At 44.0% G+C, this 276,143-nt stretch overlaps 2 protein-coding genes across 2 annotated transcripts in view; both read left to right on the top strand.

Moving 5' to 3' along the window:
- The first annotated feature begins 81,525 nt into the window (after positions 1 to 81,525).
- On the top strand, positions 81,526 to 207,938 carry LOC126106192 (ankyrin repeat and SOCS box protein 3-like). Its single transcript, XM_049912428.1, has 5 exons — positions 81,526 to 81,557; positions 109,548 to 109,777; positions 133,256 to 133,411; positions 178,383 to 178,492; positions 207,777 to 207,938. The coding sequence occupies exons 2-5, from the start codon at positions 109,564 to 109,566 to the stop codon at positions 207,936 to 207,938; spliced, it is 642 nt and encodes a 213-aa protein (XP_049768385.1). The 5' UTR covers positions 81,526 to 81,557; positions 109,548 to 109,563.
- Positions 207,939 to 255,381: 47,443 nt separating this feature from the next.
- The window catches only part of LOC126106191 (uncharacterized), a 182,941-nt gene continuing 162,179 nt past the window's right edge, over positions 255,382 to 276,143 (top strand). Inside the window, exons 1-2 of the mRNA XM_049912427.1 lie at positions 255,382 to 255,515; positions 262,950 to 263,042. Of these exons, the coding sequence (XP_049768384.1) occupies positions 255,382 to 255,515; positions 262,950 to 263,042 (227 nt within the window). The remainder of the gene's footprint in view (positions 255,516 to 262,949; positions 263,043 to 276,143) is intronic.

Below are 276,143 nucleotides of genomic sequence, written 5' to 3'. Positions count from 1 at the left end.
GGCAGCGAAAAGCTATTTACAATTTGTACAGAAACCATATTTCAGCTATGAGTCGAAGGGCACGAACGGGAAACGGTGGTTGGGAAGGGAGTCAGACAGTGTTGTAGGCTATCCCCGATGTTATTCGATCAGTATATTGAGGAAGCAGTAAAGGAATCAAAAGAAAAATTGGGAGTAGGAATTGAAATCCATGGAGAAGAAATAAAAACTTTGAGGTTTACTGATGACATTGTAATTTTGTCAGAGACGAAAAAAACATAAAAGAGGAGTTGAACGGAATGGACAGTGTCTTGAAAGAAGGATATAAAAAGAACAGCAACAAAAGCAAAAAGAGGATAATGGTATGTAGTCGAATTAAATCAGGTGATGCTGAGGGAATTACATTAGGAAATGAGACACTTAAAGTAGAAGATGAGTTTTGCTACTTGGGGAGCAAAATAAGTGATGATGGACGAAGTAGAGAGGATATAAAATGCAGACTGGCTATGGCAAGGAAAGCGTTTCTGAAGAAGAAAAATGTGTTGACATCGAGTATAGATTTAAGTGCCAGGAAGTCTTTTTCTGAAACTATTTGTATGGAGTCTAGCCATGTTTGGAAGTGAAACATAGGCGATAAATAGTTTAGACAAGACGGGAATAGAAACCTTTGAGCAGTCATGGACTATGCAGCTGGTTCCAGCGGAGGTTCGAGTCCTCCCTCGGGCGTGGGTGTGTGTGTGTTTGTCCTAAGGATAATTTAGGTTAAATAGTGTGTAAGCTTAGGGACTGATGACCTTAGCAGTTAAGTCCCATAAGATTTCACACACATTTGAAAATTTTTTGAAGCCTTCGAAATGCGGTGCTACAGAAGAATGCTGAAGATAAGATGGGTAAATCACGTAACTAATGATAAGGTACTGAATCGAATTGGGGAGAAGAGGAGTTTGTGGCAGAACTTGACTATAAGAAGGGATCGGTTGGTAGGACATGTTCTGAGCATCAATGGATCACCGATTTAGTAATGGAGGGGAGCGTGGAGGGTAAAAATATGTTTAAGTGTGACGGTCTCCTCAAAGAACCGTTCTACCAGTAGATGAGCCGCGCGGGATTAGCCGAGCGGTCTGAGGCGCTGCAGTCGTGGGCTGTGCGGCTGGTCCCGGCGGAGGTTCGAGTCCTCCCTCAGGCATGGGTGAGTGTGTCCTTAGGATAATTTAGGTTAAGTAGCGTGTAAGCTTAGGGACTGATGACCTTAGCAGTTGAGTCCCATAAGATTTCACACACATTTGAACATTTTTGAACCAGTAGATCAACCCATTATTACATCATTACATACCGATATGGTGATTTGAAATATTTAAGTAACTGTGAAGCGACAATAAATCCGATCTTTCGGCAGATCTGTGAGTATCGATATTAACACTTACAAGTTTATATATTTTTCCTTGATACCATATACTAAACTGTTACACATAGATAATGTGATATAACAGAGAAAGCATTAGACAATAAGATGTAAGTTATTGTTTAGAAAATAGTAATTAAAAACTGCAGTGCCTTCTTTTATAATGATGGCCTTCACATCATTCTCTCTCCTCTTGATGGAATATTTGGACATTATGGCTAGTGTGCTGTACGATATTTGTGTATGTCCCATTAGAGATTTTGGCTCATAAAATATTCTATTTTTCATTTTTTCGTTGACGATACGACACTTATTTAAAAAAAATGTTATGTGGTAAGGGATATTTATGACGTAATGTATATTATAAAAGCTATGTCCTGTTTTCTTTCGATCTTTGAGATCAACGCCATCTGCAGCCAAGTTGAAATAGTACAGTCCTCTTGTTTGTTGTCTTCAGCTTGGCATTCTACGTCATAAAAAAAAAGGTCTAACGGCAATTTCAAATGATATTGTACATTTTTCTTGTATTACTCATTTCTCTGAGTTTCTTATAGATTGTTCCACTCCTCAACGGCGATTCGACGTACATCCCTCAGAGTGGTTGGTGGGTCACGTCGTCCATAAACAGCCATTTTCAGTCCATCCCAGGCATGTTCGATACTGTTGATGTCTGGAGAACATGCTGTCGTTATCTGAAAAAAGTCACTCACAAGATATGCACGATAGAGCATGAATTGTCGTCCATGAAGACGAATGCCTCGCCAAAATGCTGCTGGTATGGTTGCAATATCAGTCGGAGGTTGGCATTCACGTGTCGTACAGCCCTTATGGCGCCTTCCATGATCACCAGCGGCGTACGTCGGCCCCACATAATGCCACCGCAAAACAGCACGGAACCTCCACCTTGCTGTACTCGCTGGAAAGTGTGTTAAGGCCTTCCGCCTGACCGGGTTGCCTCCAAACACTTCTCCGACGATTGTATGGTTGAAGACATATGCGACACTCACCGGTGAAGAGAACGCGACGCCATCCTGAGCAGTCTACTCGGCATGTTGTTGGGCCAATCTGTACCGCGCTGCATGGTGTCGTGGTTGCAGAGGTGGACCTCGCCACGGACGTTGGGAGTGAAGCTGCGCATCATGCAGCCTATTCCGCACAGTTTGAGTCATAACACGACGTCTCTGGTTGCACAAAAGGCATGACTCAACATGGTAACGTTGCTGTCAGGGTTCCTCGGAGCCATAATCCGTAGGTAGCGGTCATCCACTGCAGTAGTAGCCATTGGGCAGCCAGAGCGAGGCATGTCATCGACAATTCCTGTCTCTCTGTATCTCCCCCATGTCCGAACAACATCGCTTTGGTTCACTCCGTCTGGACACTTCCCTTGTTGAGAGCCTTCCCTGGCACAGTCCGGACGCAATCGAACCACGGTATTGACAGTACAAGCATGGATGAACTACAGACAACACGAACCGTGTAGCTCCTTACTGGTGAAATGACTGGAGCTAATAGGCTTTCGGACACCCTCTGTCTAATAGTCGCTGCTCATGCGTGGTTGTTTACACCTTTGGACGGGTTTAATGACATCTCTGAATAGTCAAAGGGCCGTGTCTGTGATACAATGTCCACAATCGACGTCTGTCTTGAGTTCTGGGAAATGGGTTTATACAAAACTTTTTTTTTGCAACCACGAAACCATGTAGCGCGGTAGAGATAGGCCCAACAACATGCCTACTAGACTGCTCAGGATGGCATCACGTCCTCTTCACTGGTGTGTGTTGTATATGTCTTCAACCAGACAATCGTCGGAGAAATGTTTGAAGGCAACCAGGTCAGGCCGAACGCGTTAGACACACTGTCCAGCGAGTGCAGCAAGGTGGAGGTTTCCTGATGTTTTGGGGTGGCATTATGTGGGGCCGACGTACGCTGCTGGTGGTTATGGAAGGCGCCATAATGGCTGTACGATACGTGAATGCCATCCTCCGACTGATATTGCAACCATATCGGCAGCATATTGGCGAGGCATTCGTCTTCATGGACGACAATTCGCGCCCACATCGTGCACATTTTGTGAATGGCTTTTTTCAGATAACGACATCTCTCGACCAGAGTGGGCAACATGTTCTCGAGACATGAACCTTATCGAACACGTCTCTGATAGATTGAAAATGGCTCTTTATGGAAGACGTGACCCACCAGCCACTCTGAGTGATCTATGCCGAATCGCCGTTGAGGAGTGGGACAATCTGGACAAACAGTGCGTTGATGAACTTGAGGATAGTATGCCACGACGAATACATTCACGCATCAATGCAGGAGGCCGTGCTACTGGGTGTTAGAGGTACCAGTGTGTACAGCAGTCTGGAGCACAACCTCTGAAGGTCTCGCTGTATGGTGATAGAACATGCTACTTGCAGTTTTCATGAACAATAAAAAGGATCTCTATTACAATGTTCTGTACAGGTTCCAGAATTTTGGGATCCAAAGTGAGGCAAACCTTTTTTTGTTGCGTGTGTTTTGGCCATGTGCCTAATTGGTGCGGGCTACCTTCATATCACATGTGTGAGGCGGGTCGCATACCCAGTAGGGGCAAGCCTGTCACCCGTCAAGCAGTGTGCAGGTCAAACCGGCAGCCGCCACGGGGCGCTGGATCCAGCAATAGAGTTCGCGGAGCCTACGGACTAATTTATTGCGCACAGGCACAGAACCGGACATGATGTGCAGAGTATTCTGCACACGCACAGGCCTCAGAAGGTGTCTCCGCTGAGCAAGCCACTGTGCCAGGTGTCGAGAGCAGCCGCTCTTCACCAATCAGGACGTTACTTCGGTGCGTCGCAGGCCACCTCCGCTACGCTGCCGACTCCTCCTCCCGGAACCACCAATACGTTCCGGACTGGTACTGGTCGACGTGTGGCCTACGACACCTTGTCAACAGACTGGATTTGTAAATTATAGTGGTTGGTGACTTCTGTTGTAAGGCCTCTCACCGGTCGTGGACGTTGGCTATCAGTGATTGATGTCTAACTCGAGGAAATATAATTGACATATCTGTTTATCTTCTGTATGACGTTGACAGCCTAATTCAAGCCGGCATAAGTACTTTTCAATACCGGTCTTCCGGCAGGCTAGTTAGTGGAGTGTTAACCGTTGTTTTATTAGAACCGGCCTTCTGCCAAGTGTTCTTTTGCTGGCCGGGAATTTGGACAGAAATTATTTGTTATTGTTGTAAAAGGAGATTTGTGTTTAATGGTACGAAATAAACTTTGTTTCTTTACGTCATGAGAATCGTTCTTGCTTGCTGACTGTGGATCAAGTAGATCACGCTGTAGTCCACTATGAATGCAAAATTTAGCTTTAGTCTTGTGTTTAGAGTGTTTATTTAGAAGTAAATTGGCTGTAAAAGGAACATACAATTAATAAAATGTTCTGGACAATTATGTCGTTGTCGTACGTATTTCACATTAAAGCCCAACGTTTCGTCGCCATCTGCGGGTGATATTTTCAAGGGGGATTCTAGCGTCTTTGAATGTCCGCTATTCAGTTGCGAACCAGAGTGTGAATAGACCTCGGCTTAATTACTGGGAACATTTTCTTAATTGTGACATTTCCGGTTGTAAAAGTTTACATTTTACGAAATCAATATCAACAGAATTACCGGCTGTTTGATTACATATTTCAATACTAGAATTCATTTTCAATTTTTTCCATGTAATTATTACTGTTGAATCGAGGTTTCATCTACGTATTCGGGATTTACTACTAGCAAAACCAAATATGTGTATTTAAAGTATAAAGTCTAATGAACCTGAAAATGTGATTCTTGAGTTTCTCCCGGCGTATTTGATAATCAAAATATCCACGGGTATGCTGCCGGTCTATAGTGTCCAACGGGCACAATATTTCGGCGATCAAACATGTCGCCATCATCAGGTGAACTGACGGACTGAGCTCCTGTGAACGTACCGGCACGGAGATCCGTACGCTATGGCTGCTCAGAGGGAACTGGGTTCGGTCGCGGCGGCGGCCGATTTAAATACCCTCCGCCCGCGGCGCGCTCCCTCCGCCGTCCGCGCCCAGCGCCACGGTCGCGCGGTGGAACAGATTGCGACGGCGTCTGAGATGACGTCGGTGTGATGGCTCTGTCCGCCGTGGTCGTCACAACTATGCGTCTGCTCGATTTACTCTTGATTAACCCGATCGCTGGTTCCCAAGCCTTGGTAAGATTATAGCCACAGTCCCGGTTTATGAGGTCGTCATTGGTGCGAATTTCGATGGCCTCTCTAACAACGCTGTCCCAGTATCTCGACGTCTGTACCAGAATCCTCGTGCGGTCATACTCCATGGCGTGATTTTCCGACAAACAATGTTCAGCGACCGCCGACTTGCTCGGATACATCAGTCGAGTGTGCCTCTGGTGTTCACGGCATCGATCCTCGACGGTACGCATCGTCTGACCAATATACGACTTGCCACATTGACACGGAATCTGGTACACGCCGGCCTTCCTCAAACCGAGGTCATCTTTGGCGCTCCCCACCAGTGCACGAGTTTTATTTGGAGGACAAAACACAGTTCCGACCCGGTGTTTCTTCAGAATGCGGGCGATTTTCCCCGAGAGTGCGCCTGTGTATGGAATAAATGCAGTGCCTACCTCCTCCCTCGTGACTTCATCCATCTCAACAGGTTGTGCTGCAGTGGTTGGGCGGAGAGCACCTGACGGGAATATTAAGTCCTTATGTGGGTAAATGCCCTCATCACATCCGTAATTCTGTGGATTTTGTTAAACGCCTTGATAGCTTCAGGTTGGATGAGTCAGATATCATGGTGAGTTTTGATGTCGTTTCCTTGTTTACGAGGGTACCCCTGCGAGAGTCACTAGACTTGATTAGTCAGAAGTTTGATGAGAAGACCACCGAACTTTTTAGGCATGTCTTGACTTCCACGTATTTTCTTTTTAATGGAGAATACTATGAACAAACGGAGGGAGTCGCCATGGGTAGCCCACTCTCACCGGTGGTAGCGAATTTGTACATGGAGAACTTCGAGGAGGAAGCCCTGTCGTCATCCGTATGGAAACCTACCTGCTTTTTCCGTTACGTGGACGACACGTTCGTCATCTGGCCACATGGTATGGATAAACTCCTTGACTTCCTTACACATCTAAACTCCATACACCCCAACATCAAATTCACTATGGAGACTGAAACGGAGGGTAAATTACCTTTCCTTGACGTCTTGGTCAAGAGAAGGGCTGACGGCACCCTAGGTCATGGGGTGTATCGGAAGGCTACGCACACTGATCTGTATTTGCATGCAGACAGCTGCCACCACCCCTCACAGAGGAATGGGGTACTTAAAACTCTAGTACATAGGGCGCGCACTATCTCTGATGCAGAGAGTCTACCCCAGGAATTGGAACATCTGAGAACTGTATTTCGAAAAAATGGGTACTCAGAGTGGCAGATTCAACGTGCTCTCCGCCCAACCACTGCAGCACAACCTGTTGAGATGGATGAAGTCACGAGGGAGGAGGTAGGCACTGCATTTATTCCATACACAGGCGCACTCTCGGGGAAAATCGCCCGCATTCTGAAGAAACACCGGGTCGGAACTGTGTTTTGTCCTCCAAATAAAACTCGTGCACTGGTGGGGAGCGCCAAAGATGACCTCGGTTTGAGGAAGGCCGGCGTGTACCAGATTCCGTGTCAATGTGGCAAGTCGTATATTGGTCAGACGATGCGTACCGTCGAGGATCGATGCCGTGAACACCAGAGGCACACTCGACTGATGTATCCGAGCAAGTCGGCGGTCGCTGAACATTGTTTGTCGGAAAATCACGCCATGGAGTATGACCGCACGAGGATTCTGGTACAGACGTCGAGATACTGGGACAGCGTTGTTAGAGAGGCCATCGAAATTCGCACCAATGACGACCTCATAAACCGGGACTGTGGCTATAATCTTAGCAAGGCTTGGGAACCAGCGATCGGGTTAATCAAGAGTAAATCGAGCAGACGTATAGTTGTGACGACCACGGCGGACAGAGCCATCACACCGACGTCATCTCAGACGCCGTCGCAATCTGTTCCACCGCGCGACCGTGGCGCTGGGCGCGGACGGCGGAGGGAGCGCGCCGCGGGCGGAGGGTATTTAAATCGGCCGCCGCCGCGACCGAACCCAGTTCCCTCTGAGCAGCCATAGCGTACGGATCTCCGTGCCGGTACGTTCACAGGAGCTCAGTCCGTCAGTTCACCTGATGATGGCGACATGTTTGATCGCCGAAATATTGTGCCCGTTGGACACTATAGACCGGCAGCATACCCGTGGATATTTTGATAACCTGAAAATGGTTTCAAACTCCTAAAACATATTTGTACACACGAATTACAACTTTTAAAAATAATGTATTTTAGTCACTCTACGGGGAATGGCTGATACTACGAGACCAGCAACGTAAGTGTTAATAAAGAAATACAGATTTTCGTGGAGCACCTTCACAACCTGTGATGCAGGTAATTTTGTAGCGAATACACAGGAGCGCTACAGCAGTAACTCGCTGCGCGGACCTTCTTTTGAGCAATATAGTCACGTTATTCGACATACGCGAGAATTACTGTCAAGGTGTAAAATACAGGGCCGTCCTCACATGAAGTCATTTCGACGCACAGTACAGTTTATCACCGAAGATTTTAGTAAAGTGCCATCCAAATTACTGATTCTGTTAGAGGGATTTTTTTCACATTCAGTTTAGCTGTGAATGATGTATTTCGTTATAACTCTAAAGCAGAAGTCCACATGAACAGAAACTGGGCCGAAACCTAATGTTGGTTTCAGATTCTGTCCCATGCGATAATTCAATCATTTGTACTTTTGGCGTTAGTCTCTTCATGCTAGAGAAGCTGGAACCTGGTACTTAGGGACAGGCAGGATTCTGTGTGAACGGGGCCGTAATCAGTTACCGCTGGTTGCTCAGTTTTTTTAAATCACATATACTTTATTTGGAAACAACCGCAAATAAAGTTGACAATAAGGAACAATTATCAAATTTGACTGTTAAGACACAATGTCTAATTTAAAAAAAATCTTAATCAACTTGCATCCACGGCTGAAGGCCTTATTGACGACAAATTCAAATTATTTGTCAATTGAAGGCCCCAATAGTAATAACTCAAAAAACAATTTGACGGCTGAAGGCCTGGATAGCAAATTTTTGAGAAGCAATTAAACTTCTTCGAGAGATATTTAAAGAACAATCATCAGCATTTCAGTGTTAAGATATTTTGTCTAATTCAAATCTCTTAAGACAAGTTAAACTCACGGCTGAATGTCTTATTAACAATAAATTCAAACTCTTTGTCGGCTGAAGGCCCAAACAGTAATAATCAAAATTAAAATATTAAAAAAAAAACAATTATCACAACCTGACCAAATCAAGACAGAAGTGGGCCTCAGACAGTGCTCCAAGGATCGACCTGGGAAAGTTGCTCACCTTCGTAAACGATGAGACAGGCAGCCAAGAGTTGTATTCACTTAACTGGATGGCAACTCAAACAGTTTAAAAGCAGACCAACACTCTCGCCAAATCTACCTAACGTCTGATAACAAATACAACGACGGAATAACCCAAGCAAGGCGGAACAGGAGGACAGCACTGTGTCTTCAGAATCCGGTGATTAGAACATCCAGAAGCAGAAGGAACCACTACAACCAAAGTAGTCCAAAAGAAACCAAATATCCGAACCACAATCAAGGAGGCTGTTGAACTACATGCCTTACCGGACAGCAGCGGCAAGGTGAGGAAAGGTACACTGCCGCGAAAATACGCTAGGACAGGTAACTGGGGGTTAGTGCCCACTAGGCAGAAAAATACAGCTGGTTGAACCTCACCAATAATAACACAAGGAATTCAATGATTATTAATAAGAAGTGGAGGGTGGTTAATTTATTTCGCCAACTCCAAACACTCCACTCGTTGCTCTCCGTCTCTGCGACCCTCCGAGCAGCAACGCTCGAACAAACGGCGTGATCTAAAAATTGTGGAGGTTGCACTACTGGGTTAATGTTCACTCAACTTGCCCGCATCTCGTGGTCGAGCGGTAGCGTTCTCGCTTCCCACGCCCGGGTTCCCGGGTTCGATTCCCGGCGGGGTCAGGGATTTTCTCTGCCTCGTGATGGCTGGGTGTTGTGTGCTGTCCTTAGGTTAGTTAGGTTTAAGTCGTTCTACGTTCTAGGGGACTGATGACCATATATGTTAAGTCCCATAGTGCTCAGAGCCATTTGAACCATTTTTTTGTTCACTCAACTCAAACGTTCTGGGTCAGATGGACAACGAGGTTGTGGCCCTCGCAACTGCAGCCCCTCGATCCGGCAGTGCCTGCTTGCCACCAGGGGTCCCGGCATGGCTTCGTGCTGCCGTACCTCACTGCTGCTCCGTCCCAACCGAACTCCTCGACACACTCCCACCCGGAAAACACATGACGTCTCTCCAAAGATAGTACCACCCTACTAGATATCGATAACCGCTGCTGCTGCCACTTGCAGACAGACAACTCTAGCAAATGTAGTGGCGCCAGTAAACACAAGAAGACAACGACACGCCATATACCTCATTACATGATGCCAATCTACCAACGGCACCAACGCGAGCTACAACACGGCTCAGCGCCAGACATTTTTTGTCCTATACAGGGTGAAAAGTATTTAAACCGACAAACTGTGAGGTTGTAGGGGACATAAAAACAAATATTTTTCCCTCATGTCATTTTTTCCTATGAGGAGTATTTAAATCAGCAGAGGAAGATTTTTCTGGCGGCACATTTACTATACCAACAAACACTTTTCCATTTTTTTATGACCAAGAGACATCAAATTAACACAACCCAATTTCAATTACACTAGATTTTCAAAAATTGCCTCCATTGACACATAAACAAAGGTTACACCGTCGGATCATGTTCTGTCTGATACGGGAGTATCCCGAATTGTTCCTGCTGCTGCTACTATCTGGGGAACCAGATCCTCTTCTGATGCAACAGGAGTTGCGTAAACAAGGTTGCGCATCTCTCTCCACACGCAAAAGTCCAGAGGGGACATATCGGGAGATCGAGCAGGCCATGGTACAGGACCACCTCTGCCAATCCACGTTTCTGGGAACTGTCGGTCCAGGAATTGACGCACACGACGACTGAAATGTGCCGGCACCCCGTCATGTTGGAGCCACTTGCGTTGTCTTGTAGGGAGCGGGACGTCTTCCAGCAATTCTGGCAATGCTCTGGCGAGAAAATTGTAATAGTGCCAGCCATTTAATGGCCTACGTAGGAGATACGGCCCAATTAAACAGTCCCCAACAACGCCGACCCACACATTAACGAAGAACCGCACTTGATGAACCCTAGTAACTGTGGCATGTGCGTTAACCTCACTCCAAACATGCGAATTGTGCATGTTGAAGACTCCATCACGCCCGAACGTTGCTTCATCGGTAAACAACACAGAGGATGGAAATGTAGGATAAATTTCCAGGTACCACTGCGAAAACTGTGGTCTGGGTGGACAATCACTGGTTCCAGGTTGTGGACACGCTGTAAGTGAAATGGACGTGACAATTGCTCTCGAAGGACTGTTCTTACTTTCTTCTGATTAGTCCCCATGTTACGTGCAATTGAACGTGCTGACTGAAGGATCCCGCTCCACATGCTTCCTCAAATTGCAGCGTTCTTACCGTGCGACGGCGTCCCTGTCCAGGTAATCTGCTAAATGACCCGGTCTCACGCACACGTTGCTACACAGCAGCAAAGGTCGTATGATGCGGGATACGGCGATTAGGACATTGTTGTTAATAAACCCGCCTTGCAGCTCGTCCGTTGTGGTACGCACCAACCATATAAGTGTACTCACTCCAGGTGTATCGTTCCATTAGTAAACAGAGACAATGCACTAGTACACTGGCGGACAGCAGTTGCCTACAACTGAAGAGCATAAAACGGCCTCCACCGTTTTAAATAATCCTCACAGAAAAAAATGACATTAGGGAAAAATATTTGTTTTGATGTCCGCTACAACCTCCCAGAGTTTGTCGCTTTAAATACTTTTCACCCTGTATAGGTGTTGCCGACCGCCGGGCAGCATTCTGCAGCTTTACACATCTCTGTATTTGAATACGCTTGCCTGTACCAGTTTCTTTGACGTTTCAGTGTATAATAAATCACCAGAAAGCATGACCTACAGAATACTGATTCCCGATGAAGAAACACGACTCATCGTCCTGATCTAATAAGAATGTCGCTCATTGAAAGCATTTCTACGAAAGTGAGCGAGAAAAGCTCACAGTCTGTCGCCATAGGTTACTCTTCAGGGTGGTAATCGGTCGCGGTCGTAATCGGTGGTGCACTGGCGTTGTCGTGACCCTGTAGCGCTGCACTGTAAACGCGTCGCTTACTCGGAATCGGGCCGGCCGCTGTGGACGAGCGGTATTTCGTTTTCGACTTCTTCACACTTTTGATGCAGCCATTTCGTATTAGCTTCCCTGCATTTCTTATTTATTTCATTCCTCAGCGACTTGTATTTCTGTATTCCTGAGTTTCCCGGAACATATTTGTATTTACTCCTTTCATCGATCAACTGAAGTATTTCTTCTGTTACTCATAGTTTTTCACAGTTACCTTCCTTGTACCGACGGTTTGATTTCCAACTTCTGCGATTGCCCTTTTGTAGAGATGTCCATTTTTCTTCACTTTACTGCCTACTGAGCTATTCCTTATTGCTATATCTATAGCCTTATAGAACTTCAAGCGTGTCACGTCATTCCTTAATACATCCATATCCAACTTCTTTGCATATTGGTTCTTCCTAAGTAATCTCCTAAATTTCAGCCTGCTTTTATTCACTACTACACTGTGATTCGAGTCTGTATCGACCCCTGGGTACGCCTTACAATACACTATCTGATTTCTGAATCTCTGTCCGACCGTGAGGTAAACAACTGAAGTCTTCCCGCATCATTCGGTCTTTCCCAAGGACACCTCCTCCTCTTGTGATTCTTGAACAGAGTATTCGCTATTACTAGCTAAAATTAATTACAGAACTAAACTAGCCTTTCTCTTCTCTCATTTCTCGTCCCAAGCCCATATTCTGCTGCAACCTTTTCTTCTACTACTTCTCCCACAACTGCATTCCAGTGCCCCAAGACTATGAGATTTTCATCTCGCTTTACGCACTGTATTACCCTTACAATAGCCTCATATACTTTCTCTGTCTCTTCATCTTCTGATTGCGACGTCGGCATGTATACCTGAACTATCGTTGTCGGTGTTGGTTAGCTGTCGATTCTGATAAGAACAACCCTATCACTGAACTGTTCTTAGTAACACATTGCCCTACCTTCCTATTTATAAAGAATCCTACTCCCGTTAGACCATTTTCTGCTGATCCTGATATTATCCTATACTCACCTGACCATAAATCCTCTTCTTTCCATTTCACTTCACCGACCCCTATTACATCTAGATTGAGCCTTTGCATTTGCCAGCCGGCCGCTGTGACCGAGCAGCTCTAGCCGCTTCAGTCCGGAACCGCGCGACTGCTGCGGTCGCAGGTTCGAATCCTACCTCGGGCATGGACGTGTGTGATGTCCTTAGGTTAGTTAGGTTTAAGTAGTTCTAAGTTGTAGGGGACTGATGACCTCAGATGTTAAGTCCCATAGTGCTCAGAGCCATTTGAATCGGGCTCGGCGTGAGACTGCTCGAGAACTGGAGGCGGCCGTCCTATAAAGGTCGCCTGGCGAATGTGAGCCGGCTGTGTCTGCAGATCGTGAGGCCCTCCTTCTTTTTCTTCCTTTTTTGAGTCATCAGTACAGTGACTTGTCTGATGCTATCCACTAACAATTCGTCTCCTGTGCCAACTCTTCTAACTCATGGTAGCACTTGAAACGTACGACCACAATTTTTCAATTATTTGCTGGATGTATTCCACTCTCTGTCTTCCTCTACAGTTTTTACTCTCTAAAGCTCTCTCTAGTCTCATGGAAGTTATTGTGCTATGTCTTAACAGATGTCCTACCGGCCCGTCCCTTCTCCATATCAGTGTTTCCCATACATTCCTCTCCTATTCTGCGGAAAACCTTCTCATTTCTATAGAGAACCTCTTCATTCCTTACCTATTCAGTCCATTTAATTTTTAACATTCTTTGTAGCACCACATCTCAAATGCTACGATTCTCTTCTGTTCCAGTTTTCCCACAGTCCTTGTTTCACTACAATACAGTGCTGTGATCGAAATATACATTCTCAGAAATTTCATCCTCAAATTAATAAAATTTGAAATTTATGGTAAATACACTACTGGGCATTAAAATTGCTACACCAAGAAGAAATGCAGATGATAAACGGGTATTCATTGCACAAATATATTATACTAGAACTGACACGTGATTACATTTTCACGCAATTTGGGTGCATAGATCCTGGGAAATCAGTACGCAGAACAACCACCTCTGGCCGTAATAACGGCCTTGATACGCCTGGGCATTGAGTCAAACAGAGCTTGGATGGCGTGTACAGGTGCAGCACCCCATGCAGCTTCAACACGATACCACAGTTCATCAACAGTAGTGCCTGGCGTATTGTGTTGAGCCAGTTGCTCGACTACCATTGATCACAGATTTTCAATTGGTGAGAGATCTGGAAAATGTGCTGGCCATGGCAGTAGTCGAACATTTTCTGCATCCAGAAAGGAGTTTCGCAGGGATCGAATGAAGGATAGAACCACGGGTCGTAACACATCTGAAATGTAACGTCCACTGTTCAAAGTGCCGTCAATGCGAACAAGACGTGACCGAGACGTGTAATCAATAGCACCCCATACCATCACGCCGGGTGATACGCCAGTATGGCGATGACGAGTAGACGCTTCCAATGTGCGTTCACCGCGATGTCGCCGAACACGGATGCGACCATCATTAAACAGAACCTGTATTCATCCGAAAAAATGACGTTTTGCCATTCGTGCACCCAGGTTCGTCGTTGAGTACACCATCGCAGGCGCTCCTGTCTGTGATGCAGCGTCAAGGGTAACCGCAGCCATGGTCTCCGAGCTGATAGTCCACGCTGCAGCAAACGTCGTCGAACTGTTCGTGCAGATGTTTGTTGTCTTGCAAACGTTCCCATCTGTTGACTCAGGGATCGAGACGTGGCTGCACGATCCGTTACAGCCATGTGGATAAGATGCCTGTCGACTGCTAGTGATACGAGGCCGTTGGGATCCAAGACGGCGTTCCGTATTACCCTCCTGAACCCACCGATTCCATATTCTGCTAACAGTCACTGAATCTCGACCAACGCGAGCAGCAATGTCGCGATACGATAAACCGCAATCGCGATAGGCTACAATCCAACCTTTATCAAAGTCGGAAACGTGATGGTACGCATTTCTCCTCCTTACACGAGGCATCACAACAACGTTGCAGCGGGCAACGCCGGTCAACTGCTGTTAGTGTATGAGAAATCGGTTGGAAACTTTCCTCATGTCTGCACGTCGTAGGTGTCGCCACCGGCGCCACCCTTGTGTGAATGCTCTGAAAAGCTAATCATTTGCATATCACAGCACCTTCTTCCTATCGGTTAAATTTCGCGTCTGTAGCACGTCATCTTCATGGTGTAGCAATTTTGATGGACACTAGTGTACTATTGGACCAAACTGCTGAGGTCCATGGTCCCTGGCCGTAGTGACTACTTAATCTAACTTTAACTTACGCTAAGGACAGCATACACACTCATGCCCGAGGGAGAACTCGAACCTCCGACGGAGGGAGCTGCGTGAACCGTGAAAGACGCGTAAGACCGCACGGCTACCCCGCGCTACCTATGTTCGACATTAGTAAACTTCTCTTGGCGGGGAATGCGCCTTTTACCAGCGCTAGTCTGCTTTTCACGACCTTGCTCCGACCATCATGGATTTTTTGCTGCCTAGGTAGCAGAATTCCTTAATTTCATCTACTTCGTTTTTACCAATTCTGATATTCTATTCAGCAAATCCTGTAACTCCTCTTCACTGTTACTGAGGACAGCATTGTCATCAGCATATCTTATCATTTCACTTTGAATTTTAATTCCACTCTTGAACTTTTATTTTCGTCACTGCATATTCGATATACAGCGTGTTTCCGTAAGAGCGTGCAAAAATGGAACGGGAGATAGAGAATGCTCCACTGAACAATTTTAGGCAGGGTACCTGGGGTCGGAGAAGCCAGCTTAGATATCGAAGTATACTTGTCTATTGCTTTCTCTAACACCTTTTTCCAGCTTATTTATGCGTACAAGTTTACACTTTCTGTGCTGTTTATTTACATGTACATTCTTTATTTCGTGCAAGAAAACAAGGAGGACAAGCCTGATTACTAGGAAGTCATGATGCAAGTTTTGTTTATTTGTCCGATAGGGAGCTCTGTTGCATCGTATTAACATCGTCCCACGACAGAACTTGCTATGAATTAAACGACAGACCCGTTCATTACTCAGTGCTGTTGAGAGACGTACAGTTAATACGATGGAGCAGTACCCGCAGAGTTTCGCAGAACTCGTTGACATGCGCTTTGTGTATAGGTAAGTACGTTGCAACGCTCTAGCTGCTGAAAGGCTGCACATGGAATGATTTTCTAACAGTCATCATCTGTCATTAAGAGGAGGTTTACAATCTTTTGGTTCAAAAAATCGATTTTTTTTAATTGCCATTTTGGATCCATAAAAGTGTTTAGAATCCACCCCTGAAACGGAACGGAAATGTTTGTTATTCGTGGTTGAGCAAAAAAATGCACCTGCCTGAAATCAGCCTATTGCACACACCAGTTCTTTTTTTTGCTTTCTTAGGATGAGTTATGGTACCGGTGCTTGGGAGGAAACACAAAATTCAAATGAAAGTCTGAACGCGTGTGTTTGGAAGTTAGCTCCCAAGCATTTGAATTCTGGTGCGCAGACTGTGGAGATTGCGACTTTCTTGGCAGTGAAAATCTTCAACGAGTGGTATTCAGCAACGATGGACGTCACCCTGGGACTATTCGACGCATTCGCCAAGCATTCGGACGACCACCGGATTCAAGCGGCCGAAAACAGCTTGTCACCGGCCGCACGAGCGGCTCTGGAGCAGCGCAGGATGGCCCAGATCGAGTAGAACGCCCTCTGTGAGTAAGAGGAAGGACTAGTTTATCGACCCGGAATAGCAGATTCAACGTACGTTGCACAATATTGTATTTATATGTAGTCAAAACTTCAAACGCGTTTTTCTCGAAATGACGTTTCTCTAATCGCGCGGTATGGTAACTTCAAATCTACTGAACCGATTGACATAATTCTTTGTTTCCGACGAAGCTATCTAAATTGTCTAGGAATTGTACCGCTCTTATTCCGATCCATCAACTATAAGTATTTTTACTTGGCCGACGTCGAAAAATCGATGAAAAAAACCCTATTTTTTTAAATGGCCGCCATTTTGTTTCCTATGGTCTAAATAACGTAAGCGAGGTACAACTCCTAGAGAATCTTATATCCTTCGCTAACGTCAACTCAGTTTTGATTTCAGACGAGCCAGCTGACTTGTGACATACCGCGCGTGGAGGTTTACATAAAAATTTTGTTTCGTTCCGACGTTACTTCCGCCTTTGCTCTCCGACATTTTCGGTCGAAAAAATTCCAGTTTGTAGAGGAAATATCAATAAACATTTTGACCAAATTTGACATTGATATCTATAACATATCCCGAGAAAAAAATCTCAAAGGAAACGCTTTTTTCGGGCCAAAGATAGTAAACAGCCATTAAGAGTTTATTTACGAGAGACTGGTTCAGTGGAAGGAAGAAACGAGGGACTGGGCAACATGAGGACGACTCGCACGCTCCATTCGGAAGAAGATCTGCCGGAACCTGCTGCAGCGGATCTCACGACAAGTACTCGTCGTCTTGCACGTGAAATGAACGCTGCACACACTAGCGTGCGGCGAGTACTTCACGAAGAACAATTACACCCATATCACCCACAACGAGTCCGTGCAATGCTTGTGACTTACTTTGCACCAAGGGTCACATTGCGTCTGTGGTTGCTCCAGCAATGGATTGATCTACCAGTTTTACTCCAAATCGTGCTGTTTACTGACGAGACCTCATTTGGTCGCGATGGTATTTTGAACAGTAGGAATAGCCGTGAGTGGGCCGAGGAAAGCCCTCACGCTGTGGCGCAGTCACACCATCGAGTATGTTCTGCTGTGCGTATCTGGGCGACAGTCTCATTGTGTCATATCTTCTACCTGGCCGTCTGAATAGCCACCTGTAGTTGAGGTTCCTACTACCTGGATCGTTGGAGAACGTAGCCTTGGCTGCTAGTGAGAGGATGTGGTGTACCGCCTCACTTCAACCATCTCAATGCTGTCTTTCCTGGATTGGAGGGAGCGTCGTACTCCACGGCCTACGAGGTCGTCACACCTGAATCCACTTGATTATTTCCTGTGGGGATATCTAAAACCACTCGTGTATGAGACCTCGGTGGATACGGATATGAAATTAGTTGCCAGAATTGTAGCTGCCTGTCCTGTGATTCGAAACACACCAGGGATATTTGTCAGGGTGCGTCAGAAGTTTTTTCGCTGGCGTCATGCTTGCATTGAGGTTGATCATCGTCAGTTTCAGCGCATTTTGTAAGATACAATACAAATAGTACGTCCATTGTATCAATGGTGATATTTGCATTTAACTGCAACTAACGTAAATAAAAATGTACACAGTAATGTGATTTTATTCCTATTATCTCATTAAGGGGGGTAGGACCTCAAACGTGACGACCTGGAGCAGGAGAGACACCACAGGAATTTTTAATTTCCACTGTCTATACTTTTAAAAATAAATTCATAAAACTTAGTTAGAATGACCAGAACGGATTCAGGATTTACACTTATAGTGGTGGAAGTTCAAAAATATAAGAAAATAATTTATTTTCTTACATTTGTATTTCATCTTTTTTTCACTTACCATTGGCTGTATTTGTTGGTTGCTACAGGTACACTTTTCTTCATAAGTAAGGGAGATTCTTCGAGGAATTTTGCACAGCATACAAACCATACGTACAGGTGTATGAAACGCTAGAATTTTCCAAGTCTAATAAAAACTGTGGTAAAAATGGAGATAATTAACTATAAAATTTGAGTTTTTTTCTAAACATGAAGTTTAAAATGTAACAGCACATTCATTTTTCATAAATTAAATAATTTCTAGGGTTTCATACACCTGTAAGTATGGTTTGTATGATGTACAAAATTCATCGAAGAATCTCTCTTGCTTATGAGGAAACGTGTACCTGTAGCAACAAACGCAGCCAATAGAAGCGAAAAAATGATGAACTTTCACATGTAAAAAAATTATTTTGTTATTTTTTTGACCTTCTATTGCTATGATTGTGAATCCTTAATCCTTCCTGGTCATGCTGACAAAGTTTTATGAATTTATTCGTAAAAGTATAGACAGTGGAAACTAAAATATCCTGTGATGTCTCTCCTGCTCCAAGACGGTCCGTTTGACGTCCTACTCCCCTTAAACTGATTTCTGCGACCCCAAGTTCCCTACTCAAATGGTTCAGTGGAACATCCTCTAAGTCCTGTTAAATTTTTGCTCCTCTTACGGGACACCCTGTTACAGAGTGAACAGTAGGGGCGATAGATTACATCCCTGTCTTACACCCTTTTTAATCTGAGGACTTCGTTCTTGCTCTTCCACTCTTATTGTTCCGTCTTGGTTGTTGTACATGCTGTATAGTACCCGTTATTCCATAGAGATTATCCCTATTTTTCTCAGAATTTCGATCGTCCTTCACCATTTTACGTTGACGAACGCTTTTTCCAGATCTATAAATCCTATGAACCTGGTTCAAATGGCTCTGAGCACTATGGGACTTAACAGCTGTGGTCATCAGTCCCCTAGAACTTAGAACTACTTAAACCTAACTAACCTAAGGACATCACACACATCCATGCCCGAGGCAGGATTCGAACCTGCGACCGTAGCAGTCGCGCGGTTCCGGACTGCGCGCTTAGAACCGCGAGACCACCGCGGCCGGCCCCTATGAACCTGTCATGATTTTTCTTTAGTCTTGCTTCCATTATCAACGGCAACGTCAGAATTGCCTCTCTGGTGCCTTTACCTTTCCTGCAGCCAAACTGATCGTCATCTAGCGCGTACTCAGTTTTCTTTTCCAGTCTCTCTTTATATTAGTCTTGTCACGAACTTTGAGGCATAAACTGTTAAGCTGACTGTGCGATAGTTTTTATACTTGTCGCCTCTTGCAATCTTTAGAATTGTGCGGATGATGTTTTCGCAAATGTCATATGTTATATCGCCACACTCACACATTCTGCTTCAAATTTTCTTTCGTTATTAATTCTGGTGGAATTGCGTGTGGATCAATGCCAGGGAGTGAGCCACAGTTATTAAAATAATTAAGTACAAGCTGTACAACTTTGCTTCCGCCGATTTTTCCCAACATTTGAGGCTTTAATGAAACAAACTGGTTACAAATGTATCATTCAAAGTATTTTCCATCGCTGGCCACTACTTTCTCCCATCTTTCGGGCAGCGTACGAATCCCGCGTCGAAGATATTGTTCATCTTTTGAAGCGATCCACGAATCGATCCAATTTGTGACTTCTTCAAGAGATCGGAAGTGTTGGTCAGCCAGGCCATGCGCCATTGATGCAAACAGGTGATAGTCAAAGGGAACAATGTCTGGAGAATACGGCGGGTAGGATAGGACTTCCTGTTTTAACGTTCCAGGTACGTTTTGACCTCTTTTACAGCGTGGGTTCGAGCGTTGTCGTGCTGCAAAATCACTTTATCGTACCTCTCGCTGTATTGCGGCCGTTTGTCTTTTAATGCTCTGCTCAAACGCATTAATTGCATTCGATAACGAGCACCTGAGATTATTTCACTTGGTTTTAGCACCTCATAGTACACGACGCCGAGCAGGTCCCACCAAATGCAGACTGTGATCTTGGAGCCGTGAATATTCGGTTCGGCCGTCGACGTGGAAGCATGGCCGGGATATCCCCATGATTTTTTGCGTTTTGGGTTATCGTAATGAACCCATTTTTCGTCCCCGGTCACAATGCGATGCAGAAATCCATTTTTGCCTCTGAAGCAGCTGTTCACAAACACACAAACGCCGTTCAACGACTCTTGGCTTCAGCTCACACGGGATCCAAGTTCCTTCTTTCTGAATCATGCCCATAGCCTTGGGACGTTTTGAAATGGCTTGCTGTGTCACTCCCACTAATCGTGCCAATTCTTCTTCAGTTTGACGCGTCTTCACTCAGCAATGTCTCCAATTCTGCATCTTCGAAAACATTCTCTCTTCGACCACTATGACGGCCTACGACGCTACAATCACCGTTCTTGAAGCGTTGAAACAACTCACGACACGTTCTTTCACTAACAGCGTCCTTACCACGCGTACTTGAGAGCATTCCATGAGACTCAACCGCTGTTTTCTTCGTATTGAAACAAAACAGTAACACCTCCCGCAAATGACGAGAATTAGGCTCGTAAACTGACATTTTCAATCAAGAACAACTTTATGATGCAGACACAAATAGACTAATGTTTGAATGAGGTTATGTTGACCGAGGTCCAAGCTAACTGCCTGACGTCTGCAATCTGTTTCTTTCGACCGCTACTTACCGTTGTCGCCACCTATCGGCAAACGGCGGAAGCAAAGTTGTACACCTTGTAATTTCTTAAATAAATAATTGTTGTTAATTCATTTCTCTTATTTGGCTCGCTTGACAATGGTTTCGTGCGTAAGCTCCGTTCTGATTCTTTCACTCGACAGTGGATATTTCTTCAAATGAAAACTTCTTTTACAGGTCTTCGAACACATTTGCTCACCAAACAAATGGGTCGTACTGGGCTATTAATGTGCATTTAAAGAAGACGGAGCCTTTCCCCATGTCAACGCGCGGTATGCTTGAGGATGACTTTTAACATAAAATGAAACAAATATTAAGCAATATCACTATATTCAATTATCACACATAAACAATGAATTTACAATGAGACTTACATTAGGTAAAATATAAATGATAGTGGCGGTGTGCCGTATAAATCTGCCGTAATCATAGAAAAGCATCCATGTTGGCTCGCTTCTAAAACAAGAAGGTGCCGTCCGCATCACAAAAATAATTGAGGGACATAATTCTACATTTCTTTTTGCGGTTGTATCCTACAATCGATACAACCGTTCATAGTACTTAATTTTTAACCAACACTTTATGTAGTTATTTATTACATTGGAAATATTTCGTATGTAAATTACGCTCTTCCCGCAGACGTGCTTTTAAATTGCCCCCTGAATTGCGAGGCGAAAGGACGCAACTGCAGGAGAGCAATTCACGCTAAAACACATCTTATTCTATATTTACAACTTATGTTCGCGTACAGTGAAGGTACGCAATTTGAATGCGGTGGGCGTGTCACGCACATTTCAATGGTCGTAGTGACTGCCGCTCGCATGATCAATCATGTATTTTCACCTGCGGCTAAGATACAGTTACTTCGTAGTCCATCTCGCAACGCACTGCTCACAGTTTATTATCAGTTGCGTTTGTACGTGTGCGAAAATCTCACACTGACAGAACACTACCTGAAGTCTTCAGAAGAAAATACGCAATTACAGGTAAAATAATCTTAAAAGTATTGCATCTATTTATTCAAATACAGTTCGACTTAGTTGATTGTCCCATTGGACAAAGTTTATTTCTTTTAGAATGTCTTTGGATGCAGATTTCCAGTCTATGTACGACGAGTCGTCCTTCAATACTCATACGCACAATATATACAATAATAACGCATAGGTAAACATTGTTTCCTGTATTTTTTGTTACGCAAACGTTGTTGCACATCGACGTTATTGTTCACTGCCTAATATCAGATAGGTGATTTTGCTCACACGTTGCACTCTTTTATTTACACTTACCTTCACTGTTTTCCTACGCCATGCGTCGCGTGGATAACCAATCCGCAATATCTTCTTCCGTGAAGGAATTCTAACAACTCTACCACAACAAAGGTCAAAAATTAATTACGATTATAGTGTTGCTCACGGTGCTAAATATTGCATTTTCGGGCAACAACAAAGTCATGTTATGTGGCAGGTGTCATTAGAGCACTGTTAACAAAGTCATTTCTTGAAATAATGGATAAACTAGGCACTCATCTTTTCGTGTTTCCCACGCTGGTCTCGTTGTGAACTCATGGCTCAATCGTCGAAAATCTAGGTAGTGATGATTCCAAGCTCGGATGCAAAGAGGCCTAGGTGTTATTCTGCGATATTCAAAAGTTTTATAGATGTGTTTCATAAACGATTCTTGAAGAATAAACTTTTGCAAGTTAGGACAATGGTGATGTAAAAAAGTAATCAGCTCTCCGAATTTAAGTTACATTTCTTTTTTATTACTTTTTTTTTTGCAATATCACGTAACTCGCTCCAAAACATCACTTCATAATATAAAACATACTTGAAAAAGTTCACATTTCATAAACTGACTACAATTTGCGTCTTTTTAACATGACGACCAAAGCTTGACTCTCTAATAACCGCTTACGCGCCCAAAAATCAGAGTTACAAGTACGTCAAAAATCGTAGTGACAAAAGAAAGAATACACATAAGAATAATATCATTGCAATATAAACACATCGATGTATCAAAGTACCTCTACATTAATGAAATCAAGTCTGAATGTTGTCACAGAAATATGTTAACTATTTAACAGAAACACAGTAGAATATTGCTGGTATCGAGAGGTTGAGGTGAGATCCCGTAATGGTTACGTAATTCAAGTACCATTACAGGATGGATATGAGACTTCAGACGGCAATATTCTGGCATCCCACGATTAATCCAGGTGAGAGACCGTCGCGTTGCGAGACTATTTCATTCCCTAAAATCTCATCCATGAGACCTCCACTCGCAAAGTTGTCTTCAGTGCTTATGCGTCGCGACCTTAGTTAATTCGTTTATAATTTGTGTACTGTACCATCGCTGTAGGCGATGTACGAAAAATGTCATTGCACTTCCATCGTGATTACAGTCTATCTTGCAATGTAAAAGCTTTTTTTACCAGTTTTATACAGATGCTTCATCGCGATTACAGTAATTGCGACTTACGAAAATTTTCCTTCGCCCTCCTTTTTTACATTAGTCTTGTGCTTTTATTCTTAATTGTTACATATTACAAGTTCTGATTATTCATGCGTTACATATAATCATATTACATTTTGCTTTACGTTCATTTACAATTTTTTAAAAAGTTTACGTTTTTTTATAAATTTCGCAACCAAACTTTGTATTAGCAAAATGATGTCACCTGAAACTAGAAAGATTAGACAAGTCGTTTTGATAACATCAGCAGACAAGCTCAAGCGCACACATACTGATAGAAAAATGTCTTACGAAACAAGTAGTAGTTCAAAACTACAGATATTTCACGTTTCGGGTGTGTGTAGTTTGTGTCTATGACCTTTACTTGACGTGATCATAATTTATACTACATGACGTGTACCTAATCTGCTTCAAGGTTGAAGTGTTTGGTTGTCATCTCGTTTAGTGTATATATCTATCAGTCATGGATTGGCGTAGATCGACGGTATAGTTTGTAAGTTTCACTTTCTCATTAATACTTTTGCATCGCTTATGTGTAAATAGCGTCATAACATTTGCTTTAAGATTCCATCCTGATAATATTCATATAATCAGATCTCCTCTTTTCTCCAATTTCTTCTTGCTGCAAGCTGTTTCTGCTGAAAATAAAATTTCTTGCGCTATCTATATTTCTTACTGAAGAGGTGTGCAGTATCCGTAACTCGCTAGTATTCTGTTTACTTACCAGTTACAGATAAAAATACACTTATTACTCAGGAACAAGTCCAATGATTTTTTTTTGTTTTCTGGTTTTGTAATAGGTGTAGCAGGATGCGATATATTGACGATTACATATGGGCCTTTTTCCACTGCGTCGCTCCAGTGCATAAGATTTGTGGTGACTACGCAATAATAACTACATGACAACTTTGAATTGTCGCCTTTTCGTTACTGAATTAGCGTAAAATCAATTTATATCATTAGCATTCTGTGTCAGAGTCGTATGAAGTTCCCTTATACGACACCGGTTCATTTGGAAATTTCGAGATCGGATTACACTGTTCGTAAGATTCCTTGTGGTTCATTAGCAGTCTGCTTGGTATTGTATGTGCTGAGATTATTGTGCATATCTTCAAAAAGAATTAAACAGCTTACCCAATTAGAATGCTACGTAGGTATATATGTCCTCACAAACCTGTTCAGTTCCTTGAAAATCCATTCTCTGGGATTAGATTGAGAGCTAGGTTTCGATACAAAAATGCTCCTAATGTCATTATCTTTTAAGAACTTGAGCCATTTGTACCATGTGGAGAACGTGGCGTTGTCAGATGAAATTGCCTTTGGTTTTCCCACGTGAGGAATGTAACCACATGAGCGTCATCTTATGATAGTGTTTGCAGTCGCAGATTTTATGGCGTAAAGCTTAACATGCTTAGAAAATATATCATAAAAGGCTAATGTGTATTTTACGCCATCGCTACTTCTCGGATGGGGTCCACTTGTGCCTGTACTAACTATTTCCGTAGGTTTACTGGGTAGTATGGAAAGTAAATCTGTCTTTGAGCATTGTGGTGTGCATACTGTAAGACCTTCGGTACACACACCATCAGATTATTTGACTTGTCGCTCAAACGAAGTAGGTGAGTGTCAGCAATATGTCTCGTGGTCTTATCGTGGCGTGTTTATCTTCTGCCGTTAGGTCAGACAATAGAAATGCCACTTGCACGCTTAGAGTAGCAGATGGACGGTGACCAACTTTAAACAGAACTTGATTAATTTTCACACACATTTATTAAAATAATAACAATCATAAACCTTACTTAACTTGATTCTGGAGGCTATTTACAATTGACAATCTGAAGTTCCTTTGGTCTTGGTACGTTAATCTTATTCTCACATATATCTCTGATACTTGACGAAAGTGTCTATACATTTATCTTCATGGCTATGTGCAGGAATATGGTAATCTTATTGGTCGCAGACTGAAACTTGATTATAGACTATTGCAGACTAATGCAGACTGATGCAGACTCACTAATCGGAGGTCTGTACACTCGTTATAATACCTTGAGCGTTCAGGTATCACTGCGTGAGTGTGATCCGCGAGGAGAAAAGGTTCTACGTTAGCAGCAATCTCATTGGCTGCGTGACATATTAATACGCGGATCGGCGGAAGCAGAATTTGGTCCGTCTCTAAGACAGCGCCATCTCGTAATGCGGAGACGGACGAGCGCTGCGCCTGCGCTGTTGTGCTTAGCGGGGCGCGCTCTAGTGGGGAAGTTGTGTATGCGCTGACTACGCAGAACTATGTACACAACAAGCATAAACACTGTGGTTTAGATTTCTGACAAGGTATACAAATTTTGAGTATGTTGTGAACCTTTCTCCTCATGTTGGTAAAATCACAGTATGTGCTGAGTTTTCCTAGACTATTTTTCGTCCCATGATGTCCCCATACTAAGTGTGTGTGTCTAAATTGCGTTCCGAGTCCTTGGATGTACATGCACACCAGTTACAGGCATTTGGATGTTGATGGTAGAATGACACATCTTGATATATCCTATAACGGCTAGACAGTGGATGAGCAGGTTTATTAGTCAGTAAAGTCCTTACCCTGCTATAGTGCGGATCTGACTTTTGTAAAACTGCCATGTTTTTACAAAAATCAATGTATTATTGGTAATATTGTTTATCCCGCATTAAAAGTATTCTATAGTCGTTCTCATTTTCTAGAATCTCAAATAAGTAATTCTGTGACAAAGCCCAGCGTGATAACCTACGATAACTATCTTACAGGTTAATCAAAATGTCAGGGCTTGATCAGTAGAGATTTTCGTGTATTTGCCGTATACGTAATAACGAAACCTTTTAAAAGCGCAGACAATAGAAAGGGTTTCAAATTCAGTTGTTGAATATGTTTGTTCCCATTCGCCCAAGAATCGACTTGAAAATCTAATGATCCTTACCTATCCCTGTTCTCCGTACATAAACACCTGAAATACACAAGATCCTAAGCCACTGCATGACGCGTCGCATGCATTAAAGAAATCGAGAGTAAAATCTGGATGGCTTAAAAGGCTCGAATTTACTAATATACGTTTTATGTTTTGAAAATGTTGCTAGCACGGCTCTGTCCAAATCTATACATGATTTTTCTTAAGTATAGATAGAAGTGATTACTGTTTAATAGTTGCTGTGGCAACTTTAGTTGTTTTTTAGTACGTGGACTAGGAAAATTTTTAATAGCATCTAATTTATGCGGATCAGGGCGTATACCTTGAGCATTAATTATGTGCCCTAAATACCTTATCTCACTAAATGAAAATTTAGATTTCTTAAGGTTTGCTGTTACACCAGGTTGTGAAAATTTGCATAGAACATTGTCAAGTATTTTGTGATATTCTTTCCACGTGTTTGTGCCGATCAGAATGTATATACATATGTGTCACACTTTCTACTAATTCGACTCCAAGCATTGTATCCAAAGCAGTTATAAATACATCAGAACTGGAGTTCAGAGAGGTAGAACGCAGAATTGGTATGTTCGCTTCCCCCTCCCCCCCCCCCTCCACCTCCAGCCATGCCACCGCCCCGAACATAAACGCAATATATTTACTGGAATCAGAAGTGATTGCCACATTCCAAAACGACATTGTCATGTCAGTGGTGGAAAAATACTTAGCGTTCTTCATCAGAAGTTCTGAGGCCTTGTGCGCACAGGTAATATAATCTCATTTATAGCGCGGGTATCTAACACCTATCTAATGTTTCCGTCAGGCTTCGTTACAACAAGTAACGAACTCACGCCACACTGCAAGTTGTTGAGATAATGGTTCATTGTAAAGTTTACGAAGGAAATTCTGGTGAGGCTTGACTACAATTCTGTAAACACACTCTTAATGCCCCCCCCCCCCCCCCCCAAGAACCATGGACCTTGCCGTTGGTGGGGAGGCTTGTGTGCCTCAGCGATACAGATAGCCATGCCGTAGGTGCAACCGCAACGGAGGGGTATCTGTTGAGAGGCCAGACAAACGTGTGGTTCCTGAAGAGGGGCAGCAGCCTTTTCAGTAGTTGCAGGGGCAACAGTCTGGATGATTGACAGACCTGGTCTTGTAACACTAACCAAAACGGCCTTGCGGTGCTGGTACTGCGAACGGCTGAGAGCAAAGGAAACTACAGCCGTAATTTTTCCCGAGGGCATGCAGCTTTACTGTATGGTTAAATGACGATGGCGTCCTCTTGGGTAAAATATTCCGGAGGTAAAATAGTCCCCCATTCGGATCTCCGGGCGGGGACTACTCAGGAGGACGTCGTAATCAGGAGAAAGAAAACTGGCGTTCTAAGGATCGGAGCGTGGAAAGTCAGATACCTAAATCGGGCAGGTAGGTAAAAAAATTTAAAAAGGGAAATGGATAGGTTAAAGTTAGATATAGTGGGAATTAGTGAAGTTCGGTGGCAGGAGGAACAAGACTTTTGGTCAGGTGACTACAGGGTTATAAACACAAAGTCAAATAGGGGTAATGCAGGAGTAGGTTTAATAATGAATAGGAAAATAGGAATGCAGGTAAGCTACTACAAACAGCATAGTGAACGCATTATTGTGGCCAAGATAGACACAAAGCCCACGCCTACTACAGTAGTACAGGTTTATATGCCAACTAGCTCTGCAGATGACGAAGAAATTGAAGAAATGTATGATGAAATCAAAGAAATTATTCAGGTAGTGAAGGGAGACGAAAATTTAATAGTCATGGGTGACTGGAATTCGGTAATAGGAAAAGGGAGAGAAGGAAACGTAGCAGGTGAATATGGATTGGGGCTAAGAAATGACAGAGGAAGCCGCCTGGTAGAATTTTGCACAGAGCACAACTTAATCATAGCTAACACTTGGTTCAAAAATCGTAAAAGAAGGCTGTATCCATGGAAGAAGCCTGGAGATACTGACGGGTTTCAGATAGATTATGTAATGGTAAGACAGAGATTTAGGAACCAGGTTTCAAATTGTAAGACAGTTCCAGGGGCAGATGTGGAATCTGACCACAATCTATTGGTTATGAACTGTAGATTAAAACTGAAGAAACTGCAAAAAGGTGGGAATTTAAGGAGATGGGACCTGGATAAACTGACTAAACCAGAGGTTATACAGAGTTTCAGGGAGAGCCTAAGGGAACAATTGATAGGAATGGGGGAAAGAAATACAGTAGAAGAAGAGTGGGTAGCTTTGAGAGATGAAGTAGTGAAGGTAGCAGAGGATCTAGTAGGTAAAAAGACGAAGGCTAGTAGAAATCCTTGGGTAACAGAAGAAATATTGAAATTAATTGATGAAGGGAGAAAATATAAAAATACAGTAAATGAAGCAGGCAAAAAGGAATACAGACGTCTCAAAAATGAGATCGACAGGAAGTACAAAATGGCTAAGCAGGTATGGCTGGAGCACAAATGTAAGGATTTAGAGGCTTATCTCACTAGGCTAATCTCACTAGATACTGCCCACAGGAAAATTAAAGAGACCTTTGGAGAAAAGAGTTCAAATGGAAACCCAGTTCTCAGCAAAGAAGGGAAAGCAGGAACGTGGAAGGAGTATATAGAGGGTCTATACAAAGGTGATGTACTTGACGACAATATTATGGTAAAGGAAGAGGATGAAGATGAAATGGCAGACACGATACTGCGTGAAGAGTTTGACAGAGCACTGAAAGACCTGAGTCGAAACAAGGCCCGGGAGTAGACAACATTCCATTAGAACTACTGAAGGCCTTGGGAGAGCCAGTCCTGACAAAACTCTACCATCTGGTGAGCAAGATGTATGAGACAGGCGAAATACCCTCAGACTTCAAGACGAATATAATAATTCCAATTCCAAAGAAAGCAGGTGCTGACAGATGTGAAAATTACCGAACAATCAGTTTAATAAGTCACGGATGCAAAATACTAACGCGAATTCTTTACAGACGAATGGAAAAACTGGTAGAAGGCGACCTCGGGGAAGATCAGTTTGGATTCCGTTGAAATATTGGAACACGTGAGGCAATACTGACCCTAGGACTTTTCTTAGAAGCTAGATTAAGGAAAGGCAAACCTACGTTTCTAGCATTTGTAGACTTAGAGAAAGCTTTTGACAATGTTGACTGGAATACTCTCTTTCAAATTCTGAAAGTGGCAGGGGTAAAATACAGGGAGCGAAAGGCCATTTACAAGTTTTACAGAAAGCAGATGGCAGTTATAAGAGTCGAAGGACATGAAAGGTAAGCAGTGGTTGGGAAGGGAGTGAGACAGCGTTGTAGCCTCACTCCGAAGCTATTCAATCTGTATATTGAGCAAGCAGTAAAGGAAACAAAAGAAAAGTTCGGAGTAGGAATTAAAATACATGGAGAAGAAATAAAAACTTTGAGGTTCGCCGACGACATTGTAATTCTGTGAGAGACAACAAAGGACTTAGAAGAGCAGACGACACGGAATGGATAGTGTCTTGAAAGGAGGATATAAGATGAACATCAACAAAAGCAAAACGAGGATAATGGAATGTAGTCGAATTACGTCGGGTGATGCTGAGGGAATTAGATTAGGAAATGAGACACTTAACGCAGTAAATGAGTGAAACTTCCTAGCAGATTAAAACTGTGTGCCCGACCGAGACTCGAACTCGGGAGTTTTGCTATTTGGGGAGCAAGTAGAGAGGATATAAAATGTAGACTGGCAATGGCAAGGAAAGCCCTTCTGAAGAAGAGAAATTTGTTAACATCGAGTATAGATTTAAATGCCACGAAGTCATTTCTGAAAGTATTTGTATGGAGCGTAGCCGTGTATGGAAGTGAAACATGGACGATAACTAGTTTTGACAAGAAGAGAATAGAAGCTTTCTAAATGTGGTGCTACAGAAGAATGCTGAAGATAAGATGGGTAGATCATATAACTAATGAGGAGGTATTGAATAGGAGTGGGGAGAAGAGAAGTTTGTGGCACAACTTGAAGAAGGGATCGGTTGGTAGGACATGTTCTGAGGCATCAAGGGATCACCAATTTAGTATTGGAGGGCAGCGTGGAGGGTAAAAGTCGTAGAGGGAGACCAAGAGATGAATACACTAAACAGATTCTGAAGGATGTACGTTTTAGTAGGTACTGGGAGACGAAGAAGCTTGCACAGGATAGAGTAGCATGGAGAGCTGCATCAAACCAGTCTCAGGACTGAAGACCACAACAACAACAACGTCTTAATGACACCCGGCCGTTTTGTAAAAATCTGAATCTTTTCCTCCATCGTTAAACTTACGCTGTTACTAAAACGTTAAAAACGCATTTCTTGGATTACACTATTAATCTTTTCCACTGTTTCGCACATATTTTCCGCGTCCGACTTATAAAATTCGTGACCTAATATCAAACCTTTTCGTGACAGGAATATGAATTTCATCTCATTCAAGAGAGCAAATAAATCATGTATTAAGACGAATTATACATGAAGATTGACCCACAGTCCGAAATGCAGCGTGTACTGAATAAAATACGAAACATTGTGACTGAAGGCGTTTTGTAATTCATACCCCAACTGTCGTTAGTTTTTCATGTATGCATTGCTCGAAATATGTGTTCTTCTCGTCAATCCAATTATGAAATTCTTCGTTTATGTTTTCGAAATGGCTGCCCGTGTCTAACTGACGCTTATGTGTTAATTGCTTGGTTAACGTGTTCACCTTGTCCGCAACTTGAGAAACCCGCGTAGTTACTGATTCATGAACTCCAGCGCAAGACTTCGCTTGACTCGCAACAGCTTCGCAGGTGGTGTTTAACTCTTTGATTTCACTCTGAATGTTTATTACGTCATTGGTGGTATTTTCTTGTTGTAAAATTAGTTAGGAAAAGTTATCGAGTGATGTCACTTGTCCGCGCAATCTTGCGTTTATTTCGTTTGTCCTTTCGCATAAAGTGTCTTTTAATACTGTCACATATTTTAGTATGTAAGCTCGTAGTGCGTCGATATGCGCGTCAATGTCTTTTTTATTATTGATCATATGATTTTGTATTTATGTCATACATGTGTCACTGTCTGTTTTATTGTCAGTCATTTGTTGGATTATAATATTAAGTACATAAGCAATATTTGCCAACTGAAAGTGCTCCGCCCCCGCCAAGCCTTTTGACATGATGTCACGGTTAATAATTGGTTCAGAGCTGGCTTTTAATAACTGACTAGGGGTCGGGACGTTAACAAAATTACCGTCACGAAATGTATTACGGAAGGAAAAAATTTTTGAATTCGCGAGAGATTATACTCGCGAAAATTAATTTCGTAAAATTCAGAATAGCAACAATGACGGTTTTACTGAGCAAGAATAGCAGTTGATCAGAAAATATTTAAGTGTAATAGCGGCTCTCCATTTTGGGTTGTACGAGACATAATTCGGCCATGTTGTAAAATAGTGTAAGTCTACTGCTGCAGTGGATTATTCGACAGGGTAAACTGCAACTCGCTATTTTAGCAAAAGTGATTTCGGACAATGTTTTAGGAATGCTACAATGCAAACTACAATTATGGAAAGCGTTTGAACTAGTGTTTTAAAGTATAAATGTGTTATTTTACCTTAGATCGTAGTTTTCAATGCAGGTTCCTGATTTCATCATAATTTCCACTGAATTTCTCTCTAGTTTGGTTGTTACGTTTTTTCAATGCTAATGGCCCCTCCAGAATGTTCGCATCGTCCATGCACAAAGAAACACAGTATAGCGTTTACAGTAATTGGTCCTGTCACGGTAACCGGTTTAAATTCTCTTTCGTTATTGATTCCGACGAGATTGTGCAGTGATAAATGCTGGGTAGTAGCCACACTTATTAAAATAATTAAGTAATCTCTTAAATAAATAATTTTTGTTAATTCTCTTATTTGACGCGGTTGACAATGAGAATTAAGCAAAATATAAGTGAAACGGCGGTGTGTTGTATAAATCTGCCGTTCTCACAGAAAAGCGTCCGTGCTGGCTGGCTTCTAAAACAAAAAGGTGCCGTCCCCATAAAAAAAACTGATTATCGTAGTTCTACATTTGCTTTTGCGGTTGTATCCTACAGTCGATACATCCGTTAGTAGTAGTTAATTTTTAATTATTACTTTATTTATTTATTTATTGCGTCTCAAATATTTCTTGTGTAAATTACGCTCTTCCCGCGCATGTGGCTTTGAAACGCCAACGTGAACAGTCGCTTTTTTTTGCCACTTCCCTCAATGATCTTAGAAATTCCGATGGAATGTTATCTGTGCCTTCTGCCTTATTCGATCATAAGTCTTCCAAACCTCTTTCAAATTCTGATTCTGATACTGGATTCCCTATCTCCTCCCTATGGACTCCTGCTTCTTCTATCACATCAGACAAGTCTTCCTCTCACAGAAGCGTCCAATGCATTCTTTCCGCCTATCCGCTCTCTCCTCTGCATTTAACAGTGGTATTCCCATTGCACTATTAGTGTTACCACCCTTAATTTTCCATTAGAATTACTGATAGACTTGGGAGAGCCAGCCATGACAAAACTCTACCATCTGGTGAGCAAGATGTATGAGACAAGCGCAATACCCTCAAACTTAATCACAAAGAAAGCAGGTGTTGACAGATGTGAAAATTACCGAACTATCAGTTTAATAAGCCACGGCTGCAAAATACTAACACTAATTCTTTACAGACGAAAGGAAAAACTGGTAGAACCCGACATTGTGGAAGATCAGTTTGGATTCCGCAGAAATGTTGGAACATGTGAGGCAATACTGACCCTACGGCTTATCTTAGAAGCTAGATTGAGGAAAGGCAAACCTACTTTTCTATCATTTGTACACTTAGAGAAAGCTTTTGTCACTGTTGACTGCAATACTCTCTTTCAAATTCTGAAGGTGGCAGGGGTAAATTACAGGGAGTGAAAGGCTATTTACAATTTGTACAGAAACAAGATGACAGTTATAAGAGTCGAGGGGTTGTAGCCTATCTCCGATGTTATTCAATCTGTACACTGTGCAAGCAGTAAAGGAAACAAAAGAAAAATTCGGAGTAGCAATTAAAATACATGGAAAAGAAATAAAAACTTTGAGGTTCGCCGATAACATTGTAATTCTGTCAGAGACAGCAAGGGACCTGGAAGAGCAGCTGAACGGAATCGACAGTGTGCTGAGAGGAGGATATAAGATGAACATCAACAAAAGCAAAACAAGGATAATGGAATGTAGTCGAATTAAATCCGGCGATGCTGAGGGAATTAGATTAGGAAATGAGACGCTTAAAATAGTAAATGAGTTTTGCTGTTTGGAGAGCAAAATAACTGATGATGGTGGAAGTAGAGAGGATATAAAATGTAGACTGGCAATGGCAAAGAAAGCGTTTCTGAAGAAGAGAAGTATAGATTTAAGTGTCAGGAAGTCGTTTCTGAAAGTATTTGTATGGAGTGTAGCCATGTATGGAAGTGAAACTTGGATGATAAATAGATTAGACAAGAAGAGAATAGAAGCTTTCGAAATGTGGTGCTACAGAAGAATGCTGAAGATTAGTTGGGTAGATCACATAACTAATGGGGAGATACTGAATAGAGTTGGGGAGAAGAGAAATTTGTGGCATAACTTGACTAGAAGATGGGATCGGTTGGTAGGACATATTCTGAGGCTTCAAGGGATCACAAATTTAGCATTGGAGGGCAGTGTGGAGGGTAAAAATCGTAGGGGGAGACCAAGAGATGAATAGACTAAGCAGATTCAGAAGGATGTAGGTTGCAGTAGGTACTGGGAGATGAAGAAGCTTGCACAGGACAGAGTAGCATGGAGAGCTGCATCAAACCAGTCTCAGGACTGAAGACCACAACAACAACAACCCTTAATTTTAATTTCAACGAAGGTTGCCATGATCTTTCTACAGTCTCTTTATATTCATTACTTTTTCGATTTCTTAACATGCTTCATGCAGCTCTTTCGCCTTAGCTTCCCTGCACTTCCTATTACATTTCTGTATTATGAATTTTTCGAAACATTTTTGTACTTCCTTCTTTCATCGATCAACTGAAGTGATTCTTCTGTTATCCATGGTTTCTACGCAGTTACCTTCTTTGTACCTACGTTTTTCTCTCCAACTTCTGTGACTGGCCTTTTTATAGATGTCCATTCCTCTTCAACTGACCTGCCTACTGAGCTATTCATTATCACAGTATCTATAGCCTCAGAGAACTTGCGTATCTCTTCATTCCTTAGTACTTTCATATTTCGTGTATTCGCGCATTGATTCTTCCCGACTAATCTATTAAACATCATCCTACACTTCACCATTACCAAATTGTGATCTGAGTCCGTATCTGCTCCTGCGTAAGCGTTACAATCCAGTATCAGAGCCGGCCGGTGTGGCCGTGCGGTTCTAGGCGCTTCAGTCTGGAACCGCGTGACCGCTACGGTCGCAGGTTCGAATCCTGCTTCGGGCATGGATATGTGTAATGTCCTTAGGTTAGTTAGGTTTAATTAGTTCTAAGTTCTAGGCGACTGATGACCTCAGAAGTTAAGTCGCATAGTGCTCAGAGCCATTTGAACCATTTTGAACCAGTATCAGATTTTGGAATCTCTGCCTGACCATGATGTAATGTAAGTGTAACCATGGTGTTATCTTCCCGTATCACCCGTCCTTTTCGGAGTACACCTCCTCCTCTTGTGGTTCTTGGACAGAGTATTCACTATTACTAGCTGAAATTTATTCCTGAAGTAGTCTTCCGCCTCTGTCGTTCCTAGTACCAAACCCATATTCAACCGTAACTCTTTCTTCTACTCCTTCCCGTGCAACTGCATTCCAATCATCTATCGCTCATAGATTTTCATCTCCCTTTACATACTCAATTACTAGTTCAATATCCTTGCGACATCGGGATGTATACCTGAACTATAGTTGTCGGTTTTGGTTTGCTGTCGATTCTGATAAAAACAACTCTACCACTGAACTGTCCACAGCAACTCACTTTCCACCCTTGTTTCTTATTTATAATGAATACTAGTCCCGTTATGCCATTTTCTGCTGCTGTTGATACCACCCTATACTTTTTTTTTCGGATGATCAGCCTTCTGACTGGTTTGATGCGGCTCGCCACGAATTACTCTCCTGTGCCAACCTCTTCATCTCAGAGTAGCACTTGCAGCCTGCGTTCTCAATCATTTGCTGGATGTATTACAATCTCTGATTCTACAGATTTTGCCCTCTACATCTAGTACCACGGAAGTCATTCCCTGATGTCTTAACAAATGCCCTATCATCCTGTCCCTTCTCCTTATCAGTGTTTTACACACATTCCTTACCTCTCCGATTCTGCGCAGAACCTCCTCATTCCTTACTTGATCAGCCCACCTAATTTTCAACATTCGTCTGTAGCACCACATCTCAAATGCTTCGATTCTCTTCTGTTCCAGATTTCCCACAGTCATGGTTTCACTTGTGGTGTCACCGCCAGACACCACACTTGCTAGGTGGTAGCCTTTAAATCGGCCGCGGTCCGTTAGTATACGTCGGACCCGCGTGTTGCCACTATCAGTGATTGCAGACCGAGCTCCGCCACACGGCAGGTCTAGAGAGACTTCCTAGCACTCGCCCCAGTTGTACAGCCGACTTTGCTAGCGATGGTTCACTGACAAAATACGCTCTCATTTGCCGAGACGATAGTTAGCATAGCCTTCAGCTACGTCATTTACTACGACCTAGCAAGGCGCCATTACCAGTTACTATTGATGCTGTAAAACATGTACCGTCAAGAGCGATGTTCACCATTTACGGATTAAAGTTAAGTATTCCAACAGCTACGTCCTTTTTTGCTAAAGTCTAACTTCCTTGTCCTGTTCCAGACCTCACGCCAGCCTGCGTGAGCTAAAACGCGTGCCTTTCGGCTTACTCTCATAGTGGGTTGGCTCTCTTGCCAATCCACAACATCACTACCACGCACTGCTGTACTCCAGACGTACATTCTCAGAAATTTCTTCCTCAAATTAAGGCCTATATTTGACACTAGTAAAGTTTTCTTGGCCAGGGGTGACCTTTTTTCCAATGCTAGTATGCTTTTGCTGTCCTCCTTGCTCCGTCTGTCATTGGTTATTTTACTGCCTAGGTAGCAGAATTCCTTAACTTCGCCTACTTCGTGAGGTGAGTATCAATCCTGATGTTAAGTTTCTCGCTGTTCTCATTTCTGCTACTTCTCATTACTTTCGCCTTTCTTCGATTTGCTCTCAGTCCATATTCTGTACTCATTAGATTGTTCATTCAATTCAGCACATCATGGAATTCTTCTTCACTTTCACTCGGATATAATGTCGTCAGCGAATCGTATTATTGATATCCTTTGACCTTGAATTTTAATTCCACTCCTGAATCTTTCTTTTATTTCCATTATTGCTTCTCCGATGTACAGATTGAAGAGTAGAGGCCAGAGTCTACATCCCTGTCTTACACCCTTTTTAACCCGAGCAATTCGTTCTTGGTCGTCCACTCTTTTTATTCCCTCTTGGCGTTTGCACATACTGTATATTATTACGTCCTCTCTCTATGGCTTACCCAAATTTTCCTCCGAGTTTCGAACATCTTCCACCATTTTACGTTGTCGAACATTTTTTCCAGGTTGACAAACCCTCTGAAAGTGTCTCGATTTTCCTTTAATCTTGCTTGCATTATCAACCGCAACGTCAGAATTATCTCTCTCGTGCCTTTACCTTTTCTAAAGCCAATGTCATATAGCGCCTCCTCAATTTTCTTTTCCATTCTTCTGTATATTATTCTTGTAAGCAACTTGGATGCATGGGCGGTTAAGCTGACTGTGCGATAATTCTCGCACTTATCACCTCTTGCACTCTTCGGAAGTGTGTGAATGACATTTTTTCCGAAAGTGAGATGGTATGTCGCCAGACTCATACATTCTACACACCAACTCAAATAGTCGTTTTCTTGCCACTTCCCCCAATGATTTGAGAAATACTGGTGGAATGTTATTTATACCTTCTGTCTTATTTGATCTTAACTCCTCCAAAGCTCTTTTAAATTCTGATACTAATACTGATCCCTTATCTCTTCTAAATCGATTCCTGTATCCGCTTCTCTCACATCAGGCAGATCTTCCCCCTCATAGGGGCTTTCAGTGTATTATTTCCATCTATTCGCTCTCTCATCTGCAATTAAGAGTGGAATTCCGGTTGTACTGTTAATGTTACCACCTTCGCTTTTAATGTCATCGAAGGTTGTTTTGACTTTCTGGTATTTCGTTTCCGACTTCTTCACACTTTTGATGCAGCCGTTTCGTATTAGCTTCCCTGCATTTCCTATTTATTTCATTTCTCAGCGACTTGTATTTCTGTATTCCTGAGTTTCCCGGAACATATTTGTACTTTCTCCTTTCACCGATCAGCTGAAGTATTTCTTCTATTACTCGTGGTTTCTTCGCAGTTACCTTCTTTGTACCTATGTTTTCTTTCCTACTTCTGTGATACTCCTTGTTAGAGATGTGCTCCACCACATCTTAGGCTGCAAACCGCCTTAGTTAATGAATGACGTAAAATCTCCTCCAATACCAACGTTCCAATTCCTCAGGACATTGCCCTAAATCTTTCCCGACTAAGATCTAGAAGACCACCATGGAGAACAGCTCAAAACCTTATGGCTACGTCTTACCATGCTATGGATTCATGGAAAAATGAATGGTCTCAGACTGGACTACCCAAGAACTGCAATGAAATATCACCTGGTGGAAACCTACGTGGTACAGACCTGCCAAGAAGAACTTGGGTTATACTCAATAGACTCAGAACTGGTCATGGCAGAAGTGGCGAGATGCTCCGTAGATGGGGCATACGAGATTCACCACAGTGCGACTGTGGACATCCAGAGCAAACGATCCAGCACATCATTCAGGAATGCCCTAAGCGTGCGTTTAAAGGATCCGTTCGAGAACTTTATGCTGCCTCCCCTGCAGCCGTCGAGTGGATGGAAAACCTAGTCATAGAACTTTAAAGAGACTCTATAGATTCCGTATATGTGATCCCTGAATGACCTTATAGCAACAATTTCTATATGATAATTTTATCTTATCTGTGACAAGATACCTTATTGTAACAACCGGTGTATGCCTACTTTATCTTTAATTGAATGTCCATAAGACGAGACATTATTTATGTGTTATAATGTATGTTGATTCTATCTTTATCTGTCTGTATGTATTTAAACATGAAACCATTTGTACTTGAAAACCACATACGCTAAATAAATAATTAGAGATGTCCGTCCCTCTTCAACTGCACTGCTCCCTAAACTATTCCCTATCGCTGTATCTATAGCCTTAGTGAACTTCAAGCGTATCTCGCCATTCCTTAGTACTTCCGTATTCCACTTCTTTGCTTGTTGGTTCTTCCTGACTAATGTCTTAAACTTAGCCTACTCTTCATCGTTACTACATTGTGATCAGTCTATATCTGCTCCTGGGTACGCCTTACAATCTAGTATCTGATATCGGAATCTCTTCCTTACCATGATGTAATCTAACTGAAATCTTCCCGTATCACCCGGCCTTTTCCAAGGTTACTTCCTCCTCTTGTGATTCTTAAACAGAGTGTTCGCTATTAGTGGCTGAAATTTATTACAGAACTCAATTAGTCCTTCTCCTCGCTCATTCCTTGTCCCAAGCCCATATTCTTCTGTAACATTTCCTTCTACTCCTTCCCTTGCAAGTGCATTCCAGTCCCCCATGACTATTAGAGTTTCATCTCCCTTTAGGTACTGTATCACCCTTTCAATATCCTCATATACTTTCTCTATCTCATCATTTTCAGTTTGCGACGTCGGCATGTATACCTGAGCTATCGTTGTCGGTGTTGGTCAGCTGTAGATTCTGATAAGAACAACCGTATCTCTGAAGTGTTCTTAGTAACACACTCTTTGCCCTACCTTCCTATTTATAAAGAATTCTACTCCCGTTACACGATTTTCTGCTGCTGCTGATATTACCTTATACTCATCCGACCATAAATCTTCTTCTTTCCATTCCATTTCACTGACCCCTACTACATCTAAACTGAGCCTTTGCATTTCCCTTTTCAGGTTTTCTACTTTTCCTACCACGTTCAAGCTTCTGACATTCCATGCCCCGACTCATAGAACATTATCCTTTCGTTGATTATTCAGTCACTTTCTCATGGTCACGTCCTCCTTGTCAATCCTCTGCCGGAGACCTGAATGAGGGATTATTCCGGAATGGAGAGATAATCATGACACTTTTTCAATTACAGGCCACATGTCCTGTGGATACACGTTACGTAACCTTAACGCAGTGGTTTCCATTGCCTTCAGCATCCTCATGCCGTTCATCATTGCTGATTCAAAAATGGCTCTGAGCACTATGCGACTTAACTTCTGAGGTCATCAGTCGCCTAGAACTTAGAACTTATTAAACCTAACTAACCTAAGGATATCACACACATCCATGCCCGAGGCAGGATTCGAACCTGCGACCGTAGCGGTCACGCGGTTCCAGACTGAAGCGCCTAGAACCGCTCGGCCACACCAGCCGGCATTGCTGATTCTTCCGCCTTTAGAATGCACTGAACCTCTGTCCACTCCTCCGCTCTCTTTGACAAGGCCGTTGACAGAATGTGGGTGACTTCTTACGCCGGATGTCTTCGCCCATCAATGCCGATTACTAATCAAAGTTTTAGCACTGGCAGATTTCGAACCCAGGTACGAGGACGTTTTGATTACTGATCAAAGACACTACCCATCTTTGTTTCTTTTTTTTTACCGGAAACACGGTAAGTGAAAAAATATCTGTATTAGTACAAGCATAAATACAACAGAAAGGCCATCCTTCCAGCGGAATCAACACGAGATATTACACTCGAACAAGGCGAGAAAAAAGTCTTTATTAACAATGTGTGGAAAAAAATAACAATAATACTGAAGTAAGCTAAGAGGTGTGAGGCAACAGGCGAAGAGAGAAGAAGGTGCGGGGTTATGATAAGACTTGCAGGTATTGCTCGGCAACCCTAGGTCTATACTTATCTGACAAGAAATACTTGTCTTCTTTCCATTTCGCTTCACTGATGCGGACTATATCTAGATTAAGCCTTAGCATTCCTCCTTTAAGATTTTCTAGCTTCCCTACCACTTCTAAAACACTGATGTTCCAAGACACGATTCGTAGAAGATTATCCTTTCGTGGGTTATTCAATCTTTTTCTCATCGTCACTTCCCCCTTGGCAGTCTCCTGGTGATCCAAATGGGGCACTAGTCCGGAATCTTCCACCAATGGAGAGACTTTCATGAAACTTTGTAAAATTACAGGCCACGTGTCCTGTGGATACGTACTATGTGTCTTTAATGCAGTGGTTTCCATTGCGTTCTGCATCCTCAAGCCATTGACCATTGCTGTTTCTTCCGCCTTTACGGGCAGTTTCCCATCCAAAGCGCATGAGAGTGCCCTGAACCTGTGTCCATTGCTCCACCCTCTTTGGCAAGGCCGTTGGCTGTATGAGGCTTTCTTATGCCGGAAGTCTTCGGGCGTCTCCTTACTACAGCGGATGTCCGCCGCTCGTGGTCTCGCAGTAGCGTTCTCGCTTCCCGAGCACGGGGTCCCGGGTTCGATTCCCGGCGGGGTCAGGGATTTTCGCCTGCCTCGAGATGACTGGGTGTTTGTGTTGTCCTCATCATTTCATCATCATCCAGGAAAGTGGCGAAATTGGACTGAGCAAAGATTGGGAAATTGTACGGGCGCTGATAACCACGCAGTTGAGCGCCCCACAAACCAAACATCATCATCACTACAACGGATGGCACAGTGAAGTCGGTTCGCGTCAACTTTAGGCGTCTGGAGGCTCGGCAACCTGTGGGACAGTGCTGTGCAGCGGGTCTGCCAGCACTTCAGGCGCCAGCCATACACGATAGTGTACGTTGTTGAATTTGTCCCACACAACAGTTGCACTCCGGTAGAGGAGTCACAACTTCACTGGCAGCTCCAAAACAAGAGAAGGCACCGGCTCTGCTTGGTTCTGCGGGGATACTCGGTCTCTCTTTAAGCTCTGGACAAAAGCCAGCATCTTTGTACTAAGATGGCATCTGTTCTGTTCTGTATGTCCGAAAGAACAGATACCATCGGTGACCATGCAGCTCGTTAGAATGAAATTACAATGAAGTGAACACCCTTAGCTGCTGACAGGCGTTGACATACGTCAACGGGGACAGATGAAAATGTGTGCCCCGACCGGGACTCGAACCCGTCATCTCCTGCTTAGATGGCAGACGCTCCATCCATCTGAGCCACCGAGGACACGGAGGATGGCGCGACTGCAGGGATTTATTTCTGCAACGCCTCCCGCGAGACAGTAAGAATGTAGTGCGGGACAATACGTTGAGAATGTGGGTTTCGCGGGAGGCGAGATAAATCCCTGCAGTCACGCCATCCTCCGTGTCCTCGGTGGCTCAGATGGATGGAGCGTCTGTCATGTAAGCAGGAGATGACGGGTTCGAGTCCCGGTCGGGGCACACATTTTCATCTGTCGCCGTTGACGTATGTCAACGCCTGTCAGCAGCTAAGGGTGTTCACTTCATTGTAATGCCAGCATATTTACTCCCGAAGTTCTTGCAATGGAGGAAGCCGTTCGGTATGCGGCAGTTCAGTTCGACGACATCCCTGCTGTCACGGATTCGAGGAGTGCTCTGGAAAACCTTGAAAAGCAGCAGTGGGGCTCCAACACTAATCGTCATGTTCTCGATGTAGTTAAGTGTGAGAGTAAACATAAACGTGCACGATATTATGGGTCGAGCGACACTCTGGTATCTCATGTAACGATATGGTGGACTACCTGGCGAAATAACGTGTGATTCACGGCATCTTTACTACTCTTTCCTTCCTGGCGTAAAGAAAAAGGTCCATCGAGAATAATCACAGACATGGCAGATTTCACAACAATCCAAGGGGAAGGCTATATGCCGCAATACTTCCGAGTATACCGCGATGATGAAAATTCAACCATCTTCGTACTGTGAGGTACGCCTAACTGAGATTGCAGAATACCTCACCATGCTAGCTTGTTGCTATGACAGTGCCGCAAATTTGTTAAGGCTTCAGTCAGAGCAGGGACTCTCCTTCATACATCTGTGACGAACCTGTTTGGACAGCTGTCCACAACGGACTATGTCAGTATTGGCCAGTTTCTGCAAGAAGCGGAAGTCCAATTATAAGTCAGACGCAAAAGAACAGGCGTATGAAGTTGTGATGTATGTACTGTGCTGAGCGTATGACTATAGAAAGTGCACCATTAACTTTATCTGAAATTAATGTAATATCTAATGTACTTGCTGTATATATGATATTGGATATAAAATCTGTAGTTACTCAGTTCTCTGGCTAAATGGTTAATGTCAAAGACAATTTTATAAAGAGTCATAAAGTTGGATAGCCCACTGATATCGCGGAGCTGTGCTGTACCGTTGTGTTGTGGGTCATCTAGCGGCAAAGAATCTTTAAATGATGACACTGGAAAGTACCACTCGCCAAGCACTTCCCAGTCATCTGCAGAGTATAAGTACAAATGTACATATGGAAAGACGTAAGGTCGAAAGCTATGAACCTGTAATGCCAAGATAATGGACAAAAGGAAACCAAGAGTGAGGCAAAGTCGGGAGTGAAGCTGTGGTTGTCTTTCATGTGCTGCATTATTCCGCTGAGTAGTCTTACTTATATTTTAGAATAACAATACATTTCATATTTACTGAAAATCGGATAAATTAATTTGAAAAATTATTCTGTTAATAAATCTGTGTTCAGACTTCATAGAGCAATAATTCTCGCAGCTGCTTTAATAAATGTTGCATTACTTATAAAAGACTACATATTTCGAGAGTATGCGTAAAGTTATAGAATTTATTACCACAGAGTAATGCATGTATTTTGGTTTACATGAACGTATGGAGATACATTTTCTGATATGTGATGAGTACAACAGAATCAAATGGCTATGAAACAAGGTAAAACCATTGAAAAATTCGCTTGTCCTGCTTTACATGTTCATTAACAACCACATTTCAAACTAACTACTAGTTATTTTAATTATGTTAGAGATAGCATACTGCACAATTGCGTGATGTATACGTATGTTATTTCAATTACATGCGCGTCATTATTGTATGGTAGACGCACTGTTATACGCAGAGTACAAGATTCACATGACCATGACACACACAAAAAAAACACTGGGAAATTTATATGTTCGCAAACAACCAAATTTCAAACCAACAACGGTTATTTTAATCATGGAACACTTGCGCATCTCACTCGTGTTTCAGAATTCGATGACCAGACACGAAAGAGATAGATGGCCAGCTGGCTAAATACTTTAAAAACCAAGAGAATATCATATTAAAAGCGTATCCAATAATCTTAACGTGTTGCTGTTCAAATACCTGTTACAGGTCAGTTTTATAGAGAAAATTATAGAAAATCACTCAAGTCGTTCCTCATTTGGCTAAACCCAAACAGGCACATGGGCTCATTGCAGTTTTTGAATCGCAACTGATTTTTAGTTTTAGCTCTAGGATTTTTCTTGGAATCTTAAACTTACAGAATATTTTCTGACTGAATACCATTTTTTACTTTATTAATAGCTTTTCGAAGTCGTCTCTCCATCTGAAATTGGTAGAACCACTCATTGAAATGTATTTAGTTGCCACTTGTAAGAAAAAAAGGAATTCCTTCAAAATTAAAAAATAAAAAGAGTTTTAACTAGGTGGTTAATTATACAAAAGATGGGATGGCTGTCTCGCAATCGGCAGGGGTATGTAGCCATAGCGCCTCGTCAAACGACGAGAACGAAAATAGCAGCACGACGCTATGCTAGGCCCATACAGCCCTGAAATATAAGTTTACTTAACTAATCACGGTCTAATTTACGGAAGATTGGAAAATTATTGACATCTCGTATAATATGATGGTGTGTTAAAAACTAAAATCACGAAAAATACTGTTTGTTGAAATAAAGAGTGAAAGTAAGCATTAACGTGTCACTGGCGACAAAGACTCACTATCAACAGACCGGCAGCGCTGTAAAACGGGGAACTAGAAAACCACAGCCGTTGGCCATCTCCCCCGTATGGCTGTCTGTCCCTCTTTTACCATATACAGGGTGTATCATAATTAATGGTGTAAACGCGTACAGTTGAAAGTACACGATTACAGAAGCAAAAAATGTCTCGGAAAATGCATACCTTAAGAGTTACGAGCAATTTTTCATCTTGGATACTGTGAAACAAATCTCTTCAACTGAAAATTCTTTAATTACTTTTGAATACATTATGGTAGTGACAGTGATCAATGTGTTACAAATATTTACTATTAAAACTATTAATAGCTAAGTCTCAGGATAAAATTAAAACCATATGGTCAGTCGCAAAGGAAGTGGCTGGTCTGCAGAGACAGGTCGAGGATATAGAATCAGTGCGTAGTGGGAATGTCAGTGTTACTGATAAGTCGCATATATGTACAGTATTTAATAATCACTTTCTGAATATAGCAGGTTAACTAAATAGAAACCTAGTCCCAACAAGGAATCATATAGCGCTTGTAAAAAAAAAAAAAAGTATTCCGAGACTGTTACCTGAAATGCTTCTCCATGATACTGACAACAGGGAGATTGAATTAATAATTAAATCACTAAAGACCAAGAACTCTCATGAATATGACGGGGTATCTAGCAGAATATTGTTGTTCTATGTATGTTAGCCCAGTACTTAGCCATATCGGCCGGCCGAAGTGGCCGTGCGGTTCTAGGCGCTGCAGTCTGGAACCGCGAGACCACTACGATCGCAGGTTCGAATCCTGCCTCGGGCATGTATGTGTGTGATGTCCTTAGGTTAGGTTTAACTAAATCTAAGTTCTAGGGGACTAATGACCTCAGAAGTTGAGTCCCATAGTTCTCAGAGCCATTTGAACCATTTGAACTTAGCCATATCTAACTTTTGCTTTAGGAGCGGTCGGTTTCCTGACCGATTAAAGTACTCGGTAGTGAAGCCACTTTATAAAAAGGGAGACAGGGATAATGTTGACAATTATAGACCTATATCTATGCCATTGGTGTTTGCTAAAGTTATCGAGAAGGTTGTATATACAAGTTTACTGGAGCATTTAAATTCACATAATTTGCTGTCAAATGTACAGTTTGGTTTCAGAAATCGTTTAACAACTGAAAATGCTATTCTCTTTTCTCTGTGAGGTTTTGGACGGATTAAATAAAAGGTTGCGAACGCAAGGTGTTTTCTTTGATTTAACGAAAGCTTTTGACTGTGTTGACCACAAAATATTACTACAGAAATAGGACCATTATGGAGTAAGGGGAGTAGCTTACAATTGGTTCGCCTCTTACTTTACGAACAGAAAGCAGAAGGTAATTCTCCGCAATATTGAGAGTGGTAGTGATTTCCAGTCCAAATGGGGCACTGTTAAGTGGCTATACTAGGCAGAAATCAAATCTGCATGTGGAATGCACTTCCTTGACTCTTGTTCAGAAAGGAGTGCACTATTCTGCTGATCCATTTTCAATAAGCTACCACAAGAACTCAAAAATTTTAGCAGTAGCCCAAACACTTTTAAGTCTAAACTGAAGAGTTTCCTCATGGCTCACTCCTTCTATTCTGTCGAGGAGCTCCTGGAAGAGCTAAAAAATTAAGCAAATTCCAGTGTTACATTGTTGATTTTCTTTATTTAAACTTACGAATTGTCGCCTGAATACGTTTCTAATATTTCATTTTATCTGTTTCTACTATCGTGTTATAATTTCATGTATTGACTCGTCGCATGACCTTGGAGACTTCTCCTTAATTTGGTCCCACGGAACAATAAATAAATAAATAAACGGTGTCCGGTTTCGACCACTACTGTGGTCATCTTCAGACCAATGGGTAGGAACCTCCTTCTGCTGGAGAATCACAGTAGTGTAATAAATAAATTGTGATCAAGACTGTTCTTAATAGTAAATATTTGCAAATTCTTTGCTTTCCATATTTTGGGAGAGGTAGTATGGACCAAAATAAGAAAAAAAAGTCCAGCAAATATGTGCTCTAAAACGCCTTCCATTAAAAGTTACGAGCACTTGATCGTTAGAAGAGTTGTGTTTCAAAGTAGCAAAGAAGAACAAGTGCTCATAGCTCTTAAGGAATGCATTTTAGAGCACATGTTTATCGGACTATTTTTCTTGTTTTGGTCCATACTACGAGTTCCCAAAATATGGAAAGCAAACAACGTGCAGTAGAAGGGATTTGTTTCACAATGTCGAAGATGAAAAATTGTTCGTAGCTCTTAAGGTGTGCATTTCCAACCCTATGTTTACTGAGACTTTTTTGCTTCTAGTATCGTGTACTTTAAACTGCATGCGTTTACGCCATTAATTATGATACACCCTGTAAATGCGTGGTGTCTCCTCTGTCTGACGTGTACGACAGAACAGACACCACACTGGCTGAAAAAGAAAAAGAATCGTAATACCAAGGAGTTGTGCGACTTAAACGTAAGTCGGTAGGTGTGTTTCTACATCAGAAAGATAATGTCTACTCCTATTTCACGCCAGTCGACGAGTGGCGCTAGTAGCACCACTATGAGAATGCAAATCAGGTTTGCTTTAAATTCACACTATAACGGTCATGAGCCTTAGTTACTGTGGTGTGCGTACTGTAAGACCTTCAGTACACACACCATCAGATTATTTGACTTGTCGCTCTAACGAAGTAGGCGAGTGTCAGCAATATTGTAACGGCTCCATGTAAGCCGCTACATGGCTCGACCCCACAACTAAAGACACCTGAGTGCCCTTCCGACACTCAGGGAGGAGCCTGATGATAATTAGTAAGATACGGTTATTTAAATATAGACGATCATTTTAATATTAGATATGGTAATTGTCTGTAAAGTGTGAATGCGAACGTATGATGAGGTATGCGTGAGATATCGGCTGTGGGTGTGCTATAGGCATAGTGGAAGTGTAGCTAACCTCGAATCTAGTAGAGCGCGACTGCACTGGACCAGAGAGGCATAAGCTCCACGCGCGTCATTAGCGCTCGTTAGGTTGGCAAATAACCGTGTGCGGTATCTCTGAGTCCTTGCGGCCACGATGTGTGGACCCGGACGAGGGAGACCGTATCGGGGTTGTTGCTGGGAAGACCTGGGTGAGTAAGCACGCTCTGCTCTATCGCTCCGATAGTTAGCGAAGATTTAGAATTCCATGTTCACTTTGAACTTGGAAGCAGCTTCCCTGCTGAGGAAAGCCACTATGGTATTTCCTAGAACCATCTCGGTTAGGAGAGATAGGGAGATGATTTCTTTTGTCAAGTAATTTCATGGGAATTTGTGTTCACTGCACTTGGGAGTGAACAGGCGCTCATTGCCGAGTAATACTCAGAATAGCTCAATTTGCATTTCAGTGTGAGTGTGAAGTATATATGCAAAGTGTATTTTATTTAAATGTGTTTATTGACTCCTGATTGTGGAGAGATTGGTAACACGTGGTCCGCAGACCCCGTGCATTTCTAGGTGAGAAGCTTCAGCTCGACGTAATCACATTTCGTGATCGAGCTGGATCTTCTACGTAAATTCATGCGTGTGATTTAATTGTTCCTTCATAATATCCAGTAAAACTCGCGGAGTTAGTTAAACGTGAAGACGGGACTTGCCCGAATTAAAGTTACAGTTGGAACCATGTGCTCTCTCCCAATGTTGTCCCACTTGGTGTGTGGGAACCTTCCTCTTTTATCTGTTAGATAAAATGAATAGAGTGAATGTTAGAGTGTGTGTGTGTGTGTGTGTGGCTAAATGATGATAGAAATGTGCAGGCGGCAGTCATTATCGATTCACGGCACATGTTAGCCGGATGTTTAACTAAGTTTACTTAGATATGATACTATTCATATCCGTGATAAGTGAGAGGGAATATTTGAGATGGTAATGTTTATTGAATAAATGTGATTGTGTTATTATATAAATATGTGACAGTGACTTCTCCCAGCCACACCATATTCCCTTATCATTTCACAGAATATTTGGTATGCGTATTTCAGTTAATCACCTGTCTATGTCCCACTCATGGGCATATTTCATTTAATAAACTCTGTAAGGTGGTATTAAAACATCATTATAATAATATTCTAATTCTAACTTGATCAAAACCACCGAATAAAACCTTAGTTTGAGTATTGATGCTTGTTGCTGCAAATGGCCGCCGGCGTCTTCTATAGTACAGACCCCTTTATAAAATTGAGGATGCCTGCCGAGGGTGCAGAAAGCAAGTATCATGCAATATGTCTCGTGGTCTTATCTGCCGTTAGGTCAGACGATAGAAATGCCACATGCACGCTTAGAGTAGCAGATTGACGGTGACCAACTTTAAACAGAGCTTGATTAATTTTCACATACATTTATTAAAATAATAAAAAAGCATAAACCTTACGTAACTTGATTCTGGATGCTATTTACAATTGACAATCTGAAGTTCCTTTGGTCTTGGTACGTTAATCTTATTCTCACATATCTCTGATACTTGACAAAGTGTCTATACATTTCTCTTCATGGAGACTAATGTAGACTGGTACAGACTGGTGCAGACAAATGCAGACTGACTGATCGGAGGTCCGTACACTCGTTATAATACCTCGCGCGTTCAGGTATCACTGCGCGAGTGTGATCCGCGAGGAGAAAAGGTTCTAGGTTAGCAGCAATCTCATTGGCTGCGTTACGTATTAATATGTGGGTCGGCGGGAGCAGAATTTCGTCCGTCTCTATGGCAGCGCCATCTCGTAGTGCGGAGACGGACGAGCGCTGCTCCTGCGCTGTTGTGCTTAGTGGGGCGCGCTCTAGTTGGAAAGTTGTGTACGCGCTCACTACGCGGACTATGTACACAACAGTTACCATTGAGATTGGACGTGGTAAGTTGACGTTAGTCAAAAATGCCTTTAAGGCGCCTGAAATGCCTAGGCTAGCAGGACAGAGCGTATTAGGTTGTGGAAAGGGGCCAAAATGAGTTCCTGTCAGTTGCACCCAACATACAAACTTTATTTATCAACAGACAATATTACAGCAAGGATGCAAAACACTCAAAACTTTAATCGACCTCCTTTGATTAACTTTAGATCGGCTGAAGGCCACATTCAAAATCGGAGATACAAGGCTGAAGCAAAATTGAAACAAAAGTTTCTTGTGGAGGTTCACCCAAGAATATTTTCTAAATCTTCAATCTAATCGGATGAAGGCCTTCGCAATTTGATTTTAATGGAACTAGGCAGGAGGTCGCATATTAAGCAATAGGAGAATCAAAAGGCAGAAGACCTTATCTTAAAACATGCAAATTGGGCTGAAGGCCCCATTCAAAAGCATAACAATCTTATGCCTTAAGGGCAAGAGAAGAAGATGAATTTAAGAGATATTAAAATTCCGCTGAAGGCCGCTAACCAACAAATAATTTAACGGCTTAAGCCCTACAAGAAGAATTTCAATTTTAAAGGGCAGAAGGCCGTTTTTTAAAACATTTCATATAAAATAAAGAATAACAATTTCATGTCTTAAGGGCAAGACAAGGACTTTAATTTAAGAGATATTAATACTCGGCTGCAAGCCCCACATAAATCAAATAACAAAAATCCAAACAGGAAAATTACTACATAACACCCAAGGAATGGCGCTCAGAAGTTTCCAAGGGTCGGCCTGGGACTGTAACACTAACGCCCGCTTAGGTGAGACAGGCAGCCTGTCCAACGACTTCTTAATCTGAAGGCAACCCAACCGACAGACGGCCGACCGACCAATCAACCAAATCAGTTCCGCTTCACGCAACCAGCAAAACGACCACAAGATTTCAATACAAGACATACAGAATATTGGCGCCCACAACGACCAACAAGACCTTAGCTGTCGAACTACACGCCGCGCTGGACAGCAACAATACGACGATGAATTACATCAACGTCCAGAGCAGGTAATTGGAACGTGTAACATTATGTGATTGTCTTATCATTTTAAATCATTCACTAATCGAGCAGTCGCTCGGCAACAGCTACAGTTAGCAAATAATGTTGCGAGAATGTAAAAGGTGAACGACCTGTGACGTAACTTGTTTATTGTCGAAGCGCCGTCAGAGATGAGTGAGTTATTGACTTTGAAAACCGCGGCGCGGAAAAACGGACAGAAGAAGAACACTTTTACACTTTTTTTGTTTTTTTTTGTTTTGGAGGTACGAGATATTCTCGATGAACAGTTACTCATTCTTCTCTTGTCTCTTGTGTCGGACGCGCATGTCTTGCCGCCGTATTATTATCGTTAAAAATAATATTGTTTTTGTGAAAAGTGAATGTGTAATACTAAAAGTGCCTAGCAGTAGATTTATTGTGCGACGTGTATGTGAAAACGTCGAAGAAATTGTTTTCATTAAGAGAAGTGCCAGTCAAAACGGCATCCATGTTAAATCCTTCATTACAGTGTAAGTTCGTCTATTAATTGCCATAAATTCAGACTTAAATGGAACTGGTGTATGGACTATTTATTTAATATAGAATCTATGTCTCACTCCTTCATGAAATTATTTAATTTTCTTTACGTTTCTGCCAAATAGAGAGTTCACAGTCACGAATTCTTTCGTCGAGTTCGGACGGAAGTTGCATGCGGCGAAATATTTTCTCCGCGCCATATTCTACTGGTAAATGCATGATAAACTACGGTCCCTTAGGAAATTCATGTTGAGCTATCCAAAATAATTATATTTTGAATAGGCATTTACTCTCCTCTGCAATGCAACTTCCGACTGATCAGACGATCCAACAAGAAATAGCCGCACACAGTCGGCGTTCGCAAATATGTTTCCACCGCTGATTATAGCTATATGTTACAGCTCAAAAGTAACATATTGTTATAATTAGAGACTACGAACGGCGACATTTATAACTGTATGTTTATGTATACACATTACGTAAACATATCGTTATAATTGGCGCCCGAACAGGGACAAATTGTCAGGTATCATTATAACGATATGTTTACGTAATGTGTATACATAAACATACAGTTATAAACGTCAACGGCCACAAGGCAAAAAAAAAAAAAAAAAAAAAAAAGTCTGTCCCTAAGCTTGCGTACTACTTAACCTAAATTAACCTAAAGACAAGCACACACACCCATGCCCGAGGGAGGACTCCAACCTCCGCCGGGACCAGCCGCACAGTCCATGACTGCAGCGCCTTAGACCGCTCGGCTAATCCGGCCACAAGGCAGAAGATACCACTGATGAAGTTCCATAACAGGGAATAATTAAGTTAAATTTCACAGGAAGACGTCTGGAATCTTAGTCAACTTAAATACACACACGTTGTTGCTCGCGGGAATGTCCCAAAAGCGACAACCAGGATCAAACGAAGAAATGTAAACAGTTGAGTCTCCCACTCACTCACTCACTACCCGACACACGACGACCTGAAAATACTGTCAGCCGCTCCAGAGATGGTACAACAGTGCGGTTATCGATACACGCTGCTGCTGCCACTCACGGGCAAGTAAGGCAGGAAGTCAGTGACGCCAGTAAATAGAACAAGAAAGCGAGGTGGCAGTACCGTAATAGAAGATGACAAACAGTTAATGGGATGAACACGAGCCGTGCACGGCTCAGCGCCTAATACACCATTATCACCACCTCACTAAGTTTGTACGAGGTCCTGTAATAGAGCTGCGAGAGCTGGATGTTTCCCCTCCGACTTGGCAGGAAAGTACCCACTACCAGGTGTACCGGTATGAAATGAGCGTTAAGATACAAATGTGTCGATACGGAACATTTGTTGTGAACGAGCCTTCGTTTTTTTTTTTTGTTTGGTTGGTATGACATCTGTCAAAGATATTTAGTATGCATCAAGTCATGGAACAAACATCATCATACGTTTTCATCGTGTTAACAATGTCGAATTTTGTACCAGAAAGTGATGATTTTCGGAAAGCATTAATTTTTTGTTTTCATTTGAAAAAAAGTGCTGCAGAGTCGCATCGAATGCTTGTGGAGGCATATGGTGATCATGCTCTATCAGAAGCAACATGCAAAAGATGGTTTCAGCGGTTCAGAAATAATGATTTTGATGTAAGAAATGAAGACTGTGGAAGACCACCCAAAAAGTTCTAAGATGCCGAATTGCAAGCAATATTGGATGAAGATGATACTTTGAGTCAGAATCAAATTGCAGCAATGCTAAATGTTGCACAACAAACAATTTCTGACCGTTTGAAAGCTATGGGAAAGGTCCAAAAGTGTGGAAAATTGGTGCCACATGAATTGAATGAAAGACAGATGGAAAACCGAAAAACCATTTGTCAAATTTTGCTTCAAAGACACGAAAGAAAATCAGTTTTGCATCGAATTGTTACTGGCGATGAAAAATGGATTTATTTTATGAATCCTAAACGGGAAAAATCATGGGTTAATTCGGAACAACCATCAACATCGACTGCAAAACCATATCGATTCGGCAAGAAGACGATGCTCTGAGTTTGGTGTGATCGGAAAGGTGTTGTGCATCGTGAGCTTCTAAAACCCTGTGAAACTGTGAATACTAATCGCTACAGAGAACAAATGATCAATTTGAACTGTGCACTGATCAAAAAGAGACCAGAATGGGCCAGAAGACATGGCAAAGTAATTTTTTTAGACGACAATGCACCTGCACACAAAGCAAAACTGGTTCAGGATACAATCAAAACACTTGGCCGGGAGCTGCTACCCCACCCGCCGTATTCGCCAGACTTGGCCCCTTTCGACTACCATTTGTTTTCATCAATCGGACACGCATTTGCTGAAGAACACTTCGATTCCTACGAGGAAGTTAAAAATTGGGTGTCTGATTGGTTTGCTTCAAAAGACGAACATTACTATTGGCGTGGTGTCCCCAAATTGCCAGAAATGTGGTCAAAATGTATAGAAAGCAATGGTCAGTACTTTGAATAAAATGTTTTTACTTTTCAATTCAAAATTAGTGTTTCATTTTCACAAAAAACCCTCATTTCATACCAGTACACCTGGTATACACTACTGCAGGCAGTGGTGGTCACGGGAAAGTACGGTCGCAAGGAGACCGAGGCACTGCTTTCAGAGAAGACCGTCGTATTCGGCGTAAGGCCCTAGCGCATCACACTGCGTCTGCAGCACCAATCTAAGCAGCAGTTGGCACCAAAGTGAAACAAGGAACTGTTACAAACCGGTTACTTCAAGGACAGCTCCGAGCCAGACGCCCTGTAGCGTGGACTCCACTGACCCCAAACCACCGCCATTTGCCATTCAGTGGTGTGAAACCAGTGTTTATTGGAAAGCAGGGTTGAGCTCTGTAGTATTGGTGCCAGTGGCGGCGGTGTGTTGGTTAGAAAGAGGGCTTACAACCAGGCTGTCTGCGTGGAAGACCTACACCTGGAGTAATGGTATCCAGCCTGACTCCCAAACTGAACATCAATCTGGGTGATTCAACCAGCTGTCTACTGCCATTCATCAGCAGCATACCAGGGGGTATTTTCCAACAGGATACTGCTCGCCCACATACCGCTGCTGTAACCCAACGTGCTCTACATAGTGTCGACATGTTTATCACCTGCCCGATCACCAGATCTGTCTCCAGACGAGCACATACGGGGCGTTATCGGGCGATAACTCCAGCGTCATCCACAACCAGTATTAACCATCCCGGTACTGACCGATCAAGCATGGAACTCCACCCTACAAACTGACATACGACGCCTGTACAACACAATTCGTGCACGTTTGCTTGCTTCTATTCAACATTCTGGCGATTACACCGGTTATTAATGCAGCAGCACTTCACATTTGCATTGGCTACCCTCGTGCTTGCGTTAACCTCTGATCACGCCCGCCCGTTTAGCCGCGTGGTCTAACGCACGACTTTCCGGTCTGGGAAGGAGCGTCTGGTCCCCGGTACGAATCGGCCCCTGCGGACTTGTGTCGAAGTCCGGTGAGCCGGCCAGACTGTGGATGGTTTTTAGGCGTTTTTCCATCTGCCTCGGCGAATGCGGGCTGGTTCCCCTTATTCCGCCTCAGCTACACTATGTCGGCGATTGCTGCGCAAATAAGTTCTCCACGTACGCGTACACTTCCATTACTCTACACCTACTCTGGTGTGAGAGACGTTCTCTGTGGGGAGGGGGGGGGGGTGTCCACCGGGGCCGAACCGCACAGTAACCCTCCCTCAAAGAGTGGTTCGGTGTGGGCGGAGGAGAGGTGAAGTGAACTGCGGTAGTCGTCGTGGGGTTGTGGATCACTACGGCTGCGGCGGGGACGGAGCCTCTCCGTCTTTTCTAGGCCCACGGTTAACATACAATACAATCTCTGATCTTGCAATGTTAATGCGCCGGCCGCGGTGGTCTAGCGGTTCTAGACGCTCAGTCCGGAACCACGCGACTGCTACGGTCGCAGGTTCGAATCCTGCCTCGGGCATCGATGTGTGTGATGTCCTTAGGCTAGTTAGGTTTAAGTAGTTCTAAGTTCTAGGGGACTGATGACCTCAGATGTTCAGTCCCATAGTGCTCAGAGTCATTTGAACCATTTTTTTTTGCAATCTTAATCAGTTAAATACATTATGCAGACAAATGTACACCCGAAATTTCGCTAGTCTACATCAGTTTTCTTTATATTGGAACAGATAAGCCCTCGGTCACAAATATTAAGTCCAAATTGACCAGGTTTCGACGCTACTATAAGCGTCGTCTTCAGAATTAGACTAACTGTTCTAAAAGATATTAGGTATATAGTACATTAATAAAATTAAAGTTTGTACTGACTGGAAAAGATGCAGTACTTACAAGTCACATATTAAAAAAGATCTAAGCCGGAAGGCGACTTCATGAACAGTTGTGAGATGGCGAGCCGCTAAGGTCTGCTCGTACTGTGAGCAAGGGTTGCAACGAGAGTCTCGTTGCAATTTTGACTTAATATTTGTGACCGAGGGCTTGTTTGTTCCAATATAATTCTGACACGGTCACTGAGCCTTAGCAGCTATTTTTTTATGTGATTTTTTCCGTCGGTGTACGTGTGTGTGTGTGTGTGTGTGTGTGTATGTGTGTGTGTGTGTGTGTGTGTGTGTGTGTGTGTGTACCCTGATATATATGAGAGCGACCGCTCTTACAAATACACTCCTGGAAATGGAAAAAAGAACACATTGACACCGGTGTGTCAGACCCACCATACTTGCTCCGGACACTGCGAGAGGGCTGTACAAGCAATGATCACACGCACGGCACAGCGGACACACCAGGAACCGCGGTGTTGGCCGTCGAATGGCGCTAGCTGCGCAGCATTTGTGCACCGCCGCCGTCAGTGTCAGCCAGTTTGCCGTGGCATACGGAGCTCCATCGCAGTCTTTAACACTGGTAGCATGCCGCGACAGCGTGGACGTGAACCGTATGTGCAGTTGACGGACTTTGAGCGAGGGCGTATAGTGGGCATGCGGGAGGCCGGGTGGACGTACCGCCGAATTGCTCAACACGTGGGGTGTGAGGTCTCCACAGTACATCGATGTTGTCGCCAGTGGTCGGCGGAAGGTGCACGTGCCCGTCGACCTGAGACCGGACCGCAGCGACGCACGGATGCACGCCAAGACCGTAGGATCCTACGCAGTGCCGTAGGGGACCGCACCGCCACTTCCCAGCAAATTAGGGACACTGTTGCTCCTGGGGTATCGGCGAGGACCATTCGCAACCGTCTCCATGAAGCTGGGCTACGGTCCCGCACACCGTTAGGCCGTCTTCCGCTCACGCCCCAACATCGTGCAGCCCGCCTCCAGTGGTGTCGCGACAGGCGTGAATGGAGGGACGAATGGAGACGTGTCGTCTTCAGCGATGAGAGTCGCTTCTGCCTTGGTGCCAATGATGGTCGTATGCGTGTTTGGCGCCGTGCAGGTGAGCGCCACAATCAGGACTGCATACGACCGAGGCACACAGGGCCAACTCCCGGCATCATGGTGTGGGGAGCGATCTCCTACACTGGCCGTACACCACTGGTGATCGTCGAGGGGACACTGAATAGTGCACGGTACATCCAAACCGTCATCGAACCCATCGTTCTACCATTCCTAGACCGGCAAGGGAACTTGCTGTTCCAACAGGACAATGCACGTCCGCATGTATCCCGTGCCACCCAACGTGCTCTAGAAGGTGTAAGTCAACTACCCTGGCCAGCAAGATCTCCGGATCTGTCCCCCATTGAGCATGTTTGGGACTGGATGAAGCGTCGTCTCACGCGGTCTGCACGTCCAGCACGAACGCTGGTCCAGCTGAGGCGCCAGGTGGAAATGGCATGGCAAGCCGTTCCACAGGACTACATCCAGCATCTCTACGATCGTCTCCATGGGAGAATAGCAGCCTGCATTGCTGCGAAAGGTGGATATACACTGTACTAGTGCCGACATTGTGCATGCTCTGTTGCCTGTGTCTATGTGCCTGTGGTTCTGTCAGTGTGATCATGTGATGTATCTGACCCCAGGAATGTGTCAATAAAGTTTCCCCTTCCTGGGACAATGAATTCACGGTGTTCTTATTTCAATTTCCAGGAGTGTATTTCAGTGCGGCTGCACGTTACGTTCAAACTCCCATAGGAGTTAGGGGGAGCTACTAACGGGAAAAGAATGGACAGGGCGCTACTTTCGTACGACACGCTGAGAATTTCAGTCGAATGGGAAGCGTGCCAGGACAGCCGACATCGTCACGGCGCCGTTAGAGTTAAGCGCAAGAGACGGGTTCGAGTCCGATCCGAAAAACCCCAGTGAGACTTAACTTCTCTCAATGAACATAAATATTGCAGCAGAAGAAGCCGAGTAGCGCAGTCGCCGTAGTGTAGTGGTTATGATACCAGATTGTTGCATGGAGGGTCGTGAGTTCAAAACTCACCTGAACTAAAACATTTTCATTTCTATACTCGGTTCGAGTACATTCTAGAAGTATCCACAAATGGCAAGAGTCATTGTACTGGAACGTTCTGTGGCTGTATATATACCATATGTGTTCTGGCTGGAGGCAATCCGCTCCGCGCTCTTGTAGGTGCCAGTGCTGAATAAACCATCGTTAAGTGAAGTTAGTGTTGGTCATTCATCTACTTACACCTTCCTCTGCGTGACATTATTCTGGTGGAGGAGCTGGTTGTTGCAACTTGTTATCGCGCACATTATCGACGACACAGTGGCTCCCATTAGGCCACGACAGAGCCACCGTTTGCCAGGCGAGAAACCCGAGTTCGAGCCATATTCAACGGATCGCAATCTATCGGAGACAGAAGAAGAAGAGGACGTCACGATGACAGCAACTGTGTGCCACCACATGAGACATCCTTCCGGGCGCCGGCCGGTGTGGCCGATTGGTTCTAGGCGCTTCAGTCTGGAACCGCGCAACTGCTACTGTCGCAGGTTCGAATCCTGCCTCGGGCATGGATGTGTGTGATGTCCTTAGGTTAGTTAGGTTTAAGTAGTTCTGAGTTCTAGGGGACTGATGGCCTCAGATGTTAAGTCTCATAGTGCTCAGAGCCATTTGAACCACCCTTCCCGGTTCTCTGGTGACTACGGGCAAGATCCAAACAAGTGGCTGAGCGTATAGCCAAATTTAACAAATGGGATAACACCGTTGTTTGGCTAATGGGATAACACCGTTGTTTGGCTAACGTATTTTTCTACTGGGAGGGCACTGCCAAGCAATAGCACGATAACAACGAGAAGTTGGGAAGTAGTCCAGGCGGAACTGCGCAAGTATTTCGGCAAGACACAACGACAGAAGTGCAATGCTGAAGATATATTAAAGTGCACGGCACAGCTTCCTGGAGAAACGACAGCATCCTATATTCAAGACGTCTTGGAGCTGTGTAAAATAGTGGATCCTCGAATGAAGGAGGAAGATAAGGTTGCACATATCATGAAGGGGTGTTGCTGAGGACATGTATCAAGTTCTACTCCTGAAGGAGGTTTCGACAGCAGACGACTTCATAAAATGGTGCCAGTATACCGAGACAATGCATCAAAAAAGAATTACACGCAAGAAGTTTGAACGGCTTTCAAACGTAGTATCGATGCCTGTGATGGAGGAAGAAACTGATTTCACCAGTGTTCTTCGTCAGATAGTGAGAGAGGAAGTTCAGAAGGCACTTGAGTTGCACGGCGAGCAAAAATTGACACGCTTCAAGAGGTCATAAGGGAGGAAGTGGAACAATTGAACCCTATCTCTCGGGCTTCGTTTCCCTTTAAAATGGTAAAGAAGTCGAAACCCAGGCGACGTTACGTTCCTACTATGCCGCATGAGGAACCTGTATGGACACCAAAGAAGACTGACGTCTGGAGGACCCAGATAACCAACCAGTATGTTTCCACTGCGTACGACCGGGATATGTGGTGCGCTATTGTCGAGAAAGGCGGCGGTTATTTGATGACGCCCGCGCCAGAAGAGAGCAGACATATCTTAACCGACGCCAGCTCCGAGATGACGAAGATGAACAAGAAGAATCGGGTGCAGGACGACGTAGGTCACCATCACTGCAAGCTAGCCACTGGAGAGGACGCTCCCCAACACGCCGATCAAGTTCTCCATCGCCATTTACAAGCTCCAGCCGATCACTTAGCCGCCGCAACCTGGAAAACTAAAGGGCGCGACCTTCCTTGGAGGTGAGGCCGCCGAAGAGAAAAATCCTCTCCCGTCGATTACTACAAAAATGATAGGAAACTACGTCCATATCCTCATGGATGGCCGACCAGACCAAGCTCTTCAGTCATTTCGGAAAAGTACCGTCGCCAGTTGCAGAAAATCGTATTCGTCGACAACAAAACATCTCTGCTCAATGTGGCTAATGTGAAATATGTAAAACCTACAGGAAGATGTGTCATTCGTGTGGCTATAAGTGGCCACACACAACCCTTAGAATTCATCGTCTTACAAGAATGTGCTCATGGTATCATTCTCGGACTTTTTGAAAGCTTCTCAAGCAATTATAGATTGTGGTCGCTCGAAGATTGTGTCAGACGAGATTCTGTGGACAGGAAGACGCGCATCCGAGTGTGTGGAGACTACGTGTGTGTGGAGACTACGTGTGCTAGAAACGTAGCTGTCGTGTGTCATGCCATGCATCAACCCATGGATCTAGTAGTGGAATGTAAGAGAAGCATACCACTGAAGAATAACTTGGCCATCCCAGCTTCTGTCGTCTCGTTTAAGAACGGATTCGGTGAATTGTGGATAGTTAACTGTCGCCGAGAACAGCAGATTCTTCCAAGACGTATGTACGTAGCAAACGCTGAGTCGTTAATTGCAAGACAGCTGAGCATCATAGAAACCTCCCATGCCGAGTGTGTGTGCGAAATTAGCGCTACCACTACGAGACAAGATCTTTTTTTTTTTTTTTATTTGGCCTTTGAGTGTGTACTCAATTTAGCCATCGGCAACACAGAGTGACAATGTACACATAATTGAATAAACAAATACAGAAATGCATATTTACAAGAATAAAAAGCTTAACTGTTACAGTTTTGTACATAATGTTTTAAAAATTGAATTGAATTGAATTGGAAAATAGTTAAAAGTGTCTTGGCTTACAATTCACACCAATTCTGAAATATCTTCTTCAGCAAGACATATTTATAATTTACGTACACCATTAAAACCTACAGATTGTAACCAGTACTCTTGATGAAGTTAACTATCACTTTATATAGACGAACGTCTTTAGTACACAAAAGAGAGGAAGCTGATTGAGGAAGATGGTAGCCCATACTCAGCAATGTCTTCAGAAAGCCCAACTGTTCACGATCAAATTTGGGGCACATAAATACTTCTAGCTCGACTATCACCAGATCTCACTAAGGAACAAGAAGCTACTTGCCATTCTTCAAGAGTTCTCTGAACGCTTCAATCCACAGGTGAAGAGCAAGTTAGAGAAATCGACGGTGAAGCACCGGATTAGCACTGGAGACCATCAACCAATAAGCCAGAGAGCATACCGTGTGTCAGCAATGGAACGTCGAATAATTCACGACGAGGTAGAGAAAATAATGAAGAATAACATCGTTCAGCCTTCGCAGAGCCCATGGTCGTCACCAGTGGTTCTCTTCAGGAAGAAGGATGGCAGTTGGCGCTTTTGTGTTGATTCCAGGAAGCTTAATAAGATAACTAAAAAGGACGTTTACCCTCTTCCACGAATAGACGATACACTACATTGAAGGGGGTTAAGTTTTTCTCAACCATGGACATGTACTCGAGATACTGGCAAATCGAAGTAGATGAGTCTGATCGTGAGAAAACTGCATTCATCACTCCTAAGGGCCTGTATGAGTTTAAGGTAATGCCGTCTGGTTTGTGTAACGCACCAGTAACTTTTGAACGGATGATGGATAATCTTCTAAGGCACCTGAAGTGGACGATGCGTCTTTGTTATTTAGATGACATTATAGTGTTCTCAGAGACATTTGATGAACACATAAAAAGACTGAGGACCGTTCTTAAGTGTCTCCAAAAAGGCGGACTGAAACTTAATCCAAGCAAGTGTCTCTTTGGAGCAAAAGAAATCAAAATACTTGGGCACCCTGTGTCAAAGAAAGGTGTGCAGCCAGACCCAGAAAAGGTGAGAGCTATAACGGACTTTCCTATTTCTAAAAGTATTAGAGATGTGAGAAGCTTCCTCGGATTGTGTTCTTACTACCCTCGTTTTATCAAAGACATTTGTATCAAAACCAGGCCACTCCAAGAGTTGTTAAAAGCAGATGCTAAATTTATCTGGGGTGGTGCTCAACAAGATTCTTTCGATGTACTGCGAAAAGCTTTGACGACTGACCCTGTACATGGTCTGTATGATGAGAGAGCATCTATAGAACTACACACAGATGCCACTGGGTATGGGATCAGTGCTGTTCTGGTGCGGATTTCGGATGGAAAAGAGAAGGTTATAGCCTGTGCTTCTAGGACACTTACAAAAGCCGAGAGAAACTACTCAACTACAGAAAGAGAATGTCTTGCTGTGATCTGGGCCATGTGCAGATTTAGACAGGATCTCTATGGAAGGCCATTCACGGTTGTTACAGACCATCATTCGCTTTGTTGGTTGACAGGTATTAAGGATCTGACGACTCGCCAGGTGGGCATTACGTCTTCAAGAGTATGACATTACCGGAAGAAAACACCAAGATGGCGACTGTCTCTCAAGAAGCCTTGTGCAAGGCCATCAAGACTTTGGTGAAGATTGTCTCACTGCACTCCAGGATCTCTCTGCTGAGCAGAAGAAGGACGCCAAGAGATCACAAATTATGCTTGCCTTAAATCGGTCATAGTATGTGAAAGGACAATTTAAGGTAGTTAATGGATTAGTTTGCAAGAAAAACTTTGATCCGTTTGGCTACCAGTGATTCCTAAACACATGCGCTTAAATGTTCTACAGAAATTCCATGACACACCTGAGGCCGGACATTTAGGATTTATTAAGTCACACGATAGGATCCGCAAGAGATTTTTCTGGTCAGGTTTATTTAGGAGTGTCCGTCACTATGTGTCGCACTGTCAAGAGTGCCAGAGGAGAAAGGCAGTTCCTCAGAAACAACATGGCCGACTCATACCAATTCCACCAGCCGAAACGCCTTTCCAGCGAGTTGGGATTGACCTCCTCGGACGATTTCCAACGTCTGCTAGTGGCAATAGATGGATTATTGTTTGCACTGATTATCTAACACGCTATGCCATTACAAAAGCGGTGAATACATCTGAGGCATTCGAGGTAGCCAAATTCATCGTAGAAGACATTGTATTAAAACATGGTGCCCCAAAGTCGTTAATTACTGATCGAGGGAAAGTTTTTCAATCGAATCTTGTGACAGAGATAAACCGTTGGTGCAACATTACTCATCACATGACGACTGCCTACCTGTGTACATAGTTCCGCATAGTCAGTGCGTACACAACTTTCCCACTACAGCGCGCCCCGCTAAGCACAACAGTGCAGGCACAGCGCTCGTCCGTCTCCGCACTACGAGATGGCGCTGCCATAGAGACGGACCAAATTCTGTAATATGTAACGCAGCCAATGAGATTGCTGCTAATGTAGAACCTTTTCTGCTCGCGGATCACACTCGCGCAGTGATAAATGAATGCGCGAGGTATTATAACGAGTGTACAGACCTCCGATTGGTCAGTCTGCATCAGTCTGTACCAGTCTGCATTAGTCTGTACGAGTTCTACATTTGTCTGTACCAGTCTATAGTCAAGTTTCAGTCTGCGCCTAATAAGATTATCATATTCCTGTACATAGCCATGAAGATAAATGTATAGACACTTTTGTCAAGTATCAGAGATATATGTGAGAATAAGATTAACGTACCAATACCAAAGGAACTTCAGATTGTCAATTGTAAATAGCATCCAGAACCAAGTTAAGTAATCTTTTTGCTTGTTAGTATTTTAATAAATGTGTGTGAAAATTAATCAAGTTCTGTTTAAAGTTGGTCACCGTCAATCTGCTACTCTAAGCGTGCAAGTGGCATTTCTATCGTCTGACCCAACGGCAGAAGATAAACACGCCACTATAAGACCACGAGACATGTTGCTGACACTCGCCTACTTCGTTAGAGCGACAAGTCAAATAATCTGATGGTGTGTGTACTGAAGGTCTTACAGTACACACACCACAATCCGCAAGCTAACGGGCTTACTGAACACGTTAATAAGACCTTGGTCGACATGCTATCAGTGTTCGTCAATGTTGAGCTGAGCAACTGGGATGAGGTGCTACCTTTCGTGACGTTTGCCTACAACACCGCCAAACAAGACACCACATGATGGACGCCATTTTTCCTGGTGCAAGGGCGTGAGGCGACGACGACGATGGACACTGTGTTTGCGTTACATTCTGATGACGTCGACGACGACTACATCGGCCAGGTGTTAACCAGAGCTGAAGAAGCTCGGCAGTTAGCTCGATTTCGCACGCTGCGGGCTCAAGAAAACGATCGCCGAAGGTATGACGCGAGTCACCGCCCTGTTGTCTACCAGCCTGGTGATCACGTCTGGATCTTCACTCCTGTTCGGAAGGTTGGTCTCTCTGAGAAGCTCCTCAGGCGCTACTTTAGACCTTATAAGGTTGTAAGACAGGTGTCTGATGTTACTTATGAGGTTGAACATTTCGACCCCGACACGACGAAAGTTCAGAGATAGGGCCCACGTCCTTCGAATGAAGCCCTATAAGGATCCTGCAACCCAGGGTAAATTCGCTCCAGCGACAAGCAACAAGCTGGAAGGTACCGAAGAACGTAGCGGCAAGGGAAGTTCTAAGAAGATCATCGCCAGGGCGAACATCAGTCATCAGGAGTCGGAGTATGCAGGACGGATCACTCGTTCCCGGACTAGGAGGAGCAATGTCGCAGAAGAAGCCGAGTAGTGCAGTCGCTGTAGTGTAGTGGTTATGATACTAGATTGTTGCTTGGAGGGTCGTGAGTTCGAAACTCCTATGATTTAAAGCATTTTAATTTCTATATTCGGTTCGAGTACATTCTCGAAGTATCCCCAAATGGCAAGAATAATTGTACTGGAATGTTCTGTAGCTGTATATGTACTGTATAGTTCTGGCCAGAGGGAGTTCGCTCCGCGCTCTTGTATGTGCAAGTGCTGAACAAACCTTCGTTAAGTGAAGTTAATGTTCGTCATTCATCTACTTACACCTTCCTCTACGTGACAATATTACAGGGTGAATCACAATAAGACGTACACCCCTTTTATTTCGTGAACTGTTACACATATCGGAACGCAGTTTTCGGCAAATGTTAGAGCGTCGAAGGGCACGTATGTTTTTGTTTGGTTAATGTTTTTAGCGCTGGTATCAATTGAGATATTGAAGTAAGTACGTTTTTCTAAATAGAACCGTATACTTTATACAACGGCATTCGATAGCTCTTGAGAAGACAATTACGGTGATATAGCGTTTATTCATGTTGACGTTGAAACCTGTCGTAAAATATTAGAGAAATATTCCAGAATATGAGAGCACGGTGGCCGGAAACGGCATTTGCAGTGCAAACACTGCCGAGCAAGCGTCTCGGACCAGGCAGTGTGGTTGTACACCGTAAGGCGGACCTGCGCTACGAGAATAAAGCTTTGTTTCCCCTTGAACCAACTTACGACCTAGATGCAGGTTCACCTACGAATGTTGTATGTGGGAATACGACATACGCTAGAATCTAGCGTATGCCATAGGAAAACTTCTCAAAAATGTGTATCCTCCATGACTTACGTGAGCTGAAATAATCAACTGCTCATCCTTCAAAAATAAAAGAGACACGCTGAATGTTAGAAGGAAGACTTGATCTATCTTTACCTGTATGTGGTTGTATGATTCTTAGTGGTAAAATGCATGCTGTCGGACACTGTCTCTACCTATACTGTTCTCAGTTATATCATATGAGATACATTCGTTGAAATAAACATTTTGTTAAAAATGCTTTGATGACCATCTGTACACTGCAAAATTAATATTCTTCTTAACCAAGGCTAGAATAAACATACAAAAGTGCATTGGTTATAAGTTATATACACTCTGGAGTGGTTTCATGCACGTAAGTGCGTAATGACCGTGTTACCAGCTACGTGCGATACACGCTGTCGTCTTATTTGACATTGCAGTGCAGCTTCGTACACACGTAAATGAAATAAACAATTTACTAACAATGATTTGGTAACCATTTAAATCACCTAACATAAATTTCATCTTAAAAAAATAGTAACTTTGTCCTTTATTTAAGGATGCGTTGACCATGGACTGAGAGGTACATTTGCAGTCACCATTCCAAAGCAAGATGAAGAGGTGTAATAACAATGGATAATATGGTAAAGCATGCACTGGTGATTCGACGACGCATATCGGCTGGCGTAGTTGGGGCTACGTCATAGACTGCATCTTTGGTCCCTCACCAAACAAAGACCTCGCAGGCCATTTGACAACAGAATTTCATCCTATCCATCGTCCAGGAAAGTTCATTCACTGTTTGCGGTGCGACACGGGAGATCTGGACAACCGTCGTGTTCAAATGGCTCTGAGCACTATGGGACTCAACATCTTAGGTCATAAGTCCCCTAGAACTTAGAACTACTTAAACCTAACTGACCTAAGGACAGCACACACACCCATGCCCGAGGCAGGATTCGAACCTGCGACCGTAGCAGTCCCGCGGTTCCGGACTGCAGCGCGAGAACCGCTAGACCACCGCGGCCGGCTGGACAACCGTCGTGTTGCATCCACATACACTGTGTGATCAAGAGTATCCAGACACGTCGATGAAAACTACATTCAAGTTCGTGGCACCCTCCATCGGTAATGCTGGAATTCAATATGGTGTTGGCCCACCCTTAGCCTTGATGACAGCTTCCACTCTCGCAGGCATACGTTCAGTCAGGTGCTGGAAGGTTTCTTGGGGAATGACAGCCCATTCTTCACAGACTGCTGCCCTGAGGAGAGGTATCGATGCCGGTCGGTGAGGCCTGGCAAGAAGTCGGCGTACCAAAACATCCCAAACGTGTTCTCCAGGATTCAGGTTAGGAGTCTGTGCAGGCCAGTCCGCTACAGGAATGTTATTGTCGTGTAACCACTCCGCCACATTCCGTACATTATTAACAGGTGCTCGATCGTGTTGAAAGATGCAGTCGCCATCCCCGAATTGCCCTTCGACAGTGGAAAGCAAGAAGGTGGTTAAAACATCAATGTAGGCCTGTGCTGTGATAGTGCCAAGTAAAATAACAAGGGGTGCAAGCCCACTACATGACCACGCCATAACACTAACGCCTCCGAATTTTGCTGTTGGCACCACACACGCTGGCAGATGACGTTCACTAGGCATTCGCCATACCCACACCCTCCTATCGGGTCGCCAAATAGTGTACCGTGATTCGTCACTCCACAGAACGTTTTTCCACTGTTCAGTCGTCCAACGTTTACGCTCCTTACACCAAGCGAGGTGTCGTTTTGCATTTACCGTCGTGACGTGTGGCTTATGAGCAGCCGCTCGACCATGAAATCAAAGTTTTCTCACCTCCCGCCTAACTTTCATAGTACTTGCAGTGGATCCTGATGCAGTTTGGAATTTCTGTGTGATGGTCTGTGTAGATGTCTGCATACTACACGTTGCGACCCTCTTCAACTGTCGGCAATCTCTGTTAGTCAACTGACGAGGTCGGCCTGTATGCTTTTGTGCCGTACGTGCCCCTTCACGTTTCCACAACATTATCAAATCGGAAAAGGTAGACCTAGGGTTGTTTAAGAGTGTGGAAATCTCGCGTGCAGACGTATGACACAAGTGACACCCAGTCACCTGACCACGTTCGAAGTCCGTGAGTTCCGCGGAGCGCCCCATTCTGCTCTCTCACGATGTCTAATGCCTACTGAGGTCGCTGATATGGAGTACCTGGCAGTAGGTGGCAGCACAAAGCACCTAATATGAAAAACGTATTTTTTGGGGGTGTCCGGATACTTTTCATCACATAGTTTACACTGCAGAATATCCAGTAGCAGACCTTCTAAAAGAACCGCCAAATGTTCGTCAGAAAGTGTGCGTACGAATTTCCATTTAGGACGTCTGAGATGAAGAAAAGTCGCACAGTGTAATTTCCTGTGATGCCGCACTATACCTTACGCTCCACGGCCGTAGATGCTCACCTGACGAAGCCAGCATGGATTTTCGGCTGCCCAGTAGTGCATGTTATGCAGATTTACATTAGCGTACTTAGTAAACGTTGCTACATCGGTAAAGAGCACACACTGGAAAGACGTGATGTCATCTCTCAGCTGCTGAAGGGCAAACCGACAAAATTATTTACGATGATAGGAATCACGGTGGTCAGTGCCTGATGATGGGGATGTGAATGAGAGTTGTCTGGCTCATTCCACATTGCTTAGCAATACGTCCCGTACTACTGCGCGGATTAATTAACGTCATAGCTATAAGAGCTTCTTCGTGTTCTCTGTTAGTTGCAGTCTTTGTCCTTGTCTTCTGTTTGAAATTCAAGCAGCCTGTCCGCTCTAGATTCTTCATAATTCGTGCAATAGTCTGGTGCGTTGGAGATTGGCGATCCGGAAATACAGGGTGGTTCATTGATAGTGACCGGCCCAGATATCTCACGAAATAAGCATCAAACGAAAAAACTACAAAGAACGAAACTCGTCTTGCTTGAAGGGGGAAACCACATGGCGCTATGGTTGGCCCGCACGATGGCGCTGCCATAGGTCAAACGGATATCAACTGCGTTTTTTTTAAATATGAACCCCCATTTTATTACATATTCGTGTAGTACGTAAAGAAATATGAATGTTTTAGTTTTACCACTTTTTTCGCTTTGTGATAGATGGCGTTGTAATAGTCACAAACGTATACGTACGTGGTATCACGTAACATTCCGCCAGTGCGGACGGTATTTGTTTCGAGATCCATTACCCGTGTTAAAATGGACCGTTTACCAACTGCGGAAAAGGTCGATATCGTGTTGATGTATGGCTATTGTCATCAAAATGCCCAACGGGCGTGTGCTATGTATGCTGTTCGGTGTCCTGGGCGACATCATCCAAGTGCCCGGACCGTTCGCCGGATAGTTACGTCATTTAAGGAAACAGGAAGTGTGCAGACAAATGTGAAACGTCAACCACGACCTGCAACAAATGATGATGCCCATGTAAGAATTTTAGCTGCTGTCGCGGCTAATCCGCACACCAGTAGCAGAGAAATTGCGCGAGAATCGGGAATCTCAAAAACGTCGGTGTTGAGAATGCTACATCAACATCGATTGCACCCGTACCATATTTTTATGCACCAGAATGCATGGCGACGACTTTCAACGTCGTGTACAGTTCTGCCACTGAGTACAAGAGAAATTACGGGCGATGACAGATTTTTTGCACGCGTTCTGTTTAGCGACGAAGCGTCATTCACCAACAGCGTAACGTAAACCGGCATAATATGCACTATTGGGCAACGGAAAATTCACGATGGCTGCGACAAGTGGAACATCAGCGACCTTGGCGGGTTAATGTATGGTGCGGCATTATGGGAGGAAGGATAATTGGTCCCCATTTTATCGATGGCAATCTAAATGGTGCAATGTATGCTGATTTCGTACGTAATGTTCTACCGTGTTACTACAAGATATTTCCCTGCATGACAGAATGGCGATGTATTTCCAACATGATGGATGTTCGGCACATAGCTCGCGTGCGGATGAAGCGATATTGATAAACATATTTCGTGACAGGTGGATTGGTCATCGAAGCACCGTACCATGGCCCGCACGTTCACCGGATCTGACGTCCCTGGATTTCTTTCTGTGGGGAAAGTTGAAGGATATTTGCTATCGTCACACACCGACAACGCCTGACAACATGCGTCAGCGCATTATCAATGCGTGGGCGAACATTACGGAAGGCGAACTACTCGATGTTGAGAGGAATGTCGTTACACGTATTGCCAAATGCATTGAGGTTGACGTACATCATTTTGAGCATTTATTGCATTAATGTGGCATTTACAGGTAATCACGCTGTAACAGCATGCGTTCTCAGAAATGATAAGTTCACAAAGTACATGTATCACACTGGAACAACCGAAATAAAATGTTCAAACGTACCTACGGTCTGTATTTTAATTTAAAAAAACCTACCTGTTACCAACTGTTCGTCTAAAATTGTGAGCCATATGTTTGTGACTACCACAAAGCGAAAAATGTGGTCCAACTAAAACATTGATATTTCTTTACGTACTACACGAATATGTAATAAAGAATTGGGGTTCCTATATAAAAAAATCGCAGTTGATATCCGTTTGACCTATGGCAGCGCCATCTAGTGGGCCAAACATAGCGCCATGTGGTTTCCCCCTTCAAGCTAGACGAGTTTCGTTCTTTGTAGTTTTTTCGTTTGACGCTTATTTCGTGAGATATTTGGCCCGGTCACGATCAGTGGACCACCGTGTATAGTCCTCTACCGCTATACTGTTTATACGGCACATGAAAGTAGTATATACAACGTCTCCTCATTGTTTTTCACGTCTGCACGTAACGGATGTTGAAGCAGAAATGAGCGGCCTGCTGTGCAAACGAGTAAAGAGGCAAATGTGTTGTTCTGACACAGTATAGAACGAGAGCTCCGCTTGGCGGTGTTTGCCCCAATAATGCCGACATTGGCCACTGTGCTCTCAAATTCTAGGACATTTCTCGAATTTTTTTTACGACACGTTTCAACGTAACTACTAACAAACGCTATATCACTGTGATTGTCTTCTCAAGAACTATCGAATGCAGTTATACACTACTGGCAATTAAAATTGCTACACCAAGAAGAAATGCACATGATAAACGGGTATTCATTGGACAAATATATTATACTAGAACTGACGTGTGATTACATTTTCACGCAATTTGGGTGCATAGATCCCGAGAAATCAATACCCAGAACTACCACCTCTGGCCGTAATAACGGCCTTGATACCCCTGGGCATTGAGTCAAACAAAGCTTGGATGGCGTGTACAGGTACAGCTTTAACACGATACCACAATTCATCAAGAGCAGTGACTGGCGTGTTGTGACGAGCCAGTTGCTCGGCCACCATTGACCAGACGTATTCACTTGGTGAGAAATCTGGAGAATGTGCTGGCCAAGGCAGCAGTCGAACATTTTCTGTATCCAGAAAGGCCCGTACAGGACCTGCAACATGCGGTCGTGCGTTATCCTGCTGAAATGTAGGGTTTCGCAGGGATCGAATGAAGGGTAGAGCCACGGGTCGTAACACATCTGAAATGTAACGTCCACTGTTCAAAGTGCCGTCAATGCGAACAAGAGGTGACCGAGACTTGTAACCAATGGCACCCCATACCATCATGCCGGGTGATACGCCAGTATGTTTTTTTTTTGTTATGGTTTTAGGGCGCAAAACTGCTACGGTTATTAGAGCCCAAAACGCCAGTATGGCGATCACGAATACACGCTTCTAATGTGCGTTCACCGCGATGTCGCCAAACAGAGATGCGACCATCATGATGCTGTAAACGGAACCTGGATTCATCCGAAAAAATGACGTTTTGCCATTCCTGCACCCAGGTTCGTCGTTGAGTACACCATCGCAGGCGCTCCTGTCTGTGATGCAGCGTCAAGGGTAACTGGAGCTATGGTCTCTGAGCTGGTAGTCCATACTGCTGCAAACGCCATCGAACTGTTCGTGCAGATGGTTGTTGTCTTGCAAACGTCCCCATCTGTTGACTCGGGGATCGAGACGTAGTTCCACGATCCGTTACAGCCATTCGGATAAGATGCCTATCATCTCGACTGCTAGTGATACGAGGCCGTTGGGATCCAGCACGGCGTTCCGTATTACCCTCCTGAACCCACCGATTCCATATTCTGCCAACAGTCATTGGATCTCGACCAACGCAAGCAGCAATGTCGCGATACGATAAACCGCAATCGCGATAGGCTACAATCCGACCTTTATCAAAGTCGGAAACGTGATGGTACGCATTTTCCCTCCTTACACGAGGCATCACAACAACGTCTCACCATGCAACGCCGGTCACCTGCTGTTTGCGTATGAGCAATCGGTTGGATACTTTCCTCATGTCAGCACGTTGTAAGTGTCGCCACCGGCGCCAACCTTATGTGAATGCTCTGAAAAGCTTATCATTTGCATATCACAGCATCTACTTCCTGTCGGTTAAATTTCGCGTCTGTAGCACGTCATCTTCGTGGTGTAGCAATTTCAATGGCCTGTAGTGTACAATCTGTTTAAGCTTTGCTCATAATTTCTCTACGTCCTTCATACTGGAACTAACAAGGGAACCTCCCCATCGCACCCCCCTCAGATTTAGTTATAAGTTGGCACAGTGGATAGTACTTGAAAAATAGAGAAAACAGGAAGAAGTTGTGTGGAACTATGAAAAAATAAGCAAAATATACAAACTGAGTAGTCCATGTGTAAGATATGCAATATCAAGGATAAAATAAGATCAGAAGCGCCGTGGGCTCGTGGTTAGCGTGAGCAGCTGCGGAACGAGAGGTCCTTGGTTCAAGTCTTCCCTAGAGTGAAAAGTTTATTTTCGCAAAGTTATGATCTGTACGTTCGTTCATTGACGTCTCTGTTCACTGTAATAAGTTTAGTGTCTGTGTTTTACGACCGCACCGCAAAACCGTGCGATTAGTAGACGAAAGGACGTGCCTCTCCAATGGGAACCGAAAACATTTGATCGCAAAGTCATAGGTCAACCGATGCCTCCACAGGAAAACACGTCTGATATATTCTATACGACACTGGTGATGGCATGTGCGTCACATGACAGGAATATGTTGTTGACGCACCTAACTTGTACACTTGGTGAATGGGTAAAAACATTCTTCTAACTTGCCCGATTTTTGTTTTCTTGTGGATGTGATAATCACTCCCAAAAAGTGATGAAAACATAAGGGTTTGTCACATAAACTGCAACAAATAAATGCAACAGTTTCACAGTCGCACAATTTTCCCTGTGCTCTGTCAAAACATATAGTCAAAACATATGTTTTTAACGTTTTCAGATTTTCCCTTGTGTAGACCGTCAAATCCTGCATATGTCCAAGCAAATCTGAACATGTCCTGAAATTTTGGAGAGCGAAGTTGATTATATAAAAATTGAAGTTTTCACTCGAGGGAAGACTTGAATCAAGGACCTCTCGTTTCGCAGCTGCTCACGCTAACCACGGGACCACGACACTCCTAAGCTCACGCAGTCCTTGATGTTGCCTATGTTGCACATGAACTACTCAGATTGTATATTTTGCTTATTTTTTTCATAGTTCCACACAACTTCTTCCTGTTTTCTCGATTGATCTGTGTTCAGTTTTTCAAGGCCTATCCACTGTGCCAACTGATAACTGAATCTGAGGGGGGTGCGATGGGGAGGTTCCCTTGTAAGTGATGTCGTTTCACTGTCCACGTAAGATGCTAACAACTGCTTACCTAATCTTCTACAGGGTGATTATTTTTCCACCGTGTACAAACTCTAGGGCTTGATCGAATGAGAGAATACGGAACAGAAAATGTCTAATCTCCGTAAGAGCATGGTTTCCATGCTAGAGACCGTTTATTCAATCATACTATGTACAGCGATTGCGGTCTAATATGTGATGTACCATGCAGGCATAGTTACAGTATGCATGGTTTCCTCCTAGAGGATGGTACTGTTCCTCATACGTCATTCCCTAGCGCCCTATCCTGCCATAGTCATTGGTAATATTGTGTCCGATTCACCTCTCTTGCTGACTCACCTTATAGTGGATGTGATACACCGTAGTACTCAATAGCTCCATATTCGGAAAGGCAAATGGCAACGGGCGCCGTTAGCAAGGTTGTATCAGCAGACCTATCCCCGCCGACATCAACCACAGCATTCAATGTTTGCAACAGTGTTGTGCCGTTTGTCTGAGGCAGGGTTGTTTCAGGAAACAGGAAATCATGAAGGACGGACCCGAAACGTTCGGACACGAGGGAAAATGTGATCAACGCTGTGGAAGGTTTCCGCCGTGTGAGTACCAGCCAGTTGGCCCGCCAGTACAGGGTACGCCAGACGACCGTGTGGACCATTCTCCTTAACAGCTGTTGCTGTCCTTATCACTTACAGCCTGTGCAGGGCTTACTACCGACAGACTTTCCACGTCTGTAGCAGTTTTGTCACTGGTTCCTTCACCAGGCAACCACGATTCCGGGATTTGTGTCATCCATCCTAGTCACAGATAAGGCTACCTTTACACAGGGTGGTACCTTCAACTTTCGTAACAGTCATCTGTGGGGTAGTATACGTTCTTAATGGTATGGTGACAGCGAATCATCAGCATCGGTGCAAAGTTTGTGTCAGATGTATGGTCATAATTTCTACATTTACATCTACATGGTTGTTGTTGTTGTGGTCTTCAGTCCTGAGACTGGTTTGATGCAGCTCTCCATGCTACTCTATCCTGTGCAAGCTTCTTCATCTCCCAGTACCTACTGCAATCTACATCCTTCTGAATCTGCTTGGTGTATTCATCTCTTGGTCTCCCTCTACGATTTTTACCCTCCACGCTGCCCTCCAGTACTAAATTGGTGATCCCTTGATGCCTCAGAACATGTCCTACCAACCGATCCCTTCTTCTAGTCAAGTTGTGCCACAAACTTCTCTTCTCCCCAATCCTATTCAACACCTCCTCATTAGTTATGTGATCTACCCATCTAATCTTCAGCATTCTTCTGTAGCACCACATTTCGAAAGCTTCTACTCTCTTCTTGTCCAAACTATTTATCGTCCATGTTTCACTTCCATACATGGCTACACTCCATACAGATACTTTTAGAAACGACTTCCTGACACTTAAATCTATACTCAATCTTAACAAATTTCTCTTCTTCAGAAACGCTTTCCTTGCCATTGCCAGTCTACATTTTATATCCTCTCTACTTGAACCATCATCAGTTATTTTGCTCCCCAAATAGCAAAACTCCTTTACTACTTTAAGTGTCTCATTTCCTAATCTAATACCCTCAACATCATCCGACTTAATTCGACTACATTCCATTATCCTCGTTTTGCTTATGTTGATGTTCATCTTATATCCTCCCTTCAAGACACTATCCATTCCGTTCAACTGCTCTTCCGAGTCCTTTGCTGTCTCTGACAGAATTACAATGTCATCGGCGAACCTCAAAGCTTTTATTTCTTCTCCATGGATTTTAATACCTACTCCGAACTTTTCTTTTGTTTCCTTTACTGCTTGCACAATATACAGATTGAATAACTTCGGGGAGAGGCTACAACCCCGCCTCACTCCCTTCCCAACCACTGCTTCCCTTTCATGTCCCTCAACTCATATAACTGCCATTTGGTTTCTATACAAATTGTAAATAGCCTTTCACTCCCTATATTTTACCCCTGCCACCTTCAGAATTTGAAAGAGAGTATTCCAGTCAACATTGTCAAAAGCTTTCTCTAAGTCTACAAATGTTAGAAATGTAGGTTTGCCTTTCCTTAATCTAGCTTCTAAGATAAGCCGTAGGGTCAGTATTGCCTCACGTGTTCCAATATTTCTACGGAATCCAAACTGATCTTCCCCAAGGTCGGCTTCTACTAGTTTTTCCATTCGTCTGTAAAGAATTCGCATTAGTATTTTGCAGCTGTGACTTATTAAACTGATAGTTCGGTAATTTCCACATCTGTCAACACCTGCTTTCTTTGGGATTGGAATTATTATATTTTTCTTGAAGTCTGAGGGTATTTCGCCTGTCTCATACGTCTTGCTCACCAGATGGTAGAGTTTTGTCAGGACTGGCTCTCCCAAGGCCGTCAGTAGTTCTAATGGAATGTTGTCTACTCACGGGGCCTTGTTTCGACTCAGGTCTTACAGTGCTCTGTCAAACTCTTCACGCAGTATCATATCTTCCATTTCATCTTCATCTACACCCTCTTCCATTTCCATAATATTGTCCTCAAGTACATCGCCCTTGTGTAGACCCTCTATATACTCCTTCCACCTTTCTGCTTTCCCTTCTTTGCTTAGAACTGGGTTTTCATCTGAGCTCTTGATATTCATACATGTATAATCTGCAAATCACATTTAAGTGCTTGGCAGAGGGTTCATCGAACCACCTTCACAATTCTCGATTATTCCAATCTCGTATAGCGTGCGGAAAGAATAAACACCTGTATCTTTCCGTACGAGCTCTGATTTCTCTTATTTTATCGTGGTGATCGTTCCTCCCTATGTAGGTCGGTGTGAACAAAATATTTTCGCATTCGGGGGAGAAAGTTGGTGATTGGAATTTCGTGAGAAGATTCCGTCGCAACGAAAAACGCCTTTCTTTTAATGATTTCCAGCCCAAATCATGTATCATTTCTGTGACACTCTCTCCCATATTTCGCGATAATGCAAAACGTGCTGCCTTTCTTTGAACTTCTGCGAAGTCCTCCTTCGGGCCTATCTGGTAAGGATCCCACACCGCGCAGCAGTATTCCAAAAGAGGACGGACAAGCGTAATGTAGGCAGTCTCCTTAGTAGGTCTGTTACATTTTCTAAGAGTCCTGCCAATAAAATGCAGCGTTTGGTTAGCCTTCCCCACAACATTTTCTATGTGTTCTCTCCAAATTAAGTTGTTTGTAATTGTAATACCTAGTTATTTAGTTGAATTTACGGCTTTTAGATTAGAATGATTTATCATGTAACCGAAGTTTAACGAGTTCCTTTTATCACTCTTGTGGATGACCTCACACTTTTCCTTATTTAGGGTCAACTGCCACTTTTCACACCATTCAGATATTTTTTCTAAATCGTTTTGCAGTTTGTTTTGATCTTCTGATAACTTTATTAGTCGATAAACGACAGCGTCAACTGCAAACAACCGAAGACGGCTGCTCAGATTGTCTCCCAAATCGTTTATATAGATAAGGAACAGCAAGGGGCCTATAACGCTACCTTAGGGAACGCCAGAAATAACTTATGTTTTACTCAACGACTTTCCGTCAATTATTACGAACAGTGACCTCTCTGACAGGAAATCACAAATCCAGTCACATAACTGAGACGATATTCCATAAGCACGCAATTTCACTATGAGCCGTTTCTGTGGTACAGTGTTAAAAGCCTCCCGGAAATCCAGAAATACGGAATCGATCTGAAATACCTTGTCAATAGCACTCAACACTTCATGTGAACAAAGAGCTAATTGTGTATCACAGGAACAATGTTTCCTAACTCATGTTGACTGTGTGTCAATAGACCGTTTTCTTCGAGGTAATTCATAATGTTCGAACACAGTATGTGTTCTAAAATCCTGCTGCATATCGACATTAACAATATTGGCCTGTAATTTAGTGGATTACTCCTACTACCTTTCTTGAATATTGGTGTGACCTGTGCAACTTTCCAGTCTTTGGGTATGGATCTTTCGTCGAGCGAACGGTTGTATATGATTGTTAAGTATGGAGCTAATGCATCTGCATACTCCGAGGAACCTAATTGGTATACAGTCTGGACCAGAAGACTTGCTTTTATGAAGTGATTTAAGTTGGTTCAGTACTCCGAGGATATTTGCTACTACGTTACTCTAGTTGGCAGCTGTTCTCGATTCGAATTCTGGAATATTTACTTCGTCTTCTTTTGTGAAGGCATTTCGGAAGGCTGTGTTTAGTAACTCTGTCTTGGCACCACTGTCTTCGATAGTATTCGATTGCTATCGCGCAGAGAAGGCATTGATTGTTTCTTACCGCTAACATACTTCACATACGACCAGAATCTCTTTGGATTTTTTACCAGGTTTCGAGACAAAGTTTCGTTGTGGAAACTTACAGGCATCTCGTATTGAAGTCCGCACTAAGTTTCGAGTTTCTGTAAATGATCGCCAATCTTGGGGATTTTGCGTCTGTTTAAATTTGACATGTTTGTTTCGTTGTTTCTGCAACAGTGTTCTTACTCGTTTTGTGTACCAAGGAGGATCAGCTCCGTCGTTTGTTAATTTATTTGGTATAAATCTCTCAATTGCTGCCGATACTATTTCTTTGAATTTAAGCCACATCTGGTCTACACTTATATTATTAATTTGGAATGAATGGAGGTTGTCTCTAAGGAAGGCGTCAAGTGAATTTTTATCTACTTTTTTGAAAAGGTGGTGTATTTTTGGCTTATTTTTCGAGGATTTGGGGATTTCAATATTCAATCTCGATACGAGAACCCTGTGTTCACTAATTTCTGTATCGGTTTTGATGCTCGTTATTAACTCAGGATTATTTGTTGCTAAGAGGTCAAGTCTGTTTTCACAATCGTTTACTAATCGCGTGGGCTCATGAACTAACTGGTCGAAATAATTTTCAGAGAATGCGTTTAGCACAATTTAGGATGTCATTTTATGCACACCTCCGGAATTAAACATGTATTTTCGCCAACAAATCGAGGGTAAATTAAAGTCACCACCAACTATTATCGTATGAGTCGGGTACGTGTTTGAAATCGAACTCAAGTTTTCTTTGAACTGTATCCTGAATTGGGAGGTCGGTAAAAGGATCCAATTATTATTTTATTCCGGTTGCCAACAATGACCTCTGACCATACTAACTCACAGGACGTATCTACTTGTTGTTGTGGTCTTCAGTCCTGAGACTGGTTTGATGCAGCTCTCCATGCTACTCCATCCTGTGCAAGCTTCTTCATCTCCCAGTACCTACCGCAACCTACATCCTTCTGAATCTGCTTTGTGTATTCATCTCTTGGCCTCCCTCTACGAGTTTTACCCTCCACCCTGCCCTCCAACACTAAATTGGTGATCCCTTGATGCCTCAGAACATGTCCTACCAACCGATCCCTTCTTCTGGTCAAGTTGTGCCACAAACTTCTCTTCTCCCCAATTCTATTCAATACCTCCTCATTAGTTATGTGATCTACCCATCTAATCTTCAGCATTCCTCTGTAGTACCACATTTCGAAAGCTTCTATTCTCTTCTTGTTCAAACTATTTATCGTCCATGTTTCACTCCCATACATGGTTACACTCCATACAAATACTTTCAGAAACCGCTTCCTGACATTTAAATCTATACTCGATGTTAACAAATTTCTCTTCTTCAGAAACGCTTTTCTTGCCATTGCCAATCTACATTTTATATCCTCTCTACTCCGACCATCATCAGTCATTTTGCTCCCCAAATAGCGAAACTCCTTTATTACTTCAAGTGTCTCATTTCCTAATCTAATTCCCTCAGCATCATCCGACTTAATTCGACTACATTCCATTATCCTCGTTTTGCTTTTGTTGATGTTCATCTTATACCCTCCTTTCAAGACACTGTCCATTCCGTTCAACTGCTCTTCCAAGTCCTTTGCTGTCTCTGACAGAATTACACTGTCATCGGCGAACCTCAAAGTTTTTATTGCTTCTCCATGGATTTTAATACCTACTCCGAACTTTTCTTTTGTTTCCTGTACTGCTTGCTCAATATACAGAGTGAATAACATCGGGGAGAGGCTACAACCCTGTCTCACTCCCCTCACAACCACTGCTTCCCTTTCATGTCCCTCGACTCTTATAAATGCCATCTGGTTTCTCTACAAATTGTAAATAGCCTTTCGCTCCCTGTATTTTACTCCTGCCACCTTCAGAATTTGAAAGAGAGTATTCCAGTCAACATTGTCAAAAGTTTTCTCTAACAAGGAGACTGCACGAGCGTGGGGTCGGGGATTTGTCCGAAATTTTGTGTGGTGAAATAGGACCCCTAACACCTCATGTGGTTAAAATATTACGACGCACTACTAGGAAAATCCCGGGAAAAATCGATCCAAAGTTTCTTAGGTGCCTTATGAGTATAAAATTTTAGCCCAATACCGAGCCGCCGTCTGACCTAGATGTTTAGGGCTCGGACTCTTACGCCAGAAGTCTCGGGTTCTATTCCTCTTCTGTCACTTTTGTTTTATTTTCTTCTGTTAGTCCACCAATTATTCAGAAAGTTTCCCAAACCTATATTATCTTTAAAAAATTAGTTACATTATTGAATAAAAATTATTTTCTTTTTGCCCAACAACACAATTCATGGCGGTGGGTTTTCCATTTTTCATTGTAAAGTATATAGGGAGAATCATTGGGTTTTTAATGAGAATAACAAATTCTATAGGGAAACATTAAATTTTTATACATATAGTAATTATAAACAAGAACCACAGTGGTAATTATCGTAAAAACAAACGAAGCAATAATTTTTGCGACATCCTGCGCAACATATAAAAGCGGATTTTTTACAATCACAGGGCGTTTGCAATAATATGTACAAAAATATGCCTTTTAACATTTGCGAAAATGTTTTGAGTTTCTGATAATTTTGAGCCAAACCAGGCATATTGAATCATGTCTCGGAATATTGGTGACGATAACTGATGGTGAATTATAGAATGAATTTTTATACAATCTTCCTGGGAATTAATTTCACGATTCTCCAGTAACAATGCGCTGCAATTTTGCAAGCAACAGAAAAAAAAGTGCCAGAGGAGGAATCGAACCCGAGACCTCTGGCGTAAGGGTCCAACTGCCAACCGTGTAGGCCAGACGGTAGCTCGACAAAGGACTAACATTTTATACTCATGAGACACCTAAGAAATTTTGGATCGATTTTTCCCGGGATTTTCCTAGTAGTGCGTCCTAATATTTTGACCAAGTGGGGTGTTAGGGGTCCTCTTTCACTACACAAAATTTCGGACCAATCACCGACCCCAGGGTCGTGCCGTCTCCTTGTAAGTCTACAAATGCTAGAATCGTATGTTTGCCTTTCCTTAATTTTTCTTCTAAGGTAAGTCTTAGGGTCAGTATTGCCTCACGTGTTCCAACATTTCTACGGAACCCAAACTGATCATCCCCCGAGATCGGCTTCTACCACTTTTTCCATTCGTCTGTAAAGAATTCGCGTTAGTATTTTGCAGCTGTGACTTATTAAACTGATAGTTCGGTAATTTTCACATCTGTCAACACCTGCTTTCTCTAGTATCTACATATATATTCTCCAACTGATGTTTTTACATTTTAAAATGACGACGTAGTTCGTTGAAACCGGTAATGTAACCCTTTCTTTTTAAAGAAGAAATGTTATATACTGTGACTATGGCTTCACTATTGTAGTGTCAAATAAGCTTTTAACTACTATCATTTCCCTTCTACTTTCCAATCCTCATATGTTGCCACGCAGTTACCAACACTTCCCAACAATCCTCACTTATACAACCCCCACATCGTCTCCCAAAGAAGCTTCAACCATCTGCCCCTGTCAAACCATTAACTCCCCCTATCCTACCAGCTATATGTCCACCCCACCCAATCCACCTTATCAGGGCTTCCTCTCCCCCCCCCCTTTTCTCAAAAACTATTAGTGTCACCAGTTCCGCTCTCTACTGTTTCATCCCCGCTTCTGTCCGAACAGCCACTCCCACGCTATCGCTACAGTGCACCAGTCCTCCATGCTTACACCAACACATTCCTACTCTCTTCACCGGCCAGTCTTCCCCTTCAACAACTGACTCCCTATCCCGTGACAGGTCCTTGCAATTTCTAGGGACAGCAAGGGGCTTCTTCTACGTATCAGTGTTTCGGTAACATGTTTTAAATGTTTCAAATATGCAGTTATTGTATTTCATTTTACCTTCTGTTACTACTGTTTTTAATTACCAGTGCAAAAAGTCGTCCTTCGTATATCTCAAAACTTACATTTTTTTCCACTTTTAAAACGTTTTAAATTCAGTGTATATATATCTCCGCTATGTGGTTCTTGTTTTTCCGGCTCTTTAATTTTTTCTTGTCAGTTGCTGAAGAGCGTGATGCCTGTACTACTGACAGGTTCTTTTTCTTTTCTTTATTTTGATTTCATTCCCCTGCCCCATATGGGCAGGGGAGGGCTGTCAGCGGCACAGTCCGCCGCTGTCCAGCCGAGTGACAGGACAACTAAAATAAGAATAAAATGTTGCATACATAAGGCGATAAAAAAGGGGAACATAAAACAGAGTAATGGGAGAAAATGGAGGTAAAAACAGACTGACATGGAGACGTTCATGGGGGACAGTTAAAAAAGTCACCAGAGAGTTAAAAAAAACACATTTGGCGATTCTTAAAACACAGAGAAGACACTGAATGGACATGTACAGGTTAAAAGTCGGCCACAGTAACTTCTGACAGGCCACCCTGTGCTCATTTGTGCAAAGTAGGAGCGCTAACAGGCATATGATCTTATTGATCTCATCAAACTATATAAAGTGTTTGACATAAGCATATAAAAAATCAGCTATACAATGGAGCAAATACTCAACAGCCAGTGATGTGTGAATGTAAAATTACGTATAAAGAGGTCTAACTAAAAGACAGGGGAAGAATTCTATTTTATTCACAGCTGACGGTGGCGCCACGGGCCGATGGTGTAGCGGCAATTGGATATACCTTCCAGTATCCTGCGGACGACGCCGAGAGCCGGCTGACATTGTACACAGGGCAAGGTGAGTGGGGTGGGCCCTGGTTACGCAGACACGGAAACGTGCGAGGGGGTCACAGCGCATGTTTACAAATTGGCAGCGTTGTAGAACGCACGCCTGTAGCCCATGTTAGTAGTGACTGAGTGACGTACAAATACTTTCGAGCTGTCAGATCGTTATTAAATTCGCTCAATACATTTTCGGAAGCTGGAGTGTGACAAACTTGTGGCTGGTTGCCGTGTAGTTACACATTTTATTACGTCATAGACCTCGGCTAAAAGTTGACGTTACAGATAGTACAGTAAAAGTAAGATCCGTGACACAACGAAAGAAGCTAATGCCTTTTTAATTAAAACCAACAATTATCGGAAGGACCGGCCGAAAGTGTGGGCACAAGATAGTTTATTACAACACGACTCCTTCATAAACTGAATTCATTTACATCGTTTTAAAAGAAATAAGCAATAAAAAAAATATTCTTTTAGGCTAGCTGATCATTCAGCAAGTCTTCATTATTTAGGCAGGAATGTTTGTGTTTCAAGCAGGTTGATTTGATAGTCCTTGTCAACTATATGCAAGATTGTCATATTGAGGATGGCGATGGAAGAGAAGGTTTTTCAATATTATGTTACTCGAAAATTGACTTTTCGACGTCTTTATCGAGCAAATATCACGTAAAATGGTCTTGAATGACCTCATCTGTCCTTCACAAAAACTTAGCTGTATTCGAAGGCGCCCAAAAACGGGAGCGGAAGGTCCCCCCCCCCCCCCCTTCCTCCTAGCTCTCAGAAAAGAAAAAGATAGTGTAGTCAGGATTTTTCTTTCAAGAAAATAATTTAACAATCGGTATTATGCGGATTTTTAACAGGCTCAGATTTGTAACTTTTTTGTGGCTACTCATGTCTTCCAAAATATTAAAAATATCATACCCTTAGGTCTAGTCTCACCCCTCTCCCTATAAACTATTGTGTGGGCGCCCTTATTTGCATTTAATATTGTGCATACCAAATTTGAGAAGTTATAGATTTCTCATTAGCGGTACCGGTACGCATAAAAAATAGCTTAGCGAGATTCACTGCCTGTGTTAAGTAGGCTGGCGTAGATGCGGAGTAGTTTGTAATGAATATGTGGCTGTGTTTGACTGAAGTTGAAATCCCTGCACGTAAAGAATTTCTAACGCAAAAGACTATGACGTAAAGGGGCAGTACGTTGTCATATTTTTTGCAGTCAGCGGGCATTTTTAGTGTACACTACCCCGTTCGACATTATAGTGAGACACAGCATTTCTGAACCACTGAACAAGCAGTTAATCTTCTGCGAAAAACTCGAAGAAATGCGACATAATGTTGAAAACCAACGATATCTTGACAGGTAATCCTATCATTTTAAGGAGTTTTCCATTTTGTACCGGGAAAATAACAGGGATGTACTTGTCTAAATATTGGAGTTCTTGATGGATTTGTTTGGCCTCATTTTCGCGATTTATTAAGCATGACACACTGGTAAAAGTTTAAACGTTATAACATTAAAGCCTGCATACTATATAAGATACAAATTCCTAATCAATAAAGGCTAGGAAGTTCACATCTTATGTATGCAATTGATACGTTAACACGAATCTTTAAAACCAAAGTCTACATCTTAATAACATTGACACTGCTCCCTGCATCTGTGTCTGAACCATCTCACTGAATTTACGATGTTAGGTTCAAGGTTTACATCCGTCTACACCTCCGTATGTCTTCTTCCTGAAGCTTTTTAGCATGCTATACAGTGTACCCACACTGAAAGGAGGGGGGGAGGGGGGTGGGGTGTTGTCTATTGCTTCATCCACGTCTGTTATCTTGAATATTCCTCCTCCTCCTCCTCCTCCTCCTCCCACACACACAAACATACACACAAGCGCGCGCGCGCGCGCGCGCGCGGTCACTTTGTGTAGGGACGGGACCGTTGACACAGTGTGGCCCCGATATCAGAGCATTAGCTATTTGGATGGAAATGAATAACTGTAAACAGCGCAACCATAAGTCATATATACAAAAGAAAATGTTTCAACAGATCCACTTACGAGTGAAATGTGATTCCTTTAAACTTAAGATTACGATCAGATATATTAGTTCACCCGTAAACGTCGCAAAGTGTAATTTTTGATGAAACTACTACTTCTCCACACAAAGTACCAGTTGCTATTTAGGATAAGACTGCAGAAGTGGATACATATCCCAACGACCGAAACTGGGCGCGGACGCATCAGTGTGACATCGCCGTGGTGAGCCATGGATGTATAAACGCGGTGCACCCGACGTTTAGGGCTACTAAGATGGCGGACGTCGGCTTCAAGTTTGTGACGTAGTGACAACTCTTGTTACCTCGGAAATACGGAAGCGTCCGATCCCACCCGTCTGCTTTGACCCATGACGTCACAAATATGGCGGAAACAAAAACACACACACACACACACACACACACACACACACACACACACACACACACACACTCTTTCCACAAGAAGCCTAATGACACTAACGGGACAAGCGCGGGAAATGGGGTGTTTTGGGTGGGGGGCAAACTAAATATAAACAAATTTAGACGCCTTGCGTAGCTACAACGTGTAAGTGAAGACAGCCATGCATGAATACCCACCCACCTCCCCAGGGGTCGTAACCCGTGCAACCCATAGAAGATAGATGCTTCAGTAGCTGATTAGTGTTTTTTGTCTTTTTAAAAAAAAAACTCACGGGATAGAACGAACAGATCAGAAAAGTAAATAAGATAAAACAGAACTGGAGACAGCCACACTCAAACCAAACTCCGCGCCGTCATGACGTCACACACAACACCCTTACGTCACGGGTCAAAGCAGACGCGTGGGATCGGACGTTCTGTCGACCCGTTACCTCCGTGCTAATTATTCAGTTGTTGATGTTATTTCCTTGTAGTAAAATAGCTGCTAAAGTGTAACTGTAAATGTGTTAGTGCGACTTCCAAATAGATACCTCTCCCTTTCTGAAGAAGGCTTTGGCCGAAATCTTATGTGAACATACTTTTCATAGTGCTTGCCTGCTGCTCGGCGTGAGAGTAGCAATCTAGCCGCTTCACATATAGTAATTCCCCCACGAAGTTTAATGTAAATAATCCACTGCTCCTCAACACGAACAGTGAAGTGCATATCCTTCTTCCTTTTATTCCCATGAAGTAATGAGTGCTGTCGACAAGGGATCTCAGATCGATTCCATATTCCCAGATTTCCAGAAGGCTTTTGATACCGTTCCTCCCAAGCGACTATTATCAAATTGCGCACATGTGGAGTATCGTCTCAGTTGTGTGACTGGATTCGTGATTTCCTCTGAGGGGTCACCGTTCGTAGTGATAGACGGTAAATCGACTATAACAGAATTGATATATGGCGTTCCGCAAGGTAGTGTCATACGCCCTCTGCTGTTCCTGGTTTACATTTAGATGATAATCTGAGCAGGCCCCTTCGATTGTTTGCAGAGGACGCTGTAATTTACCATCTAGTAAAATCATCAGACGATCAATTCCAATTACAAAATGATGTAGAGAGAATTTCTGTACGTCGCGAAAAGCGGCAATTGGCACCAAACAAAAGTGCGACGTCATCCACATGGGTACTAAAAGAAATACAATAAATTTTGGGTATACGATAAATCGCACAAATCTAAGGGCTGTCAATTCGACTAAATGCCTAGGAATTACAATTACGAGAAACTTAAATTGGAAAGTCCACATAGATAATATTGTGGGGAAGGCGAATCAGACTGCGCTTTGTTGGCGGAACACTTAGAAGATGCGACAAACCCACTAAAGACACAGCCTACATTACACTTGTCCGTCCTCTTCTGGAATTTTGCTGCGCGGTGTGGGATCCTTACCAGGTAGGATTGATGGAGGACATCGAAAAAGTGCGAAGAAGGGCAGTTTGTTTCGTGTTATCGCGCAATAGGGATGAGTGTCACTGATATGAAACGCGAGTTGGGGTGGCAGTCGCTGAAACAAAGGCGGTTTTCTTTGCGGCGAAATCTATTTACGAAATTTCTATCACAAACTTTCTCTTCCGAATGCGAAAATATTTTGACACCTACCTACGTAGGGAGAAATTATCATAATAAAATAAGAGAAATTAGAGCTCGAACGGAAAGATTTAGGTGTTCCTTTTTCCCACGCGCCATTAGAGAGTGGAATGGTGAAGTATGAAAAGGGTTCGATGAACCCTCTGCCAGGCACTTGTGTGAATTGCAAGTAACCATGTAGATGTAGATAATTCCAATACCAGAAGAAAAAAATGACAATCATTAGGCCACATTAAGGTTTTCTGGAGTACAAACGGGCATTCACAACGCTGCAACAAGAGTTTTGATCACTCGGCCAGTGATATAAAATGCCTGACAGAGAGCAAAGTAAAATTGGGAACTAAACGGAAAACATTTGTCAACCTCTTCTGTTCCGCAGAAGCCTATTACTGCAATGTGTAAATGGTAAAGGGTAGAAATTTCTAACGTGTCTGTTAAAATCTAAAAATCAGCAAGGAGGAATATTTTTTAAAAATGGATATAAAATGACTTGTTGTACATCAGTATGATTTATAATTCAGATGATACAGGGAACAAGACACTATTGGTATATCACAAAGAATGGTACAGACTTACGTATGTACTTCGAAAACCTCAAAATGAAATTAAAAAGTAAACTGAAGCAGATAACAGATGTACATTCCAATTGTGGTATGTTTGGTTATTCGTAAAAAAAAAAAAAAAATCTGACAGAATCTGTCAAACAGCCTGGCAAAAATAAGTAGATAAACTATTGCTGGAAAGGCAGGCCTATATGTTACACAGGTTAGTCTATCCTTGTTAAAAATGAAGACTTCCACACGTTTTAGGGATCTAATAGTTTGAGATCACATTTGTAGTATTGCTCAATTCTGGAACATGTTTAAAATTTACATTTTTTACCCTGTAAATTGCTACTACTGGTCGTACACTGAATTACGAATCATAGGCAACATTTCAACGTGTGAAATGTAACACTGTTATTCATGTAATCACTATACTTTTTGATGTTAAAAACAGCTTTTCGTTCACACGAAATAATGAACATGAAGCAATCGTAAACAGGAATCTGTAAATGGTTTGATCTATTTAAGATGGCGGCAGGCCCCACCCACTGTCGTTTCAAAACAGTGTGTGGCATAACTCTGTGTTGCGATCTTCCCTCTTTTTACCTCCACGATAATTTGGTTCTCACGAAATATGGCGACAGTGCAACATGCAAGAAAAAACGATTCTGCTGTCTAGCTGTCACTCGCAGGTAGCTGCCAGAAAGAGAATGAATCTTATAGGCTGCTAGGTGTTAATATGGTAGATGCTCAAAATGACTGAAAACTGTGCCACATACCAACACGATGGGAACAGCCATTTAAGGTTTGATAGAAGAGTAGCCAGACATCAGTTGCTGGCTGCTATATACAGTATCAAAAAAATCATCCGATTTGGCAAGTCTGTATTTCTGAGACTACTAAACATACACAATGAATTTTGTTTTCTGATGAAAGGAAAACTGTTTTTTTCATACCTTTCCAAAGGTGTTCAATATGCCACCATTGAGATGCATGGCAAATGTCAATGCTGTATTCATATTCAGATTGTTCCCACCCTGCAGTGAGCATGTCTTGAGTTACAGCTTCCACAGCAGCTGTTGTGATGTCTCAGTTCATTCATTGTTGTTGGTAACGGAGGCACATAGTCTTTTGTAAACCTCCACAAGACATAATCAGTTGGGTCTAGTGACCTTAGACGTCAGTAATATGAGGCTGAATCATTTGGTCCAGTGCAACCGATCCATCATTCAGTAACCCTTAGATTTAAAAATTCCTGCTCTTCCAAATGCCAGTGTGGCGTGTAAAATTAAAGAGTTTTCTCTTTCCGACAGTTAGTTGTTCACACATAGACCTATATTTCAAATAACATAAGTTGTGATTCTTTTTGATACCTCATGTTCTTGAGTAACAACAGGAGTTAGAGAAACCTCAAACATAGCATGATAAAACGCCAATTTGAACTTTCGAGGGACGACAGATAAGGCAGGAACAATATCTTTCGAGGTGGGTTTCCCGTAAACGTCAAACCTGTTTCCCATCTACTAGAAGTGGATTGTGGAGGAAGCTAAATTACTGATACTGATTTTCTGTTTCACGTGTGAATTTAATTTTGGGGTGGCAGAAATCCAGGGAGTCACTAAGTAATGACGTTTACCATCTAATATAATATGGTCGACACACCTTCTATAGAAACAATGTTATTAGTTGAATGTGGTAACATTTAAAAAAGCTGATCCGAGAACAATTAATGAAGATCTCAGCCACTAACACGGCGAGGCAGTTCCATGTAATGACGCCTTCAGCTTGTTGGTGTAGCTGACTGTTGAATCTGAAGTGACTGTACCTTAGAATGGTTCACAAAACTTTCTTCTTTACTATTGTCGAAATTCTATTGCTTATGCTTAGTGAGATACTTTAATAATTGTTTCTTCTACTGGAATATTAAATATTTACAATTAAAAGCGATGCAAGCGCACAATGAGGACAAGGGTAAAGGTATTGTTTTGAAAGTTACCTAGCTCTTTCCTACTACTAATCAAAAATGTTTCATTTGTATTGCGTTTCTGGAGAAGGAAACGTAACTTGGTCAAAAAATGAGTCACTAAGTTCAGTACAATGTGGATTCTACTTAAATAGGTTAGCTACTTTATGGTGGCACTGAAGTCTAGGTTATCTTGAAAGGTGATAATCTGGTTTTCAGTTGCTGCCGCCAACGAATGTGAATCCCACATAACGGTTGTAGTAAGACGGGCTGACCTGTAATGCAGCTTAACGTTTACGATCACACTATTTAATCGGTCGAAATTGGAATATGAGTGTCTGACAAGTCGTTTTCTTTGGCCATTAGTATGTGAAACAAGCGTTAAATGCCGTAAACAATATGGCGACTATGACGTGATGTTATGGTGATCTTGTCAAACAGTTAACTTACAGATCAGTCTATCATCACAACCAGGTTTTTTAGTAGCACATTCTTTGCCTTCGCCATCTCAAACCGAACTGTCACCTTCCCACCTAACCTATACCTGAAGCTAAGCTATAGACCAGTGTCACCACAATCGGTGTTTCTTTTGCATTCGTTCGTGTCACCATCTAACAGCAAAACTGTGAATATATACATCGGAAGGTGACGCGTGGTGGCCATTATTATGTTAAAGGCCAAAGTGAACAACTTTTATCAAGCATTCCTCTTGCCCTGTCAAATTCAGCTGAACACCAGTCATAGCCTACTCATTTTACTTGATCACACTCAAGAAATCTCGGGGGGGGGGGGGGGGGGGGGGGGGGTGTACGAAGTACGAATTCACTTAACAATTGGATGAATGAGCCAATTACTTTCATGTATGTTAATTTATGGTCACAAAGTTGGTGTCCATGGATTCATGATTGATAACCTCTCTCGGTTGTTGGAAGAAAAGGGTGAGTTAAAGGGTTCAAAAGGCTCCTTTAAGCTGTCAAATGAAGTTAGCAGTGGAGTTCTTGCTAATCGTATGAATTTTAATGAAATGGACAGCTATCGCTCAATTAGTCTCACTAATATCTTCTGCAAGTTGCTCAAATCTGTGGCGAACCAGTGGCTCTGTTAGCATCTTGAGCCTGGGGGTGTTTTGGTGCTGTCCTGGGGCAGTTTTGCAAAGGCTGTTCTACTGCTCACAGTTTCGTATGCCTGGGGTTTGCTATCCAGTCAGCTTTTGCTCAGTGTCAGCACATTATTGGTGTCTTAGATTTTCAAAATACTTAAGACACAAGATGGCAGCATCACATCCTTGTTACACTACATGAATAGGTACTCTGTGGACCACTCCCTACTTTTTGTTTTAGAGTTGCTTTCCACAGCACCCCCCCCCCCCCCACCCCTTCTATTCAAAAGAGAATGGGATCCAACAAAGCACTGTATTGAAAGTGTCCCCTGTTTCTAGTAGCTAACAATGGTCTAGCTGCAGCTGTGGGGTCTACAGTGTCAATTTCCCTGTATGCTGATGATTTTTGAATGTACTATTGCTCCTCTATTGGGTGTTGCTGAATGCCAACTGCAGGGTGCTGTACGAAGTGCACAGTCCTAGACTCCCACCCATATTTGCTGGTTTTCAGTCATCAAGACTTGCACCATGCACTTTTGTCAGTGTAATACTGCCCATTAATAGAAATTAAATATCTAGGATTAGAGTAAATGATAGCCTTATTGTAAACCCAGCTCAAATGTCGGAGTGTTCAAAAGAATTCTTCATAAATGTGGTAAAGTCAGATGTTGATATAGTAGAGTATCAGAGTAAAGTAAACCCCTTTGGACTCCAGCAAGGAGCTGAGTATCTCACAGATTTTAAAAAAGTCTCAATAAAGCATGTGGAATATATATTTTCATTAAAAAAATAAAAACTCAGCTGGGTGGGATGGGATACCGACTAAGGTGATTAAAGTAGTGTACCACATAATAGCACCTCATCTAACTAAAATAATTAATCCATCTTTTGAACAGGGATGCTTTCCTGATGTGTTGAAGTATGCCAAAGTCAAACCTCTGTTCAAGAAAGTGTCGAGGGAAGACGTGGGAAACTATTGTCCTCTTTCTATTCTTCCAACCTTGTCGAAAGTGTCTGAAGTCTTGATATTATTATAAATAATAAATTTGGATTCCAACCAGGAAAAAACACCTTGGATACAGTAAATAACTTCATCGAGAAGATAGGCAAAGCACTGGACCAGAAGAATAAAGTTGTTGGTGTTTTCTGTGAACTTACTAAAGCTTCGGACTCTGTAAACCATGCCATGCTTATCTACAAATTAGATAAATATGGGATTAAGGGCAATATTCTCAAATAGCTTACATCATACCTGCTGAACAAAGGGTCACTATCACTTCAAACGTGGTGAATTGTTTTTCGAAGTGAAGTACTGTATCACAAGGTGTGCCTCAACACTCCATTTTGGGGCCAGTCTTGTTCCTATTCTACGTAAACGACTTATCCACAAATATCAATTCCCTGTCAGTTCTGTTTGCAGACTATACTTCTATTTTAATTGAAGATGGTGATACAGAGAAAATTCCAAGCTTCATTGTGAGGCACACTGGATACCCTAGAAAACTGGTTCCAGTTAAATGGGTTGAAACTGAACATTGCAAAAACCCATGTGGTACATTTCCAAACCAAACACTCAAAATGTGCAGAGCTTAAAATACAATGCAATAATCAACTTATGGAAGAAGCTGACACTGTCAGATTTCTAGGACTAAATGTGGACATGAACTTGAACTTGAACTGGAACACACATATTGACTCATCAAATAAACTAAGCAGTTTTGCATTTGCAATGTAGATACTTGCAAATTCTACTGAGCTGAGTACGTGAAAAATAGCATGCACTAGTTATTTTGAATCTGTCATTAGGTATGGTATAATTTTCTGGGGAAGTTCAAGTAGAGTATCCTGTATACTGAAACTTCAGAAAAAAAATTATCAAATACCTGTGTACTGCACAGAAAACTGAATCTTGTCACCCATTATTTCAACAAACTCAAATCCTGACTGACTCTCCATATATATTTTTGAAATTATCATCTTCATTCACACCAGGCAAAAATTATTTGAGGAAAATCATTTTAACCACACAAACAACACAAGAAATAAAAATAATTTTATGCTTCTGACACACAAATTGAAATTATATGAATGGGCTCCACAGTATATGGAGATGACGTTATTATTATTATTATTATTATTATTATTATTATTATTATTATTATTATTATTATTATCACCACCACCTCTGCCTTTTGTGTATATAAAACAAAATTGTATTATTATTATGCTGTATGTAAACATCAGCTTTCTATGTTTATGGTAAATTTTACCAAAAATTTGATGTCTTCTGTACCTGAATGAAATGATTTTAATTATGTATGTTATGGACTAATAAACCACAGTTCACAATTCATCCCCAACCAGACACCAACCTTGAGGACCAGTTATTCAATGTGGTGAAGTCTTATTGATTTTAGGGACTGGTCTTTGATGCACAGTTGGTGTGGCTTCTCTGTCTTCACCAGCTAAACAGACTGTGCTGGTCACACCTTCATACTCTTCACTGCCTCAGTAACACCAGCCAGGATGCAGACTGGTCTATACATCTTCCTGATGATGCATGTGTGGCATCTGGCTTGGCAACACCTTCAGCATTGCAGATGCTGGACCTGACCCACCATTGTGGGGGGGGGGGGGGGATATCTGATTTGAGAGGCACCTTTCAGATCAGCCCTGTTAACAGCCTACTCGTGGTGACTGGGACACCTTCACTATAGATCAGGCTCCAAATACTGCTGCTTAGCTATGCACTGCACATTTGCTGCAGCCCTGAGCACCCAGACTACCATTTTCTTTTTCCTGGCAGGGAGATACACCACTCAGGACTGGAGTGACAATTGCAGTTCACATACGGTGTCTCCACTTTGAACTCAAGTCCCCCATTGTCGCAGCTTGAGCAACTGCTGCATATGCCCCCATTATGTGTACTAATTCCTTGCATCTGTCTCAACATATCCTTTGGCCTGAGACTCTGTTGACCTCAGTTTTTTTCCGCTTGTTCCTGGCTCTCTTCAATATACCGGGTGATCAAAAAGTCAGTATAAATTTGAAAACTGAATAAATCGCAGAATAATGAAGAGGTAAAAATTGACACACACGCTTGGAATGACATGGGGTTTTATTAGAACAAAAAAAAATACAAAAGTTCAAAAAATGTCAGACAGATGGCACTTCATCTTATCAGAATAGCAATAATTAGCATAACAAAGTAAGACAAAGCAAAGATGATGTTCTTTACAGGAAAGGCTCAATATGTCCACCATCATTCCTCAACAATAGCTGTAGCCGAGGAATAATGTTGTGAACAGCACTATAAAGCATGTCCAGAGTTATGGTGAGGCATTGGTGCCAGATGTTGTCTTTCAGCATCCCTAGAGATGTCGGTCGATCAAGATACACTTGCGACTTCAGGTAACCCCAAAGCCAATAATCGCAAGGATTGAGGTCTGGGGACCTGGGAGGCCAAGCATGACGAAAGTGGTGGCTGAGCACACAATCATCACCAAACGACACGCGAAAGAGATCTTTCATGCGTCTAGCAATATGGGGTGGTTCTAATAAAACCCCGTTTCATTCCAAGCATGGGTGTCAATTTTTACCTCTCTATCTACATTATTCTGTGGTTTATTAAGTTTTCAAATTTATACTGACTTTTTGATCACCCAGTATTTCAGAGTTGGAAAGTGGCATACACTAATGGCTCTGATTGATGGACATACTGGTTTTGCCTTCACACATGAAAGGTCCAGTCACTATGCTCCCTGACAAATGGATGCAGTGTATTTGCTACAGAATTGGTGTCAATCACTCAGGACCTGTCAAATTTGTTCTTACACCAGTGAGATGTTTTTAATTGGTAATGGCTCCTGAGGAGTTTTCAAGCTATTGACAACTGCTACCCTTGACACCCATTGGTTCTGATTATTCTTTATCTCCTCTCTGAACTCCATTATGCTGGACGGCTGGACATCTTTGGATGTTTTTGTCTGGACATAAGGTCACACTGGGATTCCAGGGAATGAACATGCAAACCTGTTGGCCAAACTACCAGGACGCCAACTTTGGAGATGGGGGTACAAGACCTTTAGCTGATTCTATGTAGCCAATTGTTGGAGACTTGAAACACAGATTTGTGTGCCATGTAAGCAATAAATAGAACTGGGACCATGTGGCAGTCTTCCCTTCATGTTTCTCACATGGAATACACCATTCTGTTGGTTTTGCATTGGCCACACTTGCCTGACCTGTGGCCACATCCTGCAATTTGGGGATCCACTTCGCTGTTGTGGTACCCATCTGATGGTGACCCACATCCTGCTGGGTTGTTCTAATTTACCACCTTATGGCAAAACCTTAAACTTGTTGACACACTGCCTCTGCTGCTAGTGGAAAGTGCCAAAGTGGCTGATATGGTTCATAGTATATCCATGAAAGTTTTCTGCCCCTTTTAGTGATGGAGGGCTCTTTGGCCTTGTCAGCTGCTTGAGGGATTGCAAGGGTGCTCTGTTGCCTGCTCTGATTTAAGGGGGCCCATGGGAGTTTGACCTGACTCCTACCCTTTCTACCTTTTTAATACTTCTTATTCTACTAAATCTGTCATTGGTTACTGTCTCATTGTCGTTCGGTTTCCTGATTTTCTTTTATAAACATCTCCATGTTGTTAGTTTTCTAGTGGTAATGGAGGGTGACGAAATGCTGATTGGATGCAGGGGTGCATTTCCCATCATGTAACATGTTCTTGGGGCTTCTAGCTGCTTTCTGAGCAGAGCAACTCACCCATCTTCACCCTCTTACCCATTTCTCACTTCCACTTGCTTCTATGGTTTTACTGATTCTCATTTACAGCCATGTTTGTTGGGATTTGTCCTTTGTGTTCTCCTTATCAGAGGATTCTTCCCAGTTTAGGGTGGAGGAACTGATTACCTCATATGGTCTCCTTAACCCCATCAATCCAATCCAGTCAAATAAGTTACACCATGTGAAGGAAGAATGAAACTTGAATTTTCATCATTCTTCATAAGAAAGGTCACCAGTTCAACTATCATATAAGGACTACCAGATTACTAGATTTGTATGAGGGAGTAATGAAATAAAGGAAGTCTGCTAAATAAAGTGAATTTTATGTGTAATGAACCAAAATCTGTTCAATAAAATGCTGAAAAGATTGTCAGCCACAGACATTAAATCAGAAGCAGAATGTGTAAACTGACACAAGCTCTGTGGATGTTCAGCTGTAATTTTTTTATGCTACTTTCTTGCAAATTATGAAACAATATTTGTAACAAAGTATCCTGAGATGGTTTCTCTGTAATGTGTGGAATTTCATTACAATATATTAGTTGTAGTCTATGGGATGTGGAATTAAGGATAATTCAGTATGAAATGACTTACTTTTATGAAACGATTGGTCTCATATCCCTATAAAATCAAGCCTCAGTCTTCAGAATGAAAACAACCCTTACTGTCCATAAAGCATTAGGAATGGTTTCTGCTGGTAGGATAATCCTGAACAGCCCACATGGGAACTGAATTAAGCTCTCTCCTGAAACTTCCTGGCAGATTAAAACTGTGTGCCGGACTGAGGCTTGAACTCGGGACCTTTGCCTTTCGCGGGCAAGTGCTCTACCAACTGAGCTACCCAAGCACGACTCATGCCCCATCCTCACAGCTTTACCTCGTCTCCTACCTTCCAAACTTTACAGAAGCTCCTTTCCTTCTTACAATGTTGAATAGCCTTCTTACCTGCTTCCTTTGCAATTCCAAGTTAATGTTACTCCAATATACGTTCCTATCTGTGCACTTCTTGGTAACCGAGTAGTTTTCTAAATATCAGGTCATAATGGCAGATGTTATTATCTGATGTTTCCTAAAAGTACAGTGGATTTATTATCAAATTTCTGACTTCATGTAAGTGCGAGTTGAGGTCCTTCCTATATCAGTCTGTTTTCTTAGGATACCTATACATCAGGGTCTATTTAATTTCCATTTCAATCTCAGGGTTAATGAATAGTTGTAGACATAAAATTTGGCCACCAGCCAGCAGCCCCAGAAATTTCAGTCATTCACTTACAACAGCCAAGATAACTGTCCCCCACTGTCCAGCCATACGCGTCATCTGGCAATGCTGCAGGGTGCAGAAGTGTACGAAAGAAGTGTTGTTATTCTTAGCTAGCTGTTAGAGAGCTGTGTCCATTTGTTGATTTAGTGCCAAGCATTGCCCAATGTGGATAAGAAGTCATGAGATATACCCCTCAATGTTTCATTTTTTATCCCATTTCAGGTATCTGTTGAAGTTCTGTCTGATGGAATTTCAAAGATAATTTGCATCTCTAACACACCAGTAATAGCAAAAACTTCTAGAAACAATTCCACCAAACAGATCGTGATTGTGTCAAGATCAGAATATTCACACCTGAGAGTTGCCTTGTCCTATAGCAGGCGCCAGGTGCTGGCCATACACTACCTACCTCCTAATGTAAGGAGCTGTTGGACCAGGTGAAGGTGGTGTGGCTCTAAAAGTGTGTTAACAACTGTCATTTCCTTATTTGCATTTCTAATATTTATATAGCAGTCACATATTGGATTTTGCAATCGTGGCCGAAACGGATTTTCTCCAGCAGCAGTAGTTTTTTACATTATGACACAGTACCAAACCCAAAAAACTTTTATGTCGACTGACTGGCCACAGAAGCCTACGCAGTTATAATTGTAAAATAGCTACAAATGGTAAAAGGTCTAAAATTGGAAGTGTGTTATTTGGAAAAAGATGTCAGGGAAGTGCTTTCTTTTGTAAGAAAGGTAGTTCTGGCATGAATGATTTCCCACATTCAGGAAGTCTTGAATTTAGGTGGTGAAATAAAAATATTTAAACATTGTGTGACACTTTAATTCAATAGACAAAGTTCAGAAGTCTGGCATAGGAGTCCTGGATACTCTAATTCAAAGCAATAAAAGTAAAAAGGAATACTATTGCTGCATTTTTGCTTGAATGTTGTCAGTTCATTCATTGAAAATTTCTGTGAAATATTGTTACTGCTGATGTGTTATGGTGCCTTTGTTAACTTCTGGAGAAGAAACTGATGTCCTAACAAGACATACTTGAGCACAGAGAGAGCTGACCATAATATTTTGCACACAGTAACTGAAAAAAGTGTTGTGCACCACGAACCTGTACCCAGGGGTGTGCATGTTGCAGCTGGTATTTTATGCCAACAACTAATATACTTTATGAATATGGCATCTACAGACAACCTACGGAACTGTGTGATGTATTGCTGCTGTAAGGCAATGCACTAGGCTGATTTCACAAACAAAACTGCCCAGGAGTGTGTTTTATGTCCTCTCGCATGCAATTATTCCTTGATCTTATGCCTTCAAATGTAAAAAAACTACAAAGCTGATACTTTTCTGGTATGAAAATGTGCTTAAAACTTGGATGCCGTACAGTTCTACATGTGTGGAATTGGTAGACTACCTGAGCAGTTAGTGTGTTTTGGATGTGAGAGAACAGTCTGTTAACGGTTAGTTTCTCACTGATGTACAGTATTGGAAAATGCTATTAGATTACACACAATACTTACACAGATGAAATGCTGCTTATGATGGAAACCATACACAAAGTTTATTGTAATAAAACATAAGGTATCTGTAACATGAATGAACCAATATCAGCACAAAGCAGCAAGGTATTAATCACACTGGATTCTGGAATGGTCTGTTTACTTGCTATTCAGTGTCACACTCAAGAAGTATAGAAATGTGGCAGTTCATAAATAAAATGAGATTTCCTACCCAAAGCTCTGTCAGTAAGACTGGAAATAAAGCAGGCTTCACTTCAGAAGCAACCACATTTCCTCAGAGCTAGTGGAGATCTACAGTACTAGTCTCCTCCTTATTGCCCCAATTGCAGCTCTGACAGCTAAATCACAATGTAAAAGATGACATTAGTTGTAATTTTCATATGGATCAACTTTCCTGGACTCAAAATCATAAATTCTTAACCTTATTTCTCGCCTTATATGAAAAATACCCAGGTTAAGACCAAGTGACTTTAGCATGATAATTCTATGCCACCCAGGAAGTAACACATTGTTAAAAAGTTGCCAAACATATCCAGCATTGTTGCCTAAATCGTTATACTACTAGCAGGAAAATATCGATCAATGTGTTCCTTGAGTCTGCTGCAAAGCAGGGATGCCCATACTGATGGGCAAGAGGGAGCCATGACTCATGCCCCTATCTCTCAGGGACAGGAAAAATAGTGTATTCAGGTGCTTTTGTTTAAAAAAAAATAATTTGTATTAATAGATTTCTAGCATGGTCAAATCTGAAATCAGGCTACTTACAAAATATTAAAATTAAATATTAATATACCATCCCACTACCCCAGCCCCCCTCCACTTCCAAACTATTGTAAGGATGCCCTTGTCTGACACAGCTTCTGAGGTTCAGAATCCAACAAGTCTGTCGATGGGTTTTACATTTCTGTAACTAGGTTTAGGGATTAGAGCACAGATGCATCAACTGCAAACTAAACATCACAAATCAAGAACAATGACAATTATTTGTGTTTTTTCTGTTTTGGGTACTGAAAACTAAAATGATCATCACCAGATGTGATTCACATTTTTGGAGCATCTTCAGGGTTTTTACTGTCAACATAATGAGTAGGCAACACATCTTTTTTATAGTTATAGATTTAGATAATATTTTTATTGATACTGCTGTCATTGACACTATCACCAAAAGGGTCGAATGAAGAAACACCACCACAATGTTGACTGCAAAATGTGAACTTCCACAGAGAGACTTCATAAGTTATTTATAACAAAGATGCAATCAAGAAAGGTTACTGCACAGGAAACCACACAAAATGACAAGATGTCAGCTTAAAAAGCCATTGAAAATTAAACCAGTAACAGTTAGTGAGGCATCAAAAATGTGAACATTCTCTTGTTGCTGTAGTAGAGGCAAAGGTAGAAAAGCATCACAAACAACCAAACATCCCCTCCTCTCAGTGGGCTTACAGATCTTTGGTGAGTTCATACTTGGCTACCATGGGGCCCCTGCATTTGCAGTGCACCTTCCCTTACTGTCCCGCATGTCTATTCTCCTTCTATTGTTTTCCCCCTCCCTTGGGAACCCATCTTGAATAGTTTCAGCAATGCATATCAAGGTTGAGATAGCCTGGCAACGGAACAGTCCCTCATTTGCATTTTTCTTTCTTTCTTTCTTTCTTTCTTTCTTTCTTTCTTTCTTTCTTTCTTTCTTTCTTTCTTTGTTCTCCACCTCCTCCCCTTACTCTGCTTTGGTTTTTGAGGTTTCTTTGTTTCATCTCTCTGAGTGCTATTAATGCCAGCTCATACGTTTTACATAATGCAGGTGACTGAGTAATGCATAATTACCAGCTGTGGTCAATATATAGGTTCTCATGTACCCATGGTACAGGCCAGGCCTGGAGAGGGGTGACTGCCTGAGCTGTTTCCTTCCCAATTGCCAATTGGTTCCTCTGTCAGGAGTTTGCTAAGTCTGGCCTAAGATGTTAAGTCAACTAAGGTGGATGAGCCCCACTCTGAAGGGACCACCACTTGGAAGGAGATTGCCATCAAAGATGCTAGCAACCATGGGGGATTTTTTCACAATGAGCTAATCACCATCTGTCTTCATTTTCTAAACGTAAATGGATTGAGGCTAAAGATTCAAAGACTCTTCCAGCTGCACCACAGTTCCTGTGATATATACCAAAGGAGGTCAGTCCTTTATGGTTAATCAGTTTATTATTGAGAAAGATGTTGATGCAATTGCTGGCCCTGCACTCCCTTATGAAATGGGACTTAGTTTCTGAAGACCAATTGTGATTTTCAAGCCCAACAGTTGCTTACAGCTTTGTTTCTCCATGGCTGTCCTGTTCGTGTTGAGGTCCATTTTACACTGAATTCTTTGTATTGTATTACTTACACTTGGCTGCTTGGTGGACTGACCAAGGGAGAAAGCCAAACTTTTGTCTCTCATAAGGGTGTCATTACAGTCTGTCAGGCTGATGCAAACTTAGTGTCTATGTTCACTCTTATCATCTCATTTGATCGAATTGTGCTTCCATCGAAGATTAAGGCAGGCTATGAAGTAATCAGTCTGACTTTACATTCCCAATCTCTTGTGTTGCTACCAGTGTCAATGTTATAACCACACTCACATGTTCTGTCAGAACAGGACCAAATGCGTTACATGTGGCAGGGATGCTCAGGAGGGTGATGGTCTATCTCCTACTCACCACGGTATCAATTATAATAGCAACCACATTGCCTCATCCCGTAAATGCCGAGATTATCTCAATGAGAGCAGTGTCTAGGATATCTGGGTAAAGGAAAAAGTGCCTTACCCTGTCGCTTGCAAGTTGCTGGTTTGTTGAAAGTCATGATTTTACCACTGGGCACTTACAGTATTGTTCTTGCTATGCCTTGCTCCATGGAGGACATGGCCACACAGGCCTGCAACTTCCAGTTCAGTACTACAGTAGTGAAGTTGTCCAGTATCATGCTCACTCCCCCCTACCCTCACCTCCACCTCCCCCCACCACACCCCCTCCCCACTGGGGATCATGATTCATTTGAGAGTTCCTGCATGGCACAGCTGGGACCCTGAGCTACTGCAGTGCGTTCTTTCTTTCTGGGCTGTATATCATTCACCTTGCCCTTCACACTCCATCACTCACTCCCCAATACACCCTCATTCCCATCTGTGTTTGTATTTTTCACCTGGCTATCCACCTGATTCCCTGTACACCTAGTGGTTTTGTTCCTTTTCTCTCTTCTCTTTCATCCATTTTGGCATTTCTGGTCCCATTCAGAGTTTGACCTCTGCTTTCAAATTTTCTGCCTGTAGTGTGAGCCTTTTGGGGACAAACTCCATCCCTAGTGTTTACAGCACTTCCTTCGCCACTGTAGCACCCCTCTGCCCCCACTAGATCACCAGCATGTGCAGCCAGTCCATGTGGTGTACTGTTACATCTGGCTCAACCCCCTGACAACAGAGGTATCATACTGATAATTGAGCTGTTCTCCCCCCATGTATGCCAAGGAATGCTTGCTTCTCATACTGGAGCATAGCAACTTGCAGCAATGACCACTGTGCCAGATGGCCCTTGCTGTAGCTGTATGATGCCATGGGGAGAGCCCCTGATCAGAGTGGTGGATGCTTGCAGCATGATGTGCATGAAGCTGCAAAAAAAAAAAAAAAAAAGCCATTCTGAAATGGCAGTCTCTTTGAGTGGTAACAGATCATTCATATGACCCTCCAGCCTCCCCTTCTGTGGCTACATACTGGGAAGGGGGCCAGGCATATCATTTCAGGATGAAACGCTTTCTTCCCTATCTGGTCTGTACTTGGATGGATGGGAACACATTCACCCCCACTGAGACTACCCTTCATTTGTTGCTTCCTCTGCATTTCACTTTGACTTTTCTCCAATGGAAAATCCATGGCATTGAATCAAACAAGGAGTTACAACTCCTCTTGGAATTGCAGCATCTGGTTATTTTCTGTCTCCAAGAAACAAAACTGCATCCTTGCAACTGTTTTGACCTCTCCCTTTCCCTTCCAGAACAGTTTGACCTTCCCTCCTGAGGATGGCATTCAGTCTCATTGTTGTTCATCTAGGGCGATGTCCATAGCCAAACCATCTCACTGAACATTTGACTGCAAGCTGTTCCAGTTCACATTTTTTGTGGAGAACATAAAGGATAAATTGGGTGATGTGGAGTCTCTCAGTAAGATGCGGTTGGTCTCCTGTTGATCAAAGCTTCTTGGGCCAACCAGTCTGCAGCTCTTCATGCTTTGGTAATCTTGGCAGCTTATCCTGGTGTCTGTTACCCCTCAACGGTCTCTGAATATGGTCCAGGGTGTGATTTTTCATAGGGACCTCATCCTTCAAACTGAAGAACTCTAGCCTAATCTGGACTAACATGGTGTTCATTTTGTCCGACGTGTGCAGAAGGATTGGAAAGACAACCGCACTGATACCGACACCATTCTTCTTTCTTTCGAGATGCTACCCTCCCAGAGAAGGTCAAGGTTGTGTGTTAGCAGGTGGTCTTGCCTCTACTGCATCAGAGGTGGGATATTTCCTGCCTCTAGCATAGCCTTGGGGTTGCTTTCTTGCTGACTTCCCTCATTTTGTTTTTACCATTGACAACACAACTGCACTTTAACGTTTTTTAGCATTTTACATTTTATTGCTCTGACTTTTCTGAGATGTCAAACTGTCTGAATGGACCACATTTAAAACAAGGGACTGATGACGTTGCTGATTGGTCCCTTCAACCCCAATCAACCAACCAAACCATCCTGGCCAATGGTTCGAACCATCCTCCTCCATCTGTACTGTCTCTTGTCTGTTCAAAACTAGACTATGGATGTCTTCATCTCAATGTCTGTCCATCATACACAGCCTTAATACGAGGTACCATTGTGGAATACATTTGCCCACTGACACCTTTTATGCCAGCCTGGTTGAATATGTCTCTGCAGAAGCTGCAGAACTACCACTGTCATAGTGGAATGATGTCCTCTGCAGCATATACACATTCCAATTGTCTGCCATGCCTGGCCACCCATCATATGCGTTCTTTCTTGATGACTCCCTTGACCACCAATATGAGACACGTCCTCCTCCTGCTGGAACTCAGATTTCGCTACTGCTCCAGCAGTTAATTTCACACTACCTGCCACACTCCCAGGTGGGTGTGAACTCTACACCGCCTTGGCCTTCTTACAGTGACCCATGTTCACTTCATTCACTTCCTAAGGAAACTACCCTGGATTTGATCCATTGCTATAAGTTTCTGAGACATCACACACAACTTAGTGATAGCACCATCGTGTCCACTAATGACTCTAAGACTGACCATTGTGTTAGCTGTGCCTTCGTCATTGGCGCTAACAATTTTTGGTATCGGTCTCAAACCAATACTTGAATTTTACAGCAGGTGTCTTCATGATCAGGCCACCCAGTTCATGCAGTGGCACAGGCTTTTTAATTGTCATATCTCAGATTCTCTCAATGCCCTTCAGAGCCTGTGTGTCTTGGACACAGCCCTTCCATTAGTGCAATGGGACCAAGGAAGCTTCCACTTGCTTGCTGCTGAGGGAGCCACTGTGATGATCATGTGGGTTCCTGGTCATGTTGGTCTGAGGGTAAATGAGGCTGCTTCCAAGGCTGCATTCCTATCTTGGCTCCCAGATTTTCCATTCCTTTGGATAATGTTAGGTTGCCATCTATTGGCAGGTTATGTCTCTTTGGCATAGTCACTTGTCTTCTCTTCATGGGAGCAATCTCTGGGGAATTAAACCTCCCCCAGTGGCTTGCCCACCCTCCTCTTGGCCCTCTCACCATGAGAAAATCATTTTAGCCACTGTCATTTAAGTTGTGATCCCCCACCACCTTGTGCTCATTTTCATCAACCTTATACAGTTCACTGTTTCCTGACCAAATGCCATTTCTTTAACTATTTATATTTCAGTATATATTTGCCATCTGTGTTGTTGGTCATTTTAGCAAATGACACGTGGACTGTCAACAATGCTTTACATTTTATCTGGCATAGTAATATGGCAAAGGGCATTTAATCTTTAGTTCGGGACCTGTGCTGTCTCTGTAGTAAGTTTTGTGGGCCTTTCTCCAAGAGGAAGTACTTGCTTTTAGCTTTTTCCTTCCATTGGTCTTATTGTGTAGTTGCTTTTTACTTCTTGTACTGATTAGTTTTCTAATGTTATGACATGGTTGCTTATGGTCTCAGCTGTTTCTGTGCTCTAAAACAAAGCCCAAGAAAAAAAGGTCACAACCAGCCAGCAGTTGGTCATTCCACTGTGAACAGCTACTTACCAGTCTTCTCACTTCCTGAGAAGGAAGGTATGCTGCTGCCAATACAGTTTTCCCTCATGCCTCCTTTCTCACTGTTTCATCCTGATGGTTAAGTTCCTGGAACAAAAATCTGCCGTCAACAAACATGAAATTCCATTTTTCACGTAAATGCATGTTCTGGAGTTTCAATTTCTAGAATAAATTGACTTATCTCCAGGACTGGATCAGACTCTGAATGTGGCTCTCCAGCAGGGATACGACTTCCTCAAATCCTGCCCTGATATGAGATCCGTCCTTCATGAAATCCTCCTCACTCCACCAAGAGTGTCTTTCCGCCATCCACCTAACCTTTGGAACATCTTGATTCATCCCTATGAAATCCCCAAACCACCTTCCCTACCCTCTGGCTCCTACCCTTGTAACTGCCACCAGTGTAAAACCTGTTAAATGCACCCTACCACCACCACCACCACCACCACCACCATCACCTACTCCAGTCCTGTAACCCAGAAGGTGTACATGATCAAAGGCAGAGCTACGTGTGAAAGCACCCACGTGATTTACCAACTGACCTGCCTACACTGTGAAGCTTTCTATGTAGGAATGACTAGCAACAAACTGTCCATTTGCATGAATGGTCACAGGCAGACAACGTTTGTTCGTAATGAGGATCACCCTGTGGCTAAACATGCCTTGGTGCACAGCCAGCACATCTTGGCACAGTGTTACACCGTCCGGGTTATCTGGATACTTCCCACTGACACCAACCTATCAGAACTCCGGAGATGGGAACTTGCCCTTCAGTATCTCCTCTCTTCCCATTACCCACCAGGCCTCAACCTCCGCTAATTTCAAGTTGCCGCCAGTCATACCTCACCCGTCATTCAACAACATCTTTGCCTCTGTATTTCTGCCTCGACTGACATCTCTGCCCATACTCTTTGCCTTTACACGTGTGTGTGTGTGTGTGTGTGTGTGTGTGTGTGTGTGTGTGTGTGTGTGTGTTTGTTTGTTTGTTTTTATTCTCTATCAATATACCAATGCTTTCTTGTTTGATAAGCTACAGCATCTTTGTTTTTTGTTTATATATATATATATATATATATATAAATATAATAGAGGGAAACGTTCCACGTGGGAAAAATATATTTAAAAAGAAAGATGATGAGACTTACCAAACAAAAGCGCTGGCAGGTCGATAGACACACAGACAAACACAAACATACACACAAAATCTAGCTTTCGCAACCAATGGTTGCCTCGTCAGGAAAGAGGGAAGGAGAGGGAAAGACACAAGGATTTGGGTTTTAAGGGAGAGGGTAAGGAGTCATTCCAATCCCGGGAGCGGAAAGACTTACCTTAGGGGGAAAAAAGGAGGGAAAAAAGGACAGGTATACACTCGCACACACACACATATCCATCCTCCTATACACAGACACAAGCAGCTTGTGTCTGTGTATATGAGGATGGATATGTGTGTGTGTGCGAGTGTATACCTGTCCTTTTTTCCCTCCTTTTTTCCCCCTAAGGTAAGTCTTTCCGCTCCCGGGATTGGAATGACTCCTTACCCTCTCCCTTAAAACCCAAATCCTTGTGTCTTTCCCTCTCCTTCCCTCTTTCCTGACGAGGCAACCATTGGTTGCGAAAGCTAGATTTTGTGTGTATGTTTGTGTTTGTCTGTGTGTCTATCGACCTGCCAGCGCTTTTGTTTGGTAAGTCTCATCATCTTTCTTTTTAAATATATATATATATATATATATATATATATATATATATATATATATATATATATATATATATATATATATATATATATATATATATATATATATATATATTTCCCACATGGAATGTTTCCCTCTATTTATATATATATATATATATATATATATATATATATATATATATATATACAGGGTGTTACAAAAAGGTATGGCCAAACTTTCAGGAAACATTCCTCACACACAAAGAAAGGAAATATGTTATGGGGACATGTGTTGAAATGCTTACTTTCCATGTTAGAGCTCATTTTATTACTTCTCTTCAAATCACATTAATCATGGAATGGAAACACACAGCAACAGAACGTACCAGCGTGACTTCAAACACTTTGTTACAGGAAATGTTCAAAACGTCCTCCCGTTAGCGAGGATAAATGCATCCACCCTCCGTCGCATGGAATCCCTGATGTGCTGATGCAGCCCTGGAGAATGGCGTATTGTAGCACAGCCGTCCACAATACGAGCATGAAGAGTCTCTACATTTGGTGCCAGGGTTGCGTAGACAAGAGCTTTCAAATGCCCCCATAAATGAGTCAAGAGAGCGTGGTGGCCATGGAATTGATCCGCCTCTGCCAATCCATCGGTCACCGAATCTGTTGTTGAGAAGTGTACGAACACTTCGACTGAAATGTGCAGGAGCTCCATCGTGCATGAACCACATGTTGTGTCGTACTTGTAAAGGCACATGTTCTAGCAGCACAGGTAGATTATCCCTTATGAAGTCATCATAATGTGCTCCATTGAGCGTAGGTGGAAGAACATGGGGTCCAATCAAGACATCACCGACAATGCCTGCCCAAAAATTCACAGAAAATCTGTGTTGATGATGTGATTGCACAATTGTGTGTGGATTCTCATCAGCCCACACACACTGTTTGTGAAAATTTACAATCTGATCACGTTGGAATGAAGCCTCATCCGTAAAGAGAACATTTGCACTGAAATGAGGATTGACACATTGTTGGATGAACCATTCGCAGAAGTGTACCTGTGGAGGCCAATCAGCTGCTGATAGTGCCTGCACACACTGTACATGGTACGGAAACAACTGGTTCTCCCGTAGCACTCTCCATACAGTGACGTGGTCAATGTTACCTTGTACAGCAGCAACTTCTCTGACGCTGACATTAGGGTTTTCGTCAACTGCACGAAGAATTGCCTCATCCATTGCAGGTGTCCTTGTCGTCTAGGTCTTCCCCAGTCATGAGTCATAGGCTGGAACGTTCCGTGCTCCCTAAGACGCTGATCAATTGCTTCGAACGTCTTCCTGTCGTGACACCTTCATTCTGGAAATTTGTCTCGATACAAATGTACTGCGCCACGGCTATTGCCCTGTGCCAAGCCGTACATCAAATGGGCATCTGCCAACTCCGCATTTGTAAACATTGCACTGACTGCAAAACCACGTTCGTGATCAACACTAACCTGTTGATGCTACGTACTGATGTGCTTGATGCTAGTACTGTAGAACAATGAGTCGCATGTCAACACAAGCACCGAAGTCACATTACCTTCCTTCAATTGGGCCAACTGGCAGTGAATAAAGGAAGTACAGTACATACTGACAAAACTAAAAGGAGCTCTAACATGGAAATTAAGAGTTTCTGGACACATGACCACATAACATCTTTTATTTGTGGGTGGGGAATGCTTCCTGAAAGTTTGGCCATACCGTTGTGTAACGCCCTGTATAAACAAATCAGTTGGTTCTACTGAGAAATTCATCAATGGAGTAGGAGTAATTGGCCACCAATAAATCCTTTAGTGCTGCGGCAATGATTTTAAATATCTGTGCCCAGCGGGTGATAGTGTTTAGAGTATGTAAATGCTGGACGCGTGTTTTCGTATAGGCGCACATTAAAAAAAATATTTCGTCTCTTTACTCTAGTGCTGTGATGCTTAGCATCTTTACGAACTACAGCTCATTGACTGCCCTTGTTTTTTTATGACATATATCATATGCAAAGTATCTGAAATCCAATAATATTACAGGGCCTGTGCTAGTGTCTCCCAAATCTTCTCAGAGAGCCATCTGAACAAGCTCCATTTGTTGCAAAGTCATATTGGACAGTGGCTAAATCTGCTGGATAATTACCATCCCGAAAACAGACTGCAGTACTGTTGGTATGTTTACCTGTTTCTTCCTTCAGCTTTTTCTGAATATGGTTGTCTTGGGAGGTGGGAGTATTAGATTCCTCCCATGTTTTTTGTTTCCTGTCTTACAGGGGGAGGGGTTCAGGGTACCCACATCACTCTGAGACAGTCTTTCTCTGGAGGTCTTAAATTACCATTATTTTTGCTTAGGAAGCCGTTCTTTGCCTTCCTATTGATTTTGTTCTTCAAAATCTTTTCTCCTCTGAGCCGCAAGCAAGGGTTTAATCTTGACCTTGTCCAACTTTTCCATGACATTTTCAGTCTCTCACCTGCCTATTGCGGAAACAGCTTCCATCAGCCCCAAATGTGATGTTTGGATGTCTGAGGTCTCAACATGCCCTAAGTTTTTCTTGTTCTGTGTTCATTATGGTTCTACAAGAACTGAGGATATTGTCACCACCATGGAATCCTGTGCAGCACAAGGCAAATACTCTGGAAGCTTGCCTGGTATCCATTAGGCTCCCTACATGCCTATGATGAATTAAATGTGTGTCATTCAGAAACTAAGGAATGTTCTTTTTTCCTCCAGAATATTTATTTGATACAATTAAAGATAACTGTATTTTACATACAATTTGATACCATAGCTACATTTCTACACACTCACTCTTCAGATATAGGCACTTCTTGTACCTTCTGCATTCTCAGTTGCCACCAGCTTGCTGAATGACTATGAACTTCAAGTTCATAGTAACTTCTGTAGTATGTCCACACAAAAAATCTTTCAGTTTGGGAAATAAGTGATAATTACTTGGGGCTAAGTCTGTTGAAACATTTTCCACCAAAACTGCTGAAGCAAGTCCTGTCACTCCCTCTGCACGTGGACACGTATTATCGTGAGGGAGGAAACTACACTGGTTAGTATTCCACATCGCTTGTTTTTAATGGTGCAGTGAAGTCGTTCCAGCAACTGATAATAGGCTGCTGCAGTCAGCTAACTGAAATGCTCTGAGTTGGTCAATCACCAAGGGCTGGCCTGAGTGATCTTCATCATGAGCATTTTTCTGTCCGACATTAAACATGATACATCACTTCCAAACCGATGCTTCATTCACCACATTACTGTAAACCTCAGTTACCATCTACAAATTTTTCATGTTTGAAAAGTTGATAACACTGTGCATCTAACACTGAGCAGGAACACCAAATTTGTCAAAGTTGCACAGCTAACCAGTAATCAACCGTAATGGATCTTAGCTGCCACCAAACTGACGACGAGTACTAGGTCAGCAGTAAGTCTGTGGGTATGGTGAGAGGCCAGTCATGTGTCAAAACTAAATGTTCTCTACTTTCTGAATGACCCTCACATATTCTTGTAATTACTGTTCTTATAGATGGCATTAATATGTTGCAGAAATTCTTTTAGAGCCTTCCTGTCTACAGAGGTGTTTTCAGCACACACATTGAAATCTTGAGGATCCACAGACTGTTGGCAATCCCTCAGATTGACAGTAATGTTGTCAGCTTTTTGTTGAATTGCAGCCCATCCCTGATCTCTCTGACCTGAAAATAAGTTGTGGTGAAAACATGATGGACGGGTTCCATATTTTTCTGGCTCTGTTTTGTGAGCTAAAAATAAATTCAGATATCAACTGGCTAATATGTCATTTTTGTCAAGCATGTCCTTTTCATAAACTGAAACATTTTATGGTGAACAGTGTTACCAATTAGTGGATTCAGAAATAATTCTATCAAGTGTCTGGTCAGCCTGTAAGTTGGTGAGTTACTTGTCTTTGACCCTATTCCTGATGTTGCTGCCTTCATTTCCTGTAGATGTGTACATTATCTGTTTTATTGCAGCTGTGAGTGGAATGGGATAGTGATTAACCTGGATTTGTAGGTTAATTGTTCTCTGCCTGGTGTAGCCTGATATAATTATTCACTCTTTGTATTTCCATGTTATTTCCTGTCCTCTCCTGCTCCTGAATAGAGAGACTGCTTTAACAACCAGCTTATTTTTTGCTACTGTTTCTGACTTTAAAATATAGACCTATACATTTTTGTAATTTGCATTTTGAATTCAAGTTTGTCACACAGGTACTGTAATTTTTGCTTTGCCTTTATTTATTCATAGTTTTTTCATGCACCAAGATTAATAGCTTTGCAATTTAGAAGTATGCGGTTCTGTTACTGATTTCAAAGTAACTTTAGGTGGCTGAAATCATTTATAGCAATATTATGGAAAGAATAATTGGTACTCACCGTATAGCAGAGATGCAGAGTAGCAGATAGGCACATAAAAGAGACTGGCCTCAGCAGCCTGAGATTGTGGTCATCTGCATATGTGTGTTTTGTCTATTTTTGATAAAGATCTCGTTGGCTGAGAGCTCACTTTCTGACAGTCTTTTTGTGCCAATCTGCTACTAAGCATCTCCACTATATAGTGAGTAGCATCTTTTCCATAATATTGTTAAATACCATATTGGACTTTCCATTGTTTGAATTCATTTACAAGATAATTGTACAATATTGTGGTTCAGTTACACTGTTGTCATCCATTACTTTTATATTTCTGTGTTTCAGTAGGAACTGCAAACCAATGAAACGGGCTGCATCCAGTGATCTGGAGCCACTGGATCTCTCATGGCCACCATCACTGTCAGCTGCAGTTTGTGCTGGCAATGTTGACGCTGTCCGTAAACTGCTCGCAGAAGGACGGAGGGTAGATTCTGTCGATGACCATGGCTGGACACCATTGCATGAGGCAGCTGCAGCAGGACATGTTGCATGTGCTGTACTGCTGCTGAGTCACGGTAATCCACTGTGAACTTTTAACATTACAATGTATCTCTGTTAGGCGCTCCAAAATCGTCATCTTTGATTTTTAACTGGGCATAAATGTAGTGAATTTTTGAGACAAACATTTTTTATTATGTTTGGATGAGTATGTTCTTGTAGGTTAGTGGAAGAGTTTAGTTATTTATATTGATCACTGTAAATTGTTGGCAGATATCACTATTAATACAGATGCAACTTGCAGTGTACAAATAACAAACATTCCTGAATAAAGCAAAAAAGGCAGCAGCCTACCATACTACTGTGGGTCCCCCTGCAGGGCCGGGGGTAAGAATGGGGCCGTGGTATTCCTGCCTGTTGTAAGAGGCAACTAAAAGGAGTCTCAAACATTTCGGCCTTATGTGATGGTCCCCTCTCGGGTTTGACCTCCATCTTTCTAAATTCTTCCGAAGAGCAAGCCAATTGGGGAAGGGCGCCTTACATAGTGCACTGTATCTGTCATGCATTGAGACCTTTAGCCGGCTTTCTTGTTGTTGCAATCGTGTCCCGCTCGTTCTCCATCTCTTGAGCGAGGATACGTCCCTGGGTGTGATTACCATGCTGCACTGTGCAGTGTTGCTTTTAGCTGCGACGACGACCTTGGACTTTTTGCACCTAAGATCCAGCACGGTAGCCAGTCTGTTGTGGTGGGGCCGCCATGTACCCTGTTGGTTGTAGCCCCCTGACAACACAGGGATCGCTCTGATGCCTGCGCCATTAACTCTCCATGTGTGCCAAGGAGTAGATGCCCATCTCCCTGGGACATCAGGACTCCCGGCAATGGACATCCTGCCAGGTGGCCCTTGCTGTGGCTGGGTGGCGCCCATGGGGAGGGCCCTTGGTCAGAGTAGGTGGCATCAGGGTGGATGACACGCTATGAAGCGCGGCACATCATCTCTTGCTGGTGGCCAGCCACCAGCAGTCTCTAAGCATTCGAGGGCTCATTTTAAAGCTAACGTTTATGACCCCAAATCGTTCCCATCCCTGGCCACACCATGGGAGGAACGAAAGGCAATGAATGACAGTGACATGTATTCGCCCAGGTATCTCGTTTGTACCAGAGCTGATGGGAATCCTTCGTATCCGTGAAGCCTCAGTTCTTTGTAGAGCATTTAGAGGACAAGTTTGGGGAGGTGGAGGGCTTGTCCAAAATGCACTCTGGGTCAGTTTTGATAAAAATGGCATCCTCCGCCCAGTCACGCAGGTTACTTGCTTGTGACAAGTTGGGGGATGTTAACGTTACCATCACACCACATAAAAGTTTAAATATGGTCCAGGGTGTTATTTTCCATAGGGACCTACTTTTGCAGTCTGATGATGAGCTGTGCGCCAACTTAGAGCGTAGAGGTGTTCATTTTGTCCGGTGCATTCATCGGGGTTCAAGGGACAACCAGGTTGCTACCGGTGCCTTCATCTTGGCCTTCGAGGGTGATACATTACCGGAGAAGGTCAAGGTGATGGTCTACCATTGTGACGTCAAGCCCTATATCCCTCCCCCAATGCGGCACTTTAAGTGTTGGAAGTTCGGCCACATGTCTTCCCGCTGTACTTCCAGCTTCACATGTCAAGATTGCAGATGCCCATCTCATCCCGATACTCCATGTGCACCGCCTCCCATCTGTGTCAACTGTGGAGAGTCTCATTCACCTTGCTCGCCAGACTGCAGGATCTTACAGAAAGAATGCAAAATCATGGAATATAAGACCCTGGACCGACTGACTTACACTGAGGCTAAGTGGAAATTTGAATGGCTACATCCCGTGCGCATGATGTCATCTTATGCCACCACTGTCACTCCTGCTCCAGTTCCATCCGCTGCAACACATACAGTCAGCTCTCAGAGCCAGAGGACCTCACCTGCCCTCTTGACGATGGGGGCCCCTTCTCTCGCTGTTGCTCCCACACCACCTACCTTGGGAGCAGCACCCACTCAACCACCGGGGACACCAGTCCTCACTTCTAAGCCGGAGAAGCGTAAGTCTTCTTCGGCTTCTCTCGCTCGGAAGGGATCCCTTGGGTCATTCCCTTCCCAGGTTCCTACCAGCGGCACAACAGACACCAACCAGTGGCTGCAGAAGCCACAGCTCGCTGGTCATCGAGCTTCGCGATCATCTTTGGTCCGGGAGACTAACTCCAATAAGCCCTCTCAACAACGGCAACCAAAGGAACAGTGAGAGAAAACGACATTGAAGACCCGTAACACCAAGGCACCTGCAGTGGCACCTACTCCACCGCTACCTACAAACTCTGCGTATGAGGATGAGGTGGAGATTCTTGCGTCCGCTGAGGACCTCGATCTCGCCCGTCCCTCAGATGCAATGGATAGCACTTGCACAGGTGCTCCATCGGAGGCAGCAGGTGACCCAGCGGCGTAATCTGCCTTCCCAGTCCCTTCACACCTTTCCCAGCCATGGAAATCATAATCCTCCAGTGGAACTGCAGCGGTTTCTTCCACCATCTAGCTGAACTCTGACAACTCATCCGCCTACACCCTTACTTCTGCATCGCTCTTCAGGAAACTTGGTTTCCAGCAATGCGAACCCCCACCCTCCATGGCTATCGGGGTTATTATAAGAACTGGGCAGCTTACGAAAGGGTGTCTGGTGGCGTCTGCATCTATGTCCTTCACTCCCTTCACAGCAAGTTTGTCCCTCTACAAACGCCTTTAGAGGCTGTCGCTGTTCGGGTGTGGATGCCACAGGCTGTTACCGTCTGCATTCTTTACCTTCCACTGGATGGTGATGTCTCGCAGCATGTCCTGGCTGCGCTGATAGCCCAATTGCCACCACCTTTCTTCTTACTGGGCGACTTCAATGCCCATAACCCTCTGTGGGGTGGGTCAGCGGCAATAGGTCGAGGCGCCACCGTTGAGCACTTATTGGCGCAGCTCGATCTTTCAATTTGAAATGATGGTGCCTTCACACACTTCAGTGTGGCGCATGGCATGTACTCCTCCATTGACCTTTCGATCTGCAGCCCTAGCCTCTTACCTACTGTCGAATGGAGTGTTGATGATGACCTGTGTGGCAGTAACCACCTTCAGATATTTCTGTCACTGCCACAGCGTCACTCTTCTGGACGCCCTAGCAGATGGGCTATGAATAAGGCTGACTGGGACTTGTTCTCCTCCGTTGCCGCTGTTGAGCCTCTCTAATGACACCATTGATGCGGTGGTCCACTCGGTCACCACCGGCATCGTTACTGCCGCAGAATCTGCCATACCCCATTCTTCTGGGTCCCCTCGGCGGAGGACTGTGCCTTGGTGGTCGCCTGAGATCGCTGAAGCGATTAAAGATCGCCGGCGGGTGCTCCAGCATCACAAGCGACATCCCTCCGTAGAACACCTCATCGCCTTCAAACGGCTGCGTGCGCGGGCTCGCTGACTTATCCGCCAACGCAAGCAGGAGTGCTGGGAGCGGTATCTCTCTACCACTGGCCGCCATGTCTCTCCATCTCAGGTCTGGGCCAAGATTAGACGACTCTATGGTTTTCGGACCCCTGTCAGAGTCCCTGTGCTCTCACTGAATGGAGCGGTTTGTACTGATTCCGACGTAATTGCCAACCACTTGGCAGAGCATTTTGCTCTAAATTCCGCTTCTGCGAATTACCCCCTGGCCTTCTGATACATTAAAGAGTGGATGGAATGTCAGAGCCTTTCATTTCACACCCACCGTCCAGAACCGTACAATGTTCCATTCAGTGAGTGTGAATTTCGCAGTGCCCTAGCCGCATGCCCTGATACCGCTGCCGGGCTAGATTGCATCCACTGTCAGATGCTGAAACGCCTTTTAGTGGACTGCCAGCGACGGCTCCTCGACCTTTACAACCGTATTTGGCTCGAGGGTGAGTTTCCGTCGCAATAGTGGGAAAGTATTGTGATCCCCATTCTCAAATCGGGCAAGAACCCTTTGGAGGTGGCAGCAACCGTCCCATTAGCCTCACCAACGTTCTTTGCAAGTTGCTTGAATGGATGGTGAGCCGGCGGTTGAATTGGGTACTGGAGTGTCGGGGTCTTCTGGCTCAGTCTCAGGGTGGGTTCCGTAAAGGCCGCCGACAATCTGGTGAGTCTACTGTGGGAATCAGGATGTTACATACGGTAATATCGAACCCAACATTAAGTATTCACTCGTTTATAATGAATTAACTTTATTTTGATCATGTAGGTACAAACACATCTGCTCGAATACAGAGTTTGGAACACACTGAGATCAACAGTTTTCAAAGAAGTTCGTTCTAAAAGATGAGGCAGTCGACTCTTGCAGTTGATAACCGCCATAGAGCCCCCGCCGGTAGTGCGGAGCAGTGTAAGGATGATGTGTGTGTGCACCCAGCCAGCTGATGGCGCAGGTGCGCGTGACCGATCGTGTTGTGGCAGGCGCTAGTGCGAGGCGTCATTGGACTGTTTCTCGATGTCTAGGTAGGTACGACCAGAGGAGAAAAGGAGGCGCAGAAGGTGTCCGCAGATTGACCGTGCCATGCTGCTGATGGCACGGTGGAAGCAGAAGGTGGCGGTGTGTCGGTGGGGAGAACATCGTCGTGCCAAGGCATGCGGCGCAGCGGGGTTTTGATCCGATCAAAGGTGCGGAGTGCGTCAAAGATGCAATGCGATGTATTGCAAAAGTATTTGCCGGCGAGTGCCGTGGTAAGTGCAACGTGTCCGGTAATAGTTTGTTATTGGCCATATGACATAAAGGAGCAAGCATGCTGTGGCTTAACAGATTGCGTAAGAGATGCCAGATGAGCAACACTCACGGTAATGATGGAGTTATAGAGGCGCTTTGTCACAGCAGGGGAGAAAACAGCAAGCTGCACATGACTGACCTTGGCGGAGGATGACTTCGGTGTAGACGGAAGCGTCACCTCAGAGTCTGTGGACGGTGAGTTACAGCAGTAGATGGTAGGATGTTCCGAGGAGAGTTGACAGTGTCGGTGTTATGGTGTGCGAAACAGCTGTGATCGAAGGTTGGAGGGCGTGGCCGTGAGCCCTGTGCACGAGGCATGGCGACGGCAAGAGATGGTGGAAGGCGGATGTGGTCGGAGCAGTAAGGTGGTAAGACGTAATGTGAACGTGAAGAAGTCGAATCCACAGATGAACTACTGGACCGTGGCAGAGGCGACACAGTTCGAAGGAACTGGAGCTGGGTATGTGCTGTCGCTGTTGGTGCTACGGTAGAGTCGTAAGGCTGCAAGCTGCTCGTGCGATACTCCTGCACGGTCGTGTGTCGGAGCGGAAAGATGCTCACTTGTCGAAGCAGAAACGGCAGATGTGATGGTCGTACATTGCCGAGGTAGTGAAGAGGGCGGCAAAGCAAGTGGCACTGGAATGCGGCTGGTTATGCCGTGGTACAGAAACGAAGTGTCCGGAACTACCAAGGAAAGGTGGCAGTGGCGTGAATAAGTTGCTTGTATCACATCAGCAACGTAGAATTTCCACTTGAGGTGGTGTGCTGATGACAGTTGTGACATCTGGGACATAGATCCATATAGCGTGATCGTCAGGGTATTAGTTGTAGCTGGTAGTAACGGCGAAGGTTCGTCAGCAATCGGAGGTGGAACGACAACAGGAGTGTCTCGTTGCATGTCGTGCTCGTTCGGTGTCGGCTGCAGCATATGTAACTGGTCTTGCACTGACAAGTTGTATGTCGCAATTTGCTCACGTAGCTGTTGCAGTTCAGGCGAAAATGTATGTCGTGAAGCGGTCTGCTGTGTATCACTAAGATGGGGTCGAAATCGTAATCTGTCTCTATCAAAGGGTAACCTGGCATACAAGACAAGGTCGGCAGAATAGTATTGATGTAACAGTTCGAGTAGAAGAGATCCTGTGTGCAATCACGAATGTGAAACTCTGTACTCGGCGGCGGTGGAGTGAGAACATGTTCACTGCTGTATGAAGCATTGATACAGATGAAATCGTCTTCTGGGGTGGGTAACAAGTTGTGGGCACGATTGAGTAGTGAAAGGCCGGGCGGTAAGCGTGCGTAGTGTTGGCGAGTTGTCAACAAGATGCGGGTGCGGTAGCCGTGGCAGGATAGTGGCACGCAGCTGTTTGTGTTGACTGGGTCGAGGTCAGTGAGACAGCAGGCGGCAGCCGTGACGTCGCTGTCGATAGCAGTCGAGCAGTCGGTGCAGCTCGGGTGCTGTGTAGAGGGAGGTGTGGCACGTCCAGTGTTGCACTGAGAAACAGCCGGCATTATCGTCGGTGTAATTGGTGCATTGTCGTTGATCGGTAGGATGTCGTTGATGAAATTGTTCCTGTGATGTTGGTGACAGGCACTGAATTAAAGGGGCTTTCGCTCTGGTGTACTTGTCACTCAAATTGCCACAGATAATTTCTGTAATTATATAATGATAGTCCTTTAGGTGCCTGAAGAGTAAGAGGTATTTTTCACTTTCGTCAGTGATGCCTTAAGAGGAGAATATATACTCCGCGGCCATAAACCGCATTGGAAGTTGCTCAGAGAGAAATGTTGGTAGTTGAATGCTGCAAATGAGGGACAAGCGCGGAGAAGCGGCGAAAAAGTTGGCGCGAACATTCGAACTCTGGAAGACGGGCTGTGCGGAAACCGCGTCGAACGAATTTTCACGTGGCGTGGAAGATGCGGTAGCTGTGACGGGCGTTTGTGGATTCGACCAGGCATGCGATTTAGCTGTAGTCCAGAGTTCGTGCGAACTGGGATTTGCAACATAGTCCCCGTTTGTTGCAATCCATTGTTTGGCATGATTGTCCGATGTCGAAGCACTGCACAAAGTTAATTCATTACACAAAAGCAAGTCAAAATTGTCCAAATTAATCAGCGAAGGAGCACTGCATGGTCCAGAAGTGAAATTACCGACACATAGAGCGGGTTTCAACGTACGACTTGTGCCCCTCGGTCGCATTGTCAATGTGTGAGAAGGTGACCGAAGTTACCAAAAAGCACGATTCACACGAGTCAGGAATTTACATACTAATTACATTGCTTATACACTGCATCCAGATGCGGCGTGATGCAAAGTCGATGGACGTAGAAATCCGACAAAGGGTTGCTGCGTTGTTTATCCATGGCAATGTTTCTAGTACACATTTCTGGCATCGTAAGCAGTGTTCGTGAGCGTTGGGGTCACCAGTGTCGGAGTCCTGGTGTTATGTGCGCTTATATGGAACCCAACATTAAGTATTTGCTCGTTTATAATGAATTAACTTTATTTTGATCATGTCGGTACAAACACTTCCAATCGAATACAGAGTTCGGAACACACTGAGATCAACAGTTTTCAAAGAAGTTCATTCTCAAAGATGAGGCGGTTGACTCATGCAGTTGATAACTGCCACACTACTAATCCTACCACCACCACCACCACCACCACCACCACCATGACCACAGCTATTAAAATAATTACGGTTTTAATGTAGGTTTTGGGAGCTTCTAAATGACTAATGCTTACTTTTCTTATATGTGGGTAAGGTTTCTGGAAACATCAAACCTTTGATGTGATTTTAGTACAGTCTTTTATCAATCAGATAGCTCGTTCATACTGTGCTACATCAGTTCTTTCTACAACTGCATTCCTGTGAAGAAACCAAATCTAGTTAATTAGGTGGACTCTAAAGTGTCAAAGCTAAATTTCTCGTAAGGTAGTTGTCTTCTGTCTTCTAAAGACAAATTTCTTGTTAAAACAGATGAATTTCTTAAAATTTATCTTGCAGCTCAAATTTCCATCTTTTTTTTTTTTTTTTTTTTTGGGGGGGGGGGGGGGGGGCGGGAGAGAGTGTATCTAGAATATTATTAACTCATACACTGAGATATGACCATTCCCAGTGTGCGTTTCTTGTAGAATTTTTAACGCAGCTTGCACAGTGTAACAAAAGTGTCAACCATAGATAAAATGTAACAGCCATAACAGTAAAATAAGTGAGTTAGTCAGTTAATACGCAGAGCTTATGAAGTATTTGGTTGATTATTAGGGGTGGCATATGTTGGAATGACAGACAGACAAGACCTAAAGCAACATTTTCTATGAGAGCACAGATATAAAATCAGGGGTTTACATAATTTATCAAACTGTAAGCCCCCATCTCAGTTGAGTAGATTGTCTGCTAATTTTATTTACACTATTTCATTGACCATAGAATCCCAGAGGACTGAGACTGTGGTCAGTATCTTAACTTTCCCATAATCCAGTGAAAATACACTGTTTAGCTCTGCAAATTTGGGTTTCCACTGGTAAGGAATTCTGTATATACCTACCTTCTGTAAAATCAAATCGTCCTTCACTTTCCTTTAAGAAAGGCAGTGCTGTAGGAAATTCCTGGTGTGTGGTAAAGTGTATAGGACAAACAGTAAACACTGTAAAAGGAGGTTGCATTGAAGACCAATGATACTCACCCACTATAACCCAACAAATCTGTAGTGGCTTGAACATTGTATTCAAATGTGCATCCACCTGGTTGCTTGTATTTCTTCCAGTTTTGTGTCCCTTGCCATTCCTTTCCCACCATTCCTTTTTGAATTTTTGGTCCCCTTTTGGAGTTTGCAAATTGTCTCCATAGCATGAGACATTTGGTAAGGAGTTCCTCCCTAGCATGCAGGTGTAGATTCCTCCTCCTCCTCCTCCTCCTCCTCTGCTGCTGCTGTAGCCACCCTCTCCCCTACCCATGTCCGTCCTGCTAGGACACCAACACATGTACACAGTATGTGCGGTGGGGCTGTTCTGTATCCATCTGGCTGAGCTCCCTGACAACACAGCAATCTCACTTCTTATACCTGAGCTTTTGCCTCCCTATGCATGCCTAGGAGTGGTAGCTTATCATTCTGGAGCGTTGGAACTCTTGGCAACAGCCACTGTGCCATAAGGCCCTTGCTGTGGCTGGGCGGTGCCCATGGGGAGATCACCTGATCAGACTAGGTGGTATCAGAGCAGATACTTTTCATATGAAATTAAGTGCCACCAGCTGTCTCTTTAGTTGGCATTGGATTATTTAAAGCTGCTTCTTATGACCCTGTAGCCTTTCTTTTCCTGGCTACAACCTGGGAGGAAGGACAGGATAGTGGGCCTGCACTAGAACTGATGGGGATATGGTCACTGCTGCAAGCCATTCCTTTTTGTGCAAAATGTGTTTTCAGAAACACAGTAATATGGTAAGGACAGTGTTGAGACTGGTGCCTTTATACTGGTACTTGAGGAATACCTTCCTCAAAAAGATCGAGCTTTCAGTTAATCGCTATGATGTGAAGCAGTATGTCCTGCCACTCAAGAAGTGTTTTTGGTGATTGTTTTTCTGGCACAGTCTGCGTGCCCCCGAGGTTGCCTATTGTCTCACTTGCTGATGTTTCTTGTGGGCCATAATCTGTGCTTTTTTAATGATGGTTCCCCTACCCATTTTAGTATCAATTATGACACTTTCTCTGATCTCCCTCCCGCCCACTTGAGGGTCCAGGGGTTAGAATAGGACTGAGGTATTCCTGCCTGTCGTATGAGGTGACTAAAAGGAGTTTCGAACATTTTGGCCTTTTTGTGATGGTCCCCTGTAGGGTTTGACCTCCATTCTTCAAACTTTTCCTGAAGAGCGAGCCAATTGGGGAAGGGTGCCTTACAAGGTGCATCATGTCCATCACGTATTGAGATCTGCAGCCCACTTTCTTGTTGTCACATTGCAGTCCTGCCCATTCTCCATCTCTTGGGTGGGACACCTTCGTGGGTGCGTTTTCCACAATGTACCATGTAGTGTCGACTTCTGTTTTGACAATGACTATGGACTTCTTTGCACCTCATATCCATCATGGTAGCCAGTCTGTTGTGGGGCTGCCATGTACCCTGTTGGTTGTAGCCCTCTGACCACACAGGGATTGCTCTGATGATGCCTGTGCTGTTAATTCCCCACGTATGCCAAGGGATAGATGTCCATCCTCCTTGGACATTGGGACTCCCAGCAATGGCCATCCTGCCAGGTGGCCTTTGCTGCAGATGGGGGGCACCTGTGGGGATGGCCTCTGGTCGGAGTGGGTGGCATCAGGGCAGAAGACATGCGATGAAGCATAGCCCATCATCTCTTGCTGGTGGTGAAACACCAGCAGTCCCTAAGCAATCACGAGCTCAATTCAACGCACAGAAGTATGACCCCAAACCATTCCCCTCCCTAGCCACACTATGGGAGGAACATCCGGCTAAGGATGGCATCAGATCTTATTTGCCCTGGTACCTTGTATGTTCGAGAGCTGATGGGGAATCTTTCCTGATGATGAAGCCTCAGTTTTTTGTTGAGCATTCAGAGGACAAGTTCGGAGAGGTGGAGGGCTTGTCCAAAATGAGATCTGGGTCAGTCTTGATCAAAACAGCATCCTCTGCCCAGTCACGGGTGTTACTTGCTTGTGACAAGCTGGGGATGTTTCTGTAACCACCATGCCCCATAAGAGCTTAAATATGGTCCAGGGTATCAGACTTCCCAGAGATCTTCTTTTGCAGTCCAACGATGAGCTGCAAACTAATTTAGAGTGGTGAGGTGTACATTTCATCCAGTGTGTCTACCAGAATCCGAAGGATAATCGGATTGCCACCGGTGCCATCGTCTTGGCCTTTGAGGGTGATACATTGCCCGAGAAGGTCAAGGTGATGGTCTACAGGTGTGATGCAAAGCCCTATATCCTTCCCTGTTGGCCCTGCAACACCTACTTTGTGAGGAACACACCCCAAACCACCGGGGACATCTGTCCCCACTTCTAAGCCAGGGAAACGTAAGTCCTCTTCGGCTTCTCTCACCAGTAATGAGTCCCTTGGGGCCACACTCTTTCCAGGTTTCTTCTAGTGGGAAAGATGACACTGGCCAGTGGCTGAAGAACCCAAAAGCAGCTGGTCGTAGGGCTTAACGCTCATCCTTAGTCACGGAGACTGAGCCAGTGAAGCCCTCCCAGCCAGGGAAACCCAAGCAGCAGAGAGAGAAATCCAAAAAGAAAACTCCTGAAGACCAAGGAAATTGCACTGTGTGTTTCCCACTCGTGTTATGAAAAATGCTGTGTTCTCTGGAGGGTTAACTCCTTTCCTGGTGTCTGTGTAAGGAAGTTTGATTCTTTTCATGAAGGTGTGTTCTTCAACCCATGTGTGTTCACAGAATTCTATGTGATTTTCTCCTCTCAAAATGTTTAATGCAAGTGAACATAATCAAGAGAATTTAATTCCACATAAGACTTGACTCATTCACTCAGACATCCTGATTTATAAATCATGGAGGAAAACCTTCAGGGATGAGAAGTCCATTAAGTTTTAGATTAATGGGCAGAAGCACACACTACAATCCATGTCAGTAAAGTGTTTAGAAAACAGATAAGTGCTAACTCCCATATCATTGGCCGAGAAAGCCAATTTTCAGATGAGAGGATGGTAGTGGCATACCAGTTTCAATAAGAGCATTTCTCATGATGACAACCTCTAATTTGTCGGATTACTTCATTCCCTTTGCCTAATCCCCAACAGCCTCTTGCCCATTCATTCTCCTCTATCAATCTCTCCCTCCCCTCTCCACTCCACCCCTTCCTTTTCGCCAATTATGTATTGGGATTTGGTTCATACAGATAAAGTGGTGTTAAAGTAGTCTGGAAACAATAACTTGGTTATTCTGGATACAGTTACAAGAAAAGATAACGTTACTGGTTATTGTACAGCAGTGAGGTGAATTACTGGAAGAGAGGATGTTAATAGGTAACTGTTGGAAAAGATCATCTTGAAGTCCTTATACAGTGGGCGTTAGCACAAATCCTAGGTCTGCAAGTCAGATGTACATTTAAATAAGTCTGTCCAGAATCAGTGCTGGTCAGGATTATACTCCAAATGAGTGACCAGGGAGCGGTCAGTGCAGCCTAAAGTAACTCCAGATGGTTACTAGCTACTCAGAGATCATGCACCAGGCTAGGTACTGCTGTGGCAGATGAACATGAGTACATTTTTCAGTATGTGATATATGGAGCTAAATAGTCAAGTATTGGCTGCCACCCCTGTCATTCACTGCATTGGTGCCAAATGGAGACAGCAATGTCTGTAGTAGTGGTGTCCTGAGCTCCCGGCAGTAACAAACCCTGTTGTTGTGTGTGGCATGGTTGACAGTTGTGAGCAACAGCAGCCCCCCCCCCCCCCCCCCCCAGGGGTCCACAATTCTTTTGTGGATATATGCATGGCAAGCACTGGACCCTGAGCTGGTGCAGCTCTCTTTCCTTTCCCGGCTGCATACCTTCCTTTTCCACATCCTTCCCCAACCACCCCCCCCCCCACCTCACCTCCGCCTCTTCCTTTCCTCTTCCTCTCTTTGGGAATATGTTTGATGCCTACATCCGGAGATGGATATCTGTAACTGTAAGACATAGTCTCTGTCCTTTGCTCTCTATGCTGGATAGTTTCTGTCCTCCCTTTGTCCTTCTTTTCCTTGCCTCTTCTCTTTACCCTCTTCTCCACTGTGGCATTTGAGACCTCTCTTCTTTCCTTTTCTTTGTTCCTCCCTTTCTCTTTCTTTCCTCCCTGTGTGTGTCTGAAGGTCGACCCACGCATTCCCACTCGTAGCCAGTGATGAGGTAACATGTAATTCCCCACCCCAGGTAGAAAGGGTAGGACACATACATACCTCTGGTAATGGCCAGGCCCAGTGAGGGGTAATTACCAAAGCTGGTACCTTCTGAACGTGCCGATTTGTCCCTCCATCCATTTCTCGGGAGGTGTGACCTGAGGTGTGGACAATCACCTAAGGTGGGAGTGCCCTCAGAAAGGGTCCCCATGAGGAAGGAGCGCACCATCAGAGATGCCGATAATCATGGGGTGTACATTTGCAATGGTTCTCTCTACACCTACAATTTCTACTCAGAAGCGAAAGTTAGTCTGTTACGGACAATTCTTCCATCAGTGCCACAGTTCCTTGTTGTTTCTTGGTCAGATGAAGGTCAAGACTTCTCCACAGTCAACCCTTTCATTATTCAGAAAGGTATCAACACAATTGCAGGTCCTGTAAAGTCTTATTCCCAATTACGAAATGGCACCTTGTTGTTAGAAACAGTCAGTGTCCTCCAGGCACAAAAATTGCTGAGAACTCCACTGCAACACACCTTCCCTGTCAGGGTGGAAGCGCACTGCACCTTAAATTCATCATGCGGGCTGGTTTATGCATGCTCAGTTGATGGATTGTCCACTGAGGAAATTCAAAACTACCTGTCTGACCAGGGCATAATGGCTGTACATAATCATAAAAAGGATTGAGAAGGACTTGATATCTTCCTGTACTATCTTCTTGATATTTGACATAGTTCAACTTCCATCGAACATTAAAGCGGGCTATGAGATAATTTCAGTTCGCCCTTACATCCCCAACCCTACGCATTGCTTTCGGTGTCAGCAGTTTAATCATACCAGCCAGTTGTGTTCCAATCCAGCCAAATGCATTACATGTGGCAAGGATGCCCATGAGGGTGCTTGACCACCTCCATCTGCCTGTTGCATCAACTGTATGGGCAACCATGCTGCTTTCTCTAGAGATTGCACCATTTTCAAAGATGAATAACTTATTCAGGAAATCAGAATGAAGGAAAACTACTATCCATATGCCCGAGATGCCAGAAGTTTGTCCAAGCCAATTGGACACTTTTTTCCTCTCTCCTAGCGTCGACGATCAGGTCACTCGTGTTACGGAAGTTATCCTTACAGCTACAGAATGTTCCATACCTTGCACCCCCAATTTGCCCTGCTGGCTCCCCCCCCCAGTTCTTTGGTGGAACAATGCGTGCTATGATGCAATACGTGAGCTGAGACATGCTCTTTGCGTTTTCTGCCACCATCCTACTTTGGCCAACTGTATACACTATAATCAGTTACGTGTGCGATGCCGTTGTATCATCCAAGATAGCAAGAAAGCAAGCTGGGACTTCTTTACTAGCTCTTTCAACACCTCCAATTTCTCCTCAGAAGTTTGGAGTCGAATTCAACGGTTATCTGGTGCGCCTAGTTTCTCCCCGATATCTGGGCTTACTGTCACACATGATACCTTAGTGGACCCAGTCACAATTTCTGACTCATTGGGTCAACACTTTGCTCAGATTTAGAGCTCTCCAAATTACCCACAAGCTTTTCTCCTGAAGAACCGTGCCACAGAAGTGCAACCTCTTGCTTTCTCCTCACAAAATAGCAAAAGCTATAATACTGTTTCCTTGATACAGGAACACCAACATGCACTATCTTCTTCTCGCTCTTCTGCCCCAGGACCAGATGGTGTCCATGTCCAAATGTTGCTGCATTTATCATACCATAGTCTGTGTTACCTCCTCTGCCTTTATAATCGAATTTGGACTGACAGTACCTTTCCCAGAAGATGGCGGGATGCTATTGTCATTCCTGTTCCGAAACCTGGAAAGAACAAACATCTCCACTCTAGCTATTGCCGTGTATCTCTCACGGGTAGTATATGTAAGGTTTTGGAGCATATGGTGAATTGCCATTTAGCCTGGTGGCTAGAGTCCTGAAGCCTTTTAACACGTGCCCAATGCCGTTTCTGAAAGCATCGTTATGCAGTTGACAATCTTGTTGCTCTCTCCACTTATATCATGAACAATTTTCTCCGGAAACTCCAAATGGTAGCAATATTTTTTGATCTGGAGAGAGCATACGATACCTGTTGGAGGACAGGCATCCTTCACACACTGTTCTCTTGGGGCTTTTGAGATCGGCTGCCCCTTTTTATTCATGTGCTCTGTCAAGAGCACACAGTTAAAGTGCAGTTGAACACTACTCTCCCCTGTACTTACTCCCAAGAAAATGGGGTGCCCCAAGGTTCCATGCTAAGTGTTGTAATGTTTGCCATCGCCATAAACCCAATTATGGATTGTCTCCTTCCTGATGTCTCGGGCACCCTCTTTGTCAATGATTTTGTGATCTACTAAAGCTCTCAATGGACCAGCCTTCTTGAACGTCGTCTTCAAGGACGTCTCAATTGCCTCCACTCTTGGAGGATCGAAACCGGCTTCCGCTATTCTCCTAATAAGACTGCTTGTGTCAATTTCTGGCATTGTACGGAGTTTTCCTTCATCCCTAAATCTAGGCCCTGTCGACCTTCTGTTAGCAGACACTGCTAAATTCTTGGAACTTATGTTTGACAGGAAACTGTGCTGGTCCTCCCACATTCCCTATCTTACGGCTCACTGTCTGTGATCTGTCAACATCCTCTGTGTCCTGAATGGTGCCTCCTGGGGAGCGGACTGAGTGGTCCTTCTCCACCTATAGTGTGCCTTAGAGCATTCAAAATTGGACTAGGGAGGTATAGTTTACTCCTCCACTCAGCTGTCTATTCTTTGGCATCTCGACTCTGTCCACCGCCGTGGATTGCGTTTAGACTGGAGCTTTTTACACCAGCCCCATGGAAAGCCTTTATGCTGAGACTGCTGAACCTCCGCTGTCCAATTTGTCCTTCTGAGTCGTTACACTAGCCATCTGTCTTCCATGCCTGCTAATCGAGCCCATGACTCTTTTTTTTCCAATGCAATCTTGGATTTAGGGTATGCAGGCCGCCCTCCCCCTCTACCATACCGGGAGTCTGCTTCTGTCGACTACTACGTTCGCTTTCCTTCCACTTTCCTAAAACTTTCTTGACAATTGGGGGTACAGCACCACCTTGACTTCACTGCTGAATCTCCTTGCTCCCTGACCTTTGTCAGCTTCCTGAGGATGGTACCCCTTCTCTCGTTTATCATCAGCCATCTGCTGCTCTATGTGCACAAATGAAGGATGCCACATTCATTTACACTGATGGCTTAGAAACATCATTTGGTGTTGGAAGTGCTAGTATTGTTGGCAACACCCCTAATAGATTTCTCCTTCCTGACCAGTGTTCAGTTTTTACTGCAGAGCTTTACACAGTTCTCCAGGCTGTCCAATATATCTGTTGCCATCTGCAGATACAGTATATTATATGTTCAGATTCGCTCGGCTCTCTCCTCAGCCTCCAAGCTCTTTACTCTGTCCACCCTCTGGTCCACTGGATTCAGGACTGCCTCCACTTGGAGGGCGTCTCTGTGGCATTCCTCTGCATCCCAGGACACATTTGTATCTGTGGAAACGAGGCAGCCATTATAGTGGCCAAGGCTGTAGTCTCTCTTCCTCAGCCTGCTGTTCACATTGTTCCCTTCACCGATCTACAGTGTGTTTTATGTCATCGTCTTGCTCTTTCATGGCACGCACATTGGTCTACACTTCCAATAACAAATTGTGGGACGTGAAAGCTTTTCCCTGTGCTTGGACCTCTTCCTCCTGAACTAGTCATCAGGAGGAGGTAATTTTAACTAGACTCTTGATAGGGCACTGTTTTTTTTTTTTTTTTTTTTAGCCATTGACATCTATTAATTGGTGATCCTCCCCTGCTTTGTACCTACTGCTCTCAACTGTGGAGGGTGAGATGCCTTTTGCTTCAGTGCCCCTATTTTACTCCACTACGTGCCCATTTACAGCTGTTGCATGATATATCTTCCATTTTAGATGATGACATGCACTCAGCCAATCGCATCCTCAAGTTTATCAGTGTCAGTGAGATGATGTCAGTCATTTGAAGCACTTTTTTGGGAAAACACACCTCCTCCTATAGTGTTTTCTAAACTTTCCTTCTGTTTTTTAGTTTCCCCATGTTTTGAGTTTTGCTCCCATTGCTATTGATTTCCAATTCAGTTTTTTTTACCCTTCCCTAAGGCACAACACGGGGTTCTAATGACCATAGCAGTTTTACACCCTAAAACCATAACAAAAAAGCAGCAGCAGACGAGGAGACGAGTACTGATTGAAGTAAAGCTGTGAGGATGGGTCATGAGTCGTCCTTGTGTAGCTAATACCCAGAAATGTTTGTGGATGTAGCTAGCCTGGAGGCACCTGTGTAGGAAGTGGATGATGCCCACAAGTGGCCTAGCCTAGCTGTTGGCAGCTAGGCCACCTCTGGGACATGGGTGCATATCCAATTGCTTAGTCGGAGAGAAGGTGCAGACTCTCCACTCTGCCTCTTCTTGTTTCTAGTGATTGAAGATGGGATGCAGAATGAAGATGCTGGACCCATACTCATGAGAGTTCTGCATGCAGTCATTCTGATTCATGTTTCTCAAAACTACTTCGAATGAATATAGTAACAGACGTGGTCGTTCTCTTCCTCCAGCTTTGTTCATATTGTCTAATGATCTTAAGCCCTAACCATCCTTCCCCCCTGCGGGTTCGGGGGTTAGAATAGGCCCGCGGTATTCCTGCCTGTCGTAAGAGGCGACTAAAAGGAGTCTCAATGTTTTGGCCTTATGTGATGGTCCCCTCTCAGGTTTGACCTCCATCTTTCTAAATTATTCCGAAGAGCGAGCCAATTGGGGAAGGGCGCCTTACGTGGTGCACTGTATCCGTCGTGCAATTAGACCTTTAGCCGGCTTTCACGTCGTTGCCATGGTGTCCCGCTCGTTTTCGATCTTTAGGGCGGGGATACGTCCCTGGGTGCGATTACCACGCTGCCCTCTGCAGTGTTTCTTTTAACTGCGGCGACGACCTTGGACAGTTTTGCACCTAAGATCCAGCACGGTAGCCAGTCCGTTGTGGTGGGGCCGCCATGTACCCTCTTGGTTGTAGCCCCCTGACAACACAGGGATCGCTCTACTGATGCCTGCGCCGTTAACTCCCCACGTATGCCAAGGAGTAGATGCCTATCCTCCTGGGGTATCAGGACTCCCGGCAACGGCCATCCTGCCAGGTGGCCTTTGCTGTGGCTGGGTGGCGCCCGTGGGGAGGGCCCTTGGTCGGAGTAGGTGGCATCAGGGCGGATGACCCGCAATGAAGCGTGGTACATCATCTCTCGCTGGCGGCCAGCCGCCAGCAGTCTCTAAGCGTTCTCGGGCTCAATTTAATGCTCAGAAGTACGATCCGAAAACGTTCCCCTCCCTGGCCACGCCGTGGGAAGAGCGTAAGTCCCAGGATGGAGGTAACAGTTATTCGCCCCGATTCTTAGTTTGCACGAGAGCTGATGGGGAGTCTTTTCTCTCCACAAAGCCTCAGTTCTTCGTCGAGCATTTAGAGGACAAGTTTGGGGAGGTGGAGGGCTTGTCTAAAATGCGCTCTGGCTCAGTACTGATACAAACGGCATCCTCCGCCCAGTCACGCAGGTTACTTGCTTGTGACAAGTTGGGGGATGTTAACGTTACTATTACTCCACATAAGAGTTTAAATATGGTCCAGGGTGTTATTTTCCATAGGGACCTCCTTTTGCAGTCTGATGACGAGCTGCGCGCCAACTTAGAACGTAGAGGTGTTCATTTCGTCCGGCGCGTTCATCGGGGTCCGAGGGACAATCAGGTTGCTACCGGTGCCTTCATCTTGGCCTTCGAGGGTGATACGTTACCGGAAAAGGTCAAGGTGATGGTCTACCGATGTGACGTCAAGCCCTATATCCCTCCCCCGATGCGGTGCTTCAAGTGCTGGAAGTTCGGCCATATGTCTTCCCGCTGCACTTCCAGCCTCACATGTCGAGATTGCGGACGCCCATCTCATCCCGATACTCCATGTGCCCCGCCTCCCATCTGCGTCAACTGCGGGGAGCACCATTCACCTTGCTCGCCAGACTGCAGAATATTCCAGAAAGAGCGCAAAATCATGGAATATAAGACCCTGGACCGACTGCCTTATACTGAGGCCAAACGGAAATACGACCGATTACATCCAGTGAGAATGACAACTTCCTACGCCGCTGTTACAACACCTGTGCTAGCCCCATCAGTTTCGCGCCTTTCGGCCGGATCGACGAGTGGTACAACTCCTCCTGCCCCCTTGCCAGTGGGGGGCTCTACCCACCCGATTGCTCCTGTGCCACCTACCTCAGGAGCAACACCATCCCCCCCATCGGGGACGTCGGTCCCCGCTTCTACGCCGGAGAAGTGTCCAACTTCTTCGGCTTCTCACGCTCGCAAGGGGTCCCTTGGGTCTCTCCCTTCCCAGGTTTCCACCGGCGGGAAGGCTGACGATAGACAGTGGCGTAAGTGCCCACAATCTGCAGGTCGAAGGGCTTCCCGATCCTCCTCAGTCCCGGAGACTGAATCGGTGAAGCCCTCCCAGCCAGTTAAACCCAAGGAGCAGCGTGAGAAATCAAAGAAGAGCAGCTCTAAGCCCAAGGAACGCGCGGTGGTAGCCACCCCATCGCAACCTTCTAGCTCTGCGTCTGAGGACGCGGTGGAGATTCTGGCGTCCGCTGAGGACCTCGATCTCGCCGGTCCCTCAGACGCCGTGAATAGCAATAGCACTAGCACGGGTGCTCAATCGGAGGCAGCAGGTGACCCAGCGGCGTAATCTGCCGTCCCAGTCCCGGCACGCCTTTCTCAGCCATGGACAAAACCATCCTCCAGTGGAACTGCAGCGGTTTCTTCCACCATCTAGCTGAGCTCCGCCAACTTATCAGCCTTCACCCTTTCCTCTGCATTGCTCTGCAGGAAACTTGGTTTCCAGCAATGCGCACCCCCACCCTCCGTGGCTATCGGGGTTATTATAAGAACCGAGCAGCTTATGAAAGGGTGTCTGGTGGCGTCTGCATCTATGTCCTTAACTCACTTCACAGCGAGTCTGTCCCTCTCCAAACAGCTTTAGAGGCTGTCGCTGTTAGGGTGTGGACGCCGCAGGCTCTTACCATCTGCAGTCTTTACCTTCCACCGGAGGGTGATGTCGCGCAGCATGTCCTGGCTGCGCTGATAGCCCAATTGCCGCCACCTTTTTTATTACTGGGCGACTTTAACGCCCATAACCCTCTGTGGGGTGGGTCAGTGGCAACAGGTCGAGGCGCCACCGTTGAGCATTTATTGTCGCAGCTCGATCTCTCGATTTTGAATGATGGTGCCTCCACACACTTCAGTGTGGCGCATGGCACCTACTCCGCCATTGACCTTTCAATCTGTAGCCCTAGCCTCTTACCATCTGTCCACTGGAGTGTGCATGACGACCTGTGTGGTAGTGACCACTTTCCGATTTTTCTGTCACTACCACAGCGTCACTCTTCTGGGCGCCCTAGCAGATGGGCTATGAATAAGGCTGACTGGGACTTGTTCTCCTCCACTGCCGCTATTGAGCCTCTCTCAACTGATGCCATTGATGTGGTGGTTACATCGGTCACCGCCGGCATCGTCACTGCCGCCGAGTCTGCCATTCCCCGTTCTTCTGGGTCCCCTCGGCGGAGGGCTGTGCCTTGGTGGTCGCCTGAGATCGCTGAAGCGATTAAGGATCGCCGGCGGGCACTCCAGCGTCACAAGCGACATCCCTCCATGGACCACCTTATCGCCTTTAAACGGCTGCGTGCGCGGGCCCGCCTCCTTATCCGCCAAGGCAAGAAGGAGTGCTGGGAGCGGTATGTGTCCACCATTGGACTCCATGTCACTCCATCGCAGGTCTGGGCCAAGATTCGACGGGTCTTCGGCTATCGGACCCCTGCCAGCGTCCCTGCGCTCTCACTGAATGGAGCAGTTTGTACTGACTCCGACGTCATTGCAAACCGCTTAGCAGAGCATTTTGCTATGAGTTCCGCTTCTGCGAATTACCCCCAGGCCTTCCGCTCCATTAAAGAGCGGATGGAACGTCGGAGCCTTTCTTTTCGCACCAACGATTCTGAACCCTACAACGCTCCATTCAGTGAGTGGGAATTTCAGAGTGCCCTTGCCGCTTGCCCTGATACCACTCCCGGGCCAGATCGCATCCACTGTCAGATGCTGAAACACCTTTCAGTGGACTGCAAGCGACGCCTCCTCGACCTTTACAACCGTCTCTGGGTCGAGGGTGAGTTTCCATCGCAATGGCGGGAAAGTATTGTCATCCCCATTTTGAAACCTGGAAAGAACCCTCTGGAGGTGGACAGCTACCGCCCCATTAGCCTCACCAACGTTCTTTGTAAGCTTCTCGAACGGATGGTGAGCCGGCGCTTAAATTGGGTACTGGAGTCTCGGGGCCTTCTGGCTCCGTCTCAGGGTGGGTTCCGGAAAGGCCGCTCCGCCGCCGACAATCTGGTGAGCCTGGAGTCGGCCATCCGTACTGCCTTTGCCCGCCGTCAGCACCTGGTCGCTGTCTTTTTCGACATGCGGAAGGCGTACGATACGACATGGCGTCATCACATCCTTTCTACGCTTCATGGATGGGGTCTTCGGGGCCCTCTGCCGATCTTTATCCGCAATTTCCTGTCGTATCGTACCTTCCGCGTGCAAGTCGCAGCCTCCTATAGTTCCACCCACGTCCAGGAGAACGGTGTGCCACAGGGTTCTGTTTTAAGTGTCTGTCTGTTTTTAATAGCCATTAACGGGCTCGCTGCGGCCGTGGGAATTTCTGTCTCTGCTTCCCTGTATGCTGACGACTTCTGCCTTTATTACAGCTCTACTGGCATTGCAGCTGTTGAACGTCAGCTACAGGGCGCTATCCGTACGGCGCAGTCTTGGGCTGTAGCGCATGGGTTTCAGTTTTCGGCAGCCAAGACCCGCGTTATGCATTTCTGCCGGCGCCGAACAGTCCATCCTGAGCCGCGGCTTTATCTTGCCGACGAACTCCTTGCTGTGGTGGAAACCCACAGGTTTTTGGGGGTGGTTTTCGATGCCCGGTTGACTTGGCTGCCTCATATCCGGCAGCTTAAACAGACGTGTTGGCGGCATCTCAACGCTGTGAGATGCTTGAGCCACACCCGCTGGGGCGCCGACCGCTCTACCCTGTTGCGGCTCTACCAGGCGTTAATCCAGTCCCGTCTGGATTATGGGAGCCTGGCTTATGGCTCAGCATCCCCATCTGCGTTACGGGTGCTGGACCCAATTCTCCACAGCGGGATACGCCTTGCCACTGGTGCTTTCCGCACCAGCCCTGTGGACAGTGTGCTAGTGGAGGCAGGTGTACCCCCACTGCGGTTCCGGCGCCAACGTTTGCTGGCCGCTTATGCTGCCCATGTTCTAAGCTTGCCCGGGCATCCAAATTATCGTGTCCTGTTCCCGCAGTCAGTCGTCCATCTGCCAGACCGTCGGCCCCGGTCGGGTTGTCCGATCGCCGTCCGCGTCAAGGAGCTTCTCTGTGGGCTTGGGTTTTTCCCTGCTCCACCTCCTTTCCGGGCGCCTCTGCGTACACCCCCGTGGTGTGTTCCTCGCCCTTGCCTTCGGCTCGACTTGGCACAGGGCTCGAAGGACTCGGTCCCTCCAGAGGCCTTCCGCCGCCGCTTTTATTCCATCCTGGCCACGTATCAGGGCTCTGGAATTGTTTACACCGACGGTTCGATGGTTGCTGGTCGTGTCGGGTATGCGCTAACTCTAGGGGATCATTCCGAACAACGGTCCTTGGCGGCTGGCTGCAGCGTTTACACTGCTGAGCTAGTCGCCATCTTTAGAGCCCTAGAGTATATCCGCTCCTGCTCAGGTGAGTCCTTCGTTATCTGTAGCGATTCCCTGAGCGGTTTACGAGCTCTCGACCAGTGTTTTCCTCGTTCTCGTCTGGTGATGGCCATCCAAGAGTCCCTGCATACTCTTGCGCGTTGCGGCCGCTCTGTGGTCTTTGTGTGGACCCCCGGTCATGTCGGTATCCCGGGCAATGAACATGTTGACCGCCTGGCGAAAGAGGCCACGAATAAACCATCTCTGGATGTTGGCCTCCCAGAGGCTGATTTGCGGGCAGTCCTCCGCCGAAAAGTTTTTGCGCTTTGGGACGCTGAATGGCGCGATCGGATTACACCCAATAAACTCCGTGCCATTAAGGAGACGACGACTGTGTGGCGGTCCTCCATGCGAGCCAACCGCAGGGACTCAGTCGTCCTTTGTCGGCTCCGCATTGGCCACTCCCGGCTAACACACAGTTATTTACTGCGCCAGGAGGACCCTCCTGTATGTCGCTGCGGGGCGGCTTTGACGGTGGCCCACATTCTGTTGGCCTGCCCCCTTTTAGCTGTGGTCAGGCAGACATTTGCGCTGCCTGATACGCTCCCTGCCGTTTTATCCGATGACCCTGTTATGGCTGCCTTAGTTTTACGTTTTATTCGGGCAGGGAGTTTTTATTCTTTCCTCTGAGTGTTTCTGTTTTATTTTATTTTTTGTTTTGATTCTGGCCTTTGGCCTATGATTTTACACTGATCTTTTAATGTGTTTCTAAGTGGTTGGCTTTTCCTTTTTTATTTCTATGGTCGGCCAACCACTGTCACACTCTGTGTGGTTTTAGTTCGTTTTGTCTTGTCCTTGTCTCCGTTTCTTTTGTTCTGTATCGTCTGTGTCTATTCTGTTCCTCGTTTTTATTCTCTGTGGATGTTCTTTGTCTTTGGAAAAAGGGACCGATGACCATAGCAGTCTGGTCCCTTTCATCCCCCAAACCAACCAACCAACCTAACCATCCTTCCTTCACTACATCGCCTTTTTCATTGCCTTGCTCCTTGTAAACTTGAAAGAAATTTTTGACTCAAAAGCTTAACTGTTTGATAAAAGTTCTTGTAATAAAAAAATTTTAATTTTAACTTACAGATGGAGACATTAAGGATTTAAGAACTGATGGAGGAGAAACACCACTTTTCTTGTCTGTTAATGCAGGTTCTAGACTGGATGTAATGAAAATTCTTTTAAACCACTCAGCAAATGTGAATCTTGGCAACAATAGTATGTGGACACCATTACATAGAGGTAATGTTTGATATAAGAACCATACGCCTCTCACTACTTGTTTTATGGCAAATTTATTTTTCTTCAAAAACAGTCATCAATTTTTCTTGACTGCCTTTTGTCCTGAAAAATAAGGATTGATTTCATTGTTCTCTGCATTAGCTTTATTTTAATTGAATGAAGAATATATTATACTTTGGGATCAATGTCACTAAACATTTTTATTTTGTAACATCAACTCTAATTTTTTAACCATTTATTTTAGGAACGAAGGAAGTAGTCTTCAGTGCATGTTTCTTTTCATTTGTTCACTCGAGTAAACGTGAAAGCAGAATTTATACTACTATGAATATTACATTCATTAGATGATCGAATATTCAAAAATCCATTCAGGAATATCAATGTAGGCCACCACTTGTATTATGAATCAATTTACAGTATATTTTTGTAGCTGTGTGTTGTAATGCTTTTAACTTCTGTGTGTAAATTTGTAGTTACCAATGTAGGTAAGTTAATAGAAGTACACTAACCCAAAACTGTGGTTGACAAGACTTCATAATTAATAACACTGCAAAAGCTAAAAGCATACATTCACAGCTTGAATGAATGCTTCAGTCGGCACTCCCCACAAAGCCCACCTCTGTATAGTATGGATGATTTCCCTAAATTGCTTAAAGCAGATGCTGGGATTGTTCCCTTAAAGGCATTGTCAATTTCCTTCCGTAATCAGAGCTTGTGCTCCACCTCTAATAACCTCATTGTCAATGAGATGTTATGCACTAACCACCACTTCCTCTTATAGTGTGGAGGATAATTGACCCAGAATGTAATACCATAAGCACTGCAGTGGACAGTAGGGTGGCAAAGATGAGAGCAGTGTTGGACACATGGGTGTAGGTGCAATTGGAAGCTATGTTTTGTTCTACGCAGTGTGGTGAAAAGGGTTGAAGCTGCTCCTACATGTTTGCCACAGTGTCTGATGTGTGTGAGGGTGGAGTGTTACTGAGGGCCCAAACAGATTTCAAGCAATTAAATGAGACTGTTGGAGGCTTGTTGTACAGTAAAATGACTGTGTTGTCTCCTCTTTGGAGAATTTTGTGGCTCCAGATATGAGGGCTGCAGTGCCAAGTGTATGGTGTCATCTCTTAAGACCAGTCACAATGTGCAAGGACTTAATGTATGAAATTGTTTGGTATGCAGTGTTGTGGTTATGGCAGCAGTGTGCAGATCTGTGTGATGTATTTTTGTACTCTGCTGAATAGTTATTGTAACTTGGATGCATTTGATGTTAAAACAGATTTAACAAATTCTGCTGAGAGGCACGAAGGTCCACCATACAAACTTCCAATAGACATGTCTGCAAGTCCTGTTTGAGGAAACTGTGCACGCTCAGCATTACTCAGGGAAGTACAGCACACCATTGCCCCCTTGTAGCACATTAAAGCTACCATAAAAGTAAAATACCAGTAGGTGGTTTACAATACAATAAAATAATGGGTTAAATGATAAAATGTTGAAATGTGTGGCTTTTTTAAATGTATTGAATTAATGAGATTAATTTTTCGGCATGAATGACAAGCACAATAAGCTGAGCTATGCCTGGAAATAAGTTCGTACTAGTTCATATTATTTTGCAGGGTGAAGTAGTTTCTTTCTCTGCTGTAGATTTGTACTTACCATTATTTATAATGCTACGTTTGGTCACTGTGTTCACCTTTGAAGTCTCGACAGTGTTCCCATTAAGCTTATCGGATCTTCATAATATTCCAAAGTACACAGGTGGGCTTCAGTTCTTGTAATTATCGTACTATTTGAAATAACAACTCACATGACCTTTCTGTTAATAAAACAATACTGTATTTTTCCAAGCGGTGCACATAAGAAATACATACTCCTCATTTATTCATAGTGACTACAAAATGGCGGTCTACAATTACTCGCTAAAAATGGCGTGCTTCTCACTCATTCACTAGCAGAGTGTGAATCCTTCCTTCCTCCTACTGGTAAAAGAAAAACTCCTCTCTTTTTAACAACTGAAAATAAAAAATACCTGACTGTAGGCATAGGTTCTATGATGGCCTACCGCTTCATCTTTTCTCTTTGCCTTTAAAGATGATGAAAACATAAAAGAAATGCAAAAGGTTTATCATATCGTCGGGTGATGGAAGAGTGCCTGGCACTATAAAGTGTGTAGTTCGAGGAACAGGGCTGACTCAGATTAATAGCCCTGGTCAGTTAATCACTCCCAGGCAGCCACATCTAGAAATCCACAACTGCATGTATCCTTCAGCTGTTGATTCTGCAGTAACATCTGCAGTGGTGCTGCCTTCACCCACTGTGTACCATAATCACTGAGAGGATGTATCTATAACCAGTCAACTCTGGAAGGGACCCGATAAATTCAAAGTGAAAATGTCGTACTCTGCTGTATGGATGTCAAATTGGCCTAGGGCCAGAGTGGTGTGTCATCTTGTTTTGTTTAGGTGATATACTGCACATGTTTTTCCTGTTTCATTTTCCAACCACACAAAATGGTCTGTTACCAATTTTTTTGAGTGTCATACCCCCAGGTGAGGCAATCAGTACAAACTGTCAAATACATTTCCACACAATTGAAGGAACCAATGAATGGGCCCTGCCTTGCAAAATGTTGCACCAAATCTGTTAACCAGAGATGGATAACAAACGACCTGCAAGAATTTGTGGGTCTCATTCCTGAGTCACTGTAGGCTCCATGTAATCTGTGCTTGTAGAGAATGTATTGATTGGTGACAGGTAGTTTACCACCATATTTTCAACTCTCCTGACGTACAGAAAAGAGGTTATGAAATGTCTGATGTAGTCAAGACATTGAAATCAACTTGATTCTGCTAGCAGTTGGTGGTATGTAATGGTATTAAACTATTTGACTTCCACTTTGGGCTTACAATGGCATACCACTTCATATATTACTAGCAAATTGCTATTAAATACTGAACTTTTCCATTGTGATTGAGTTTCTTTGCAAAAAAACAATGGTTGTTGCTTGCCATCTACAATGGCAGCAGCACTGAACTCATATTTGTATCACTCACACCAGCTGTGATAGAAAGATCAGTGTCAGCACAGGGTGTGCTAGTGTGACTGTTTGTTGCAAGTATAGTTTCATGTGGCCAGATGTGTTGCATTGCTTGAATCCAATTCAGCAATTGTTTTAGGAAGTCATGGCCCTGTCAAAGGAGCTGATTAACACTTTGCAGACCAGGATAATGCTGAGTCACCAATGATGTGCTTCAAAGCTGTTTTTTGGAGGGATCAGCAGTACCAGGATCGGATGTGATGGCCTGGTAAATCTGCTGCTGGTGAGGTAATTACTTGCAGTGAAGGCTCAGGTGAGAATAGTGACGTATTTCTGAAAAGTTTCTGGATCTGAAAAACTATGTTTGCCTCAGATGCCAAGGCTATATGGGAGGGAACATTTGACATGGAAAGGATGGAAACTGTCAAAATGTAAGTACTGTTTGTTGGTAGGTTTAATGTAGATGGAATGTGTAGCTGGTCTTGGGCGAGGATGAGATCAATGTCAAGAAAAGTGGCATGGGACTCAGAATATGACCATGTGAAATTTAAATGGGAGAAGGTATTCAGAGACTGTGGGAATTATAGTAGGTCAGTCTCACTATGAGTCCATATGGTAAGGATGTTATCAATGTATCTAAACCAAATAAGAGGCTGAAGACTTGTGAATCTCAGGAACGCCCCCTCCAAGCAACCCATAAAAGGTAGGCGCAGGAAGTAGCTATCCTGGTTCCCATGGCTGTATCCTTGATGTGTTTGTATGTCTAACCCTCTAATGTGAAGTAGCTGTTGGTAAGTATAAAGTTGATTAAGGTGAGTAAGAAGGATGTCATAGGGTTGGTACCAAGTGGATGATGACTGAGGAAATGTTCAGCAGCAGACAGAACATGTGGCTGGGGGATGTTGTTACAGAGGGAGGTAGCATCAATGGTGACAAGCAGAGAGTGTGGTAGGAGTGGGGTGGGCACAATTTTGGACAATCTAGGAAATGGTTGTTACCTTTGATATAGGAGAGTCTTTGTACTGTGGGTTGCAGGTGCTGATCATCTAAGGCAGATATACATTCAGTAGGTGCTTTGAAGCCAGCAACTATAGGGCAGCCAGGATGATTGGGTTGGTGGATATTAAGAAGGTAAAAGGTGGGAGTGCATGGTTTGGTTGCAGAGAGTAGTTCTATGGAATGAGATGTTAGTCCTTGAGAGGGGCCTGAGATTTTAAGGAGGGACAGCAGATCAGCAGTTTGAATCACAGAGATTGGATCTTGATGGCAGACACTGTGTGTGTCAGACAGCTGGTGTAAATGCCTTTTGGTCAAGTACTACAGTGGTAAATCCTTTGCCTCCTGGGACAATAATGATGGAGTGATCAGCTTTTAGGGAATGTAGTGCCTGGAGTTCTGGAGAGGAAGGGTTGTGATGCAATGCTAGACATGAGGAATTCTTGGAAGGCTTGTAACGGGCAGTTTTTTGAAGTAGTGGTGGTGGATAAAGTTGAGATCATGGTCTGAACTGCTCAAGGTAGGGTTCAATGTCAGGTTTGTTGTTGGAAAGATTTTGGGATTGGGTTCCAAAATAATTCCAATTGACACTAGTATAAAGAAAACAGGTCCTTAACAAAAGCAGCATGATAAAATATAGGTTTAGGGCTGAAAGTGAGACCCTTAGATAATATGTATAATTCAGGAGGGGGAGTGTTTTAGATGAGAGATCAAGGACACTGTACTGTTGTGATTGGTTCTTGTGATTATTGGTTGTTCTTAGTCTGGGAGGTGATCTTAAAGGTTATGGGATGTTAAGCAGGTTGGCCAAACTTGGTTTGTAGGAGAGGAATGGTGGTTGATGGTGTGGCTGTTTAGGGAGCTGCTGAGGGTCAGGAAGGGTAACACCATCATTTAGGAGAATGTGGGACAGTTTTTTGAGGTAATGTCTAGCATGATGTTGCAGTCTGAAATTGGCTTGGTGGATGATACCATCCAAGGAAACATGAGGAGCAGATACCTGCAGGATTTTGTAGGAGAGATGTCTGGTGGAATGGAAATTGGCTGATGAGGCACATAGGTCACAGATTAGCCAGATAAGAAACTTTAAAAGATCCTGGTATAGAGTAGGATTACATCTGACAACAGGGACTTTCAGTGTTAGGCCTTTTGGAGTAACTCCAAGGCACAAACAGCTTTCAAGAATTAGAATGTGGGACCTCAGTTCTGATAGTGCAAATTTGTGTTTTCAGAAATAATGGCTGTAATATGAGAAGGGATTCATCATGGCCAGAGAGGTCAGTTTGGAGAGCTAGAAATTGTGTGTGTGTGTGTGTGTGTGTGTGTGTGTGTGTGTGTGTGTGTGTGTCAAAAAGAGAACAGGAGATGGGAAAGATAGAAAAATGGAAGAAAAGCAAAGAAGAAACGTGGTAATTAGTAGGTGATATATATGACAGTAAAGAAATTGGAAAAAAGGAAAAAATCGATTGCAAAGGTAATTAAATCGGACCAAATTTTTAAAAACTTTGTAAACAGGAAGAGAAACTTTTAGGAGAATATGTAAACTACTTAGCTTGGCAATTAAAGTGATGTAAGAGACGGCAATAATAGTCGTTCAGAGTGATTTAGCAAAAAACAAAGGCACAAAAACGTGCAAGAACTTTGTATAAGCATGATAGGTGGAGGGTGGTGTAATGGTCGCCTGGTTGTAGATATTGCTAATTGCTATAATCGCACTATTTCACTCCCATTTACGGAGCTTGTTAGCACTTGATGTTAGGTTGGCGCCATTAAAATGCATTGTAGTAATCACTGCTGCTTGCTGGATCGCTGCTGTGTCTCGATGTTGATGCTGGCTCTAAATCTGGTTGTCTAGGGTTAAAAACATGAGGTCCCATGTTTTTTATGTGCTTTTGATGATAAAGAATGAACGAAACCAACAAATATGTAAACTTCAAATATTTATTACTCTGGTGGCCATCTTAATTCCACTGTCCACCAAAGACTATGACACAACACAACTTCCTTTACATGTTCTTTGCATTGTTTATCCACCTCAAACAATAACACACAAACACACTGTACCAAAGTGACATTCCGACTGCCTCCCGACCCTTCTTGCTGCTCGTATTTATAACATTGTCAAAGAACTACTAAAGAGATATAGTTTACAAGTCACATGTACATCTGTTATCATAATTTGTGCAGAAAAGTTATTAATTTGCATCGAGTGACATAATTTAACATGTTATTAAAATGACAGACAGATTTGTTGACTTGACAGAATAATTCTTTGTTACAAAAAGTCTGTTTTTTAGAAGTTTGTCAATTGACTTCTCTAATTTGCATAAATAAGTAATTAACATGAATTATTAAGAAATACATTGGTTTTCGTCTAAAACAGGATTGATTTCGTGAATACTAAGTGAAACCACTCCTAGTGAACAAATAGGTTTCACTGGGTGATTTTTATTTAAGGAGATCCAAAATACCTAAGTTGTACACTAATTTTCGTACTTCATATTAATTATTTAAGATGAACTCAGTGTTTTTACATGATGACATTTGCTGTATCAGTGATCAAGTGATATTAACTTTTGTGTGGGTCAGTTATTCAGTATAATTTAATGGGTTGACTGTTTATGGAGACATGTTACGCAATCATTGTTAACATACACAATAATTTTTCTATAATCATAAATACTCGTTAAACTGGTTGACCCCCCTGCGGGTCCGGGGATTAGAATAGGCCCGAGGTATTCCTGCCTGTCGTAAGAGGCGACTAAAAGGAGTCCATCCCCCTCACGGGGGTAGTTAGCGCCTGCGTCCGGAGACGGACGGTTTCACGACCTATAATCATGGTCTTTTTGGTTTTTCACTTCTCGTTTCTTCCTTCCTTTTGTTGGTCTCTTTCTTTGCTCTTCTCCACCTCACTGTCTTCCTTACTCTTTCCCTTGACTTCTCCTTGCCTTCTCATTGCCTTTTTCTCCTTGCCTTCTCATTGCCTTTTTCTCCTTGCCTTCTCATTGCCTTTTTCTCCTTGCCTTCTCATTGCCTTTTTCTCCTTGCCTTCTCATTGCCTTTTTCTCCTTGCCTTCTCATTGCCTTTTTCTCCTTGCCTTCTCATTGCCTTTTTCTCCTTGCCTTCTCATTGCCTTTTTCTCCTTGCCTTCTCATTGCCTTTTTCTCCTTGCCTTCTCATTGCCTTTTTCTCCTTGCCTTCTCATTGCCTTTTTCTCCTTGCCTTCTCATTGCCTTTTTCTCCTTGCCTTCTCATTGCCTTTTTCTCCTTGCCTTCTCATTGCCTTTTTCTCCTTGCCTTCTCATTGCCTTTTTCTCCTTGCCTTCTCATTGCCTTTTTCTCCTTGCCTTCTCATTGCCTTTTTCTCCTTGCCTTCTCATTGCCTTTTTCTCCTTGCCTTCTCATTGCCTTTTTCTCCTTGCCTTCTCATTGCCTTTTTCTCCTTGCCTTCTCATTGCCTTCTTCTCCTTGCCTTCTCTGGTCTCCGCCTCGGCGTTTGAGACAGTCTGTCCTCTTTCTCCCTCTCTCTCTTCTCTTTCCTCTTCTTCCTTCCTCCCTGTGCGTGTCTGAAGGCCGACCCACGCGTTCGCACGCGTAGCTGGTGACGGGGTAACGCGTAAGTCCCCGCCCTGGGTAGACATGTAAGGCACGCGCGTACCCCCTGGTAAAGGCCAGGCCCGGGGAGGGGTGATTGCCTGAGCTGATACCTTCTGACCATGCCGATTGGTCCCTCCGTCTGTTTCTCGGGAGGTGTGACCTGAGGTGTAAACATTCACCTAAGGCGGGAGTGCCCTCTGAGAGGGTCCCCACAAGGAAGGAGCGCGCCATCGGAGACACTGGCAATCATGGGGGATTCCTCCGCAATGGATTCTACTCCATCGCTTTCGACTTCGACCCAAAAACGGAAACGTGACCAGCCAACAGTGACAAAAGTACTACCGCCTGCCCCACAGTTCCTCGTAGTTTCTCGCACTGAGGACGGAAAGGATTTTTCCTCTGTCAACCCTTTTGTTATTCAGAAGGGCGTTGATGCCATAGCCGGATCTGTCAAATCTTGTACCAGGTTGCATAACGGCACCTTATTACTCGAAACTGAGAGTGCCTTTCAGGCACAAAAACTGCTTCGGGCCACCCTCCTGTACACGTTCCCTGTCCGGGTGGAGGCCCACCGAACTTTGAATTCGTCTCGTGGTGTAGTGTATACTAGCTCCCTCGACGGATTGACTGACGAGGAGCTTCAATCTTTCCTCGCTGAGCAGGGCGTGACGGCTGTCCATCGGGTCATGAAAAAGGTCAACAACGACCTTGTACCGACCCGGACACTCTTCTTGACCTTCGATAGTGTTAAGCTGCCATCGCGCATCAAGGCGGGCTACGAGGTTATTTCTGTTCGCCCCTATGTCCCGACACCTACGCGCTGCTACCAGTGTCAGCGTTTCAATCACACTCGACAGTCTTGTTCCAATGCGGCTAAATGTGTCACTTGTGGCAGGGATGCCCATGAGGGTGACTGTCCACCTCCGTCTCCTCATTGTGTGAACTGTCAGGGTGACCATGCCGCATCCTCCCGCGACTGTCCTGTCTATAAGGACGAACGTTGCATCCAAGAAATTCGTGTCAAAGAGAAAGTGTCCACCTCGGCTGCTCGCAAGCTATTGGCTTGTAGGAAGCCCACGCTCCCAGCGGGGAAATATAGTACTGTCCTCGCCTCTCCTCGGACTACCCGGGAGGTCGCAACCCAGACATGTGATCTGACCTTCAGCACCACGGTCGTCCGTTCGGCCAGTGCTAAGATCGCGCGGTCGACGTCTCCTCTTCCTCACATCACCCCACAGACACCAGCCACTTCCTCAGCTTCTGCTAAGTCGAAGACCCCGAAGTCAGATGCACGGTCCTTCAAGAAGGAACCATCCCGTGCAGACTTCCTCCGTCCCTCGACCTCCCAGCCTTCGACCGGTACTTCCACCAAACGTCCTTCCAAAAAGGCTCATCGGAAGCACAGTTCTCCTTCTCCGCCACGGCGCATTTCTTCTCCCGCGCCACCCAGTGGTTGCCGCCCCAGGCCGTCATCCGTGTCGCCTGGCCGCATCGCCGGTAGCCGTACATCTGGCCGTTCACCGGCGGAGGAAGCTCCCCCTCCCGGCCATCCTCCCGAGATGGCCGATGACCCTATAGACCCAATGGACGATGACTGTCTGCCTACTGATAGCGGCGGCAGTGCTCGCTCGAAGCCAGGCCCTAAGCGGCCTTCGAGGTGACCCCTTCTCTCCTCTTCCTTTTCTTACGATGGCACTTATTCACTGGAATATTCGCAGCATTCGCTCCAACCGAGAGGACTTGAAGTTGCTGCTCCGCTTGCATCGTCCGCTCGTCGTCGCCCTCCAGGAAACGAAGCTACGCCCATGCGATCACATTGCCTTGGCACACTACACCTCTGTGCGTTTTGACCTACCCCCTGTGGTAGGAATCCCAGCTCATGGAGGGGTTATGTTGCTGGTCCGGGATGATATTTACTACGATCCCATCACGTTGCACACCGGCCTGCAGGCAGTCGCCATCCGCATTACTCTCCCCACTTTTACGTTTTCCTTTTGTACCGTTTACACTCCCTCGTCATCTGCCGTTACCAGGGCAGACATGATGCAACTTATTGCTCAGCTACCTGCACCCGTTTTTGTTAACTGGAGACTTCAATGCCCACCATCCCCTTTGGGGTTCTCCAGCCTCCTGCCCGAGGGGCTCCTTGTTAGCAGACCTTTTCAACCAGCTCAATCTTGTCTGCCTTAATACTGGCGCCCCTACTTTTCTTTCGGACACATCTCATACCTATTCCCATTTAGACCTCTCTATATGTACTCCCCAACTTGCACGCCGGTTTGAGTGGTATGCACTTGCTGATACTTATTCGAGCGACCACTTCCCGTGTGTTATCCATCTCCTGCAGCATACTCCCTCTCCGTGCTCCTCTAGTTGGACCATCTCCAAGGCAGACTGGGGGCTCTTTTCTTCCAGGGCGACCTTTCAGGATCAAACCTTCACAAGCTGCGATCGTCAGGTCGCACACCTCACGGAAGTCATTCTCGCTGCTGCTGAATATTCCATCCCTCACCCTACTTCTTCTCCACATCACGTACCGGTCCCCTGGTGGACCGCAGCATGTAGAGACGCTTTACGTGCTCGTCGACGTGCTTTACGCACCTTTAAACGCCACCCTACAGTGGCGAATTGTATTAATTATAAACGATTACGTGCTCAGTGTCGTCGTATTATTAACGAAAGCAAGAAAGCCAGCTGGGCTGCTTTCACAAGCACCTTCAACAGTTTTACTCCTTCTTCTGTTGTCTGGGGTAGCCTGCGCCGGCTATCTGGCACTAAGGTCCACTCCCCAGTTTCTGGCTTGAAGGTCGCGAATGAAGTCCTTGTGGCCCCTGAGGCTGTCTCCAATGCCTTCGGCCACTTTTTCGCCGAGGTTTCGAGCTCCACTCATTACCACCCTGCCTTCCTCCCCCGCAAACAGGCAGAGGAGGCTAGGCCACCTGACTTTTGCTCCTCGAATTGTGAAAGTTATAATGCCCCATTCACCATGCGGGAACTCGAAACCGCACTTGGCCGATCACGATCCTCCGCTCCAGGGCCTGATTCTATTCATATTCAGATGCTGAAGAACCTTTCTCCTGCGGGTAAAGGTTTTCTTCTTCGTACATACAATCGCATCTGGATTGAGGGACATGTTCCCGCATGCTGGCGCGAGTCTATTGTTGTCCCGATTCCTAAGCCGGGGAAGGACAAGCACTTGCCTTCCAGTTATCGACCTATCTCACTTACCAGCTGTGTCTGTAAAGTGATGGAGCGAATGGTTAACTCTCGATTGGTTTGGCTGCTTGAGTCTCGACGCCTACTTACCAATGTCCAATGTGGATTTCGTAGGCGCCGCTCTGCTGTTGACCATCTGGTTACCTTGTCGACCTTCATTATGAATAACTTCTTGCGGAAGCGCCCGACCGCGGCTGTGTTCTTTGATTTAGAGAAGGCTTACGACACCTGTTGGAGGGCGGGCATTCTCCGCACCATGCATACATGGGGCCTTCGCGGTCGCCTCCCTCTTTTTATTCGTTCCTTTTTAATGGATCGACAGTTCAGGGTACGTGTGGGTTCTGTCCTGTCCGACACCTTTCGCCAGGAGAATGGGGTGCCACAGGGCTCAGTTTTGAGCGTCGCTCTGTTCGCCATTGCGATCAATCCAATAATGGATTGCCTCCCAGCTGATGTATCAGGCTCTCTTTTTGTGGACGATTTTACCATCTATTGCAGCGCGCAGCGTACACGTGTCCTGGAGCGCTGTCTTCAGCGTTCTCTTGACCGTCTTTACTCCTGGAGTGTCGCCAATGGCTTCCGTTTTTCTGCCGAGAAGACGGTCTGTATTAACTTCTGGCGCTACAAAGAGTTTCTCCCACCGTCCTTACGACTTGGTCCCGTTGCTCTCCCAATCGTGGAGACAACCAAATTTTTAGGCCTTACCTTTGACAGGAAACTTAGCTGGTCTCCACATGTGTCATATTTGGCCGCCCGTTGTACCCGTTCTTTAAATGTCCTCCGTGTTCTCAGTGGTATGTCGTGGGGAGCGGATCGAACCGTCCTACTTCGTCTATATCGGTCAATCGTCCGCTCCAAGCTGGATTATGGGAGCTTCGTATACTCCTCTGCACGGCCATCCATCTTACGCCGCCTCAACTCCATACAACATCGGGGTTTACGACTTGCGATCGGAGCATTTTATACCAGTCCCATAGAGAGTCTTCATGCTGACGCTGGCGAATTGCCACTCACTTACCGGCGCGATATACTGCTTTGTCGGTATGCCTGTCGGCTACTGTCAATGCCCGACCATCCGTCTTATCGTTCCTTTTTTGACGACTCTCTTGACCGTCAATATAGGTTGTATGTCTCTGCCCTGCTACCCCCTGGAGTTCGCTTTCGTCGCCTCCTTCAACACCTTAATTTTTCACTCCCTGCAACCTTTCGAGTGGGCGAGAGCCACACGCCACCTTGGCTCCAGGCTCAGGTCCGCGTTCACCTTGACCTCAGCTCGCTCCCAAAAGAGGTCACCCCCAGTTCGGTCTACCACTCCCGTTTTTTGGAACTTCGTTCGAAGTTCATCACCATGACTTTCATTTATACAGATGGCTCTAAGACCAATGACGGGGTTGGGTGTTCCTTTATAGTTGGGGCACAAAGTTTCCAATACCGGCTCCATGACCATTGTTCGGTCTTCACAGCTGAGCTCTTTGCCCTCTACCAGGCTGTTCTTTACATCTGCCGCCACCGACATTCTGCTTATGTCATCTGCTCAGATTCCCTGAGTGCCATCCAGAGCCTCAGTGATCCGTACCCGGTTCACCCTTTTGTACACCGGATCCAACGCTCTCTTCAGTGGCTGGTGGACGTCGGTCCGCCGGTTAGCTTTATGTGGGTTCCTGGCCATGTCGGTATCCCTGGGAACGAAGCTGCAGATGCCGCGGCCAAGGCTGCGGTCCTCCAGCCTCGGACAGCTTCTTGTTGTGTCCCTTCGTCCGATTTTAGCAGGGTCATTTGTCGGCGCGTTGTGTCGCTGTGGCATGCCGATTGGGCTGCACTAACCGACAACAAGCTTCGGGCCTTAAAACCTCTTCCCGTGGCTTGGACGTCCTCCTCACGCCCTTCTCGGCGGGAGGTGGTCGTTTTAGCAAGGTTAAGGATTGGACACTGCCGGTTCAGCCATCGCCATCTGCTGACGGCTGCGCCGGCGCCGTTCTGCCCATGTGGGCACTTGCTGACGGTTAGACACATTTTAATGTCCTGTCCCGATCTTAACCAACTGCGCCTCGATCTTAACCTGCCTAATACTTTCGATGACATTTTAGCGGATGACCCACGAGCAGCTGCTCGTGTTCTTTGTTTTATCAATTTGACACACCTCGCTAAGGACATTTGATGAAGTTTTTTAATCCTATGCCTGTCAGTCTGTCTTTTATTGTGTTTTTCCTTTTAGTTGTTGTTGTCAACTTGTGGCTCGCGGTGCATTTTTAGAGTAGTCAGGGCGCTAATGACCATTGAAGTTGTGCGCCCTAAAACCACAAAAAAAAAATGGTTGAATTTGGAGGGTATCACATACTTCGGTACAGTAAAGCCTTTAATATGTTCCGTTACAGTGGGAAAGAAAATAGTCTTTCCCCAATTTATTCACAAATTTGACTATCAGTAGAAGGCCATACAGTGTAATGAACTGTAAATTGTTGTATACAAATTCATAAATTACTGTTTAAAGTACAGTAATCTCTTGCTCTTACCCAGATATTCTGTGACCTATGTGCCTCATCGGCCAATTTCCACTCCACCAGATGTCTCTCCTCCTACAAAACCCTGTTCATATCTATCCCTCATGCTTCCTTTGATGGTATCATCCACCAAGCCAACTTCAGGCTTCCATAGCATGCCAGACTTCACCTCAAAAAGCTATCCCACCTTCTGCTAAACTATCTGGGCAGTGATGTTTCCCTTTGTGTCCCCCTGCATCTCCCGAAACAGCCACACCATCAACCACCACTTCTCTCCTACAAACCAAGCTTGGCTGATCTGCTTAACACCCCACAGCCTTCACTGCTCCCTCCCAGACTAAGAATAATCCATAACCACAAGAACCAGTCACAACAGCACAGTGTCCTTGACCTCTCATCTAAAGCACTCCCCCCATGAATATGTATTATCTAGGGGTTCCACTTTCAGCCCTGAACCTGCATTAGATCATGCTGCTTCTGTGTAGGACCTACTTTCATTAACATATAATATCAACTGGAAATATTACTTTGCAACCCAATCCCAAAATCTTTCCAACAGCAACCTGACATTGAACCCTGCCTTAAACAGTTCAGACCACCCCTTACAACCCTTCCAAGAATTCCTCAATCTAGCATTGCATCACAACCCTTCCTTAAGTCCCTACAACATGACCCTAACCTGCCCTCTCCAGAACTCCAGGCACTACATTCCCTAAAAGCTGATAACTCCATTATTGTGCCAGGAGACAAAGGATGTACCAATGCAGTACTTGACCAAAAGGAGTTTCTGCCAGCTGACATCTCTCCATACAGCGTCTGCCATCAAGATCCCATCCCTGTGATTCAAACTGACCTGCAATCCCTCCTTAAAACCTCAGGCTCCTCACAAGGACTAACACCTCAATCCATAGAACAACTCACCCCACCCAAACCACCCAGCCCCAACCTTTTACCTTCTCCCTAAGCTCCACAAGCTCAATCATCCTGCCCCTGCCCCCCCTCCCCCCCCCCCCCCCCCCCCCCGTCTGCTTTAGTTGATCAGCACCTGCAACCCATATTACAAGAGACTCCCCTCCTGTATCAAAGATAGCAACCATTGCCTACATTGTCTGAAACCATTGCCTACATTGTCTGAAATCAATGCCTGTCCTACTCCTGCCACACACACACACCTTGCTTGTCACCATTGATACCACCTCCCTCTATACCAACATCGCCCATCGTACATGGTCTGTCTGCTGCTGAACATTTCCTCAGTCAGCACCCACCTGATGCCAAACCTATGGCATCGTTACTACTTCATACTTACCAACAACTGCTTCACCTTTGAGGGGGCAGACATACAAAAGATAAAGGGTACAGCCATGGGAACCAGCATGGCTCCTTCCTAAGCCAGCCTTTTCATCGGTCACTTGGAGGAGGTTTTCAAGAATCCATAAGTCTTCAGCCTCTTGTTTGGTTTAGATACATTGATGACATCTATACCATAGGGACTCGTGGTGAGGTGGAGTCGTTAAAATTCCTGGAATCTGAGTACCTTCTCCCAATTAAATTTCACATGGTCCTACTCTGAATCCCATGCCACTTTCCTTAATCTTGATCTCATCCTCACTGAAGGCCAGCTACACACTTCTGTCCAATTAAACCTACTAATAAACAGTGGTAGTTACATTGACAGTTTTCTTCCTTTCCATGTCAAACGTTTGCTCCCATACAGCCTTGACATTCAAGGCAAACCTATTTGTTGGGCTGCAGACTACTTACAGCAATACCCCACCATTCTCACCTCAGCCTTCAGTGGACATAGTTACCCCACCAGCCTAGTTCAAAAGCAATTTCCTGGGCCATCATGTCCAATGAAGGTACTGCTGATCCAAACAGCTTTGGAGCACACTGCTTGTCACACAGTACTATCCTGGTCTTGAATTTGCATAGTGCATGCATTATTGTGGCCAAGATACACGAAGCCCATGCCTACTACAGTAGTACAAGTTTATATGCCAACTAGCTCTGCAGATGATGAAGAAACTGAAGAAATGTATGATGAAATAAAAGAAATTATTCAGATAGTGAAGGGAGATGAAAATTTAATAGTCATTGGTGACTGGAGTTCAGTAGTATGAAAAGGGAGAGAAGGAAACGTAGTAGGTGAATATGGATTAGGGGTAAGAAATGAAAGAGGAAGCTGCCTGGTAGAATTTTGCACAGAGCATAACTTAACCATAGCTAACACTTGGTTCAAGAATCATAAAAGAAGATTGTATACATGGAAGAAGCCTGGATATACTGACAGGTTTCATAGATGATATAATGGTAAGACAGAGATTTAGGAACCAGGTTTTAAATTGTCTGATATTTCCAGGGGCAGATGTGGACTGTGCCACAATCTATTGGCTATGAACTGTAGATTAAAACTGAAGAAACTGCAAAAAGGTGGGAATCTAAGGAGATGGGACCTGGATAAACTGACCAAACCAGAGGTTGTACAGTGTTTCAGGGAGAGCATAAGGGAACAACTGACAGGAATGGGGGAAATAAATAAAGAAGAAGAATGGGTAGCTTTGAGGGATGAAGTAGTGAAGGCAGCAGAGGTTCAAGTAGGTAAAAAGACATGGGATAATAGAAATCCTTGGGTAACAGAAGAAATATTGAATTTAATTGATGAAAGGAGAAAATATAAAAATGTAGTAAATGAAGCAGGCAAAAAGGAATACAAATGTCTCAAAAATGAGATCGACAGGAAGTGCAAAATGGCTAAGCAGGGATGGCTAGAGGACAAATGTAAGGATGTAGAGGCTTATCTCACTAGGGGTAAGATAGCTACTACCTACAGGAAAATTAGAGAGACTTTTGGAGATAAGAGAATCACTTGTATGAATATAAAGAGCTCAGATGTAAACCCAGTTCTAAGCAAAGAAGGGAAAGCAGAAAGGTGGAAGGAGTATACAGGGTGTTACAAAAGGTATGGCCAAACTTTCAGGAAACATTCCTCACACACAAATAAAGAAAAGATGTTATGTGGACATGTGTCCGGAAAAGCTTAATTTCCATGTTAGAGTTCATTTTAGTTTTGTCAGTATGTACTGTACTGCCTGGATTCACCACCAGTTGGCCCAATTGAAGGAAGGTAATGCTGACTTCAGTGCTTGTGTTGACATGCGACTCATTGCTCTACAGTACTAGCATCAAGCACATCAGTATGTAGCATCAACAGGTTAGTGTCGATCACGAACGTGGTTTTGCAGTCAGCACAATGTTTACAAATTGCGGAGTTGGCAGATGCCCATTTGACGTATGGATTAGCACGGAGCAATAGCCGTGGCGTGGTACGTTTGTATCGAGATAGATTTCCAGAATGAAGATGTCCCGACAGGAAGACGTTCGAAGCAATTGATCGGCATCTTAGGGAGCACAGAATGTTCCAGACTATGACTCGTGACTGGGGAAGACCTAGAATGACAAGGACACCTGCAATGGATGAGGCAATTCTTCGTGCAGTTGACAATAACCCTAATGTCACTGTCAGAGAAGTAGCTGCTATACAAGGTAACATTGACCACGCCCCCTGCGGGTCCGGGGTAAGAATAGGCCCGAGGTATTCCTGCCTGTCGTACGAGGCGACTAAAAGGAGTTTCAACCGTTTCGGCCTTCCATGTGATGGTCCCCCTTGGGGTTTGACCTCCATTTTTCTAAATTTCTACAGAAGTACGAGCCTTCTGGGGAAGGACACCTTACGTGGTGTACCACTGGTCCTAAGTGCACTCAGACCTTGGCACTCAGCATTGCACTGGCGTTGTAACCATACCCACTATTACTCAAATTGGGCCTAAACGCCTTTTGGGTTGTCCCAGTTACGCCCATAGTGCATCTCCATCTGCACCAGCGATCATGATGGACTTTCCATGGCACCAGAAATCCAGCACGGTAGCCAGCCCGTTGTGGTGGGGTCGTCATGTACCCTCTAGGTTGTAGCCCCCTGACAACACAGGGATCGTACTGCCGATACCTGAGCTGCACCCTCCCCACGTCGGCCAAGGAGTAGATGCCTGTCTCCTTGGGGCATCAGGACTCCCGGCAATGGTCATCCTGCCAGGTGGCCCTTGCTGCGGCTGGGTGGCGCCCGTGGGGAGAGCCCCTGGTCGGAGTGGGTGGTATCGGGGCGGACGTTTCGCAGATGAAACGTCACCACGTATCGGGTCGCTCTGCGGCCGAGTCTTTCAAAAGAAAAGGTACCGTTTCTAGTTCTGGTTCTCCTGCCCCTTCCCCCTTGGCCACTCCATGGGAGGAGGGACAGGCCCGCCGGCTTGGAGCGAAGTACTTCCCCCGCTATTTGGTCTATTCTCGAACCGATGGGGGGACATTCGCCACCTCCAAGCCCATGTTCTTTGTTCAGCACATTGAGGACATCTTCGGGGAAATCGAGGCTCTCAGCAAGATGCGTTCAGGGTCCGTTGTTATCAAGACCACGTCCGCCACACAGTCGGTGGCGCTCCAGGCGTGCGACCACCTAGGGGACATCCCAGTCTCCATTGTCCCACATCTGGCACTCAATAGAACGCAGGGGGTTATTTTTCATCGTGACCTCCTGCTACAATCTGATGAGGAGCTCAGGGCCAACCTGGAGCGCCGAGGCGTGCATTTCGTCCGGCGAGTCCAGCGCGGCCCCAAAGACCGTCGCATCGACACTGGGGCCTTTATCCTTGCCTTCGAGGGGGACGTTCTCCCGGAGAAGGTAAAGTTAATGTGCTACCGGTGTGACGTGCGACCCTACGTTCCGCCTCCTACGCGCTGTTTTAGGTGTTTGCGCTTTGGGCACATGTCATCACGGTGTGAGGCTGAGCCCCTCTGTGGCGATTGTGGACGTCCTCTTCGTGAGGAACATGCATGCACCCCACCACCTCGGTGCGTTAATTGTCCTGGCGTCCACTCGCCTAGATCCTCAGACTGCCCCGCATATCAGAAGGAGAAGAAGATACAAGAAATCAAAACTTTGGATCGGCTGTCTTATTCTGAGGCCAGGAAGAAGTACGACCACCTCCATCCCGTGCCATTGACCACTTCGTTTGCCTCAGTTGTGTCCACTCCTTCCGCGGTATCCTCACCCCTCTCCTGTCCCCCCCCGCCTCCACCGCCCATCAGGGGGCTCTGCCTCTGCCTCCGCCTCCCAAATCCCTCACTTCCAAATCCTCCTCCCCCATGGCCCCCACCCCCTCTGCCCCAGGGGCCACCCTTCCTCCTCCTTCTCCCCACACGCCACCTGAGAAGCGATCCTCTTCTCAGGCGTCCATCGGGGAAACGTTCCGGACCCCGGCTTCCGAGGTCCGGCGTTCCAAAACGGACCCCGCGCGTGAGGACCTTCGTCGGGTCCAGCCCACCATCCCTGTGCCTCCTCGGCCTTCCAAGAAGGCCTCCAAGAAGAAGCCTCTATCCCCCTCTCCACCCCGGCGCGTTTCGACTGACGCTCCATCCGTGAGTCGCCGCTCCTGGCCGTCCTCAGTTTCGCCGGGACGCTCTGCTGCCAGGTGCTCAGCTGGCCTTTCGTCGGCAAATGATGCTGCCCCTCCTACACAACCAGGGACAGCGGCCGCAGCTGGCGACCAGTCGATGGAACCGGATCCGCCTCCCGTCGGTTATAGCGTTGTTCCCTCGCAACCTGGCCCTCCGCAGCCGTCGAGGTGACCAGCTCTTCCCCCGTCTCGTTCCCCCAACTTTTTGACTAGCGATGGCATTGTTTCATTGGAACATAAGAGGTATTCGATCTCATCGGGAGGAATTACAACTGCTCCTCCGCCTGCACTGTCCGCTCGTCCTTGGACTCCAGGAAACCAAGTTGCGCCCGACTGACCGTATTGCCTTTACCCACTATACGTCGAAGCGGTATGACATCACCCCTGTGGACGGTGTCCCAGCTCATGGTGGGGTCATGTTGCTCATTCGGGATGACGTCTATTACCATCCCATCCCATTGACCACCCCACTCCAAGCAATAGCTGTCTGCATTACTCTTTCTGCTTTTACTTTTTCAGTTTGTACCATCTACACTCCACCGTCGTCTGCTGTTAGTCGGGCTGACATGATGCACCTGATTGTTCAGCTTCCCCCGCCGTGTTTATTGTTTGGCAACTTCAATGCCCATCATCCCCTTTGGGGCTCTCCTGCATCCTGTCCACGAGGCTCACTCTTGGCAGATGTCTTCAACCATCTCAATCTTGTCTGCCTCAATACCGGCGCCCCGACTTTCCTCTCGGACTCCACTCATACCTACTCCCACTTGGACCTCTCGATATGTTCTACCACTCTTGCCCGTCGGTTCGAGTGGTATGTCCTTTCTGACACCTATTCGAGCGACCACTTCCCCTGTGTCGTTCGTCTCCTGCACCACACCCCATCCCCACGTCCTTCGATCTGGAACATACTGAAAGCTGACTGGGGACTTTACTCATCCCTGGTGACCTTTCCGGACCACGATTTTCCCAGTTGTGACAGTCAGGTCGAATACCTCACGGCTGTTATCCTCCATGCTGCCGAACGTTCCATTCCTCGTACTACTTCTTCACGTCGCGTTTCCGTCCCCTGGTGGAACGAGGCTTGTAGGGACGCTATCCGTGCTCGACGACGTGCTTTACGCACCTTTCGCCGCCATCCTACGTTGGCGAATTGTATTGGAAACAAACGACTCCGAGTGCAGTGCCGTAGAGTCATCAAAGACAGCAAAAAAGCTTGTTGGGCCTCTTTCACCGGCTCCTTTAACAGTTTTACTCCCTCTTCCGTCGTTTGGGGTAGCCTGCGCCGGCTGTCGGGCATTAAGGCCCACTCCTCAGTACCTGGCCTGACCTCAGGTAATGCGGTCCTTGTTGATCCGGTGGCTGTCTCCAACGCCTTTGGCCGCTTTTTCGAGGTGGTTTCAAGCTCCGCCCATTACCATCCTGCCTTCCTTCCCAGGAAAGAGGCAGAAGAGGCTCGGCGACCTTCCTTCCACTCGCTGAATCTGGAAACCTATAATGCCCCCTTTACTATGCGGGAACTCGAACGTGCGCTTGCACTGTCCCGGTCCTCTGCTCCGGGGCCGGTTGCCATTCACGTTCAGATGCTGGCACACCTTTCTCCGGCGGGCAAAAGCTTCCTTCTCCGTACCTACAATCGCGTCTGGACCGAAGGTCAAGTCCCCATGCGTTGGCGTGACGCCGTTGTTGTTCCTATACCCAAACCCGGGAAGGATAGACACCTTCCTTCTAGTTACCACCCCATTTCTCTTACAAGCTGTGTCTGTAAGGTGATGGAGCGCATGGTTAATGCTCGGTTAGTCTGAATTCTTGAATCTCGACGGCTACTTACTAATGTCCAATGCGGCTTTCGTCGCCGCCGCTCCGCTGTTGACCAACTCGTGACCTTGTCGACATTCATCATGAACAACTTTTTGCAAAGGCGCCAAATGGTAGCCGTGTTCTTAGACTTGGAGAAGGCTTATGACACCTGTTGGAGAGGAGGTATCCTCCGCACTATGCACAGGTGGTGTCTACGCGGTCACCTGCCCATTTTTATTGATTCCTTTTTAACAGATCGAAAGTTCAGGGTATGTGTGGGTTCCGTATTGTCCGACGTCTTCCTCCAGGAGAATGGAGTGCCTCAGGGCTCCGTCTTGAGCGTAGCCCTTTTTGCCATCGCGATCAATCCAATTATGGATTGCATTCCACCTAATGTCTCAGGCTCTCTCTTTGTCGATGACTTCGTGATCTACTGCAGTGCCCAGAGAACATGCCTCCTGGAGCGCTGCCTTCAGCATTGTCTAGACAGCCTCTACTCATGGAGCGTGGCAAATGGCTTCCGGTTCTCTGAAGAAAAGACGGTTTGTATCAACTTTTGGTGATATAAAGCGTTCCTTCCGCCATCCTTACATCTCGGTCCCGTTGTTCTCCCATTCGTGGACACAACTAAGTTTCTAGGGCTCACGTTGGACAGGAAACTGTGTTGGTCTCCACATGTCTCTTATTTGGCAGCCCGTTGTACACGTTCCCTTAATGTCCTCAGAGTTCTTAGCGGTTCATCTTGGGGAGCGGATCGCACTGTCCTGCTTTGCTTGTATCGGTCCATAGTCCGATCGAAGCTGGATTATGGGAGCTTCGTCTACTCGTCCGCTTGGCCGTCCCTCTTACGCCGGCTCAACTCCATCCACCATCAGGGGATACGTCTTGCGACCGGAGCCTTCTACACTAGTCCTGTCGAGAGTCTTTATGCTGAAGCTGCCGAGTTACCATTGACCTACCGGCGCGACGTACTGCTGTGTTGGTATGCCTGCCGGCTGTCGTCTATGCCCGACCACCCCTCTTACAAGTCCTTCTTCGCCGATTCTCTCGACCGTCAGTACGGGTTGTATGTGTCTGCCCTGCTGCCCCCCGGAGTCCGCTTCCGTCGCCTGCTTCAACAATTGGATTTTGCCCTCCCTACCACCTTCAGAGAGGGTGAGAGCCCGACACCACCTTGGCTCCAGGCTCCGGTTCATATTTATCTCGACCTCAGCTCACTCCCGAAGGATGGTACTCCGGCTGCAATGTATTGCTCACGGTTTGCCGAACTTCGTGCTCGACTTGCCGGTCACACCTTTATTTACACCAATGGCTCCAAAACTGACGATGGTGTCGGCTGTGCCTTTGTCATCGGGGCCGCCACATTTAAATACCGGCTCCTCGACCAATGTTCCAGCTTTACGGCTGAGCGTTTTGCTCTCCATCAGGCCGTTCAGTATGCCCGCCGCCACCACCATTCATCATATGTACTCTGCTCTGACTCACTCAGTGCTCTTAAGAGCCTTGGAGCTCCCTATCCGGTCCATCCCTTGATTCAACGGATACAGCAGTCCCTCCATTCTTTCGCTGATAACGGTGGTTCTGTCAGCTTTCTGTGGGTTCCCAGACATGTGGGAGTGCCTGGGAATGAGGCTGCGGATGCTGCAGCCAAGGCTGCAGTCCTCCTGCCTCAGCCAGCCTCCCATTGTGTCCAGTCATCCGACGTTCGTGGGGATGTCTGTAAGAGGCTTGTGTCGTTGTGGTGGGATGCTTGGTCATCCCTCCAAGGAAACAAGCTCCGGGCAGTAAAACCGCTACCAACTGCTTGGACAACATCCTCCCAACCATCTCGGCGCGAGGAGGTCCTTCTGACCAGGTTGCGGATTGGGCATTGCCGGTTTAGCCACTGCTACCTGCTCTCCGGTGACCCAGCCCCGCAGTGCCCTTGTGGTCAGGCATTAACAGTGCACCATGTTTTATTGTCGTGTCCCCATTTTAGTCAATTTCGTGTTGTCCTGTCCCTGCCATCTACTTTACCGGATGTTTTAGCTGATGACGCTCGAGCAGCTGCTCGTATTCTGCGTTTTATAACTTTAACTGGCTTGTCCAAAGACATTTAATCTTTTTACTTATTTTGTCTGCATCTTTGTCAGGTCCTTCTGGTGTCCCCTCCATCCCCTTGAGTTTTACCAGATTCCATGTGCTCTAACAACAGTGACTGGGCGCTAATGACCTCAGCAGTTGAGCGCCCTTAAACCCAACCAAAAAAAAAAAAAAAAAAACAACAACAACATTGACCACCCACGTCACTGTATGGAGAGTGCTACAGGAGAACCAGTTGTTTCCGTACCATGTACAGCGTGTGCAGGCACTATCAGCAGCTGATTGGCCTCCACGGGTACACTTCTGCGAATGGTTCATCCAACAAACTGTCAATCCTCATTTCAGTGCAAATGTTCTCTTTACAGATGAGGCTTCATTCCAACGTGATCAAATTGTAAATTTTCACAATCAACATTTGTGGGCTGATGTAAATCCACACGCAATTGTGCAATCACGTCATCAACAGAGATTTTCTGTGAACGTTTGGGCAGGCATTGTTGGTGATGTCTTGATTGGGCCCCATGTTCTTCCACCTACGCTCAATGGATCACGTTATCATGATTTCATACGGGATACTCTACCTGTGCTGCTAGAACATGCGCCTTTACAAGTACGACACGTGGTTCATGCACGATGGAGCTCCTGCACATTTCAGTTGAAGTGTTCGTATGCTTCTCAACAACAGATTTGGTGACTGATAGATTGGTAGAGGCAGACCAATTCCATGGCCTCCACGCTCTCCTGACCTCAACCCTCTTGACTTTCATTTATGGGGGCACTTGAAAGCTCTTGTCTACGCAACCCCAGGGTACCAAAAGTAGAGACTCTTCGTGCTCGTATTGTGGACGGCTGTGATACAATAGACCATTCTCCAGGGCTGCATCAGCACATCAGGGATTCCATGTGACGGAGGGTGGATGCATGTATCCTCGCTAATGGAGGACATTTTGAACATTTCCTGTAACAGTGTCTGAAGTCATGCTGGTACGTTCTGTTGCTGTGTGTTTCCATTCCATGATTAATGTGATTTGAAGGGAAGTAATAAAATGAGCTCTAACATGGAAAGTAAGAGTTTCCGGACACATGTCCACATAACATATTTTCTTTCTTTGTATGTGTGGCCGTACCTTTTTGTAACACCCTGTAAAGAGGGTCTATACAAAGGTGATGTACTTGAGGACAGTATTGTGGAAATGGGAGAGGATGTAGATGATGATGAAATAGGAGATATGATTCTGCATGAAGAGTTTGACAGAGCACTGAAATACCTGAGTCGAAACATGGCTCTGGGAGTAGATAACCTTCCATTAGAACTACTGACAGCCTCGGGAGAGCCAGTCCTGGCAAAACTCTACCATCTAGTGAGCAAGATGTATGAGACAGGCAAAATACCCTCAGATTTCAAGAAGAATATAATAATTCCAATCCCAAAGAAAGCAGGTGTTGACAGATGTGAAAATTACTGAACTACCAGTTTAATAAGTCATGGCTGCAAAATACTAACGTGAATTCTTTACAGACAAATGGAAAAACTAGTAGAAGCCGACCTTGAGGAAGATCAGTTTGGATTCCATAGAAATATGGGAACACGTGAGGCAATACTGACCCTACGACTTATCTTAGAAGCTGGATTAAGGAAAGGCAAACCTACGTTTCTAGCATTTGTAGACTTGGAGAAAGCTTTTGACAATGTTGACTGGAATACTCTTTCAAATTCTGAAGGCGGCAGGGGTAAAATACAAGGAGTGAAAGGCTATTTACATTTTGTATAGAAACCAAATGGCAGTTATAAGAGTTGAGGGGCATGAAAGAGAAGCAGTTGTTAGGAATGGAGTGAGACAGGGTTGCAGCCTCTCCCCGATGTTATTCAATCTGTATATTGAGCAAGCAGTAAAGGAAGCAAAAGATAAATTTGGAGTAGGTATTAAAATCCTTGGAGAAGAAATAAAAACTTTGCCGATGACATTGTAAATCTGTCAGAGACAGCAAAGGACTTGGAAGAGCAGTTCAATGAAATGGATAGTGTCTTGAAAGGAGGATATAAGATGAACATCAACAAAAGCAAAATGAGGGTAATGGAATGTAGTCAGATTAAATGAGGTCATGCTGAGGGAATTAGATTAGGAAATGAGACACTTAAAGTAGTAAAGGAGTTTTGCTATTTGGGGAGCAAAATAACTGATGATGGTTGAAGTAGAGAGGATATAAAATATGGACTGGCAGTGGCAAGGAAAGCGTTTCTGAAGAAGAGGAATTTGTTAACATCGAGTATAGATTTAAGTGTCAGGAAGTCGTTTCTGAAAGTATTTGTATGGAGTGCAGCCATGTATGGAAGTGAAATATGGACAATAAATAGTTTAGACAAGAAGAGAATAGAAGATTTCGAAATGTGGTGCTACAGAAGAATGCTGAAGATTAGATGGGTAGATCACATAACTAATAAGGAGGTATTGATTGGGATTGGGGAGAAGAGAAGTTTGTGGCACAACTTGACTAGAAGAAGGGATCGATTGGTAGGACATGTTCTGAGGGATCAAGGGATCACCAATTTAGTATTGGAGGGCAGTGTGGAGGGTAAAAATTGTAGAGGGAGACAGAGATAAATACACCAAGCAGAATCAGAAGGATGTAGGTTGCAGTAGGTACTGGGAGATGAAGAAGCTTGCACAGGATAGAGTAGCATGGAGAGCTGCATCAAACCAGTGTCAGGACTGAAAACAACAACAACAACAACAACAAATGTATTAATTAGCTACATCAAGAATGTCATGACCCCCCTAAAATCGTGCCTTGAAATTAGATTCATTCCATCTGAAATTTTGCCCACCACATCTAGAATAGCTTTCGTTGCGCTCCCTATCTCCACAATATTCTTGTCGGACCCTATGCTCCTTCCACACCATCTCCCTAACCTATGGCTCTGACCTCTGTGACTGTCCCCACTGCAAGACTTGACCTGTGCACCCTCCTACCACCACCTTTAGCAGCCCTATAACTGGAAAATATATACTACCAAAGGGAGAGCCACCCATGCAATGACATGTCATAGACCACTTGTTATGGAAACACTGTTTGGCCTTTCACATTGACAAGACTATTACCAAATTATCAATTAGGATGAATGGGCATAGGCAGAGGGGTTTACTGGCAATACACAATATCCTGTTGCAGATCTACAACATGACAATCGTGACCTCTATGCCTTTTTCATCACATGCGCCATCTGGATTCTTCCCCCAGACACAAGTTTCTCAGAACTCCACAGGTGGGTACTAATGCTTCAACATGTCCTTGGTTTTTGCCACCCACCTGGTCTTCATTTACGTTAATTACCTCCACCTCATCATTTCTTCACAGTAACTACTCTTTCCTCCGTTCTGTTTTAGTTTCCTACATCTTTCAGTATCTTACCTGTGTATTTTTAAAGAACCCCTCCCACCTCTGTTGTGTACAATTCATGTAGCTTTTCACTCTTATTAATTCATGCATTATGTTTTAGTAGTGATCTCTGTCATGCATACTACACTGTCTCCCACATTTGAGCTCTCAGTTTTTCAAATCTCATCCAGTGCACTAAGTCTCCCCTGATATGCAGTACCGGGTGACTTTCCCAAAATCTATTCCTTTTTCTAGACCTCTCAAGTCCTCCTCCTTCACCCCTCTTCCTTCTCCTTCAACCCCTCTGTCTGGAGGGTGAGCCACTGGATCTGAAAGCTTGCCTAATTACAATCTTTTTTTATGTGTGTGTTCTGTTAAATTATTTTGTCAAAAATAGTTTTATTTGTTACATATTTTCCAGAGAATTTTGAATATTATTGCATTGTGAAGCACTTTCTTTGGGATGATGAACCCTATATAAATGTTTTCTGATGTTTAAGTCTTGCTTTCGTTCTCAAATGCAACTGCATTATGACCTTTCTAGTCCTCTTATTTTTCTGAAAGCCAAACTGATAATTTTCTAACAGTTCCTTAGTTTTTTCCCATTCTTCTGTATATTATTCTCGTCAGCAACTTTGATTCATGAGTTGAACAGATTGTATGACAGTTTTTACACTTACCCACACATGGTATCATGGAGGTAGTGGTATGCCTCCAGTCTCAAATATTCTTTACACCGAACTGAATAGTCATTTGATTACCACTTACCCAATGAATTTAAAAATTCTGAAGGAATGTTTGCTATACTATCAGTCTTATTGGTCCACGTATCTTCCAAAACCATTAAACTTCCCTGAGTCATCCTTACTTATTCTAAATTCTTCTTCTGAATTCATGTTGTACACTCACTTTTCCTGCAGCTATGTAACTTTACTTTCATGACACTTCCAGTTTTGTCATTTTTAAGTTACTTTTATTGCTGTGTTTATGATGTTGTAGTTCGTTCTTCCATTGATAAGCTGAAATATTTCTTCGGTTACCTCAAGCTTTCTTCGGTTACCTCAAGCTTTCTTCGGTTACCTCAAGCTTTCTTCGGTTACCTCAAGCTTTCTTCGGTTACCTCAAGCTTTCTTCGGTTACCTCAAGCTTTCTTCGGTTACCTCAAGCTTTCTTCGGTTACCTCAAGCTTTCTTCGGTTACCTCAAGCTTTCTTCGGTTACCTCAAGCTTTCTTCGGTTACCTCAAGCTTTCTTCGGTTACCTCAAGCTTTCTTCGGTTACCTCAAGCTTTCTTCGGTTACCTCAAGCTTTCTTCGGTTACCTCAAGCTTTCTTCGGTTACCTCAAGCTTTCTTCGGTTATCTTGCTTGTACCTGCATCAATCCATCCAACTTCTGTGATATTTGGAGATGTTCATCCATTTTTTATTGAACTGCCTACTCTGGTGTTCATCACAGTATCTATAACTTTAGACTACTTCAGTTCACAATTTATTTTCAGTTTGATTCTTTCTGACAGTTCCCTTTGATTTCAACTTACTCTTCATTGTTACTGAAATGTATTCAGTCTGTCTGCTTCTCAGAATGCTTTATAATGTTATAACCAATTTTGGAATCTGCCTGACCATGATATAATCCAGCTGGTACCTACCCATGTCTCTAGACTTTCCAGGTATATCTTCTCTTATGACTTTGTGGTTACCAGTTGAAACTGTCTTCCTCCTCCCTCATTCCTACTACCAAGCCCCAATTCTCCTGTAACCTTACCTTCTATTTGTTCCCCTACTTCTGCTTCCCAGTCACTCAAGATTATTGAATTTCACTCTCCTTTAATTATTCAATTTCCCATTCATTTCTCTCTCTCTCTCTCTCTCTCTCTCTCTCTCTCTCTCTCTCTCTCTCTCTCTCTCTCTCTATCTATCTATCTACCTGTGACATCTGGATGTATACTTGAATTACTCTTGTTGGCATGGCTTTACTGTCAGTTTCCATAAAAGAAAAAATTTTTCACTGTCTTGTTCAAAGTAACACATTCCCTCACCTATTCTCCTATTAATGAGTCCTACTCATCTGGCAGCCATGGCAGCAGTCGTGGAGCATTACCAGGTTTTGGTTACATTGCACTGCTCTCCATAATTTTCAAGTTTTTTTTGTCATCAGTCTACTGACTGGTTTGGCGCGGCCCACCACAAATTCCTTTCCTGTGCTAACCCCTTCATCTCAGAGTAGCACTTGCAACCTACGTCCTCAATTATTTGCTTGACATATTCCAATCTCTGTCTTCCTCTACAGCTCCCTCTAGTACCATGGAAGTCATTCCTTCATGTCTTAGCAGATGTCCTATCATCCTGTCCCTTCTCCTTATCAGTGTTTTCCACATATTCCTATCCTCTCTGATTCTGCGTAGAACCTCCTCATTTCTTACCTTATCAGTCCACCTAATTTTCAACATTCGTCTATAGCACCACATCTCAAATGCTTAGATTCTCTTCTGTTCTGGTTTTCCCACAGTCCATGTTTCACTACCATACAATGCTGTACTCCAAACGTACATCCTCAGAAATTTCTTCCTCAAATTAAGGCCGGTATTTGATATTAGTAGACCTCTCTTGGCCAGAAATGGCTTTTTTGCCATAGCAAGTCTGCTTTTGATGTCGTCCTTGCTCCGTCCATCATTGGTTATTTTACTGCCTAGGTAGCAGAATTCCTTAACTTCATTGACTTCGTGACCATCAATCCCGATAAGTTTCTCGCTGTTCTCATTTCTACTACTTCTCATTACCTTCGTCTTTCTCCGATTTACTCTCAACCCATACTGTGTACTCATTAGACTGTTCATTTCGTTCAGCAGATCATTTAATTCTTCTTCACTTTCACTCAGGATAGCAATGTCATCAGCGAATCGTATCATTGATATCCTTTCACCTTGTATTTTAATTCCACTCCTGAACCTTTCTTTTATTTCTATCATTGCTTCCCCGATATACAGATTGAAGAGCAGGGACGAAAGGCTACAGCCTTGTCTTACACCCTTCTTAACACGAGCACTTCGTTCTTGATCATCCACTCTTATTAGTCCCTCTTTGTTGTTGTACATATTGTATATGACCTATCTCTCCATATAGCTTACCCCTACTTTATTCAGAATCTCGAACAGCTTGCACCATTTCATATTGTCGAACCCTTTTTCCAGGTCGACAAACCCTATGAAAGTGTCTTGATTTTTTCTTTAACCTTGCTTCCATTATTAGCTGTAACGTCAGAATTGCCTCTCTCGTCCCTTTACTTTTCCTAAAGCCAAACTGATCGTCACCTAGCGCATTCTCAGTTTTCTTTTCCATTCTTCTGTATATTATTCTTGTAAGCAGCTTTGATGCATGAGCTGTTAAGCTGATTGTGCAATAATTCTCGCACTAGTCAGCTCTTGCTGTCTTCGGAATTGTGTGGATGATGCTTTTCCGAACGTCAGATGGTTATATTGCCAGACTCATATTCTAACCACCAACGTGAATAGTCATTTTGTTGCAACTTCCCCCAATGATTTTAGAAATTCTGATTGAATGTTATCTATCCCTTATGCCTTATTTGACCGTAAGTCCTCCAAAGCTCTTTTAAATTAAGATTCTAATACTGGATACCCTATCTCTTCTAAATCGACTCCTGTTTCTTCTTCTATCACATCAGACAAATCTTCACCCTCATAGAGGCTTTCAATGTATTCTTTCCACCTATCTGCTCTCTCCTCTGCATTTAACAGTGGAATTCCTGTTGCATTCTTAATGTTACCACCGTTGCTTTTAATGTCACCAAAGGTTGTTTTGACTTTCCTGTACGCTGAGTCTGTCCTTCCGACAATCATATTTTTTTCGATGTCTTCACATTTTTCCTGCAGCCATTTCATCTTAGCTGCCCCGCACTTCCTATTTATTTCATTCCTCAGTGACTTGTATTTCTGTATTCCCGATTTTCCCGGAACATGTTTGTACTTCCTCCTTTCATCAATCAACTGAAGTATTTCTTCTGTTACCCATGGTTTCTTCGCAGCTACCTTCTTTGTACCTATGTTCTCCTTCCCAACTTCTGGGATGGCCCTTTATAGAGATGTCCATTCCTCTTCAACTGTACTGCCTACTGCACTATTCCTTATTGCTGTATCTATAGTGTTAGAGAACTTCAAATGTATCTCGTCATTCCTTAGTACTTCCGTATCCCACTTCTCTGCGTATTGATTCTTCCTGACTGTCTTGAACTTCAGCCTACTCTTCATCACTACTATATTGTGATGTGAGTCTATATCTGCTCCTGGGTATGCCTTAAAATCCAGTATCTGATTTCAGAATCTGTGTCTGACCATGATGTAATCTAATTGAAATCTTCCTCTATCTCCTGGCCTTTTCCAAGTATACCTCCTCCTCTTGTGATTCTTGAACAGGGTATACGCTATTACTAGCTGAAACTTGTTACAGAACTCAATTAGTCTTTCTCCTCTTTCATTCCTTGTCTCGAGCCCATATTCTCCTGTAACCTTTTCTTCTACTCCTTCCCCTACAACTGCATTCCAGTCGCCCATGACTATTAGATTTTCATCCCCCTTTACATACTGCATTACCCTTTCAATATCCTCATACCCTTTCTCTATTTGTTCATCTTCAGCTTGCGACGTCGGCATGTATACCTGTACTATCGTTGTCGGTGTTGGTCTGCTGTCGATTCTGATTATAACAACCCGGTCACTGAACTGTTCACAATAACACACCCTCTGCCCTACCTTCCTATTCATAATGAATCCTACACCCATTATACCATTTTCTGCTGCTGTTGATATTACCCAATACTCATCTGACCAGAAATCCTTGTCTTCCTTTCACTTCACTTCACTGACCCCTACTATATCTAGATTGAGCCTTTGCATTTCCCTTTTCAGATTTTCTAGCTTCCCTACCACGATCAAGCTTCTGACATTCCACACCCCGACTCGTAGAACGTTATCCTTTCATTGATTATTCAATCTTTTTCTCATGGTAACCTCCCCCTTGGCAGTCCCCTCCCGGAGATCCGAATGGGGGACTTTCCCGGACCCCCCCAGGGGGTCCACAATTCTTTTGTGGATACGTGCATGGCGAGCACGGGGCCCCAAGCCATTGCAGCCTTCTTTCTCTCCAGGGCTGCATTTCCTTTCCCTTCCACTCCTTTCCCCTCCTTGCTCCTTTCCTTTTGGCATTCCTTGGTCCCCCTCTGGGGTTTGACCTCCATTACAAAATTTCTCCTCCATAGTGTGAGCCATTTGGGTAAGAGCACCTTACCTAGTGTCTCCGACGTGTGCCCTCCTAGTACATTCCACCTTTTCTTTCACGTCGTTGTCTGATACTAGGGTGCATAGCCAGCACGGTAGCCAGCCCGTGTGGTGGGGTCGCTATGTACCCTTTTGGTTGAGCCCCCTGAACACACAGGGATCACACTTCTGATACCTGAGCTGTGACCACCTCGTGCATGCCTTGGAGTGGTTGCTCGTCATCCTGGAGCATCGGAACTCCCGGCAATGGCTGCCGTGCCAGACGGCCCTTGCTGTGGCTGGGTGGCGCCTGTGAGGAGAGCCCCTGATTGGAGTGGGTGGTATCAGGGTGGACACTATGCAAATGAAACGCATACGGGTCCAAAACTCTGGCCGTTCTTCTGTGGCCGTCTCTCTGCGTGGAACTGATTCCTCAAGTGCTGCTTCTCTTGCCCCTTCGGCCTTCCCTTCCATGTCTACCCCCTGGCTAGTTTGCACCAGGACTGATGGTGATACTTTCACCAGTGTCAAACCTTTATTCTTTGTGGAACACATTGAAGACAAGTTTGGCAAAGTGGACTCCCTGAGCAAGATGCAGTTGGGTTCGTTGCTGATAAAAACTGCTTCAGCTGCCCAATCTGCAGCCCTTCGTGCCTGTACCCATCTTGGCACAATTCCTGTGTCCATTACCCCTCACCAGTCTCTAAATATGGTACAAGGTGTGATTTTTCACAGGGACCTCATCCTTCAAACTGATGAGGAACTTCGGGACAATCTCGGACTGCGGGGTGTTCACTTTGTTCGGCGTGTTCAGAAGGGTCCTAAAGACAATCGTATTGATACTGGTGCCTTTATCGTGGCCTTTGAAGGGGACATCCTCCCTTAGAAAGTTAAGATTATGGTCTATCGCTGTAATGTGAAGCCGTACATCCCACCTCCTATGAGGTGTTTTAAGTGCTTGCGTTTTGGTCATATGTCTTCTCGCTGTTCCCAGGCCCCTCTCTGTGGTGACTGTGGACGTCCACTCCATGAGGGGAGTCCCTGTGTTCCCCCTCCTGTATGTGTAAATTGTCATGGTAGTCATTCTCCACGTTCACCAGATTGCCCAGTATATAAGAAAGAAAAAAAGATACAGGAGTATAAGTCCCTCGATCGTTTAACCTACACAGAGGCCCGTAAGAAATATGCACGACTGCACCCTGTGTCCATGACATCTAGTTACGCCTTGGTTACATCTTCACTCCTTCCTCCCCCTTCCTTACCCCCATCCCGGACCCCTCTCCTCCCCCCCTCCCCTGCGGCTCCCACACCTTCTCCTATGGGCACTGCGCCCCCTCCCCAGCCAGAGATGTGTCCCACTCCTTCGGCGTCTGCCGGTCAAGGGCGCCTCTCCCGGGATGCCCCTTCCCGGCACCTTCCAGGCCAAAGGTCTGCTGCCACGTGACGACCGCGAGAGCCGCGGTCTGTTGGCCCCCAGGTCGCCCGGTCTCTTTCTGTTCCTGATCTTGCTGCAGCTGTCTCCTTTATGCCACACAGCCCTCCTCGATTTCATAAGTGCCGGGACAAAGAGTCTCTGGTGTCACCAGAGGTCCCTTCCCCAACTTCACAACCGGATTCTGACCTGTCGTTCATGGATGTCGCCCCCTCCTTGTCGGTGACGAGTGGGGACCCGGCGGTATGACTGGATTTAGCGTGTTCAGCCCCCATTTAAACCATCGTTCTTTGGTTCTCCAATGGAATTGCAATGGATACTATCGTCACCTTCCGGAATTGAAATCCCTACTTTCGTCCTACTCTGCAGCTTGTGTGGTTCTCCAGGAATCTCATTTTAGTGATGCTCACTCACCGACCCTTTGTGGGTTCCGTGTTTTCTGTCGAAATCGGGTCGGACCCTTGCGGGGTTCTGGTGGTGTTTGTACGTTGGTCCGTACAGACATTGCTAGCACGTGGATTCCTCTCCAAACTACATGGGAAGTGGTTGCTGCTAGGGTCCACTTAGGCTCTGCAGTCACAGTTTGCAATCTTTCTCCCTCCTGACAGGACTCTTACACCTGCTGCCTTAACCACCCTCTTTCAGCAACTTCCTCCTCCCTTCCTCCTCCTTAGGGGTTTTAATGCTCATCATCCTTTGTGGGGCAGTGCCTTTCCATCTAGACGAGGTCTTCTTATAGACCAATTTATTGCAGACCACAATCTGTGCCTTCTTAATGATAGCTCCCCTACTCATTTTAGTGCCGGTCATGGTACCTTTTCTGCCATTGATCTTTCTCTTTCTTCTCCCTCTCTCCTCCCTTCATTACACTGGTCGCCACACTAAGACTTTTGTGATAGTGACCATTTCCCGTTGATTATCACGCTCCCTTCCCGCTCCCCGATGGACAGGTTACCTCGTTGGTCTTTCCACCGTGCCGATTGGCCTCTATACACTGCACAGGTTGAGTTTTCTCCCTCTTTGTCAGGTTGTATTGATGACGTCCTACATGACGTGTCTGACAAGATTGTTCGCACTGCTAACCTTGCTGTCCCGCGCTCATCTGGACCATTTCGTCACCAGCGAGTCCCGTGGTGGAGTACGGCCATTGCCATTGCCATCTGTGATTGCCGTCGAGCTTTGCAACACTTTAAGAGGCACCCATCCGTAGCCAGCCTTACTACCTTTAAATGCCTCCGTGCTAAAGCACGTTTTTTAATCAGAGTAAGCGGATATGTTGGGAATGATTCATTTCTTCCCTTGGTTCTACTGTCCCTCTGTCATGGGTATGGGCTACACTTAGTTCTCTTCAAGGTTGCCATCGGCAGTCCACCCTCCCAGGCCTTCACCTCCCAGATGGCATGTGTATGGACCCATTAGTTCTTGCAGAACACCTTGCGACCCATTCTGCAGTGGCGTCAGCATCAGCCTCCTATCCAGGTGCTTTCCTTCATCAAAAACAGCTGGTTGAAGCTTCCACCTTATGTTTCACCCCTTGTGAGTCAGCATCTTACAATGAACCTTTTACTGTATGGGAATTTCTTTCTGCTCTATCTTCTTCTCATGATACGGCCCCTGGCCCAAATTCCATTCATAACCAACTGCTTCAACATCTCGGTGCTCCACAATGGCAACATCATCTTCGGGTGTTTAACCGTATCTGGCTCCAGGGTGACTTCCGTTCTCAGTGAAGGGATAGCATTGTGGTTCCTGTCCTTCAGTCTGGTAAGACCCCCTATCTGTTGACAGCTATCGGCCAATTAGTTTTACCAATGTTGTTTGTAAGTTACTTGAAAGGATGGTAGCCCGTCGGCTCAATTGGGTCCTCGAATCTTGGGATCTATTGTCGCCTTACCAGTGTGGCTTTCGAGAGGGACGGTCTCCAATCGATCATTTACTGCGCTTGGAATCCGCAGTTTGGCAGTCTTTTTCCCAGCACCGCCATTTGGTTGCAGTGTTTTTTGACCTTCGCAAGGCCTATGACACGGCCTGGCGTCGATTCGGCTGCACTTAGAGACAACAAGCTTCGGGCCTTAAAACCTCTTCCCGTGGCTTAGACGTCCTCCTCACGCCCTTCTCGGTGGGAGGAGGTAGTTTTGGCCTGGTTAAGAATTGGACACTGCCGGTTCAGCCATCGCCATCTGCTAACGGCTGCGCCGGCGCCGTTCTGCCAATGTGGGCACTTGCTGACGGTTCGACACATTTTAATGTCATGTCCAGATTTTAACACACTGCGTCTAGATCTTAACCTGCCAAGTACTTTCGATGCCATTTTAGCGGATGACTCACGAGCAGCTGCTCGTGTTCTTCGTTTTATCAATTTGACAAACCTCTCTAAGGACATTTGATGATGCTGTTTTTTAATCCTATGCCTGTCAGTCTGTTTTTTATCGTGTTTTCCCTTTTAGTTGTTGTTGTCGTCCACTTGTCTCGCGGTGCATTCTTAGAGTAGTCAGGGCGCTAATGACCATTGAAGTTGTGCGCCCTAAAACCACAAAAAAAAAAAAAATTGAAACCCGTGTGTTTTTTTTTTTTTTTTTTTTATCTCCTTCAAAATCGCGGGTGGTCCACTTCTGTCGCCATACTATGCTCCACCCTGATCCAGAGCTCTATCTCGCTGCACAACGAGTGCCTGTGGTCCCACAGTTTCGTTTCCTGGGTCTACTTTTCGACAACAAGCTCACTTGGCTGCCCCATATCAGACTCCTGACGGTAGGATGTTTCTGTAAACTCAATGTCCTTCGCTTCCTTGCCCACTCCTCTTGGGGTGCGGACCGTTCCCTCCTCCTCCGTCTTTATCGTGCTCTAGTTCTGTCTTGCTTGAACTATGGTTTTCAAGTTTATGGTTCAGCTGCTCCTTCCACACTGCACTTGCTGGATCCAGTCCACCATCGTGGTGTCCGTTTGGCCACCGGTGCCTACCCTACTAGCCCTGTTAATAGTCTCCTGGTTGAAGCTGGGATCCCCCCCCTTTCTGTTCGGCGGTCCCAGCTTTTGGTGTCTTATGCGCTCACTATCCGTTGCTCTCCCACTCATCCTTCCTATTCTATCCTGTTCCCAGACCATGGACGTCGCCAACCTGACTCCCGCCCTCAGGCGGGTTTGCCAGTTGGGCTGCGCCTTGCGTCTCTTCGCCGTGATTTTCAGCTTCCTTCTTTGTCCTGTCTTCCTCGCTCCCTCCCCTCCACCCCTCCTTGGTTAGTTCCTCAGCCTCGACTTTGGATGGATTTCCGCCGCGGTCCGAAAGATTCCATCCCCCCGGTGGTGTTCCGCTCCTTTTTCCGCCAAATTCTATGGGAGTTTTGGGATGCTGTTGTTTTTTACACTGATGGCTCTAAATCTGCTGATCATGTTGGGTATGCCTCCATGTCCTCTATTGGAATGGAAAGTCATGTGCTGCTACCTACATGTGGGGTATTTACTGTGGAATTGATGGCAATTTCCCAGGCCCTTACCTTTATTAAACAGTCACAACACAACCGCATTTTGTTATGCACGGACTCGATGAGTGGCCTTCTAGCCTTGGTCTCTGCCATACATGACCATCTCTCTGATATTCACCGTGCTGCTTGTTCCATTGACTTCCTTTGGGTCCCTGGCCATGTGGGTATCACAGGTAATGAGCTCACTGATCGTTTGGCTGGGGGAGCAGTTACTTACCCCCCGTTTTCTGTAGCCCCTCCTGCAGTGAATTTACAGCTTCACATCAAATCCCACTTCGTACAGTCATGGGCCAATTCTTGGGAGGCTACTCCCCTGTCTAATAAACTTCGTGCAGTTAAGGTGACACCAGGCCCGTGGCGTTCTTCCTTTCGCATCTCCCGAAAGACTCGACCACACTTTGTCGTCTCCGCATTGGCCATTCTCGGCTGACCCATGGTGTTCTTTTGCATGATGAGCCACCCGCACTATGTGGTTGTGGAGCCTTCCCGTCAGTAGCCCACATTTTGGTTGAATGCCCCCTTCTTTTGGCTCTGCGTGCTAAGTACAGGCTCCCCCACACTTTACCTTTGATGTTGGCTGACGATTCCCGGATGGTCTCTCTGGTTCTTGGTTTCCTCCAGGAAAGTGGTTTTTATTCTCAGTTTTAAGGTTAAATCTCTCTCTGGTGTTGGGGCAGGGCGGTGAGTGTTTGGGTTTCTCTCACTGTAAGCAGTGTTCGGAGATTCCTGATTCACCTCCGTGACCGAAATCCTCTTTTCTTCCCCTTTTACTCTGTTTTTACCCTTTTTTTTTAAAGGCTTGGTTAGTCTTTCTATTCCCATACATACTTTCTACATTATAGGAGTTGTACCTTTTTTAGTCACAGGTGGTCTTGCCTATGCTGCTTCCGCATAGTGTTGGGTTCGTTCTGTTGCCGACTTCCCTCATTTTGGTTTTACCAATGACAACATGACTGCCTTTTTATGTTTTTCCCCTTTTTCTGTTTTATTGTTCTGACTTTAGTGAGTTGTCCCATTAGCAGAAAGGCGGATATTTGAAACAAGGGACTGATGACCTTGCTGTTTGGTCCCTTAAACCTCAAACAACCAACCAACTATTCCAGAATCTTTTGTCAATGGAGAGATTATCATTGCACTTCTTCAAATACAGGCCACATGTCCTGTGGATACACATTACGTGTATTTAATGCAGTGGTTTCCATTGCCTTCTGCATCCTCATGTCGTTGATCATTGCTGATTCTTCTGCCTTTAAGGGCAATTTCCCACCCTTAGGACAAGAGTGCCCTGAACCTCTATCCGCTGCTCCGCCCCCTTTGACAAGGCCGTTGGCAGTATGAGGCTGACTTCTTATGCCGGAAGTCTTCGGCCACCAATGCTGATTATTTATCAAAATTTAGGCAGTGGCGGGGATCGAACCTGGGACTGAAGACGTTTTGATTATGAATCAAAGACACTACCCCTAGACCATGGGTATTTCCAAGTACTGTCCAAGTAGTGTCTGTTTAATACTGTTACTATAAAGTGGGTGGGGAGGGGGGTTGTAGGTTTTGCAGTGACATTACCAGTCATGTGTTAACATGGCTGTTAGCCATACAAACAATGAATTGAGCAAATTGCTTTTGACTGAAACAGTCTCATATGCGTGATGTGCCTGTTGCTGCAATTGGGATGTAGGGATGGACTAATCATGGCCTGCAGCTAAATAGATGGGGAAGGAAAGTTAAGTTCAGCATCCTGCAAGAAGTGTAGGGGATTCAGACAAGCACACATGACAAAAGAACAGGATCTTAACGGATGTAACAGTTACCAGAAAAATAAAATTGTTTTATTAGAACATTAGAAGGTTGAAACAAAAAGATAGAGGACCTTTTGTATGCCTAGAAAATGTGGAGAATTCTGAAGTAATAATGTTCTGTGACACTCTTAACACCATATAACTACATGGATGAAGTTAAATAGCAGGGATTAGAGACTTTGATCACTTTCATGTAGAGTTAACATGGATAAATAGTTGCAACATATGTAAAAGTGAGCCACGAAGTTAGAAACAAATAGTTTTTGTATGGACCAAAACTTAGAAGTATGTACTTGTGAGTTGCTACTGCAGAATACTTCTATGATACTTGTAACGGTCTACAGATCCTCTCTAGGAAAGTTTCAGCTACTTTTGAGGAATCTAGATGCGTTATTGAGCAACATGTCAGACCAGAAGAAACAGTAGTTTGTGGAGATTATGGTGAAATTTCTTAAGAGAGATGGACAGGAAAAATGAACTAAAATTATTGTTAGGGTGTTTCAGGCTAATTCAGTGACAAATTTTCCAAATCTTATGCAGCAAAATAGGATACTGATTGATAATTTTTTTATAGATGGTTCTCAGCTGAAAAATTGCCATGTATCTAATTACTAATTGACTGCCTGCTCATGATGCATAAGTAATGGAAATAAACAATATGGCACTTCACAACCCTGAGGCAGGTTCGTGCAAACCAATGAGGCTTACCTAACGAGAACAGTATAAAATGTTTTAAGAATAAGTTAAAAGTGGTGGTATGGGATGTGGTATATATAGATAGAAATGCTAATGTCAACTTCAATTTATTCCATAATAAATCTGTGTAAATACTTGAAAGTTCTTTTCCTAATCTAATGTGAGAGGAAGAGGGACATTATATAAAGATCAAAGTAAGTAAAGCTCTGACATTACTTATTACTTGGTTACTACAAAAAATTGAAATATTTTGAGGAAAATCATTAAAATGTTCAGAATTATACATGTCCTGACAAATAATGTAGACAATAAGATTAAAAGTATACGGAATATTACAGAATGAATTTTCACTCTGCAGGTGCGCGTGTGCGCGCGCTGATACAAAAGTTCCTGTCAAAAGAGAACTGTGTTAGACAAGGAGACAAGCCTGGGACCTTTGCTTTTTGTGGGCAAGTGCTCTACCAGCTGAGCTACACCAGCTTGACTCATCCTTGCAGCTTTACTTCTGCAGTATCTCGTCTTGTATTTCCCAAACTTAATGGAAGTTCTCCTGCAAAATGTGTGGGACTCCTGGAAGAAAGAAAATTGCAGAGATATGACTTAGCTGCAGTCTGCTGGTGGTTTCCAGAATGAATTTTCACTCTGCAGTGGTGTTTCATATCAGTATACCAGGAGTGCAAGTTTCACAGGAGAACTTCCATGAAATTTGGAAAGTACAAAATGAGATACTGGCAGACATAAAGCTGCAAGGATGGATCACAAGTCACACATGAGTAGCATAACTGGTAGAGCACTTGCCCACACAAGGCAAAGGTCCCAATTTTGAGTTATGGTCCAGCACATAGTTTTAATCTGTCAGGAGGTTTTACATGGAGTATCATCAAACAGGAGACATGACAGCTAGTCAGTGTACAAGATCTCATAACAGTTAAACTAAATGATGCTATTGTGACTGATAGTTCACAAATTTGAAGCATTTTAACGTTAACTTTCTAAATGTAGCAGCAAACATAGAATTAAATTCTTCAGTTGAAGAAGCAAGGAAATGTATAAAAGTATCATTCCACAAAACTTCAAGCAAATAGAAGTAACACAACATGCTTCACTGAAATTAATAGAATAATAAACATTCTAAGACACATCAACTCATGTTGTGTTGATGGAATTTCAAAAAGAATTCTGAAACATTGTTCTAATTTAATAAGTTACGTCCTTAGTGATGGATATAAGGCATCACTGCCACAGAGAATTTTATAATTTTTGTCCAACTTCCTTACTGACATCATCTTCCAGAATATTAGAAAAAGTAATGCACTCAAGACTAGTCTTACATTTAAGTACAAAAAACTCACTTAGCAAATCACAGTTCGGATTCCAGAAAGATTGCTCAACTGAGAATGCTACTTACACATTCAACCACTAAATATTACAAGCCCGAAATAATAAAATATTGACTTTCAGTATCTTCTGTCTGTCCATGGTGTTTGTGTGAATAATTCAAACAATGTTGAAAGAATAGAAAATTTTAGTGACTATGGAGAAATCAGAGTGAGTCCTATAAGCTACAGTTCACTCCTATTCCTTATATATGTGAATGACACATTTAATATTCTATAGGCAAAATTAGTATTTTTGCAGATGATACTACTGTTACAGTAAATACCATTAGAGATATATACATTAAATTTTGAAAAAAAAAGCTATATTCATTTCTGCACAACAAATAGTTATGCCGAAGATTGATGTAGCATACGAGCAGCAGTCAGTAAATACAGTACAGTTCTCCAAATTCTTGGGTGTACATGTTGATGAAAACTTGCACTAGAAGCAGTATACTACTGAGCTTCTGAAACAAATAAGGTCAGCTACTTTTGCTGTTTGTATTATTGCTAATCTTGGATACAAAAAATATTAACCACCTGACATATTTTACATATTTCCACACAATAATGTCTTGTTGAATAATTTTCTGGGGTAACTCATCACTGATAATGCACTGATTGCACAAAAGTGAGCGAATAGGCCTCCGGTAAAAGGTGACGAAAAGAACAAACCACTAAAAGGGCTAACCCCCCTTTTAGTGTGATTAGTTGGTTCAGGACAGAACTAACGAAGCCTCGGACAAGTGCCATCATGGTCGGGGACAACGCTTGGGCCCTATGCCCACCCACAATGGTAACGACACTGCTAGCCAACTGGAAAATGATTCAAATCCAAATAGAGGTGTTTTGCAGGATATGCTTCCTGCAACCACCCTAGAAGGAAAATAAAGACAGAGGATGAGATGGTCAGATGAAGTTAACTGACACCTCATGTTCTGTTATTACCAAGCAACAAACCTAGGAACCAACACAACTGGATACAGATCACAAGTATACACAACATTTATTACCAGATACCCAGAATTAAAATTTTTAACAGGACGACGACTAGCTGATCAGATCCGTGTAATAATAAAAAATAACAGGATCCCCCAGTCAGAATTAGAACACATCAAACAACAAGTACAACAAATACTGGAACACAATAATGTGCAGTCAGAAGAAGAAGAAAATACAGTAACGGACTCGAACATCCCAGAGCAAACAAACAAAGAACAACACACATCAATTAAACAGAAGAAAACAAAATCTTAAGACAGCCACCAGAGCAAGCACAAATAGAACATGAAGTGACACACATGTTAGATATAGAAGAAAAATTTCAGCTAACATATATAGAATACAAAGACACAAATACAGACATTAGACCATTCTTGCACAGACAACCAAATAACCCACAAGTCAAAACAACAACTATAAACACAATCATACACAACAAAATAAATGAAAATACAACTATGGAAGAGTTAAAACTACTGGTTTATGTAGGAGCACTCACTACACTAAATATACACACTAGGCAGAGATCAGAACCAACCAACACACAGAAGAAACCCACAAAACCAGCATGGCATCACAGGCTACAGATCGGAATAGAAAAACTGAGAAGACATCAGACAGTTAACACAATTGATAAGAAATGAAATATCAGACAAAAAACGAAAAAGGTTAGGTAAAATCTCACAAGAAGCAGCGACAGAGCAATTAGATGAAAAGAAGCAGAAATTACAAGCATTGGCCAAACGACTTAGAAGATACAAAAAAAATGAAAATAGAAGGAAACAAAACCAAACATTCAACACAAATCAAAAGAAATTTTACCAGACAATAGATAACATGCACATTAAAATAGACAATCCACCAAACATAACAGACATGGAACACTTTTGGAGCAACATATGGTCAAACCCAGTACAACATAATAGACATGCACAGTGGATACAAGCAAAAATACACATACAAGATGGTACCACAAATGCCTGAAGTGAAGTGATAATCTTGAAACATGAAGTCACCTGAGCAATTAATTCCACTCACAATTGGAAAAGCCCTGAAAATGATAAAATAGCGAATTTCTGGCTAAAGAAGTTCACCTCAACACATTCACATCTAACTAAATTGTTTAACAATTACATTTCAGGCCCATACACAGTCCCTGATACTTACACATGGAATAACTTATCTGAAACCTAAAGATCAAGCAGACACAGCAAACCCAGCAAAATATCGCCCCATAACATGCCTACCAACAATATACAAAATATTAACTTCAGTCATTACACAGAAATTGACACATACAACACAGAATAAAATTATAAATGAAGAACATAAAGGCTGTTGCAAAGGAGCACGAGGATGTAAAGAGCAACTGATAATACATACAGAGGTGACATATCAAGCTAAAACTAAACTACGCGTACATTGATTACCGAAAAGCTTATGATAGTTTACCCCACTCATGGTTACTAGAAATATTGGAAATATACAAAGTAGATCCTAAATTGATACAGTTCCTATACATAGTAATGAAAAATTGAAAAACCACTCTTAATATCCAAACAAATTCAAATATCACATCACAGCCAACACAGATTAAGCGTGGAATATACCAAGGAGACTCATTAAGTCCTTTCTGGTTCTGCCTTGCTCTGAACCCACTATCCAACATGCTAAATAATACAAATTATGGATACAATATTACTGGAACATACCCACATAAAAACCACACATCTGCAACTAATCGAAATATCCATACCCAATACAACAAATATACAAAATAAAACAGGAGAAAAAATTGAAAAATACATCCAATTGGCTGAGGAAGTCCAGGACATGTGGCATCAGGATAAAGTTGACGTTATACCAATTATACTATCAACTTCAAGAGTCATACCACACAATATCCACCAGTTCATCAATGCAATACAGCTACATCCAAACTTATATATACAAGTACAGAAATGTGTAATTATTGACACTTGTTCAATTACCCGAAAGTTCCTAAATGCAATGTAACATATACCGTACAGTTCAAAGGAAGTCACGCTTGAGCAAGGTCTGCATCACCTTCCATTTTTAATCAGACATAACGTCTGAGACAAGAAAGAAATAATAATAAATGTGGTATTCACCCACTGACATCATGTAGGTGCCTCTTTAAGGAGATAAACAATTTAACTGTAGCTTCACAGTACATATGTTCTACAATGAAATTCATCATAAAAATTATATCACATTTTGAGCACAACACTGATGTCCATACCTACAACGCTAGAGGAAAAATGGCCTTCATTACCCATTATTAGAGCTGGCTCAGAAAGGAGTTCAGTAATCAGCAACAAAAATTTTTGCTCATTTGTCCAATAACATCAAAAGACAGACAGATAACAGAGCTAGTTTTAAATCTAACTACAGATCTTTTCTCCTGGATAACTCCTTCCATTCCACTGACTTATGTCTACTTAAAAACTGGTAGCCAGTAAAAAATGCCTTGACGCAGGATGAAAAATGTGTTTATTAATGTTAACACTGGTCATGTGTACATATCCTGTAAACAGAATTGTTCCACATCGTTTCGATAAAATAATTATTCAGTTGATCTATGGAAAATTTAACCAGGTAATACAACAATTTTATGCTGTTGTTGATGCTACCCTATATTTTGTGGACCAGAAGTCCTTACTTTCCATATCACTGACCCTCACTAAATGTGTGCAGATTTTCTACCTTCCCTATGACATTTATATTTCTGAAGTTCCATACTACTTCTCATAGAATGTATACTGATCAGCAAAAACATTATAACCACAGCCCACTATATCAGATGCTGCCTGGTGGTATTTTGGGTACATGACATGTCAACAAAAGTATGAAGACGTACATAAGCAGAGGAAACAGATGGGGGATGACTCTAGCATATATGAGCTGCAAATGGGGAAATCCATTGAGATAAGTGACTTTGACAAAGGGCAGATTACTGTTACACAGAGACTGTGAATGAGTATCTCACAAAGAGCAAAGTTGGTTGAATATTCACATGCTACTATAGTGAGTATCTACAAAAAGTGATGGTTGGACATCCACAACTCTTCAGAATGTTGGGTTCAGAGGCTTGTCTGCTCTATAATGTAGGACAGATGGTGGTCTGTGGCCTCTCTGCCAAAAGAGCACAATTCTGGTGCACGCGTAAGTGTTTCTAATTACAACATTCATTGTACACATTGAACATGGAGCTCTGCAACAGATGACCCCTATGTGTTCACATGTTGAGACAACATAGCCAATTATGAATGCAGTGGGCATGGGACCATCAGGATTCAACTGCCAATAAATGCAAACATTTGGCTCTTTGGGTGAATCACATTTGCTGCACTAAGTCAATGGTTGTCTCCACAAACACCATCATCGAGGTGAATGCTGACTTGAAATATGCAGTGCACCATGGATTCATGCTTGTGGGAGCAGTATTATGCTATGAGAGTCTCCTGAACTTCCAATGGAACTATGCTAGTAATTGAAGACACACTGATAGCTGTGAACCACCTGCATCTATACATGCTTGTCCTCTTTCAGCAGTATAATTGTCCATGTCTCAGAGCCAGAACTGTGCGACAGTGGTTTGAGGAGCATTCTAGAGAACTCTTATTGATGTCTCTGTGACCAAATTCACCTGTGCAATGTGTGTGTTTGAGATGCTTTGTTGTGACTACATTACAAAATTTTTCAGTTATCTACTAGAATGCAGTATTCATGTATGTACTTTGTAGGTTTTAACCTTGTAAATGTATTGTCTTTTTTTTCAGCTTGTGAGCTTAATTCAGTAGCCTGTGCACAACTGCTTTTAGAATCCGGTGCAGATGTCAATGCTGCAGATGTCTTTCATAACCGACCTGTTCATGAAGCCATCCACAAAGTATGTTTTGCTACCTATATTATAAAAATATTACCTTTTGATTTTAATGAAATGAATACAGAATTTCATAATCAGTTGCATTTAAAGAAGGCATATGTAAATAGAAGTTAAGGAGTATCTTCTGCTTCTGTGCTTAATGCTCTTAGTTACAAGCATTTTAGATGAGTAGTTTCTTTTCCTCTGCGCTCAATGACTTCCTTGCATCCCTGAGTCACCACTTACTATCAGCCCATTTCCACTCCTTCGCTTCACTGTGCCTCCTCCTTTTCTTACTCTGATTATGGACTCCATTCTCGTGCCCCTTTATTCTTATCACTCTTGCTCCTGCACATTATTTTCCGTCTTCACACTCTCCCATCCTTTGTGCTCTCACCCCGTTACTACGTTCTGCTCTTGCCTGTCAACTGTTTCTCTGTTTTCACTAAAGTTATTAAAAAAAAAACAGGATCTCAGTGCCTATTCAGTTTTATATTTCCTGTCATGTAAATAAATCTCTTCAAACACCAGATCAAATCCTAAATGGCCATACTTGTTCAACTTAGATAATGCCCTGTATTAGTCTCCCTATGTTGTCAAGTCATTAGACTGTAAGCTACTTTCCTGGTGTTGCAATTTTTAATGCACTTGACAGTTTAGTCAAAAGTTGTTTTTTGCACCTATTTTATGATGATAGATTTCAACCTCTTACTAGATAATTTTCAGTCATTATGTGCAGCAGCTCAAACTATCCTTATCACAAATCACTGTGATAATCCTCAAAACTGCAATTACTATTTTGGACGAAACATCCCATTTTTGCATGTCATTAGACATACTCTTTTCTGGCCTCACCATTCCATTTCCATATCTTCATCCTTAAATTGTTTTGAGGTGGTGCCCTGCTGTACCACACTGTCTATGCACATCCACTACTCATCAAAGCAGAAACAGGCATTGGTCCACCCTTCCTGGTATATTCACCCCTTTTACTCTTTCTCCTACCATACTGCATATAATTGGGTACACCCCTCTTTTCATAACAAACATATTTTTTTTTGCACAAATCTATCCTTGACTACAGGGTAGTCTGAAACTTCCTTTATTACTTACTTAGACATCGCTGTTCCAGTGCTGTGGGTAAAAGCTGTCTGGTTGCCTTTCTCACATTTCTTTGCTTAGACTTACTTCCACTGGCTCTCAAATCCTGTGCCTCATTCTGCTAATATTGTATATTCCATCGTATCCTGTCTTACTTAATGTTCTGTATTCTTACTAGAAAGATATTTACTAAAAATACTTTAATAAACCATCAATGTTAATCATAACATTAGCAGCTTGCTGCATTCAATGTTCATTTATTTGCTCCCTTCTCTTGTCGATCTTCATGATGTGTCTACCTATCCCCAGCCCAGGATCCCACCCTGGTGGCATGTCATGTAAGGCTGGAGTCTTATGGAACAAAGCCAATGGTTTTATTTATTTATTTATTTATTTATTTATTTATTTATTTATTTATTCATCTGTAAACAAATTTCTTTGTATGGATGTCGTCATTATACATACATATGTACATTATTTTGTCATATAAGGTAATGAAATACAAGCTATATATAATAAATTCATTATATATATATATATATATTTAAAAAGAAAGATGAGACTTACCAAACAAAAGCGCTGTCAGGTCGATAGACACACAAACAAACACAAACATACACACAAAATTCAAGCTTTCGCAACAAACTGTTGCCTCATCAGGAAACAGGGAAGGAGAGGGAAAGACGAAAGGATGTGGGTTTTAAGGGAGAGGGTAAGGAGTCATTCCAATCCCGGGAGCGGAAAGACTTACCTTAGGGGTAAAAAAGGACAGGTATACACTCGCGCGTGCACACACACACACACACACACACACACACACACACACACACACATATCCATCCACACATACACAGACACAAGCAGACATTTGTAAAGGCAAAGAGTTTGGGCAGAGATGTCAGTCAGGACGGAAGTACAGAGGCAAAGATGATGTTGAAAGACAGGTGAGGTATGAGTGGCAGCAGATTGAAATTAGAAATTAGCGGAGATTGAGGCCTGGCGGATAGCGAGAAGAGAGGATATGCTGAAGGGCAAGTTCCCATCTCCGGAGTTCTGACAGGTTGGTGTTAGTGGGAAGTATCCAGATAACCCGGACGGTGTAACACTTTGCCAAGATGTGCTGGCCGTGCACCAAGGCATGTTTAGCCACAGGGTGATCCTCATTACCAACAAACACTGTCTGCCTGTGTCCATTCATGCGAATGGACAGTTTGTTGCTGGTCATTCCCACATAGAACGCTTCACAGTGTAGGCAGGTCAGTTGGTAAATCACGTGGGTGCTTTCACACGTGGCTCTGCCTTTGATCGTGTACACCTTCCGGGTTACAGGACTGGAGTAGGTGGTGGTGGGAGGGTGCATGGGACAGGTTTTACACCGGGGGCGGTTACAGGGGTAGGAGCCAGAGGGTAGGGAAGGTGGTTTGGGGATTTCATAGGGATGAACTAAGAGGTTACGAAGGTTAGGTGGACGGCGGAAAGACACTCTTGGTGGAGTGGGGAGGATTTCATGAAGGATGGATCTCATTTCAGGGCAGGATTTGAGGAAGTCGTATCCCTGCTGGAGAGCCACATTCAGAATCTGATCCAGTCCTGGAAAGTATCCTGTCACAAGTGGGGCACTTTTGGGGTTCTTCTGTGGAAGGTTCCGGGTTTGAGAGGATGAGGAAGTGGCTCTGGTTATTTGCTTCTGTACCAGGTCGGGAGGGTAGTTACGGGATGCAAAAGCTGTTTTCAGGTTGTTGGTGTAATGGTTCAAGGATTCCGGACTGGAGCAGATTCGTTTGCCACGAAGACCTAGGCTGTAGGGAAGGGACCGTTTGATGTGGAATGGGTGGCAGCTGTCATAATGGAGGTACTGTTGCTTGATGGTGGGTTTGATGTGGACGGACGTGTGAAGCTGGCCATTGGACAGGTGGAGGTCAACGTCAAGGAAAGTGGCATGGGATTTAGAGTAGGACCAGGTGAAAATTGAACCATGCCTGGAACACTTCCGTCCTCCGTCACAGCGGGACCCACCTCCTCTTCCTCAAAATCACCCTCTCCTAACCTTCCAGGAATTTCTGACTTCCAGCCTTGCCTCTCAATCCTTCTTAAAAAACCTTAATCCTACTCCCAACATCACCACTGCTGAAACCCAGGCTATCCGTGATCTGAAGGCTGACCAATCCATCGTCATTCTTCCGGCGGACAAGGGTTCCACGACTGTGGTACTTGATCGTCGGGAGTATGTGGCTGAGGGACTGAGTCAGCTTTCAGACAACACTACTTACAAAGTTTGCCATGGTAAGCCCATTCCTGATGTCCAGGCGGAGCTTCAAGGAATCCTCAGAACCTTAGGCCCCCTACAAAACCTTTCACCTGACTCCATCAACCTCCTGACCCCACCAACACCCCGCACCCCTACCTTCTACCTTCTTCCCAAAATTCACAAACCCAATCATCCCGGCCGTCCCATTGTAGCTGGTTACCAAGCCCCCACAGAACGCATCTCTGCCTACGTAGATCAACACCTTCAACCCATTACATGCAGTCTCCCATCCTTCATCAAAGACACCAACCACTTTCTCGAACGCCTGGAATCCCTACCCAGTCTGTTACCCCCGGAAACCATCCTTGTAACCATTGATGCCACTTCCTTATACACAAATATTCCTCATGTCCAGGGCCTCGCTGCGATGGAGCACTTCCTTTCACGCCGATCACCTGCCGCCCTACCCAAAACCTCTTTCCTCATTACCTTAGCCAGCTTCATCCTGACCCACAACTTCTTCACTTTTGAAGGCCAGGCATACCAACAATTAAAGGGAACAGCCATGGGTACCAGGATGGCCCCCTCGTACGCCAACCTATTCATGGGTCGCTTAGAGGAAGCCTTCTTGGTTACCCAGGCCTGCCAACCTAGTTTGGTACAGATTTATTGATGACATTTTCATGATCTGGACTCATAGTGAAGAAGAACTCCAGAATTTCCTCTCCAACCTCAACTCCTTTGGTTCCATCAGATTCACCTGGTCCTACTCTAAATCCCATGCCACTTTCCTTGACGTTGACCTCCACCTGTCCAATGGCCAGCTTCACACGTCCGTCCACATCAAACCCACCAACAAGCAACAGTACCTCCATTATGACAGCTGCCACCCATTCCACATCAAACGGTCCCTTCCCTACAGCCTAGGTCTTCGTGGCAAACGAATCTGCTCCAGTCCGGAATCCTTGAACCATTACACCAACAACCTGAAAACAGCTTTTGCATCCCGTAACTACCCTCCCGACCTGGTACAGAAGCAAATAACCAGAGCCACTTCCTCATCTCCTCAAACCCGGAACCTTCCACAGAAGAACCCCAAAAGTGCCCCACTTGTGACAGGATACTTTCCGGGACTGGATCAGATTCTGAATGTGGCTCTCCAGCAGGGATACGACTTCCTCAAATCCTGCCCTGAAATGAGATCCATCCTTCATGAAATCCTCCCCACTCCACCAAGAGTGTCTTTCCGCCGTCCACCTAACCTTCGTAACCTCTTAGTTCATCCCTATGAAATCCCCAAACCACCTTCCCTACCCTCTGGCTCCTACCCCTGTAACCGCCCCCGGTGTAAAACCTGTCCCATGCACCCTCCCACCACCACCTACTCCAGTCCTGTAACCCGGAAGGTGTACACGATCAAAGGCAGAGCCACGTGTGAAAGCACCCACGTGATTTACCAACTGACCTGCCTACACTGTGAAGCGTTCTATGTGGGAATGACCAGCAACAAACTGTCCATTCGCATGAATGGACACAGGCAGACAGTGTTTGTTGGTAATGAGGATCACCCTGTGGCTAAACATGCCTTGGTGCACGGCCAGCACATCTTGGCACAGTGTTACACCGTCCGGGTTATCTGGATACTTCCCACTAACACCAATCTGTCAGAACTCCGGAGATGGGAACTTGCCCTTCAGCATATCCTCTCTTCTCGCTATCCGCCAGGCCTCAATCTCCGCTAATTTCTAATTTCAATCTGCCGCCACTCATACCTCACCTGTCTTTCAACATCATCTTTGCCTCTGTACTTCCGTCCCGACTGACATCTCTGCCCAAACTCTTTGCCTTTACAAATGTCTGCTTGTGTCTGTGTATGTGTGGATGGATATGTGTGTGTGTGCGCGAGTGTATACCCGTCCTTTTTTCCCCCTAAGGTAAGTCTTTCCGCTCCTGGGACTGGAATGACTCCTTACCCTCTCCCTTAAAACCCACATCCTTTCGTCTTTCCCTCTCCTTCCCTCTTTCCTGATGAGGCAACAGTTTGTTGCGAAAGCTTGAATTTTGTGTGTATGTTTGTGTTCGTTTGTGTGTCTGTCGACCTGCCAGCACTTTCATTTGGTAAGTCACATCATCTTTGTTTTTAGATATATTTTTCCTTCGTGGAATGTTTCCTTCTATTATAATGATATATATATATTTATTTATTTATTTATTTATTTATTTATTTATTTATTTATTTATTTATTTATTTATTTATTTATTTATTTATTTATTTATTTATTTATTTATTTATTTATTTATTTATTTATTTATTTATTTATTTATTTATTTATTTATTTATTTATTTATTTATTTATTTATTTATTTATTTATTTATTTATTTATTTATTTATTGTGTGTTACACACACAATTTATCATTGAATTACATCGTGCTGGAGAACCTGCTGCAATCAAAAGAAATATATCACAAGTCTTCTGTAATACTTGTATGGGTAAGTTAAAATCTAGAATGTACATTTTATAATTTATTAACCTGATCATTTATTTATGCCAATTTTATGCTGCATGAATTCTCTAATTGAGTAAAAACTATTTTTTAATACATATTCTTTAAGAAATGTTTTAAATTTACAGAGTTCTCTTAATGCTTTTGATTTCTTTTGGCAATTTATTGTATATCTTGACACCTTGATAAAACATAGTGATTTGGGTTTTAGTTTTATTCATTCTGTCTAAGTGCAAGCATTTACTGTTTCTGGTTTGGTGATCATGTATGCAGCTGTTTGCTAAGTAGTGCTCAACATTTTTGTGAATAAAAACTGTAGTTTGCAAGATATATTCACTTGGGATTGTCAGAATACCCCACTTTTTAAATAGCTCACTGCAGTGTGCTCTTTTTTGACTCTTGCTCATTATTCCGATAGCTCATTTTTGCAATCTGAACACACATTTCACATTTTGGGCATTTACACCCCAGAATGTTATGCCGTAACTTATTATAGAATGTATGTGTGCAAAGTATGTCATTCTCTGGCATGAACTATTTCGCACAGAGTGACTAATATTCATAAGGCATAGCATGCTGTGCTAATTTTTTTCCCGAGCATCCCAATATGTTCATCCAATTTTAATTGTTGATCAACATACATACCCAACAATTTTGTGCTGGCTACACACTCTACAGTTTCATTTTGAACTTTAAGTTTTGTCATATTCGGTTTTTTCTTTATATAGAAGTTTGTTATTAGTCTCCACATTAAGGGTTACTTTGTTGTTGTTTGACCAGTTGTGAACTTCCATAAGTGCCTTTTCAGCTTTTACATTTAACATTTCTGGTGTCCTGTCTGTAATTATATTGCTGTCATCAGCAAACAACACTGTTTCTCCTTGTTACCCACTGTGGGAAGTCATTAATATAAATAGGCAATAGTATGGGGCCTAACACACTCCCTTGAGGTACTCCAATGTTCAAATATTCATCTGAAAGATGTTTCACTAAATAATTTGAGTTACTTGAAACTTGAGATACCTCTACTCTCTGCACACTCTGCACTCTCTGCAAGGTAAGATCTAAACCATTTATTTACAACCCCCCTGATTCCTAGTGCTTCAAGTTTACCTAGTAGTATTTCATGGTCAACTGTATCAAATGCTTTGCTGAGATCTAGGAAAATGCCTGTTACTTGTTCTCCTTTATCTAGGGCTTCTAGAACTACTCTTGTAAATTTTTCTGTAGCTGCTTCTGTTCCCTTTCCAGTCCTGAAACCAAACTGTTCTTTGCATAGGAGTTGGTATTTATTTAAGTAGTCCATAAGTCTGTTTTTCATAATAGTTTCCATTATTTTTGAAAAAGAAGACAGCAATTAAACTGGTCTGTAATTCTCTCTATTTTCTGTATGACCCTTTTTGTGTATGGGAAGAATTTTTGCATGCTTTAGATAATTAGGGAAGCAACCTGATGAGAATGACTCATTTATAATGACTACTAAGGGTTCTTTTATGCTGATAATGCAGTTTTTTAGTATACACACTGGAACTTCATCTAAACCTGTGGATGATTTACTCTTGAATTTATGACCAATTTGCTACTGATTTCATTTCCATTGGTGGGTAGTAGTAGCATTGTGTGAGATACATAGTTCTTTGCCATTGTGTGTTGTTTTAGGAAGCTTTCCTTGCAGTTCTATTGCTATATTACTAAAGTAGTTGTTTATAAAGTTTGCCAGGCCCTTAGGATTATCTATTAAACTAGCTTTATTTCTAATTTTTATGTCCATCTGCTTTGATTTTGAGTTACCAGTTTCTTGTTTTACTATATTCCAAATGGCTCTGCTTTTATTGTTTGAGTTATGTATGGTCTTTCCATTTTGGATTATCTTTGCTTCCTGCAACAGTTTTCTGTATTTCCTCTTGTACCTAAGGAAAAAACTGTAAGAAGGCTGGGTCACTCTTATCATTTTTGATAGAGCTCAGATATTTGAGTGTTTTAGAGGATTTTCTGATACCTTTTGTTACCCAGGTCTTCGTACTAGATCCCCCAACAGAAAGTACTACTTCAGGAAATGTTTCCTCAATTTTTAACTTGAATATATTCATGAAATTGTTGAATTTTTCATTTACGTGTGTTCCTGAATGAACTTCTGACAATATCTGGCCAGTCATCTGTGTTGCAAATTCACTCCTTTTTGATTAAGAAAAAACCCTTCTGTAGCTAAGCACTTTTACTTGTAACTTTGTAGATATTTTAAGTTTTGCACTTTGACCAAAGTGGTCTGATATCCCAAGGTTTTTAAGTTACTTCACAGCATTTATGGTTAATATCTGTTAGAATATGGTCAATTATTGAAGATAAGTGTTTGGATACTCTTGTGGCATTTGTTACCCATTGTGAGATACCATAACTGTAAAAGATATTCAAGAACCTGGTGCTGACTTCATCCATTTTCAGCATATTGATATTTAAATCTCCACAAATAATATGTACTTTAGGATTACATATTTTGCCCAACACATGTATTAATTTAGTGAAAAAGGTTTTGACACCACCATTAGGAGACCTATATAAACACAGTATATACAATTTTTAAGGGTATTTTGTTCTTTTAACTCTACTACTGAAAGTTCAAAATGTTTTTCTTCACTCAAATCATATCACTCCTAACTATGAACTGTAGTACTTTTTTCACATAAATACATGAGCCCCCACCCCTATTTAATGTTCTGCTATAATAACATGCTTATTCATAAGAAGGTAAAACTATGTATTCAATTTCAGATCCTTTGCACCAGTGTTCAGTAATGCAGACTATCAAGCTATCTGTGGCTTCTAGTTCAATTTCTAACTGTTGCACTTTGTTCCTTATTGACTGAACATTCTGGTGAAATATTGTTAACTAATTATAGTTACTTATCTTGGGCTTTCTTCTTCCTTCTATTAAAAAATCCTTTAGATGGGAAGGAGGCACAGATCTTCTTTTGTTCACACTGCTACATGATATATCTTCTACTGTTGCCACTTCTGTAGCTGTTGCTTCCTGACCTGTCTGTGGTAATGACACTGCTCCCATCACCACTGTTGTTCTTATGTTCACTTCACTGCATCCTGGATCTTCTGTTACTATTGGTTTTCCATTCCTGGTTGTTACTGCTGTTGTAGTAGCTGTTACTGCTGTTGTAGTAGCTGTTGATGCTGACACTGATCCCTCTTCTGCCAATGTTATCAAAACTGCTCCATTTGCAACTGTTTCTTCTGTGGCCTCTAAATCCTCAATATCTTCAATGGTCAGTTGCTGTTTGAATGTTTGCATGGTTTGTCTTCTGTCTGGATGTTCTGCTGCCTCCAGTGGAATTGGGTCAAGTATTTCACTGTTTATGGAAATAGTTTTCATTAACTCCCCAAGCTTTTCACATAAATAGGACTTGCCTTTCTCATTTAAGTGCATTCCATGTTTTGTGAAGCATTCTTTCCAAATCAGTTGTATGAAGATAGAAAACATTGTCCATGGATCTGCAGATTTCTTGGTAGATCCTGTTGGCTTTCTTGATCTCTTTATTTACACATGACCATTTTGGTAGATCATGCCTGTGAGTTAACCCTATAACAATAACACTTTGATTTTTTATTCTGTTTAGAACTGTCTTTAGTGTTACAGTAGCTTCTCTTAGCTTGTTTTTATAGATATCATTTGCACCACCGAATATTACTATGCACTGATTTTGCCATGTGTGATTACTATAATTACAGTCTTTTAAAATTTCTTTCATACAGGCACCTGGTTTGATGAAACCTGTAGCTCTGAGACCATTCTGATATCATATTTTCTCTTCTAACACTCTTCCATTACACCACAGGCCACAAACACTAGCCTTGACACCCTGTTATTGCCAGACAGTGTAGACTGTGCTGTTTCTTCAGTAACCATCTCTCCAAATCTTGAAATAATTGTTTTATATGTAATAGATTTGGCTAGATCATCTTACTTCACTTACTCATCACCCTGGGAAAAAAAGTAACAAGAGATGTAAAAGTGCAACCAAAAGCATTTCTTTTGAAGTAAAACACTTTTTCCCTTAACAAGCTTGCGGCTACCCTACCAGAATTATTACAAACCCAACCAGTCAGTTCTAGGGGAAAGTTGTGAATGTAATGTACTAGCCTTCCTCCCAAAAATTTGAAATTTCATATCTTCTCAAGATGTCAGCATAGTTAAACACTTTATCCTCAATACTTAAAGCATGCCCTAAAAATACTGCTATCAAACGTGGTATGTCAATTTTTCGATAAGAACCATCAAAAGTGACTTCTTTGTATTTGTACTTGGATGATGGTATTCAGCCAAATGCACATCATCTATTTTATAATCAGTTGTTACACTTTCAAATGATAGTGCTTTAGTTTATTAGAGATATTTTTTGATTTTTAATTAGTAATGATTAATGTGCTTCTGGATATTTTCTGATTGATTTCTACTATCAGTCCATTTATACAATTTTAACCAAGATGTTCACATAAAGCTTCCATTTAATACTACTGTAGTTTAAATAATGAACTAAATTATTTAAAACCACTGGAAATTCAGGTATCAACCATTTACTCGCATACCATGTCAAAATTGGTCAGTTTTTCATATCGTCTTTCACAGGGTATGACTTGGGGTCCTATGTATAAATAGTAATGACATATGACATGCACCTTCCCACATCAAAAATTCATTTAAATTATTACTAGCAAAGTGCAAACCATTATAATTATGTAATATCCTTCGTTTTCCTGTCTACAAACTAATCCTTTAAATAACTTACCACATTGGTAGAGGTTCTTAGTTTAATGGGATATAACATTACATATTTGGAACAACAGTGTGAGCACCCCCCCCCCCCCCTCTTGTGGGGGCTTATAACTTTTTTGCAAGTAAGTGCTTGATTACTGTGGGGCTCTTTGCAGCACTGCTTCCCTTTCTGTGCTGCAAGCTTATACTGACACTATCCCTCTCCCCCCCCCCCTCTGCCTTTCCACTGGATGGTCTTTCTCATGCAGTTCTGACTTGGACTTGGTACACAATTTCAGACCTTAGTTTTCCATTTCACTTTGGACAACCTTCCTTCCACTAATCACATTTCCGAAGATTTTGGAAAAGTGGTGGCAAGTCACTTCCCACCCTTCACACACACACACACACACACACACACACACACACACACACACACACACACACACACCCTCTCTCCCTCCCACTGTGCATCCACAACCAGAAATTTACCTTGACGACCAGTTACTCAACATGGTGGAGACATCACATTTTGGGACTGGTCTTCAATGCCTGGCTGATGTAGATTCCCCATCTTCACCACGATGAAGAAGATGATGATGAAGATGAAGAAGAAGATGATGATGAAGAAGAAGCTCAAACAAACAAAGAACAACACGCATCAATTAAACAGAGGAAAACAAAATCTTAAGACAGCCACCAGAACAAGCACAAATAGAACATGAAGTGACACATGTGTTAGATATACAAGAAAAATTTCAGCTAACATATATAGAATACAAAGACACAGATATGGAAGAGTTAAAACTACTGGTTTATATAGGACCACTCACTACACTAAATATACAAGCTAGGAAGAGATCAGAACAAACCAACACACAGAAGAAACCTACAAAATCAGCATGGCAACACAGGCTACAGATCAGAATAGAAAAACTGAGAAAAGACATCGGACAGCTAATACAATTTATAAGAAATGAAATATCAGACAAAAAATGAAAAATGTTAGGTAAAAATCTCACAACAAGAAGTGATAGAGCAATTAGATGAAAAGAAGCAGAAATTACAAGCATTGGCCAAATGACTTAGAAGATACAAAAAAAGTGAAAATAGAAGGAAACAAAACCAAACATTCAACACAAACCAAAAGAAATTTTACCAGACAATAGATAACACACACATTAAAATAGACAATCCACCAAACATAAGACATGGAACACTTCTGGAGCAACATAGGGTCAAACCCGGTACAACATAACAGGCATGCACGGTGGATACAAGCAGAAACAGGTACGTACAAGATGATACCACAAATGCCTGAAGTGATAATTTTGCAACATGAAGTCACCCAAGCAATTAATTCTACTCACAATTGGAAAGCCCCTGGAAAAGATAAAATAGCAAATTTCTGGCTAAAGTAGTTCACCTCAACTAACTAAATTATTTAACAGTTACATTGCAGACCCATACACATTCCCTGATACACTTGCACATGGAATAACCTATCTGAAACCTAAAGATCAAGCAGACACAGCAAACCCAGCTAAATATCGCCCCATAACATGCCTACCAACAATATACAAAATATTAACTTCAGTCATCACACAGAAATTAATGACACATACAACACAGAACAAAATTATAAATGAAGAACAAAAAGGCTGCTGCAAAGGAGCACGAGGATGTAAAGAGCTACTGATAATAGATACAGAGGTGACATATCAAGCTAAAACTAAACAAAGGTCCCTACACTACGCATACATTGATTACCAAAAAGCCTTTGATAGTGTACCCCACTCATGGTTACTACAGATTTTGGAAATATACAAAGTAGATCCTAAATTGATACAGTTTCTAAACACAGTAATGAAAAACTGGAAAACCACACTTAATATCCAAACAAATTCAGATAACATCACATCACAGCCAATACAGATTAAGCGTGGAATATACCAAGGAGACTCATTAAGTCCGTTCTGGTTCTGTCTTGCTCTGAACCCACTATCCAACATGATAAATAATACAAATTATGGATACAATATTGCTGGAACATACCCACACAAAATCACACATTTGCTATACATGGATGATCTAAAACTACTGGCAGCAACAAATCAACAACTCAACCAATTACTAAAGATAACAGAAGTATTCAGCAATGATATAAATATGGCTTTTGGAGCAGACAAATGTAAGAAAAATAGCATAGTCAAGGGCAAACACACTAAACAAGAAGATTACATATTGGATAACCACAGCGACTGCATAGAAGCGATGGAAAAAACAGATGCCTATAAATACCTAGGATACAGACAAAAAATAGGAATAGATAATACAAATATTAAAGAACAACTAAAAGAAAATATAGACAAAGACTAACAAAAATACTGAAAACAGAATTGACAGCAAGAAACAAGACAAAAGCTATAAATACTTATGCTATACCAGTATTGACCTACTCATTTGGAGTAGTGAAATGGAGTGACACAGACCTAGAAGCACTCAATACACTTACACGATCACAATGCCACAAATATAGAATACATCACATACATTCAGCAAAAGATTCACATTAAGCAGAAAGGAAGGTGGAAGGGGATTTATAGATATAAAAAACCTACATTATGGACAGGTAGACAATTTAAGAAAATTCTTTCTAGAACGAGCAGAAACTAGCAAAATACACAATACACATGGCTAAGAAACGGCAATATATACAGTGAGACAGGATGATTCATGATCGCAATACAGGATCAAACAATAAACACCAGATATTACAGCAAGCATATTATTAAAGATCCCAATACCACAACAGATAAATGCAGACTTTGCAAACAACAAATAGAAACAGTAGATCACATCACAAGCGGATGTACAATACTAGCAAATACAGAATACCCCAGAAGACATGACAATGTAGCAAAAATAATACATCAACAACTTGCCATAAAACATAAACTAATAAAACAACACATTCCCACATACAAGTACACACCACAAAATGTACTGGAGAATGATGAATACAAATTATACTGGAACAGAACGATTATAACAGATAAAACAACACCACATAACAAACCTGACATCATACTCACCAATAAAAAGAAGAAATTAACACAACTAATTGAAATATCCATACCCAACACAACAAATATACAGAAGAAAACAGGAGAAAAAAATTGAAAAATACATCCAACTGGCTGAGGAAGTCAAGGACATGTGGCATCAGGATAAAGTCGACATTATCCCAATTATACTATCAACTACAGGAGTCATACCTCACAATATTCACCAGTACATCAATGCAATACAGCTACATCCAAACATATATATACAACTACAAAAATCTGTAATTATTGATACATGTTAAATTACCCGAAAGTTCCTAAATGCAATATAACATATACCATACAGTTACATGGAAGTCACGCTTGACCGAGGTCCGCGTCACGTTCCATTTTTAACCAGACTTAAGTCTGAGAAAAAAAGTCAATAATAATAATAATAATAATAATAATAATAATAATAATAATATTTATTTGTCCATATTAACTCCACAGCCTCAGACATGGTCATTTTTAGTGCGTTCATAAATGTAGAACTATCTGTATTGCAACCCAGAATTCTTTAAATGATTATAAACAACTTTAAATTAACAAATGTTTCAGCATGCCCTTAAGAAGATTGCCAAGGAGCTGCTTTACATTACTTGGCAACTTACTGTAGAATTGTCTTGTAATTTCAAATGGACTGAGACCTGTAACTCTTTTATTAGTGAGTATCCTATGATAGTCACATCTGGTTTTTGTATTGTAATTATGAATGTCTCTTCTCCTTACATTTATTTCATCACTCTTTCACAAACATTATAGTCTTAAGAACATACAATGAATACACAGTCAGTAAATTATAGAGTTTGAGATAGTCCCTAGAGGACTGGCATTTGCATGTTGTTGTTGTTGTTGTTGTTGTCTTCAGTCCAAAGACTGGTTTGATGCAGCTCTTCATGCTACTGTATCCTGTGCATGCTTCATCATCTCCCAGTACCTACTGCAACCTACATCCTTCTGAATCTGCTTAGTGTATTCATCTCTTGGTCTCCCTCCACGATTTTTACCCTCCACGCTGCAATCCAGTACTAAATTGGTGATCCCTTGATGCCTCAGAACATGTCCTACCAACAGATCCCTTCTTCTAGTCAAGTTGTGCCACAAATTTTACTTCTCCCTAATTCTATTCAATACTTCATCATTAGCTATGTGATCTACCCTTCAAATCGTCTGCATTCTTCTGTAGCACCACATTTTGAAAGCTTCTATTCTCTTCTTGTCCAAACTATTTATCGTCCATGTTTCACTCCCATACATGGCTACACTCCATACAAATACTTTCAGAAATGACTTCCTGACACTTAAATCTATACTCGATGTTAACAAATTTCTCTTCTTCAGAAACGCTTTCCTTGCCATTGCCAGTGTACATTTTATATCCTCTCTACTTTGACCATCAGTTATTTTGCTCCCCAAATAGCAAAACTCCTTTACTACTTAAGTGCCTCATTTCCTAATCTAATTCCCTCTGCATCACCTGATTTAATTCAACTACATTCCATTATCCTCGTTTTGCTTTTGTTGGTGTTCATCTTATATCCTCCTTTCAAGACACTGTCCATTCCATTCAACTGCTTGTCCAGGTCCTTTGCTGTCTGACAGAATTACATCATCGGTGAACCTCAAAGTTTTTATTTCTTCTTCATGTATTTTAATTCCTACTCCAAATTTTTCTTTCATTTACTTTACTGCTTGCTCAATATACAGATTGAATAACATCGGGGATAACCTATGACTCTGTCCAGCATTTGCTTATATTAGCAATTATCCTAACGGCTGTCTTTTGAAGCCTGAAAACCATGTCCATGTAGACTGTGAGTATATCACCCCAAATCTCAATATCATATTGCAAATGTGAGTGGATTAAACCATAATACACTTTTTTAAAGAGAAGAGAAGGGGAGGGACATTATATTTGCAAGATATTTCAGTAAGGAAATATTACAAGTAACTTTTTTACACATGTAGAATCATATGCTCTTTCCATGTGAGAGATTCATCAAAGGGCCTAACAACTTATCAGATTTTCAACTGTAGAAAGTGATTCAATATGAGTATTAAAATAATTTAACAATAAATTTATTATTAGGTGTTGTCCTTATCCACGGCAATTTTATTCATTGTTCAATATTCTGTGATCATTTCAAAGTTCTCTTTATTGCTTTGAAATGCTAGCTGCTCAGTATAGTGCCAGCCTATAAATGATGTATCATTAGCACATCTCACTAATTTTGAGATTTGTAGCTGTGTTATGTCATTTATATACTCTTTAGCAAAGGTGCTGGCTACATCTCAATACACTTCACTGCCTCAGTAACACCATCTGATGTGCAGACCACTCTACCCTTCTGGAGCTTTACAAAGCCCGAATCCTGTCCTGTCCTGATTGTGGGAGTCTGGGTTATAGTTTGGCATCACCTTCAGCACTGCAGTCACTGGACCCAAGATACCTCTGTGGGATCCAACTTCCAGTGGGAGTCTTTAGAGCTAGCCCTGTGAACAGGTTACTTGTGTAGGCTGGGGCCCTCAGCTACAGATTAGGTACTGGTAACAGTTACTCAGTTAAGCTGTACACGTTCACAGTTCCCCTAAATATCAAACTACTTTTTTTTTTTGTTGAAGGGAGATCCATCTCCCCAGATAAAGACCCAGAACTGGGGTCACAACTGCAGTTAGGCTACAGGGTCTCTGCTCTTAACTCCAACTGGCCCCACTGTTGCCTCTCGTCAAGGAGCTATCCTGTACACCTCCACGGTGCATACCCAGTACTGGATCTGTCTCAATTTATCTTTTGGACTGAAAGATTCAGATGACTCCATGGTGTATGACCACCTGTTCCTTGCTGTCCAAGATGTACTTTTGGGTTTGGAAGTAGTATACAGTGACGGCTCAGCAGTTTGTTCATAAACTGGTTTTGCATACGCATGTACAAGGTGCAGTGAACTATGCTCCCTGCTGAAGGGATGCAGTGCCTTCACTGCTGAATTGGTGGCCATCAAATGAGCCCTAACCTTTGCTCATTCTTGAGCTAGCAAGATGCTTCTAATCTGCAGCAACTCAATGAGCAGCCTTCATGCTATAGACCAGTGCTACTCAGATCACCCATTACCCACAACTATCTAGGATCTTCTTTCTGACATCCATCAAGTTGGACAGCCAGCTGTCTTTGTTTGGACTGCTGAACACGTTTGGATCTCAGGGAATGATCATGCTGATTGCTTGGCAAAGTTGGTTATCAGGATGCTGATTTTGGAAATAGGAGTTCCAGAACAGGACCTTCTGTTGACTCTGTGCTATTGGTGTTCTGCCATGGACTCACCAAACAGAGGGCAATAAGGGAGATGATCATGTGGCAGGTTTCCCTTCGTGCATCTCCCACAGAAACCACCATCCTTTGTTGGCTATGCATTGGCCACATTTGGCTGACCCACAGCCGCATTCCCAGATGTGAGGACCCACCCTACTGTCACTGGGGTGCCCCTTGATGATGGCCCACATCCTACTAGACTACCAAAATTTGGCTGCTTTGTAGTGATATCTTAAACTTCCTGACAAGATACCTCAGGTGTTAGTGGATGATGCCAAAGTGGCTGACATGATTTTATGTTTCACCTGCAAGGATGGTCTCTTCTCATCTCTGAGTTGAGCCAATTAGACCTCACTGATACCCTGAGGTGTTGGAAGAGCACTCCCCACCTGCTCTGGCTGAGGTTTATTCTCTATGGCCCTTGCTTGGTAGTCTGGCCTGGCCTCTACCCTTCCAACCTTTTTATTCTCCTTTCTCTTTTATGTTTGCCATTTTTTATGTTGTCTTTCCTAAAATTTTATTATCTGATTTGTGCTGCTCATTTTCTTTGGGTAATGGATGGCAAGGTGGTACTGGTGGGATGCAGAGAGTGTGCTCCAACTGCATTCTGGGCAGAGCAGGTCACCCACCTTACCCCTTTTTCTTCCCTCCTACTTCTCCGTGATTTTCTCTCTTATTGTATCCTGGTTACAACTGGTCTTCCCATGATTAACTATTTGTATCTTTCTTTGAGGATTATTTCTAGCTAAGTACATACAGGATGAAGGGACTAACGACTTCACAGTTTGGATCCTTTAACTCCAACAACCAACCAACCAACCACTGTGTGGGGTAGTCACGCGGTCTGAGGCATCTTGCCTCAGTTCGTGTGGCTCCCCCCATTGAAGGTTCAAGTCCTCCCTCAGGCATGAATGTGTGTATTTTCCTTAGTGTTAGTTAGTTTAAGTTAGATTAAGTAGTGTGTAAGCTTGGGGACTGACTACCTCAGCAGTTTGGTCCCATAAGGACTTACCACCATCACAACCAACCAACCAACCAACCAACCAACCTCCATCCAAGATAATTTACTATGGCCTTCCTAGCAAAAAATTTTGCTTGATATCCCGTACAATTGTACTTTTGATAATATGTGTAGATCTGGTACTGAGCCATTGCTCTCTTGACAGCCAAATGCATTTCATTCAGAATCTCTCTCTCCATAATACTATGCTTTGTTTCATGCCTGTAACATAGTAGTCATCTGTTTTTTCTTTACAGTGACTGTATACCATGGAGAGACCCTCCTATTATGAACTGTTCTCCTTGGTTACATATCTATCCAGTGCATTGTATAGTTGAATGTGATGCTGCATTCTCCTTCAAAAAATGACAACTTGTTGAGGCTCATACTTCATATGACAGTGTTCAGAAAGTGAAGCAGAAGTTAAAATTTCATCCATATTATGTGCATAGAGTACCAGGGATTGGAGCCAAATAAAGAAATGTCTAGTGTTTCGTACATAGTGTGGTCATTTTTAACAGCCATGGAATCATAGACCTGGACATTATTTTCTTCACTGATGAGACATGAGTTCACCTTTCTGGATATGTGAATAGTCTAACCACAAGAATTTGGTCAACCAAAAATCTATCTTTCATGAAAACACCACGCACTGTCTGAAAGTTGGTGTGGTTTCTATGTTTTCACTGAATAGTGGATGCTATTTACTTTGAAGCTACAGTGAACAGTATTGTGAAAAAAGACCTAATTACACGGTTTATTTGGCTTCTCAATGTGTGAGTGCTATTGGTGGCTGCAGTAGGACAGTATCACTTGTCACAAATCTAATGAAAGTAATCATTTAAGTGAACTTTTTGGTGATAAAATTATCTCTAAAGAATTAGGGCTCCCATGTTCTCCCAGCTTAACATATCAAAACTTCTTCCTGCAGAGCTGCCTTAAAGGAAGAAACTATAAAAACAGGCTCCACACATTGGTGGAATCAAAAATTTGTATTGTGTGTTTTCACTGAATAGTGGATGCTATTTACTTTGAAGCTACACGGTGGATTTTATAGTAGTGGTAGTGTTGAAAGCGGAAAAAACTTTCCCCCTAAAGTAAGTCTTTCCACTCCCAGGATTGGAATGACTCCTTACTCTCTCCTTTAATCCTTCTTAAAAACCTTAATCCTACTTCCAACATCACCACTGCTGAAGCCCAGGCTATCCATGATCTGAAGGCTGACCGGTCAATCGTCATTCTTCCGGCGGACAAGGGTTCCATGATCGTGGTACTTGATCATCGGGAGTATGTGGCTGAGGGACTGCGTCAGCTTTCAGACAACACCACATACGAAGTTTGCCAAGGTAATCGCATTCCTGATGTCAAGGTGGAGCTTCAAGGAATCCTCAGAACCTTAGGCCCCCTACAAAACCTTTCACCTGACTCCATCAACCTCCTAACCCCACCGACACCCCGCACCCCTACCTTCTTCCTAAAATTCACAAACCCAATCATCCCGGCCGCCCCATTGTAGCTGGTTACCAAGCCCATACAGAACGTATCTGTGCCTACGTAGATCAACACCTTCAACCCATTACATGCAGTCTCCCATCCTTCATCAAAGACACCAACCACTTTCTCGAATGCCTGGAATCCTTACCCAATCTGTTACCCCCGGAAACCATTGTTGTAACCATTGATGCCACTTCCTTATACACAAATATCCCTCACGTCCAGGGCCTTGCTGCGATGGAGCACTTCCTTTCACGCCGATCACCTGCCACCCTACCTAAAACCTCTTTCCTCATTACCTTAGCCAGCTTCATCCTGACCCACAACTTCTTCACTTTTGAAGGCCAGACATACCAACAATTAAAGGGAACAGCCATGGGTACCAGGATGGCCCCCTTGTACGCCAACCTATTCATGGGTCGCTTGGAGGAAGCGTTCTTGGTTACCCAGGCCTGCCAACCCAAAGTTTGGTACAGAATTATTGACGACACCTTCATGATCTGGAATCACAGTGAAGAACAACTCCAGAATTTCCTCTCCAACCTCAACTCCTTTGGTTCCATCAGATTCACCTGGTCCTACTCCAAACCCCATGCCACTTTCCTTGACGTTGACCTCCATCTGTCCAATGGCCAGCTTCACAGGTCCGTCCACATTAAACCCACCAACAAGCAACAGTACCTCCATTATGACAGCTGACACCCTTTCCACATCAAACGGTCCCTTCCCTACAGCCTAGGTCTTCGTGGCAAACGAATCTGCTCCAGTCCGGAATCCCCGAACCATTACACCAACAATCTGAAAACAGCTTTCGCATCCCGCAACTACCTTCCTGACCTGGTACAGAAGCAAATAACCAGAGCCACTTCCTCATCCCCTCAAGCCCAGAACCTCCCACAGAACCACCACAAAAGTGCCCCACTTGTGACAGGATACTTTCCGGGACCGGATCAGACTCCGAATGTGGCTCTCCAGCAGGAATAAGACTCCCTCAAATCCTGCCCTGAAAGGAGATCCATCCTTCATGAAATCCTCCCCACTCCACCAAGAGTGTCTTTCCACCGTCCACCTAACCTTCATAACCTCTTAGTTCATCCCTATGAAATCCCCAAACCACCTTCCCTACCCTCTGGCTCCTACCCTTGTAACTGCCCCGGTGTAAAACCTGTCCCATGCACCCTCTCACCACCACCACCTACTCTAGTCCTGTAACCTGGAAGGTGTACACGATCAAAGGCCCCCCCAGGGGTCCACAACTCTTTTGTGGATACGTGCGTGGCAAGCACAGGGCCCCGAGCCATTGCAGCCTTCTTTCTCTCCAGGGCTGCATTTTCTTTCCCTTCCCCTCATTTCCCTCCTTGCTCCTTTCCCTTCCCCTCATTTCCCTCCTTGCTCCTTTCCCTTCCCCTCATTTCCCTCCTTGCTCCTTTCCCTTCCCCTCATTTCCCTCCTTGCTCCTTTCCCCTCACCCTCTCCTCTCCCTCTCTTGGTGTCGTTGCTTATGTTGGCCCCGCTATCCTCCTGGTTCTGTTGATTTTTCCAATTCGGCTTTGTTGCATAATCATCTCCTCCTTTTGGCATTCCTTGGTGCCCCTCTGGGGTTTGACCTCCATTACAAAATGTCTCCTCCGTAGTGTGAGCCATTTGGGTAAGAGCACCTTACCTAATGTCTCAGACGTGCGCCCTCCTAGTACATTCCACCTTTTCTTTCACGTCGTTGCTTGATACTAGGGTGCATAGCCAGCACAATAGCCAGCCCGTATGGTGGGGTCGCTATGTACCCTTTTGGTTGAGCTTCCTGAACACACAGGGATCACACTTCTGATACCTGAGCTGTGACCACCTCATGCATGCCTTGGAGTGGTTGCTCGTCATCCTGGAGCATCGGAACTCCCGGCAATGGCTGCCGTGCCAGACGGCCCTTGCTGTGGCTGGGTGATGCCTGTGACGAGAGCCCCTGATCGGAGTGGGTGGTATCAGGGTGGACACTATGCAAATGAAACGCATACGGGTCCAAAACTCTGGCCATTCTTCTGCGGCCATCTCTCTGCGTGGAACTGATTCCTCAAGTGCTGCTTCTCTTGCCCCTTTGGACTTCCCTTCCATGGCTACCCCCTGGGAAGGAGGTCAGGCCCGTCGTCTACGGGCAAAACCTTTACCCCGTTATCTAGTTTGCACCAGGACTGATGGAGATACTTTCACCAGTGTCAAACTTTTATTCTTTGTGGAACACATTGAAGACAAGTTTGGCAAAGTGGACTCCCTGAGCAAGATGCGGTCGGGTTCGTTGCTGATAAAAACTGCTTCAGCTGCCCAATCTGCAGCCCTTCTTGCCTGTACCCATCTTGGCACAATTCCTGTGTCCATTACCCCTCACCAGTCTCTAAATATGGTACAAGGTGTGATTTTTCACAGGGACCTCATCCTTCAAACTGATGAGGAACTTCGGGACAATCTCGGACGGCGGGGTGTTCACTTTGTTCGGCGTGTTCAGAAGGGTCCTAAAGACAATCGTATTGATACTGGTGCCTTTATCGTGGCCTTTGAAGGGGACATCCTCCCTTAGAAAGTTAAGATTATGGTCTATCGCTGTAATGTGAAGCCGTACATCCCACCTCCTATGAGGTGTTTTAAGTGCTTGCGTTTTGGTCATATGTCTTCTCGCTGTTCCCAGGCCCCTCTCTGTGGTGACTGTGGACGTCCACTCCATGAGGGGAGTCCCTGTGTTCCCCCTCCTGTATGTGTAAATTGTCATGGTAGTCATTCTCCACGTTCACCAGATTGCCCAGTATATAAGAAAGAAAAAAAGATACAAGAGTATAAGTCCCTCGATCGTTTAACCTACACAGAGGCCCGTAAGAAATATGCAAGACTCCACCCTGTGTCCATGACCTCTAGTTACGCCTTGGTTACATCTTCACCCCCTTCCTCCCCCTTCCTTACCCCCATCCTGGACCCCTCTCCTCCCCCCCACCCCTGCAGCTCCCACACTTTCTCCTATGGGCGCTGCTCCCCCTCCCCAGCCGGAGAAGTGTCCCACTCCTTCAGCGTCTGCCGGTCAAGGGCACCTCTACCGGGATGCCCCTTCCCGGCACCTTCCCGGCCAAAGGTCTGCTGCCATGCGATGACCGCGAGAGCCGCGGTCTGTCGGCCCCCAGGTCGCCCGGTCTCTTTCTGTTCCTGATCTTTCTGCAGCTGGCTCCTTTATGCCACACAGCCCTCCTCGATCTCAGCCTGAAAAGAAGAAGAAACATAAGTCCCGGGACAGAGCCTCTGGTGTCACCAGAGGTCCCTTCCCCGACTTCACTACTGGATTCTGACCTGTCGTTCATGGATGTCGCCCCCTCCTTGTCGGTGACAGCTGGGGACCCGGCGGTATGACTGGATTTAGCGTGTTCAGCCCCCATTTAAACCATTGTTCTTTGGTTCTCCAATGGAATTGCAATGGATAGTATCGTCACCTTCCGGAATTGAAATCCCTACTTTCGTCCTACTCTGCAGCTTGTGTGGTTATCCAGGAATCTCATTTTAGTGATGCTCACTCACCGACCCTTTGTGGGTTCCGTGTTTTCTGTCGAAATCGGGTCGGACCCTTGCGGGGTTCTGGTGGTGTTTGTACGTTGGTCCGTACAGACATTGCTAGCACGTGGATTCCTCTCCAAACTACATGGGAAGCGGTTGCTGTTAGGGTCCACTTAGGCTCTGCAGTCACAGTTTGCAATCTTTCTCCCTCCTGACAGGACTCTTACACCTGCTGCCTTAACCACCCTTCTTCAGCAACTTCCTCCTCCCTTCCTCCTCCTTGGGGATTTTAATGCTCATCATCCTTTGTGGGGCAGTGCCTTTCCATCTAGACGAGGTCTTCTTATAGACCAATTTATTGCAGACCACAATCTGTGCTTTCTTAATGATAGCTCCCCTACTCATTTTAGTGCCGGTCATGGTACCTTTTCTGCCATTGATCTTTCTCTTTCTTCTCCCTCTCTCCTCCCTTCATTACACTGGTCGCCACACTACGACTTTTGTGATAGTGACCATTTCCCGTTGATTATCACGCTCCCTTCCCGCTCCCCGATGGACAGGTTACCTCGTTGGTCTCTCCACCACGCCGATTGGCCTCTATACACTGCACAGGTCGAGTTTTCTCCCTCTTTGTCGGGTTGTATTGATGACGTCCTACGTGACATGTCTGACACGATTGTTCGCACTGCTAACCTTGCTGTCCCGCGCTCATTTTGACCATTTCGTCGCCGGCGAGTCCCGTGGTGGAGTACGGCCATTGCCATTGCCATTGCCATCGCCATCGCCATCCGTGATCGCCGTCGACCTTTGCAACACTTTAAGAGGCACCCATCCGTAGCCAGCCTTACTACCTTTAAACGCCTCTGTGCTAAAGCACGTTTTTCAATCAAACAGAGTAAGCGGATATGTTGGGAATGATTCGTTACTTCCCTTGGTTCTACTGTCCCTCTGTCACGGGTATGTGCTAAACTTCGTTCTCTCCAAGGTTGCCATCGGCAGTCCACCCTCCGAGGCCTTCACCTCCCAGATGGCATTTGTATGGAACCATTAGTTCTTGCAGAACACCTTGCGACCCATTTTGCAGTGGCGTTAGCATCAGCCTCCTATCCAGCTGCTTTCCTTCATCAAAAACAGCTGGCTGAAGCTTTCACCTTATGTATCGCCCCTTGTGAGTCAGCATCTTACAACAAACCTTTTACTGAATGGGAATATCTTTCTGCTCTATCTTTTTCTCATGATACGGCCCCTGGCCCAGATTCCATTCATAACCAACTGCTTCAACATCTCAGTGCTCCACAACGGCACCATCTTCTTTGGGTGTTTAACCGTATCTGGCTCCAGGGTGACTTCCCTTCTCAGTGAAGGGATAGCATTGTGGTTCCTGTCCTTAAGCCTGGTAAGAACCCCCTATCTGTTGACAGCTATCGGCCAATTAGTTTGACCAATGTTGTTTGTAAGTTACTTGAACGGATGGTAGCCCGTCGGCTCAATTGGGTCCTCGAATCTCGGGATCTATTGTCCCCTTACCAGTGTGGCTTTCGAGAGGGACGGTCTCCAATCGATCATTTACTGCGCTTGGAATCTGCAGTTCGGCAGTCTTTTTCCCAGCGCCGCCATTTGGTTGCAGTGTTTTTTGACCTTCGCAAGGCCTATGACACGGCCTGGCGCCATCACATCTTACTAACCCACTCCCGATTTTTATCCGCCATTTCCTGATCCATCGGTCATTCAGAGTTCTTGTTGGTACTGCTTTCAGTTCTCCACGGACCCAGGAGACGGGTATCCCACAGGGTTCTGTCTTGAGTGTCCTTCTTTTCCTCATTGCTATCGATGGACTTGTGGCCTCTGTTGGTCCCTTGGTCGCCCCTGCCCTGTATGTGGATGATTTCTGCATTTGGGTTAGTTCCTCCTCGATGGCATCTGCAGAGCAGCAGCTCCAGGTAGCTATATGGCGTGCCTCTGCATGGACCCTCTCACACGGGTTTCAATTCTCTCCTTTAAAATCACGAGTGGTCCACTTCTGTCGCCGTACTACGATCCACTCTGATCCAGAGCTCTATCTCGCTGCACAACGATTGCCTGTGGTTCCACAGTTTAGTTTCCTGGGTCTTCTTTTCGACAACAAGCTCACTTGGCTGCCCCATATCAGACCCCTGAAGGTAGGATGTTTCCGTAAACTCAATGTCCTTCGCTTCCTTGCCCACTCCTCTTGGGGTGTGGACCGTTCCCTCCTCCTCCGTCTTTATCATGCTCTAGTTCTGTCTCGCTTGGACTATGGTTGTCAAGTTTATGGTTTGGCTGCTCCTTCCATACTGCACGTGCTGGATCCAGTCCACCATTGTGAAATCCGTTTGGCCACCGGTGCCTTCCCTACTAGCCCTGTTGATAGTCTCCTGGTTGAAGCTGGGATCCCCCCCCCCCCCTCCCCCGCCCCCCTTTCTGTTCGGCGGTCCCAGCTTCTGGTGTCTTATGCACTCACTATCCGTTTCTCTCCCACTCATCCTTCCTATTCTATCCTGTTCCCAGACCATGGATGTCGCCCTCCTTACTCCCGCCCTCAGGTGAGTTTACCGGTTGGGCTGCGCCTTGCGTCTCTTTGCCGTGATTTTCAGCTTCCTTCTTTGTCCTGTCTTCCTCGCTCCCTCCCCTCCACCCCTCCTTGGTTAGTTCCTCGGCCTCGACTTTGGATGGATTTCCGCCGCGGTCCGAAAGATTCCATCCCCCCGGTGGTGTTCCGTTCCTTTTTCCGCCAAATTCTATGGGGGTTTTGGGATGCTGTTGTTTTTTACACTGATGGCTCTAAATCTGCTGATCATGTTGGGTATGCCTTCACGTCCTCTGTTGGAACGGAAAGTCATCTGCTGCCACCTATATGTGGGGTGTTTACTGCGGAATTGATGGCAATTTCCCAGGCCCTTACCTTTATTAAACAGTCCCAACACAACCGCATTTTGTTATGCACGGACACGATGAGTGGCCTTCTTGCTATTGTCTGGTGTTATTCGCGCCTTCCCTTGGTCTCTGCCATCCATGACCATCTCGCTGATATTCACCATGCTGCTTGTTCCATTGACTTCCTTTGGGTCCCTGGCCATGTGGGTATCCCGGGTAATGAGCTCGCTGATCGTTTGGCTGGGGGAGCAGTTACTTACCCCCCCCCCCCCCCCCCATTTTCTGTAGCCCCTCCTGCAGCAGATTTACAGCTTCACATCAAATCCCACTTTGCACAGTCATGGGCCAATTCTTGTGAGGATACTCCCCTGTCTAATAAACTTCGTGCAATTAAGGTGATACCAGGCCCGTGGCGTTCTTCCTTTCGCATCTCCCGAAGGGACTCGACCACACTGTGTCGTCTCCGCTTTGGCCATACTCGGTTGACCCATGGTTTTCTTTTGCCTGATGAGCCACCTGCACTATGTGGTTGTGGAGCCTTCCAGTTGGTAGCCCACATTTTGGTTGAATGCCCCCTTCCTTTGGCTCTGCGTGCTAAGTACAGGCTCCCCCACACTTTACCTTTGATGTTGGCTGACGATTCCCGGATGGTCTCTCTGGTTCTCGGTTTCCTCCGGGAAAGTGGTTTTTATTCTCAGTTTTAAGGTTTTTAATCTCTCTCTGGTGTTGGGGCAGGGCGGTGTGTGTGGGTGGGTGTCTCCCACTGTAAGCATTGTTCGGAGATTCCTGATTCACCTCCCTGACCGAATTCCTCTTTCCTTCCCCTTTTACTCTGTTTTTACCCTTTTTTTTAAGGCTTGGTTAGTCTTTCTATTCCCATACGTACTTTCTACATTATAGCAGTTGTACCTTTTTTAGTCACAGGTGGTCTTGCCTATGCTGCTTCAGCATAGTGTTGGGTTCGTTCTGTTGCCAACTTTCCTCATTTTGTTTTTTACCAATGACAACAAGACTGCCTTTTTACGTTTTTTCCCTTTTTCTGTTTGTTGTTCTGACTTTACTGAGTTGTCTCATTAGCGGAATGGCGCATATTTGAAACAAGGAACTGATGATCTTGCTGTTTGGTCCCTTAAACCTCAAACAACCAACCAACCAACGATCAAAGGCAGAGCCACATGTGAAAGCACCCACGTGATTTACCAATTGAACTGCCTACACTGTGAAGCTTTCTATGTGGGAATGACCAGCAACAAACTGTCCATTCGGATGAATGGACACAGGCAGACAGTGTTTGTTGGTAATGAGGATCACCCTGTGGCTAAACATGCCTTGGTGCATGGCCAGCACATCTTGGCACAGTGTTACACCGTCCGGGTTATCTGGATACTTCCCACTAACACCAACCTGTCAGAACTCCGGAGATGGGAACTTGCCCTTCAGTATATCCTCCCTTCTCGTTATCTGCCGGGCGTCAACCTCCCGTAATTTCAAGTTGCTGTCGCTCATACCTCACCTGTCTTTCAACAACCTCTTTTTCTCTGTACTTCAGCCTTGACTGACATCTCTGCCAAAACTCTTTGCCTTTACAGATGTCTGGTTGTGTCTGTGTATGTGCGGTTGGATATGGGTGTGTGTGCGAGTGTATACCTGTCCTTTTTTCCCCCTAAGGTAAGTCTTTCCACTCCCGGGATTGGAATGACTCCTTACCCTCTCCCTTAAAACCCACATCTTTTCGTCTTTTCCTCTCCTTCCCTCTTTCCTGACGAAGCAACTGTTGGTTGCGAAAGCTTGAATTTTGTGTGTATGTTTGTGTTTGTTTGTGTCTATCGACCCACCAGCACTTTCGTTTGGTAAGTCACATCATCTTTGTTTTTAGATATATTTTTCCCGCGTGGAGTGTTTCCCTCAATTTTTTTTTTTTTTTTTTTTTTTTTTTTTTTTTTTTTGGACCATTTGTTCTTGGTCAAGCGTCTTCCTTTGACTGACAAATACTTCAACATCTTCTCTGAGACTGGTTATTCCTTGAATAAAAGAGCAACAGTGTAACATACAATACATTTAATATGTTCTCACATACTTACCTTTAACTAAGCAGCTGACACCAAACCTTCTGTCTAATCACTCTAGTAGTAATTACTCAGTTAACAAATATAACCAATGACAAGGTAACAGCAGACTACTTCCACATCAACTGACCAAACAACTCCCTTCTTTCCATCTTCCTGATGTCCTTGTATAAGAAATCAGGAGTGTTGATACTGATCCAGGATTGTGTGTTGCACTCTGGAGACACTCGTGCTGTGCCGAAGCACATTACTTCTCAGTGTGCCTTTTGAGTTGCTGTGACAGCCATCCTGCACTGAAGCTGTGTATCATCTCCAAATATAATGCTCCACGTGCAAATAAAACAGATAGCACAAAAATATCTGAGAACTGCATATATTGATTGTAAGACTGTGTATGGATGAGCCTCTACATCTACATCTACATCTACATCCATACTCCGCAAGCCACCTGACGGTGTGTGGCGGAGGGTACCTTCAGTACCTCTATCGGTTCTCCCTTCTATTCCAGTCTCGTATTGTTCGTGGAAAGAAGGATTGTCGGTATGCCTCGGTGTGGGCTCTAATCTCTCTGATTTTATCCTCATGGTCTCTTCGCGAGATATACGTAGGAGGGAGCAATATACTGCTTGACTCTTCGGTGAAGGTATGTTCTCGAAACTTTGACAAAAGCCCGTACCGAGCTACTGAGCGTCTCTCCTGCAGAGTCTTCCACTGGAGTTTATCTATCATCTCCGTAACGCTTTCGCGATTACTAAATGATCCTGTAACGAAGCGCGCTGCTCTCCGTTGGATCTTCTCTATGTCTTGTATCAACCCTATCTGGTACGGATCCCACACTGCTGAGCAGTATTCAAGCAGTGGGCGAACAAGCGTACTGTAACCTACTTCCTTTGTTTTCGGATTGCATTTCCTTAGGATTCTTCCAATGAATCTCAGTCTGGCATCTGCTTTACCGACAATCAACATTATATGATCATTCCATTTTAAATCACTCCTAATGCGTACTCCCAGATAATTTATGGTATTAACTGCTTCCAGTTGCTGACCTGCTATTTTGTAGCTAAATGATAAAGGATCTATCTTTCTGTGTATTCGCAGCACATTACACTTGTCTACATTGAGATTCAGTTGCCATTCCCTGCACCATGCGTCAATTCGCTGCAGATCCTCCTGCATTCCATTGGAGTGGAACATATTGAAACAGTGATTTGTAATGAAAACAATCTGCAAGAAATCAACAGTCCTTTAAGGTATAAATTGGTGTGTTGCTAATAGTACCTATCATTTGTTACTTTACAGAGGTCTGTGGAAATGGTGGATTTGTTACTGAGATATGAGGCAGACCTGCGAGTAAGGGGTTCAAATGGTCACACCCCTCTCATGCGTGCTGCTTGCATTGGCTTTCATGAGGTCATCAAGAAATTGGATAAGCCTGAATTATGTATTGTAAATGAGAGGTAAGGTGATGTCTGTAAGCAGCAGCAGATAAAAACCTGAAAGTGTGAGTGTAAATAAAATAACTTACAGCTTTGAGTGTGCAAATAGCCTGACTATATACATTTTTCCACATCCCATTAGTCTTCTCTTTTTCTTGGCCTTAATTTGTATCTTCATGAGGTTGGTATGTTAATCTGGATTTGGTGATAGTAGCAGTAGAGGTTGGTTCGATGCCCTGCCTATTGCCTGGGTAAGGTGTCCCAGGAGTGGGTATAGACTAAGATTACAATATGGTAGATAAAGAGTAGGAAGAAGTTTAAAACAATCGAGAAGAAACAATGTATAAAGAAGTGGGATATGGAAGGGCTAAGGAATGAAGAGCTAAACTTGAAGTTCCCTGAGGCTATAGATACTGACTGTTATAAGGAATAGCTCAGTAGGCAGTTTGGTTGAAGAGGACTAGGCATCTCTAAAAACAGCAATCGTCGAAACACGGGAGAACTGCTGTAAGTCGGTAACATCTTGCCACGATATTTTGGCACAGTCTTTTGGCCATCTTCAGGTGAGTACAGCTGGAGAAGTACTGGCGAATACGCGCTGAGCCTTGCTATTTAAACCCAAAGGGGGCTGCATTGCGCATGCGCTGTGCATGTACTGTTAGGCATGTGCGTTCACAACTCCGTGCGCTACGCCTGGTGCCCTCTGCGGTGAAAACTTGGCATTTCGATATCGGATCGATCTTCATCTTTAAACCGATGGGATTCCATCGGAATTTAACTGGTAACCACTATCTCGATTGATAAGTCTCTCTGTCTGACAATTTTATTTCTATGGATTCATTTATAATTGAACTCCAGAAATTTGATGTTTGAGCCACAATTTTTGTATCATTGTAATTCATTGAATGGCCAGTAGAAATGCAATGTTCAGCGATTACGGAATTGGTGGGTTGGAGAAGGCGAGTATGCTGCTGGCGTTCCACAATACGTTCCTGCACCATTCTTGTTGTCTGCCCTATATATGACTTGCCACAGTCACACGGAATCTTGTAGACACCTGATTTATGTAGGCCCAGGTAATCCTTAACGGATCCCACCAGTGATGATATTTTAGGAGCAGCTTGCAGATACAAATCTGTATGGGTCGGTTTCCTATACACCGAATGACCAAGTGTGCCATCATTCTTGTGCCGTACCAAAACATCTAAATATGGCAATCAACCATCTTTTTCAGTTTCCATTGTGAACTTAATATTTTCATGTATTGAATTCATATGATGTAAAAGTTCCTGGAGATGTTCCACGCCATGAGGCCATATTTTAAAGGTGTCATCCACGTAACGCCAAAACACTGTCGGTTTAAAAGTGGTAGAGTTGAGAGCTCTCTCTTCAAAATCTTCCATAAAAAGATTTGCCACCAGGGGAGACAAAGGACTCCCCATGCTGACACCGTCAGATTGTTCATAAAATTCATTGTTGAACGTAAAATATGTAGAAGAGAGAGTATGCTCGAATAACGTTGTAATATCTGCATCAAACATATTACCGATCAGGTGTAATGAATCTACAAGAGGCACCTTCGTAAAGAGAGAAACCATGTCTAGGCTGACCAGCAAGTCGGTACTATGGAGCTATAGAGACTGAATACGGCTGATAAAATCACTAGACTTTTTATGTGATGAGGGCATTTGCCTATAACTGGTTTAAGCCAGTTCGCTAAGTCGTAGGTGGCTGCCCCAATGTTGCTCACAATCGGACGTAATGGTACATTTTCCTTATGCATCTTAGACAGTCCATGTAGCCTGGGAGGAACCGCACTATTTGGTTTCAATCTCTTGATGATCTCCTTTGATAGAGAACTATTTGACAAGAGTTCCGCTGTTTTTCGCATAACTCTGCTCGTGGGGTCCTTATCAATTTTGTGATGGGTGGAATCACATAATACAACATTGATCTTATTGACGTAATCATCCTTTGTCATAAGAACCATAGAATTTCCTTTGTCCGATTTTAAGACAACTGTATCCACATCTGCTCTTAAATTACGGAGAGATCTCCTTTCCATAGGTGAGATGTTACTCTCCATAGGTGCACCTCTAGTCAGCACACAAGACTCACGTCGGACTTCCTCCACTTGATCTGTATCAAGACAACATGCAGCTTCTTCAATGGCACTGATGAAGTCTACAAATAGCGGTGAAACAGGTGTGGGGGCAAAATTCAGACCTTTTTCTAACACAGACATAGTCGCATCATCAAAATCTTTCCCTGTCAAATTAACAACAGATCGTCAAGGAGCTTCCTGTTGCATCTGTGTAGAAAGTCTATTAATCTTGGCTGTTTGCCTCATTACAGCCTTGTCATGGCTCAAATTTGCTTTAGCCCATGTCACACCATTGACCCAATCCCGTGACAGAGAAGATAATCTTGCTGCCAATTCCAGATGTACACTCCTGGAAATGGAAAAAAGAACACATTGACACCGGTGTGTCAGACCCACCATACTTGCTCCGGACACTGCAAGCAATGATCACACGCACGGCACAGCGGACACACCAGGAACCGCGGTGCTGGCCGTCGAATGGCGCTAGCTGCGCAGCATTTCTGCACCGCCGCCGTCAGTGTCAGCCAGTTTGCCGTGGCATACGGAGCTCCATCGCAGTCTTTAACACTGGTAGCATGCCGCGACAGCGTGGACGTGAACCGTATGTGCAGTTGACGGACTTTGAGCGAGGGCGTATAGTGGGCATGTGAGAGGCCGGGTGGACGTACGCCGAATTGCTCAACACGTGGGGCGTGAGGTCTCCACAGTACATCGATGTTGTCGCCAGTGGTCGGCGGAAGGTGCACGTGCCCGTCGACCTGGGACCGGACCGCAGTGACGCACGGATGCACGCCAAGACCACAGGATCCTACGCAGTGCCGTAGGGGACTGCACCGCCACTTCCCAGCAAATTAGGGACACTGTTGCTCCTGGGGTATCGGCGAGGACCATTCGCAACCGTCTCCATGAAGCTGGGCTACGGTCCCGCACACCGTTAGGCCGTCTTCCGCTCACGCCCCAACATCATGCAGCCCGCCTCCAGTGGTGTCGCGACAGGCGTGAATGGAGGGACGAATGGAGACGTGTCGTCTTCAGCGATGAGAGTTGCTTCTGCCTTGGTGCCAATGATGGTCGTATGCGTGTTTGGTGCCGTGCAGGTGAGCGCCACAATCAGGACTGCATACGACCGAGGCACACAGGGCCAACACCCGGCATCATGGTGTGGGGAGCGATCTCCTACACTGGCCGTACACCACTGGTGATCGTCGAGGGGACACTGAATAGTGCATGGTACATCCAAACCGTCATCGAACCCATCGTTCTACCATTCCTAGACTGGCAAGGGAACTTGCTGTTCCAACAGGACAATGCACGTCCGCATGTATCCCGTGCCACCCAACGTGCTCTAGAAGGTGTAAGTCAACTACCCTGGCCAGCAAGATCTCCGGATCTGTCCCCCATTGAGCATGTTTGGGACTGGATGAAGCGTCGTCTCACGCGGTCTGCACGTCCAGCACGAACGCTGGTCCAACTGAGGTGCCAGGTGGAAATGGCATGGCAAGCCGTTCCACAGGACTACATCCAGCATCTCTACGATCGACTCCATGGGAGAATAGCTGCCTGCATTGCTGCGAAAGGTGGATATACACTGTACTAGTGCTGACATTGTGCATGCTCTGTTGCCTGTGTGTATGTGCCTGTGGTTCTGTCAGTGTGATCATGTGATGTATCTGACCCCAGGAATGTGTCAATAAAGTTTCCCCTTCCTGGGACAATGAATTCACGGTGTTCTTATTTCAATTTCCAGGAGTGTATATAGAACATATCCTTTGACACGGCATCTAATTCACACCGACTGAAATGAATCCGTTCTCTGACCAATGCCATGCTTGCTTTATGTTTGATGTTGTTAGCAGCAGCAGTATTTAAAAAATGCACAATTCTGGCAAAAGTAAGAATAATGCCTTTATCTCTACAACTTACTAATAATATCAACGAGCTCAGCAGCCTCGCTCTTATTTCACACAATTTGTCGAATCTTCGAATATATTCCATCACTTCCACCCCATAGAGTTGCTTGATGTGATGTTTGAAATTTTCCTGGCGTACTGTTTGTTCCGTAAGGAAAATGTACCATTACGTCAGATCGTGAGCAACATTGGGGCAGCCACATACAACCTAGCAAAATTTCTGGCATCACTGCTTAAACCAGTTATAGGCAAATGCCCTCATCACATAAAAAGTCTAGTGATTTTATCAGCCGTATTCAGTCTCTATAGCTCCATAGTACTGACTTGCTGGTCAGCCTAGACATGGTTTCTCTCTTTACGAAGGTGCCTCTTGTAGATTCATTACACCTGATCGGTAATATGTTTGATGCAGATATTACAACGTTATTCGAGCATACTCTCTCTTCTACATATTTTACGTTCAACAATGAATTTTATGAACAATCTGACGGTGTCAGCATGGGGAGTCCCTTGTCTCCCCTGGTGGCAAATCTTTTTATGGAAGATTTTGAAGAGAGAGCTCTCAACTCTGCCACTTTTAAACCGACAGTGTTTTGGCGTTACGTGGATGACATCTTTAAAATATGGCCTCATGGTGTGGACTGTCTCCAGGAACTTTCACATCATATGAATTCCATACATGAAAATATTAAGTTCACAATGGAAACTGAAAAAGATGGTTGTTTGCCATATTTAGATGTTTTGGTACGGCGCAAGAATGATGGCACACTTGGTCATTCGGTGTATAGGAAACCGACCCATACAGATTTGTATCTGCAAGCTTCCAGTTGCCACCATCTGGCACAAACAATGGGTGTCCTTAAAACTTTAATCCACCGTGCCCATACTATTTCTGACGTCGACAGTCTTCAAGCGGGACTGAAACACCTGCAAAAAGTATTCCTGATGAATGGCTTTTCATCTAAGCAAGTGAATAGAGCTATGCAGTCCTATAAACGATGCAACAAGGAAGAAGAAGAGGTCTTCAGGTCAACGGCTTATCTACCTTTTACTGGGAACATCTCGTCACAGATAGGTAGAATATTGAGGAAGCATCAAGTTAGTCATCTTTCGCCCTCCTCCTAAAATATCATCACTGGTGGGATCCGTTAAGGATGATAAGGATGACCTGGGCCTACGTAAATCAGGTGTCTACAAGATTCCGTGTGATTGCGGCAAGTCATATATAGGGCAGACAACAAGACGGTGCAGGAACGTATTGTGTAACACCAGTGGCAGACTCACCTTCTCCAACCCACCAAGTCTGCAATCGCTGAACATTGCATTTCTACTGGCCATTCAGTGAATTACAATGATACAAAAATTGTGGCTCAAACATCAAATTTCTGGAGTTCAATTATAAATGAATCCATAGAAATAAAATTGTCAGACAGCGAGACTTATCAATCGAGATAGCGGTTACCAGTTAAATTCCGCTTGGAATCCCGTTGTAATCCCGTTGTAATCCCGTTGTAATCCCGTTGTAATCCCGTTGTAATCCCGTTGTAATCCCGTTGTAATCCCGTTGTAATCCCGTTGTAATCCCGTTGTAATCCCGTTGTAATCCCGTTGTAATCCCGTTGTAATCCCGTTGTAATCCCGTTGTAATCCCGTTGTAATCCCGTTGTAATCCCGTTGTAATCCCGTTGTAATCCCGTTGTAATCCCGTTGTAATCCCGTTGTAATCCCGTTGTAATCCCGTTGTAATCCCGTTGTAATCCCGTTGTAATCCCGTTGTAATCCCGTTGTAATCCCGTTGTAATCCCGTTGTAATCCCGTTGTAATCCCGTTGTAATCCCGTTGTAATCCCGTTGTAATCCCGTTGTAATCCCGTTGTAATCCCGTTGTAATCCCGTTGTAATCCCGTTGTAATCCCGTTGTAATCCCGTTGTAATCCCGTTGTAATCCCGTTGTAATCCCGTTGTAATCCCGTTGTAATCCCGTTGTAATCCCGTTGTAATCCCGTTGTAATCCCGTTGTAATCCCGTTGTAATCCCGTTGTAATCCCGTTGTAATCCCGTTGTAATCCCGTTGTAATCCCGTTGTAATCCCGTTGTAATCCCGTTGTAATCCCGTTGTAATCCCGTTGTAATCCCGTTGTAATCCCGTTGTAATCCCGTTGTAATCCCGTTGTAATCCCGTTGTAATCCCGTTGTAATCCCGTTGTAATCCCGTTGTAATCCCGTTGTAATCCCGTTGTAATCCCGTTGTAATCCCGTTGTAATCCCGTTGTAATCCCGTTGTAATGCCGTTGTAATGCCGTTGTAATGCCGTTGTAATGCCGTTGTAATGCCGTTGTAGAGAAACTTCGAGGTCAACGTAGTTATCGGTTTAAAGATGAAGATCGATCTGATATCGAAATGCCAAATTTTCACCGCGGAGGGCGCCAGGCGCAGCGCACGGAGCTGTGAACGCGCATGCCTAACAGGACATGCGCAGCGCATGCGCAATGCAGCCCCCTTTGGCTCTAAATAGCAGAGCTTAGCGCGTATTCGCCAGTACTTCTTCAGCTGTACTCACCTGAAGATGGCCAAAAGACTTTGTGCCGAAATATTGTGGCATTCTCCAATGTTTTTATGGAACAAACGGTACTCCGGGAAAATTTCAAACATAACAGCAATCATTGAAGTTGGAAAGAAAACGATCAGCACAGAGAAGGTAACTGTGAAGAAACCTTGGGTAATGGAAGAAATACTCAAACTGATTGATGAAAGAAGTACAAAAATGTTTAGGAAAATTCAGGAGTACAGAAATAAGTCATTTAAAACTGAAATAAATAAAAAAATGCAGGGAAGCCAATGTGAAATGGCTGCATGGAAAATGAAGTGAAAAAAAATTGATTGATGGAAAGAATGAATCATCATATAGAAAAGTCAAAACAGCCTTTGGCAAAATTAAAAGCAAGGGTGGTAACATTGAGTGCAATGGAAAATGCATTGTTAAATGCAGAGGAGAGAGCAGATGGGTGGAAAAAGTATATATTGACTGCATCTATGGGTGAGGGAAAGTGGGGGGAGGACTTGTATGATGTGATAGAACAAACATGAGTCGGCATAGAAGAGAGAGAGGGGATTCAGTATCAGAATCAGTATTTAAAGACCTTTGCAAGACTTAAGATCAAATAATGCTGTAGGGATAGACAACATTTCATCATAATTTCTAAAATTATTGAGGGAAATGGGAACAGAATGACTATTCATGTCGATCTGTAGAATTTGAGTTTTGTGATGTGCCATCTGTCTTTTTGGAAAAACATCATCCACACAATTCTGAAGATTGCAAAAACCAACAAGTGTGAGAATTATCACACAATCACCTTAACATCCCACGAATCCAAGTTTCTGACAAAAATAATAGAGTGGAAAATAAAATTGAGGATGTGTTAGATGACAATTAGTTTGGTTTAGGAAAGGTGAAGGCACCAGAGAGGCAATTCTGATGTTACAATTGATAATGGAAGCAAGACTAAAGAAAATAAACACACACATTTATAGAATTTGTTGACCTGGAAAAGGCATTTGACAATGTCAAATGGAGCTAAGCGTTATAAATTCTGAGAAAAATAGGTATAAGAAAGACAGATAATATACAATATGTTCAAGATTCAAGAGAAAAAATAACAGGAGACCAAGAATGAAATGCTTGGATTAAAAAAGGTGTAAGACATGATTGTAGTATTTTGCCCTCTACTGTTTAGTCTTCACATCAAAAAAGCAATGACAGATAAAAACAAAGTCCAAGAGTGGAATGAAAATTCAAGGTGAAAGAATATCAACAACAGCATTCACTGATGACATTGTTGTCTTGAGTGAAAGTGGAGAATTACAGTATTTCTTGAATGGAATGAATAGTTTAATGAGTACAGAATACTGATAGAGAGTTAACTGAAGAAAAACTAAAGTAATTGGAAGCAGGAGAAAGGAGAACAGTAAAGAAGTCACCAGGTTTTGTGTTAAATAAGTATATGTAGTTAAGGTATTCTGCTACAAGGCAGCAAAATAATCCATGATGGATCCAGCAAGGACGACATAAAGCAGACTAGAACTAGCAAGGATACCCCTGACCAAGAGAACTGTACTAATATGCAACATAGGCCTTAATTTGAAGAAGAGTTTTTTTGAGGTGGGCTAATAAGGAAAGAAACAATTCTGTGTAGAATTGGCAAGGAAAGGAATATATGGGAAACACTGAAAAGAAAAGGGGAGAGGATGGTAGGACATCAGTTAAAACATCAGGGAATAACTTCCATAGTACTAGAGGGATCTGTAGAGAGTAAAAACTGTAGAGGAAAGCAGAGGTTGGAATACATCCTGCAGATAGTTGAAGACATAAGTTGCAAGTGCTAATCTGAGATGAAGAGGTTGGCACAAGAGAGGAATTTATGGCAGGCTGAATCAAACCAGTAAGAAGACTGATAACTCAAAAAAAGGTAATGAATGCACTATGTATGATAGAAATTTAGATACTGCCATGGAAAAACTATTCCAAATACAAAAAGTATAAAATCATTTTCCAAAAAAAGAAACATTTCCTTAGAAAATCTAATTTTATGTGCAATTGGTAGAGCTGTGTCAATATTGTGGATTTAAAGGATATTTAAGAGCTTATACCAGATGTTACCAAAATGCACTGTTTTTCCATAGACAGCAATTTGTAGCTGTTGATCTGGTGTTTTGGTAATCCACAGATAACAAATAACTGCTACATTATAGTTACTGATAGTTCGAGTCATTAGTAGTTATCTTCAAGTACATCCAAATTATTTTAATTTGGTGCTTACTATGGTCATTGCCAGTATAGTTAATTATGAGGCTTCTCACTTACAGTATATTGCTCCAATTCTTTCATAAATATCAAAATATTCAGTATTAATTTCCAGCACTAATAAGATTGTATGATTAGAGATAACAAACTTTCACTGTAATGTTGTCATTTTGTTTAGTACTGAACCAATTTTAGCAGCTGATTGAAGTGTCTTCTTGGAATCTATCTTCTTATCAAAACTTCATTCAGTTGATTTCAAAAGAAATCATGACACATACCTTTGTTTACTCTTCAAAACATCACACATGTATTACACAGAGCTATGTGACATCTACTGGCAAGTCAGGAAATTTTAAGTGAATCAGTATATATGCAAAAATTAATCACGGCAAGGTCAGAACTGAATACAGAATATAATTTTTGTTGCCAAAAGGGCCAACCATTAATGCAAGGTTATATCTGAAGACTACAAATGATCTTGAGCCATTTCCCTCAAGCTCAACTGAACAAGAATCTAAAGGAAGCTAGTGTATGGCCATGGAGCAGAATTGAGACTACGTAGAAAAATTATACACCATGTAGAAGAAAAGTTGACTTAAATTGTCAAATTGTAACTCTTAAGAATGAATACACTGATGGAAAAACAAATCACAACACAGAGGGAGAGCTATGTGACATAAATGAAAGTTGGTACATCTTTCTACATCTGAAAGATTCTCTCTCTTCAGATTCTGTGGTGTCACCGCCAGACACCACACTTGCTAGGTGGTAGCTTAAATTGGCCACGGTCCATTAGTACATGTCGGACCCGTGTGTCGCCACTGTCAGTACTTGCAGACCTAGCGCCACCACATGGCAGGTCTAGAAAGACGGACTAGCACTTGCCCCAGTTGTACGACGACTTTGCTAGCGACTACACTGACAAAGCCTCTCTCTCATTTGCCGAGAGACAGTAGAATAGCCTTCAGCTCAGTCCATGACTACGACCTAGCAAGGCGCCATTAACCGTATCTGAAGGTAGTCTAATTTGTATTATCAAGAGCGATGTACCACAAGGATGAAGTAAAGTTAAGTAAACAGATATTACGTTCTTTTCTTATTAGCATTCATTGAGCGTCCTGTTTCAGACTTCACGATATTCTGGGTGAGCTTATAGCGTGCATATCGGCCCCCTCCAAATAACTGTGTCAGCCCTTCTGTCGACACATCAGATTCAATGCTAGTCACACAAGAGTGGTGCTTGTAGCACTACTGGGGGCTGCACATCAGATTTGCTTTAAATACATGCTGTAATAGTTGTGAGCATTAATTAACTTTGAGTTTGGACATGGTGAGTTCATGTTAGTCAAGAATGCATTAAGGACGACATTATCAACACCTCAAAGAGTTTAAATGAGGCTGTGTAATATGGCTGCAAGAAGCTGGATGACCCTTCTAGTGTTGCAGGAAGACTTGGTAGGAATGTAGCCACTGTATGTGATTGCTGGCAGCAGTGGTCACAAGAATGTATTGATTGCAGGGAGACTGGGCTCCAGCCAGCCATGTTGCACTACCAAGAGGGAATACCATCATGTTCAGCACACGGCTCTGACACATTGTACTGGATCTGCAGCAAAAATTTAGGCAGTAGTTGTTACCACAGTGATACAATAAACTGTTAAAAATAGGTTACTTCAATGACAGTGTCAACCCATAAGCTGTGTAGCCTGAATTCCACTGACCCCAAACCATGATCATGGTTATCCCATGCACCCTGACTGCAAATTTGGCAGCACAAAAGGCCTAATTACCAGAGTGAAGAACATTTATGAACAGCATTCTGGGGATATTTTCCAAGAGGATAGCACTTGCCCACATACCAGTGTCACAACCCAACATGCTATACGGTGTGTCAACATGTTGCCTTGGGCTGCTGTGTCTCCAGATATGGCTCCAATTGAGCACATATGGGACATCATCGAATGACAACTCCAGCAGCATTAACCGTCCCAGTACTGAATGAGCAAGTGCAACTGCTATGGAACTTCATCCTACAAACTGACATCTGGCATCTGGACAACACAACACAACGCATGAGTGTTTGCATGTTTGCATTCAACATTCTGGCAGTTACACCAGTTATTAATAGACTAGTATTTCATATTTTCAGTTGGTTATCTAATGCTTACATTAACCTGTGATCTTGCAATTTTAATCACTTAAATATATTACCTAGAAAAATGTATTCTGAAAGTTTCATTATTTTTTGGTGTTGAGTTTTTACCATCGGTGTATATTCTAAAAAAATGTGGAGCATTATTTATTGGATGACACTTGTATAGTGGCAAATTTATACAACATTTTGTGCAAATACCAGATGCTTTAGTCAGTAAAAGCGAATCGTATTTCAGTGATCTGCAATATGTCATTTGATTTCTTGAAGTTGCAAAAATTTTTAGAAATCTACTAGGCCACATTTAAAGTAGGATGGTGATTTATTCCTGGCTCCAGTTGCATCAGAATTTGTAATTGATGCTATGCTGTCACATAAGTTCCCAAAAAGCATGAAACGAATGATTCTGTACACCTGTAAATGACACAGTAGCATAAGTGGATTATACTTGGAAGGAGAAACAGCATTGGTCGTATTTTTTTGTTTCATTATCCGCAAAATCGATTTTTGGTCACTTAGTGACCATCCTCAATGCTGTAATATACAATTTTAAGTTGGTAGGCACTGGTGTCAACAAGTTTAGAGCGATCACATACATCTGTGAATAAATATGTAATAGCTCTAAGCTTGTTGACACCAGTGCCTACCAATTTAAATTGTATATTACAGCACTGAGGATGGTCACTAAGTGACCGAAAATCGATTTTGCTGATAATAAAACAAAAAAAATATGACCAATGCTGTTTCTCCTTCAAAGTATATCCAGTATCTGGTCGTGGTGCACAGAATACTCCATGGAGTCGCCAATCAATAAGTGGATTATATCCAAATGGAAAAGTAGGCCCACTCAGTTATTTACAGTATTAAGAAATTGCTGGTCACAGACCTCAAGCTTCTAACATTACTCTTTGGCTGCTGAATGAACTTACTAGAAAAAGACACTGCAAGAGTTCCAGTGAAGGGTGCAGTGTCCATGAGACACATTACCAGTGCCATCCTGGGGAAACTGCATTGTCATAGTAACATTTTGTGCCTCCAAAGCCAGACAGCCTCAATGGAGGAGCCTGATGTAGAGTACCCTACAACTTAGTGAAGTGAGGGCTGTTTTTTTCCAATGGAGCACCACCAACAGTAACTGGGTAGTTACAGAGATGTAGGGATTTTCTGAGCTGGTGACTCTCCCGTGCTCCCTGAGCTGGTGACTCTCCCGTGCTCCCTGAGCTGGTGACTCTCCCGTGCTCCCTGAGCTGGTGACTCTCCCGTGCTCCCTGAGCTGGTGACTCTCCCGTGCTCCCTGAGCTGGTGACTCTCCCGTGCTCCCTGAGCTGGTGACTCTCCCGTGCTCCCTGAGCTGGTGACTCTCCCGTGCTCCCTGAGCTGGTGACTCTCCCGTGCTCCCTGAGCTGGTGACTCTCCCGTGCTCCCTGAGCTGGTGACTCTCCCGTGCTCCCTGAGCTGGTGACTCTCCCGTGCTCCCTGAGCTGGTGACTCTCCCGTGCTCCCTGAGCTGGTGACTCTCCCGTGCTCCCTGAGCTGGTGACTCTCCCGTGCTCCCTGAGCTGGTGACTCTCCCGTGCTCCCTGAGCTGGTGACTCTCCCGTGCTCCCTGAGCTGGTGACTCTCCCGTGCTCCCTGAGCTGGTGACTCTCCCGTGCTCCCTGAGCTGGTGACTCTCCCGTGCTCCCTGAGCTGGTGACTCTCCCGTGCTCCCTGAGCTGGTGACTCTCCCGTGCTCCCTGAGCTGGTGACTCTCCCGTGCTCCCTGAGCTGGTGACTCTCCCGTGCTCCCTTACCTCTTCTACTGTAAACTCTGAGCACACTTCACAGACCATCGTTAGACACGGTGGTGGAATATTGCATGTTTTGGAGAATAGAGGCCTTCAGTTCACCACTTGGACCATGAGGAGAGTAAACATCTCAAAAAACCTTAACCTTAACCTTAAGATGTGTTACATGGAGATAAGGTGAAGGGCTAAGGTAGAGCAATCTCTAGCAGGCAGTCCATGGGGTGCCTGCCATCTCCCAGTTGTATAAGGCATGGTTAGGTGTGTGGGGCTCTGTCTGGGTCAACATTTGTTTCCCAGGCAGTTTGTGGGCTCCCTGTGGAGCAACTTAAATTCAAATTTCCTTGTGAAGGGATGGCTGTACTATTGGACAATACCTACACCCACTGGACCAAGAGGGTTTGGTTGGTCACCCAGCTAGAGTAGTCAGTGTTACAGTAATAGGGCACTAGTCTGCCATAAAATTTTCATTACAATCAGAAGAGCAGAGGGAAGCTTTGAGAAGGTCTCATCTTTCTATATTCACAAGGTTCTGGAGGGTATAAGGTATTTGACTGTGTTCTGGAAATTGTCATAAATGAGAAATTGTCATTTTAAGCTCCTAACATCCTTCTTTCCCCTCTTGAATTTCAATATTCTCTTATAAAAATGGAAATGAGATTCAAATAATTTGAATGCCCACTGAAATGCTCCATTAGTCATGTGATGCCTGTGATGTCACTGGCTAACTCACTGCTCCTACTGTCATAATGTTAATGCAGTGATGTTTTGGAATTCATATTTCAGAAAATGGGTTACAAATGGTGTGTAGTACCATACTATACAAATTTATCTACAAAAACTCCATAAAGTTGTCTGAGAGTTTGAGTATGACAAAATGCATAATATGTGATTGCACTGTACCAGCAAATTGCTGCAATGTTAACACACAAGTTCACTAACTTAATTAAAAATGTGTTGCACTGAGAAGTTAATCTTAACTTACATCGAAGATATGCTTTCCCCACTGTTAAAATGAAAGATAGTGTCACTCAACGAAATTAAACTCCTAGTGTTGCACCTAACTACATTTCAATTATTCATTACCTCAGTTGTTAGAGTGGTAAACTGTTGAATTTTATAAGATGATGTCCATAGATTGCTGCTTCGAATCTGAAGGTGGTGGGAAGCAGGTGCGCTAATTACGACAATAATCACTCACACTACTGTCACTTACTATGAATACTTTTATTCTGGCAGCGTATACACAATCCATTTAGCATAGAGCGCATTCTACAGAGGACTGATCTGGCAAAGATAGTTGTCCTTGCTGTGGTAGGCCAGCGATATTTTGAGTAGTAGAGCCAGTGGTTCTACGTCCCCCAAATCTAATGTGAAAAAACATTTTAACATATTTGTAAAATGACTCGATAGGCCCCTCATATGAAAACAAATCACAATTACAAAACTTCACCACACTGATCAGAAACAGAATATTATTGTGTTTTTCTTGTGGTTTGCATGTGCTTACATTTGCAATCACTGGTCACACACATGTTAAAGTATTTTCTTGTTAATGAGACCACACTTTACTTTATTAGAAACTGGTTTTATCTTTGTAATATCTAGCTAGGATCCTTGGTGTTTAAACTTCAGTAGTTTCATCCTCTTACATAAAATAGAAGTAAGTTTGCTTCAGACTCTAAAATTAGTTTACAGTTACAGACATCATAGCCCTTATATTTGTGTCACATGCATGTTGTACACTCTTTATACATTTGAATATAACCTCGTTGTTCTATGCCTCATTGTACTGTGGACGTATGTACTGTTGATATACCTTCTACTAGCAATGCTTCTCAAAAAGTGAATTGTTTGTTCGCAAGGTAATGCATTTATCCTCTGTTGTCCATTTCTCAGACTAAGACTAATGTGAGGCTATATATAATACATCCCACAATCAAAACAATTGCTATTTCATATAAAACTCTAATAATATAAGACCCTTCCCTGATACAAACATGAGACACCTTTCACTACAATGAATATGCTACATGTTGTGCCATGCACCCCCTCGTGGATGCAGTATCTCTGCCTTCTACACAGGAAATTACCACTAAGTTTTGCCAAGAATAATTTTGTTGTGATTTGGGTCATAACTCACAACTGATAGTTGACAATCTAGTTATAATATATGGAGCCATTGGGAAAAGTTCAATTCCTTAGTTTTTAGTGAGGTTAACGATGTTGCAGGGAGCAGGGAAAAGAATATCTCATTGCACTTATTGCCTCCCTAAATGGGTGAAGCATAAACAATCAACTTTTCCAAGGCTTCCATTATTAGCGTTCACAAAATCCCTTTCTATGGTTACTTAAAAGTTGTAATTGCATTTTCAATCTCTAAATAGCTAAAATGTTTGCAGTAGAAGCACATAAAAACCTCGTAACTTTTGCTAATGCTCTTACAGCACAAGTACAGCTTTGTCTTACTCCTAGCCTGTGACATCACCAGAGCATCAGCCAATAAGAGCTTTTTATCACCTGACAAGATCTTGATATTTAATGATTTTTAAATGTTAGGTACATAAAAATAAAATATTGTGTGCGAATGTTGATCATAAATGCTATTTAAATGTTATAATCAATCATAACAACAATCTGAACCATATTTTTAACATAGGAAAGCAGCCTATTGCTGTGTCCTTAAAAATTGTTTAATTTGTAATGACACACTTCTAGTTGAAACTGCCACATCAAACCATGTATCCAATCTTTTGAGGTTCAAGGTCTAGGGTGATTACCCTCTTGAAGATGAGTTGCATAATACTTCTGTGACAGTGTGGTCACCTGTTCTGATATAATGAAGACGGGACTGAGGAGTTGTGTGAAGAATGGAAAAACACAGGTGTCACAACACTGTTAAAGAAGTCAGTGGCACACTGGAAAAACTGCAACATTTATTTTGATGTTCAACACTCTAAAATTATCTGAACATATCCTTTGGATCTATTTAACTGGTGGAATATGAGGCATGCGAGTCTAAATTCTATCTTCAATAAGGATAGAAGCTGAAGTAATGAATTAAAATTTTCGCCAAGGCTGGTACTTGAACCTAGGTGTGTGCTTACTAGGCAGATGTGTTTACTACTATACCACCACAACAATGTGATTAACCCAGCTGTGTGAACTACCCTAGTACAAACCTCCCTAACACAAATCTCATTTCACCCTCCCCCCACCCAGGGGGTCCACAACTCTTTTGTGGATACGTGCGTGGCGAGCATGGGGCCCCGAGCCATTGCAGCCTTCTTTCTCTCCAGGGCTGCATTTCCCCCCCTTTCCCCCCCTTTTGCCCCCCTTTCCCCCCCTTTCCCCCCCTTTCCCCCCCTTTCCCCCCCTTTCCCCCCCTTTCCCCCCCTTTCCCCCCCCTTTCCCCCCCTTTCCCCCCCCCTTTCCCCCCCCCTTTCCCCCCCTTTCCCCCCCTTTCCCCCCCCTTTCCCCCCCCTTTCCCCCCCCTTTCCCCCCCCTTTCCCCCCCCTTTCCCCCCCCTTTCCCCCCCCTTTCCCCCCCCTTTCCCCCCCCTTTCCCCCCCCTTTCCCCCCCCTTTCCCCCCCCTTTCCCCCCCCTTTCCCCCCCCTTTCCCCCCCCTTTCCCCCCCCTTTCCCCCCCCTTTCCCCCCCCTTTCCCCCCCCTTTCCCCCCCGTATCGACAGGTTGCCTCGTTGGTCTTTCCAACGTGCCGATTGGCCCCTATAAACTGCAGAGGTCGCGTTTTCTCCCTCTTTGTCGGGTTGTATTGATGACGTCCTACGTGACGTGTCTGACGCGATTGTTCGCGCTGCTAGCCTTGCTGTCCCGCGCTCATCTGGACTATTTCGTCGCCGGCAAGTCCCGTGGTGGAGTACGGCTATTGCCACTGCCATCCGTGATCGCCGTCGCGCTTTGCAACACTTTAAGAGGCACCCATCCGTAGCCAGCCTTACTACCTTTAAACGCCTTCACGCTAAAGCCCGTTATTTAATCAAACAGAGCAAGCGGATATGATGGGAATGATTCGTTTCTTCCCTTGGTTCTACTGTCCCTCTGTCACGGGTATGGGCTACAATTCGCTCTCTCCCAGGTTGCCATCGGCAGTCCACCCTCGCAGGCCTTCACCTCCCGGATGGCATTTGTATGGACCCATTAGTTCTTGCAGAACATCTAGTGACCCATTTTGCAGTGGCATCAGCATCAGCCTCCTATCCAGCTGCTTTCCTTCATCAAAAACAGCGGGCTGAAGCTTCCACCTTATGTTTCACCCCTTGTGAGTCAGAATCTTACAACGAACCTTTTACTGAATGGGAACGTCTTTCTGCTCTATCTTCTTCTCATAATACGGCCCCTGGCCCAAATTCCATTCATAACCAACTGCTTCAACATCTCGGTGCTCCACAATGGCAACATCATCTTCGGGTGTTTAACCGTATCTGGCTCCAGGGTGACTTCCCTTCTCAGTGGAGGGATAGCATTGTGGTTATTGTCCTTAAGCCTGATAAGAACCCCCTATCTGTTGACAGCTATCAGCCAATTAGTTTGATCAATATTGTTTGTAAGTTACTAGAACAGATGGTAGCCCGTCGGCTCAATTGGGTCCTCGAATCTCGGGATCTATTGTCCCCTTACCAGTGTGGCTTTTGAGAGGGACGATCTCCAATCGATCATTTACTTCGCTTGGAATCCGCAGTTCGGCAGGCTTTTTCCCAGCGCCGCCATTTGGTTGCAGTGTTTTTTGACCTTCGCAAGGCCTATGACACGGCCTGGCACCTTCACATCTTACTAACCCACTCCCGATTTTTATCAGACACATCCTGATCCATCGGTCATTCAGAGTTCGAGTTGGTACTGCTTTTAGTTCTCCACAGACCCAGGAGACGGGCATCCCACAGGGTTCTGTCTTGAGTGTCCTTCTTTTCCTCATTGCTATCGATGGACTTGTGGCCTCTGTTGGTCCCTTGGTCGCCCCTGCCCTGTATGTGGATGATTTCTGCATTTGGGTTAGTTCCTCCTCGATGGCATCTGCAGAGCAGCAGCTCCAGTTAGCTATATGGCGTGCCTCTGCATGGACCCTCTCACATGGGTTTCAATTATCTCCTTCAAAATCGCGGGTGGTCCACTTCTGTCGCCGTACTATGATCCACCCTGATCCAGAGCGCTATTTCGCTGCACAACGATTGCCTGTGGTTCCACAGTTTAGTTTCCTGGGTCTTCTTTTCGACAACAAGCTCACTTGGCTGCCCCATATCAGACATCCTGAAGGTAGGATGTTTCCGTAAACTCAATGTCCTTTACCTCCTTGCCCACTCCTCTTGGGGTGCGGACCATTCCCTCCTCCTCCGTCTTTATCGTGCTCTAGTTCTGTCTCGCTTGGACTATGGTTGTCAAGTTTATGGTTCAGCTGCTCCTTCCACACTGCACGTGCTGGATCCAGTCTACCATCATGGTATCCGTTTGGCCACCGGTGCCTTCCCTACTAGCCCTGTTGATAGTCTTGTGGTTGAAGCTGGGATCCCCCCCCCCCCCTTTGTGTTCGGCGGTCCCAGCTTCTGGTGTCTTATCCCCTCACTATCCGTTCTTCTCCCTCTCATCCTTCCTATTCTATCCTGTTCCCAGACCATGGACGTCGCCTACCCGACTCCCGCTCCCGGGCGTGTTTACCGGTTGGGCTGTGCCTTGCGTCTCTTTGCCGTGATTTTCAGCTTCCTTCTTTGTCCTGTCTTCCTCGCTCCCTCCCCTCCACCCCTCCTTGGTTAGTTGGCCATACTCGGTTGACCCATGGTTTTCTTTTGCCTGATGAGCCACCCGCACTATGTGGTTGTGGAGCCTTCCAGTTGGTAGCCCACATTTTGGTTGAATGCCCCCTTCTTTTGGCTCTGCCTGCTAAGTACAGGCTCCCCCACACTTTACCTTTGATGTTGGCTGACGATTCCCAGATGGCCTCTCTGGTTCTCGGTATCCTCCGGGAGAGTGGTTTTTATTCTAAGTTTTAAGGTTTTTAATCTCTCTCTGGTGTTGGGGCAGGGCGGTGAGTGTTTGGGTGTCTCTCACTGTAAGCAGTGTTCGGAGATTCCTGATTCACCTCCCTGACAGAAATCCTCTTTTCTTCCCCTTTTACTCTGTTTTTACCCCCCTTTTTTTTTTTTTTTTTTTTTTTTTTTTTTTTTTTTTTTTTTTTTTTTTTTTTTACCAATGGCAACGTGACTGCCCTTTTATGTTTTTCCCTTTTTCAGTTTTATTGTTCTGACTTTCCTGAGATGTCCCATTAGCAGAATGCAGTATATTTGAAACAAGGGACTGATGATCTTGCTGTTTGATCCCTTAAACCTCAAACAGCCAACCAACAACCATCCTTTCTTCTCTCATTCATCTGCTTCAGCATTTGAGGTTCCTGTTTTGATTCTTCCTTCCTGTGCACTCCTGAAGGCCAGCCCACCAATCTGATTAGTAACAGGTGACTGGATAATGTGTAATTCCCAGCCCCAGGTTGACAGGTAGGATTCACACGTATCTCCTGGTACAGAAAAAGCCCAGGGGGGGGTGACTGCCGGCCAGGGTGGCCGAGCGGTTCTAGGCGCTACAGTCTGGAAACGCGTAACCGCTACGGTCGCAGGTTCGAATCCTGCCTTGGGCATGGATGTGTGTGATGTCTTTGGTTAGTTAGGTTTAAGTAGTTTTAAGTTCTAGGGAACTGATGACCTCAGAAGTTAAGTCCCGTAGTGCTCAGAGCCATTTGAACGATTTGAGGGGTGATTGCCTGAGCTGCTACCTTCCCAAATGGCCAATTGTCTGTGTCAGGTGTTTGGGAGGTGTGACCTGAGATGTGAACGATCACCTAAGGTGGGTGCACCCCTTTGTGGAGGGGGCCCCCAGTTGGAAGGAGTGAGCCATTGGAGAACTGTGAATTCTTCCTGTGGTGTTGTTTACAGTAGGCTCCTCAAAGGTCTAACTGAGGCTGAAATCCAATTTTACTTCTCTGATGATGGTGTCATTGACATCCACTGGGTAATGGAAAAGTTAGATTCCTCCTTAGTGCTTCCATCAGAGATCAAAGCAGGCTATGAAATTATCATAGTCCGGCCGTACATTCCAAATCCAATGTGCTGCTACCAGTATCATTGCTTCAACTGCACTAGAACATCTTGTTGACAACCGGCCAAATGTGTAGCCTGTGGTAGAGGGGCACAAAAGAGCAACTGTCCACATACTTCTCTCCACTGTATCAACTGCATTGGTGGCCATGTGCCTCCTCTCAGGATTGCCCCATGTATCTTGATGAGCAGGCTCTGAGGTTCAAAATTGCCCAGTCTCAAGGAAACATCACCATCCCCCTGTCCAGCTGTGCAACAAGCCATCAAACTCTCACCTCAAGGGTGAAGCCACCATCTACACAACTGGTAGGCCAGAAAGGAAGGAGGAGCACTATTGTCAAGACTTCCTACATCGCTCCAGACAATGACACCCGAGACTTCCTCTAACGGGTAAGACCCGAGGAAGTCCATCAAAGGCAAACAGCCTTCTCCTTCGATGACTCAAAGATCCTCTTTGACAGTGGCACCATGTGATGCCTTAGCCCGGCTGACCTCTGTGTCACCGGTGTGCACCCCGACTGTTTTTCAGCGTAGGACACCACAGACTGACTGCACAAACAAGCTGATGTTTCTGTGGACCCCATGGAGCAGGATCCTCCTGCTTCTGTGCCTTGTAGTAGTGACTCTTCACAGGCTGTCACTTGGTAGCTGCCAACGTGACACCCCTACATCTCTTCCTTATCATGACCCTCTTCCAACACAATGTTCGCGGCCTTCAGTCCCACAAAGAGGATTTACGGCTGCTTTTAGTATCACAGTGTCACATCCCCTTGTGCTCTGCCTTCAGGAAATGAAACTGCGCACTCACGACCGCTTTGAGCTTTCACATTTCTTCCCAGTTTGTTTTGACCTTCCCCCTGAGGTCGCTATTCCATCTCGTGGGGGAGTCATGCTGCTCATATGAGATGACATTCAGTTAGCCCGTCTCACTGACTACCCATCTTCAAGATGTTGCAGGTCACCTTTTCCTTCCCCATCTGACTTTTTCCTTCTGTATCATTTACGTCCCTCTGTCATTTGATGCCACCAGGGCAGACTTTCTTCAGCTTATTGGGCAGCTACCTCCCCCATTTCTGATACAGTGACTTTAATGTGCATCATCCCCTTTGGGGTTCTCCCAGAACTTATTAGAGGTACCCTCTTGGCCGATCTTAATCAACTCAACCTCTTCTGCCTTAACACTGAAGCACCTACTTTCCTTTCTGACTTGTCACACACCTATTCCTATTTGGACCTATCCTTCTGCACTGCCCAGCTTGCCCATCAGCTTGAGTGGCCTGTTCTTTCTGATGCCTACTCAAGCGACCATTTCCTGTGTGCCATCCATTTGCTGACTTTCACCCCACCTGCGTGCACACACAAATGGTAACTTACTAAGGCTGACTAGCAGCTTCAGTTCTCCCTGGCAACCTTCGAAGGACATGATTTCACCAGCTGTGATGACCAGGTGTAATATCTCACACAAATGTTGTTGTTGTTGTTGTTGTCTTCAGTCCTGAGACTGGTTTGATGCAGCTCTCCATGCTACTCTATCCTGTGCAAGCTTCTTCATCTCCCAGTACCTACTGCAACCTACATCCTTCTGAATCTGCTTAGTGTATTCATCTCTTGGTCTCCCCCTACGATTCTTACCCTCCACGCTGCCCTCCAATACTAAATTGGTGATCCCTTGATGCCTCAGAACATGTCCTACCAACCGATCCCTTCTTCTGGTCAAGTTGTGCCACAAACTTCTCTTCTCCCCAATCCTATTCAATACTTCCTCATTAGTTATGTGATCTACCCATCTAATCTTCAGCATTCTTCTGTAGCACCACATTTCGAAAGCTTCTATTCTCTTCTTGTCCAAACTATTTACCGTCCATGTTTCACTTCCATACATGGCTACACTCCATACAAATACTTTCAGAAATGACTTCCTGACACTTAAATCTATACTCGATGTTAACAAATTTCTCTTCTTCACAAACGCTTTCCTTGCCATTGCCAGTCTACATTTTATATCCTCTCTACTTCGACCATCATCAGTTATTTTGCTCCCCAAATAGCAAAACTCCTTTACTACTTTAAGTGTCTCATTTCCTAATCTAATTCCCGGAGCATCACCCGATTTAATTTGACTACATTCCATTATCCTCATCTAGCTTTTGTTGATATTCATCTTATATCCTCCTTTTAAGACACTGTCCATTCCATTGAACTGCTCTTCCAAGTCCTTTGCTCTCTCTGACAGAATTACAATGTCGTCGGCGAACCTCAACGTTTTTACTTTTTCTCCATGGACTTTAATACCTACTCAAAATTTTTCTTTTGCTTCCTTTACTGCTTGCTCAATATACAGATTGAATAACATCGGGGACAGACTACAACCCTGTCTCACTCCCTTCCCAACCACTGCTTCCCTTTCATGCCCCTCGACTCTTATAACTGCCATCTGGTTTCTGTACAAATATTAAATAGCCTTTCGCTCCCTATATTTTACCCCTGCCACCTTTAGAATTTGAAAGTGTATTCCAGTCAACATTGTCAAAAGCTTTGTCTAAGTCTACAAATGCTAGAAATGTATGTTTGCCTTTCCTTAATCTATTTTCTAAGATAAGTCACAGGGTCAGTATTGCCTCACGTGTTCCAACATTTCTGCGAAATTCAAACTGGTCTTCGGCGAGGTCGGCTTCTATCAGTTTTTCCATTCATCTGTTAAGAATTTGCGTTAGTATTTTGTGGCTGTGACTTATTAAACTGATAGTTCGGTAATTTTCACATCTGTCAACACCTGCTTTCTTTGGGATTGGAATTATTATATTCTTCTTGAAGTCTGAGGGTATTTTGCCTGTTTCATACATCTTGCTCACCTGATGGTAGAGTTTTGTCAGGACTGGCTCTCCCAAGGCCATCAGTATTTCCAATGGAATGTTGTCTACTCCTGGGGCCTTATTTCGACTCAGGTCTTTCAGTGCTCTGTCAAACTCTTCATGCAGTATCGTATCTCCCATTTCATCTTCATCCTCTTCCATTTCCATAATATTGACCTCAAGTACATTGCCCTTGTATAGACCCTCTATATATTCCTTCCACCTTTCTGCCTTCCCTTCTTTGCTTAGAACTGGCTGTCCATCTGAGCTCTTGATATTCATGCAAGTGGCTCTCTTTAATCCAAAGGTCTCTTTAATTTTCCTGTAGGCAGTACCTATCTTACCCCTAGTGAGATAAGACGCTACATCCTTACATTTGTCCTCTAGCCATCCCTGCTTAGCCATTTTGCACTTCCTATCAATCTCATTTTTGAGACGTTTGTATTCCTTTTTGCCTGGCATTTTTATATTTTCTCCTTTCATCAATTTAATTCAATATTTCTTCTGTTACCCAAGGATGTCTACTAGCCCTCATCTTTTTACCTACTTGATCCTCTGCTGCCTTCACTACTTCATCCCTCAGAGCTACCCATTCTTCTTCTACTGTATTTCTTTCCCCCATTCCTGTCAATTGTTCCCTTATGCTCTCCCTGAAACTCTGTACAACCTATGGTTTAGTCAGTCTATGATTAAGTTGTGCTCTGTGCAAAATTCTTCCAGACGGCTTCCTCTTTCATTTCTCCCTGCCAATCCATATTCACCCAATATGTTTACTTATCTCCCTTTTCCTACTACCAAATTCCTGTCACCCATGACTATTAAATTTTCGTCTCCCTTCACTACTTGAATAATTTCTTTTATCTCATCATACATTTCTTCAATTTCTTCATCATTTGCAGAGGTAGTTGGCATATAAAGTTGTACTACTGTAGTAGGCATGGGCTTCGTGTCTATCTTGGCCACAATAATGCGTTCACTATGCTGTTGGTAGTAGCTTACCCACATTCCTATTTTTTATTCATTATTAAGCCTACTCCTGCATTACCCCTATTTGATTTTGTATTTATAACCCTGTATTCACCTGACCAAAAGTCTTGTTCCTCCTGCCACCGAACTTCACTAATTCCCACTATATCTAACTTTAACCTATCCATTTTCCTTTTTAAATTTTCTAACCTACCTGCCTGATTAAGGGATCGGGCATTCCATGCTCAGATTCGTAGAACGCCAGTTTTCTTTCTCCTGATAACGACATCCTCCTGAGTAGCCCCCGCCCAGAGATCCGAATGGGTGACTCACCATATTTCCGTCAATTGAGAAATGCTCCAGGAACGAATGAGTGAGTAAATGAATAGCTTAGTATGTGGCTAAACACAGAAAACATTTTCATTTTTTATCATAACCACTAGATTTGGCCAATGCAGAATATTTGTGGTGGACATTCCCAAATGCATCATATACGATGGCCCTTTTACAGGGGACACTGGGGTTAGTGTTGCAAGGCCAGATCAGTCAATCGTCCAGACTGTTGCCCCTGCAACTACTGAAAAGGCTGCTGCCCCTCTTCAGGAACCACACGTTTGTCTGGCCTCACAACAGATACCCCTCCATTGTGGTTGCACCTACAGTAAGGCCATCTGTATCGCTGAGGCACGCAAGCATCCTCACCAATCGCGAGGTCCATGGTTCATGGTTATCCTTAGTGCAGCAAAACGTTCCATTCCTCACACTTCCTCTTTACCATACTGTGTCCTAGTCCCTTGATTGACTGAGGCTTGCCGTGATGCAATTCGCCCATGGAGACATGCTCTCTGCATTTGTAGCAGTTATCTTAAGATGGCAAACTGCATTCATTATAAACTGATGTGTGCAAAGTGTCGTCACGTTCTTTGAGATAGGAAAAGAGCTTGCTAGATTTCATTCACCAGTTCTTTTAACAGTTCCACCCCTTCCTCTGGGACCAAGATCCATTCACCAATTTCTGCCCTGACAGTAGCAGATGATGTTATTGTGCACCCTATTGCTATTTCCAACACCTTGGGCCGTCATTTTGTGGACATTTTGAGCTATTCCCACTAACACCCTGTCTTCCCTCATTGGAAATGAGTGGAGGCAGCTTGTGTGTGTGTGTGTGGGGAGGGGGGGGGGGTACTGTTCTCTTCTCAGAACCATGAGTGCTACAATACAGCCTTTACTATGAGGGAGCTAGATCATGCTCTCAGTTCATCCTGATCCTCTGCCCCCTGGGCCTCACTCTGTCCACAGTCAGATGTTGCAGCATGCAGATCCTGCTTTACATGTACAACCACATCTGGACAGAGGGCACATTTCCCAGACTTTGGTATGAAGCCACCATCATACCTATACCTAAAGCCGGTAAGGGGCAAACCTTCCTTCTAGCTACCGTCCATCTCTCTCACCAGCCGTGTTTGCAAGGTGATGGAATGTTTGAGTCATGTCTGACTGGTATCTTGGGTAGAGTCATACAATTTACTAATGAATGCACAGTGTAGATTTAGAGTGTGGTGTTCTGCAGTTGACCATCTTGTTACTATGTCAACCCATGTCATTAATGAATGGTTCTCTATGGCAATCCCAGGCTGTGGCAGTGTTCTTTGATTTGATGAAGACCTATGACACCTGCTTGAGAACTGGTATCCTCCATACTCTTCAAACGTGGAGATCCCATGACCGCCTGCCCTGTTTCCTTCAGGAATTTCAAAAAAACCTTGTTTTCAAGGTGTTTGTCTGTTCTGCCTTGTCGGACAACTTTATCCAGGAAAACGCTGTGTCTCAGGGTTCCATCCAGAGCATTATCCTCTTTGCTATTGCCATTAACACTATAATGTCCTGTCTCCTGTAGGCCATCTCCAGTTCCCTTTTTGTTGATGGTTTTACTATTGATTTCAGTTCTCCACAGACATTCCTCACTGAGTTGCATCTTGAACTATGTCTTGATCATGTTCACACCTAGAACATCTACAATCACTTTCATTTTTACACTAACAAAACCATCTGTATGAATTTCTGGTGGCACAATTGGTTTCTCCCACCATCTTTACATCTTGGGCCTGTTGCCCTTCCTTTCATTGAAACTACAAAATTCCTGGGGTTCATGCTCAATAGGAAACACTCTTGGTCCTCCTGTGTGTCTTACCTGGCAGCCCACTGTACCTGGTTCCTCAATGTCATGTGCGTCCTCAATTGTACTTCCTGAGGCACTGATCAAACCACCCTCCTCCATTTGTACTGATCCTTTGTCCATTTGAAACTCAACTATGGGTGCTTTGTTTATGCATCTGCACATCTGTCCCTCATATGCTTTCTCAACATTATTCACCATTGTGGCATCCATTTGGCCACTGGTGCCTTTCACGCTAGCCCAGTTGAGCCCATATGCTGAAGCTGCTGAACTACCGCTGGCCTACTGCCATGACTTTCTCCTCAGCAGGTATGTACGCTGTTTGTCTGCCATGCATGACCACCCATCCTATGCTTCCTTCTTTGATGATTCCTTTGATTGCAAGTATGGGGCACGTCCCTCTTCTCTTACCTCCTGGAGTCCACTTTTGGCACTTGTTCCAGAGGCTTAACTTCACACTATCTGCAACTTTCCCAGTGAGTGTGAACCCTTCACCGCCTTGGCTTCATGAAGTACTCATGTTAACCTTGGCCTTTATTCCCTTCTTAAGGACACTACTCCAGCCTTTCTCTATTGCCTTCAGTTTCACAACCTTCACATGGAACTTCACAATAGTACCTTTGTATACACTGGTGCTTGTCAGACTGACCATGCGGTCGGGTGTGACTTCATCATTGACACCAGTGTCTCTTGATTTTGGCTTCCGGCACACTGCTCATTATTGACAGGTGAGCTCTTTGCCCTGTATCAGGCCACAGAATACATCTGGCAACACATCCATTTCAGTTGTGTCTTCTGCTCGGACTCACTCAGCACCCTTCAGTCTATGTGCGCTATATGCTGCCGATCCCTTAGTGCAGAGGGTTCAGGAAAACTGCCACTTTATCACTCTTGGCAGAGCCAGTACAACGTTTAGGTGGGTTCCTGGTCATATCAGTATGCTAGGAAATGAGGCTGCTAACACTGCTGCCAAGGCTGCAGTCCTCGTACCTCAGCCTGCTAGTTCCTATACTCCTTCCAATGATCTGTGTTGCCATCTGTCAGGAGGTGGTGTCCCTTTGGCCTTGCCGATGGTCCTCTCTCCATGGGAATATGCTGAGGCTTATTAAGCCTCTCCCATTGGTTTGGACAATGACCTCTCCTCCCTCCTGCTGAGAAGAGATCATTTTAACTATGCTGCATATTGGGCACTGCCTTTTTAGCCATCACAATTTGATTAGTGGTGCTATCCCATCACTTTGTACACATTGCACCCAAGTTTTAACTGTCTGTCACTTCCTGGTGGAATGCCCATTTTTTAACCATTTACATTCTTGCATGGGTTTGCCGTCTGAGTTGTCAGCTGTTTTAGCAAATGATGCACGGGTTGTCAACTACGTTTTACTTTTTATCTGCCACAGCAATATGGTGAAGGCCATTTAATTTTTTTAGTTTTGGACCTCCGATTCTGTATGGTGTCTTTTAGCCATTTCTCCATGTCCTTGTTTTTTAGCTGTCTTCTCTCATTTCACTTGGGACTGACACATAGTAGTCTTTCAAGTGATCTGTGTCTTCATGTTCTATAGTTTAGACTTAGGTGTGTATAACCCCAGTTGTTTTTTGCACCCTAAATCAAAACAAAGAAATCTGACCTGGTACAGATCCCAAACACTCGAGCAGTACACACTCCAGGAATACTTGAGAATAGTTTGCATCAGTGTCCTACATGTGGTCTCCTTTACAGAAGAACCAGTCTTTCCTAAAATTCTCCCAATAAACCAAAGCCTATCATTCACCTTTCCTACAACAGTTCTCACAAGTTCATTCCATTTCAGATTGATTTGCAACTTACACCCAGATATTTAAAAGGCTTGACCGTGTTGAGCAGTACACAAGTAATGCTGTAACCAAACATTGCAGGTTTGTTCTTTCTATTAATTTGCATAAACTTAGATTTTTCCACATTTAGAGCTAGCTGACATTCATCACACCAATAAGAATTTTTGTCTAAGTCATCTTGTACCTCCCTACAAGAAATCAACTTTGACACCTTACTGTACACCACATCATCATCAGCACACCATCTGCTAAATCATTTATGTGCATAAAGAAAAACAGCAGTCCTTTCACACTGTCCTGGGGCATTTCTGACGATACCCTTGTCTGATTAACATTTGCTGTCAAGGCCAACATACTGGATTCTATTAGTTAAGATGTCTTTGAGCCATTCACATATATGTGAACTCTTTCTGTATGCTCATTAAAGACCTACTGTAGGGAACTGTGTCAAATGCTTTCTGGAAATCTAGAAATATGGAATTGACTTTTTGCTAATGAGGCTGGATGATCATGGTAGACTTCAGACTTCAGGTAACCCTACAACTCATAATAACATAGTGAGACCTGAGAGGCCAAGCTCAATGCATGTGGCGTCTCAGCATGAGATCCTCACCAAATGACGTGTGCAAGAGATCTCTCAAATCTGTAGTAATGTGGATGGAGAGCCATCCTGCTAAGTCATGTTTATCAGTCTGGCTAGGGATAATCTGACACCTTCTCTAACTACAGCTCACATTATACATGATTCTCATCCACCATCACTCATGTTGCGCCCCCCAGGTGGTTCACAACTCTTTTGTGGACACGTGCGTAGCGAGCACGGGACCCCGAGCTAATGTGGCCCTCCTTCCTTTCTGGGCTGCATACCTTCCCTTTCCTCATCCTTCCCCATCCCCATCCCCCATCTTTGCCCCCCCCCCTCCCCCTCACCACTGGCTCTTTCCTTCACTTTCTCCCCCTCTGGGAGTATGGTTTGTGCCTACGTCCGGAGACGGACACTCGAAACTGTTACAAATTCCTTGCTTTCTACACTTGCAAGTCTTCGTCCTTCCTCTGTCCTTCTCTTTTCCTTCCCTCTTCTCTTTGCCCTTTTCTCCGCTGCGGTGTTTGAGACCCCTCTTCTTTCCTTTCCCTTTCTCTTTTTTCCTCCCTGTGTGTGTCTGAAGGCTGACCCACGCACTTCCCTGCGTAGCCGGTGACGGGGTAACGCGTAATTCCCTGCCCCGGATAGACAGGTAGGACACATGCGTACCCCCTGGTAACGGCCAGGCCCAGGGAGGGGTGATTACCCGAGCTGATACCTTCCAAAAGTGCCGATTGGTCCCTCCGTCCGGTTGTTGGGAGGTGTGACCTGAGGTGTGAACAATCACCTAAGGCGGGAGTGCTCTCAGAGAGGGCCCCCACAAGGGAGGAGCACGCCATCGGAGACGCCGGTAATCATGGGGGATTCTTCCGCAATGGTTTCCTTACCTTCCACTATGTCTGCTCACAAACGTAAGTTCACTGAGTCTCAGCCACAGACAGTTCTTCCATCATTGCCACAGTTCCTTGTTGTTTCTCGGTCTGACGAAGGTCACGACTTCTCCACGGTCAACCCTTTCATTATTCAGAAAGGTGTCAACGCAATTGTAGGTCCTGTAAAGTCTTGTTCCAGGTTATGGAATGGCACCCTGTTGTTAGAAACAGTCAGTGCCCTCCAGGCACAAAAATTGCTGTGTACTTCTCTGCTCCACACCTTCCCTGTCTGGGTGGAACCGCACCATACCTTAAATTCCTCGCATGGAGTCGTTTATACACGCTCCCTCGAGGGATTGTCTGACAAAGAAATTCAGCACTACCTGTCTGACCAGGGCGTAATGGCTGTTCATAGAGTTATGAAAAGGGTTGACACGAACGTCATTCCAACACGCACTGTCTTCTTGACTTTTGACAAAGTTCAACTCCCATCGAAAATCAAAGCAGGCTATGAGATAATTTCCGTTCGCCCTTACGTCCTAAACCTTACACGTTGCTATCGATGTCAGCGGTTCAATCACACCAGCCAGTCCTGTTCCAATTCGGCCAAATGTGTTACGTGTGGCAAGGATGCCCATGAGGGTGCTTGTCCACCTCCCTCCCCTCGCTGCATCAACTGTATGGGTGACCACGCTGCTTCCTCTCGAGATTGCCCCATTTTTAAGGACGAAAAGCTCATCCAGGAAATAAGAGTGAAGGAATAGGTGTCGACCTTTGCTGCTCGAAAATTATTCGCCAGTCGACAGCCCACCGTGCCTCAGACAGGAAAATACAGCACTGTCCTTGCTTCTCCTCGGCCAACAAAGGAGGCGGCCACACACACTTGTGATCTCACCTTTAGTGCCACGGTCATCAGATCGGCCAGCGCAAAGATCGCCCGTTCAACCTCACCACTTTCGCCTGCCCACTCTATGGCTCACGCTTCATCGGGTTCTGCTAAATCTCGAGCCCAAAAGTCAGACACCAAGACTTCGAAAAAAGAGCATACTCGTGAAGAGTTTTTATGTACCCCAACATCACAACCATCGGTTCCTCCTTCATCTAAACATCATAATTCCAAGAAGGCTACAAAGAAACCCAGTTCCTCTCCTTCTCCGCCAAGGCGTGTCCCATCTACAGCACAAACTGTCGGAAATCGCCCTTGGCCGTATTCTGTGTCGCCGAGGCACACTGCTGGTGGCCTGTCAACCGGCCGATCGCTGGTGGCAGGAGCTGCTCCTGACCAACCTATGTATCAGGATCTTCTGCCTTCGGCTGAATGCCATTCCATGCTGTCGGTCGCTAGCTCCGAGCAGTCTTTGAGTTGGCAGCAACTTTGGTCACATTCCTCCATTTTCTGTTCACCCCATGTCCATTATCCACTGGAATATCCACGGCATTTGAGCCAATAGGGATGCATTGTCGATCCTCTTACGATCCTACTCGCCGGTCATCTTCTGCCTTCAGGAAACAAAGCTGCGTCCCCATGACCGCTTTGTTCTCCCTCATTTTCAGTCCGTCCGATACGATCTCCCCTCTGTTGAAGACACTCCAGCACATGGAGGACTCATGATTCTTCTCCACAAAACTCTCCATTATTACCCAATCCATTTAAACACTTCCTTCCAAGCTGTCGCCGTCCGTATTTCCCTTTCCGGATACACGTTCTCTCTTTGTACTGTATACATTCCATCATCCACACCAATGGCACGAGCTAATCTCCTTCATCTTCTTGGTCAGCTTCCACCCCCCTATTTGCTGGTTGGGGACTTCAATGCCCACCACCTGCTTTGGGGATCTCCACATCCTTGTCCATGTGGCTCACTATTGCTAGACGTCTTCCACTGAGCGGATCTAGTTTGCCTCAACACTGGGATCCCTACATTTTTATCTGCCTCCACGACAAATTTCTCATTTGGACCTTGCGGTCGGTACTGTTCCGCTAGCTCGGCGCTTTGAATGGTTCGCCCTTGATGATACACACTCGAGGGACCACTTTCCATGTGTCCTTAGAATGCAGCCTCAACTGCCTTACATGCGCCCGCGACGCTGGAAGTTTGCCCAAGCTGATTGGACATTTTTGTCTCTAGCGACATTCGATGACCGTCACTTTCCCAGCGTCGACGATGAGGTCACCCATATTACTGATGTTATTCTTACAGCTGCAGAACATTCAATACGACGCACCTCCGAATTGCCCCAGCGCCCCCCAGTTCCTTGGTGGAACGAGGCATGTCGTGATGCAATACGTGAGCGGCGACGTGCTCTCCGCGTTTTCCGCCACAATCCTACTTTGCCCAACTGTATCTGCTATAAGCAGTTCCGTGCGCGATGCCGTCGCGTCATCCGCGATAGCAAGAAGGCAAGCTGGAAATTCTTTATTAGCTCATTTAACACCTTCACTCCCTCCTCGGAAGTTTGGAGTCGGCTTCGACGGTTCTCAGGTGCGCCCTAGTTTCTCCCTGGTCTCTGGGCTCACTGTTGGGCATGATACATTAGTGGACCCCGTCGCAATTTCTAACTCATTGGGTCAGCACTTTGCCGTGATTTCGAGCTCTTCCAATTACCCGCCAGCGTTTCTCCCGAAGAAACGTGCAGCGGAAGTGCGACCTCTTGCTTTCTCCTCTCAAAATCGCGAAAGCTATAATACTGTTTTCTCTATGTGGGAACTCCAACATGCACTCTCTTCTTCTCGCTCCTCCGCCCCAGGACCGGATGGTATCCACGTTCAAATGTTGCTGCATTTATCAACCCACAGTCTGCATTACCTCCTTTGCCTTTATAATCGAATTTGGACTGACAGTACTTTTCCCAGACGATGCCGGGAAGCTATTGTCGTTCCTGTTCCGAAACCTGGAAAGGACAAACATCTCCCCTCTAGCTATCGCCCCATTTCTCTCAGGAGTAGTGTATGTAAGGTTTTGGAGCGTATGGTGAATTACCGTCTAGCGTGGTGGCTGGAATCCCACAGTCTTTTAACACCTGCCCAATGCGGATTCTGAAAGCATCGTTCTGCCGTTGACCATGTTGTTGCTCTCTCCACTTATATCATGAACAATTTTCTCCGGAAACGTCAAACAGTAGCAATATTTTTTGATCTGGAGAGAGCATACGATACCTGTTGGAGGACAGGCATCCTCCGCACACTGTTCTCTTGGGGCATTCGAGGTCGGCTGCCCCTTTTTCTTCGCGAATTTATGGCAGAGCACACATTTAGGGTGCGGGTGGACACTACTATCTCCCGTACTTTCTCCCAAGAAAACGGGGTACCCCAGGGCTCCGTGCTGAGTGTTGTACTGTTTGCCATTGCCATCAATCCAATTATGGATTGTCTCCTTCCTGATGTCTCGGGCTCCCTCTTTGTGGAGGATCTCTTGATCGCCTCCACTCTTGGAGCATCGAAACCGGCTTCCATTTCTCTCCCAGTAAGACCATTTGTGTTAATTTTTGGCGACGTAAGGAGTTTCTTCTGCCCTCCTTACATCTAGGTCCTGTCAACCTTCCGTTTTCAGACGTCGCTAAATTCTTGGGTCTTATGTTCGACAGAAAACTGTGCTGGTCCTCCCATGTTTCCTATCTTTCGGCTCGCTGTCTGCGATCCCTTAACACCCTCCGTGTCCTGAATGGTACCTCCTGGGGAGCGGACCGAGTGGTCCTTCTCCGCCTCTATTGCGCCTTAGTGCGCTCAAAATTGGATTATGGAAGCATAGTCTACTCCTCTGCTCGGCCGTCTATTCTTCGGCGTCTCGACTCTATCCACCACCGTGGATTACGTTTAGTGTCTGGAGCTTTTTACACTAGCCCTGTGGAAAGCCTTTATGCTGAGACTGCTGAACCTCCGCTGTCTAATCGGCGAGCAGTCCTCCTGAGTCGTTATGCTAGCCATCTGTCTTCCATGCCTGCTAATCCAGCCCATGACCTTTTTTTGACGCCTCCTTTGATGTAGGGTATGCAGGCCACTCCTCCTCCCTACTGCCCCTGGGAGTCTGCTTCCGTCAACTGCTCCATTCTCTTTCCTTCCGCTTTCCTAAAACCTTCTTGACAACTTGGGGTACAGCACCGCCTTGGCTCCGTCCCCGGATCTGCCTGCTCCGTGACCTTTGTCGATTTCCCAAGGATGGTACCCCTACACTTGTTTATCGTCGGGCATTTGCTGCTCTATGTGCACAAATGACGGAAGCCACATTTATTTACACCGACGGTTCGAAAACATAGTTAGGTGTTGGGAGTGCCTATATTGTTGGCGACACCCCAAATCACTTTCGGCTTCCCGACCAGTGTTCGGTTTATACTGCAGAGCTATACGCTGTTCTCCATGCTGTCCACTACATCCGCCGCCATCAGCGGATACAGTACGTAATCTACTCGGATTCTCTCAGCTCTCTCCTCAGTCTCCAAGCTCTTTACCCTGTCCACCCTCTGGCCCACCGGATTCAGGACTGTCTGCGCTTGCTCCACCTGGGGGGCGTCTCGGTGGTGTTCCTCTGGCTCCCGGGACACATTGGTATCTGTGGAAATGAGGCGGCCAATATTGCAGCCAAGACTGCAGTCTCTCTTCTTCGACCAGCTATTCCATCGATTCGCCGATCTACGGAGCGTTTTATGTCGTCATGTTGTTCGTTTATGGGACGTGCATTGGTCAACACTTCCCCATAATAAATTGCGGGAAGTGATAGCTCTTCCTTGTGCTTGGACCTCTTCCTCCCGAACGCGTCGTCGGGAGGAGGTAATTTTAGCTGGACTCCGGATAGGGCACTGTCTTTTTAGCCATCGACATCTTTTAAGCGGCGATCCTCCACCACTCTGTCCCCACTGCTCTCAGCTGTGGACGGTAAGACACCTTTTAATTGAGTGCCCCTATTTCAATTTGTTAAGCTCCTGTCTACAGCTATCGCCTGATCTATCATCGATTTTAGCAGATGACACACGCTCAGCCGACTGCGTTCTCCAGTTTATTAGTGCCAGTGAAATGACGTCAGTCATTTGAAGCTTTTTTTGGGGACAACCAACCCCTTTCTGTAGTGGATTTTTAAGCCTTCCTTCTGCTTTTAGTTTCTCCAATTTTATGACTTTATTCCCATTGCTGCAGGTTTTCAATTTCGGTTTTTTACTGTTTCCTAAGTCATGGGCCGGGCACTAATGACCATAGCCGTTTTGCGCCCTAAAACCAAAACAAAAAAAACTCATGTTGCTGTTCAGTGCCATCTGTTGGCCAGCTAGCATTTGATTATGGAAGCAAGACTAAAGAGAAATCAAAACACCTTCACAAGATTTGACAACCTGGAGGGAGTGTTTGACAATCTAAAATGGTGCAAGGTGTCAGAAATTCTGAGGAAAATGGGGGTAAGCTGTAGGGAGAGATGTCAAAGATTTGATCAGGCCGCTATGACAAGTAACAGGAGGGGCAACATGTGGGAATTGTGGAGGCTCGGCTTGCAAATTGGGTGATTCTTGTACACTTCCTTTGAAATTTATAACCTGCTCTTGGGATCACACAGTACGGAGCAGGAAGATTGGGGTTTATAAAGAGGAAACGGAAATTGAGGAGTTTGAAGTTACAAGAGGCATACCCTATGGTGAAGTTAAAAAGCTTAAAAAGCTATGCAGCCCTCAATATTTGCTGCTTCTTTCTGCTTCAGCCCTTAAGAAGCCAGTTTCCAAGTGTAATGCCTCCAGTAAACCTGCACCACAGATTACTGCAGGAATACAGTGTACTTCTGTGGGAAAAGCTGCAGTTCAACTGAAATCTTTCAAAAGTTACTGATGACTTAGAACCTCAGCCACATACTGCTGCACACCATCAGAAGCCCATTCAGCCATTCTCTCCACCTACACAAGTAATTCTTCCTGTAAGTTAAGAGAAAGGCACACAAAAAGTATTTAAAAATTCAAGAAAGTGACAGCTAAAACTTTGGACTGGTGAGCACGCTCCCTTTCCAATGGTGGTTTTACTGTCAAAGATATTGATATCCACATAGAGGAACCAGATAACTGTCTACCTCTCAGGTAAATTATCACTGCTGAAAGAGGAGGACAAGGACAATCATCACTGATTGATAGTGCCCACAGGTACTTTTGTGTTCCAGTGGAACTTAACTTAACTGATGGCTTTTGGAGGAACTGCCGCTCCTGGACTGTGTGACACCTTTCTGTATCTGCTTGCAAAAAACTCAGTTTTAAAGTCACTGATGCACATCCATTAAGGAGCTACCACCACTACAGATAAATGATGTTACTGGGACAGACCTAAGGATGGTGCGGCTATTTTTGTAGATGACAGCTGTCACTCCTGCCCTGTCTCTCCTGCCATGGAAATATTGGCACCCACAGTGGAATTTCTGACACCAGTTAAATTCACAGTGTGTTCTGAATACCTTCCACCTCATGATACACTGACAGAACTCTGCTGGGACCTCCTCACCCACCCCTGCTTGTGGGGGGGCTTCAATGCACACAATGTGCCATGGGGCTTGGCTACCACTTGCTCCAGGAGTTGAATTATTAAGCACCCCGTCGATTCAGAGAATATGTGCTTCAGATGACACACTTTTCCAAAGGTGCAAGGTCCTCTTCAGCCACTGACTTTCGTTTTTGCTCCACTCAGGTAAATGAGATGTGGCCACAGATTTGCATTCCAGTGACTACTTTCCATTTTGGATTCGTGAGCTGGCTCGGATAGGGCTCGACAGGAGACTGCAAAAACGGATGGTTAACAAGGGAATTTGTTTGAGATGCAGTCTGCAGGCCATCTCCAAACAAATTTGTACCAATGGATGGTGGACCATATCACCTGAGAGATCCAATGAGCTGTTGCAGATTCTGTTTCCCAGTGTAGAAACTGCCTCAGACCTGTCCCTTGGTGGAATGACAGGTGTCACTCAGCAGTCGGAGCCAGGCTTTTAGCTTTGTGGCAAATCAAACACAATCCAACTACAGAAAACTTGGTACCTTCAGATCTGAGAGTGAGTGTACAAGCAAGGCAAAATAAAGCAAGAGGAACTCCTGAAAGGAATTCGTGACTTCCACTGCACAAGTTTGGGACACACCACAGATATTCAGGCAAAAACAATGCACTTCCCCTAATGGCCTTGTTGAGATATGGGATCCTGAAGGATACACTTAAAAAATATCAGGATTTAGCCAAAAATTTTTTACTGTACAGTCATCCACTCAAACTGTTCTGTAGGGCTGTGGAGATAACTCTGCTTCTTCTTGTGTAATGAGCTGGTCTATAATCTTCCCATACTCCATATGGGAATATGAATATGATCTGTCTGCGGCTGGTGACTCTGTTTCAGGACTGAAAGAGATTCCTAATGCCATGCTCAGTCTTCTGTGCCATGGAGCCAAAGGCAAGCTCTCATCTTGTTTATCAGACCTGTTATGCTGGACAGTACCCCACAACAACAGGAGGCCTGTTAAATGTTATTTGTTTGAGGATGACTTTTTGCAACCTTCTACTCTTCCTCTGATCTTACAATGACAATGAGGCAACTACAGCTGACCAACAGGAGACAGGAAGCTTGTGTCAACAAAACTAGCTTTAGGTTCACCATAGAAGATGATGTGCATCAATTTTAACCATGCCCATCAAAGTCTTAGCAATCAGAGCTTACAATGGGGGACAATACCTTACATTTTAAGGACACTGTGTAATTTCTGGGCCTTTTATTTGACTCAACATTAACTTGGCTGTCACCCAAACAAGACCTGCAAACTAAGGGCTTCAAATCATTGAATATTTTGAAAACCTCAGTGGGAAGGTGTGGGGAGTGGACAGGTCCCTCTCCCTATGGCTTTATAGGGCATTTGTCAGATTTCAGTTAGATTATGGCTATGTGGTTTATGGATCAGTCTGTATTTTCTACCACAGGATGTTACACACTGTCCACCACGAAAGGATTTTGATACCAACTGTAGCCTATTGAACCAGCCCGTTTCAGAGCGTGTGTGCCGTGAATCCTCACTCGGGATTCAACAGCACCTCCTTCCAGCTTAGCAGACCCTGAAAATCTCTGTGTTGTTTCAGTCATTGGCATTTAGTGTGACAGTCTGCTCAGACTTTGAACAGTTGTTCAGAAATCATCCCATGTGCTCAAGCCATATGCTCATGCTACCGTCTCCAGGATGTGAATGTATCAGACATCTGAATAAACATCCAGAGATGGAACAAAATGCTGTCTTGATGTCTTCAAAAGCCCAAAGTGATTTTCAGCTTGTTACAATAAAAAAAAATCATACTTCAGATTTCATTCTCGAAGCTCTGTTGTCTACAATTTTAACTACATACCACAATTTTATCTTAGTTTATACAGATGGACTACAGCAAGAGAATGCCCTCAGTTGTTCATCTGCTTTGCCTGACAGGGTTTTCAAAGGGCATCTTCCAGAACAATTTAGAAATTGTGATGCTGAGTTGTATGGCATTATGAAGGCAATGGAGTGGGCTCATAGCCATCACAGTAAAAGGTTTCTTGCTTGTTCGGACTTGCTCAGTGCAATATGAGTAGTCCACCAGTACATCTGGTACAGCAGTGGATTCAGCTCTTTAAAGACTCCTTACAGTACCCCCAACACTATGGTAATGAGATGATCAGGATGCAGGGAATGACAGCCTACACAGCAGCCAAAGAAGTGTCAGCATGGTGTTGTACATTGATAGGCCATCCCCCTGCTTGCTGTCATCTCATCTAACAGATGAATCATGTCAGTATGGAACTGAATGGTTGGAGGTGGTGAAAAATAAATCTGTCACTCAAATGAGCCATACAGATGGAGTGGACTTCATGCCAACCATACAGATGGGAGTTAGTGCTGCTCACCAGACTGCACATAGGACATAGCCCTTCCTCCAACAGGAGAGCCATCACTCTGTGAAGTTTGTGATTTGCTACTTTCAGTTCAGCATATTTTGGCTGTGTGTGTGTCTTACATTCTGACACCACGGCAGCCTTCAGTTTGGCTGGAGATCTGTCCACTGTCCTCACCAATCCTGACACCATTGTTACACAGGTTCTGAAATATGTAGCACTACACAGGCATGCTTTTCAGGTACAAAGAAAAATAATGGTGCCAGAACCTCCACGTCAACAGATAAATTAAAAGAAAAGCTGGAAGAATGTAAACATTATACCATGTATTCTTTCATGTTTGCTGCTACCTCATTTGAGTCCTGTCTTCCTAATAAACTACGAAACTAGAATGACACAACAGCAAACGCAGAAGAATATACATATCATGTCATGTTTATATTCGTATTATTCTTATGCTGAATAGTGATACAGTCAGAAATGAAGCATGGCAACTGACTAGATTTTTAAATCTAAGATGACTCTAATTTCTGTGCAGAATGTAATGTACTAAAGAGGCATCTGCAAAGACTTTCAAACGGAGAAAAATATTTGCTAAACTCTCATTCAGAACATCTTCTATCATACGCAACCTATTATTTGGTTCTTGTTGATCATTATCAAAGAAAGCAGCAGTGTAAGTAACAACAAATAGCAGTCTCTTGCCATTGTTTTGCTTATGAGACAATTCCTCTTTTTTTTTTTTTAACTGTAAGCGGCGGTAGCGCGCACAAAAGCAAGCCATGCCATGAGTGGTGACAGGTCGTAAACACTCATTATCAGAATGCAACAAACAATGCATGACACAGTACAATAATGCATTTTCAGCTTAGAGTGACGTAAACACTTATAACAAAGAGAACAGCACTTATCAGATCAAAGCAAAATAAGCAATCGATTCATACCAGACGAAGCACGCGAAAAAGGAAGGATACCAGTATAAATACGGATGGAGCACCTGGCACATAGCAATGGCTACTTGGAAAAGCTTAACTGTTAAGCTTAAGACTCGAACCAAACTACTATAGCTGTATCTTCATCCATTCGACCTCAATTGTGTTTCATGTTACAATGGACCAACTTTGTTTCGATTTGGAGGGGTGGTCTAAAACTTTTCGAACACCTTCAATTTAGAGTCTCATTTTTCAGGTGCAGCTTAGATTCGAGTGTGGCTTAGATTTGAGTAAATACGGTAGCTGAGATGCTCTACAGCAAAGAAACTGTACCCAGTTTTTGCAGCCAGGACCATCCTAACATAGAAGCCCTCATGTGTGGCCATACACAGAAATGAACATCAGCTCACCACAGGTCTTTGGAGATATGAGAGTTCAAAGTAGTGGGCAGACAAGAGCATGTTGTGTGGCATTGCAGTCAGCTCTGGCCACGACAGCTTAATGATGTTAAAATTCTGATGCAGCCTTGTCAGGGCCCGATTTACTACCAGAGACTTCCACTGCAACCAACTATGCTTTGCAACTGGTCTATTTCCAAATTGCTGCCTGCTACATTTCCATACTATAACTGCCAGAGCCCATTGCCTCAGTCTCTGGTAAGGACTGAGTACCGTATTGGTCTAAAAATGTCACTATGACCACGTCTAGTACCTGCAGCTTTGAAGTCGTTCCTCTAGGTGTTACAATAAGGCCTGTCTTTTTGTGAAGCAAATTTATCTTTCACTTAAACAGTTAGATGTCCCTTAAAAGCATCCAAAACCAGCTAGGCTCTGTTTGCAAGCAGTGCCCCAGGTCTGCAATTCCAAACAGAAGGTAACCAGTCAGCCATCAGCTGCATTGTCATCCAGCCCTTTTCTTGGCAGTAAATCTGTCCCATAGGCAGGTTTTGTTTGGGCATAGCTTTCTTCTTTCGAACTTCCACAATCAGCTACGATAGCTAACACCATGGTTATTATATTTTCTTCATTCCTGATTCCTTTTAATGAGTTACTTTGCCCCCTTCATGTCTACTGCCATACTGCTTGACATGTCAAAAAATACTTCAGTTTTATCAGCATTGCCAGTCTGATGAAAAGGGTATGAGTGACACTTTTGCAACTGGATGCCATAACTCTGGAGTTGACCAGCTTCTTCTCAAAATCTGCTTCTTTCTTGGAGAACAAGTCCATTTCTCCACATAAATCAATACTAGAATGAAATCCTTGTTGTGGCACGTTTAAGAGTTTTGCAATTTCCAAGGCCTTAATGTTGAAAATTCCTCATAAGATAGTCATCCCATCTTCCCTCTTATCTTGCACTTAGGAAAGAACTTTATGGTAAAGTTCTTCATATTTGCCATATTTCGGTCCCCTGAATGATTTTCTCATTGGAGCTGCTTTCTTCAGTTTTTCTTCTGAAGCAATCCAATATTGCACATTGTATTCATCCAGTCCATAATTTTTTCCAACCTATCTGTTGGTTGTGGTTTTTGCATAATGCACAACTGTAAGTTTGAAGTTTGCATTGTTATTATGCCAAATTATTTGGATTGATGATGTTTTTGGCTCAAAATGATCATTAATAACATCATAAATAAAGCTTTCAAATATAACTGAATTATAAGCCAGTGAAACAATACTGGTAGATCTAAACAATTTAGATGCAAATAATTGGTAAAAGTTTGCGTAGATGCATAACAACTAGCCTTGTTGCTAGTTTTGGCTACAGGTACTAGTTGTATTGTTGCAAATGAGCTTAATTTTTGTTCAGCAGATGTTTGTAAAAAGAGAAAGTAGTTGATATATGCCACACCCCAACTTTTTGAGGATGAAGACTGTAGCTTATTTTTGGGTCAATATGTACAGTACCCATGGTCTAGGGGTAGCGTCTTTGATTCATAATCAAAATGCCTTCGATCCCGGGTTCGATCCCCGCCACTGCCTAAATTTTGATAAATAATCAGCATTGGCAGCCGAAAGACTTCCGGCATAAGAAGTCAGCCTCATTCTGCCAATGGCCTTGTCAAAGAAGGTGGAGGAGCGGATAGAGGTTCAGGGCACTCTCTTGTCCTAGGGGTGGGAAATTGCCCCTAAAGGTGGAAGAATCAGCAATGATAAACGACATGAGGATGCAGAAGACAATGGAAACCACTGCATTAAAGACACGTAACGTGTATCCACAGGACATGTGGCCTGTAATTGAAGAAGTGTCATGATGATCTCTCCATTGGCAAAAGATTCCGGAATAGTCCCCCATTCGGATCTCCGGGAGGGGACTGCCAAGGGGGAGGTTACAATGAGAAAAAGATTGAATAATCAACGAAAGGATAACGTTCTAAGAGTTGAGGGCATGGAATGTCAGAAGCTTGAACGTGGTAGGGAAACTATAAAATCTGAAAAGGGAAATGCAAAGGCTCAATCTAGATATAGTAGGGGTGAGTGAAGTGAAGTGGAAGGAAGACAAGGATTTCTGGTCAGATGAGTATCGGGTAATATCAACAGCAGCAGAAAATGGTATAACAGGTGTAGGATTCATTATGAATAGGAAGGTAGGGCAGAGGGTGTGTTACTGTGAACAGTTCAGTGACTGGGTTGTTCTAATCAGAATCAACAGCAGACCAACACCGACAACGATAGTTCAGGTATATGTGCTGACGTCGAAAGCTGAAGATGAACAGATAGAGAAAGTGTATGAGGATATTGAAAGGGTAATGCAGTATGTAAAGGGGGACGAAAATCTAATGTCATGGGCGACTGGAATGCAGCTGTAGGGGAAGGAGTAGGAGAAACGGTTACAGGAGAATGTGGGCTTGGGACAAGGAATGAAAGAGAAGAAAGACTAATTGAGTTCTGTAAAAAGTTTCAGCTAGTAATAGCGAATACCCTGTTCAAGAATCACAAGAGGAGGAGGTATACTTGGAAAAGGCCAGGAGATAGGGGAAGATTTCAATTAGATTACATCATGATCGGACAGATTCCGAAATCTGATACTGGATTGTAAGGCATACCCAGGAGCAGATATAGACTCATATCACAATATAGTAGTGATGAAGAGTAGGCTGAAGTTCAAGACATTAGTCAGGAAGAATCAATACGCAAAGAAGTGGGATACGGAAGTACTAAGGAATGACTAGATACGTTTGAAGTTCTCTAACGCTATAGATACTGCAATAAGGGATAGTGCAGTAGGCAGTACAGTTGAAGAGGAATGGACATCTCTAAAAAGGGCCATCACAGAAGTTGGGAAGGAAAACATAGGTACAAAGAAGGTAGCTGCAAAGACACCATGGGTAACAGAAGTTGGGAAGGAAAACATAGGTACAAAGAAGGTAGCTGCAAAGACACCATGGGTAACAGAAGAAATACTTCAGTTGATTGATGAAAGGAGGAAGTACAAACATGTTCCGGGAAAATCAGGAATACAGAAATACAAGTCGCTGAGGAATCAAAATAAATAGGAAGTGCAGGGAAGCTAAGACGAAATGGCTGCAGGAAAAATGTGAAGACATCGAAAAAGATACGATTGTCGGAAGGACAGACTCAGCATACAGGAAAGTCAAAACAACCTTTGGTGACATTAAAAGCAACGATGGTAACATTAAGAATGCAACAGGAATTCCACTGTTAAATGCAGAGGAGAGAGCAGATAGGTGGAAAGAGTACATTGAAAGCCTCTATGAGGGTGAAGATTTGTCTGATGTGATAGAAGAAGAAACAGGAGTTGATTTAGAAGAGATAGGGGATCCAGTATTAGAATCGGAATTTAAAAGAGCTTTGGAGGACTTACGGTCAAATAAGGCAGAAGGGATAGATAACATTCCATCAGAATTTCTAAAATAATTGGGGGAAGTGGCAACAAAACAACTATTCACGTTGGTGGGTAGAATATATGAGTCTGGCGACATACCATTTGACTTTCGGAAAAGCATCATCCACACAATTCCGAAGACGGCAAGAGCTGATAAGTGTGAGAATTATTGCACAATCAGCTTAACAGCTCATTCATCAAAGTTGCTTACAAGAATAATATACAGAAGAATGGAAAAAAAATTGAGAATGCGCCAGGTGACAATCAGTTTGGCTTTAGGAAAAGTAGAGATGAGAGAGGCAATTCTGACGTTACGGCTAATAATGGAAGCAAGGCTAAAGAAAAATAAAGACTTTCATAGGATTTGTCTACCTGGAAAAAGCGTTCGACAATATAAAATGGTGCAAGCTGCTCGAGATTCGGAAAAAAGTAGGGGTAAGCTATAGGGAGAGACATGTCATATACAATATGTACAACAACCAAGAGGGGATAATAAGAGTGGACGATCAAGATCGAAGTGCTCGTATTAAGAAGGGTGTAAGACAAGGCTGTAACCTTTCGCCCCTACTCTTCAATCTGTACATCGAGGAAGCAATGATGGAAATAAAAGAAAGGTTCAGGAGTGGAATTAAAATAAAAGGTGAAAGGATATCAATATGATTCGCTGATGACATTGCTATCCTGAGTGAAAGTGAAGAAGAATTAAATGATCTGCTGAACGGAATGAACAGTCTAATGAGTACACAGTATGGGTTGAGAGTAAATCGGAGAAAGACGAAGGTAATGAGAAGTAGTAGAAATGAGAACAGTGAGAAACTTATCAGGATTGATGGTCACGAAATCAATTAAGTTCAGGAATTCTGCTACCTAGGCAGTAAAATAGCCAATGACGGACGGAGCAAGGAGGACATCAAAAGCAGACTCGCTATGGCAAAAAGGCATTTCTGGCCAAGAGAAGTCTACTAATATCAAATACCGGCCTTAATTTGAGGAAGAAATTTGAGGATGTACGTCTCGGGTACAGCATTGTATGGTAGTGAAACATGGACTGTGGGAAAACCGGAACAGAAGAGAATCGAAGCATTTGAGATGTGGTGCTATAGATGAATGTTGAAAATCAGGTGGACTGATAAGGTAAGGAATGAGGAGGTTCTATGCAGAATCGGAGAGGAAAGGAATATGTGGAAAACACTGATAAGGAGAAGGGACAGGATGATAGGACATCTGCTAAGACATGAGGGAATGACTTCCATGGTACTAGAGGGAGCTGTAAAGGGCAAAAACTGTAGAGGAAGGCAGAGATTGGAATACGTCAAGCAAATAATTGAGGACGTAGGTTGCAAGTGCTACTCTGAGATGAAGAGGTTAGCACAGGAAAGGAATTCGTGGCGGGCCGCATCAAACCAGTCAGTAGACTGATGACCAAAAAAAAAATATTATAAATTACACTCTTGCCCATAGGCCCAGCATATTATGGGCACCACATATGCTGGGCAGTGCAGTGCCTCAGATGTTGAACCAGTGCCTCCATTTCTGAGTGTTCCATTCCTGCTTAAAGAACCAAACCCTGAGATCCTGCACATAATGCAAAATACAATATTGCTCATAAGTACTGTGTAGTTAAACTACTAGGTTTGAAGGCATGTTTATCTATACCCAGAATCAAAACAAACTGGTTGTTCAGACAGAATACTGCTTGACCTTGCTGAGGTTACCTACAAGTTCCATCTCTTTAGTTCCAACAACCAATTAACCTCATCAAGATTAAATGTATTGATTACTGATTGCAGGTAAGCATGTACTTTAGCCATGTTTGCTCGTGGTCATGCAGTGGGGTCAGGGATTTTCTCTGCCTCGTGATGACTGGGTGTTGTTTGCTGTCCTTAGGTTAGTTAGGTTTAAGTAGTTCTAAGTTATAGGGGACTGATGACCATAGCTGTTAAGTCCCATAGTGCTCAGAGCCATTTGAACCATTTTTTTAGCCATGTTTCCAAGGTGTTCATAAATATTTTGTACAATGGGGAAACTGCAAATAATCTAACTCCTTTATGTAAAGCTGATCAGATTCTAACATTTTTATTTACTTACAGCAATGCCCAAAACTAAATAATATTCAGTAGACTTCAGACTACTCACTCAGTTGAGGCAAACTCAGTCCTTCCTTGTGAAGGTGTATGGCACCTCACAACAGCTTAGAAAAGCAAGGGGATGATTGACACTGAACTGATTGAGAACAATGGATTATGTCTTTGGCTCAAAAATCATATGAAGGCAAGCAATGGCCAATTCCAAAAAGTCAGCCTAAACAATATGTGATCATCTATAGGGGTAAAACAGTAAAACACAGGGTGAAGGTTTCAACAGTTAAGTCACTTAGTAGCTATAGATATGAATGAATGGCAGGAAACCTTCTTGAAAACCTGTGGTAAGTGTGAAAAATAAGAATGCCACAGTACAGTTTGTTAAGAAGAATGTGTGTTGAACCACTGAAGACTGGTCAAAAATTCTGTGGAGTGATGAAAGCAAGTTTAATCCCTTCCCCTTAGACAGGATACAGTGTGTTCTACAGTTGAAAAAAAAAGAGGAATGACAGAAAGTATCAAGTACCTGGATAGTGTGAAGTATGGTGGAACAGTGACAGATCATATGATACCTCACTGAAGACTAAATATGCCTTGTAACTGGCAACTCCAGCATGACTAGATCCAAAGCAAAATTATGACCCTGTAAAGACAGTTCTCAAGCATCACAAGGTTGAGGTTAAATGGTGAAGTCAATAGTCCGCACTTAAGCCCCATAAAACATCTTTGGGGTGAGCTGGTCCTTTTGCCAACAAAACTGCACTAACAAGGCCGTTTTCTACAAAGAGTTGTGTGTGTGCAATGGGAGTAAATTCCTCAGGTGTGATTAGCCAAACTCCTGGATTGCATGCCATCCAGGTGTGCTGCAGTAATACATCCAAAAAGCTGTGCAGAATAGTTTTAAATCAAGAACATCATGGGTGAAGACTTCATCATTTCTTTCTTCTGTTTACTTTCACTGACATACAGGGTTTCCCACTAAAACCTCCCCAATTTCTAAGACCCAAGGAAAAAAAACTACAGTAGATAAGACAATAAAAAATGCACCACATTGTGGAGCATCTCAAAGAATTTATTTATTCGTCATCAATACATCTCTACATGTGAACCATTTGTAGCACTAAGAATATAGAGTCTATATTCCATTTCTTGCCAAGTTCTTTGTAATGTTTCCTCTGTTACTGTTGCAATCTTAGTGATACACAATGTAGGAATAGCGTCCACTTTGGTCACATACGCATGTCCTTCACAAATCCCCACATGTAGAAATCAAGAAGCGTAATGCCAAGTGAATGTGTGCCACCAGAATGTTTCAGAACACTTCCTGTTCCCAGAAACTGCCTATACCAGTCCTTAATTTTTTTTGACATCAGCTGGATCACATTCATACACAAGACAATTTCTTCACACAGTAATCGGCAATTTTGTTCCTGCAAATCATACTACTGCTTGCACGCACTGCTGTGGAGTCACCATTTTCACTTCATGTGACCATGCTGCACTCTGGTGATGGTACTTGGCACTTCTGACATGGGAGTATAAATTCTTTGAGATGCTCTACAGTGAGGTGCATTTTTCACTGTCGTATCTACTGTTGATTTTCTCTCCTGGTTCCTTGAAATCGGGAAGGTTTGAGTGGGACACCCTGTACATTTGAACCTACATAACTTGTTCATTTGTGTTTTATTATTGATACAGAGATTAGAATTACATAATGTGTAAGAAAATAAAGGACACATTATAAATATTGTGTTATTAAATTCTTTCAGTTAAATTTTCTCCTAAATCATTTTTTCTTGATTTATTCCCTCTAAAAAATACTTTTAAGTAATATTATATATTAGAGGGTACCCACCTCTGCTACCTCTTAAGATACAGGTAAAAGTTTCATCCTAGGTGCTACTGTCCCTAGGGAGCAGTTAAGAGGGGAGGTAACAAATATTCCACCACTCCAGTGATATAGAGAATGACTCTGAGAGTGTAGGTGGCATTATTTGTACAGCTCATAATTCCACCTTCACTTTCTGCAAAACTAGGGGTCACAGAAAAGACATCATGAGAGTATGATCAGCACAGCAGGTAGATAAGGTGTCGGATATCATCAGTGAAGCCATAGTTAAGCTCTCCCTAAAAAACAGCTGTTACTTCACTGTTTGGACTTTTAATTTGAAACTCTGTGTTGTGTAACATGATTCCATCTGTCATTCATTGGTATCAAAACGGGGCACATTATTTGGAGTCTTGATGTTCTACTGCTATGGAGTTTCCATCTATGGACTTTGTGTGATTTCTGTGTGCTGTATGGTTCCTGTAGTCACCTGTTAGGTTTGCCATGTGCACACAAACTGTAACATTTAATATTAAAACCCCCTAAAGTTTTTCAATGAAAAGAGTCTGTTGTGTACAGTATAAGTATAGTAAAAACAATATTGCATTGAAATCAATCATAACATTGATGACTGTATTATTTACAACTTCCAAGGTCAGTACTTACTGTCTTCAAAATGTAAACATTTGTGTGATGTTTGGTATGTGTGTTTACTGTTTTAATACTTCCATATACTTCAGGAAATTTTCCATTCATATTCATTTTCTGTTCAATCCATACAGGGAATTCTCAGGAGAAACAGCACTGATGATGGCTGTTAAAGAAGGCTGTTTAGAGACAACCAGTATCCTTCTTGAAATGGGTGCAGATGCCAACATCAGTTTTGAGATTGATGATTTTGATATAGTAGCACTGCATCTGGCTGCATGGGGTAATGAACCAAGGTAATATATCCTACTCCCCCCCCCCCCCCCCCCCCCACGTACACACGTACACACGTACACACACACACACACACACACACACACACACACACACACACACACACACACACACACACACACGTGAGGTAAATCATAACTGGATATATGCACGAGAAAATAACAAGAAAGATCAGTCATTAAAATTTGTTTGAAGAATCATTTGCATTGTAGACGAAGAGGCATTGTGCTCGGTTTCATTTAAGTTGTATTTTCTTTTTACCCAACCATCAATTTTAGAAGAAAAAATCTAGTTTAATATCATACATACACACATACACATCACAATGCTGCAGCTTGACTAAGATTAGGGTTTGAGTTAGGTCGGGGAAGTGGAAGTGAGGGGTGATGTGAGGGAGAGGTGTAAATTATAAGAGGACAACTGAGACTACAGATAGGATGATGCACATGTAGGAGTAGATTAATGGATAGAGATAGTGAAGTGAATAGGGCGGAAAGATGAGACCGACGGTACTGTCCTAATCTAGGTGTTTAACTTTTCTTAGTGGAGGGCAGACAATACATTCTGTGAGACCCTACTAAATGCCTTCTCTCAAAACTACCTGGAACACATGATTCAAGATCCCACTCATGATGGAAATGTAATAGCTATAATGAAAATAACCAAACCTGATATCTTTGAGAATGTGAACATAGAAACTGGTATGTGACCATGATGCAGTTGTGATAAAAATAAGTACAAATGGCAACTAAAACATGTTTAAGGATGCATATGTTCAGTAAAAAAGATAAAAAAAGTGATGTCATTTCAGTGAGGACCTTGAAACTTCAAGCACAGGACAAGGATATGCAGCAGAGCTGTGGCTCAAGTTTAAAAGAACAGTTGACCACACGTTGGATAGGTGTGTACTCAGTAGAACAATTCATACTGGCAGGGACCCTCAGTGGTATACAACTACTGTAAAGAAATTCCTAAAGAAACAGGTTATTGCATAACAGGTGTAAAAAAGGCATAGGGCAATAAGCTACAGAGCTGCGGAATAATGTGAATAATGTGTTTTGGGCTGCAAAGAGAGCAATGTTTGATGCCTTCAGTTACTAGTGTATCAGAATTTTGTCAAATGAATTTCCCCAAAGCTGAAGAAATTGTGGCAGTATATAAACTTTAAGTGGTGTCAAAGTTGGTGTCTGGTCACCAGCAGATGAGACAGGAACTGAAACTGAGGATAGCAAAGCAAAAGTGTAAGTGCTTAACTCCAATTTAAAACTTCCTTTATGAAGGGGGAAAAAAGGAAAATCACTTAAATTTAATCCCTGTACCATTAAAAAGTAAGTGTAATAAGTGTTGGTGTGAATGGTGTTGTGAAACAGCTGAAATCATTTAAATTGACTGCAGCTCCATGGAATCTCTCTGATTCTATATTGACTTGTGGTAGAGTTAGTCCATCATAACTACAGTCTATCATGGATTCCTCAAACAAAAACAATTACCAGAAGTGGGAAGGAAATGCAGGTCACATCCATGTACAAAGAGGGTGGTAAAAGTCATCAACAATGATTTCCTCAATGCCAACCAGTGTGGGTTCCAAAAGTATTGAAAATGTGACACTAGACTTCAACTTTTTTCATGTGATTTATCAAAGGCTTTGGATCAAGGCAATATTTCTTGATTTCTAAAAGGCATTTGTCTCAGTACCAGACCTACACCAGACATGAAAATCATAATGGGTCATCATGCCAAATTTGTTACTAGATTGAGGATTTTTCCATTGGGAAGGCACAGCAATTTATCTTGGAAGGAATGCCTTCAACAGATGTAGAAGTAATGTTAGGTGTACCCTAGAGAAATGTGTTGGGATCCTTTGCTAATCATGTTCTTTATTAATGATCTTGCAGACAATGCTGATGGTAACTGCAGACTTCTTGTGGATGATGATTTTTATAATGTACTGTCTGAAATAAGCAGCATAAACAGTGGTGTCCTCTTGGGTAAAATATTCTGGAGGTAAGATAGTCCCCCATTTGGATCTCCGGGCAGGGCCTACTCAAGAGGACGTCATTATCAGGAGATAGAAAACTGGCGTTCTATGGATTGGAGCATGGAATGCCTGATTCCTTAATCGGGCAGGTAGGTTAGAAAATTTAAAAAGGGAAATGGATAGCTTAAAGTTAGATATAGTGGGAATTCGTGAAGTTCAGTGGCAGGAGGAAAAGGACTTTTGGTCAGGTGAATACAGGGTTATAAATACAAAATCAAATAGAGGTAACGCAGGAGTAGGTTTAATAATGAACAAAAAAAATAGGAGTGTGGGTAAGCTGCTAGAAACAGCATAGTGAACGCATTGTGGCCAAGATAGACATGAAGCCCACGCCTACTGCAGTAGTACAAGTTTATATGCTAACTAGCTCTGCAAATGACAAAGAAATTGAAGAAATGTATGATGAAATAAAAGAATTTATTCAGATAGTGAAGGGAGACGAAAATTTAATAGTCATGGGTGACTGGAATTCGAGAGTAGGAAAAGGGAGAGAAGGAAACGTAGTAGGTGAATATGGATTGGGGTTAAGAAATGAAAGAGGAAGGTGTCTGGAAGAATTTTGCACAGAGCATAACTTAATGATAGCTAACACTTGGTTCAAGAATCATAAAAGAAGGTTGTATACATGGAAGAATCCTGGAGATACTAGTAGGTATCAGATAGATTATATAATGGTAAGACAGAGATTTAGGAATCAAGTTTTAAATTGTAAGACATTTCCAGGGGCAGATGTGGACTCTGACCACAATCTATTGGCTATGACCTGTAGATTAAAACTGAAGAAACTGCAAAAAGTTGGGAATTAAAGGAGATGGGACCTGAATAAACTGACTAAACCAGAGGTTGTACAGAGTTTCATGGAGAGCATAAGGGAACAATTGACAGGAATGGGGGAAAGAAATACAGTAGAAGAAGAACGGGTAGCTCTGAGACATGAAGTAGTGAAGGCAGCAGACGATCAAGTAGGTAAAAAGACAAGGACTAGTAGAAATCCTTGGGTAACAGAAGAAATATTGAATTTAATTGATGAAAGGAGAAAATATAAAAATGCAGTAAATGAAGCAGGCAAAAAGTAATACAAACGTCTCAAAAATGAGATCGACAGGAAGTGCAAAATGGCTAAGCACGGATGGCTAGAGGACAAATGTAAGGATGTAGAGGCTTATCTCACTAGGGGTAAGATAGATACCACGTACAGGGAAATTAGAGACCTTTCGAGAAAAGAGAACCACTTGTATGAATATCAAGAGCTCAGATGGAAACCCAGTTCTAAGCAAAGAAGGGAATGCAGAATGGTGGAAGGAGTATATAGAGGGTCTACACAAGGGCAATGTACTTGAGGACAATATTATGGAAATGGAAGAGGATGTAGATGAAGATGAAATGGGAGATACGATACTGCGTGAAGAGTTTGACAGAGCACTGAAAGACCTGAGTCGAAACAAGGCCCCGGGAGTAGACAACACTCCATTAGAACTACTGACGGCCTTGGGAGAGCCAGTCCTGACAAAACTCTACCATCTGGTGAGCAAGATGTATGAGACAGGCAAAATACCCTCAGACTTCAACAAGAATATAATAATTCCAATCCCAAAGAAAGTAGGTGTTGACAGATGTGAAAATCACCGAACTATCAGTTTAATATGTCACGGCTGCAAAATACTAATGCAAATACTCTACAGATGAATGGAAAGACTAGTAGAAACCAGCCACGGGGAAGATCAGTTTGGATTCCATAGAAATATAGGAACAGGTGAGGCAATACTGAACCTATGACTTACCTTAGATGCTAGATTAGGGAAAGGCAAACCTAGGTCTCTAGCATTTGTAGACTTAGAAAAAGCTTTTGACAATGTTGACTGGAATACTATCTTTCAAAGTCTGAGGGTGGCAGGGGTAAAATACAGGGAGCGAAAGTCTATTTACAATTTGTACAGAAACCAGATGGTCTTTATAAGAGTCGATGGACATGAAAGGGATCAGTGGTTGGGAAGGGAGTGAGTCAGGGTTGTAGCTTATCCCCGATGTTATTCAATCTGTATATTGAGCAAGCAGTGAAGGAAAAAAAGGAAAAATTCGGAGAAGGTATTAAAATCCATGGAGAAGAAATGAAAACTTTGAGGTTTGCCAATGACATTGTAATTTTTGTAATTCTGTCAGACAGCAAAGGACTTGGAAGAGCAATTGAATGGAATGGATAGTGTCTTGAAAGGAGGATATAAGATGAACATCAACAAAAGCAAAATGAGGATAATGGAATGTAGTCGAATTAAGTCGGGTGATGCTGAGGGAATTAGGTTAGGAAATGAGACACTTTAATTAGTAAAGGAGTTTTGCTATTTGGTGAGCAAATGATGGTCAAAGTAGAGAGGATATAAAATGTATACTGCCAATGGCAAGGAAAGCATTTCTGAAGAAGAGAAATTTGTTAACATCAAGTATAGATTTAAATTCCAGGAAGTTGTTTCTGAAGGTATTTGTATGGAATGTGGCCATGTATCGAAGTGAAACATGGACGATAAATAGTTTGGACAAGAAGAGAATAGAAGCTTTTTAAATGTGGTGCTACAGAAGAATTCTGAAGATTAGATGGGTAGATCACATAACCAATGAGGAGGTATTGAATAGGATTGGGGAGAAGAGAAGTTTGTGGCACAACTTGACTAGAAGAAGGGATCGGTTGGTAGGACATGTTCTGAGGCATCAAGGGATCACAAATTTGGTATTGGAGGGCAGTGTGGAGGGTAAAAATTGTAGAGGGATACCAAGAGATGAATACACTAAGCAGATTCAGAAGGATGTAGGTTTCAGTAGTTACTGGGAGATGAAGCATCTTGCACAGGATAGAGTAGCATGGAGAGCTGCATCAAACCAGTCTCATGACTGAAGACAACAACAACAACAACAACATGGTGAGGTTAAGCCCTCAAACTTTCAATCAGTTTCATTTTTGCTAATATCCCAGAAAATTTTACAAAATGTAATATACAAATGGCTGCTTAGCCATCTGCCTGCAAATAAAGTACAGGGTGTCACAGGAGGGTTGGTCAGTAATCAGGGAACAACCATAATTCAAAAGAAAGGGGGGGGGGCTGTGCTGTTCAAAGGATTGGATGAAGAAATTGCTTTAGAAATTTGTTCATGGAGGTCAGTGGGTTGAGGATATGACTTTTGTTTTTACATGGAAGGAGGTAGCAACTTTTAAAGTGGAAATAGTTTTACTTCCTGGTTGATTCTGTCTGTTCATGTGAAACAGTGTCTTACCTATAACCTAGGTATATGTAGTAAATATATCTGCTCCAACATTAAATTCCTCCCTTTTCCAACTTGCTCAAACAATTTCTCTTTCCTCCCTTAGAAGGAACCTGTGTATTCTGCACTGGTCAGCCAGCTCATTATGACCAGCTATCTAATCACTTGTATGTCCATCTTTGACATGGATAACATCCGCGACACATGGCATGGAAGCAATGAGGTCTTGGTAGGGCTCTGGAGGGAGTTGGCACCATGTCTGTATACCCAAGTCGCCTAATTTCCATAAATTCTTGAGAGTGGGGGCAATAAGCTCTGATGCCACATTCAATCACACCCCAGATGTGTTTAATTGGATTCAGATCTGGAGAGTTTGGAGGCCAGCACATCATTTGAAACTTCAACTGCGTTCCTTGAACCACTACATCATGCTTCTGGCGTCAAGACATGGCACATTAGCTTGTTGAAAAATGCCACAGCTGTCAGGAAATAGTATCATCATGGAGGGGTGTATGCGGTCTACAACCAGTATATGATAATCATTGGCTGTAATGGTGCCTTGTACGAGATCCACTGGACCCGTTGATGCCCATGTGAATGCTCCCCAGTGTAATGTAGCCACTGCCAGCTTGTCTCCATCCTGCAGTAAAGGTGTCATGGAGTTGTAGTCACACCCTCCCATTGGCATGATGGAGGCATCAGGGTTCATTAGACCATGCAACACTCTGCCACTCTGTCAATGTCCAGTGCCAATGGTCATGTGCCTATTTCAGTTATAGTTGGCAATGTCACAGTGTTAACATTGGCACATGCACGGGTGGTCGGCTGCGGAGACTCGTCATTGGAGTGTTTGGTGTACTTTGTGTTTAGACGCACTTGTACTCTATCCAGCATTAAAGTATAATGTTAGTTCTATCACAGTTCGCTGCCTGTCCTGTTTTATAAGCCTGCCAATCGTATGCTGTCAGACATCTGTAATGAGGGGTGGCTACCCAACCCGAAAATGTCGGGACATGGTTTCAGCATGTCAGACAGTCACCACAGCACTCATCAAAATCCTAACAAATCATGCAGTTCCAAAATGCTTGTGCTGAGCCTCCGTGCCATCACGATCTGCCCTGAAACAAACTCGGATCACATGCCTTCCCCATTCAACACGCGGAGAGTAAGCCCGCTGATATTACATGCACTGTGTGTGTGTGTCTGACTAGCAGTCATTCCTCACCAAGTGATGCTTCTATCACCTGGGTGTGTTTGTACTGATAGCAGGTTGATGGTCATGAAGTTCTGGCTGATCAGAATATTTTAAGTGTTACTAGAGTTGATTGTCAAAGATGTAAGTATTTGCTAGAATCTCTCTCTTCATGATTTTAATAACTAAGAGGGCATGCTGGAAAGTAATGGTCATAAATTTTTTATCATGTTCTCAATATTGGTGGAGGTATGGTGTGTAATGCATGTTAATTTGTCAACCTTCCTGCTTCACTGACGCAAGCTGGAACCCTCTGCAGCTAGCGGGCTCTGGTTTGTAACATGTCAGTGTGTAATGTAACTTTTGGTGTGCTGTAAACAGGAAACTGACAGCTCTCCTGCAGCACAATAAAGCCAGACCACAAAAGTGTGTGCAACATCTGCCACAATCGGATACTTTGGGTTCACTGTCATCAGTCATTTTCTGTACAATCCTGATTCAGTCCAAGCCAATTTTTCTCTGTTTCCAAAACATAGGGTTCATTGTTCAGGACTTCACTATGATAGTGATGCAGTGCAAGCAGATGTGTAGTTGTGGATCTGTCAACAAAGCCAAACATTCTACAGTGATGGTATTAATGAACTGGTCTCTCAAGTGGAGAAAATAAATATGTAGAATGTAAAAAGAAAAAATTTTTTTATGTAGAGAGCTTTAAGAGTTTCCACACACAAAATTTGTAGGCATTACTTTCTGGCACACCCTCATAGTTCACTGGTAATCATTTTCCTGTTCCACTATTTACTTTTCACAGTAATTTCTGTGATACTAAATGCAGATTTTCTGCATAATTTTTTAATTTCATTAAGGACTTACTTAATGCAGTTAGGTGAATGAGACACTGGAAGCAGCTCCACTGTCAGCATTTGTTTATATCTGTTAATGCTTTTGTTTCAGGTTGGTTGAATGTCTGTTGGATGTTTCAGATATGGGAAAGATTGCTGAGTGCAGAAACAGTAATCCTATAATATACGCAATCAAGCGCATGCAGTAAGTTTTATAGAGTTTGAGATTCTACATTGATATGTTTTGCATTTCATTTAGGGTGCTAAACATTTGTATGTCAACATGTAATGAATAACATTAAAAATGCTGCCTGAAGAAACTGAATGCCAGATCAAACACTGCTGACTAAGGAATCAGTAGAACACTCATATGATGATCTCTGGATCAGCAATAGTGATAGGAATAAGTAATTTGTTTCTTATGGTTGCTGTAAGTGAACTGCAATTGTAGCCTGTAGGGTTAATTCAATCACAGTGCTAGTGGCCATCATAAGGCTTTCATTATCACCTAGTAAAACAATGAAGCTGCTACCATGGAACTTGTTGCTGTTTGTCCTTCTCTACATATTTGCACTTTAATGAGACAAATTTTTCCCAGTCACAGCTTACTTGACAGAGACTTTGGTTGTACACTGTTCAGTCACATTAATGCCACCACCTGCCAGAAGTCTGAATAACCACCTTTTGAAGTATGGACCACTGTGAGACATGCAAGATGTGTGTTGTGAGGTTCTGAAGGGAACCAACAGGGATATGGAGCCTTGGTGAGTCCAGTGCCGTGGCCAGCTGCACAAGGTTTCTCAGTTGAGGTTCCACCTCTTCAAACTAGTTTTGGGTACTGTGAGCTGTGTGTGACATTACATTGTCCCACCGGTAGATGCCATTGTGCATAGACAAAACAGACTGCATGGTACGGGTGGAAGTGTGGTTCCAAAGGATAGATGCATACTTGCATACTTGAGGTGATCAGTTGTGCCTTCCAGAATGACAATATCATGCATGGAATGTAAAAAAAAAAAAAAAAAAAAAAAAAAAAACCTTCTCCAGACCACAGTACTCCCTCCTCCAACCTTGACCCTTCTACTGATTGTTGCAGGGAGCTTACTTCCAGATGTTTCACACCATACATGCCAACAGCCATCTGTCTGATGGAGCATAAAACTTGGTCCACCTGGAAAGGCCATGCCTGATGCTACTCATTGGACATACAGCTGAGATATTGGCATGCAAATCCTAGCAATCACCACTGCTGAACAGCAGTCAGGAGGAGCGTGTCAACCAGGCACCTGCTGTGGAGGCACTCACGCAGCAATGTCAGCTGAACAGTTGTTGAGAAGATACCATTGGTAGCCCCTCAGTTCATCTGGATGGTCAGTTACTCAACAGTTGCAGGTCTATTCACTGATAAACATCTGCACATTCGTGGTTCACCCTTGTCATCTATGGCCTGCAGTGCACCACAGGTGTTTCGATGGCAGTTTCGGATAGTCATTTTGGCATGCATGATATACTTATACCATGGCAGCATGTGGACACTTCACAACCTTAGCCATTTCAGAAATGCTTCCACTCTTGTCCCAAAAATCAACAATTATGCTGTTTTGGACATCAGATGAATTTCTTCATTTCCACATTTCGATGATAATGACTGCACTGTTTTCCATGTCCCCCTCAACATGCTCTGTACACCCACCACTGCTAGTGTAGCCACCTGCTGTCTGAGAGTGGTTATTAGACATTTATGTTGAATTTAGGCAGTGACTGAAGTGTGTAGATGTCTACATTGTGGCTGTTCAGGGAATGTTCCAACTTAAACGACATCATCATTCTAGAAATGTGGGTGGGTGGGTGGGTGCAAACGCACCTACCTTTTCTTGTACAGCTCCATGAAATGGATATCTTGACAGCCTCCTGTAATATCATCAGGATATTTAAATGGTGCACTCCTGTAGTGATTTTGCCCTTGATGAGGATAATCTGTTAGCATCACACCATTTTCAAAATGTCATGGAAGACTTTCACTTTCTTTACTATCATTCCAGTTCTAATACTTCAGTCTCCTAGCGCCAGATCCTCCTATATGCTCACTGTTCAGTCTTTTATAGAGAGATGATCTGCCATCTATTTTTTATTTTTATTTTACTTTTTTTTTGTCAGTCAGACTTGTTTGGCTACAATGGAACCATCTTCACACATAATCACTTTCATATGATGGTTCATTGTTGCAGCATTGTTCTTCAAATTCAGAAAATGAATTACCACACAGTAGTCCACTTTTTCAGTGTCACCCACCCAGATAGCAGTGTGCACTAGCACACTGTTTCTAGGATTTGGGGATGTGTGCCAGCTGTAGATTGAATCTGTCTGGTGGATTAACAATGAGGGCCAATTTGACAGACAGCTGGGATAGGTGGTTTTCCACATTGTACTATGTTAAATACTGACTCACTACCATCATCCCACCAGATAAAATTTGCAAACATTTGAAAAATATTTTCACACTTTAGCATGGGTTAATGCTAGACACAGATGAGTTACACATATTCTATCCCAAGGAGTAAGGGGTGTGACAGAAAGGGCATCGAGGCACCCTCTGTCAGTAACATTGTGAAACTTGTGATGACACGGAATAATACCAGGAAGAAGGAAGAAGAAACGGAGGGGGAGGGGGCACCACCACTTCTTCAATGCAGTATGCGTTTTGTTTTGCTCCTCTTGCAATGGGCTACAGGACTGTAGTTCAGGATTTCAGTGTCTACCAAGACTGTAGGCATGTACATGCAGCCACAGAAAAACTAATTATACAACCTTTCAGGGTGGTTATTATAATTTTTTGACTGCTCCTCATAAATGGTGGAGGTATATAGATTTTCAGTCCTTGGTTTTACCAATACAACACAGTTGAGGAAGAAATTGTCTGGTGCTCCCTGAAAAGAACTTCTATGTTTTGGACATATGTTGTAAGGTATTACCTTATAAGAAAATAGGAGCAAAAAATTGCTGGAAAACATAACATAGCTTTTTCAACTAAAAGAAAGTAGCACTTGCTGTTGTAAATACAGTTTACAGCAATAATTAACACAATCACCTCTTTTTTTCTTTACAAGTATGGTCTATGATTTGTGTTACATCTGGTGTAATAAGATAATAGTGGCTGAACAATGCTCAGTATAAGCCCGGATAAATGTGGCACATATGACCTGCAAAAAACACTACATGAGCAGAGGATCCATAAGTGCAGTCGGGGACGAACCCAGAAATTTGAGCATGTAACATTTTGAAGAATAAACAATACACAAGCAAGTGAACAAAGACAAAGATGATAAAGGACTCTGAGTGAATGCTAACATATGACTGGCCTTAGATTCCATGAGATCACACCAGAAAACTGTGCAGCCAAAGATTGTGCCCAGTATATGACACACATGAGCCATTTACAGGGCAGTCAAGGATCTCTTCAATTCTCAGCCACAAAATGCTTATCGTCCAACAAGAGTCTGGTGGGGGATATCTAAACCCTTCCTGCCTTGACGAGGTATGTAGGGCCAAAAATTCCCTAACTTGTGCTGGAGGCACATGAGGGGCTATTCCATTGGGCACTCTCTGCCAGCCCACTGGTTTCAATGGATTGAGTGGTGATTGCATGATGCTCCATCCCCCCCCCCCCCCTCCCTGCTGCCGCCTCTGCCAAACAGTTCTCCTGGTTAGTGGGTTCCACCAGGTGATGATGCAAATTATAGGATGGGTGGAAGGTTGTGGGAACGGCTGTGAGTGCCGCTAAGTGGAGACACTTGCCTCCTGCTTATCAAAGTCAAAGTTGGAGCCTGGCTGTAACCATGATGTAGCATTTGTGTTCATGTGCCATGAGGTGGGCCAGTAGCGAAAGTCATAGGAATAATTACTCACGAACAAGATCAAATGCTGTGCAGTTATGTCCAGAATAGTGGACTGGGGACCAAACAGAGAGATGATCAGCTTACTATCTGTAAGGAAGTGGACTTACGTGCTGTTGAAGGCAATATAGAACTTCCTGATACCATATATGGTCACCATTGCTGCCTACTTAACCTGGGGAGTTTTCTACACAGCAGACAAGGTCTTTGAGTTCTAAACAATAGGCTCCTCCAAGCCACAGAGATTTATGTGAGAGAGAATTGTGCCACTATTGCATTGGAATGCACTGGTGCCCCAGGTCAGGGCCTTACTGAGGGTTAATGTGCCCGAACAGGTAACAGAGAGGAGATATTAATTAAATTTCTGGAAAGCTGACTGCCACACCTCTGACAACTCACTCCACTCCTTTCTTACAAAGCTGTTTCAATGAATGACAAAAGTGAGCAGACCATGCAATGAATTTTGCATAGTAGTTTTCTATAATAACAATGATTGCTACTACCTAATATTCTTATGAACTGGTGGTTTGTTAATTGCTGCAACATGATCTGTCCTTCCTTAACATGTGCCCCCCCCCCCCTGCGGGTCCGGGGATTAGAATAGGCCCGAGGTATTCCTGCCTGTCGTAAGAGGTGACTAAAAGGAGTCCATCCCCCTCACGGGGGTAGTTAGCGCCTGCGTCCGGAGACGGACGGTTTCACGACCTATAATCGTGGTCTTTTTGGTTTTTCACTTCTCGTTTCTTCCTTCCTTTTGTTGGTTCCTTTCTTTGCTCTTCTCCACCTCACTGTCTTCCTTCCTCTTTCCCTTGACTTCTCCTTGCCTTCTCCTTGCCTTTTTCTCCTTGCCTTCTCATTGCCTTCTTCTCCTTGCTTCCTCATTGCCTTCTTCTCCTTGCCTTCTCTGGTCTCCGCCTCGGCGTTTGAGACAGTCTGTCCTCTTTCTCCCTCTCTCTCTTCTTTTTCCTCTTCTTCCTTCCTCCCTGTGCGTGTCTGAAGGCCGACCCACGCGTTCGCACGCGTAGCCGGTGACGAGGTAACGCGTAAGTCCCCGCCCTGGGTAGACATGTAAGGCACGCTCCCCCTGCGGGTCCGGGGATTAGAATAGGCCCGAGGTATTCCTGCCTGTCGTAAGAGGCGACTAAAAGGAGTCCATCCCCCTCACTGGGGTAGTTAGCGCCTGCGTTCGGAGACGGACGGTTTCACGACCTATAATCGTGGTCTTTTTGGTTTTAAACTTCTCGTTTCTTCCTTCCTTTTGTTGGTCCTTTTCTTTGCTCTTCTCCACCTCACTGTCTTCCTTACTCTTTCCCTTGACTTCTCCTTGCCTTCTCATTGCCTTTTTCTCCTTGCCTTCTCATTGCCTTTTTCTCCTTGCCTTCTCATTGCCTTTTTCTCCTTGCCTTCTCATTGCCTTTTTCTCCTTGCCTTCTCATTGCCTTTTTCTCCTTGCCTTCTCATTGCCTTTTTCTCCTTGCCTTCTCATTGCCTTTTTCTCCTTGCCTTCTCATTGCCTTTTTCTCCTTGCCTTCTCATTGCCTTTTTCTCCTTGCCTTCTCATTGCCTTTTTCTCCTTGCCTTCTCATTGCCTTTTTCTCCTCGCCTTCTCATTGCCTTTTTCTCCTCGCCTTCTCATTGCCTTTTTCTCCTTGCCTTCTCATTGCCTTTTTCTCATTGCCTTTTTCTCCTTGCCTTTTTCTCCTTGCCTTTTTCTCCTTGCCTTTTTCTCCTTGCCTTTTTCTCCTTGCCTTTTTCTCCTTGCCTTTTTCTCCTTGCCTTTTTCTCCTTGCCTTTTTCTCCTTGCCTTTTTCTCCTTGCCTTTTTCTCCTTGCCTTTTTCTCATTGCCTTTTTCTCCTTGCCTTTTTCTCCTTGCCTTCTCATTGCCTTTTTCTCCTTGCCTTCTCATTGCCTTTTTCTCCTTGCCTTCTCATTGCCTTTTTCTCCTTGCCTTCTCATTGCCTTTTTCTCCTTGCCTTCTCATTGCCTTTTTCTCCTTGCCTTCTCATTGCCTTTTTCTCCTTGCCTTCTCATTGCCTTTTTCTCCTTGCCTTCTCATTGCCTTTTTCTCCTTGCCTTCTCATTGCCTTTTTCTCCTTGCCTTCTCATTGCCTTTTTCTCCTTGCCTTCTCATTGCCTTTTTCTCCTTGCCTTCTCATTGCCTTTTTCTCCTTGCCTTCTCATTGCCTTCTTCTCCTTGCCTTCTCTGGTCTCCGCCTCGGCGTTTGAGACAGTCTGTCCTCTTTCTCCCTCTCTCTTCTTTTTCCTCTTCTTCCTTCCTCCCTGGGCGTGTCTGAAGGCCGACCCACGCGTTCGCACGCGTAGCCGGTGACGGGGTAACGCGTAAGTCCCCACCCTGGGTAGACATGTAAGGCACGCGCGTACCCCCTGGTAAAGGCCAGGCCCGGGGAGGGGTGATTGCCTGAGCTGATACCTTCTGACCATGCCGATTGGTCCCTCCGTCTGTTTCTCGGGAGGTGTGACCTGAGGTGTAAACATTCACCTAAGGCGGGAGTGCCCTCTGAGAGGGTCCCCACAAGGAAGGAGCGCGCCATCGGAGACGCTGGCAATCGTGGGGGATTCCTCCGCAATGGATTCTACTCCATCGCTTTCGACTTCGACCCAAAAACGGAAACATGACCAGCCACCAGTGACAAAAGTACTACCGCCTGCCCCACAGTTCCTCGTAGTTTCTCGCACTGAGGACGGAAAGGATTTTTCCTCTGTCAACCCTTTTGTTATTCAGAAGGGCGTTGATGCCATAGCCGGATCGGTCAAATCTTGTACCAGGTTGCGTAACGGCACCTTATTACTAGAAACTGAGAGTGCCTTTCAGGCACAAAAACTGCTTCGGGCCACCCTCCTGTACACGTTCCCTGTCCAGGTGGAGGCCCACCGAACTTTGAATTCGTCTCGTGGTGTAGCGTATACTAGCTCCCTCGACGGATTGACTGACGAGGAGCTTCAATCTTTCCTCGCTGAGCAGGGCGTGACGGCTGTCCATCGGGTCATGAAAAAGGTCAACAACAACCTTGTACCGACCCGGACACTCTTCTTGACCTTCGATAGTGTTAAGCTGCCATCGCGCATCAAGGCGGGCTACGAGGTTATTTCTGTTCGCCCCTATGTCCCGACACCTACGCGCTGCTACCAGTGTCAGCGTTTCAATCACACACGACAGTCTTGTTCCAATGCGGCTAAATGTGTCACTTGTGGCAGGGATGCCCATGAGGGTGACTGTCCACCTCCGTCTCCTCATTGTGTGAACTGTCAGGGTGACCATGCCGCATCCTCCCGCGACTGTCCTGTCTATAAGGACGAACGTTGCATCCAAGAAATTCGTGTCAAAGAGAAAGTGTCCACCTCGGCTGCTCGCAAGCTATTGGCTAGTAGGAAGCCCACGCTGCTCCCAGCGGGGAAATATAGTACTGTCCTCGCCTCTCCTCGGACTACCCGGGAGGTCGCAACCCAGACATGCGATCTGACCTTCAGCACCACGGTCGTCCGTTCGGCCAGTGCTAAGATCGCGCGGTCGACGTCTCCTCTTCCTCCCATCACACCACAGACACCAGCCACTTCCTCAGCTTCTGCTAAGTCGAAGACCCCGAAGTCAGATGCACGGTCCTTCAAGAAGGAACCATCCCGTGCAGACTTCCTCCGTCCCTCGACCTCCCAGCCTTCGACCGGTACTTCCACCAAACGTCCTTCCAAAAAGGCGCATAGGAAGCACAGTTCTCCTTCTCCGCCACGGCGCATCTCTTCTCCTGCGCCACCCAGCGGTTGCCGCCCCAGGCCGTCATCCGTTTCGCCTGGCCGCACCGCCGGTAGCCGTACATCTGGCCGTTCACCGGCGGAGGAAGCTCCCTCTCCCGGCCATCCTCCCGAGATGGCCGATGACCCTATAGACCCCATGGACGATGACTGTCCGCCTACTGATAGCGGCGGCAGTGCTCGCTCGAAGCCAGGCCCTAAGCGGCCTTCGAGGTGACCCCTTCTCTCATCTTCCTTTTCTTACGATGGCACTTATTCACTGGAATATTCGCAGCATTCGCTCAAACCGAGAGGACTTGAAGTTGCTGCTCCGCTTGCATCGTCCGCTCATCGTAGCCCTCCAGGAAACGAAGCTACGCCCATGTGATCACATTGCCTTGGCACACTACACCTCTGTGCGTTTTGACCTACCCCCTATGGTAGGAATCCCAGCTCATGGAGGGGTTATGTTGCTGGTCCGGGATGATATTTACTACGATCCCATCACGTTGCACACCGGCCTGCAGGCAGTCGCCATCCGCATTACTCTCCCCACTTTTACGTTTTCCTTTTGTACCGTTTACACTCCCTCGTCATCTGCCGTTACCAGGGCAGACATGATGCAACTTATTGCTCAGCTACCTGCACCGTTTTTGTTAACTGGAGACTTCAATGCCCACCATCCCCTTTGGGGTTCTCCAGCCTCCTGCCCGAGGGGCTCCTTGTCAGCAGACCTTTTCAACCAGCTCAATCTTGTCTGCCTCAATACTGGCGCCCCTACTTTTCTTTCGGACACATCTCATACCTATTCCCATTTAGACCTCTCTATATGTACTCCCCAACTTGCACGCCGGTTTGAGTGGTATGCACTTGCTGATACATATTCGAGCGACCACTTCCCGTGTGTTATCCATCTCCTGCAGCATACTCCCTCTCCGTGCTCCTCTAGTTGGACCATCTCCAAGGCAGACTGGGGGCTCTTTTCTTCCAGGGCGACCTTTCAGGATCAAACCTTCACAAGCTGCGATCGTCAGGTCGCACACCTCACGGAAGTCATTCTCGCTGCTGCTGAATATTCCATCCCTCACCCTACTTCTTTTCCACGTCGCGTACCGGTCCCCTGGTGGACCGCAGCATGTAGAGACGCTTTACGTGCTCGTCGACGTGCTTTACGCACCTTTAAACGCCACCCTACAGTGGCGAATTGTATTAATTATAAACGATTACGTGCTCAGTGTCGTCGTATTATTAACGAAAGCAAGAAAGCCAGCTGGGCTGCTTTCACAAGCACCTTCAACAGTTTTACTCCTTCTTCTGTTGTCTGGGGTAGCCTGCGCCGGCTATCTGGCACTAAGGTCCACTCCCCAGTTTCTGGCTTGAAGGTCGCGAATGAAGTCCTTGTGGCCCCTGAGGCTGTCTCCAATGCCTTCGGCCGCTTTTTCGCCGAGGTTTCGAGCTCCGCTCATTACCACCCTGCCTTCCTCCCCCGCAAACAGGCAGAGGAGGCTAGGCCACCTGACTTTTGCTCCTCGACTTGTGACAGTTATAATGCCCCATTCACCATGCGGGAACTCGAAACCGCACTTGGCCGATCACGGTCCTCCGCTCCAGGGCCTGATTCTATTCATATTCAGATGCTGAAGAACCTTTCTCCTGCGGGTAAAGGTTTTCTTCTTCGTACATACAATCGCATCTGGATTGAGGGACATGTTCCCGCATGCTGGCGCGAGTCTATTGTTGTCCCGATTCCTAAGCCGGGGAAGGACAAGCACTTGCCTTCCAGTTATCGACCTATCTCACTTACCAGCTGTGTCTGTAAAGTGATGGAGCGAATGGTTAACTCTCGATTGGTTTGGCTGCTCGAGTCTCGACGCCTACTTACCAATGTCCAATGTGGATTTCGTAGGCGCCGCTCTGCTGTTGACCATCTGGTTACCTTGTCGACCTTCATTATGAATAACTTCTTGCGGAAGCGCCCGACCGCGGCTGTGTTCTTTGATTTGGAGAAGGCTTACGACACCTGTTGGAGGGCGGGCATTCTCCGCACCATGCATACATGGGGCCTTCGCGGTCGCCTCCCTCTTTTTATTCGTTCCTTTTTAATGGATCGACAGTTCAGGGTACGTGTGGGTTCTGTCCAGTCCGACACCTTTCGCCAGGAGAATGGGGTGCAACAGGGCTCAGTTTTGAGCGTCGCTCTCTTCGCCATCGCGATCAATCCAATAATGGATTGCCTCCCAGCTGATGTATCAGGCTCCCTTTTTGTGGACGATTTTACCATCTATTGCAGCGCGCAGCGTACACGTGTCCTGGAGCGCTGTCTTCAGCGTTCTCTTGACCGTCTTTACTCCTGGAGTGTCGCCAATGGCTTCCGTTTTTCTGCCGAGAAGACGGTCTGTATTAACTTCTGGCGCTACAAAGAGTTTCTCCCACCGTCCTTACGACTTGGTCCCGTTGCTCTCCCAATCGTGGAGACAACCAAATTTTTAGGCCTTACCTTTGACAGGAAACTTAGCTGGTCTCCACATGTGTCATATTTGGCCGCCCGTTGTACCCGTTCTTTAAATGTCCTCCGTGTTCTCAGTGGTATGTCGTGGGGAGCGGATCGAACCGTCCTACTTCGTCTACATCGGTCGATCGTCCGCTCCAAGCTGGATTATGGGAGCTTCGTATACTCCTCTGCACGGCCATCCATCTTACGCCGCCTCAACTCCATACAACATCGGGGTTTACGACTTGCGATCGGAGCATTTTATACCAGTCCCGTAGAGAGTCTTCATGCTGACACTGGCGAATTGCCACTCACTTACCGGCGCGATATACTGCTTTGTCGGTATGCCTGTTGGCTACTGTCAATGCCCGACCATCCGTCTTATCGTTCCTTTTTTGACGACTCTCTTGACCGTCAATATAGGTTGTATGTCTCTGCCCTGCTACCCCCTGGAGTTCGCTTTCGTCGCCTCCTTCAACACCTTAATTTTTCACTCCCTGCAACCTTTCGAGTGGGCGAGAGCCACACGCCACCTTGGCTCCAGGCTCAGGTCCGCGTTCACCTTGACCTCAGCTCGCTCCCAAAAGAGGTCACCCCCAGTTCGGACTACCACTCCCGTTTTCTGGAACTTCGTTCGAAGTTCATCAACATGACTTTCATTTATACAGATGGCTCTAAGACCAATGACGGGGTCGGGTGTTCCTTTATAGTCGGGGCACAAAGTTTCCAATACCGGCTCCATGACCATTGTTCGGTCTTCACAGCTGAGCTCTTTGCCCTCTACCAGGCTGTTCTTTACATCTGCCGCCACCGACATTCTGCTTATGTCATCTGCTCAGATTCCCTGAGCGCCATCCAGAGCCTCAGTGATCCGTACCCGGTTCACCCTTTCGTACACCGGATCCAACGCTCTCTTCAGCGGCTGGTGGACGTCGGTCCGCCGGTTAGCTTTATGTGGGTTCCTGGCCATGTCGGTATCCCTGGGAACGAAGCTGCAGATGCCGCGGCCAAGGCTGCGGTCCTCCAGCCTCGGACAGCTTCTTGTTGTGTCCCTTCGTCCGATTTTAGCAGGGTCATTTGTCGGCGCGTTGTGTCGCTGTGGCATGCCGATTGGGCTGCACTTACCGACAACAAGCTTCGGGCCTTAAAACCTCTTCCCGTGGCTTGGACGTCCTCCTCACGCCCTTCTCGGCGGGAGGAGGTCGTTTTAGCAAGTTTAAGGATTGGACACTGCCGGTTCAGCCATCGCCATCTGCTGACGGCTGCGCCGGCGCCGTTCTGCCCATGTGGGCACTTGCTGACGGTTAGGCACATTTTAATGTCCTGTCCAGATCTTAACCAACTGCGCCTCGATCTTAACCTGCCTAATACTTTCGATGCCATTTTAGCGGATGACCCACGAGCAGCTGCTCGTGTTCTTTGTTTTATCAATTTGACGAACCTCGCTAAGGACATTTGATGATGTTGTTTTTTAATCCTATGCCTGTCAGTCTCTTTTATCATGTTTTCCCTTTTAGTTGTTGTTGTCAACTTGTGCCTCGCGGTGCATTCTTAGAGTAGTCAGGGCGCTAATGACCATTGAAGTTGTGCGCCCTAAAACCACAAAAAAAAAAAAAAAAAAAAAAAAACTTGTGCCCTAAATACTACACTCTAGGAGCAAAAGGGTTACATTTCTCAGTCTTCTGATGCAGCCCATTGAAAAACTGCCTGCAAGTTTAGCAGATGTTTTCTTCTCATGGAGCCAGTACACAAAAGGGCATTCAAATATTTTGTGTATGGTGAACTGAATAGCTGAGTTGCTTTTTGAAATACAAAGATGGTCTGATATTGGTCCAAAATTGACAATCTTCAATTCAGCTAAAAATTTTATATTGCAATTCCTAATCATCCCAGTAATTAATACAATGTGAGGAAACTGCAGTAGTCCTGGAGCTAAAGCCACCCCAACTAGTTAACCTGGTGCAGCCCAAAACATGTATTTAATGCTGAAATCTGACTAGACTGTGTCCAATGACAGTGGAGATATATATCCCTGAGGTCAATTTTGGAAAGTTGCTGACCACCTGCCAATCTAACCAATAACTCTTTGAGGCTTGGAATGGGATAAACATTTATTTCACTTTTTGCCCTGGTTGTGTACATAAAATCATCACAAAGCTGAAAATTGCCATTGAGTTTCTGGATCGTGAACATGTGGAAGGCCCACTTGCTCTGTGAAACAAGTGACATGCCCAAGATTCCAACATTTGTCGAGTTCTGTCTTCATTATCTCACATAGAAAATAATGTGGGTCGGCTTGACGGAACTTTGGAACTGCTGTTGAATGAAATGTTATGTGGGTCTCAAAATTGGTAGTTGTACCCACATCCTTACAAAAATAGTTGATCAAATTGATGCAGCATTGCCTCCAAGTTCTGAAATGGGGCTGTCCAAAAGGTGAAAGCATCATGTCCAAAAATGTTTCCTGCAAACTGTGAATTGACAGCCAGCAGCATGAGTTGGTGTTCCACACTTTTATATATGACCACAATTAATATGTGACCCCACAATGAAAACTGCTGCCATCTATGAGACTATGTGGTGCTGTGAGCATTGCAGGGAGAGGTGGGACGAGGTGAGAGGAGAAGTGTATCTAAATTGAACACACTGACTGAGGCCCATGTGTCAAATTGAAACTTCTTGAAAGACCCTACTGCAAGGGACACGAAAAAAGGAATTATTTTTGAAAGCTATGTATTTTCAAATTGTGTACAAGACAACCTCATCCCCTTCAAAATGTTCTCAATTACAACTAATATATTTGTCCTACCAGTGCCTTCCACTGTATAAAACACTTCTTGTATACACCTTTAGAAATGGCTGATACTCCTCCTGCATCCCACCCTTCCTCACTCCCCCCCCCCCTTCCTCACACACACCCCCCCCCCCCTTGCCCTTTTCAATGTTACCAAATTTTCCACACATGGAAATACAAAAGTCACACAGACAGTTCAGATGAGTAAGGTACACTGAGTATTGGAACCTTGCATTGCCATTGTGGAGAACCAGTCTATTCATTTCCAAATCTTTCATTAAAATTAGCTGAACCGAGCTCTGAGATAACCCACTAATCTTAAACAGTTGATCAATTATCTGTTGACAGTCTGTGAGCATAAGATCACAAATTTTTTCAAT

The sequence above is a fragment of the Schistocerca cancellata genome, chromosome 10 (genome assembly GCF_023864275.1).
Source record: "Schistocerca cancellata isolate TAMUIC-IGC-003103 chromosome 10, iqSchCanc2.1, whole genome shotgun sequence".
Taxonomy (NCBI): Eukaryota; Metazoa; Arthropoda; class Insecta; order Orthoptera; family Acrididae; genus Schistocerca; species Schistocerca cancellata.
The sequence above is the reverse complement of the archived record's forward strand: the minus strand, read 5'-3'. Positions and strand labels throughout refer to the sequence as shown.

What these genes read in the sequence shown, in the direction of transcription:
- LOC126106192 (XM_049912428.1), top strand. Translation starts at nt 109,564, where the DNA reads ATGAAACGGGCTGCATCCAGTGATCTGGAGCCACTGGATCTCTCATGG. An exon ending in TGTACTGCTGCTGAGTCACG is followed by an intron (nt 109,778 to 133,255) that starts GTAATCCACTGT and finishes TTTAACTTACAG; the next exon opens with ATGGAGACATTAAGGATTTA. An exon ending in TTCATGAAGCCATCCACAAA is followed by an intron (nt 178,493 to 207,776) that starts GTATGTTTTGCT and finishes GTTACTTTACAG; the next exon opens with AGGTCTGTGGAAATGGTGGA.